This window comes from Siphateles boraxobius, unplaced genomic scaffold (genome assembly GCF_051911475.1).
Source record: "Siphateles boraxobius isolate OS27281-9 unplaced genomic scaffold, OSU_SipBor_1 77, whole genome shotgun sequence".
Lineage (NCBI taxonomy): Eukaryota > Metazoa > Chordata > Actinopteri > Cypriniformes > Leuciscidae > Siphateles > Siphateles boraxobius.
This window is the reverse complement of record NW_027509205.1, coordinates 17,699,821-17,988,178: the sequence shown is the minus strand read 5'-3', so window position 1 is coordinate 17,988,178 and position 288,358 is coordinate 17,699,821. Positions and strand designations below refer to the sequence as shown.

Below are 288,358 nucleotides of genomic sequence, written 5' to 3'. Positions count from 1 at the left end.
GATTGACAGCATCTATCTTTTAGCTGCATGCCACTTTCTTTTCTTTGCAGTCTTGTCTTTCCCGTGATGGCTCGGACCGAGAGTGAATTTCATGACCCCACACTTAAAATGTGAAATGGCATTGAAAGTAAAAGAAAGAAAAAAAATAGAAAAGAACAACAAATAGTTATGTGTCATATACAAGTGAGGTTCACTGTCTTATTTATCTCGCAATTTCTTGTCCCAGTCCCAGAAGACTTTCACTGTGAAAATTACATTTCTATTTCTTTCTTGCTGTTTTCTCATTCTTTTTTCTCTTGGATTTCAGTGATGGTTGATCTGTGTGCTTTAGCATGAAAGGTCGGGATAAATGGACCTTCCATTTCCTTTTCATATGATGGTATATATAGGTCAGCTGTTATATTGCAGTAGCTAAAAAGTCAATTTAATTTGAAAGGTTTTAAGGGCCTTTCTCTGGGCAAAAGGCAGTTTCTGATATCGTACAATTACCAATTGACCAGAAACAAAGGCAAGGCCCAAAAATGCTGAAAATGGACAAAATCCCGCTCTGCTGATCGACAGCTCATTTTATCTCTGAGTGCGGGCTAGTTGCTTTGATGTCAGCTAACTTGAATATGCTTTATGCTCAATTAACGTCCCGCGGGGAGATTTTTACAATGCAATTGTAACGTGGCAGTGCAAAATGAATAAGTCAAGCACTCTCATATCAGTTCACTTATTCTGAAAGTGCTTGAAACTATTTTATGACACTAGGTTTCTACACATGCCAAAGTAGACGCCATGATGAATGTTTTAAAACATTTAAAAAATTGGTTCCCAATTTTCTATGTAATTCTTGTCCCTAAATATGGCTCAGGTTGCTTTAGTATGCAATAGTATTACTGATGCTATGCCTTAGTATTCTAATAACTATGAATTAAGTTTTTGCTGTCTTTAAAAACTCGCAGAGATGCTTTCTCAATCTCAGTCAACACAGATTGAAGCCTTGCATATATGAGAAATCAGCTTAGTTTATTTCATAACAAAAGAAATACTGAATGAAAGCGCACATACTGTGTTCCACCAATCTTCCACTCTCTAAATTTTCTTATTCTTTATTCTGCTGACCCGCCAAACCCATTTGATCATCAGAAAATCATGCATGTGCTTTTTAAGCAAAACTTAAACAAAAGACTTGCATAGTCCTCATCATTTTAAAAGGAAGCTTTGAATGAATCACAGTTAAAGTGCTATTTAATAAGGCCAGGTAGACTTTTCTGGAAAGAACTGCGTATTGCGTCGATGTACAGCAGGCCAGAAACAAATAGACATCATAAAGACATCTCTGGTCAAACGAATGCACAAACAAATCTCTTTGGTGGTGAAACTGAACAACAAGAGTATATATTTTATGTAACTATATTATACCTAAAAATACAACTATTCTATACAAACTACTTTTTAAAGTTTAGGGCCTTTAGACCTTATGTAGCTCTGCCCCCTTTCAGCGCTGCGCTCGTGGAGTTCTGTCTTCCGGTTTTTTAATTTCCACAGCATGAAGGTAAGATCTTACGGGTTTATGAACGAACCGCTCGTTTTAAAATCTTCCGGGTCTACTGACATTTTTTATGACATCCACTTTAAACATTACAATGCTCATGAAAATTCTACAATTCAACTCTACAATGACTAAATCCATTCACCAGTTAATTACTCCTCTACAGCGATGCCATAGAAATATACCGAGCTACCGCAAAGATGGAATTTTAAAGACAAATTCTAAAGATGGCTGCGCGCTTGGTTCTCTGTGCAAAAGAGTATAAATTCCGCAAATGCGGATACAATTACAGAATTGAGTCATAAAAAATGGAATATTAGGTCTAGCTCAGAATGTCCCGGAATTTGGCACATTTTGGATTAATTAATCAAAAGTAGGGCTATACAATTGATTGACTGGTGTGTGTGAATATTAAAGTGCAAAACCACTGCTATATGCTTCACATATTCAAGCACATGTGACGCTCGTGGTGTTTTCAGCATCTGCCATCTCACTAAATGTATTTGTTAAACGTTTAATAAATTGTTGCTAAATTGGGTAAGTTTCATGATTTCAATGAATTAGACATGCTTTTTAATGACAAAACTTTATTTTAACCATAAAATGAAATCTAGAAGAATTCATATGGGGGAAAAAATGGATTCCAGAATTTTTTTCAAAAATAAATAAATAAAATGAATTTCATAGGGCCCTAGAGGTGGCTGCCAAGTTGTAGCTATAGGCAGTTGCTGGGGTGGTCCTAGTGGTTGCTAGGTGGTTACTAAGTTGTTCTCTGTGATAGCTTACATACTGAAAGGGAATTACAGGGGAATTGTTTAAGTCTCTATAGGGGCTATAGGACCGGGGTTATATGAACTAGCCACCAGGGCAGTACCCCGAGAACTAAATGTTTCCCTAGAAAAAAAAATCTCATTTCATTCAGTTTCAGCCAGTTGGAACTTTGAAGTGACGTAAACCGTCAGTTACGCCCAGCCGCTCTGGTTGTTGTGAGGGACTTTAATTTTGACAGCATGGCAGACTTTTATTTTGACGGTGCTGAGAACTTAGCCTGAGCACACAGCGCTACCATTCTCCTTCTTCATTAGTTTAACAGTCCTGTTATATGTTATTAACTGTTGAATAAAGAAAGTAAACGGTATATGAAAAAAGTATTATAGCGTTTGCCCTGTGGTTGATGCCCAATGTCGCTACATACATAAACATGTTTCACTTGGTCCCTTCAAAGGCACATTGGATTCCCTCCTTAGTGCAAAGGTTGAGAAGTGCCTAGACTTGCCGTACTGGTCCATCTATCGACTGGTCCATCTATCGCCGTTTTCCATGTTCGTGAAGGAAATATAGGCTATAAACTGTGTGTTTACACGGCTTTTTAAAAATGCTGGGTGCCAGAGTTTCGCATGTGTTCGGCCAATTAACATACACTTACGTCACTGGTAGTTCCTATATCCTATTCTGAAATAGGAGCTAATGGCGCTTTTCCATTACCAGTATCGGCTCAACTCGACTCGACTCGCCTCGGCTCGGCTCGCTTTTCACTCCGTTTTCCATTACAGATAGTACCTCCACAATAGTACCTGGTCGTCACACACCCGCTACCGACACACACAGAGGACAATGGAGGAAATCGAGTGTATGCTGTTTTTGATCCTCGAGATGTGGTAATTTGTCACAGTTAGAAGACAAACGTTGTTTCAGGAGAGGCTGAGGGCAGCAAAACGAAACACTGCTGAAAAAAATAGCTCCGTCTGGCGCGTGCAATAATGACGCGGTGAATAGTGACGATTCTCTCTGACCAATCAGCAGTCTGCAGGGTTTTCAAGTCACATTTTAGTATCGCCTCAGCTCGCCTCAGCCCGCTTAAAACCTCGCCGGAGGTGATACGATAAAAAGTACCCGAAAGCAGGTACAGGTACAACTTTTACACAGTGGAAAACCAAACAAAGGTGAGTCGAGTCGAGTCGAGCTGGTACGGTGTAGTGGAAAAGCGCCATAATTTAGTTCCCCCAAAAAGTGTTCCAAGAACTCATTTTTTTTGTTTACATGCACAACTTTTGTTTCAATCGGACTGAATTCACATGACCGCTAAACATGTGATCGAGTTAATGTGCGCGTTTACAGGTCCTTCTCAAAAAATTAGCATATTGTGATAAAGTTCATTATTTTCCATAATGTAATAATAAAAATTAAACTTTCATATATTTTAGATTCATCGCACACCAACTGAAATATTTCAGGTCTTTTATTGTTTTAATACTGATGATTTTGGCATACAGCTCATGAAAACCCAAAATCTCAAAAAATTAGCATATCATGTAAAGGGTCTCTAAACGAGCTATTAACCTAATCATCTGAATCAACTAATTAACTCTAAACACCTGCAAAAGATTCCTGAGGCTTTTAAAAACTCCCAGCCTGTTTCATTACTCAAAACCGCAATCATGGGTAAGACTGCCGACCTGACTGCTGTATAGAAGGCCATCACTGACACCCTCAACCAAGAGGGTAAAACACAGAAAGACATTTCTGAACAAATAGGCTGTTCCCAGAGTGCTGTATCAAGGCACCTCAGTGGGAAGTCTGTGGGAAGGAAAAAGCGTGGCAAAAAACGCTGCACAACGAGAAGAGGTGACCGGACCCTGAGGAAGATTGTGGAGAAAGACCGATTCCAGACCTTGGGGGACATGCGGAAGCTGTGGGCTGAGTCTGGAGTAGAAACATCCAGAGCCACCGTGCACAGGCGTGTGCAGGAAATGGGCTACAGGTGCCGCATTCCCCAGGTCAAGCCACTTTTGAACCAGAAACAGCGGCAGAAGCGCCTGACCTGGGCTACAGAGAAGCAGCACTGGACTGTTGCTCAGTGGTCCAAAGCACCTTTTTCGGATGAAAGTAAATTTTGCATGTCATTCGGAAATCAAGGTGCCAGAGTCTGGAGGAAGACTGGGGAGAAGGAAATGCCAAAATGCCTGAAGTCCAGTGTCAAGTACCCACAGTCAGTGATGGTCTGGGGTGCCATGTCAGCTGCTGGTGTTGGTCCACTGTGTTTTATCAAGGGCACTTCATGCTTCCATCTGCTGAAAAGCTTTATGGAGATGATTTCTTTTTTCAGCACGACCTGGCACCTGCTCACAGTGCCAAAACCACTGGTAAATGGTTTACTGACCATGGTATTACTCTGCTCAATTGGCCTGCCGTGCCAAGTCTCCTGACCTGAACCCCATAGAGAATCTGTGGGATATTGTGAAGAGAAAGTTGAGAGACGCAAGACCCAACGGTCTGGATGATCTTAAGGCCGTTATCGAAGCATCCTGGGCCTCCATAACACCTCAGCAGTGCCACAGGCTGATTGCCTCCATGTCACGCCGCATTGAAGCAGTCATTTCTGCAAAAGGATTCCCGACCAAGTATTGAGTGCATAACTGAACATAATTATTTGAAGGTTGACTTTTTTTTGTATTAAAAACACTTCTTTTATTGGTCGGATGAAATATGCTAATTTTTTTAGATAGGAATTTTGGGTTTTCATGAGCTGTATGCCAACATCATCAGTATTAAAACAATAAAAGACCTGAAATATTTCATTGCATGGTGTGCAATGAATCTAAAATATATGAAAGTTTAATTTTTATCATTACATTATGGAAAGTAATGAACTTTGTCACAATATGCTAATTTTTTTGAAGGACCTATGTCACAAGCTTCAAATCGGAATAGATTTTTTGACATGCGCACACTGCACGAATATACATTTTCCTGCTGTTTGTGCATAATAACCATTCTCCTACATTGGTTCTTTATTTGTTTTAAACAGCAGACTTAATATTTATCCATTTCTGGTCATAATTTGGAGACAATGACCATATGAACCGTTGTGCTGTGCTGCTTATATTTATCAACCAGAAAATGCCCATCCCAGATGAGAATCCGAAACAAGGACTGGTGGGACGTTGTCCAGCTCCACTTCACAGATGCTGGGTGAAAGGAGATAGCTCTATTTCAACGTCATTGCACATGCGCAGTCCTTTCAGTTTCGGTTTTCAATCTGATCAAGTGTTTACGTTCTCTCGATTGGATTAGAAAAGCAATAAACCACCCCTTTCAATCCGATCGAAATTTCATTCGGATTGATTAAGATGTTTACATGAAGGCTTTTCAGTCCGATAGAGCCATCAATCCGATTACTAATGGATTATTTGGTTACATGTAAACATTGCCAAAATTGATGACATTTTTCGTATGTTTTTTTGAATCCGCCAAAAGTCCAAGTGCTTAGAAATATAACAACAACAATAGGCCGCATAATTTGAGCTCTCATTCAAACAGACGATTCATGTGGGGTTTCATACTTGGGCTTAGGGGTTCTTTCAAATCACTAACCCTGAGTATGAGCAACAGTAATAGTGAACTAATTAATCAGATGAGGACGTTGAATAGATGTTCAGATCATTTACAGGACGTTCCGTGGATCTACAACTGATATGCAAATTGTTAGAGCCATTCCGTGAGGTTAAAACGGGTTGCACTGCAGAGCACCTAAAAATTAGGAACAGAGACGAGATGGGTGGGAGTGTGTATCAACCCCTAAGTTACAGTAAATGTTGACCCTGGACTCAACGCCATTATGGCAGGCAGTCTTCCTCGGGTGCCAGCGGGCCGCTATAGTTGCTAGGCGGAGAGACATTATGGCTTTGCTGCGCAATAATTTATCCGGCGAGTGCGGCCGGCCGTCATGTTGGGCCCTGACAGAGAGCTGGAGTACTTTATCAGACGCTCGGTAAATCAGACGCACGGGGGGGGGGGGGGGCTGTACGGCAACATTGTTTGATCTCTTTCAGACACTCTAATAATCTGCGCTGCTCTGATTGATACCTTTACACAACAAAGCGCATTACGCCACCAGAAAACCCATCCGAGCCATCCACTGTGTGTGTGTGTGTGTGTGTGTAAGTATCGGCCATCAGAGTTGTCGGGGGCCAGGGGAGGGAGACAGAAGGAGAGAAGGAATGAGTCTCATGGAGACACACAGGGTCATTTGGAGTCTTTAAACGAATCGTCGTCTAACAGTTTCACAAAACGATCAGGGTTTCAGAGGGAGGGGTGAGAGATAACCGGTGTCAAAGTGACCTCACTCAGTGCATGACGAGAAAAGAAAACACGGAAAAAGAACAAACAGCCACACATAGATATGTTAGGTATCTTTTTTTTCCGTTTTCCATTGCTTTACAGATAAGATACTGCATTCAATAGAAAGGAACCTTATGTTAGAAGACCATAACAATAAAGGTTTTGCATTCATTATCAAGAATCATTTGAGTTCAACTATATGATTCTTAGGAGACTTAAAGGGATAGTTCACCCAAAAATGAAAATTCTGTCAGTAATTACTCACCCTCATGTTGTTCCAACCCCGTAAGACCTTCGTTCATATTCGGAACACAAATTAAGATATTTTTGATTAAATCTGAGATCTGGATCACTCCTCCATAGGCTTCTAAGGAATTGACACGTGTTCCCCGAAAAGTTATTAAAGACATAATTAAAATAGTCCAAGTGACTACAGTGGCTCAATCTTAAGTTTATTAAGCGACAAGAAAACAAAAATAACGACTTTATTTCAACTACTCATTTCCTTCTCTGTGGGCCTCGAGTCAGTTCACTAGTTTAACAGCGTAAGCTTCTGTTGTTGTACGTCACACGCATCACACACATGACCGGCGTCGGCCAATAGTGAGCCCACGTGTGACGTAGCTCTACGCAATCGCACTACGTTAACTGACTCAAGGCCCACAGAGAAGGTAATGAATAGTTGAAATAAAGTCGTTATTTTTGCGCACAAAAAGTATTCTCGTCGCTTGATAAACTTAAGATTGAGCCAGAATCTCAAATGAGCATAATGGTTTCTGGGTTTAAATGCTTTCTCCTATCTTATTTGAATATGCAAAGTCTATAAATTATATCTTATACTTATCAAAACACCATTGAGAGATTTTTCCGGCTTTCTGTGTTTTGTTGTACGGTAGGGGATTGGATTTTTCTGAAGGAGTACAGAATCTCCTGATACAAAAGATATGTAAAGAAGAAGCAGACACAAGCAATAGCATATGCAAACAGATGCATTTAAAATAACGCGATCATCAAAATTAAACGGCATATAAATCAAAACTACCTAATCTTACCGAATGAAATGTCGACCCAGGACGAGGTATTTGCTGTTTATTGTTTGATGATCGCATTACTTTACACATGCATAAGCAAAGCCTTTATCGCTTGTTTCTGCTTCTTCTTCGCCTATGTTTTGATCAGGAGATTCTGTATCCATTAGAACAGTGGTTCTCAAACTTTCTCAAACAATCTCAAAAAAGATTGTTATGCAATTCTTGGTTTATGTTAAATGTTTGATTATTCATGTTAAATGTAAAAATGTTAAAAAAAACTGAACAATAAATGAATAAATAGTAGGCCTATATTAAAATAAATAGACATATGAGACTGTTTATTCACATGTTTAAAACATAGTTTAACAAAGACAACATTTAAAAACATTTTGGGCCAGCGCCCCCTATCCATTATCTAGGTCCCTTACCTTTGTCTTATCCTGAATCACAATGGTACACCTATAAGTGTTTATATTGGGACTATTTTAAGGGCCGCGCCACTTTCTGCTTGTTTCCACAAGCGCTTGTGCTCCTGTAGCGCCTGTCGTTGCTAGCAACCATGAACTGCACTCTCCATGACATGATTTTTCTTGGTCGGCGGTGCTATTTTGCTCAATTGTTTTTATGATAGTGTACTTGCCTACGCAAAAGTGGACCAATAGTAGGCCTATATTAAAATAAATAGACATATGAGACTGTTTATTCACATGTTTAAAACATAGTTTAATAAAGACAACATTTAAAAACATTTTGGCAGTTTTTTTTTTATCCATTTGAAAATCTTGTTAAAATATGCTATTTTAAACTCATAGGGGCAACAAATGAACTTCCGACTCCCTCCCATGCCGCTCAAAGTAGATATAAGACGGGCTGTCATTGGACAATAAAAACTACCGTAGGCTATACGGTCATTAAGTGATAATGTTTGCACTTAGGTTTTATTACGGATTTAGAAGAGTATTGCAAGAAGCTGCACACTTTAACCTTACTTTCCAAAAAAAAAAAAAAAATACAATCATGATTCTCCATGAAAAATTATGTTAGAATTGTAGGCCTAAAATACCTTGGTATCAGCTTGTTTTCATTAATGGTATAATTAATGCAATTACAATTAATTTGGTTTGTCATGATTAATTTGTGTTCATAATCAGTAAAAAAAAAAAAAAATCTTCTAACAAGAATAAACACATATGAACAATTAAATTATTATTGTATTATTAATTATTTTTAACTATCTTGAAACTATCCAAGCAGCGCTTCACGTTCAGATGTCACGGCGGAATTCATATATTACCAAAATGTGATTACAGAGTATATTTAAATTATCCATGAAATTGTCATTTTCTCCTCAGAGTCCTGCGAGTTAACAATAATGTCTGACCAGTAAATTACTTGGTAACAAAGAAAACATTTTAGCATTAGATATTGGCATTCGTTAATGCCTAAAAATGTCTTGCCTGGATCTTTGGTGTAAACTCGTGAACGCCCCCCATGAACACCTGTTGTTTTCTAAACACCCCCATTGAGAACCGCTACTTTAGAAGATGTGTCATAGCGCCCCCTACCGTATAACAATGAAAACGTGGATTGCCGGAAAATAACGTCAATGGCAGGGAAGCGTTGTCCCAAATGACAGCCAATTCCATCAATGGCGGGGTAAGAGTTAAGCATTATGTGCTTCACGAATCAGTTCGTTATCAAAGATTCAATGACTCGTTCATATATAAACTGGAAAAAATACCATAGAATTATAGTAAGCAATTCATGTTTGGGACTGTAATCAATCAATTAGCAATATGCTAAAAACCAATCAAAGCAACCGCACACCCTATAGTTTTGCATGGGTAAGTACCTCTTGCATTTTCTCAGGAGAAAGTGAAAATCTAGTCTTAATAATCAACTTTCCAACCGTAATGCTTTTTATAAGACAGAAAGTGGTTAAATCCACCACGGCACTTCTCCACATTAGCCTAAGGATGTCAGTGATTGGAGTGTGACGGCAAAATGGAATCTGGCCATTTTCGCTGGCTCCAAGACATAACTACACGCTTTCCAATTATCTAGTTGGAAAAATAATAGATTCTTTCTACTTTCTCACTCCCATTAATTTTAGTGGTGCTCATCTAGCAGCTAAAATCAACACTGAGAGCTGGTGAAACAATCAAAACTCTGTTAACAATAAACATAGATGCATTCCCTTTTATCTTACTAAAGTGTGTCTTGTCTTACCAACTTCTTTTTAAAATATGAGAATAATCTCTGACCTTTGACCTCTCACCCTCTATTCCAGGTTTATCAGGCGTTTTGGAGTCGGATTCTGCCTGGTTTTGTCACGGTAATACATTTTGAATCGTCATACCCCTGAAATCCTTTGGCCACCCGAATCCATCTGGTGATGTTTGCCAGGGCTTTGTCTCTCCTACTCAGAGAGCAGAACGTATTTGACAATAAAATGTTACTCAGCTTTAAATGAACTGACAAAAACTAATTGAACTGTTTCATCAGCAGTATTGGAATGAGATCATAAAGTAGAGACTGACAATAAGACACAATTATTGGCGCGTGTGTGTGCATGTGTGTGTGAGTTCAATCAACATCAGTATTCTATCCAGACGCCATAATGGATGTAATGTAGCATATGGCCACTGAGCCATGTGTTTTCTCCACTCAATGTGTCTGATAAACAGAGCGCTGGAGATGAGGCTCGTCTAAGAGCTTTTCCTACTCATCAGTCAAGGCAAGGCATTAAAACACAGCTAGGTAACAATCTCAAATGGCTGACCTGGAATGTGTTTCGACAATCTCCATTTCAGCAGTGATCAGTTAAATAAGTAATTTGGAATTAAAATATGGCAGCTGTGTTTTGGAACATGATGCTTGACCAACTAATGACCAGATAGATTATATCAAATGGATTTCAAGGAAATGAGAATGGAGCACAATTCTTAATGCGCACACACGCACATTTCTTAAGTTATAGAAATTATATATAGAACATTAATCAGAATTTTAACTTTCTTATATAAAATATAAAAATTATGAATACAATAAATAATATGCTTATATATATATATATATATATATATATACTGTATATATATATATCAAATACAATTTTCTATAATATATGAAGGAAAATGGATATATATATACACACAGACAATTTCTTAATTTATTGCAATTACTTCAAAATATCTAAATAATGAATACAATAAATAATATGCTTATATATATACACTGTATATAAATATTATATATGTTAATATTTTATATATAATTTGAACTACTTTCTACTATTTTTCAAATACAATTTTCTATAATATATACATATATATATATATATATATATATATATATATATATACACACACATATACATACATATGGATATATATATATATATATATATATATATATATATACACATACACAGACAATTTCTTAATTTACTACAATTAGTCCAAAATATATATAAAATATTAACATATAATATTAACACATAATATTTATATACAGTATATATATATATATATATATATATATATATATATATATATATATATTTATATATATATATATGAAATTAGATAATTAACATATAAAATAATATATACATAATTATATACACACAAATAAACATAACTTAAAACATTTGAAAAAGTACTATTTAAAAAACTTTTTAATGAGGAAACAAATATTGAATTGTCTGCGGGTACCTATAAATATGCATCTCACCAACAGTATCCATCACCATATGTAGAAAGTACAAGTAAAAACAATTCTTGCATTAGGTAGACAAAGAAACAAGGAACATCCAGTGGGGGCAGCGTCCTCTTTGAATGCATCAATACTTGCCTAGTGGGGATGGAGCAAGAAGAAACTGTGTAATGCATTTCTGCCTTATTAAAGTTATAAATGAGCGCCACTGCCTGTATGTCAGTTCAGACTTATTCGCTGGGTGAGCATACATCAATTACACTATTTGGAGCATTTAAACAGGTGTGCCGCTAGCCTCTTTAGGAGACTTTGCATGCACCTGTTTTAGCGTCTCGCATCCGTCTGTTGATTCACAACATGCTGTATTGTTTGCAACTTTTATAACCACATAATGTTAGCAGAAAACAAGCAGGCTGTCGAGAAAGGAATGAATAAAGCCGCTACGCCTGCTTCAGTCATACAAATATGGCATATTCGATTATAAGGAGAGGTTATTATGGCTCCAAGTCTAAAACACAGAAGGCTTTTTCGCTAAAAAGGAGTACAACAAAGACATCATAGTGGCTTTTCTCACTCCCGAGCTGATCTTGAGACTTGACCTATCTGGCAAAGTAACGCAAGACATCAAAGGGCTGTAGGCTACAGTAAATATCACCTTTCTTGTTATCTCTACAAGACCTGTTTTTCCGGTAAATAGGGGGAACGTGTAATTCAATACACTTCCCAGGCAATTTGCTTTTTTCGAAAACAGGTGACATGTTATATTGGAGTTGTGGCCCAAGAATAAATGGTCAAATTAATAAGTAATGCTGATGTGCAGATAATATTTTACCCCTGACTCCTCGGTGGAGAAGAAGCTTATTGTGGGCTAGACGGTAACGTTATACCGCAGAAGGCTCTGTGGTACTTATTTAACGTTATACTGAAGTGCTCTGTGGCGAATGGCATTTTGAGAACGTCAACATGCTTTCTGATTCAACTGATTAACAGTAACAGTGAGAAAAGGCCAAAGACGAGTCCTGAAGTCGAGTTTTTGTCCTCCTCTCAGCCGTGTAACGTCATTCCGCGGGCGGGATTTGGATCCGCAAGCATCTGTCAAGGGCAAAACAGTAAAACACCGGGCATACTTTGTGAGTGAATCTGTCAGACACTTTATGTCTCTGTGAGATCAGAAAGCAGGTTGATGTGAGAGTTGGCAGAGTAACATGAAGCTTGATCTGAAAGACAAAGATCATAGCTGTCCTTCAAAACCGCAACATCCGCAGCGCTCACGGGGGGGGGCTCTCTCATCTGCGCCACAGCTCCCACAGATGATGAGGGGGCATTGTAAACATAATTATTGCTGCTAATGATAACGGCAGACAGATGATGAGTTTTTTCTCAGCTCATTTACCATTGGCAGCCATGCCAGGTGCACGGAGGGATTTTCATTCTGTTCTAAATAGTGCCTAGTCTTGTTTTTCTTGCAAAATGTGCAACAAAATGTGCAGAGTCGAACACTAAATAAACCGCTGCACTTTTTGCAGTTGGAGAGGTGCATAAAAAGTGGGGTTCTTGTTGAACAAACAGGAAATGTGTGGAATTACGTGTAAACACATTTAATAACTATGATTACAGACAGAAAGAGACCTTTTAAGACAAATTTGCACTTGCAACATCAGGCTTATCTTCTACTGCTTTCACTGACCACATGAAATCAAAACAGTGAAAGTGCGCATTGTTCCAAATAAAAAAGAGAGAATGTTTTGTCTCGATAATCTTTTTGCTAAACTGACTCAGTCTTTAATAGAAGGTGTTGGCCCACTTTTTCTTGTATCCTGAACTGTTCTTCCCATTTATGTTCTGCATTTGGATTTCAGAAAAATAACGAATGGGACAGTATAACATTACAGATATATTATAAATACGGGCAGGACTTGACATTCACTTTTTTGCTCACCAGCCACTCTGGCTAGCAACTCGAAACTGCATTTTCACTGGCTACAATTTTCATATCAATACCATGAGGAAAAACTGCCATATATATATATATATATATATATATATATATATATATATATATATATATATATATATATATATATAATTTTTTATATTATCTCATATTCTGGCATTTTTTATCACATATTTTGGTATATTAGACTGCTGTCACCTGAAGACTGACCCACGGATCCATTATACTGTTACACATTAGTTTTCTTTCTCAACTGTTTACGTTCACTTAAAACATAACTGACTGTGTTTCCGTGAATACTTAACAAGACTGGCATTTTGACATAATTTTGTGTATTTGACTGTTTAAGGAGCGAAAAAAAACCCCTCAGTTTAGTACTGAGAGGCGGCTTTATGTTTCCCATACTTTGGGTGTGAAACGTTGTCAAATTTTGCGCAATATGAGCAATCCCACACCCAAATTCAAGCCCTGTAATAGCAACAACATTCATCTGGAGCAAATGAAATGAGTGAGTGCGGAAAGGCGGGTTTGTGTGTAACTCGCTGTCGGAAAGATGAGAAAGTCAAACAGCCACAACACTCCTCCCCTCATTTATCTGATTGGGCGTTTGCAACTTCGCAATGATTCCTGGGTAGGATTCTCTTCGCCAAAGTCGGCATTGAGGGCACAAAGCACACTTCTGAGCACTGAAATGCAGAATTGGACACCCTACGGACTAGTACACTTGGCAAGCACGCGTAATTTAAAGCAACGAGACCGCAAGTCCACATAGAAGTGTGCCATTTGGCATCTAGCTCCTGGGGACCCAGGGGGAGTTTCAATCAGCTTCCTAGTTCAGTAGTCAGGGCACTGATCAGGGAGTCGGACATTTTAAGAGCTGACTCGATCGCAAAATCCTTCCAGTGCACTGAAACATTAGCTCCCTAAAAAGTCCCACGATGAACCGTGAACCAGGGAGCATCAATGCTAACAATGTTACCTTAACGGAAGTTCTGAAGCACTATTTTATTATGTTTCAGCATAAACATACATCGCCAAGGCAGGAAATAAACAATCTAGCTAATATTTATAATTTATTTACGGCTGAAACATTGCACGTACAGTACTGTGCAAAAGTCGTGGGCACGATAGTATTTTCGAATCAATATTTGGTGTGAGCACCCTTTGCGTTTATAACAGCTTTTGTCTAGGTACACTCGCACATAGTTTTTCAGGGAGATTTGCAAGAAGGTTTCTTTAAGCGTCTTGGAGACGTATTAAATTATGTAATTATTATTACATTTTAACAAATACATTTTTCTATGGAGAAAATGAATGGGATTTTCACTTACGGATCGTGACTTTGAAAACACCCACTTTTCACGATCAATTTGCAGTGGATAAAATCCAGTCCCACCTTATATTTTCTTCCCACTGAATATCCAATTTCACTCTAAAACAGATCACATTACAGTAGTCAAATAGGTAGCAAATGGCATTTCATGATGACTTTAAAGTTTCCAAACTGCTGTTGAAACAGAATCTCTGATATAAGCAGCACAATCTTTCTGACTGTAATATCATATACCCAAGGCGCGGTATTATTTGTTGCGAGGGCTGTGCTCTCTTGCACACTTTAATATTGCGTTATTATTTCATCTCAGCCTTGAGATAAAAAAAAAAAAATCTTTATTTTATTTTATGGGATTAACTGCACGCTTTCAGGGCATCTGGAGGTGTCTGTTATGTTTCGTTTTATTAGTGAATTATTTAGACAACACTCAACGGTAACGCCAAGGACAGCGACGCTGCAACGAGAGCCCTGCTGGCTTTTCCATTCGCGTTTTTCATTCACTTACTTAATTTGGTTTGGTACTCTGAAACCACAGAAAGAAATTCACTCTCATTCTCATTGTGATGGCAGCAGAAAGGGGTGTGGTAACTGATTTCCCAGAGGGCAAAGCATGCCGAATCGGTACATAATGATAAAGAAATATCAAAACATTAGAGTGTGGAGATCTGAAAATGGATTTGGGATGAGAGTGAAAGAGACGGAGAAAAGAGCTTGCGTCTCGATGTCTGCTTGCACCGAGCAGCAACTCAACAGCCCTGAGGTCAGATTTCCACAATATTAAACACATGATTCATGTATTGATGTCATATTTACAAGATCTAATTTTCTGTTAAAGATTCTCTTTTTATATTGCCATGTGGTACAATCATCATTCCTCTGAGCATTTAGCTACTGTTATGGTAAAAATTCCCATCAACAATGAAATCAAAATATCCATAATTTCTTAAAAAGGGTACCCGTTATTTCGAAGAAGAAAATATTAGGGTGAACACAGACTAAGATAAAAAAACCTGAATAATTCAGAAGATTCTGAGAACCAAATAAATAAACTGAAAATATTGAAAATAATTGATTCATTCACATTACCACATTTCAGAACCCAATCAATTTGCCAGCACATTCTTAAAGTCCCCCTGTGGTGAAAGATGAGCTTTTAATGTTGTTTATGTCTATGTGTTGTTTTTAATATGCTTTAAGACAAACCATGTGCAAATTCATAAGTCAACACCATTGCTGGTGTTTCAGACATCACAAACTACCTTGTAACCAATTAGGTCAACGTGTGATCGTCAACGAGTGGATCTCTGAGCTGGTGTGAGTGAGTGGAGGCGGGGCTAATTTGCATATTCATAGCACCGCGTATAATAAATGAAGCGAGGGTGTAGAGTAACAATCAAGCAATTTTAAGGCATGAAGAATTTTTTTCAAGGAAAAAAACTTTTAAATATGTCATTTTGGTGATCAAACATGAGTTTTAAAGGATCAAATTATTAACTACAGGGGGACTTTAAAAATAAAGATTCTTAAAGATAGGGTAGGTAATTTCAGAGCGGCAATTTCATAAGATCCCATCGTCCTACATTAACGCACAGCCAGAACAGATTCTGCAAAGCGTCACAAGAGTGGGGATTAAATTACCTTATGTCTCAAAGCACATAACGTTATAATAATAATGAACTTAAACAACTTACAGAGCTCTAGTTGTACCACCCGACTGCTGCAGATCCTAGTAGAATCTAAAAGTAGACTGTCACGGGTTGCCATCTTGTAATTACGGTTATTACGACATGATGTGAACGCAGCATAAGCTCGTTGTTTTGGTTCAGAAAGAACTGCAAAAGTTCTACTGTTTATTTGCGGCGCTCCGAGACTGTGTAGTTAAGTACATTTTTTATTTTTGGAATTTTCAGTGTGAACACACTACTCTATTTATACTACAAAACGTCATAGAATAGTGCATTAGTACGTGAATTGGGACGCACCTTCTGTCTATAACTCTGCATAGCCTCATGGAACACACTGATCATGTGTGATGGGTCGCGGGCATATGCAAATACATACGCTGACAGGCTGGTAGGAACGAATGCAATATTTGGATGAACATTTTTGGTCCTGAGATTTTCACAGAAGATACAGTATATATATTATATACATAAATATACATATATTTTAACATTTAAACCACTTCTATTATTGATTGCAATCAGAATATGAAGAGAGTTTCAGAAACCTGTATTTTTAAGAGTGTAGATGAAACCCAGTCCATCCCTACCATGTTTTCACTTTCAATATCTTGTTTCGTGTCGTTTGTGAATGTTGTTCCTGTCTGATACCTTTGAATCACTACGTCAACATTAAGACAGTAAGCCAATGTCTGTCTATGGCCGATGGATTCTGCCCTTGCTACTTTCAGATATATTAAAATGCAAAAGGCCTAAAAAATAAAAAGTGCCCTAATTCCTGTTCAAAAGGTCGCTGTGATGAGTTATTGGGGAGTAAGCAGCTACAAGCTATTCCCTTGTTAGATTTGACAGAGAGGCTGTCATTTCTCCCTTTAAAAATAGTGGGAAGTAATAAATGGTCATTTGTGAATGTGTTAGCTACCGGCAGAAAGAGTTTCGCAGCTCTGACTGCCTCCTGTGAGAGTTTAAAATGGTGAAATATTGTCCCCATCGTCAGATGAACGGTAGACGTTTTTGTCGAGATCAGCGGAAAAACAGCAGTTTCCCCCATGACTTATTATTAGCTGTTAGAAGTTTTGTTAATTAATTAATCAAAATAAAATGCCATTCACAAACCATGTAACATTTCAGAGTGAAAAAAGTAGGGCAGGGCTTGATTTTATTTACTGAAAACTGATTGGCTCATGAAAAGTGGACTCAAGAACAAATTGTGTTAAATAAATAGGCCTATATTAATCACATCAACATACAATTACGCACAATGAAATCTGCAATACATATTAAAATAAATAAATGAACTGATAAAATGTATACCTTGTAACTGCCCTTTGGATAAAAAAAATGCTAAATGCAACAATGTAAATGTCCATTTTGATATAACCTTGATTGTAAAAAAAAAAGAAAAAAGCTAGCTTATGCATTCTCATTAAATGTTTATTTTGAAAAGGCTATAAGGATTATGTAAAGTTTATGCATACGTACCGAGCATTCAAATGTAGATCTGGTAAAGTATCATGTCAATTAGATTTTTGGCAGTTCGAGGTTGAGTCCCGGCCGGATCGTGGCCCTTTCCTGTGATCCTGTCTCTGCTTAAACTGTCCTGTCAAAATAAAAAGAAAAAGGCAGTAAAATACATATACTGTGTACATACACAGGGTTTGACATTAACACCAGCAGTGGTGTGTAGCGCAGTCACTCCTACTAGCCACTTTGGCAGCTTGAATTTTATATAGAATACATACATTTTTCAGTTGTAGTCTTTTAAAAAGGCACCTGAAATAATAAGCTGAGCATTGTAGAGTTGTTGAAAATAAAGATTTTTCGATGCATATTGATACTGAAATATCTGAAACGTTTCCAATACTCCTTTTCCGCAGAATAGACACACGACACCAGCTGAGCTTTTTCACCCTCTCATCTTTCCGACAGCGAGTTACACACAAACCCACCTCTCCTCACCCACTCGTTTCATTTGCTCTATATGAATTTGAATTTCATTTGCTCTTGGTGTTACAAGGCTTGGATTTCCGTGTGGAATTGCGTGCATTGCACATTTTACTCATACCCGCAGATTTTGAGTGGCAAGTAAATTTGGAAAACCATTACCCACAGTGGCTGGTGAGAAAAAAAGTTTATGTCAAACACAACTATTAAAAAATTTGAGGTCATTTAAATTTCTTATTTATTTATTAAGGATGCATTAATTTGATCAAAAGTTACAAGACATTTGTAATGTTACAAAACCTTTCTATTTCACATAAATGCTGCTTTTTAAAACTTTCTATTCATCAAAGAATCCTGACAAAAAATTATCTCCGTTTCTATAGAAATATGAAGCAGCACAACTGTTTAACATTGACGATAATCAGAAATGTTTCTTGAGCAGCAAATCAGCATATTATAATGATACAAACAGTGTAAGTCAGATCTCTTCTCCTAAAAATCTCGTATCATTTATGTCCATAGCACAAACGTTTAGGGACAAGTTACATGCCAAATTAATCCTCTTTTTGTTGTTTTGTTCTTTTGTTTTCAGGAAGCATAACTAATATACAATTCTTTTGCCAAGATATATATAGAACTTCAACTTCAACCCAATCAGCTTTTAGAACCTGAACTATCCATTTGAGAACAGACATTTGGACACATTTATATCACATACTAACGCATTCTCATCCTTTGGCGTCATATGTGACGCCATATGACAAAACGGCGGAATACTACGCACATGGCACCCTTTATCGTCAATATAACACGCACTGTGATGGGTAGGTTTAGGTGTGGGGTAGGGTCTGCGTCTCATATTCATGCTAAAGGATGCCAGTCAACTTTATGACGCTTTGGGTTCGCGTGTTATATTCACGCTAAAGGGTGCCATGTGCGTAGTATTTCGCCGTTTTGTCATATGGCGTCACATATGCCGCCAAAGGATGAGAACGGGCTCCACATACATATTCAAATCCAACCTCCTCCCGTTATTTAATTGGCATTGTGGGTCTTACCCAGCTGGCTTAGCTGTGGATATTCGGATGCTCCAGACTCCAGCATCAATGTGACAGTTTCAGGTGGAGAACACTATTATTAGTTTACCTCTCAGCCATGGCATTTTATCACTGTTGCATCTGATGGTCTCGCTGCTTAAAAAAAAGAGAGGAAGTTGTGCATCTCAATCCGCCTGTTCATATTTCATAGGCCATGGTGTCATAAATACAGGGAGCGCGGCTGACCTGAGCTATTAGTTACACACCTCCAATGGGCGTGCAACATTTAGTCTCTGGCAGGGACACGTTTTCCATGAAGTCACGCGGAACAAGATCCTAGATACGCTGAGAAATATTGTACGCGTGCAAGCAAACACCAACGCAGAACTTTGTACGAATAAATAAACACACAAAACATGGCCCGAGGTGGGAAAGAGAAGTCGAAGAGGGACAAAAGATGAAAGCAATACAACATAAACCTACAGCCAGGAGTAAAAAAATACAATGTAATATCTGGCGAGACTTGTGCTCCAGTCAGCTGTCTGAGAGGGTTGCGGGAGGGCAGCGTGTGGACTCCAAGCAGCAGGTCAGATTGTAGGTCAATAGTGTGTTGCACTACAGAGACTCTCGCTTTTCCCTCAGCGTGTCTCATAAGTTCTGGTCACACAACTTGCCTTTCACTTTCTGTCACTCTTATGCCATGGAGAGCAAATCTGTGGTAGTCTGTTACACATTCACTCAACAAAGATATATAGTCTTTATGTCATACAGGGCTGTAGTCTCGCAAAGCCACGCTTTTCTGCAGGTAGTCTGGTCCATTTGCAGATTTATCTGGCCGTATGAGGTTCAATTTATGAAAATAAGAAGAAATAAAGCAAAGTTCTTCCACATGAATTTGTTCTAAGCTTAGTGGCCTAATTAGAAACAACTGGGGCAATTACTTAGGGTACTGTACTTAAAGGGATACTCCACCAGTTTTTCTTATTAAACTATGTTATTCCCTTAACTAAGACGAGTTGATACATACCTCTCTCGTCTCAGTGCGTGCACTATATCGCTCTGTATTGCCGCAAAACTATGTTAGCACTTAGCTTAGCCCATGCATTAAATATGGGCCAAGCAGAGAAGCGACCAAACACTTCCACGTTTTCCCTATGTAAACACAGTTACTCGAGTAGTGTAACTTGACCTGGGCTGGTGACACAAAATAAACCGTTGCGCTTTTCTAAGCGTTTAAAATTGATGACTATATTGTATGGCGGAATACCATAACAAGTGCTTTTGAGCACTTCGACTTGGCGCAATAATATCTTCACTCGTGAAAAGTCCTCTTACCGGCTCCCGCTTCCTCTCGTTGTATTGACGGAAATGTCAGAGGGAGAGGAAGCGGGAGCCGTATCAACTCGTCTTAGTTAAGGGAATAACATAGTTTAATAAGAAAAACTGGTGGAGTATCCCTTTAACAGCGATGTAATAAAAATGGAAAAATATTTCCTTTTCATTTTTGAAAAGTTTTGCATACAGACGACAACGATCCCCGTTCCCACGAATCCTTGAAAATGACTAAAACATTATTATGGTATTATTCATGCCAGGCCAGTAGTTGGCGATGTCAGTTTGTAAAGAAACACTACGCACCTATAGACTGAACACGTAATACGCATGTGCATGAAGTCACTGTTTACACAAATGTGCGTTTTTGTAGTTTACACAGAAACTTGGACTATGAAACCTGTTTTCAAAAGTTTGCGTTTTCAGGCTCCCAAAACGCCATTAACGTGTAAATAAACAGCAAAAACGCATACAAAGTTTTCTGTTTTTTGACGAAATTAATGTTGTGCAAACACCCCCTTAGTGTCAATGATATACCATCATAGTTTTTGTTAATATTTTGAATTCAATTTTATGTTTATATTTTAAATTTTCACTTCAATTTTAGTTAAAGTTTTAGTAACTTGGGTGTTTTTGTAATTTGTATTAGTTTTTTAATATGGCCATTGTTTTTTTTATTAATTTTTATATATATTAGCTTTAGTTATTTTTGTGCTTCAAGTTAAAATAAAAGAAAATGAGAAATGTTGTTTTGGCAGCTAGCTGCAATAAAATAAGTTGAGTTGTATTTATGGATGGTTTATGGTTTATGCATGGAGTTTTATAATTTTTTTTGATAAATCTATCTTTCTGAGCATCACTCAGGTCCATCTATTTATCTATCTAAATACAGAATATTGCCTCTGAATACCAATAATATAAATCGTCTAAGGTGCATTTGATTTGATTGATTAATATCTTAATTTAAAATATCGATTGTCAATACTGAGCCAATTTCATCAGTAGATTTTAAACAAGTCTTTTGAAAGAAGTCTCTTCTGCTCACCAGGGCTGCATTCATTTGATCAAAAATACAGTAAAAACAGGAATATTATGAAATATAAATACAATTTAAAATAAGTTTTCTTTTTTTTTTTTTACTATATTTTAAAATGTTATTTATTCCTGTGATCAAAGCTGAATTTTCAGTATCATTACTCCAGTCATACTTCAATAATGCATCCTTGTTGAATTATTATTATGTTGAAGTATTAACTTCTTAATTTATGAGTTGTTGCTTACACTGTGCATTTGCTAATTCTGCACAGTAATGTAATGTAATGAACCCCCCACCCCCCACAACCAACTAGAAGTAGTAAATCATTCATATCTGTATTTTAACTATTTTAAAATGGAACGAGCCCTCCAATATAACTTCCTCTTTCAACAGGAAATCAACGTCGGGACAGAAAACTGCACTCAGACCATTTCTCAAAGTATTTAAAGCTAACGTCTAGTTGTTTACAAGTAGCTGAAGTGACTTTTTCCTTCAAGAATCTGTCAACAAGTTACTTTCCGTTCAAAGCAGGCAAGCAGAACTGTCGGCTCATCACCCTTCAATTAAACCCGTGACCACCTGAAAATCCTCGATTGACATTTCCTCCCGTGATTGTGTCTCATCCATTTTTTAATTGTGCTCATTCTCACTTGGCCATTCCCATGAGGTGGGTGGACCGCAGTGGTGGCCACTGTCATTCGTCAGGGATGACAGGAGCGAGAGAGAGAGAGAGAGAGAGAGAGAGAGAGAGAGAGAGAGAGAGAGAGAGAGAGAGATAGAGAGAGAGAGAGAGAGAGTGGCACTATGCCACTTCCAAAGCGAGTGCTGATGTGTCAGTCTTATCACACAGCCGAGCGCTCTGGAGGCGACATCCTCCACTGAATCAGTGACATTTCACGGACGGTGCAAATCTATCCGTCTTTGTCAAGCGTTCCTTCATCCTCGCACAAGCACACATCGTTTTCGCATTCCAGGAGTTAGCATATTGATCACGGCAGAGTCGCTGAAGTGTGGAAGCCATTTTTTCCTCTCTTTTTTGGGCTAAAATGGACACCTTTAGTCTACTGGTCACTGTCAGTTTCCGGTGAGGTGCGTTTTAATCCCGCTGTGTGGGAGGTCTGGGTCACGGGTGTCACAGCGTGTTGGTATGCTGAATGGAGGAAGGGTTTTTATTCAAAAGCCCTTTTCTCTTTATTCAAACCCTGTGCTAAATGCAATGTTTTCCTGATTTCATGTGGAACGCTGAGCTGTGTGAATGGAAAACTTTTTGGACTTGGTAATTATTGTACATGCCCAACATAGAAGAAGAGGACTGTGAGGTCAGGAATGAACTATTCACTGCAAAAAAAGTTTTAACTTTTGTTTTCTAAACATCCCCAAAACATGACAACTTTAATGGGAAAGAAACACTTCATAAGATATTACAGGGATATTCTGTCATTTACTCAACCTCATGTCATTCCAAACCTGACATTTTCTTTCTGCAAAACATAAAAGAACATTGATATGATATATATATATATATATATAGAGATGATCAGAGGTGACTGATTTGATAGAAGATATAAGAATTAGTATTTTTAACTTGTTTTATAACTAATATTAAATTACTTTAACTTTGATTTAGTATAGTACATACTGTAATACTGAAGACAGACAGACAGATGATGAATAGAACAAGATATAGACAGACAGATAGACAGGTAGATGATATAGATATAGAACGAGACAAACAGACAGATACATAGACATAAACTGAATTATATGAAGTTATCCAACTGTATGTCCAAGCTGTAAAACCCCTTTTTTGTATCCTTTATGCATTTTTAAGAGTGAAGGTAGATCTGGTTTGAATGCATACTTGAAGGCCCAAATGATGGTTTGCGAACAGTGGATCTCAGATTTACAGCTCATTTGCCATGTGTGTGAAACCAAGCCAGTGATGTCAGACTGCTTTGCCTTAATGATATCTAGCCACATGTATCCAACACAATCAAGACACCATATTTAACCATCCGCTCTCATGCTGAAAAACATGTTAGTGCTTGTCACATTCAGCAAACTATTATTCTTACACTCAAATTACAATTTAACCTTCAATTACATTATGATTATTTCTAAATTATTCATAACTTAAGAACAAGATAATGGGGGTTTAGTTGGTTTCTTTAACTACATATTTTGCTAAATAATTGCAGGCTTATTAAAGGATCGCGAGTTCCCTGCTGTGCATTTTAAATTATTTAGCTTCAAAATTAAACTATTAGAATGCAAGTTCCACACTGTAATGGTGTCTGCTATTTTATTATTTCACCAGCAGAGCAGATATCCCATACACAGCCCACAAATTACAGCTATAAATGGAAATGCACCGTATTGATAGGTTATTCCATTAATTAGATTATGTCTCAGGAGAGGGAATCTGTCCTAAAATTAGAGAGCTTCATGCTCAGCTGCCGTTCCGGGCTCATATTCATTCTGATAAAGCAGCACAGGGGATTGCAACATCTGTACTCTGTAATGTTGAGGTTAACTTGTGCTGTGATTGCATATGCAAAATCCACCGGCAGGTGCGACACTGACACAGATGCTGACACGCACGCCGCGATATACCCTGAGCAAGACAAAACCTGGGAATACAAGAGATGCAAAGCGGCGTGCTCGAGAGCCTTGCGGTGGTGGGCAGGCTATGTGTGAGTCCTATGCGAGAAGCGTGAATGAGAGGCCTGCAAATCGATAGGGACAGGGGATGTGGTGTCTGGCAAATCCAGTGGCGGCTGACATGTTCTCGGTGTAATCTCCTTCATTGTGCTGCGAGAGGGAAGATTATCCTCTGCTGACTGGCTGCTAAAAGCTTCCCTGCTCTCAGAACGCTTCCAGAAGGGGCGAGAGAACGGCGTGCAAAACCTCGCGTTCTTCCCCTCCTTCCCTGTCAAAGTCCGGATTATGTGGAGAAATTCTCCCCTCTGCCTCTCAATAAAACCTATTCTTATACGCCCTCGCCTTTCATGGAATATCATTGGATTTGTGACACAGGATCTCCGTTCGGATTCGCCGCTAATGTCGGCAGGTTGTAAAGCAAGAGTTGGATAGTGTCACGGTGTGGGTTCATGTCTTGTTCCTGTCTGTCCTGTGTTTCCCTTGTCTTGTGTGACCTTTAGTTATTTCCTGTGCTGTGTCATGTTTTGTAGTCCTTTGTAGTTTTTTCTAGTTTATAAGTATCCCCAGGTGTTCTGATTAACCACACCCTCTTGTTATCTTGTTTAGCTCGTTTACCCCTGTATTTAAGCCCTGTGTTTCAGCCCTGTCTTTGTGAGTTGTTAATGTTGTAATGGTTGCTGTTTCTGTGTTCCTGTTCTGAGTTTCTTTTGTTTGTTTTACTAATAAATGTGCTAGCAATTTGATTCACTGCTCGCTTCATTCTCCCGAATCGTTACAGAACAACTCACCGAATATGAATCCAGCAGCACAGATCTCGCCTGATCTACACAGGCTAGACCGGGAGTTCGCTGGACAGATCGCTGCCTTGGCCCTGGAAAGCCTTGATCTGTTCCAGTATACGTGGGGGTTTGTTCCTCTTGCTGCCTCCTGCTCCCTGGATGACGAGGCAATTAAAGTCTGTTACCGGCTGGGGGCTAAGGAGGTCAACCCGAGGGAACTCCCCGATCTCTCCGGTCTGGGCTGGAGAGAGGCGCTCTCCAGATGTTTGGAGAGCTTCATCCCGTGTCACGCCAGGCCTTCACCGCTGGTCCCTGTTCCGGTGGTCCCTGTTTGGGTGGTCCCGAGTCCGGTGGTCCGGAGACGGAGGAGAAGAATGGCCTCCTCAACGACGTGTCCGGTGGCTCCTAAGCAAGAGACCGTCCAGCCAGAGATCGTCCAGCCAGAGCTTCACGTCAGCCCCGTCCAGCCAGAGCTTCACGTCAGCCACGTCCAGCCAGAGCTTCACGTCAGCCACGTCCAGCCAGAGCTTCACGTCCAGCCAGAGCTTCACGTCAGCCACGTCCAGCCAGAGCTTCACGTCAGCCACGTCCAGCCAGAGCTTCACGTCGGCCACGTCCAGCCAGAGCTTCACGTCGGCCACGTCCAGCCAGAGCTTCACGTCGGCCACGTCCAGCCAGAGCTTCACGTAGGCCACGTGCAGCCAGAGCTTCACGTCGGCCACGTCCAGCCAGAGCTTCACGGCGGCCACGTCCAGCCAGAGCTTCACGGCGGCCACGTCCAGCCAGAGCTTCACGTCGGCCACGTCCAGCCAGAGCTTCACGTCGGCCACGTCCAGCCAGAGCTTCACGTCGGCCACGTCCAGCCAGAGCTTCACCTCGGCCACGTCGGGCCAGAGCTTCACGTCGGCCACGTCCAGCCAGAGCTTCACGTCAACCACGTCCAGCCAGAGCTTCACGTCAGCCACGTCCAGCCAGAGCTTCACGTCAGCTACGTCCAGCCAGAGCCAGTCTTCGAGCAAGAGCAAGTCTTCGAGCAAGAGCCAGAGCCAGTCTTCGAGCAAGAGCCCGAACCAGGGTGTGTGTTGTCTGTTCCCGAGCCAGTGTGTGTGTTGTCTGTTCCCGAGCCAGTGTGTGTGTTGTCTGTTCCCGAACCAGTGTGTGTGTTGTCTGTTCCCGAGCCAGTGTGTGTGTTGTCTGTTCCCGAACCAGTGTGTGTGTTGTCTGTTCCCGAGCCAGTGTGTGTGTTGTCTGTTCCCGAACCAGTGTGTGTGTTGTCTGTTCCCGAGCCAGTGTGTGTGTTGTCTGTTCCCGAGCCAGTGTGTGTGTTCCCGAGCCAGTGTGTGTGTTGTCTGTTCCCGAGCCAGTGTGTGTGTTGTCTGTTCCCGAGCCAGTGTGTGTGTTGTCTGTTCCCGAGCCAGTGTGTGTGTTGGCTGTTCCCAAGCCAGTGTGTGTGTTGGCTGTTCCCGAGCCGGTGTCTGCTGTTCCCGAGCCGGTGTCTGCTGTTCCCGAGCCGGTGTCTGCTGTTCCCGAGCCGGTGTCTGCTGTTCCCGAGCCGGTGTCTGCTGTTCCCGAGCCGGTGTCTGCTGTTCCCGAGCCGGTGTCTGCTGTTCCCGAGCCGGTGTCTGCTGTTCCCGAGCCGGTGTCTGCTGTTCCCGAGCCGGTGTCTGCTGTTCCCGAGCCGGTGTCTGCTGTTCCTGAGACGGTGTCTGCTGTTCCTGAGCCGTGGCCGCCCGAGGGGTCTTCACCGCCCTGGCCGCCCGAGGGGTCGTCTGCTTCGCCCTGGCCGCCCGAGGGGTCGTCTGCTTCGCCCTGGCCGCCCGAGGGGTCGTCTGCTCCGCCCTGACCCATGCTCGCCATTGCAAGGCCCTGGTCCTGTTCCCTGCGCGGACCTGGCCCTCCATCCCTCCCCAAGACCGCTTCACCGCATATTCCACTTCACCACCCACCTGAACTTTTGTATATATTTTGTTTTGTTTTACGGGCGTCAGGAGCCGCCCATAGGGGGAGGGCTATGTCACGGTGTGGGTTCATGTCTTGTTCCTGTCTGTCCTGTGTTTCCCTTGTCTTGTGTGAACTTTAGTTATTTCCTGTGCTGTGTCATGTTTTGTAGTCCTTTGTAGTTTTTTCTAGTTTATAAGTATCCCCTGGTGCTCTGATTAACCACACCCTCTTGTTATCTTGTTTAGCTTGTTTACCCCTGTATTTAAGCCCTGTGTTTCAGCCCTGTCTTTGTGAGTTGTTAATGTTGTAGTGGTTGCTGTTTCTGTGTTCCTGGTCTGAGTTTCTTTTGTTTGTTTTACTAATAAATCTGCTTGCAATTGGATTCACTGCTCCCTACATTCTCCCGAATCGTTACAGATTGAGCTTAGAGCTACGGAAGAGAGCGTTTTAAACTATATATACACTTTAAACACAATTTAAAATGAATGACAGAGAGAGAGAGAGAGAGAGAGAGAGAGAGAGAGAGAGAGAGAGAGAGAGAGAGAGAGAGAGAGAGAGAGAGAGAGAGAGAGAGATGCGTTTATGATACCGAAATTGATTCCTCTTTTTCGTTTCCTTGAGCTTGAACGGACACATGCACACAAATTGTGTCAAAATAACCGTCTCGGCAAGTATTCTCTCGGGTATGTCTAAAGTGAATGTACACAGTTGAGAAAGAAACCGGATGTGTGTCAGTATATTCGGTCTTAAAGTGACAGCATCCTAATATTCCTGCTGCTGTCTGTGTCATTAATGTTAATAAAACAACAAAATAAAGCTTTAACAAAGAATTAAACTACATTTAATTTCTACAGTGAACACAATTGTGTTATTCTACATTTAGGCCTAATAATTTGTGTACCTGAATACTACCGTTGGACTTTGTAGCTTTGTTATATAGTATTCATCTATGCTTGTAATTTGTGTATTTGTTCTTATTTTTTACCGACTGTTCACTTCTTGTCTTTAAAAATGTGGGAGCCACTGCTCTAGACCAATTATACATAGGCTGTCCGTCCGTCCGTCCTTCCTTCTCTTATTTTAAGTATTAGTACAGTGATATGGTATAAAGAATGCTTTTTTAAAATTGTGTTACTAAATATCTTAATGGTTTGATTTTGTGAACTTCAACGTGCAGCACAGCATTTACTTATTTCATAGATGTGCTCATTAGCAATCTGGAAACCAGCAAAAAATAACCAACTTTGTTTTAAACCTAAACTCCATGGCAGCCGATCATTAGCCGCGTTTCCAGTGTCAGGCCAGGGCCGGGCCAGGGCTAACAGCGAGCAGAGCCAGTGGCATCTGGCCTTAAGCACCGGGCTTGCGTATCCACTGCCGGGCCAGTAGCCCCGCAAAGCTGCCCTAAACCCCGCTCCTAACACGCCTTTCTGGATCAAACGTCATATAACCCAACCCATTTTAGTGGGTATTATGAATTTGTTTATTTTCTAAGTTAGGAAGATAGCATGTATATTAACTCACCAGCCGTGGCTGCAATAGTGTCCTGACTTGTCTCGCGAGTCGCCACTAACAGAGGGACGGTGACCCAGCACACCATCCATCAAGTCGAATAATGGAAAGTTTCTTCTCTGAGCTCCGCTTTGTCCATTGTGCGTTTTAATCGCCTTGTACAATACTGCGCCCGCAACTTTTTTATTTTTTCCCGAACTTGAAGCGTTGCTCGCCGAATGCTTATAGAAAATTCAGCAACGATGTATTTTATAACGTCCTCGTTTCTTCACACGCCGTCAAATTGACGTTGTACCCTTTCTTCTGCCCAAATGCTCAGAAGAGCTTTGGTATCTTCGACAGACCAGTACAGGCGATTCTCGATTTCGAGCAGCGATTATTTTGCGCGATATAAAAAAGTGAAATGTGCATCTTGCCGGCTTTGCCGCAGACCATAACTTTCCCTACCACCGATAAACTCCGCCTTTTACCTTGCCCACGCCTCTAGCCCGGAACAGCCCCGGAAGTGACAGTGGAAACACGACTAGCCCTGGCACGCACTAGCACGGCTCGGCCCTGGCCCGGCAGTGAAAACGAGGCTATTGAGAAAAGAGCATAGATAGCACATGTAATATATGCATCTGCTGTTCGGTGAACAGACTCTCTGTGGTGTCATTTGGTTCTTTGGTAAGTGTTTTTTGGCGATATGACACATCAGAGCATGCGATGAGAAGGCTTAAACATTTGGCAGAATTACTGTTGAGAAAAATTAAAAATTAAAATGTATCACAGCTTAATTTAAAAGTAAATGAAAAAAAAAATATTTGTGAAAAACTGAATGAAATAAGGAATCATTTACTATTACCAACCAGGTTCCAAAATGTCACTTGCCAAGTGCTAAAAGCGAGTATATAAAACTTAGTATAAAAGTTCATATAAAAGTATATGAAATTACTTCAAATCAAAACAAATTCAGCTTTCACTTTTTGATGGTCCCCATGCTGTTGACTATAAGCAATATTGTACCTACACTGCCAGGGCTCGACAATAAGGACCGCCCGATGTGAACGACGCTCGGGACAGTTGACGGATCTGTCACTTGCCCGATCGGGCCAGTGCTGTAGGGGTGTGCGATATATATCGTCTATGATATCGTTATTGTTGATTTAACAATCTGACATTGAGTATGTTCCTCACTTTACAAAAAACAAACAAAAACTCACCTTTTGAGTGCACGCATACACGACGTGATGTAGTCTAGTAGATTAGACTAGCGCCTGCATATTTAGAGTGTATGCTTTTACTGCGTGATTTAGTCTATTATAATGCATCTAGAATGCCCCCATATTCAAGATAGGGGCAAAAAAAAAGTAAAACACAGGACGGTGTATTACTGATTGAATCAGCTTTTTGAACGAATCAGCTGAATCAATTATTCAATGACTCACTCATATAAGATAGTAAAATGCTTCCTTCCTGAATGAATCAGCCATTTGAATGAATCGGTTGAATCTCAATGACTCACTCATTAACAGTGACTTGCTGCCAGCTACTGGAGGGTTTCATTAACAGTGACTTGCTGCCAGCTACTGGAGGGTTTCATTTCACATTTGAAGTATCTTTTCATTAAAAAAAAATTTTCAACAGTATTTAACATTTTATATTTTCAACATTTCAAATCATTATTTATGAATCTTTAACTGCTCTACACTGATTAATTTGAATAAAGGTTGATCTATAGTTATATAGTTTTTAGTTCTACATTAGATTACAATTTCAGTACCTGAAAATCTCCTGTTTAAAAACCTGAAAAGCACCGTTTATTTCCTTTATATGTTTGTTCTGTTGTATTTATTTGTGCTATTGCTCATAATTTGATTATTTGCTCCTATTTATTACTTACTGTTTAAATGAGTTAATCTAGTAGCTTTTGTTGTCAGGACCTTATTTTTTTATGGTTATATGTATCAAAAATAACAAAAACAATACTAGGCTTATTTTACAAGCCCATAAGCCTACGCTGCCATTCATAACTTTGGAATCTGTAAGATTTTGAATGTTTCCTATTTTGATATATTATAAAATAATTTATTCCTGTGATGCAAAGCTGGATTTTCAGCATCATTACTCCAGTCTTCAGTGTCACATGATCCTTCAGAAATCATTCTAATATGATTATTTGATGCTCAAGAAACGTTTATTATTATTATCAATGTTGAAAACAGTTAAGTAAAAATTTACAGGATTCTTTGATGTATAGAAAGTGAAGAAAAACAGCATTGATCTGAAACCGAAAGCTTTTGTAACATTACACTCTACCGTCCAAAAGTTTGGAGTCAGTAAGAACTGAAAATTCAGCTTTGCATCACAGGAATAAATTATATTTTAAAATATATTCAAATAGAACATTTCATAATATCTTTTAAAAACATTAAAAAAACGTATTGAACGGCGGTGTACATGTCAACTTACTCTAATAGAGTATAAGTAGATTGTCTGCTTAATATCTGCTAACACTTTATTTTGATGGTCCCTCAACAGACTTTCTACTGACTATAAGTAAATTTACAATTTATTCTACTAACTCTACCCCTAACAGTCAACCAATACTCAAGTAATATTCTAATGAAAGTTAGTTGACATGTAGGTGCAATGTTACTTATAGTCAACAGAATGTCTAAAGGAGATCATGAAAATAAAGTGAAACCCAAATTCATGTAAACTGTCTGCTAAAGAATGCAAGAGACACAATGACCTTCAATGTTTGACACTAACATGCAAGCAAAACAGTTACATATTTTAAATAAAAGTAATGCAAAATCGTGTCATGGTGGCTAAATGTTCTTAATTTATCCTGCATATCTGTAAAGGTTAAATGTTTTATATTTAGATTTTAGGTGAAACTGTGTTTTAGGATCATTGGTCTAGGTGTTTTGATCTATGTGTAATGATGTGTGTCTGTGTGCTCCTCCAGACGGTCACCTTCAAGTCTCTCCTTCCTGGACAGAGTGTCACTCTAAACCAAAGACGAATGAGACACTGATGGACTGTATGTTGTCATGCATCATTTTGATTACACTGTTCTGTCAGTGGTGTGTACGTGTGTCTAACTATTGATAATACTGAGGGACATATCATGAAAATACACTGTATATGGTGACCGAGAGACATTATAAGTATCAAAAAGATAAAAAAGGCACCATATTAGGAGATACAGTACCATTCGAAAGTATTTTTTTAAAAGAAGTCTGAGACTTCAAGTCTCTTACGATCACCAGGGCTCCATTTATTTGATCAAAAATACTATAAAAACAGTAATATTGTGAAATATTATTACAATTTAAAAGAACATTTTTCTATTTTAATATATTTAAAAATGTAATTTATTCCTGTGATCAAAGCTGAATTTTCAGCATCATTCCTTCAGTCTTCAGAGTCACATGATCCTTCAGAAATCATTCTGATATGATGATTTGACGCTCAAGAAAAATTCTTATTATTATCAATGTTGAAAAAAGTTTTGCTGCTGCATATGTTTGTGCAAATCGTAATACAGATTTTTTTCAGGATTATTTGATAAATAGAAAGTTCAAAATAACAGCATTTATTTAAAACAGAAACCTTTTGTAACATCACAAAGGTCTTTACTGTCACTTGATCAATTTAATGCACCCTTGCTGAATAAAATTATTAATTTTCTGGCAACACTCTAGTTTAGGGTCCAATTCTCACTATCAACTAGTTGCTTATTAGAACGCATATTACTAGGATATTGAATGTTTATTAGCATTTATAAAGCACATATTAATGACTTATTCTGCATGACACTATTCTAAGTCCTTTAATCCTATGGTTATGGTTTAAAAAGAACAGTTTATGAAAATTCTGTCATTTAATCACCCCATTATATTCAAAATCTTAATTATTTTCTGTTTCCTGGAAAAGAAATAACAACAACAGTACACATGGGAGTGAATAAATAATATTTACTCACTTCGAACTTTATATTCCTGGCTGAACGGTTACGGATACTTCTTTGTTTTTGGGGTCTGATGGGTAGTTTATGGTGTCGGGCTCTAACCCTGAAGTCTGACCGTAGAGCCAAGCTTCATGTATTAATAAACCCGGGCCCAGTTCCCGCGCCTGCCCTAGGAGATCGCTTACATCAAAGAACCAATCAAAAACTGGTGCAGATATAATTTGTCATCAGGGATTTCCTGCCGGAGAATTATAGAGAAGATACAGGGCCGATCAATACTATGGATTTTCACTGCAGTGGCTGATTGTCCAATTGCTGTGAAACATGTGGAAGGATAAAAGGCCACGCCTGCCAGTCTCCAACAGACTGCCGACTCAGCATAAGGCCTGTCAGATTCCTCTGCTACAAAATTATCATGCTGAGGTGTCCAAGCCCTATTTAACGCACTCACTCACTTCATCCGATCCTCTTCACTGGCTCACTTTGAGGAAGCGTCACTCAGTTCTGTATCAGTGTCTTGGGCTCCTAGATACAGAAAGAGAGAGAAACGGATGCTTTGGAGCACAATCTCTCCTTTTAGTGAGACGTCTGACTGCATTAGAGAAGATGCATCTTGAACGTACAAAATCCCAGAAAAGACTGACCCTTGCGTTTAACTCCGTCTTCATAAATCCCTAATCTTGCACTCCAGACAGCCCAACGCTGGAGGAACACGACATTTTATAGATTTGTTTGGATGTGGTTGACATAAGAAGTAAAAACATTTCACTTCCCATGGATATACAGCCGAGGAATCCTGTGGTACTTCCGAGGTCCGTGCTAATGCTGATGGGCTGACATCTTGCATTCAAAGGGACTGAAGGGTAGTACGAAATGACAGCCGTGCTGCAGGGCCTTATTTCTGTGCCTAAGAATCTTCTAGAGATCCAAGCCTAAATGAGAATTTATTTCAAATTCCTGGGCTGACGTTCAAGTGAACCATGTTGTCGTATTCCTGCGGGTTGCTACAGTACAACCCTACGAACATGTCGCTTTAGGAGATAGCATCAAGCGATAACAATGCATTTGTAAACAGGCTATCCCATCCTATGGGCGATAAATTAGAGATCGCCTAAGGCAGCAAGAGATGGTCCATAAAAAAATACTAAGTTACTAGCGCACGATTGGCACCCAATAAACACCCTCAGACTATAAACTTATTTTTTTTTAAATGACTTTCTCCTAATATATATATATATATATTTAAAAGTTTGGGTTTGGAAATACTTTTTAAGAAATGAATACTTTTATTCAGCAATGTCGCATTAAATCGATTAATTATGTTACCAAAAAGTGCTGTTTTAAATAAATACTGTTCTTTTTTTTATGTTTCACAGTGTTTCACAAATGTTTAGTTTCCACAAAAATATTAAGCAGTTTCCTCATTGATAATAAATATTTTCATCATTGATAATGCAACACTGTCAGACTGTAAACTACAATTTTATTTAAATGTATTTTTCTTTTTAAGCTGTTGTTTATGCATTTAATTTATACAGTATTTTGTTTCAGATTTATTATAGATTACATAATTTCCAGTGCGTACTTTTAGTCTTTTTCTACATTAAAAGGCCCGTTCACAGCAAGAACTATAACTATAACGATAACTACAGCGTCCAGGCCAGTGGACGATATTGTTCTATTTATTATAAGTGCGCTACAGTTTTGTCGTCTGCCGGATTAAATGCCTCATCTTTTTAAAATCTGGTGATCTCTGATTGGCTGTCAATGTTTGAATCATTCATCAGCTGGAAAAAAATAATTCTGAAAGTGATTCCAACGATACCGTTTCTCTGTGTCTATCGTTAAAGTTGTGGACTGTGCTATTCTTTTATATTTACAATGATTTTTAGAACTATATATTTATCGTTATAGTTATCGTCCTTGGTGTGAACAGGCCTTAATTGTGATTTGTTTAGATTTAATCTCTTGCACTAAATAAACATTTTTACAGTATGCTTCTTTCAACACTGACTCTTATATAGAAATAAAACACTAATCACGTTGGAGTGGATTATTATGCCCATTTTTTTACACCGAGAATATAATAATCTCGCCTTAGCCCCAACAAACCTGTTTGTGTGTGTAAGTGTAAGAAAGACTGGACATTCCCAGACCTCTCAGGCTCGTCTTATCCGATGCCCCATGACAGGCCAATATTAAAGAGCTCCATGTGAAGGCAGAGCGCCAAGCGCTGAAGATGACGAGCCCAGACTCAGTCTGACTGCCCCTGCAGGCACACACAGAGGAAATGAACTGACCACTGTATACAGGACGAGCAGTGAAAAGCCCTAAACAGGCTTCAACAGAACAGATTCACCCTGACAGGCTTCCCACTTCAATTTAAATGTAGTCTCTGACCATTTTTAGTCATGGATAGCAGCGCAAACTTTGACTTGTTGGTACAAATAAACATGGCATCTCATGAAACCTGTCAGTGGTCATGTCGGAGATATTTTTGACTGAAAATCTAAAAGAAAACAAAAGAAATTATATTTTGCATGAAGACAAGGAAGCCTGTTTTTAGGACCACTACAAATTTATTTTGCATTGTGATTATTTGAATTACAATTAAGCACATTTCTCCTAAAAAATCATCATTGGAATACAAACAAATCGTATTAATGCAACAACAACAAAAATTATAATTCATTTTTATTAATTGTTGTTTTTTAAATATACAATAATATATTATATAGTATATATATATATATATATATATATATATATAGTTTTTTATTTTATTTCAGTTTTAGTTACTTTTAGTAATTCAAGTTAAACTTAATGAAAACAAGTTAAACTACAATTTATTTTATTTTAAGTAATGACTCATTTTTATGGTTTAAGTTAAGAATTATAATAATGTTAAGTTCAATATTTAAATACCATTTTAATTAATTGTAATTAAAATTTTTGAAGTGAATTTTTTTGCAATGCAGTGTAAATTACTATAAAATTACTATATAAACATTCAGACACACTACAATAATTGTAATTCAATATTTTTCCATTATTGTTATTATTATTATTAATAAAAATAAAGTAATGGGCTAAATTGTCATGATAATTGTAATAATAATGTCACAGTGCCAACAAATCTTTGTGGTCCTCAAAAATAAGCTTTATTTTCTTCTTTCTATGCAAAGATAATTTCCTAATTGTTTCTTTTAATAATGAGTGTGATTTCCAGGACTGGAAGAGTCATGAAAATGAATAATTTTAAAAGGTCATGCAAAAAAAAAAAAAAAAAAAACAGATAAAGCAAATGTCTGCATTCTATATACATTTTTCTGTTACACTTTATTTTAAGGTGTCATTGTTACAGTGTAATTAAATTTTTAAGTACAGTGTAATATTAATTAACTCCATGTACTTACTATATGGTTAGGGTAGGATTAGGGTTTGGTTGAGGGTTAATTGCATTTAATTAGGCATAAATTACTGTTATTATATGTAACATATGTAACAAGGACACTGTAAAATAAAGTGTTACCAATTTTTCTTTGTTCCACTTAGTTCAAAAATATTTCTTAGGCTAGAAATTACACTCTAATATGTGATTTTTATGACATCTTAAACAGCCGTAAAAACAACTGGAAAAGTCATGAAAAAAAATGTTGGAAATTCATAGGTCAGAAAAAGTGGGAACCCTGTTAACAGGTTTAGTGAGAATGAAGAATTACACTAAAAACAACAACACACAATCATATCTTACACATCCCTACAGCTTCTTACAGCAAAGATGACAGATTTTCTTTCTACAAGACATCTCTGTCAGAACATTACAGTAATAGTTATTATGAAATTCCATGTAAATGACGTGACCGCCGCACATTATCCACTCAGAATAACACGAAAACCAAAGCGACAGCGGCCTGTGGCGTTACGGCCCGCGGTGTCGACGTGCGTCACATGGCATCTGGAAGTGCCGATGATTCTCCAGCCTTTAGAAAAGGATGGAGCCATTAGATTCATCATCATTTGTGAGAGGTTGAGTGTTCTGGTGTGATGTTATCTTTCTCGGCGCTGGAGGAGGACATATGGGGGAGCGGTGACCCGAGTATATACGCCTGATAAAAATAGCTCCGGCTGCTGTGAATATGCTCCATGAGAGCAGTTCTGGGATTAGGAGCCGGTGATGGAGGGGCCGTCACTGAGCTCAAGTCTGCGGTGCTGAGCGGCACCTGTTTAGATCCACTTCGCTTTTTTTTTATTCAATCCCCAGTGCACATTGTGCAATTTATGACATGGTTTTTGCAGTATGGGACAAATTTGGGTTTCGTTAAAGTTTTCTTGTGTCATATGGAAAAATCGGCACGTAGTCACTGATTAATTGCGTTTGGGATTAATCTTAAGTCTCCAATAGCATTTGATGATGATGTGATGTTGTTAAAAATGCTGATAGTAGCTTGTTTATATGATAGACAACATAAGTCATTATGTACCATTCCTTGTATGTTTTGATCAAGATTACTTTAGCTCAGGAGAATCAGCAGTCCGTGACCTCTTTTGCCCAGCGACATCAAACCCCTGACCCTTCAATTAGTTTTTCTTCCTTTTCCTGGTAAAACATAACCAACATTAGTGATTTAAGGTTTATGCAGTATCATTTCAATGTGTCAAACTCCTAGTCAACGCTATCCATTGTGAGCACAGTCTTAGATGTAAATCGTATTGACTTGCATAATTGACATATTAGGCTATGTAAAATATGACAAGCTACATACGTACAGTAATCTTAAAGTAACCAGGGGTGACATTTTCAAATATATTAAAATATAAAACAGTTTGTAATATTTCACAATATTAATTTTTTTACCGTGTTTTTGATCAAATGCACACTTAATGAGAATTTCCAAAAAACAACAAAAATCCCACTAATTAATATACTGTTAATACCAAATAATAATAAAGTGCTGGTGCAATATACACAAACATATATATATATATATATATATATATATATACAAGACAAACTAAAAGAATTATCAATATTCTTTAAGCAGTTTTATTGGTCGCCTACAGTACTTCTGTAATGTCACAAGCAAGAAATGATATTCAACAAAAAAATCAACGTAGGGAAGAGGATTTCAGAGGCAGAGAAATGTTTTACATTTTGATTAAAGATTACGAAGAGATTATCTTCCTTCTGAAAAACATGCACCAATCGTTCATTAAAAATTAGGCCAGAAATGTCTATTAAGAAAGTAAATAAGGCCAATTTTGATTTCATGTCGACTTCAGGTCAAATGAAGTTCAAGTGTAATCCGTAGGTCACAAAGTAATAGCCATCATTCATTTACATGAAGCAAATGAGTACAACAGTGTGTGTGAAGTTGTACAAAGATGCACGGGACTGATAGAGAGACAGTGTGTGTGTGTAGCCATGTCTGTTTGATTATGCAGCTCTAGCTGTGAAACCGCATATGACCGTCTCATACTCCACAAAACAGCGTGCTATATTGCAACAGCCACGCTGTAATGATAGAGATATTGAGGGCTGTAATTGTTATTATTGCCAAACCCAAATTGAAACTCATAACCTGCCTGACTCCAGCTATCAGTTGTCATTAAGTAAGAAAACAGACGTCTCAGCGGCATGGCCTCAGTGCCGCGAGCTGTCTGTTGACACACAAAGTAATTGAAGAGGGAGTCGAGCTGTTTGAGCGCACTCAAAAGAAGAAGAAATGAGCACTTGATCAGAGCGTTTTTATGTCTATAGAGATGATTTGATTTCACGTAACGTCTGTTTTATAGCCCACCAAGCCATTAATTTGCATGGAGGCAAGTCAAAATGTGACATTTTTATTTAGGCGCTTTCACCGTGTTTGGAGAACAATTGACTAGTGGTTTTTTGTGCTGTCAGTTTCGGTGGCATGTCGTCTCATTATATCAGGCCTTACAGAGATGCTTAGGAGGTGCTCAAACACACACACACACACACACACACACAGTTGCGGAAGGTCAATGCTCAGTGTAGTGTATTAGTACCAGCAGGTGAGTGGGCTGCTTATTTTACACGAGGCATGATGGGATTTTATAGGATGAAACGAGTTGTAGCATATCTACACCTATGCTATAAGTCTACATTAATCTGGAGACATATGAAAATGTCATTTTTGTTTCAAAATGCTCTCCACACAAGCGTTTTCCAAACGTTTCTCACCCACACTGAAACGTTGTAAAACTATGGAAGCTCGTTTCCGCCACAGAATAAAACACTTTAAAAGGTAACAACTTTTTAACTCACAATTGCAAGTTTACATCTTGCAATTCTGACTTTATTTCTCAGAATTGCATGTTATAAACTCACAGTTGCGTGTTATGAAGTCAGAATTGCGATCTCTCACAGATCATGCAATTTTGCACAGTTTATATCATGCAATTTTGAGATAAAAAGTCAGAATTGCGAGATGTAAACTTACAATTGTGAGGGAAAAAGTCAGAATTGCGAGATGTAAACTTACAATTGTGAGGGAAAAAGTCAGAATTGCGAGATGTAAACTTACAATTGTTAGGAAAAAAAGTCAGAATTGCGAGATGTAAACTTTATTGTGAGAAAAAAAAGTCACCTTTTTTATTTTTCATTCTGCAGCGGAAACAAGCTTCTATAGAAAACACTTAAATCATATTGCTCATGCGTAAAACATAATAAAAGCTCACTGAGAAGTTTTAGGCATGATGGAAGGATAGCAAGTGTTTTCCAAAAAATTCTCTTACACACTGAAACGCCGGGAAACGCTTAAATAATCGTTATATATATATATATATATATATATATATATATATATATATATATATATATATATATAGTGTTTATTGACTTTTAATTATAATACAAATATAACAAGGCACCAGAAAAAAAAAGGAACCAACATAGTTCAGACCTGTGCAAGTCAGCATTATTGGAGTCTGGTCTAGTTTTGTGTCCAGTTACCTATGTGGAGAGCAATGCCACTCACTGGAGTCTGAAAGAGCTAATAATAGCTTAGCATGATTTTAGCCCCACAACGGTCTCTGGAAATAGTGTTAAGACCCTGTTTCTGTGTGAAATCACCTGCTGTAAGTGTTCTTGGCATTTATTATGTTTTATCACACAAGTCTTTCTCTGATATCAATTTACAAGCTTCAGGCGCAGCCTAAAAGGGAGCGATAAGCCATCAAAATGGGCTGCTAAAAATGAGCTAGCTTTGAAAAACAGTTAATATGTAAAGTTATGGAAGTTATAAAAAGGTTATTTGAGCTTTCAATATTTTGCTCCACTTTCGTCTTTTATATCAGAGATTCATCATTTTCAAATTAAGAGACACCTTGTGTGTGAAAAGCACACTGTTAGCGTCTGCGGTTTGACAGTAGTTGAGATGTACATGCTTGAAACTGATTTAGCGAGTGCTCAGGTGTGGTGATATTTCTCAAATATATAGTTAATATGACTGGATTTTAACACCACAAAAATGAAAAAGTACTCTGCTTTCACACTTTTTGGAGCAGATTAAATTGTTTATATCCAAAGAAAATAAGCACTGTAGTTCTATTGCAGTAGAATAATTGTCTCGCGATTTCCACTAAAAAATGAACCAGCACAAGTTTTTTCAACATTGATAATAATAAATGTTTCTTGAGCATATCAGAATGATTTCTGAAGGATCATTTGACACTGAAGACGAGTCAGAATGCTGAAAATCCAGGTTTGCATCACAGGAATAAGTTACATTTTAAAAAAGCATTTTTAAATATAAAAGCAATAAGATACGTCTTTTAAAAATATTTTAAAAAATCTTACCGACCCCAAACTTTTGAACGGTAGTGTACATTTTTTTTTGATGCAGGAAACCTATCATAAGTGGACTTCAGTGAAAACTAGTGTATGGCCCTGTCCCAAATGGCACACTCCAGACTTGAGGACTTCCTCGGAGTCCACACTTTGGTGACGTCATGTAGTGGAGACCTATAGGGCCCTATTTTTGGGACAGACTCGATCGTCACACCGGAAATAGGAAGACGGTCTGGTTGTTGATATGGACAGGTTCGGGGAAATATGCTGCCTATTGTTGTTGTTGTTACATATGACTCAGTAAAGCCCTGACATTCGGTTCAATTTATTTAATGAATCACAATGCGATCGTATTATTCAGCGTGCTATTATTAGCCTGTGTTTGAGACATCAACCACTGGTCGATGACCATAAAGTTTGTATAAACTTGTATCGTAATGATACTTACACTTAAATATTTCCTTTCTTAGCCATGTTAACAGTTGTCCGTGAGCAAAATCTCCTCCCATCCGTTGTCTGATTGGCCTTTCGCAAGGATTCCTAGGTAGTTAAAGTGTGTGGAGTCTGCATCCATGTGGGCTTCGAGGAAGATCGCTTCAAGGGTACAAAGGGGGCGCTGCTGTGCACACTTCAAAGCGTTAAAATGATGAATGAGAAGGCCTACGGCCTCGTAGACTCTGCGAACACGCCCAATTTAAGTCCACTAGACCGAAAGTCCACATCAAGTGAGTCATTTGGGACAGGGCCTATGTCTAGTTTTCCCAGTTTAATACTTAGGTTTAGGGATTTGTACGTTGGCCGAGAGAGCTCAACGCACTGTAACTGAAGAAAACACATGCAAATAGAAAAACACCCACAAATTAAGAAAACTTCTTCATCAGTTTGACAACACATGTGTGCTCCAAATACTCACAACACAACCAAATACAGAAACGCGCTGCAAATACCACAGACCACAACGAAAATGTTTCCAGGGGACCCCAATAAGTGACGAACCCGGCTGGGATGTGCTTACAGCTCAAAGTCTTCTTTATTAGGGCCCACGCCCTGAAAGGCCACCGGCTTGGGCCCGTCATCGCTGCTAGCAGCTATATTTTTATTTTATTATTATTATTCTTTTTGCAAAACATACAGAGATGACATGTTTATGACATACAACTTTGTATACAATATACAAAATTTTAATAATGTTCAATGTCATCAGAATAATGTTAATCTATACACCAGTTACAATGTGCAAATGTTGTCATGTTATGTTTAAATAAGTTTCATAAAAAATGTTAGGCAATGCATGGTCCAAAGATGAGATGGAAAGTTTTAAAGTTGAGACACTTACACACAGATAGCCCATATAACGCATATTTGAAAAAAAAATTGTTAACAGCAATAATAAGATATTTCTGGTAATAACAGCTATTCAGCGGATGGACACCATGCTGCGTTGTCATGGGAACATCCCAGGTGAAAATAATGAGGAAATTACGTTGTCTTTCGTTGCTCCCTTAAGCAAGTGCGTTCCTAACGGCTACATAATGGCACACTCCCTGCTCACTCCCTGTTCACTCCAAAGGCCCCACTTCAAGGGCTCTGCCATCTACCCTTAGAAGGGAGTAGGGCATAGGGATGCTCAGGAGCAATAAGCACGTCCCAGCCGGGTTAATCACTTATTGGGGTCCCCTGGAAACATTTCCGTTAAGGTCTGTGGTATTTGCAGCGCGTTTCTGTATTTGATTGTGTTATGAGTATTTGGAGCACACATGTGTTGTGAAACTGATGAAGACGTTTCCTTAATTTGCGGGTGTTTTCCATTTGCATGCGTTTTCATCAGTTGCAGCGTGTTGAGCTCTCTCGGCCACCGCAGATTTATTCAAATCACTGACCCCAAATATAAGCAACAATAGTGATGCTTGGCAAAACAAAAAGCTTTGCTCTTCCTGTAGCAGACGTGATGGGTCAGGGACGGGCAGATTAGGGGGGCCTTCCCCCTAAAGCCCGTGAACCCGAGCCAAGTGCTGGTGCTCAAGGTGAGGGGCTGAGGTGCCGGAGAAGTCATTTAATCACAGACTCTACCCAATTCCCCGGGCGGGTGAGTTTAAGAAAGGTCACGCTGGGAAACCGGCCTGAGCCACCTCTTCCCAATTATGAGCTGCGCAGCAGAACACAGAGGAGCTGTGCGTGGGGTGACAGTCATTTAGCAGCACCTTATCTGAGAGGAAGAAGTCGCAGATGGTTGATAAGGGTGTAAAAAATGATTTGCAAGGACCTGTCCTCTATCTATCTATCTATCTATCTATCTATCTATCTATCTATCTATCTATCTATCTATCTATCTATCTATCTATCTATCTATCTATCTATCTATCTATCTAACTACCCATCCAATAAATTTTGGATCGACTTATGAAATTTTAGACCCATCTATCCATCAACTGAAGTTTACAGTATATGCGTTCATTATCACCGACCCACTCTTCTTTCACCTTCCTGTTTAACCAGTTCACTCTTTCTCCATCTGTCCAACTCGCTATACTTTCTTTTCCCCTCTCTCCTGCTCAGTCCATCACTCTTCCATCCCTCGTTCATTCCACTCTCCATTCTCTCGTTTCCTCCCTCCTTCCTGCCCCGGGGCCACGTGACGGCCCTGCATGATTATTGGCGCAATCACTCATGTAACAGCCTGCCCAGCTTTCGGTGGGGCCTCCTGTATTTGTCACTGTCACTTCCCCAAGTGCTCCGCCATTGTCTTGGAAATTGTATGTGTAAGGCAAGAGATGCCTGTGACCCACTTCGACAAGGGAGCCGGCGACGTGAGGGTGCTCATCGCCGCGGAGGGGAAGAAAAAGCGAAAAAAAACTGAAAGGGAGGGAAAAAAAACAGCAGTTTGATGTGTCCTATTATGTGTCCCAGCTAGAGCCATAAATAATTGTGACAAGTTTTTTGTTGCGCGTGAAAGTCCTTGACTCTGCCTCCTGTTCCAGCGCCTCCTCTCTGGCGCTGAGATGCTGCCAAACTCCCCCCACCCGCTCCCAGATGATAGATGGCACGGCGAAGCAAATGACAACGGGATAGATTTTTAGTTTGTGCTTTGGAAGGGATCAGTAATGGTGCTTTGCTGTACAAAGCAATAAATGGGAAGGACGAGTGAGGGAGAGGCAGAACGAGAGGAAGAAGAGATGGAGGGGGGTAAAGATTCATGGCTGCAGTCTGAGGGGGTTGGAAATGATAATCACTGACATGTGAATTACTAAATATGGACTTTTGGGCATTTTAGCAAGGTTTTTGTACTGGACTGGACAGCGAAGGATGAATTGGCAATTTTTCTTTGGCAGGAAAAATCCAAGGAAGTGGAGCTGTTGCCTGCCATGCCAGTTTTCCTGTGCAGTTTATTAGAATGCGTGTGCACTGATACGTTGAGCCATGGACGATACTTGTTTGAATCTGGTTTGCGACATTTCTTTGCCTCTTTCTGAAATGTGTGTGCATATATATATATTTTTATAAATAAACATTTAATAAAAAATATTTATTTCACAATAGAAAAAAATACATTTTAATACTAAAATAAACATATTTTAACATAAAAGACTGAAAATTTCTCTCAGAAATATGGCCTAGCCATGGCACTCACAGGTTAACAAAGTTTGAATTAAGGAGGTCAACAAGACCACAAGATATCTGGCATCTGTTTCCATTCATCTCAATGGCAGTAAACTCCTCCTTTTCGAGAGCTACTCTGCTCTGATTGGTCAGATGGCCAAGTCTGTTGTTATTGATTGACCGCTTACAGCAGGTCTAAACGCCCATGTATGAATTTTAGCTCCAGATCCTCCTCAGCACTTGATACTAAGGGTGCTCCGATTGATCGGTCGTCGATCATAATCGTCCGATAATTGCTTTGGGATGTGTGATCGGCGGTCTCTATAAAGGCCGATCAAGAAAAGCCGATCAGATGACGCAAAACTCGCGAGACAATTTTTTATGCCCTGGTAAAAATGGCTTCACCAGTCTGGAAATTCTACAAGGTGTGTGAAAAAGACAATTCATTAGCAATCAATCTTTAATGTGTGTAGTGTACCATGCCGCTGCCCGCTTGTCAAAATGTGCAGCCTCTCCGTTCAACCCGTAAATAAATCCATCGATCCGCAAACTACGTTTGACTTCTTAAATGGTCAAGCAGTAGATCATTTGCAAAGCGAGTCAGAGAGGTTGCGGGTTCTCCGCACTCGAATCGTTTTTTTTTCTCTCATCAAAACTGAATATGTTCATCAGTGGTTACAGTATATCAAGCAGGGACACGTTTGTTTGCTTTTTATTTTGTGATTTCGCCGGAATGAATGAGTCTCCACAACGGCGATAGATTGAAGCGCGTGTCCGAGTGAAGACTGCGCGCGAGCCACAGAGAACGCTGTATCCATGACACTGATCGCAGCGGCAATGAGTAAAAAACAACAAACAGCTAGTTGCACGAATTCCAGCCTGTCAGGACATCTTGTCCATCATCTTCCTTCTAGGAAAAACAAGGCTTTTCGGTCTTGGGTGCGTTTTGTGCAGGTGAAGAGAGCAGACTTCACCGCCGCGTCTGTTACCACACACTCGGTCGTTTGTGGCGCACATTTCACTCCGGAGAATTATCGACCTGGAGATTTGATGGGGTCTCGGATGGGACTTCGGAGTAAGAACCACGTGTGGCTGATTACTGATGCTGTTCCTTCGGTGCACTCGACGGAATCAAGTCCACCGTCAAAGTTTACACCGCCGACGCCATAGATTCACAATGTCCGCACAAGCACCTAGCCAACAAAAAGCCATCAGGGAGACCATTGCCTCCCTTCCTAATCTGCCCCTCTCCTGCAGGCAAAACTGCGTACTGGAGTTTTATACAGATATGACTGTTATGGCGCTTTTCCCCTGCATGGTACGGTACGGCTCGCTTTAAATGGTATCACTCACTGCAGTTAGTGCAGTTAACTAAAAGCAAACCGAGCTAAAGCTGAGTCGTACCACGCAGTGGAAAAGCGAAGCGAGCAGAACTGTACTGAGCCGTACCATGCAGTGGAAAAAGCGCCATTAGACTGTTGCTATTGTAGCTTAGGTATTGTCATTATTAATTTGTTGTTATGGCATGGTATTTAGTCAGTGTAGATAGTGCTAACCAGCTTGGATGGACTGCATAATCACTGTCAGTGTAGAATATGAGAAGACAAAACGTTGCTGGCTTAAATTAAGACAATCTAAATAGATGTTTATTCAAGAACAAGGTCGAACGTATGTTTGCTAAAGCAGATTTATTGCAAAACACCAAGGTACTAGCCATACAGTAGATGAACCAGCGTTAGCCACGGTGCTAACTTACATGAACTCACCAAGTCACTTGCTCTACTCACCACTGGTTTTCTTGACACAACAACTGTACTTCTATCCTCTGCCCATTGTTCCTCCCCCTGATCTCCCCCTGACTACTATCTTGCCTAGGAGGCTCATAATTATAGGCCTGTGAGCCATCATAAGCATGTTCGTCCACATCGGAGAACTCGGTTTCTTCATTCACACCCCTTGTAATCTGAGCTTGAACTTGACCAGACTCCCTCGCCGATCGTCACTTCCGGTTACTGCTTTACAGACACGGAAGTTATTTTATCACAATTTATCTCAAAATATCGTTAATGGCTAAATATATATTACTCCAGTTAAGAAAATCTAGTTGTTCTATCATCAACATACACTATGCTATATAGGGGTGTCCAACCTGCATGTTGCTCTTTAATCTGTTTAAAATACTTTTGCAAGGGTTCTTGCAAAAAAAATAAAAAAATATTGATGCTTAAGAAATATTTTTATTTGTATTTTCTTTTTTTGCAGTGCACTTAACTAACTGTGGTCCTTTTAAGTGTATTAGAAAAAACTGATGGCTGACTGACTCAAAACATTATTTTGGCTATAGCCTTTTGTTGCAGTTTTTAGTTTAAAGTAGTCTAAAGCTAAATTTAAAGACTCATATGTTCTGTCTTTTATCTTTCTTTATTTTATATTCTACAGGAAAGTTGTATTTGTCAAGCCCTAAGCTGTTCCCAATAACCAAGCACAGGCTGTTAAGTTAATACGCTGGACATGTTGCTTGCAAATAAATACACAGGTGTCAATTCATGATACGTTGTCTTCTCTTAATTGTAATACTTAATATACATTGATGTTAAATATAGTTTGATAAATAATGCTACATGATAAATAGAAGGCATCTAATAGACCTTAAAAAAAGCACTTAAAAAAAAGACTGGAAATCATCTACTATTATATAATGAAATATTTATATGCTGAATTGCATTCAATGGGGAAAAGTTTCTTTGCCTCCAGATAGTTTAGTTATGGTTACTAACACCAGGGACTAACTAGGCCATGCTAACCAGCCACTTCTTGACTCATTGGCTTATGACATTTCTCAATCGTAAATTGTTTCCTTTTCTCCTTCTCTACAGTAAGCAATAAATAAAAGTCCAAAAAAAGAACACGATCAAGTGAAACTTGGGAGAAAGCATTTGCTCGCACATGTATCATTTCGAAACATGCTTACCTCACCACAGTTCTTTGTTCCACGGCACTTGCTCGTCTTTGCTGCCTGTGACATTATGTGGAAAAATCAAAGTGAAGTAAGCTTGCATATTCATCACGATAATTACAATACACATACATATGCGTTGAACTTTACATAATGAAAATGGACAGGAGAGAAAGCGGCCCCCGCACTCATTACAAATGGATGTGACTTTTACCTGGTTAGCACTCTGGTAATGAAGTGCCATCATCTTGTCCACAGCTGTGTGATGGATACGTGGGCCTGGTTAAAATACCCTCTGCAGATCCTCATCGCCAATTAGATGGCTGATAGATGGCATTATCAGTCACGTTAATGAGCACGGACTGACACGCGTGCCTGCTGTGGTCACCTGGCCTACGTGCCCCCGGTACCACGCTGCACCACATTTACCAGTCTCCATCCAGCTGGGCACGTTAAACATTGATAGCCCCCCAATTTGATTCTGCCTCTATATAAGGTCTATATAGAACGTTCAGATCAACCCAAACTCAGATTTAAAGAGAATTTCTTTCAAAAGAATGCATCACTCGCCTTCAAAGGGTTAGTTCACCCAAAAATGAAAATTCTGTCAGAATTTACTCACCCTCATGTTGTTCCAACCCCGTAAGACCTTCGTTCATCTTGGGAACACGAATTAAGATATTTTTGATTAAATCTGAGAGCTGGATCACTCCTCCATAGGCTTCTTAAGGGATTGAAACTTGTTCCCCAAAAGTTATTAAAGACATCGTTAAAATAGTCCAAGTGACTACAGTGGCTCAATCTGAAATTTATCAAATGGCGAGAATACTTTTTGTTGCCAAAACCCCCCAAAAATAACGACTTTATTTTAACTACTCATTTCCTTCTCTGTGGGCCTCGAGTCAATTCACTAGTGTAATAGCGTAAGCTTCTGTGTTTTACATCACACACATGACCAGCGTCGGCCAATAGTAAGCCTACGTGTGACATATTATCGTTATTTTTGCGCACAAAAATGATTCTCGTTGCTTGATAAACTTAAAGTTGAGCCACTGTAGTCACTTGGACTATTTCACTGATGTCTTTAATAAGTTTTCGGAGCTGGCAGGATTCAATCCCTTAAGAAGCCTATGGAGGAATGATCCAGCTCTCAGATTTAATCAAAAATATCTTAATTCGTGTTCTGAAGATGAACGAAGGTCTTACGGGGTTTGGAACAACATGAGGGTGAGTAATTACTGACAGAATTTTCATTTTTGGGTGACAACATTTTTAATTTTGTCATTACTTATCCTCATGTTGTTCCAAACTTGTATGAGTTTCTTTCTTCTGGAAAACACAAAAGAAGATATTTTGAAGAATGTGGGTAACCAGACAGTTGACGGTAGCCATCGACTTCCATAGTATTTTTTTTCCTACTATGGATGTCAATGGCTGCCGTCAACTGTGTGATTACCAATTTTTAAACTACGACTCCTGTGATTCTATAAAAAATGAATGCTAAATAAACCAAAAAACAAATTTTTTAAAAATATATTTGTATATTTACATACAAACATTATAAAGGAACATATATAATAAATGCGTGGTGTGTGTAAAAATTATAGGGACATGTCCTAAAGGTTGATTTGAACCCATTTAACTGTCAACAAAAACAGTTTGGCACTGTTTTCTTACTTCTTAATTTTCTTAATTAAAATTAACTTTTATTCGTACTTATTCAATGCCCCATACATTAGCGTTATAAGCTAATCTGTGGTTAAACTAAAAATAACATTAAAACGGGGTACATTCGATTATCATGAAAACGCATCCCATAGAACGGTCGACTCGGTACCCATGTGTTATTTAGCCCTAGGTTCATTTTTGTCCGGAATTGTCGTTTAACTTGTTATAGGAGAACATTTAAAAATTTAAATGGCATGTGGCTGTCACCTGGAGGATATTTTTGATACAGCACCTAAACAAAAATAGTTTTTTAGGATATCAACTTCAAATTTGGAACACAACTTGGTTAAACATTTGATTTTATTGCAATTTTAGAGTAAAATTATTTTGTAAAATATTGATTATATATATATATATATATATATATATATATATATATATATATATATATATATATTTTTTATATATACATTTGTTTTATAACTTTTTTTAAGTGCTTGAAAAAAATACTATTGAATTCAATTGGATCCATCAACTGTTTGGTTAATAACATTTTTCAAAATATCTTTTGTGTTCAGCAGAAGAAAGAAACTCATACAGGTTTAAAACATCATGAGGGTGAATCAATTCTGACAGAATTTTTACTTTTAGATGAACTTTTCCTTTTATTTTTAGGTGAAATTTCCCTTTAAGGGGTTAATTAACAGATTTTTTTAATCAAAATTTTGTACACTTTTGAAGTTTACATTAAAACTGTCTTGAACACTTTTCTGATGCATCCAGTATTTACTTTACCACCTAAAACAAATATGTTTGCTTAATGGTTACCAAGGAGTCAGCGAAGAGCTTGAGGTGAAGTATGAGACGTGATGCGTCAAGAAAACAAAACAATCAAGGTAAATACCACTTTTAATTTTTTTACTGTGCATTATTTCCAAGTAAGCTCTAATTATAATATATATGTAAAAAACGTGAAAACATGATTTAACTGTGTGCATCTACGACGTAAAATGCTAGCTAGGAAATTAGCCTTTTTATTAAAATGACACTGACTGTGGTGAAAAAGTTAGGCTAACGTTATGACTTTCAGGATGGGAAAAATTACAGAATTAGCCTGTGCTGCATAACGTTACACTGTAACGTTACATTGATAGTAGACTAATTAATTAAACTAGTTCCAGTGTAAAAAAGGGTTTTTTTTATTCACAGTACCAAAAGTGCCCACAGTTGAAGCCCTACGGAATTTATGTAGGTATCAAGGTATTACAAATATGCCATTGTACATGTAATGTCAAGCAAAGGTAATATCAGGTTCATGTTTTCGTGTACAGTTAGTGTTTTGATGTGTGTGTGTGTGTGTGTGTGTGTGTGTGTGTTTTGAATGTTTTACCTGCAGTACAGGCCCAGGGTGTTCACACGCAGCACGTGCAGAATGAACCCAAAGAAGATCTTCTTCGCTGGAAACCGATAAGGTGCAGGTTCGACTCTATGGATTATAGGTAAATATTAGCTTTTTAAGGACTTTTGTTGTTATCTGTGTTTCTTAAGTATCATATTAAAGCTTTTACTTAGAGAGAAAACTGATAAAGAACGATTCATGCGTAATTCACACTGAATCTCGAACCGATTCAGAACGGTTTGCTATTGCTAACTGCTTGACCGTCTCGTTGTAAAGAATCGGCTCAAAAGATTGATTCTTTCACGAATCACACACTGTTCTGATTCTAAACAGCTGACAGAAAATACTGGGCATGCCTATCTAGATTTTAGTCAATTGTGTGTTAAAACATGTTTTACCAGGAAACTCGTGTTCTTTGACTTGAACTGTCACGTAATATGTTTCAAAGAATGTTTTTATTTCCGTTTCTGCTGGATATTTGTTTTTCTTTTAACTTTTGTAGTCATATTTATGAGTTATGGTTTATGTGAAAGCAGCTGTTTGGTCCTGATTGTGAGGCGGTTGTAACTTGTTACATCCCCTTTACAAAGTATAATAGTACACTTATGCTGTAAATTGTCAATTTTATTTATTAGATTTTTATCACCTGTAAAGATTTTTTTTTTCATGACTGAATCAGAATCACACGAGGGAATCGAGACGTAGAGTGAAATATTGAATTTAAATTCAGTAGGCCTACTTGGCTTGCACTTGAGAGGCCATTGGCATTTGCTGCTTGAAATGCGCCTTTAGTCCCATAAACAACACAGGCCGTGACCGCTTCCTGATTGGAAACATTTTTACTTGAAAATAGCATCTGTTGGCTTATTAACATGAGTGGGTCGCATTATAAGAACGCATTATATTTGGTTCTCCAAGGGGTAGCAGGGTTACAGAGAATAATTTAAACCATCAAAGACAAAAAAAAGGAAAGAAAAGGTTCTAGAGATGCACACAAACAAGGCCGCACACACACTCTTCTTAGTATCATTGCATACTAGTTTTTCATTTTTTTTATCCGCAGGATAGCAGCGATAATCCTCAGAGCACAATGAAATGTGAAATCTCTGTTGTGTTTGTATAACTGGCATTCCTTATGCAAACCAAGCAACACCCTGAATCTCTCAGTGGACATCCTAATTAAACAAACTCACACAAGCATTACAGCCAAGGTTGTGATTTATGATATCGCCTCAGATAGTTAAAGCCGGCTTCCGTAAAAATCCATCACGTACATCACCGGACATTACCGCCCTAATTAAACACCCAAATGCCTGCAGATATCATAAAATTAGAAGAAGAAAAAAAACACACTCTCTCGCCCTTAATAAAGCACTGCATCTGTGATATTACAGGATGGTACTGGAGATATATATAAAAAAAAATCCCTCCACAAATGTGAGCGTAATTTGTCTATTTTAGGCCAAATGTTTCTCGCGATGTGAAACTGATTAATTATTTGAAATATACTGATTGCAACGAGCTGAAAATGTGGCATTAAAATAATGACTCCTGAGCCTCTTCTGAGTTTGTACATTTAGCATCGCACAACCATTAGGAATAATCTGTCCAATTAAAGGTTGTGTAATTAATTAAGTGCACATTCTGTGAAAAGGCAAGAAGGGAGAATTTATCAAACTGCTGAAATATGACCTATCTTGTCCAAAAGACTAATATGTTTAAACAAAAGATGAAAATTGATGACAACATTATTTGTAACAAAATGCTCACTGTGCAACTATGATGCATTTGTCCTCAGATTGCGCTTCTTAGCATTGTCCTTACAGAATTCGTGATGTATTACCCCAGGCAGCGTGGCAATAACTTTAGATGAAAGGCCTGCCTGTCTGGGGACTGTGTTTTCGTAATGCATATCCTGCTTGATATCTCGACCGTAACGGCGTGCGCGAGGCTCGCAACCCTTGGTGGCAGCTGCGAAAGTGTGACATATGGCTGTTTTTAAACATAAACATGATCTTTGTAGGTTTATCCAGTGCACGACGCCACAATAATCTCCCACGTCAAGCACTTTGGACAGATTCGCCCGAGTTCTAACGCCATCAAAGGATTTCTGAAGCTTGGCAGGCGCGTTTCCTCTCTGAACGAGGCTGGAAGGGCCCCTGGTGCAAACCTTCTTTCTCTATTTGCCACAAAACCAAAGCCAAATAACCATGTGTGGGCTTGGCCGTGGTTATCCGGGTACATGGGTGTGCGGAGGTGTGTGATGATGGAGTTGCGGGCACAGGGTGAGCGTGTGTGGGCGTGTTGGCATACATGTGCAACATGGTGTTGTGGAGTACGCTGTGTGCAATTATACCCATGCATCGTATTCCTTCAGTTTGGTGGATTTTACGTCCCTGTGAAAGAATACTGCATATTTTTACTGCATATACAATGTTAATGAACTCTCATGCAACATAGTTTTCCATGCATAGACAATGCATGACAAAAATGTATTATTCGTAATCGTACCTAAGAATAATGATAATAAAAAAACAAACTTTTTGAAGCACTTGACAGACAAATTCCCATGTAATCAATCATGATTTCTCAACTTGATTTTTCTGGAATCTTTTTGAAATCTGAAAAATTATTATCAATGTTAAAAATAATTGTGCTGCTTAATATGTTTGTGGAAACCGTGATGCACTACTATTCAAAGGTTTGATTTCAAGTTTTAAAACGTTTTTGAAAGAAGTATTTACTGCTCACCAAGGCTGCATTTATTTGATCAAAAACACAGTAAAAACAGTAATATTGTGAAATAGTATTACAATCTAAAATAACTGTTTTCTATTTTAACATATTTTAAAATGTAATTTATTCCTGTTATCAAAGCTGAATTTTTAGCTCCAGTCTTCATGTGTCTCCAGTGTCACATGATCCCGATTGTTATGAATTATTATTGGTGCTCACCTATTAATAATGGTTCTTATTATCATCATCATCAATGTTGAAATAGAGAATTCAAAAGAACAGCATTTGTTTGAAACAGTAATCTTTTATAAATATAAATCTTAAATATCTTCGCTGTTACTTTTGAACAATTTAGTGTGTGCTTACTGAATAAAAGTATACATTTCTTTTTTTATTGTTTTCATTTTAAATTGTAATGCTTTTTCACAAAATTACAGTTTATACTGTATTTTTAATCATCAATTTATGTCTCTCAAACTTCAGTCATCCTTGTTCCAGTGGTGCTTCTTGCTCTTTAAAATCTTAATCTTAAAATCTCAATATTTTATGTCCAAAATAACACGGCTTGCTAGAAGTGACTTTACTTCCTTGGAGGAAAAGACACTCCAACAAAGCAAGTATTAGTCATAAACATTGAAGACTTTTTTTAATAGCATAAAACACAACATGTGTACCCTGTTGTGTCAATTTATACTCGCATGAATTTATTATTATTTTTTTTTAAATAGATTTTATATATCTATTGGAAATCTTCCTAAATGTTAATCTTCTGCTAGCATTTTGTTCTTATCAAGTAATGGGCTTTATTAACTTAAAATGTCCACCCTGTTACACATTGCATTGTGGACAAATATGAAATATTTGGTCAGAATTATTAGGTTACACTGAGCATTACCAGCATTTTCTCCCCCTCCTATAAGACTAAATCATAAATCTTTCCTTTTTTTCTTATTTTTTTTTCTCAACAATCCTGCTCAGTCCAAAATCCACCAAACTATGTCCCATTAGTCTTACGCCACGTAAATAGATACAGTTGCACAAGCACATTTGATGCATTGGACTTCTTAATGCAGAAGCATTCACCCGCAGTCGTGTGATGCAGGCCTGTTTTGCCGCACCGTCTTTCTGTGCCAGTATCCCATATGGCGGTGATAAGCACCATGGAGATTCTGGCCAGAGACGAATGCCACACCATTCCAACACAGGAACACATGTCGGTCACTGCTCCCAACAGGATGCAGCTCTGTGGACATATTGCGCTAAGCCTTACTGTAAAAAAATAAGGCACAGGAACCTCATAAATCAAGAGAACAATCCTGACGCGCCACCCACACATCTCACATTAAACAGACATTCCATTGTTCCAGTGCACATTTTTGACTGTTGACATATCCTCGCTCCGTACCGCATTCAACAATAAACTCGCATTATTAGTCTGAGCCGTGGTGCGAACGCAGGGAAAGAGCTGGCTTCCTTAGCAGGATATTTTTGAAAAAGCATAATATTTACACCAAGGCATCATGTTAAAATGAAGAGGAAAGCAGACAGAATGAACGGCTCATATATCAAGAGAAACTTTGAGGGTCAGTCGTCATGGGACATTACGTAATTGTCTTGGATGTTGATAGGAATGTAAAAGTGGCTCATTTTTTTGGCTGAAGGGTTTGTGTTGTTTTGCAAGACACAAGTGGAGTGTGATTTTACCTGATGAACAGTTTAAAACATGATGCATTTACATGTCAGGAATGGATGAATAATAAACAGTAATCAACATTTTAAAGGAATAATTCACCCACAAATGAAAATGATGTCTTTATTTATATATAACTCATTCCCTGAATCCAAACACATGTTTTTAAGATATGCATTTTCTCAATTAAGCAGTATGTTTGCTCAGTATACGACAGACGTATCAAAAAATAACAACAAACATTAACCTCGCATCAGTTTCATCACCAGGCTTGAGTGAATACACTAACGCTGGTTAACAAGCTGAGAATCAGATGTGTGGGCCGACCATAATCTGTCAAAACGTGTCATGTCTTGTCACAGCTCGACATGAGCTGAATGATAGGCCACATCAAGGGAAGAGTTATAGTGTTTAGCAAAGCTCCAGTCTGCCCTGAAATAACCACACCTGTAGACTTGCCGCTGCAACCCACCTATATTCAGCTGCCAAACTCTGAGGTATAACTGCAGTTTCATATTCAGGAAAAAGTTTCCATGCAGACCGTTGTTTCTGTTTGAGTAGCCCTTCAGGCCTTTTGAGTCCTTGAGAAATAAAAATGGTAATAAAATGGTAATTGTAAGGAACTTAAATCCTTCACTTATCAACTCAATTTCTTTAATGATTCTTGTAGTACTTAAAGTAGTAGTTTTATTTTATTATATAGTACCTTTGAAGAAAAACCCATGTGTGTGTGTCAATGTTCCCTCTAAGCTGCGCGCGTGCGTTCTGATGCTGAGGCCGCGCACTTCTGATGCTGAGGCCGCGCACTTCTGATGCTGAGGCCGCGCACTTCTGATGCTGAGGCCGCGCACTTCTGATGCTGAGGCCGCGCACTTCTGATGCTGAGGCCGCGCACTTCTGATGCTGAGGCCGCGCACTTCTGATGCTGAGGCCGCGCACTTCTGATGCTGAGGCCGCGCACTTCTGATGCTGAGGCCGCGCACTTCTGATGCTGAGGCCCGCACTTCTGATGCTGAGGCCGCGCACTTCTGATGCTGAGGCCGCGCACTTCTGATGCTGAGGCCGCGCACTTCTGATGCTGAGGCCGCGCACTTCTGATGCTGAGGCCGCGCACTTCTGATGCTGAGGCCGCGCACTTCTGATGCTGAGGCCGCGCACTTCTGATGCTGAGGCCGCGCACTTCTGATGCTGAGGCCGCGCACTTCTGATGCTGAGGCCGCGCACTTCTGATGCTGAGGCCGCGCACTTCTGATGCTGAGGCCGCGCACTTCTGATGCTGAGGCCGCGCACTTCTGATGCTGAGGCCGCGCCCTTCTGATGCTGAGGCCGCGCACTTCTGATGCTGAGGCCGCGCCCTTCTGATGCTGAGGCCGCGCACTTCTGATGCTGAGGCCGCGCACTTCTGATGCTGAGGCCGCGCACTTCTGATGCTGAGGCCGCGCACTTCTGATGCTGAGGCCGCGCACTTCTGAAGCCGCGGCCGCGCAGAAAAGATTAAAATGCCACGCAGAGGACTGACGCGAAATGTGTGGGGAAATCCATTTGATTGTAGTTTAAGTGACAAATAATTTAGAGTATAATAATTCAACCGCTATAGAGTGAAAACTGGTGAATGCAGTTTACAGGTTTCATAGAAAGAGAATGATGTGAGCACGTGTGATTGGCAGTGATTCTTGCGTGTGGACCAAATAGCTCAATACGAGAGGCAACGAGAAACGCAGACATGTGAAATAAAATCACATCATAATGTTTTAAAGGAGAGTGGTTTGATTAAAGTGGTAGAAATAACTGTTGATGGACACAGAACGGTAACAATTGCACACCCACCCGCGTGCAAATTCAAAATTAGTTTAGGGGGGGGGGGGTTCAGGCATGGTTAGATTACTATAAAAGAGTTCACATATTCACTTTTCTTGAAAATATTTAGCTATTCGATCTATTTAAATGCTTCAGTTTGTTATATATTATAATAATATAATATGTAAACAAATTGAAGCATTTAAACTGATATATTATATCACTTCAAATACTTTAATTCGTTTTTATTATATTATATTAGGCCTATATTTTATTATATTATAAGCCTAAATAAAGAATATCACGGGCTCATTGCCATTAAAAACTTTGAAACCCCCTGCTAACGAAAATATTGGAAATTCATAAGAAATAAACAATCATTTAACTTTGATGGTTTAATGCTTCCTGTACACAATTAATTGACTGTACACAAACACTTTATGTTTTTCCCAAACCATCTCAGTGTAACAGCTTACTTTTCTTTCATACTATATTCTATTATTGTAAAGAATTGAACTGTCCTGCAGAAGATTTTGTAAATTATTTTTCATAGGATTTCTTGGTAAAGACTGTACAGTTAACAGCACTGTAAAAAAAAATATCAGGTAACCAAAAATGTGCTTCATTTAGTGACTTCTTAATTAACTGCTTGTTTTTCAAAAATATGATTTAATACCAATAAGTTACATCAAGGGTCAAATAAAATAGAAATGCCACTTTCAAGTTAAAAGTTACAACTGAATGTTGAAACCATTGTGTTTCTACGTATGCTGTACAGGTCAGGTATAATGAATATTTTTGCTCAGGTGGCGAAATATGTCCGCTCAATAGAAAACAGTTTTGCTCAGCAAGAAACTTTTTTTAGAGAGAGAGATTTGAAAAAAGTTATTCTTAATCTTTCATGAATCAGACTGGTTACGTTGTATATTTGTCCTTTTCAAGAATAATTGCAATTGAATGTCATGAAAATAATTTGGTTCCAATGTTTTGCACATTGGTTACCAAAATGATTTGTAAAATGATAACTATTTTCAGACAGGTTTCCAGTACACACCCCTCCCTCATCTGCATTGGTTCGTTAAACAGATTGTCCCTCCCCCAATATCACGCTATTGGTTGAGTGTGTTGCTGTGTTGGGATGCTCAAACAGCAGAGCAATGTTTTGATTGTGCCTCTGTGTTTTAGGGGAATCAACTTACACATGTCTTGCTTATAGTTGACTCTACACATTAAACTGGGACAGGAGAACGTATTTAACATTAAAAAAAATATATACATATACTTCACCTTTAAAATTATGATGGATCAAAACTGGCTTTTGATTTTCAGCTCTAGCCCCCAAAAGAGCCATCAGGAAGACAAGCAAGATGTCTTCCTGTCCAGAGAGAGAGAGAGAGAGAGAGAGAGAGAGAGAGAGAGAGAGAGAGAGAGAGAGTTAGAAAAAGAAAGAAAGAAAGAAAGAAAGAAAGAAAGAAAGAGCGGCTGTGGCTGACGAGCAAAATGCAGAGAGAGGGAGGCATAAATCCTGTGTCCTATATAAAAAGAAATACTATCCATGTCAAGGAAAGGTGGGATGCCCTAAAATGAATGATAACAGACTCATTAAAAATAACGGCCGCCTAAATGATAAATGACCTGCCTCCCGAGAAGAGCAGCGCAAGGCGGCCTCTACAAATTAAGACCGCAGTGCTGTTAAAGGTGTTATTTTCCCAGTACTTCCAGCACCAAAATATCAAGCAGCCACACTATTATTTGCTCTTTATTACTGCCCAGCGACGGGACCTTTGGAGATTTAAGGCGAGCCTGTACATTATCAGCCTCTGTTATTTTGTTAATTATCTTGATTTGTGATTTATGACACGGTACGGCTTAATTAAAAAGTGAAATTGCATCAAATTGTAGGGGTTTTATAGACGATGGGGCCGGAACAAGCATTTGCAAGTGATGCCTTTATGTAAAGGAGTATTCAGTGCATTGTAGGGAATCGTCAGGGATTATAGTTGCCTACACTCTTAGAAAATACATAGGCCTACATACATAGATACATACATACATGCATGTGTGTGTATATATATATATATATATATATATATATATAACATATACACACAATGTATGTATACTAAATTTTAAAGAAGCCTTTATGCAAAATAAGGTTCTATATATGGAGAAATGTCTTAAATGATTGCATAATACTTTCATGCCTAACAGGTTATTTCTATTTTCTTCACAACAGAAGATTGAGGATCCAAAAAACATCATAGTAGTGCATATTACTTAGATTCCAAGTCATAACAAGCTTTGTGTGAGGAAACGGCCAACATATGCTTGGTACGTCAAACTTGGAATGATGTGCAAATGGGATTTTGGCTGAGGGGAAGGTTTTTTAATCTCAACTATCGTAGGTACATTTTTTTACTAAACAAAATTAAATGTCTGCTTCTAAAACTTCTGGTACCCCTGGCACCAGCTTCCATTGTAAGTGCCTTACTGTGAACTTGTTTTCTATCAGTGTTTATAAACTAAGAGACGAGTCCAAATGATTTGCTTTTGTAATCGACAGAAAACCACAGATACTGTGATAATGTAGAGCTTAAGTTGTATTTATCATAAAATTATCTTTTATAAATCTGCTGGTTTTTCAAGATTCCTGTCTGTCCGTTTCTGGAACACTACAGCCTTAAACATGTCCCAAAAATCTCATAATTCATTAGTGATGATTTGATCACTCATGCAAGTAATTAAGTTAATACTTGATGATGACTGCGACACACCCACAATCAGAAGAGCATCTCGAATCCACCCGTTCATGTCAAATTGGTCTATCATAAAAGAATGCCTGTTGCTCACAACAACTTTTACATTTACAAAATTACAAATTCATTTACCTTTGATGTCACGTCAGTCTAAAGTTCTGAATCATTGAAAATAATTGCGTTAATCCTTATTCTTTTCTTGTTTTCCAGTAAATAATATGCTTAAAAAAGATTATTTAAAAGAAAAATGTTTAATGAAAAATGATATTCCATGTGGAAAAAGTTTTCATATCTTTTCTTTTGTAAAATATGATGATTTTTCTTTTTTTTAAAAGTTAACTTTTACAATAAGTTCTCATTTGTTAAAATTAATGTATTAACTAACAATGAGCAATACATTTGTTAAAGTATTTGTTAATGTTTGTTCATGTTAGTTCACAGTGCATTAATTAATGTTATCAAATACAATGTTTGATTTTAATAATGTATCAGTAAAAGTTGAAATTAACTAAGATTAATAAATGCTATGGTATTGTTCTTTCTTAGTTCTTGTTAACTAAAGTAGTTAACTAACTAAACCTTATTGTAAAGACCAAAGATTACCAAAGATTATTACATTATATAAAACAATATATTACATTTTTTACCCAATCAGTAAAACATTAATCTAAACTTAATTCCAGATATATTTTCAGAACACAATTCTTCATATTATACAGAATTTTGCTTCTCAAGAATTTATTTGTTTGATTTTAGGATGTTTAAATTACTTTAAGATAATTTTTAATGGAAACTAAGACAAAAAAATATTAATAATGATTTCTTGCAGTGAATCATTTTGTGCCTTTCTAAGTTGGTACACAGATGGTGCTATTATTCTGTGATTCACTGTGTACCTGCCGAATGTCTCGCCTTTTTGTGCAGTGAAACAGACAGGATTGATAGATGTCAAGCCCATAGGAGGAGACATGAGAGATACTGTATGTCAGAAAGAGCAGTGCCTCTTTCTTTATTCTGTAGTCGCTGGCATTCCTTTGCCGTGAGAACATCGTCTGGCACAGACAGTCCAGCGTTGTCAAAGCATTCAAAGACCTGTGAAGACAAGAGTTATGAAGCGGGAGACTGTGCAATGCGTTTAGTTCTCAGATTCAGACGCTTTATTGTTCTCCCATAAGCTGTTAGACAAACCATAACAATGAGACACATCATAGCGGTTTTGAAAATAATAAAGCATAAGGTTTTACTTATTCCCATTAAATTGAAACAGGTGTTACAAGGCCATTTTAGTCTTGAGATTCACGTTAAGTTGATTTTGTGATATAGACTGAAGTGGTGATTTAGCAGTTGCGGTTAAATACTTTAATGGTGCTTTTCTGTGAAGGAATAATGTCTGATGATCTCATAAGAAGTGCTTCAACGAGGAAAGAAAATAATACAGGGTTGAAACGAAATGCGGGCGACATTTCGTTTTAGTTTGAATTTTAGTTTAGTCGACATTTAGTTTATATAATTTTAGGGTCAACTATTCCTTTAACTGTCAGAAACTGCTGACATCATTGGAAAAGTTTGTCAGTCGCATACCACTGATAATCTGTTAGTCTGCATAAATAACAGTTGCTTAAGATGGAAAAGTCCTGTTCTGTCTATGCTTAGTCATACATAGTCAATGCCTTCAGTGATTCTTCAGAGGATTCTTGAGGACGAAACGGCCCACAATCTTACTTGCCAGTAGACTTCTCTTTAAATTACAATTAAAATTACATTATTCATTGAAAATGTGTGTGTGTGTGTGTGTGTGTGTGTGTGTGTGTGTGTGTGTGTGTGTGTGTGTGTGTGTGTGCGCATATATATATATATATATATATATATATATATATATATATATATATATATATATATATGCACATGTACGTGTGTGCATATATTTATTTATATGTATATAAATATATATTTGTGCATGTATATGTACACACACACACACACATACACACACACACATTATATTTTCTAAATTAAGAAATACATATAATAATTTATAATTATAATTTATAAGATTGTTATTAAATATATATATTTTTTTTAAATATATTGTGAAATACAGTTGAAAGTACTGAATTTAATTTGTTGCTAATATTTTTCTTTATTATATACTGTAGTCTATACATCTTCACTACTATATACATACTATATATATATATATATATATATATATATACATACGTGTATATATATTTAACAAATTGTGAAGCGCAGTTAAAAGTACATAACATTCTTTATGCAAAACACACACATATATTGTATATGGAAAGAAAACCAAGAATATATCGACTTCTAACATCTATCCAATGATTTACTCATCTAACCCAGTAGTATAATGTCATTGAGTTATCTCCATTTTGGGTCTTTTCTCAACAAATATCGATATAATGGCAATAAATTTGATTAACTAATCACCATACAATTAAATTAATGTTTCTTTCCTTTAGTTAAAACCCTAAAACTTTTTATGTTTTCAGGTTTGCATGCAGATTCGTCCCAGGGCTCAAGAATCACTGCTTTATTATTAGGTCTACTTTTAAAGTCTTCCAAGTTAACAAATCCCCAAGAAGCAGACATTGAGCTGAAGCATGAGAGAGCAGGTAGGTCTGGTGTGTCCTTCAAACCTTACTTTGCTGTCCCTGCCTGCAGAAACGAGTGGAATCGCCCAAAGTAGGTCAGTCTTCACTCTCCTGGGTCAAACACGCCTTCCTATCTGCGCAATACTCGACATGATAACGTCAGTTGTGACAGCGTTCTGCTGGTGGAGACGGGAGGAGTTGTGGTCTAGAGCTTTGAGGTCCGGTGGGTTAGGGTTCGAGATCAGAACGCCTCTGCTGTTGTTCATCAGAGGCCGGTTTTGCAACCTGTCATTGCCACGGGCAAGTGAAAATACCTGAAAGTCTTTGCTTGGGATTCTGGGATTGAGATCTTTCGCATTTGCAAATTATTCTCAAAGATGTTGAGCATACAGTGCGGCCCCTGCAAATTTCCCACAATAAAACTGTCATTGAATCCTTGTCAACGCTGTCACATGACCAGAGTCTGCAGATGCTTAGTCAGTTAATTGGCTGGTAAATTAATTTTCTATGCATGCCATATGTTTAAAGTTGTCATTTAAAGGAAACAAATCATGGAAAACAAGTGTTAATACTGATTTCACATGGAAACAGTAAGCAAATCATAACTGAGGTCTTAAAGTCTTAAAGGTACAGTAGTAAAAAACTGCCTGTTTGACACACTCAACTGTTGCTCAGTCATGCGAAAATTTCACTGGAAAGAAAATATTTACTTGCATTTGCATTCACTTGTGAATAGTATGTATTGGGACCAGGTTTCAGAGAACGGGTGGAAATTTGCACCATTATTAACCAGCCCAAAAAAAAAAGCACGTCTTAAACCAAATGCTAATTTGCGCTGCTCTTGGTAGATTGCGTTGGTCATTATGGAAATGATCCGGCAGCGTCTGTGTTATTTGTCGTCAGTAGATCACGCAAAGAACTTTCCACTACGCTTTTGTGGAATTGCACTAATTGCGCTAATTTCCCCTGTTTAGTAAATATGGCACATCATTTTTGAAAAATTATAATTTCAAACAAATTGTACAGTGGTAGGTTCTATTGTACTGTATTTAATGTGATTTTATTAATTGCCTTTGTTTTCTCTGTTTCTTAAGTTTTTTTGTTTTCTTTTATACATCGCAGAATAAAATGTAGAAAATTATTATTTTTTTAAATACATTATTTAAAAAACAATTTGTGAAGTAGATTACTTTTTTAACTGCTAATATAAACCAAAATGGGAAATTAAATGTCAATATTTTCAAACAATGCTGATAGCTAGCTAGCAAAAAGACAATCAAGCATTTTATATTTAGTTCAAGTTTTTAAAATATTACAACATTTTCCATGTTTTATAGCGGTTATACCGAATGACCTGATATTTCGGGACATGCGTATAAACAAGTGAAAAACATGAATTTTTCACATAGTTAAGAGTGAGTTACTTACTTTGCTTCATGACCGTGTGGTCCTTTGCAGGTGTCTGAATGATGTCACATCCTGATGTCAATATCACATGATATTGAGCACATGACTTTATCCAAAATGTTGCCTTTATATTGGTTACTCCGTATGACATCAATGAAATACATTTTTCCGGACATTCTTTCTCATAACAAAGCAATGACTTCTACACATAATTTTAATACCATTTTGCACTATGTTGATATATAATGTTATAAAATCATGCCAGACTAAAAAATATATTAATTTGTTACATTTTAAGATATTTTAATCACAAATGAAATGGGTGTATTGCCCTTTGGATGGTTAAATCGAATGACCTATTGACACTTCAAAATCTTTAAAATACCTTTATATGTAGTAACATATAATTAAAACCTTTTGGATTCGATAAAAGAGATCAAGTTGTACTACCTTACATACTTTGGATGTCATATCTTTGTTTTTTATTATTATTAAGGCCTTTGGACAGTAAAACGACCCGTCATGTCAATGACCCATATACCTACACAATCATTGTCATGAAAAGGTCAGTGTCACTCACAAACTTCTTTTTTGACACCCTAAAATAGTTTGTAAAGTGCCTGTGGCCAGGAAGTGTCCGCTTAAGATGAAACAGTAGCCCAGACTTGCATAACAAACCTGGTTCCCTCTCGCTCATCACCGTCAGAACACAATGAGCTCCTCTGACATGAGAAGTGGAGCTTTTTTCAGGTTAGACCTAGTTCCCATCAGCAGCGCTCTCCAGTCAGGAATGTTTCCGCAAAGACAGCCTCATGGGAAGTGTGAGGTGGTAAATTTTGCATTAGTCTGACACACACACACATACATGTGTTTGAAATAAGAGACCGTCTGTCATCGAGTTTTCCAGGTGGACGTGCACTCTTTCTGTCCATCCTAAACGTACCTGATAAGTCACCTTGCATCTCATATAGCAGCCGTTCTTTGTAATCCGACCGCGTCAATGTTAACGCTCACTGCGGCCCGCTTTGGGACCTCATGTGGTATCTTCACTGCATCTGGGCTGCTGAAACACATTCCTGACAGAATTAATTGAGGATCACTGATCCCTCAGTGGCTTCTCTTTGCAAATCATTGGGTAGAGATGCCTCCCAAGTTTGTGTGCCATCAGTTTATGGGTTTCTTAAGAGATGCAGGTAGCATATGTGAGCAGTCAGACAAGCTCCTATAGAGCCACTGGGCACCAATAAAAGCAGCCTATCAGAGACTATCAGCCTTTGTGTCATTCTGATTTACGAGTATGCTTTGTGGCAAAAGGGGCTTCTTGTTTTGCTGACGGGTGGATTTCATATGGTGGTCTTGTTTTTTGTAGCAGTATTGTTAGTCTTGCTGAAATGCTTTGGCCATTTCATGTGATCAGTAAGACTTCAAAATCTACCAAAACTTTAAGATTGCATAAAAAATAAAAATTTTCATCAATGCAGATTATTAAAGTTACACTATGTAACTTTTGGCCCTCTATGGCGGCACAAAAAACAAACAAAAAAAAAAACGTGCATGCATATTGCAGAAGAACAATGGGTCTCATTCACTAATAATTGTGTGGATTATTCGTATTTATACGCACTGGAGAACTTATCACGAAAATATTATTTTAAATTGAATTTCACCATAATGAAATGGCACTATAATGCTTTACAATGACCTCGGTTAGAGAGCTGCAATTTATCTGTTCAATAATATACCTTACTCACTTGTTGAGTAATAAAAACGCAATAATTTCAAATCCCTCAATTCTCTCCATCTCTAAAAAAAAACCAAGCCAATGTTGATTCTGGTTTTATTACGAGCTCTGTCACATTCTCTTTTTCCCCAGCAGAGTCTCTTCTGTTCAGCGATTGTTTAAAACGGTGATTCTCCGGAGGATGGCGATTTAGCTGCTTAATTTCAACCTTTTTCTTTTTTTGTGATAACTAACCCCTGCCACTCTCACACCATACACACGCTAAAAGAGCCGAAGCAACTTTACTGTATTTTCGGATATGACGAGACACACACAGGCGAGTGACGTATGAACACAATTTCTTGTGAAAACCATCCCGACGGGTCTAAAATATAAACACTAATAACAGGCTTACCATAGTGACTCAGAGTAAGACAAAAACACATTTTGGAAGAAGGATTGATGATGTATTGACTAATTATTTAAGTTTTGTTAATTTTGAATGGGGAAGTTAGTGTATATTTTTTATTTTTATAAAATAATACTGTATTTTTTAGTACAGTATTCTTTCATCAAAATCTAATGGCTTTCTCTGGCGCTCTTAAACCCCTTTCACACAGAGATTCCGGAAAATACACGGATAAGGTGACCCGGGATTTGACCCGGGTTCGTTTGATTTTGGTTCATTCACACTGCCAGTGATTTTCTGGAATCAGAGAGTGTGTTCACTCACGCTGGCAAACGATCCCGGCTTCAGCGCCATGATTACGACGCGGCATTGATTACGACTTTTGTTCACACAGCGCGCGTTCCGGGACTGAACACGGCAATGTTACTAGGTCCCCAACCCGGCATCAATCCCGGGTCGTGTTTGCGTTCACACAGGTGTTCTGTGTGAAAGGGTCTATACTGTGTTTAAGTCATGTCTTAGGATCATATTTGCAACGCAATTTTGCACATGAACACCATCACAATGTCATAATTTTAATTGGGAAACTGTCATATTTTCCAATGTATTTATAACTGACATTAAAAAACACAGGATACTAGTGGTGAAGAAATTATGCTTTTCACCTCTTAAGTCAAGTTTTAATTGTGGATGTTGACTACAAATCTTGTCTGCATTTTGTGTATATTAATAATGATGAGAACTATTGCCAAAAAAACAGTACCCACATTCTCACTGGTAGCATATGTTTATGCATATTTTCATCAGTTGAAATGAATCCAATCGGATTTCCGATTCTAAAAGTACTGTTTATATAAACCCTAAACGTTTTGCACAATTGCACATATTCATTTACATGTGCATTACTCTGAACAAAACTTGCTCACTCGCTGCACTTTTGCCTTGATGACATATAGTATCTAAAAAGAAAGCTCCTCCACTGACCAATTCATAAGACATGACATGTACTAAATAAACATACGCTCATTTGTAAGACATAAAATGTAAGTAAATATATTCCTCACGTGTGCAAGGTATATTTAAATCCAAATGAGAAAGCTTTTATATGCTTATTTTTTTCCTATTCAGTCAGATCGATGAGGTGTTTACATGAAGGCTTTTCAGTCCGACTGAGCCATCTATCTGATCACTAATGGATTACATCTGCATGTAAACGTAGCTATCGATACCGCACCAAATGCACTTACTTTGCCAATTCTTCCTTTTTTTTATGTGAAAAGAGGGAAAGAAATACCAAATTGTCAAATTCATCCATTGACTTACATGCACATTGCTTTATATTTACAATTTCCTAAAAACTTGAAGCATTAAAATAATATCAGTGGCTACTTTTTACAATCCAATCAAATCTCAAAAGGTCCTGTATTATATTATGGCATATTACAAAATGCCATTTCACATTCTTTGACATTCTCATTTGACAAGGCTAGGCTTGTGTATTTACCTCGTTTATTTATACCGCACACCTTGATATGACATAAATATGGTAAATTGCCCATTTTTAAATGCATTAACATGAATGTGCATTTTCAGCATCTCAGTTAGATGAAATATCATCAAGCTTCACGTCCTCCCTAAATTGGCATTCTAGCACAACAGTTAGATTTTCAGTGAAATGGAGGTATACAAAATGAATGCAAAGGAATATATAATTGAGGTTTTATAGGCTTAATTTCAGGACGTGTACTGCTTGATTATATGTATCCCAGCTCTGATACGACTTCATTGAAATTTACAACAAGTAATCTTCTACCATATGGACTCACCAAATGGAGATCACAGACTGGCAAAAGCAATCAGCTTTTTAATTAACAGAATTAACAGTGCGATGTTAAACTATAACGACAGCAATAAAAACACTTGATGGAACAATGGCAGTCGACAGAAGCTCGTTCATAACTGTTATTTTCATTTCAGGGGGAGAGTGACAATGGATCTGAGCAGACGCTTTGCCCGCAACACTCACCCGTGAGCCGCGAGCTCATATTGACATTGTACACGAGAGCTGTAAAACTAGTATCAAGGAACACTGGGTTGTTCAAGATGGTGCTGTTTGGCTTGGGCTCTTCTTTGCTGTAATTCTTCTGAATGTACAAACATGCTCTTCTCCGCTGGCGCTGTGACTGATTACTGCTCACAGATTATTAGAAATGTTCAATTTCGTTTCTTAAAGATCTTAAGAATACAGAGAATTAATATTTGGGACCAAAGGCATAATTACTCAGGCCACTTGGAATAAGTTATTAATGAGGGAATGATTGAGTTTATTTTAATGGTAATTTAATAATCAAATTTATTTTAAATCACATCAGTTATTTGCTTAGAGCTTTTCGCAGAACATATTGTTTCTATTAAATTTACAGATAAAAATCCCTTAAAACCCACAGAGATCTAGATCTTTTTGTTATCATTTGTATTATTTTTTGAGAAATATTTGTTTTTATTTGTTTCTTGTAAGGGAAAACTCCATCCATCCATCCATCCATCCAATTTTCTATTGAACAGGAAAAACTCTATCTTTTGCTTCTGGTCATAGGGATTGGGGAATCTCCCTATTACAAGGCTTCAATGTTGGTTTTATTTTGTGCTCCACAGGTTTGAAAAGAATAAGCACAGCTAATAGATCAAGGTCACATGATTCTTCTTAACAGGGTTAGTGTCATTGATCAAATAAGACGACACATTCTGATTGGTCGTGAGTAGTCATTGGGAGCTGACAGCGGTACATTGACCCTACAGCACATTACAGTCTTTTTCTCACTTACTTTCACACACACATACACACACACCGACACACGCACACACCCTTGTACCCACACAAAGGGTGATCAACCTCGGTTGCTGACCGCCACAGTGCACAAAAAAGTCAAATTATGAGAAATAATGAAAAGGCATCAATATGAATTCAGCGGAGACTCGTTTCATTCTGTTTTAGACAGCGGTTTTCAGCCTGTAATTTTCTGTAAATGTTAACATGGTCAGACCTACCTATTGATTCTATTATTTTTGACCTTGCATTAGTGTCGGCTAATCTCGCATGCCATAAAATTTCATTTTGTTGTGAAAAATACTCGCAGGCCCTCAGGGTGAGTTAGACACCGGCTGCGGCACCCTTGGGATTCATAAGTGCACACGCGGGTAAACAAACCATACAGCTAATGCTTCTTAGACGACTGAGCAGCACTGCAGGTTACATTTCTTCCTAAACCCTTTTTTTTCATCTTTTTCAAAGTGACTTGATGTGTGGTGTGGTTGCAAAGTCTCGTTCAAAGATAAATGCAAGCTTCCTCCAAATAGATATTGTTCTCCCTCCCTTTCTTCAGTGCAAAAGGTGACGGGAGCAGTTATTAAAGAGAATCCGATGCAATGCACATCTGTAGCGTTTGGTTTAGCAATCCTCTCGCTCTCTGAGGTCACGCGCACAAGGTCGCCACATTTCGCCTATTGCTTTCAAAGGGTAAATCAAGTTTTTTTGTGTGCGTGTTGGAAACAGCTTACATTGCAACTCTGAATCGCGCTGAAAAGCCATGTGTACGTTCAGAATATAATAAAAGCAGGGGCTTATACCTTTTATGTGGCCTTCATTTATCTTTATGAGACGTTTTGGCAAATAAAGTTTTGTAGAGTTTACAGTAAACACATGGTACACCAGTAAAGGTTTTGTTAGGGCTACAATTTAAGACTTTTTTCCAGTATTTGATTCTAATTCTAACAATGGCAGCTGTTATTAGTCTGTTTTCTCTAAAGCTTAAACATTGGCAATTTTAAAAGTTGACATTAACATGTGCAACCAGTTATTTCTATAAAAATACTTATACTTAATATTTATTTAGCTAGTTTTGCATGCATTTCGTTAATTTCAAATGTATAAGTACCATTATGTAAAATCTTTTCAACATAATATTGAATAAAGTTAGTTAGTGAAGTTATTCTACAAACTGAAAGGTTTTAAGTAAAACTTTCACATTTTCTCTAAAAATGTTAGTTTTTTCAATTAAAGTTTTTCTTTTTTTTTATTAAAAGTATTAAAGTACTATTTTATTGCAATAGCATGTAAAAAATAAGAGTGTCATAGCCTACTACGTGGTCTCAACTTTTATACAGAAAAGGATAATTGTAACCAATGGCTTATTTTTGGGCAAAAACTAATTATTTTGAGTTGAAAATGAATTGTATGTGTTGCAAAACAAGTTACCAAACTTGACAACAACATCAATAAAAGTAACAATGCAAACTGTGACGTCATTTTGGTCATGCTCCACTGCATGCTGGGAATACCTGCAATGCAAAAAAATAAAAATAAAATAAACTTAATTTTATACTGGTAAAGACTACTCAAACTTGTGGATAAATTGTAAAAGGTTTTCTATTTTGGAATTAGTACACAAACTCACTATCACCACAATTTTAATTTCTTTCTTAATATATATTTATTGTCACAATTTTCAAAGATGGAAATTATATTAGTTTTCTCATCTCAAAATTAAGTGAACATAATTTAAAATAATTTTTCTACTTTGGTTTCAGATGTTATTTTTGTCATGTGCCCAGGGGCTATGCACTTCTGACAAAGAAAACCTAAGAAATATTCCAGGTATTTTTTTATTTACATGATATACAGTATATTGTAATACATTTGCCTGTCAACATCGCTTCCCCATCCTGTTAATGCTGTGTAGTATCACTTTAAATTCAAATCCATTTCTTTAGTGACATCCTCCTACAGGAAGTGACATCATTTTGGAGGAACTCAGCAACACAAACACCTGTAAGTATCAGCAATGTCTTCGTGATATTTTGTTGTGTTAGTTGGTTTGTCTCACTCACCTAAAATATCCATTGAGTTTTACATGGTTTTATTGAGCTTGAAAATAAATAAATATAAGTTTAAAATGTCAGAACAGCAGCATTTGAACAAGAGCATATTATGAAAGATATGAAAAAGACATACCATTTTATAGAAATACTGCCTTAAACACAAACATATTTGTTTTTAAAACCAAACAGTTCAAAAGATACAATATTTCACCAGAATCTGGGAAAATACTAATTTTGATCACACCGAAATTGGATGTCTGGAATTCCTCCAAAGCTAGTAGATGACATCATATTATATAATCATATCATGTTACACCATTGTAGGCCATCCACAACAAGATCTTCTTGCATATTTAGCATAAGGCCATATTTACTGGTTTCAAAGAGCTGTGTTGAAGTTTTTAGGACCTTAGGAAGCATAGCTTTCAATCTTTGAGACTCAAAAACATCAAATACCAAGCATGCAATACCCATGGCACACATCATTTTTACACGAGTGCTACAAAATCATTATTTATACTGTAGTGTTCTTCTGATCACAAAAAAATTACAGACATATTTCATCTAAAAATTCCTTTAAAAAAAAGACAGAATATGGGATTAGATGCATGCAGAATTTTTTTAATATGTTTCTTAAACGGTAAATATGTACATTTCATTTTCTCCTTAACCAGATTGACGTGTTGAACCAGCAGTGGAATGAAACGGTCTGTGTAACGGCTGGATCTGAGGTAAGCCACATCAGCTTCTTTGCAGGTCGACCCGGAAGTGGAGCAGAATGTCCAGGAAGGAAATGGTATGTCCACAGGTTGCTTTTGTTTTACAGGTTGTCCATTGTGCTTTGTTTAACCTGTGTCCTATTTCCAACTTGATTGTTTAACGTGTCGTAATAATGAATTCGCAACTCGGAAATAGGAGTTTCTCAGTTCCACTTGAAGGCAGGTCAATAATTTTTTCAGGTGCAATAATAAATATTTAGTTTTGTATAGCCAGAGCTTTGACTAGTCACGAGTTATTTTGGTCCATACTGCAGTAGATTAGTCAAAAAACACCAACAGGACAAGCAGTTTAACTCAGTTTAAAGTGATCAGTCACATTTCATATTGCTTCTGTGTGGCATTTAGGTTGGGTTGTGTGAGATATAATATACTACACTGCGTGGACATTAATTTCATAATGACATGATGGTTTGGCAAATCTAGTGATTGATAAAACCCTCAAACCCTCGTTGTATCAACTTGGTAATTTGTAAATGCATATTTATTGTTGGACATTCTGTTACGACTACATTTGTTTGTGTTCAATCTACTTACATGTATGCAATTGAAGTTTATTAAGTCCATTTGTTTTGGGACCACATTAATCATTTTAGTTGCATTAACTGAAATGGGCTGGGGATTTCTAATTCCCAGCATGCTTTGGGTACTGGATCGAGTTTTTTTTAGAAAGATGAAATAGCCTGTTAGTGTTTAATGTTAATGTGGTATAATTTTTTTTGCTTAATTAAATTGAACTAAAGTAACAATTCTTAAACATTTAGTCACAACTTAATTTTATTACATTCTGTGGCCGGTTGCATAAACTATTAAGACTAGTGTTACAAGTTGACTAACTAATCTATTTGAATCCAAAAAAATGTAACCCTGATTAGCCCTAACTTATTGCTAGTTGTTCAGACACTTTTTAAGACGCAGTCATAAACTAGTGGCTGTTTATGCAAATGGCCCCAGTTCACATACATTTTAATATGGGACTTAACTTTTGTTGACATCTAAATCTGGACAGTGAATTTCTAGTTTGACAGCATGCTTTGCATGGGACTGTTTGGTAGAGTAAATGTTGAAATTAAGTTTTTTGTGTGTTTTTGAGTAAAGAGAAAGATTTGTTGGTGATATAACTGATCGATATAAAAAATATATTATTTCAACGAAGGTATTTAAGAACTCAAACCTACAGTTAGTACACTACCGTTCAAAAGTTTGAGGTCGGTAAGATTTTAAAATATTTTTGAAAGAAGTCTCTTTTGCTCATCAAGGCTGCATTTATTTGATCAAAAATACAGTAATACAGTAATATTTCAAAATATTATTACAATTTAAAATAACTGTTCTATTTGAATATATTTTAAAATGTAATTTATTCCTGTGATCAAAGCTGAATTTTCAGCATCATTACTCCAGTCTTCAATGTCACATGATCCTTCAGAAATCATTCGAATATGATGATTTGCTGCTCAAGAAACGTATATTATTATTATCAATGTTGAAAACAGTTGTGCTGCTGCATATTTTTGTGGATATATTTTCAAGATTCTTTGATGAATAGAACATTAAAATGAAATCTATTAGAGCATTATAGGCTAAATGTCTTTACTGTCACTTATGATCTATTTAATGCATCCTTGCTAAATAAAAGTATTAGTTAAAAGTATTGAAAGTATTAAAGAAAAAGCTTACTAACCCCAAAACTTTTAAACTGTAGTGTACATTAATTCTTATTTTTTATACGTTCATCCTGCGGTCACTTAGCACGTCCACATTGGTTGTCATAGTAACGACACTAAGGTTCAGCGCACAGTTTTTTTTTAGTAATAAAATGTTTCACAGATTTCAAGTACACTATTCAAATCTCAACACAACTGATTTGTTTTGTTTTACACACCATAGAGATTCCTGTTGACATTCCAACCACTCGCTTCACGGTCACTAATAATCTGTTCACTTCATGTCAATCATATGCGCTCAATTATCACATCACTGTAAAATTATTTTAGTGTGTTTTTAAATAATGCTAATTACTAGGAAGGAGATGTGTTAAATGAAAAGTAAACATTACTTGTAAGTAATCAACAGAAAAAATCAAAGTGGTTTCCTGAAATACATTAGCAGTCTTTATTAAATTGTTCTTTGTGTTCTTTTGGAACCTTGTCTGGATTGTTAAAAAAGTAATGATAATAAATTAAACAAGTAATAAACAAGAACAAAAATGGTTTAGCCCAATATCAATACATTTAGTTACACAACTTTGAATTTGGCAGATCCTATCCTATAATTATCTGAATAAATGAAAGGTTTTAATGGCATTCCCAGTGTGTTTTGAACTTTTAGAGTTAAATTTAATATCATACATGACAAAATACTGATGAGATTGTGATACATATGATTAGAATAATTATATGATTATTCAAGAGAAGACAGAGCTCTAAAAGTCTGTTCATATCCTGAATAATAACTATATTAGCATCCACACCAGCAGACTCTGCAGTTTTGTCGCCTGTCGCTTTAAATGCTCAAGATCTTAAAAGCAGGATGGATTCTGATTGGCTGTCAATGTTTTTATCGTTCGACAGCTGGAAAAAAGTAGTATGATTCCAACGATATCGTTTCCTTTGCCGTTAAAGTTGTCCTGTGAGCTCTGCTATTCTTTTATATTTAGAATGATTTTTAGAACTATGTATTTATCTTTATCGTTATAGTTATCGTCCTTGGTGTGAACGGGCATTAGCATTGACCTTTTGATTTCCTCATTCAAACAAAACACTTCATCGTGTTTTATGGACAAAGCTTTGGCCATGGCAATAATCACCCTACACTTGTATTATTTTGCCTATGCTGCCATTTATTTAAAAATTATTGCAATATACTCTAAAATATTTGTATTTCTGATTACGGTCTTTCTGATAATATTTGAAATGTTGCTTGTGGTGAGTGATTTATGCATGTTGCTTTAATGAGCAATTACACATAGAACAGAAGCATTTAGCATATTCATGTGCGCGATTGCTAGTTTGTAGTTAAGCGGAGACTCGTTTGCGTTACTTTGACACAAGTTATTTTATTGGGACTTAATTCAGTTGAGTGCAGATTAGATTTTACTAGTGAAAACGTGTTTTCCAGTCCTGTGTACAATATAAATCTAACGGACTGTGGCCGTTCCGTCTGAAGCTGAGACTAATGACTACCTATCTAAAGCCCTGTTTACTCCTGGTATTAAGATGCGTTTTGGTCGATGAAGTAGACGAGGGAGACACATTCCAGTTTACACCTGGTGTTTTAATCCGTCTCTTTTGTCTACTTTCAACCACTTCTGTCCTGATTTCTTCGAGGGAAGGTCTATGGGCAGGTAAATGTATGTTTTTTTCAGATCTTTCAATCTAATGGACAAAATAAGCTCACACAATTTACATATGAACATGATCGTACATGAGAGAAAACATATGGAGAGCATCAGCTTTCGTTTCTGCTCTGACAGCCGCGAGACCAGCCATACGCTGTGAGTGTGTGTTAGAAATCAGGAATGGTGAGAGAACATTGTGCTTGGTACGTTTTTAGTCTTCAAACCAAACTTGAGTCTCCAGCCGACTAAGTTTAAATCCCGTCCCGTCCGTTTGCACATTAGGCCATTAGGTGGAGAGTATTTTGTGGCTATTCGAATACATTCGACCACATGAGCATTTACACTACAAAAGCAATCCGTTCAAATGCGTTTTCGACTACGTCTTGAAGTGGTTGAAAGTGGAAAAGCTCAAATCGTTTTAGACCCCATTTACACCTGTATTTTGCATCTTCCACTTGTGATCCGATCGACCGAAACGCATCTTAATAACAGGTGTAAACAGGGCCTGAGCAGTAGCTTACCAGGTGCCAAACAGTTTTACTACTTTACTACTGAAAAAGAGTATGGCTGGATCTCAGTGAGGCAGGACTGTGTATGCTTCAACTGTTTCAAACTGCAACTTTCATATTTTCTTTGGATTTAGTTAATGTTACTTGATTAACTCGGATGCGATGTTACAGCAGCATTGATGCTGAAACGCTCATGGCTGACTGGGTGCCAAAGATCTGCTGCATGTGAAACTCTTCAACCGTTCCATCACTGGATTCACGTTTTCTGCATGTCACTTTGCTTAATAATCTCCTAACAATCCTTCAACTTGGCTGCACATTCCGGAATCCTCAAAGCATGAAAACAGCTGGCTTCCAACAGCCCGACTGTCAGGGTCTCCTTCGCTGTCCGTGATGGAAATATCAAACCAGTGAGCTGGAAGTGGACATCTCAATCTAAGTCCTTCTCAACATCCACCACCACACACGTCCTCCACATAATTCATGCGCTGTGAGCTTTCACTGGATGCTTTTCAACCTTTTATATGTTTTCTCTTTTTGTTTCCCTTTTTGCTATGTTTGTGTAAAGCTGGGTTCACACACTATATGAAATTTTCAGTAATTTTCACAAATTTCTGTAATTGTAAACTTTATTTCTCCGTGTTAATATCAGTAAATTTCAATGTTTGATTATTTTAGGAATCTTTTGTTTACTTAATGTAGACACATTTATTTGTACAACGCTTTCCATGATACCTTGTTTCAAAGCAGCTTTACTGAAAATCACACTGATTTATATATAGATATACATTATATATAAATCAGTGATCTGCTCCAGCTCATTAAAGCAGGATGGCTTCTGATTGGCTGTCAATGTTTGTCAATCAGCTGGAAAAAAAACTGTTGTGAAAGTGATTCCAATGATATTATTTCTTTGTTCCGTTATCGTTAGTTATTTATCTTAGTTATGATGTGGACTCTGCAATTCATTTATATTCAGAACAATATTTTATAATATAGGCCTATCATTATCGTTATCGTCCTTGGTGTGAACCAAGTGCTTTATCAGAGCACGTTTCAGAGCTGGGTGGTGATGATAATATAACAATGATACAAGTCATCCTCCAGTTTTAGATTTAGCTGTATTGTATATGTCAGTGCCACAGTTTTGTTATTTTTCAGTATTGACTGACTGTACATTTTGCCATATGTACTTCCTGTATCAATATAGCAGTTTGTAAGTGAAAGTAAACAATTCTCTGAAAGCATCAATGAAGATATTATTCGGTTGTCTTAAAGGGTTAGTTCCCCCAAAAATATAAATTCTGTCATTAATTACTCGCCCTCATGTTCATCTTCAGAATACAAATGAAGATCTTTTTGATGAAATATGAGCTATTTATGTCCCTCTATTGACAGTTACGCAACTACCACTTTGACACTTCAAAAAGTTCATAAAAAGCTTGTAAGACTAATCCTTATGAATTGAGCGGTTTAGTCCAAATTTTCTGAAGAGACATGAGGGTGATTAATTAATGACAGAATTTTCATTTTTGGGTGAACTAACCCTTTAATTGAAAAATATCCAGTTGCCAAAGAGTCTAGTGTGAGTTTAACATTTGCAAATTTGTTTAGCAGTCATTTAAGTGACCGTGTTAAGAAATATAGGGTATAGCTTTAATTTCAGTTAGTATGAAGATTTTAGGCAGAGTTACTGTAATGTGATGACATTCATTACAGTGGTTGAAAATTACTTTAGTGTGAAACACTTGTAGTCTCATTGTCAAAAATCTGCGCACTGAAGCAAAACCAAATTGAAAACTATTGTCAGAAAGACATTTGAAGAAAGGTGACTTGAGACAATGAGGTTCTCTCTATATTTTACTCATCATAAACCATATTATTAAATAGATAGCAATAGAAAGATGCAGTTTCATCCCAGGTGGCCCAACAAATGCACTGGAAGTGTCTTCACACGGTGCTTTGATGCTCTACATGAGCGACATTAAGTATGCTGGCTAAATATTTCAATGTTGTAATGGAAGCATTAAAAAATATGACATTTAATTCTCAAAGTGGTCTATTGGAGCATACAAACGCACTGGATAGATTTGCCCCATTGCTTCTAGAACGATTCACCCCATTTTCAGAACAGACCAATCAGTTTAATATGAAACCCCTTGTGCTTATATAAATTGCGTATATCCGAGGGTTGCATGTACATGCACCATATTTTCTCATATTGCCAACTGCAGATGAATGAAGAGGAGAAACACAATCGCGGGGTTTGGTAAAAAGCGTTCTGTGCGCCGTGCCGAATGGAATGACTGACATCCATTTAGTTGATTTGCCTCTGGCAATGAAAAAACACTTTTGAAATGAATAGCATCTTTCCAATCCCTTTCAAAATGTCCATATCTCTCGTGTGCAAGATTTCATCTTTCTTTAGCTTTTCACATAGCACCAGCACTCGCATTCAGCTTGCAAGCAGTAGGCATGGTTTTGAATTAGCTGAGGCCTTATTGTCATATATATTCACATTAGAACATATGGGGTTTAATATGAAAGTCGTGTAGTATACATTTTCTAAAATGGCAAATAAAAATGTTCAATACGTCGGACAATTTACAACCATTCAGTCATTGGCACAATACAAGTAAATCAACTATTTTATTCTTGTATAATAGAACAAAACCAACTGATCATTATTTATTTTTTTTCAAAGAGTGGGATAATTTGTAACCATTCAGTCATTGGCACTATAATAGTTAATAAACTTTTTTATTCTTGCATAATAGAATAATACCAACTAATCAGTATTTTATTTATTTTTTTCAGATTTTTTTATAGCATAGTGGTATAACCATTCAGTCAATAGCACAAATTAAACCTATTTATTTCAGCCCTGTTTATTTCAACTTTGGGTTTATTTTTCAGTAATGTCTGACTGTCTGTACATTTTGCCATATGTATTTCCTGCATTAATTTTCAATACAGAACCACTTAAATTGATTTTCTAATAAGAACACTCTCAGAATTATAGGGTTACTATCTGTAATAGTGTGGACTTTTTATCCAAATACTAAACCTCTTTGTCTCAAGCGCTCCACTTCTCTGGTGAAATTATAGTCTTAGCTTTTTGTTTTAAGCAGACATGACTCTTTTGCAGGAATCTTTAGTTTTATTTTCTCCGGGTGCCATGACTTTTTCCTCTTCATGTCTTATGCCTCCAGATCCAAATCAAGCGGTAATGGACAGATAGCTCTCATGTTTCTGTGAGGGACTACAAGGTGTCTCCATGGGAGGATGAGTGTGATAAATAAATGAGCAGATGAGTTGGTCTCTGACAAGTGAGGGACACGGCGTATCGGGCACGTTTTTGATAGTGATCTAATTCAACTGGCAGCCACGGATGTTGATTAAATCAGAATGTCAGACACTTGACAAGTCGAGACAAAAACTGACGAAAAGCCTGTTGGAACAGCGGGATGTGCCGCAAGATCGTCATTCCCAAAACGTGTCTGGAAAGGAAGACTCACTTGGGATTGTACCGATGTGCTCGATGTTGCCATCATCAACCCCGTTAAACCCAGCCATAGCCCTCTGACCGTCGTTCACCTACAGCTTCGGAGTGTGTGTGCTTTACTAGCAAAAAAAAATGCAAGTACAGTTGAGAAGTACCCCTGTAATTATAGAGCGAACAAAAGCTTTCTTTGGAAAGGCAACAAAGGAGTATCAATGGCACATCATTCGGAAGGCTGGGCGGGAACGCTGCAGATGGAGGCCTCATTGAATAGCTCTTTGAAAAGGGTGGATGTCGGAGCAAAATGGCTATCACGCTCCAGTAAGGATGTTTTGCGATGACTTTGTCAGTGTCACTTACACATTAAACCCGTGTTGTCTTTTCTCACATCTTGTGTTCGGTGAGAAAACCTTGTGTTTCTCATTTTCAGGAGTCTGTTTCGTAATGCGATGCAATCACAGATCATCATTTAAATCAACTAGACCAGCATTTAAATTATTCAGTACATTCAGTCAGTAACACTTTACAATAAGTTTTTGTTTGTTAATAAAATGTAGGTAATTTAGCTAATTCAATTAGTTAAAGGGATAGTTCACCCAAGAATGAAAATGCTTTCATTAATTACTTGCTCACTCTCATGTGGTTCTAAACCTGAAAGACTTTCATTCATCTTCAGAACACAAATAAAGATTTTTTTTGATGAAAGATGAGCTATTTATGTCCCTCCATTGACAGTTGCGCAACTACCACTTTGACGCTTCAAAACGTTCATAAAGAGATTGTAAAACTAATCCATATGAATTGAGCGGTTGATCCAAATTTTCTGAAGAGACTCGATCGCTTTATATGATGAACCGATTTAATTTAAAGTTTTATTCACATATAAACATTGATCAGCGATCATAAAAAGAAGCTCAACCGAATCAGCCTGACATGCGAGAACAAATCTCTTGCTGAAGCTCAAACGTGCTGCGTAACACAAGAATAAACCTCGTTGGTTCTTGTGGAAGCTGAAAGCGCTCAATTGGATTAGTTTTATGAACTTTTTGAGGCGGCAAAGGGGTTGTTGTGTAGCTGTCAATGGAGGGACAGAAAGGTCTCAGATTTCATCAAAAAATCTTACAGGTTTGGGACAACGTGAATAATTAACAATAGCATTTTCATTTGGCAGCGACTATTTGCACTAAGTGAAAATCGCATATTTTCTTGGTAATAGATGCTATTTACACCAAGTAAGAATAGCCATAGATTTTATTTAGCAGCATTTTCTTTTCAAAAAGTGTAAATAGTAGCCTACTGTAGTTACTATTTGCACCCCTTATTGGGACAATATAGCCCTCCCTACACCTAACCCTAACTCTCGATAAACACTTTATTATTAAAAAGCGTTAGGCAATTTAATTCCACTTTTTACATATTTTCTTCATATTTATAAAAAAAATTAAAGATCATGTCAAAAGTGTCTGCAACGTGCCTTACCCCTGCACCACTGCACTTGCACAGATCACAGGTGTTTTGTACTTTTCTCTGGACCAACCAGACGTCAGTGGGCGGAGTTAGTGTGAATAGCCTCTGCCAACAAGGCGGCTATTTGCTCTTAGTGTAAATAGAAACTACGTTTTCATTTTTGGGTAAACTATCCCTTTAACATGAGCTAATAATGAAAAATACTGTAGTTCTGCCGCATTTATTAAATCTTAGGAAGTATTAATATTACCAGGGTGGGAACACTTTACAATAAAGTTCCATTAGTTAACTACATTAGTTAACATGAACTAACAATGAAAAATACTTCTAAACCATTAATTAATCATAGTTAACAATAATTTCAACATAACTAATACATTGTTAAAATCAAAAGTTGTATCTGTTAATATTATTTATTGGACCGTTGCTAACATAAACTAACAATGAACAGTTATGTTTTTATCAACTAATGTTAACAAAGATGAATAAATACTCTAACAAATGCATTGGTCATAGTTTGTTAATGTTAGTTAAAGCATTAAACGTTAAGTAATGAAACCTTATTGCAAAGTGTTACCATTCAGTCTTTCAGTCTTTGAATATTTACAAAAGAAGACCATGTGCGGATAAAACTTTCAAAATCAAACGTCATGAGAAGTAAATCATGAACACAAATACGTACAGATGTAGCGATGGAGCCGCCCGTTCGCTGTTCACCTCGTTCTCCGCACGCCCACACAGAGGTCAGGGTAGCATGTAGCCAGGCCTTGTGCTAATCTTCTTTGTCACTCATAAAATTTACACTACATCTCCCTGTTGGAGGCCTGTCATTTTCCTCCTGCCTTCAGCTGTCACCACACACGAGTAATTACTCGGAGGGTTTGAATGGGCCCTTGATTATTTATAGGGTCGGATGTCTGAAAAAACCTTATACGCTGCTTTGAATTATTTCACATTAGTGATAATGCATGAAAACGAGGACTTTTTCTCCTTCCAGAGCTCAGGATAATCATGACCACATAGGAAGTGTCTCGCACCGGCAGGACTAATGATCGTAAAAGATCTTCTTCAAATGGTTCGGAGGAATGAGACTAAACATAATTTCAAGGCTGAGTGAGAATGTCAGGAAAAAGTACTGTGATCTTTTCAATGTTGTGCAGAACCTGCAGACTGATCTCAAGGAGACTGGCTATGTCGAAGATTGAATGTGATTTAGAAAGCTTTGTTTGCAAAGTTAGATCCTACTGTGTCTGTAAGGTTGAGTAAATACGTGGACAATGTGGTGGTATTGAAACGCGTTTGTCCCAACAATGGCTGATGTGTGTTTCAAACAGTATTTTTAGTGCAAGAATTTACCGTTTTTAATTACAGTTTTGACTTGATTTCCAGTAAATCTTAAAACCATATAAACAAGATGTTGAGACTTTTCATACATTGCATCTTGAGTAATTTGTCATTATGCACTATCAGATTTTTTCACTTAACTTGTCTGTTCTTTCTTTTGATGTTCAGATATTCATACAGCTAAATATTCTAGCGGTCATACATTTTTTTTTGTCAAATGGTCAAAAACACTGGCAGTGGCTGGCAACTTTATAAAAAATGCAGGCGAGGAAAGAGTTAAGAATAGCCCTTTTGGCTTGCTCAAGTAAGGAACCGCCTAGCAACGCCCTAGCAGTTTTGGCATAGGCAAGGGCAGTTTTTGACTTGTATTCCAGTAAAAACATCTTAAAATCAATAAAACAGGATAAATAAGATATCTTTAATATAAGGCAGATTTGTTTGCTTTTTAAAGTTAAGCTATAACAGAGGCAAGCTTGTAAGAGCTGTTTTGATGTTTTTTGGAGTGCAAACTCTTTAAGCTCTGCCCTCTTCTTGAAAGGGGGCCTGGAGCACCTTATTTACATTTAAAGCGACACACACACACACACACACACACACACACACACACACACACACACACACACACACACACACACACACACACACACACACACACACACACACACACACACACACACACACACAGACAAGGGTGCAATTTTAGCTAAAAGTTCACATACACACTCTGAGGACATCAGAGACTTATTTTACATCTTGTAAAAAGGGACATAATAGGTACCCTTTTAGACAACGTTTGTGAGTTGAGTATTAAACTCCTCTGAAGACGCATGCTGAAATAGTGTGGTAACTTTTTCTTTGTGATTTCACTTCCTGTCATCCTGAGATTATGACTCATCCCGTGGCTCTTTATGTCGATTGCTGCCTTTTACAATCCTGCTAATGGTCCAATTCTGGATTGTTTTGTTCACCTGTTTAATAGTTTTTATGCACACGGATATCATAAACCTCTCTGCCTTCTTTTCAAAAGAAAGGTCAAAGCAGATAATTGTATTGCTCAACTGTTGTCTTTCACTTGCAACTGATCTTCAGTTGCATGGGGTTTCGCTCCATGGATGAACATTTCTGCCTAGTATTTACATCCAAGTATCTGTAGCTCAGGTAATTTGATTTAGGAAGATTTTGATGAGAAATGTTCATATGGAAATCTCTGATGTTGCAGTTTCCGACTTTACAGAGTAGGTCTGTTCCTGAACAAGGGGAATGCTGAGAATAGATCTGAATTTTCAAAGCTGAGATACAGTTATGACAAATTGCTAGACATGCAAGAGCTTTGAAACTTGTTTGCCATTATTTGATATCCTCTTGTATAGTGCATTGAAGTGTTTCCGCTGTGTTTTTCAGTCAAAACAGGCTTTCGCTGTTTTTTTTTTTATTGCATAGCTTTCTGGATATTTATTTTTGGATTTTTCTTTCTGTAAATAGAAGATAGCAGACAGACAATTATTGGGCAAATGTGATAAGCAAGTAATGCAAGTAAGATTTCAACTTAAACGTACATTTTACATTTATCAGATGCTTTTATCCAATGCGACTTACATTGCATACAAGATACAAATTTAAATTTTATCAGTTCTTGCTTTCGCTGGGAATCGATCCCATGACCTTGTCACTCACATGAGCTTCAAGGCCAACACTTAGCCATAGCTCCAATGCTTTTCATATCGCTGCTGACAACTTCCCATGCTTCCTCTTCTTTAAACTAACACTCAGAGCTTACTGTGCACATGTGAGAGTAGATTGTCTTTCAGTGATGGACAATGCAACCTTCACCATTATCAGAATTGTCACGGCCTACCTGCACAACACTTATCTTTATCTGGAGCAGCAGATGGCCTTTCACACGTGTCGTTGTTGTGACTGAAGCCGTCTCCTCTTGATGTGACCTGGAACAAATGAGCCATGAGAGCAGATATACCATCAGCGTTACACACCGGAGCCATTTGACTCTCTTGGACAACATTGTGCTCTCTCTCTGTGCTCTCTCTCTCTCTCTCTCTCTCTCTCTCTCTCTCTCTCTCTCTCTCTGGCTGGCGTGATGTTCAGTTTCTGTTTCACCATAATGCCTTTTGGCTTACAGCAAATTGGCACAAAGATGAACAATAGAGAGTTAAAAGACTAGAGCTATGTGATCTAGGTAGAAGTTAAAGCTGAAGCTGCAATATGTCACAGTGATGTTCTTTGGTACTGTATATTGTGCTCAAGGACATTTATTAAAGGGATAGTTCACCCTAAAATGAAAATCAAGTCATCGTTTACTCACTGTTGTTGTTCTAATGCCGTATGTCCTTCTTTCTTTTTTCGGATCACAAAAGGAGAATTGTAAAAAAACAAAAAAACGTTATGCTCATGCAAATAATAGCAGCCAATAGCGAACAGCGTCAAGCTTTTAAAAAATAATGCAAAAGTATTACGTCAATAACCGCAGGGTGAGTAAATGATGACTTAATTTTCATTTTAGGTTGTACTATCCCTTTAAGATTTCATGTTGACTGAGAAGACAGTAAAAGCAGTATTAAGTAGTGACCAGGTGAGGTTTTGAGGTTCGCCTCAGTTTATATAGACACTTAAAAATTTACAATTAGACTCATCTCTACAACTTCTTAAGGTTTGTGACAGTGTCACAGGCTCCACTAAAGGGCAAGTATTTGAAACAGTGAATTTCTTGCGACAGCCCTTGATACTCGAAGAGCTATATTTAGGGTGGATAACTAGTACTGCACAGTATAATCTGACATTTGGACCACAAGGGAGTCTTACTGCATCGCTCGCAAATGACAGTGTCACTGTTGGTTTGCGTCCCCGGTGGAATAGGTTAAAGAGAACAAAACATGTTTTTGCTGTGGAGCGCTGGCCCGGCAAGACAGATCTAATAAAACTGGATTTGATTGCAGGGTATGATCTGACGGAGGCTGTCATTGTTGAGTGAGCCTCTTGAGTCCAGTGAGTGCAGGGATGGGGGGAGGAGGAGGAGGAGGAGGAGGAGTGGAGCTGCTTGAGGAAGGACAGAGAGAGTGATGCTCAGGGTCAGGGGTGAAAGACGGGACCGGAAGGACACAAGACGATCCTACAGTACGTCTGTCTGTCTGTCTGTCTGTCTGTCTGTCGCGCATTGTCTCTCGCCTGTTGTGTTGTTCATTTTGTCTATCACTTGTTTCGTTCGTTCTATCTATATATCGCTTGTGTCGTTCTTTCTGCCTCTCGCTTGTTCTATCGTTCATTCTGTCTCTCGCCTGATGTACAGTTCACTCTCTTTCGCTTGTGTCATTTGTTCTCTCTCGCTCGTGTCGTTTGTTCTATCTATATATCGCTTGTTGTAATTTGTTCTCTATCGCTTGTTGTGTCGCTGTTTCTATCTATATATTATATATATTGTATTGTTCGTTCTCTCTATCGCTTGTATCGTTCATTCTGTCTATCGCTTGTTGTATGGTTCTTTCTCTTTTGCTTGTCATTTGTTCTCTCTCGCTTGTATCGGGCGTTGTCTCTCGCCTGTTGTGTTGTTCATTTTGTCTATCACTTGTTTCGTTCGTTCTATCTATATATCGCTTGTGTCGTTCTTTCTGCCTCTCGCTTGTTGTATCGTTCATTCTGTCTCTCGCCTGATGTACAGTTCACTCTCTTTCGCTTGTGTCATTTGTTCTCTCTCGCTCGTGTCGTTTGTTCTATCTATATATCGCTTGTTGTAATTTGTTCTCTATCGCTTGTTGTGTCGCTGTTTCTATCTATATATTATATATATATTGTATCGTTCGTTCTCTCTATCGCTTGTATCGTTCATTCTGTCTATCGCTTGTTGTATGGTTCTTTCTCTTTTGCTTGTCATTTGTTCTCTCTCGCTTGTTGTGTCGTTTGTTCTATCTATATATCGCTTGTATCGTTCATTCTGTCTATCGCTTGTATCGTTCGTTCTCCTTCGCTTGTCATTTGTTCTCTCTCACTTGTGTCGTTTGTTCTATCTATATATCGCTTGTTGTATCGTTCATTCTGTCTATCGCTTGTATCGTTCGTTTTGTCTATCGCTTTTATAGTTCGTTCGTTCATTCTGTCTATCGCTTGTATCGTTCGTTCTCCTTCGCTTGTCATTTGTTCTCTCTCACTTGTGTCGTTTGTTCTATCTATATATCGCTTGTTGTATCGTTCATTCTGTCTATCGCTTGTATCGTTCGTTTTGTCTATCGCTTTTATAGTTCGTTCGTTCATTCTGTCTATCGCTTGTATCGTTCGTTCTCCTTCGCTTGTCATTTGTTCTCTCTCACTTGTGTCGTTTGTTCTATCTATATATCGCTTGTTGTATCGTTCATTCTGTCTATCGCTTGTATCGTTCGTTTTGTCTATTGCTTTTATAGTTTGTTCGTTCATTCTGTCTATCGTTTGCATCGTTCGTTCTCCTTCGCTTGTCATTTGTTCTCTCTCACTTGTGTCGTTTGTTCTATCTATATATCGCTTGTTGTATCGTTCATTCTGTCTATCGCTTGTATCGTTCGTTTTGTCTATCGCTTTTATAGTTCGTTCGTTCATTCTGTCTATCGCTTGTATCGTTCATTCTCCTTCCCTTGTCATTTGTTCTCTTTCACTTGTGTCGTTTGTTCTATCTAAATATTGCTTGTTGTATCGTTCGTCCTGTCTATCGCTTGTATCGTTCGTTCGCTTGTTGTCTATTGCTTGTTGTATCGTACGTTCTCTTTCGCTTGCCATTGTTCTCTCTCGCTTGTGTCGTTTGTTCTCTTTTGTTTGTATCATTTGTTCTGTATCGCTTGCATCTTTCGTCTATCATTCTATCTATCATTCTATTGATCTATCGTTTGTTCTATATATCATTCTATTGTTTGTTCTTTCTGTTGTTCTGTCTACTGCTTATTATATCTATTGTTCATTATATCTATCTATCTATATATATATATATTGTTTGTTTTTTATATCGTTCTCTCTACCGCTTGTTCTATCTATCTATTGCTTATTATATCCATTGTTCTTCTGTCTGTCTGAAGTGTGTACTTCTCAACCTTGCTTAGAATCCACTCATATTAGTATAGTATGATTGGATGTTTTTTTTTAATCTCTATTATTATGTTAATAAATGTGTTGACATTGCGGTATGATGACACATTTTTCAATTTGCTCTTACATAGACAGACTGTAATTTATCAATACAACTTAAATCACATGTGCAGTAAAGTATATTAGGCTTGTCCACAAAATAACCTCTCCGAATGCATAACCCTGGGAGACAGTTCATTAGCTTGTCAAACACGCGTCTCTTCTGGTCACAGTGGTCTCGTTGCGGCCTCGAGAGCATGCCAGGTCTCGCTTGCATCCAAGGTGATCAAACCTGCGTCAGCCTGCACCTGCCGGCACCCTGGGGAGAACACTGGGAGCACCAACAACAAAATCTACTGAGCACACACTCGGGGAGATCCGGCGTGCGGTGCTTTCAATCATGTTATCTCTTTGCCTGAGGAAAGTATCAAAAAACCTGGTGAGCCCAGGGTGCGCTCGACAGCCTTTGAGCTTGACTCCAACACACAAATTGATCAAAGAACAGACAAATGTTACTCAATACTACTTCCCTCCACGAGGATATCAGTTCTCTAATACTCAGGTTTGACAGTAAATCACCTCTAACAAACAACTCTACAATTTCATTCGCCCTTTTCAACGGTGTATCTGTCCGTGAGGTTTGGTTTCTAGGGACGATCTATGACCTTTTACCACAGTTAACAAATGACGCTGTGAGGATTTTGATGCAATGATTCCTACTTTTCTCATATTGTAGTTTTCTGTGAACTTGGGATATTGTAATTAACTAAAAGTACATTTTTTTTTGTTTAACTGATTTACTCAAATTAAACTGAAACAAAAATAAATTAAAACTATATATATATATATATATACATATAAAATACACACAAAATAAACTAAACTGCAGCTTGATAAAAAACTGTAGAAACATATCTACTTTTGATGGAACGAGATATTCAATGCAATCAAATGATATTCATAAATCAAATATTTGAAATTTGATTGCACTTCCTGTATGCGATTTGGTACTGTTGATCCATTTGTTTTGCATCAATCTCGCAAGACTGAAATGCAATTGTTGTTTTGATGCTAGCGATTCCTGGTTCAAGACCAGCTTGTTTTGGCCAGCTTTTCTGTCACCGAAACGTGCGGAGCGGTTCAGACCGAGCACCGGTGTCCCGTCGATAGAGAAACGAGCCGTTAGAGCACACGGTAATCCATTAGGTGAGGCCCGGTAGAAGTTTGGGGATGTGTAACTGGCAGATTTTGCACTTTATTCAGTGTTTGAATTATTTCTCAAGGGAGAGCATAATGGTCATATAAATCTCTCTGTGTGTGCAATTACTAAGACTGGCAAGGTCTATTCTCTCCCGAGTGATCGTCTGTGAACAATGACATATTACCGGCCGGCCGGCTACGGTCATTAAGATCTGATATGGGATTTATGGGCAGTCTTTAAACACGAGACGGTATAAAAGAGATTTGAATACAGGCAAAATAGCAGAGGATTTTGTCCCTGTGCGGTGTAATGAAGTGTGATGGAAAGGAGAGGGGATGAAGGGTTATTTTTAGGCCAGATCAATTTAACAATGAGCGGAATGAGTCAATTGCTCTCCGAACTGTCACTCCACTGTCCGGGTGTCATCATGGCCTGCTTATAATGGTGCAAGGCAACTGTAAGCAGCCAGGGACAAGATGGCGGGTCTCGTCACATTGTTTTGACACATGAGATGTCCAATGCAGCACTGTAATTGACGTACCTTTCAAATGGCCTCATGGTTTGACATATTTAAAATAATGTAACAATGAAATAGCCCATTATACGGGAGCTCTGCCTTAACTACCTGTGCTCTAAATAGATGTTGTTAGGGGAAGGAATCATTTCAGCCACTCTTAGGAAATATGAATTTCACTCAGCGCTCCAGCCGATGTCAATCTTCATATTGTACACAGGGGCTCATTAGCGACTACAGTAATCATGATGGAATCATTGCATAAGAGACGAACACAATGTGACTTCTTACCGTCGCCGGTGCTGTTTAATGACCACGGTTTAAATGGGATTTATCAGTGCAAGCCACAATTCGCTCCAACCCAAGGAAACTATTTCAGAAAAGAGGTCATAGTACATGTTTACACTGGCATATCAATGTCTATTCAGTATGTGGAGGTAATTTGCGTATAGATGTCTTAAAGCTAAAGTATTCAATATAGTTTGGTAAAATGGTTGGTTCATCCAAAAATTCATATTCCAAACTTTCTTTTTTGTATTCATTTGGAAGTAAAAGTCGGATTTTTAAGCTGTTTTTCCTCCAATAAAACAAAAGCAGACTGCTAACTCCAAAAAGGACCATAAAAGTGACCATATGACTTGAGCACTATATTCCTGATGTCATACAATAGCTTTGGTTGCCAAACAGACTGAAAATGAAGTCATTATATTGCATTTGCATCAAGCCAGTGGTTTATTTTATGGTGCTTTTCTTCAAGCTTGGCGGTAAAAATCACCATCTTCTTTCATGGAAAGCAGCAGCTCTGACATTTTGCACAATATCTCCTATTATGCTTTACTTTACTTTTAAGGGTCAGAGAGGGTGGAAAAGGGTTCAGTATGTTGCTCCCTTAAAAGAAACATTTCTAATTCTCCCCGCTGATGTGCACATCGCAATAAGCTCATTGTAATTTCCGATGGCAATTAAGAGGCCTGCGCTCCCAAACGCACCAATGAGAGAGCTTAGGTGGAAGATGTGTTCATTGAGAAGTGAGAAATAGATCCTTTGCCTCATCACATTAGTGCCGGCCCCTTAAAGTGACTGTTTATCATGAGGTGGTGCTCCAGGTTTTAATGAGCTCACTCTCTGTACTAGTATAATTCCAATTAGTCGGCTCTTTTCATACGAGGACGTGATTACTGTGAGAGGCCTCCATTGTTTTGTATTCAGTGGCGAGAGCAGCGCTTTGGTTGTTTCAATCTTGTTCCTCCATGCCGGCCGGCTGACAGGAACATTACACCTTGTTCTGCGTACTGGGGGATACTAGCTCATTAATACACAGGGGATGGTTTAATTCACTGACTTCACACATAATATGATAGATGTGACGGAGCACTCAAATTCAATCCCTAGCTCTGCCATTGAGCTGCAGACGTTACGCTACAATAGAAAAATGCTGGGATTTTTCTGTAAATACCATCTGATGTTTTTATTAAGTTTAACTGAAACGGATGTAGATTGTTGAATGAAAACCTGTCAATATCATGTTCAGGACAAAAAAATCAAAGGAAAGATTGCGATGTGTAATAAATGGATTTTGGCATTAGTATTTTCATGACAAATCAGCAGATATATTTTAAAATGGCATAATATTTTTTTTTTATTATCATTGAGATATGTGTGTTTTTTCTGATTGTGTGTGTGTGTGTGTGTGTGTGTGTGTGTGTGTGTGTGTGTGTGTGTGTGTGTGTGTGTGTGTGTATTAAAATATGTTTTATATATATAGATCTTTCTTCATAAGGACACACACACACACACACAATGATGATAAGAATAGAATAATAGGAAATAGACGAACGAATAATAGGGAATAGATGAACACTCAAAGGTAAAGCTCTGTACCAATTATTGTAATGTGAATTTGTGGTGAACATGTAGTTTTAGTGTTCATCTGTGTGGTTGCTAGGGTGATCTGGTTGCTAGTCATGTCTCAAATTGTGTCCAAGTTTAATACTTTGGGTTAGTGGTTTGTTCAGATCTCAAACCTTAAGTGTGAGCAATAGTACTAGTGATGCTGCCTTAGCAAGCACCACTAACTAGAACCAATGGTCTCATTGTCGCATAAATACCTTCCATGTCTCAAAAAGCATAGTCTGGAAATCATCAAAAGTTTGTTGCTACACTGCCATAACATCTATGAGTTCTTGTTCTTGAGTAGCTCTCGACGTCTCTGCAGCCATTACAACAATTCTGGCCGGTGCCACTTGACGAGCCCAAGTTATTTTTGATCAAAACGCATGCTAGAGAAAAATCAGTCATTAGCAGAAGCCATTTCAGCTGTCATCTTGTTTGGACAGCTTGCAGCTCCCACGTCACGACAGGGCAACTCTCAAGAAAACGGGTCTGCTAGTCTGTGATGTTTTTATTCTCACTGTTTACAGAGACACTCAGAATCTCGCCTGTCGTTTGGAGTTTAAACGCTTTAACTTTATTTTAATCATGCCGTCTGTTGTTCAAAGACATCTTCAAGAGTAATGATTGAGGTAGGCCTATACATGAAAAGAAAAAAGGAGAAAGAATAGCACAAAGTCATTTCTTTTAATGAAGATAGATGCAGTAGAACTGCACATGCACAGTTGACATTTGGGATGGGTGGATCGATCTTAAAATATTGATATATTATCCTCCTATAACAATATATAATTAGATTTGATTCGATTTTTTTTAATTGCCTTCAAATAATGTGTATTATATGCATTGTAGCTAATGAAAGAATCGATTTGTCTTTCCAATTTCATCTTATACCATATGAGAAAAATAAACAGCATTTATATATTTTACTTCACTAAATGATGATTTGTAATATTGTAATTTCTGTGTTGGTTGATATGAGCTTGATATGTCGATATGGTTGTTTAATGTAAAGGTATATAAAGGTAAAAACAAAAACATTGATATTTTGTTTAATTTTAATTTAATGTAATTTTAATGATGGGATATATATATATATATATATATATATATATATATTTATAATTAAACAATGTGACAAACTATGTTTTTAAATTATATATACATATTATATAATCTTGCATAGTATATAATCTATATATATATATATAAATTTAATTAAATATATTTAATTATAAATATAAAAAAATTTATATAAAAAATTATAACATTTAAGTGCAAAACCATATACTTTCCATATCGTTTAAATTTTAACATAATTTTCTTTGTTTGATCTGGGTTTTTGTTGTTGTTTTTTTTACTTTGTGTGTGTTATTCGTCATCTACACACAAGCACAATCCGTAGTAAGGATACATTACTTGATTTTATTGTAGTGTGTTTTTTTAGACAGATCAAAATAAGATGTAGGAGATGTGCCAAAATAAGACTTTGGCAGCTGAGGGTTCGGAAAGATGACCCTTCGCCCAAATTCCAAGGAAAACAAAGGAAGCGAATAGCAGCCAGAGACAGACATTTATATAGGCGCAAAGAAAAACATCAGAAAATCTACACAGGATTTAGATTCATCCTACAAATCGCTGACAGAGGAGAGAGAGAGGATAAAAAGGATAATCTGTGAGAAAAACCCTTAAAAGAATCAATTTGGCAAGGTGTCTGGGAATTTGACTTTCTCCAGCACTGTGATTCCGGCTGTCTCACGGCAGAGTCGGATGACTGTCTTTCTGTCTCCCTGACAGGCGGACCAGGGCCAAATTGACAGTTCTTTTAAAGCGCCTGACAGAAAGCGGCATTAATTAAGTCATTGCCGGACTTTAATTGTGTTAAGAAATAGGAAGGGAAAAAAATCTAATATGAGAAAAGGTTACCAAGTCCTCTCTGGTGTCAGATTTTCTTCTTTCCATGAATATTAATGCGTCTAATGAAGACAATCTCAACCTCATCTCCCCATTGTTCCATATTCAGGTGCCAGGCTTCAGGAGCCTGTGATTTGTTGTTAAAGAACAAATATGTCAGAAAGAGACGACTGCCATGCTTTTATCAGCAATTTATAAAAATGCCTTCTTCTCGTGATGGAAAATCAGAGCTTTTCAGGTACGTTTTATTTTTAAACGAGATAGAAGTCTGACTTGGATGGCATATATGATGTACAGGGTTTGCCACGCAAAATGATCTTCCTATTCATTTGAAAATGGCAAGCAGGCAATCAGTGCGGGCTGCTAATTTTATCATATCCATTGGAGAACAATTAGACAGGAGGCCACGCAAATGGCATCTATTATGGGTCATTGAATTCTCTTGTTGCGGTCCCCTGGAAGAAAAAAAAAATCTTTCAAATGAAACAAAACAAGTCTATTAGAATCCTGACGGAGAGCTGATCTCCGTCAGCAGTAAAAATCATATCCCAAATTGAACATGGGTCGGTATAAGGTGAATTTTGGTTTATAGGTCAACAGAATTCATAATAATAATAAAAAAAAAAAAAAAAAAAAACAGCTTGTAATTGTAACATGTAGTGTTGTCTAGGAAACAGTTTGCTCATAAAGTAGTTTATTTACAGCCAAGTTATTTTGAAAATGTAGAAAATGTATCTACACTATACAAGCTAAATATTGGTTAAAAACATTGCATGTATCTATGTATATATTGTACACTACTGTGCGAAAGCTTGGGGTTGGTAAGATTTTCTTTCATGCTCAAAAAGGCTGCATTTATTTGATCAAAAATACAGTAAAACAGTAATATTGTGAAATATTACAATTTGAAATAACTGTTTTCTATTTGAATACATTTTAACATGTCATTTATTCCTGTGATGAAAAGCTGAATTTTCAGCATCATTCCTCCAGTCTTCAGTGTCACATGATCCTTCAGAAATCATTCTAATATGATGATTTGCTGCTCAGAAAATTTTTATTATTATCAATGCTTAAACAAATGAGGTTCAGCTTTACGTTATTGGCTGTCGGAGGTTTTGTCAGAACCAACCGTTACTCTGGCCCTGTTTACACCTGTATTTAGATGCGTTTTTGATGATCACAAGTGGACGACAATAAATACAGGTGTAAACGGTGTCTAAAAGGTCACTTTTGACCTCTTCCAACCACTTCCAGAGGTAATTAGAAATGCATTCGACTCTCCACCTACTGATCTTACGCTAAACAATATGGGAAGCATTTTTTTGTCCACCTGGTTTCTATTTCTGGAGTGTCACACTGTGTAGCCTCACCCACCGTGAAATATAGGTCCAAAGTCTTGCTCTACATAATTGTACATTTAACATCTAATATCTTCTGCTTGTTATTGTGAATTAAATGTGGATAGACAAATTGTGTCACAAGAAACGTGTTGTGTTGTGTGTGGTTAGAACACCTTACATATTTCCACCAAATACAAACAACTAAAAAGATCCCGTTTTATATAAGCTGAGCTGCAGCATTTAACTAAATAATGACTTAATTTTGCCTTTAAGGCCTTTATTTGAATTGCTATAATCACTGAAATCATGTCACAAAGCGACTTCTATGAAGTTACTCAGGTGGATCTTCTATTCTAGCCTTCTATTTAATTAAATTGTTCGAATGATCCGATTCAGCATGAGATGGAGGACATCGAGGAGAATATGTTTGATTATTTCCTCAGTTTGCCTGGCTGTAAATATGACAGAAAATGACCATGTGGTATTTTATTTTGTTCTGCAGTTTATTCTGGGTAAGAGCTGCTCACTTGGACTAAAAGAGAGCGTCTGACTGGCATGTAAAGCAACCAACCACAGCTTGTTTTGTTGCTGCATGCTTTTACAGGTTGATCTAAAATAGATGGTATCACAGTTAGTCAAGTCAATTCATGTTTATTTGAATAGCACTTATCACAATAGATATTGTTTCAAAGCAGAGATGCATGTTTTACTGTTTAGCCTTTACAGGAAATGTGCTTTAATGTCCTCAGTGAGCAAAGAATATTTTAAATAACTTGCCAGATAGAGAAAGTGCTTTCCAGTTTTTGTGCATCATTATGCATCATATGGTCAATGAACAGATGTTAAGCTGAGACTAGTTGTGTTGCTACTTTCACTTAGTCAGTCTCCAACGCTGGTAACACGAAACTGCCTAGTAGAGTTAAACCAGATGTAATGTAGATAATTGAACGTAAGGATCTCACTCAAAATGTCAGATTTCTTTAAATGTTTTTTTATGTATTACAAGACAAAGAATGTTGACAGATCTGTTAAATAGATTTGGGAAATAAATATGCAAGTGATCAGTAATTGGAAATTTGAAAATGCTGAGATAATGCATTAAAATCGCTCTAAAACTGGGATTTCATTATGCAGGATTTGAGGTCATGGTTAATTTGCTCAGATTTATCGTCCCCAGGTTGTCCAGGACAGGCATGCACAAGAAGCCGCAATGATTTGTGGGTAACATTAAGGCGAGGATGCTGCCAAGAGCCTAGACCCTCTCACAATCCCCCCTGCAATCTGTTAAGGTGGTCACCGACAGCAACTGCTAAATCAGCGCTGTCTCTTTTCAGCAGAAGAAGGGACGGCCATTTGCCACTGCTTCTTGTTTATTAACAACACCAGCGCTGTACATTTACAATCATTAGCGGCTGATCATAACATGCGTTTATAAGAAAGCTTCTGTGAAAGTTGCACCAAAGTTCATAATCTCTCTTTGTCTGAGACGGCGGGAAATGCTAAAGTGCAAATGTCGGCCATTCCTGACAGGCCGACTTGCGTGATAAGATGTTGGGTGACACGTTTCGTGTTCCGTATGCATGCCGGGGGCCCCGGAGGGGTACAACACTCGACATTCACAAAACTTCAATATTAACTCCACGTCATAATCGCTCAGCTCATCAAAGGGACAGAAATTCAAATGAGCAACACCCCCTCCACCCCCTCCGAATCCTGATAAGACAACCTGAGTCCTTGTGAAAGATGAGCTATGGCTATTTCTGGAGACTGGAGTGCTCTCTTGCCACAGGGCGAACCCTGAATAGCCATGGCTGGAATTACTTGAAAAGAGGGGGACTGGCTCATGCACTTGGGGCTTGTCATTGTCGAAGAGCTTTTGTTCCCTCGTCTCATAGATCACGCTTTGAAAGCACTTCTCATGGTTAAGATGGATATGAAACTGTAGCACAGAGCATATGTTAAGAAAATCCTGGGAGAAATGCTTGACCCATTTTAGCGACTGTGGTCTATGCATGCTTTGATTGATCATAGAGGTTTGTGGATGTTTGACGGACTTTTGTGCTGGTAAAATGAAGGTTACGAATTAGGCAGAACTGGCTGTTGAAATTTAGCGCACTATATCAACTATAATTTTGATTAATAGGATAATTTAGATGATAGATTTTGAGATGATATGGATTTATAAGACTGATAGTCCTGACTTTACAGGAATATATATAAAAAAAAATATATACACACACACACACACACACATATATATATTTATGTATATATATATGTATGTATACGTATATACACTATATATACACCTTAATAATTATTACAGTTTTCATAAAGGCCTTAAATCAAACAGCTACTGTGAAAGTTGCTGTTGCAATAGCAACAAATTCAGGGTCACTCACCTCTGAATGATCCTCATTCTTGAAACTGATAAGATCTTTTTTTGAATTTTGAAGCCTCCTCTGAAAATGATTCGCTTATGATGTCCAAGTCTGAAAACTTTATAACAGTGAAATGATAACATCAAGACCAGAATTTTTGGCAGGCTGCAGTGAATCTTGTATTCTGCTGAAAGGTTTTAATTGTGGGAGGACACCGTGAGTACAGTAAAACCATTATGAAGCACTTCTGTTTATCACGTCAGATTTGAATGTTTGTGTTACGCTGTGAACTCTGAGGTACATGCGGTCCTTGCAGTCTCTTGAGCTTTAGCTAACATGCTGTATGATACAGAGATGTGAGATAAGCTTTTATTTTTCATCGTAAAATATTATTCATGCTAAAGTTGTGTGTATTCCGTTATTCAGGATATTATATACTGTACACATTTACAAGAAAATGACATGCTTTAAATAATCAAAATTTGCAAAAACAAATTTAACCCTCTGGTACTGTTTGTGTGTCGGTAAAAAAATACTCTTTTTTTTTTTTCAATGAAATGAATGTACTATATTTTAATTCGATAATATTTTTAACTTAATATTGTGTATTCTTATGGGATTTTATGGTACTAAATTATATTTATGCAGTAGTTATAATCCATTTATTCACTTTTTGAGCATGGACCTGAAAAAGAAATTTCCAACTTAAACCTTCTTACTTAAAACCTTCCAACTTAAAACTTTCGGATTTATCCTGAAAATGTTTTATCTGTACAGAGATAAAGGGAAGGAGAAGGGAGCCTTCACAGTGGCTGGAGAGACTAGTTGACACGTCAAGACTGCATTGTCGTCGTGTCCAGGCGCAGGTCCTTCATCAGATGCGGATACGGCCTGAATCTGGCGGACTGCGGTAAACCTCGGGTAATGTGTTAGGTGTATGCTAGGTCAAAGAGATGTTTTTTTAGTCTAGATTTGAACTGACAGAGTGTGTTGGCTTCCCATACAATGTTAGCAAGACTGTTCCAAAGTTTTTGTGCTAAATAGGAGAAGGATCTACCGCCAGCAGTCGATTTTGATATTCTAAGTATTATCAACTGACCGGAATTTTGAGATTGCAATAGACGTGACGGACTATAACGTGTTAAGAGCTCGCTCAGGTACTGGGGAACTAAACCATTTAGTGCTTTGTAAGTATTCAGTAATATTTTAAAATTTATACAATGTTTAATAGGGAGCCAATGCATTGTTGACTGAATCGGGCTAATATGGTCATACTTCCTGGTTCTGGAACTCTAGCGGCTGCATTTTGGACCAGCTGTAGTTTGTTTATTAAGAGTGCAGGGCAAACACCCATAATAGCATTACATAAATCTAGCCTTGATGTCATGATATGCATGAACTAACTGTTATGCATTTGTAATTGAGAGCATTTGAAGTAATTTAGATATATTTTTTAAGATGAAAAAATGCGGTTTTACAGATACTAGACACGTGACTTGACAGAGCAGCCACAAGTGTTAGACAGTATTCTAGGTTAGTATGTGAGGAAGTTTTTTGTCCAATAATTAGAATCTCTTTTTTTACTGGTCCTCCAGTTTTTTCTATCAGCTATGCCAGGGATGGGCAACTTCGGTCCTGGAGGGCCACTGTCCTGCAGAGTTTAGCTCCAACCCTGACAAAAACTTTTTTCCAGTAATCCTGAAAACATTGATTAGCTTGTTCAGGTGTGTTTAATTAGGGTTGGGGCTAGACTCTGCAGGACAGTGGCCCTCCAGGACCGAAGTTGCCCATCCCTGAGCTATGCATTCCGTTAATTTGGTGAATTGGTAGGTTTGTCAGGGCATGAAGAAATATAGAGCTGAGTATCATCAGCATAAGAGTGAAAACTAATGCCATGCTACCTATTGATATTTCCTAAGGGTAGCATGTACAGAGTGAACAGCAATGGTCCTAGTACTGTGCCTTGTGGTACGCCATATTTTTGATCGATAAGACATCTCTTCATTTACTGCTACAGACTGATAACGTCAGATAATTATGATTTAAACCATGCTAATGCAATTCTACTATTGCCAACATAATTTTCAAGTCCATTTAAAAGAATGTTGTGGTCAATGGTATTAAATGCAGCACTAAGATCGAGTAACACTAATAGAGAGATACAACCACAATCGGATGATAAGAGTAAATCATTTGTGACTCAATGAGAGTTGTCTCAGTACTATGATACGGTCTAAATCCTGACTGAAAATCCTCGCAGATACCATTTCTTTCTAGAAAGGAACATAGTTGTGATGATACTGCCTTTTCTAGTATCTTTGACAGAAAAGGTAGATTTGAGATCGGCCTGTAATTGACTAATTCTGTAGGATCAAGTTGCGTTTTTTTTTAACAAGCAGTTTAATCATAGCTAGCTTAATCCTAATGACAAAGATGAATTAACAATATTAAGAAGAGGATCTATGACCTCTGGAAGCATCTCTTTCAATAGCTTAGCCGGTATAGGGTCTAACATACATGTTGTCAATTTAGATGATTTAACGAGTTTATAAAAGTCTTCCTCTCCTATAGCAATGAATGAATCAATTTTTCCTCAGGGAGACTACAATGCACTGCCTGATGCGATACTGTAGAAGACTGTTGCATAGTTATAATTTTCTCCCTGATATTATCAATCTTGTAAGTAAAGAAGTTCATAAAGTCATTACTGCTGTGCTGCTTGGAAACGTCTGGGGATGAAGCTTTATTTTTCGTTAATTTAGCCACTGTTTCAAATAAATACCGAGGGTTTTGTTTATTTTCTTCTACTAGGGTTTGAAAAATATGCAGATCTAGCAGTTTTTAAGGCCTCTCTGTACGCAATTGTGCTCTTTCCATGAAATGCGGGAAAAAAAACTCTAGTTTTGTTTTCTTCCAGTTTTGCTCCTTTTTTTCTGGCTGCTCTCTTAAGGGCCTGAGTGTGCTCGTTGTACCACGGAATTGGACTATTTTCTTTAATCTTCTTTAAGCGCAGAGGAGCAACTGTGTCTAAAGTGTTGGAAAGGAGAGGGTCAAACGTTTCTGTTGCAATATCGAGTTCTTCTAAGCTATCTGGGATGCTGAGGAGATGAAACTGATCAGGAATAGTAATAAAGCGATCTTGATTGGCAGAAGTGATAGGTCTAACATATTTGCAGACCTGCTAACCTGTACGCATTTTGCGTAGTGGGTACGCATTTTGACCTCAAAGTACGGTGGTACGATTTGTCACTCTAAACTACGCAAAAACCTCCGCAGTCCTCAAATCAAGCAACAGCAAAAGAAGCGGAGTTCGACCAATCATAGCGCTGGGTTCATTCCCCAAATAGCAAGCGGGGATGTTTGACAGATGCGTAAGGCCTATCACTAAAAAGAGTGAAAATCGGCAGCAAGACCGATCCTCTTCCACTCCCGCGGCCCAACGTCTGACTGAGTTCATAAGCGAGGACAGTAGGCTACAGTAGTCACAGCACTTCTGACTCCTGAAGGTAAACGGGCTGGGGTGGATGTGGAAAGTTGAAATATTGTTTTTAGTTAACTTAATCTGGATTCGATGATCATACGGGAGTGATCGCATGGATTAAAATACTCCTTCATTCATGGTCACTCAGATAAGAGGAAAACATCATTCAGCCATGCAAATTATAAAATGCTTAAGTATGCATTTTAAATCTAAATGAACAATAAATCTAAATAAAATTAAAATCGCTATGGCTTAGTGATTATGAAAGTTTTGTAATTTGTGGATTACTGATAAGCACGAGTCTGGAGAAACAGGCATTTATTCATTCATTCTCAGTGTTGAGAAACGTAGTCTGCATGTGTTATGTTATTGTTAATAACTAAAGTACCTAACATAATTATTTTGTATGAATACTAGCGTATTAGTTAGGCTACTTATGGATTAAAAAGTACCGTTCTATCAGTACTGCGCGCTCTCTCTCTCTCTCACACAAACACAGACTGTCAGAATGTCAAAGCATTTTGTATTATCCATCCGTGTTTTAAAAATTCGTTAAAAGACAGACGTTTTACTGTTAACACAGCCCCATATTTCGGATTCATCTACTTGATATTCTTTTTAGAATCAGTGATTCGTTTTGCTATTATTGGACTCCTGTCTATTCATTGTCAACTATTTTCTATATGTTTGTATTGGCTAAAATATGTATAAAATATACATCTAAAATATGTTTGTATTGGCTAACGTTTATTCAGCTAATGCGTGTCCTGTTTAAAATGTGCAATGTTCAAATGCAAAGACAGCACGTCACAAATAAAAGTCCTTTTTCCTGTGTGATTTAGTATCATATTTGGATATCGGAATAATAAATTAAGTAGTCTATCTTAAATGTACACATCTATTTGTTGTTGTTTTTTTACTGTTTTCTAGGGGTTTCTTAATTTTAGACTAGTTATTAATCATGAATAAAAAATGGCCAAAAATATGACATTGATATGACGAGAGTATGATTACAACGAGTAGGTCTTGACACGTGTTGTTTAACTACAATAGCGTTCAGAATGTCTTTAAATGCCAATCCCAATGCATATTTTTCATGATCTATATATTAAAATCACCAACAATTAGGACTTTATCTGCAGCCAGTACTAACTCTGATAAAAAAATAAAAAAAATTCAGCAAATTCTTTGATAAAGTCTGTATGGTACCTGTATACAGTAGCCAGCACAAATCTCAAACGTGATTTATCATTTACACTAGATAGTGTTACATTAAGCACCAACACTTCAAAAGGATTATATTTAAGGCTAGACTTCTCAGTAATTCTGAAGACATTACTATATATTACAGGAACACCTCCTCCTTTGCCTTTCAGATGAGGCTCATGTTTATAACAGTAATATTGCAGTGGACTCATTTAAAGTAATGTAATCGTCTGGTTTTAGCCAGGTTTCTTTCAAACACAGCACATCTAGGTTATAATCTGTAGTCATATCATTTAAGAATAAGTGTTTTTGAAGTAAGGGATCGAGCTTTATCATTTGTTCATCCGTATTATATCTGCTTTTTATTTGTTGAACATCAATAAAATTTTTACACTTAAATGAGTTTAGGAGTTTTTTGTATATCCTAATTTGGGGAACAGACACATTCTCTATAAGATGAATCTAGGTGAAAGAGTCTCTATATGATGGGATTTATCTGACCTCGGTGACGTGAGACAGCTAGCAGACGGTAAGTTTAGCCAGTTTGTCTGCTTCCTGACCTGAGCTTTAGAGCACAGACTGAAGTTTGGTCTATTTTTAAACACGACACTTGGCAAATTATTGCTGATGTGTAAAAAAGTTTTAAAAAGTGGACTTAAAGTTATAAAATTTAACATTTATTTTTATGAAAAATTTTAAATGAAATATATATTCTCCAAAACATAGTTTACTCTAAAAAACTGTGAGAAAATCAAAGCTATAAATCTAAACAAGCTATGTTCTAAAAATGAGGTTGATATCTTTTAGAAAAATATCTTTTAGTAAGTTTGTGTGCATTTTATTTGTGCGCAGTTACCAACCGTTTCCAATAGATGAAATCCATCTCCCATCGATTTCCAATGCGATTGTATTTGACCACGAATAAAAAACCACTAACAAAGTGTCACTTTTTTTTCATGTCCATATAACCTTTTCAAATTGTGTGTGTGTGTGTGTGTTGTATGTTGTGTGTGTGTGTAAGTTTCATACCATTCCGATGAAGTAAAAAAAATAAAAAACAACGTAAAACTTTTCAGTCAAAAATGGTCGAATAGCACTAGAGGTGCTATATAATGCACTTATATAGCACTCCGCTTATAATGCACTCCGCTTCATGCCTAACAACACCCCTTAGCTGTTCTAAATTCACTGTAAAACACGGCTTCGCAAGGCTTTAATGTAATTCACACTTTCTGCAAATGGCAATTTTCTGGAGGCTTTGAAAAAACTGTAATTTGAGCAAGTTTTTAATGACTTTTAAATGTAATGTAACCTATACAATTTGTAAAACATATTTGGTGTTTGTGATTTTATCAGATAATTTAATGTAAGATATCTTATTAATAGTAAAAGAAGGAAATTAACAATATCCAGTCTTAATATAATAATTCAAATTATATTAAAATGTATCGATGTACAAACCCAGACTTCTAGGGTTAACACATTTAACTATTACTTGACATGCATCAGTATTTTAAGCAAACTGTTGGTGAAGAGTCTCAAACTTTTTGGTAATAGGTGTCTTAGTTAATATTGCTTAAAACTCCATGTGTAAATTACTAAAAAGTGGCTTGGAAAAATGATGCATAATTTTTTTTTAAGTGAATCAAGCAATCCAATGTTCACAGTGTAGTTAATTTATATAGTAATTTAACCATTTGTAAATTAATTTCGTTGCCATCTTGAATGCATTTTTCCTGCTGAGTTTGCAATGAATTGTGGGATTGCGGTCATGTCTACAAACATATCTTTTAGCTAAATAGCAGTGCCTATCACACCTTAGAATGCAGACTACATAGGTGGCTCACTAGTTTTTGAAGCACAGCTATAGTTCATATAAATTTCACAATGCACAAGCAATCGTGAAATCTGAGAATTCTGATAAACATCTTGACAAAAACATGATGATCAAGACAGACACGGCTAATCATAACTAACCCGTGTCTTCCTGTTAAAAGCCTACGCAGGTTTTTAGCTGTCTTACCTTCAGTTGGGATTTATGACTTCCTGGTTGGCAGTTTGTTAGTTTCCTGGTTTCGGCAGCAACGCGGGAGGCCCAGGAGACGGAGGAAGGCTGAGGCGAGGTAATGATGGCTCTCTACTGCGGGCTTTGTCTTCCTTCCTGAAGCCTCCTGGATCTGGGATAGCTATTAACGATCCCCTTGAATAATTCACACTGATGGATAAAACACCTCCACAATTAACGGCATGCCACGCTGAACCACCCACTCCACTGAGGACCACTGGAAGTGACGGCTCATTGTAAAATATTCACACGCTCTCTCGTTTATATACCGAGGTAAAGATCTGGGGGTTATATGTCTTTGAGAAATACATTCATTCACTGAGGAACAAGGTTTTGAATATAACTAATTTTAATTTTGCCTAAAGACCCCCTGTGATGAAGATCTAGTTTTTAATGTTGTTTATATGTCTAGGTGGTGTTTTTAATATGCTTTAAGACAAACCATGTCCAAATTCATAAGTCAACACCATTGCTGACTATTTTCACTTTAAAACTGCACTGAACCAAAAACAGTCACAAAATTGTGGTTTGAAATCTACGGTGTTTCTTTATACCTTGTAGCCTAACTAATCATGTCAACATACGGACAGGCTTTACCATATCATTAACTATGACCGCTCTGAAACAGGGAGTCTCAAGAGAATCCGGGTTATCCTGGTATATTTTTTCTGTTGAAATGAAACATGGGGTACATTTAGCATTATAGTGGGTAAATTATGTATATGATGTATATTACGATTTTATGATGCCTTGCTCCATTGACGTTCTGAGTTGTTCAATGCGTTCCTAAGGATACTGATTGTTAGAAGCCCCTATTATGCTATTCTAAAGTTTCCTAATGTTGTTTTGGAGTCTCCTACAACAGGTTTACATGCATCAAAGGTCATTTCCTGATAATATACATTTGCACATCAACACCATTTCTAATGATTCTCAAACGACTCGTCAGATGAATCAATAAATCCCTCCTTTCCACAAGCTACTCTGCTCTGATTGGCCAGACACTTCAGTCTGTTGTGATTGGTTTACCGCGTACATCGCGCGTGTCGAAAATAAAAACCGCCCATTGCCATAACAAAGTCAGCTCCGCGTGTTCTAAACTAAAGACAGTAACGAACAATGACATTGATTTTTCCATATTAATGCAAACATGAGTCTGATGATGAAACATTGGCAGAACTAGTGATTTAACCCGAACTTCCATCGCAGGACAACTCGAGCAGGACGTTTCTCAGTGATACATTATGAGATGTTGCAACTGTAATTCCTCACCGTCAGCATTAACAACTGCATGTCCATCAACAAACCGATTATTTTACTTGTAATAATTTATTTACCGAGTATTTTTCTAATACATTGCGGTGAACACGTGGAAACTGTATCAATAACAGTATGCAATGTACACATTAGCCGAGCTCTAGCGTGAATGATTGATGTAACATAAACGTTGGTAAAACAAATCTTGCTCCATGTTTAATCTTTCCTCAAAGTAGTGAGAATGACAATCTGTATTAATAGACACAGTTATAGGTAATAGTGGCCCACAACTGATTAGCAGAAGTATTAATTATGTGAGTTAACCAGTTAGGAGAGACCTAACGTTACACAATATAAAACTCAAAACTAAGTATTTTGAACACCATATTTCAAGAGCAAGCAGTTTGCGAATCCTGCATTGAACTCTGAGATTTGAGAAGCAGTCGTCTGTAAAATAAAGGTAACCGCAAAAGTTTAGGATTATACTGCTGTGGTAAAAATGAATTTTAACCATTGATTCTTCACATGCACTTCATTGGGCAGTGAAAAAAACTGGCTTTACCTTCACATTTTAGAGCACAGTGTATTCTCTCGACATGATGATATCCAGTATCCACAGGAATCAGCTGCAGTGTTTGAGGTTCAAGTTTTCCCTGGTGTCTGCGCGCGCAATAAATGGGTGGGCAATATGCTAATGTTTCATCCTGACATCACAACGAAACGGCTTTTGACTCGTTTGAAAAACGATTCATTTCATTGACTCAGAGTCGACTCTTACTTTTGAAAGACAATCATTTTATATATGGTGCACTTTCAGATTTGAAACTTTGCAGGATGTTTTCACACTACATGAAAGGTAATTTCAAAAATTCATAATAGAGGCCCTTTAAGACATCCGACCAGACCTAACTGTTTTATATACAAATATGGGTTATTTTTACGTGTTTGCGCACATTATATCAGCAAGCAACGTAATACGCACATGTTGACAGGGTGGAGACGGCGATATACTGAGATTTTACTGAGATATATTATCCCATGCGAATTGGCCATTATTATTACAGACGTCCTGTGGTAAAATTACATTACCCCACCTCTCCATGTTAAACTAGTCCCGACCGAATAGGGCTTAAGTGACAATTGTGAGTCCATTTACTTTGTGAAAAGTATGAAACCATCTCTCCTCAACAATTCACTTGATTTGAGGTACGCAGGATGAGTTAGAGCCGAGGTTTGGTAGGGTTAAGGAGTTTGTTCAAATCCCTGTGATAATAGTCACTAGTCAGTTTTGTATTTAAAACCATATCAAACTTACTATGAAAAAGCCGTTGTGATATACAGTAATTAATATTTTTATGTACAAAAAGTTGTTTTTTTAAGAACTTCATAGGTTTCAGATTAACAAATTTGAAAGTACAGCGGATTTCTTTATGAAAAAAATATAAGACAAAGGAAAAGAAAATGTAAGAAAATCGTAAGAAGTCTGCTTTCTTGAGGGCCCTGTTTGCTTTAGCTTTGTCCTGTCATTGCAATAAGTATTCAGGGGTGAGGAGCCCCGGAAGACATAAAACTTTTCGCAGCTTGTGTATTCTGTTTCATGAGCAGAACTTCATAGAGCAAATGAGCTGCACATGTCTGACACGCTCATGTAAATTAGATAGGAACTTCAACCTTGCCCCAGCTCTATGCAAACTTTATTTGGTTTTATATATTAATCATTAACATTCAATATATGCAGTATTAATTGCCCTACATATTACACAGCTGTCATTTAAGACTTAGAGATCACATGAATATTTGGTCTTAAATCAAACCCGGCAGGAGCCCTTGTTCGCTCATTGTTATGGCTAAAACTTCATCTGGCCTAGACAGAGCAGCTAAAAACGATAGAGATGTGCATTAAACAACGTTTAATACATTTTGTCCAAACTTTTATCCTTTTATATTGTATAATATGCGTCTTGATTGGTTTTGTTTTGTTAACTCTAACTCTTAACTTGGTTTTGTTAACTCTATTCCCGCCATTACGTTCGCTTGCAAAACCTTCGCATTCCCCCGAGAAACCTTACGTTCATTCGAAAAACCTTTGCGTTGCCTCGAGAAACTTTAAGTTCCGTTAAAAAACCTTTGCGATCCCCCGAGAAAATTTGCATTCGCTCGCAAAACCTTTGCATTCCCTAGAGAAACTTTACGTTCACTCGCAAAACCTTTGCGTTCCCCTGAGAAACTTTACGTTCACTTGCAAAACCTTTGCGTTCCCCCTAGAAACTTTACGTTCATTCGCAAATCCTTTGCGTTCCCTCGAGAAACTTATGTTCACTCGCAAAACCTTTGCGTTCCCTCGAGAAACTTTGCGTTCACTCCCAAAACCTTTGCGTTCAACTGAGAGACTTTACGTTCACTCCCATAACCTTTGCGTTCCCTCGAGAAACTTTAAGTTCCGTTAAAAGACCTTTGCGATCCCCCGAGAAAATTTGCGTTTGCTCGCAAAACCTTTGCATTCCCCTGAGAAACTTTACGTTCACTCGCAAAACCTTTGTGTTCCCCCGAGAAACTTTGCGTTCACTCGCAAAACCTTTGCGTTCCCTCGAGAAACTTTGCGTTCACTCCCAAAACCTTTGCGTTCAACTGAGAAACTTTACGTTCACTCGCATAACCTTTGCGTTCCCTCGAGAAACTTTAAGTTCCGTTAAAAAACCTTTGCGATCCCCCAAGAAAATTTTGCTTTCGCTCGCAAAATCTTTGCGTTCTCCCTGAGAAACATTGTGTTTGTTTGCAAAACCTTTTGCGTTCCCATGAGAAACTTTGCTTTCGCTCGTAAAACCTTTTGAGCTCTTTGCGAGGGAACACCGAGTTTGTTGGTGGAACGTGAAAGTTTTGTGAGGGAACGCAAAGGTTTTTTGAGTAAACGCAAAAAGCATTGACAAAAATTTTTTCCTCCATTTCATATTTTTTTCTTTCACCATGTCCCTTTAGAGGCATAGTGTATGTATTTTGTAATATACTGAAGTTTACTACTTTTGGTTAGGGATGTTTTATATATAAATATAGGCAATAGTAATATAGATGCTTGCCTTTGCAAACACTGCTGATATTAGGATGTCGTCCTCACCTCTACATTCTAAACTTTTTCCTCATTATTTTAAATGTATTACAACCCAGTTAAGTACCTTAAGGCTGAAAATCATACCATGTAATGGTGTAAAAGTGCATTTTCCTGAAATTACGAGATCTTTTATTGAGTGAATAAAGGCCAAATTCATACATCTCCAATATTAAATCTGAACTTGACCTTCCCGTGCCCTCAATTAAAAAGCCCCGCCTCTTTTTTTCATATTCAACTGATGAAATTACATGCACAGGACCGGATATAATTGTATTTTGTATCTGTTGACTAAATACAGGTTCCGCCGAGAAGAAAAAAGCCAGCTCCAACTATTTATTGCAGCTCTGCTTTGTTCCACTCAACCCCAAACAGCTTCAAATCATCGGGGAGATTGTTAAGCTTCTCTGGAAATTACGGAAATGCGGGGGGAAATGGACGAGTTGCACTTCATAACAATTAATCAGGGCCTGCTGATTAATAAAGTTCATTTTTTATTCTCGATGATTCAGGGTATTATCAAAAGGACACTGTCCTTGTCATTTTGATTAACACACCCATCTTCCTCCTGCGGTGGGATGCGGCGAAGGGAGACGCTCTCTTGTGCCCATAAAATAAATATTGAATGAGAATATTAACTCGTTAACCTTGACAACTATTTGTAATTTTCATAAGGTCTAAACTCGCAAATTCAGCACAAAAAATAAATAAATTAAATAAAATCTGCTGTGGGGGTTGAAGAAAGGGCCTCGGCGAAGGGGGGGGCGGAGGGGGCAATAACAACACACAACAAATTAGAGCGAATGAAGAATGCTACTGCATGAATCCTGTCATTTTTATGGGCTGCAATGATTAATTTGTTTGTTCAAATTCTCAATTAAGCCGGGAGGAGGAGAATTAGAAAGCCAGAGAGATGCAATGCACCGTTGTCTCGCCTTTGCCTGCAGCATCAGGGGAGAATCAGGGCTCGTATACCTGGGGTGGCTCCGCGCTACGGCCCCTGAAGTCAAACGCCACGGTTTTATTTCCAACACTAAGCAAATCAATATCAATTCCCGGATTGTTTCAATAATGTTTAGTCACAGTATTCCTCAAGTTCTTTGTCACATAATTATGTAGACACCAGAACTGTGTTTCACAGCATTACAGGCTGATGTGATTGAACGGCCCACATCATGTGTGTCTCTTAGCTTAGCAGTCACACAGAGGATGATGTATGGGGCTCTCTGCTTGTCCTCTCAGGGGCCCCATGCTTTTATTGTGTGCCGGAGTGACAGATGTTTCTCAAATGACCATGTCCCTCATGCGCTTTGCACCTTACAAAACCCTGTCTTATGTGACATGAATGGAAACGCTCCCTTACTGCACACCACTATTATAGACTCCTAAAATCCTGAAAGGCATTTGTCAGAGACTCAGAGAAGCATGCCTGCGGATGACCGATAGTGCCAGTTTGGGACAAAATACTGTTTTTTAAGAAAGTGTACGGCAGTCCGGAGAGAAATACAGACAGCTTGTTTTTGCATTAATAAAAATAAAAAAAATAAAAAGTGAGTCCAATCACCCTAAATTTACATCTTTTTACAATTTTTGACATCTGTGTATTCCTATAAAGAAAATAATCTGAATTTAACATTTTATTAAGAAAATGTGAGTGTTGCTTGTTTGTGTGAAACTCACTGTTATGCTAGGGTGTTCTGGGTGGTTGTCAGAGTGTTGCTTGGGTATTCTGGATGTTCTAGTGTTACTGTGTTGTTGCTAGGGCATTCTGGGTGGTTGTCAGGGTGCTGCTACTGTATGTGGTTGCCAGGGCATTCTGGGCGGTTGCTAGAGTGTTTTGAATTGTTCCCAGTGTTGCTATGTGATCTCTAGGGTGTTGCTACTGTATGTGGTTGCCAGGGCATTCTGGGTGGTTGCTAGAGTGTTTTGAGTTGTTCCCAGTGTTGCTATGTGATCTCTAGGGTGTTCTGGGTGGTTGCTACTGTTTATGAGATTGCTATGACATTGTGGGTGGTTTCTTGTGTTGCTGTGTGGCTGCCAGGGTGTGGCTATGTCGTTGCTGTGTGGTTGTTAGGATGTTCCGGGTGGTTTCTAGTGTTGCTGTGTGGTTGCCATGGTGTTGCTAGGTTGTTCTAAGTGGTTAACAACAGTATTGCTATGTGGTTGCTAGGGCCCTCTTGCTGGTTGCTCAGGTGGTTTGAGTGATTCCTACTAGTGTTGCTATATGATCGCTAGGGTGCTCTTAGTGGTTTTTAGGGTGTCCTTGGTGGTCTAGTGTTGTTGTGTGGTTGCCAGGGTGTTACTATGTGGTTGCTAGGGTGTTCTAAATTGGTTGCTACTGTTGCTATGAAGTTGCTTGGCCATTTTGGGTGGTTTCTAGTTTTTCTGTGTGGCTGCCAGGGTGTTACTATTTTTGTGGTTGCGAGGGCATTTTGGGTGGTTGTCGGGGTGTTGCTATGTGGTTGGTAGGGTGTTTTGAGTGGTTCATACTGTTACTGTGTTGTCGTTAGGGTGTTCTGAGTGGTTGCTAGTACTTTTGCTATAAGATTGATATGGCGTTTTAGGTGGTTCTTGTGTTTCTGTGTGGTTGCCAAGGTGTTGCTATGTAGTTGCTAGTGTTGCTGTGGGGTGATTAGCGTGTTCCGGGTGGTTTCTTGAGTTGCTGTGTGGTTGCCATGGTGTTCGTCCGATCACTTAGAAAAGTAATGGCACACTGCTCCTCAACATGCTGCAAAACTTGACATATGATTCAAGTATTTAGCACAAATGGTGCCCTGAAGTTTGATACTTTAGGGATTTGAACAAAGTATGAGTAACATTGATAGTGGTTTTGCCTTAACATGATCTATTATATATAATGTAACTGGTAAGGAATGGAAATTAATCTCAATGGTGCATATACAATATATATAAATATATTGCCTTTTAAAGAGTTGGATGATTTCTCCAGTTAATCTCTAGTGCATTTAACAGACGAGTCACTTTATTTAATGGTTTCCACTGGCTCCCCATGAACAAGGTGTCCTTTACAAGCTCTGGACAACATTGACTGGAGCCTGTGCTTGTGCAGTAAAAATGCTTATTAGTCAAACAATCCCCATCGGAATAATGCCTCCGTCAGCCTGTGGTGAAGGATAACCACGTCGTTGACAGTCCGGCGGCCAGGTCCTGCTGGAGATCAGGTACGAGGAAGAATGCACTTGAATCATTCAAGCTTGTGTTGACGTCCAAGTAGAAAGAAAGTATGCTCATATTTAGGGTTATTTACTTACTTAGACTTAAATGTTTTGCCTTTTGAGCAATAAAACAGGCACAAAAATTAAACAAGATTATTTTAGGAGGGGCTAAATCCATGTGTGGAGACTAGAATATCATAGTGACTTGAGATTGGACTTGGTAAACAATAAGCACCCACTCAGAACATCCTAGCAGAGCATTTTAGCAACCATCAAAAACACCTTAGCAACACCCTGGTAACCACACACAACATCCTAATATTTCCACAGGCAAGCACCACTCATATTTCCTTCTGAAAATGTAAAAATCTACTTCAGAAATTTAAAATGGACAGTGGTAATTTGTGATCATGGATGTCTCTGTATGAAATCTACTGTAGGACCAATCATTTTTGTTAAATAACAGGCAGCAGGAATGTCCTGAAATAAGAGACATTTAAATGCAGGAAGTGGTCCTCTTGTACCCACTTGCCTGAGCAGAATTCCAGCTGATTTTCCTAGGCACATTCTGTTGTCTGGACGTGACTGATGGATGGTTAATGATAAAAACATTTCCATACCTGGCCTTCATGGCCTTATTGTTCACACGAAACTGGAACATCCTGCCCTGTCTGCTGCAATCACACAGTCCGCAGCTGAGAAGCTCACTGTATCTGGCAGCTGCGCGGTGTGACATGTGGAAATATGGGCCACAAACTGTCAGTGAACCTTGCAGTGGATCTTATGGTTAACTGTGCCATATGCTCTATTATGCATGTATAAGTAATATTTTAGTTGTTTAAGCCGTTTAAGTTTTGATTTTTAATCTTGATACATTTCTGTTAATTCATGTCTGTTCATACTTCTGTTCATTTGGACAGCATTGACTAATAAGAATGCTTTTGCATACAACTTTAAATGTACTATTTTTTGCAAATACTCAGTAAAGTACTTAGAAACAATAAACTATCTCATTTATCTCTGATTAATCGTTAAATGATGGAGAAAATGTGTCAGAAAATATAAGATTCTTAAGGCAAACTTTTTTATAAATGAAATCCAGATGATGAGATTAATAAAATGCAGGGCCGTAACCACCATAGACATTGAGGTTGACCAATATTTGAAATTCTTCGTCAGTGTCAAAATGATTGAGATCAAATCAAAAAAGGTGAGGCTTACTGTTCTCAGAAGCAGAGTGTGAATTCCAGCACGATATATTATAATATATAAATAGCGAAATATTTAAAACAGGTCAACTGTTTTGCAATAGAAATGTTAATTGACTGACAGTTACATCCAGGGATGCAAACTACTCGACTTTTTTTCTCAAAAATGCTGTTTTGAATTGAAAATATGCATTTATGTGATTCATGTAATACCTAACTGAGTGTGGCGAGACAAAGGTTTTATTTTTTCAACATATTAGGAATACAAATAAAAGTACATGTGTGCAAATGTTAATGCAAATATTATTTTCAAATGGCTCAAAATGATTATTACCCAACTAGAATTAGACCTAGATTTCCTTCACTGTTCTTTTTATTTATGCTTAAAAAAATAGTCCTCCCCAATGTTCAAGACACGGCCTTGATCAAATGTAAAGTCAGTTGGCAGCATTTAATTATCTTCAAAGTTCAATGAGTATAAAATATTAATGAAACCCATTGTTAAAGTTACAATGTTTTTTTTAATTTTTTTATTTCTCAAAACATTTTTATTTTCTGTGAAAGACATTTTTGAAGAATTTTTGAGCAGCTCTTAAATTATATTATTCATAATGACCAAGAGCTGTCAAGCACCAAGAAATACATAAAGAAAGTCGTCCAAACGATTTGTATGCTACAGTCACAAGTCTTCTGAAGCAGGGTTATTATACTTTTGAATTCTATTTTAGTATCCTTTTTGGTCCCACTTTATATTAAGTAGCTTTAAGTACTTTGTACTTACATCGAAAAAAAGTACAATGTACTTATTGTGTTCATGTTGTATTATAAAACACTTTTGCTGCTTTTGAGGTGTGATACTGGTAAGGTTAGGGGCTGGTGTGGTGGTATGGGTTGGTTTAAGGGAAGGGTCAACGGTGTAATTACAAATGTAATTACATTAATTAATTACAAATGTAATTACATTAATTAATTACAGCTGTAATTGACCCTTCGCTAAGCCACGCCCGAAATCCGCCACTGGCCAATCGTGTCTTAGTAACTGTAACTAGGCGCGGGAGGTCTGGCAAGCTTTTGAGCGAGGGAAACATAATAATGACGGTTCTTTGTCATAATGCATATATTTTAACGTAAAATAAGACGATTAAAGACCAGACGGAGGCTCACTGACATACTTTAAAATATATTTCAGCATTCTGTTAATCGTCTGCCTACTACCCCTGACTGAGTAACCCGATCGCGGCTCTCCCGGTGTTAGTGTTATTCCACAAAATTTATGGATAAACTGTTTGATTTATAATTATTTGATTATTTTCACATTTCACTTACCCTGCTGTGCACGAACATTGCCGTTCCTCAATTTGTGTGTTTCCCATTTGACCGGTCAACGTATGAGGCGCTTCTGCTTGCGCTGGAATTATAGGCTTTAGCTTAAATTTTTATGAAAGTATTCGCTAATCGGTTGCATATTATGACGTGGATATATCCCTCGAATGCCTACTGCAGTCCCTTTTGTCTTGCTCTCTCAGATATTTCACATGTTCGCCAAAAATTACTAATTATCTCATTTGGAATGTCTGACACTGGTGCATACATACTGTAATAGACGTGCCAGGCGCGAAAGCTTGACAGGAGTAGCAACGGGGCTTAGCGAAGGGTCAATTACATGCGGGTATTTTCAAAATATAAGTAGGCTACAATGTAAAAACATGTATGTACACAATAAGTCCGTTGTATCAAATTATTAATTTCAGTGTAAGTACATGTTACTTAAAGCCACTTAATTTAAAGTGAGACCATCTTTTTTTTTTTACTTAATAAAAAAAATGTTTATTAGTTTTAGTTGAGGTTTTAATAGATTTCTAGTTTCATTTCGTTTTTATTTAAGTTTTTTTGTTTTATGGCTACCAAAGTTAATGCGCTACCTGGTAACATTTATAATTATGGTGGTATAGTTATAGTGGTATTTTCATGTTATGCAGACAGGTTGTTTTTTGAAGTTTTATAAAATTTCATAAAATGACAGTAATATGTGGGCATTTTTTGGCTTTGTTTCAGTTTTCCCATGTGTTAGATTTTTATTTAAGTTAATTAATATTTTCAAGTCATATGATGGCTTTGTTTAAATTGTTCTGTACTGACAATTTTCTCCCAATGATATGAACCAAAGATATGAACGCGGGTTGGTTTGAGCTTTGGGCGAGGGCTAAAATATCAATGAATGATAAATTAAAATTTTATATCAGTAGTTCAAATACACTAACCCTGTTATATTTCAAACAATCTCATTCATTATTTTTTTTTACCAAATATATTTTTAATTCAATATTTTATGAATGATTTATAAAAATATTTACGTCTCTAAGGTTGTTATATGTTACCAGTGTATTGATTGACACTTGTATTTATTGGTGTGTATCAAAAAAGCAAAAAAGTATGCTCAGTTGCATACGATTGCCTGTAGATACTAATGAGATCATGTTAATTCATCTGCTAATCAATTAGCATTTCTTGAGTTGCTTCAAAATGTTGATAACTTTCTTTGTTATCAAAGTATTCAAAAATAGATTCAATGCAAAATGTGACAGTCAGGCTGTGAACAGATGACGACAATCTTACCGCTGCTCTTTTAGCCGGCGCCTGAATGCCTTGCGGTTTCATATCCTGACAACACGAGCAGGGAAAGAGTTAACCACCCGGGCGCTTAATTGCACGTGACATGTGTTGGAGTGTGACAGATGTGACAGATGATGGAGATGGGGACGAAGAGGGCGTAATCTGGCCTTCGGAGCCGAGTCTTCTCCTTCTGTTAGACCTCCAGAAGCGCCTCCCTAGTGAAGACCTGAAGGTAGTAAATAACAGCTCGCCTCTCCGGCCATTATTTAAGCATCTGGTGATGGAAGGAGAGCCCTGTGCCTCACAGGGATCCTGTCAAAATCAGCCAGCCTCAAAACTCTTCAGCAGACCCCAAACTGCATTTCGTCGCTCAGAAACACCGCTTCATTACTGTAGATTGGGCTGATGGATTTAACATGACAGGAAATGAAACTTTATATTTGGTAGAATAACACACACAAAAAAAACACTGTGATGCATTATCTATCACAAAGGTTCTCAAATGTTTTTTTCTTCAGAACGACCCAACACTGTACCAAAACTGTGTAACGCACTCTAAAAAATGCTGGGTTGTTTCAACCCATGTTTGAGTCAAATATGGACAAACCAAACTGTTGGTTTCAATATTTAAACGAAATCTTTAAACCCAACGGTTGGGTTTGTCCATATTTGACCCAAACATTGGTTGAAATAACCAATTTTTTTTTTTTTTTTTAAGTGTATGAAATTTAATTTCTATGGTTTCATGATCCTAGCCTTCAATAATTCACCGCACACAAACCATCTTAAGCTCCATTATTGGACCTGTTTTTAAAGTAGCCTGGTTTCTTTTAGCTCTTACTTTTTTGTTTATAACTTTTACTGACAGCATGTCACGTGTCCTTGATTGTATCCGAATGCATTTGCGCCAAAATACTTTGCGAGTTTGGTCGCACTAGAGATTAGGGTCCAATCCTCAATATTAACTAACTATTAACTACAACTTTTGCCCTGATAAACTCCTAATTACTGCTTATTAATAGTTAGTAAGGTAGTTGTTAAATTAGGGTTAAGGGATGTAGAATATGGTCATGCAGAATAAGGCATTAATATGTCCTTTATAAGAACTAATAAACAGCCAATATCCTAGTAATATGCATGCTAATAAGCAACTAGTTAATAGTGAGAATTGGTCCCTAAACTAAAGTGCTACCATGAGTTTTATTGAATATGGATATGGAAAATATTTTGTTCTCCTTTTTAAAAGCCTTTTTGCTATCCAATTATGTTTAGTTGAATTTTATTATTTGAATTAAAATCGTTTTTTTTTCTCCCATCTCTTCAGTTTTTGGTTCACGATCCACCAGTTGAGAACCACTAGTCTATCATAATAGAGTCGATTAAGAGTCGATTTCCTTTCCCATGGTAACCGAGCCCTTATGTTTGTTTTGATGGGAGGGTACCTACTAAAGGTGAAAGATTAACATTAAGTAAATAATTACCTCATTATTTTAGACTGGAAAAAAATGTGGCGGGTGTGTGTGAAATCAATTTAAAACAATGGTAATACACTCAGCGAGGTCTAGGTTGGGAGCACAAAGGTATATTTGTCTCATGGAACTGATTTACAGCCCTGTGGATAAAATCAAACTTCCTGGAATCTTTTCAGATGTTTTGAGAAGCTTATGAGACAGCTGTCAAACAGTTCCGAAAATGGCTGATTCAGCATTATCCGCCTTCACGAAAAACACGGCTGGGACAATATTAGTTTAGAAATAGCAACAATGTGTGTCTTTGAACGCAGTGTGTACGCCGTCTATCCATTGTCAAAGAAATGAGTTATGAAACTCAGCTGCTTGAGGAAACAGCCAGGTGGGAAAAACAAAACTCTGATTGAAATTCTCTTGGGGGGCGTTAGCGTGATACATATTTGCTCTTGCGTTCCTTTTGTTCCTTGGAAAACCGCTGTTCAAATGCAATGACCGGTTGCATCAGTTCTAGTGAATGACTCGTTACACTTCCTCTTTTTTATATCCGTGCAATAAAAACATCTGTTCGTATCACAGAAGATTTGGGTAACACGTTCCAGATTTCAGACAGTGAAATTTTCCATGCTAAAGTGACTAGTTGGAATGAAATCTGAGGCCTGTTTGTCTTCAGGCCACAGTATTGTATTTAGACCTCTTAAAGAGCGGGTTTGTGGTTATTCAGAATTGATTTGAGTGTTATTTATAGAGCCTATGAAATAGCAATTGGAGTGATGTGGCTTTAAATACACGTCTGTTGACTTTGAGGTCATCTATATACTGTATATATGACCAGCAAGTAGAAAATCATGGTTCTTGACCATTAATCCTGTCCAAATTTCCTTTTTCAATGGGACATGTTGGAAACTATTCTTGTCAAGTGGTTCTTTAATTTCCTAAATGTGAATTTGATAGTAAACAGAATACAGGATAAAGACTTCTAATTAAAATTTTAATTTAAGGATGTGGAGTTTAAATGGAATGAATTTCGTAGAAGTGTAATTTTTAGTAATACATTTAATTTTTCAGTATGATTTAACCATAAAAATTTTCTCACACATTTTAGTTTTTACCAGTAATATAAAATAATATTAATAACATTTGAAATGCTACCTACAGAAATTTGTATTTATTTTATACTTTACATTTAAAAAAATTTTTTTTTACTTTTATATCATATTTAATTATTAATTATGTAATTTGTCACATACATTTCAATGATATCAATATTAGTTTTTATAGCATTAAACATTATTTTTGGAAAGTGTTGGGCCTTTTGTGGTGCTGTATGACGAAATTTAAATCACAGTAAATGTAATTTAGCACAAATCCACTGTTATTGTCGAATTTCTTTTCGTTTCAGTTCAGTAAAGTCCACTTCCTGTCATTCCAGTTCAACTTCCTGTGAGGACTACTTAATTCAAATTCAAACTCATGATTTAAAGGTACAGTAAGCAATTTCATGCAGTAACACTGTTGATATTTGTAATCAACCCAAACAAACACACGCCTCCCTTTATTGCTTCGGTCCCAAAACGCACAAACACACAATGCAAGAGTGAATGTCTCTTTATCATAGCTGAAGCAAAGAAAAATTATGCTTCGCAAAAGTAAAGCGAGTATGGCGAAGAACGACAAGGAAGGACAAAAAAATGAACATACAGTACACAAGAGTATATTCTAGCAAGAGTTGGTTGAGTAGGTCTCTCCAGTGCTGGAAAGCTTTGCTAAAATTAACACGGTTCCTAAATCTCTCTCCTGATTGTAAACCTTCTTTTTCAAGTGATATTCCTTTGACCTCTTTTGATTTTTAATGTCTCTCAGCCATCTCTTTTTCTACAATCTCTCTTCAAATCTCCCTCTTGCTCAAATAATGAGTGGACACGCCCCCTACTGCTAATTGGCCCACAATCTCTCCTCCCCCATCATGAGTGACACGCCCCCTACTGCTTATTGGCCAACTCTCTATCTTCCCCCATCATGAGTGACACACCCCTTACTGCTGATTGGCCAACACTCTCTCCTCCACCATCATGAGTGGACACGCCCCCTACTGTTGATTGCCAACTCTCTCCTTCCCCATCATGAGTGGACACGCCCCCTACTGTTGATTGGCCAACTCTCTCCTTACCCAACATGAGTGGACACGCCCCCCTACTACTGATTGGCTACAAGTGTGTTGTGCTGCTCGGTCTAATTTACTTTCAACAGCGTTTCTCAGAAATCACTTACTGCACCTTTAAAAGGGAGCCATTTTTTAAAAACTGAATTGTTCCCAGCTGAGTTAAAAAGGCATCGATTTTGAAGTATGAGCCAAGAAACAAATTCAAAATGATAACTTGATATTTTCTTGTGATCTGGGAGGATTTATTTGTGTACAGATACACCCTCATGGATCAACATCGGGACAGATCTATAGGAAACTGAACTGATGGGCCGATCTAATAATGCTTTTAATGTAAAACGGATCCAAAACTGTGTTTGGTACTCAAAATCACCCTGCTTTTAGTTAAATACCCTCTGTTTTTTTCCGGCCAAGTTAATAAAAGGAGCTATGTCCCATCACTGCATATTTATGGGGAACATTTGCAGGGTACAGAGAGGGAGAATCAATTTCCCGCTCTCCCATGATAATTTATGGCTTTTCTGAGGGTGCTCTAGCCGGGAAAATGACACGTCAGGTCTATCATATTTGGAGCAGCAGTAAACCTGCCAAAGTGTAATCTCTTCAAGGCTTCTGACCCTTACAGCACCCCCTCCAACCAACGATCATTAATGAATGAGCCCTGGAATCGCTCCAGAATGTCAATATTATTATGACAGATTTTAATATTATTATGTCTGTCTTTAATAACACTTAATCTTATAGTACATTGAGACATCCTGGCGGTTCAGGTGGAACTGGCTTTAGAAATGTATTTGACAAAAAATGGCTTTAGACAGAATTATAGCAAAACAAAAGATATATCAACACTGATATATCACATGCTGGAGGTATTTACGTAATCAGATTAAATTTTTCCAGAAATGAGTAGAGTAACATGTTACTTGTTAAATTTCATCTAAATTGGCTACTTTTTCAAGAAACGAATGTGTGTTGCTTTTTCTTTTATTCCATGTTTATTGTTTTCAAGCATTGTAGGAGTTGTATTACTGTACATGTGAGCATGATGTGTATCGTAGTTCAAGTATTTCTTGAGCTTTTAACTGACCGTGACAGTTTTCTTTCAGTCCGCTGTGAGATTTTTCATGAAAATAAGCAGTGGTGATTTAACAATCAATCAAGTCAATTTTATTTGTATTTATATATATTTTAAAGCAGTTATTTTTAATATCTTAACACCTTATAGTTGCATTTAGAACGTTCAAAGAAGACAAAATCAAGAAGTTGAGATTTGCTGTGCATTATATATCACTTTTTATGTTAGTGTACTGTATGTATGCTGGTAAATTTGGATATACTTACATATACAGCTTTACATATATAGAGCTGTGCGATAATATAGTTTAATATAGTAAATATATATTTTTAAATTATGTGACTGTATAAACAATCAAGCAGTTAAGATTTGCTAAATATATCGCTTTACATGAGTGTACTGTATTTATGTGGGATATGCTTTTATATAGTTGTAGTTTTGAGTTATTAGTAGTTGTAGTAGTAGTAGTAATGTAACAAAATATGGTACTTTTTTTAAAAAAGTCACTTTTTTCCCCGCAAAGAGAAATTATTAAATAAACACAATTAGTAAAAACTTACTAGCACTATATTGTAATGTGGTACTTTAAAAAAGGATGTTCCCAGCACTGATAGCGACAGTAATCTTCATGTTCTGACTCTTTCAGAATCTGATACTTTATGCCTTAAAATCTGACCTTGGGATGTATTTTTATCATGCCAAAAACGGTCTCCCCCAGCAACATGAAATGTGTCCGTCCAGATGGTTTTGTGCAGCATCATCTTGCTAATTGCCTGTGATGCCATCAAAAAGATGTAGTCGACCTGACAGGCAGATGAAACGAGAAGAGAGAGACATGATGGACCTAGAGAGCAGAGCGTGCAATAAGAGCCACAACAACGGTGTTTTTATCTTCTTAATCATAAGCTCAGATGACATCAAGATCATGTTGCTGTCAATCCTCTTTTGTTTTTGATTTTTTGATGTTTATATTTGTTTTAATGTTTTTATTTTTGTGACCAGGCCAAACTTATCACAATGTTGCAAAGCAACAACTGGGGATCATTTATTTTTAATGTATTAGGTCTGTTTCACTCCACACATGAAAGCATTGTAAGTTGATTCATCCTTTTTTCTTACAAAAATGGTACATTTAACAGCATTTTATTTATCTTACACTGAATGTAAGGTTAGATCTATTACCGTTTTTCTCTGTATATAGTACAGGGACTTACTGTTAACCAATTTTACAAGTTTTTACTATTACAAATCATCTTCTACAGTGCAGTATGGCCAACTGAAAAGTGACCAAGTGACCATATATACAGTGCTTAGAATAAGTGAACACACCCATGCTACAGTTGACTAAAAAGAGGAATAAAAAAATCACCTTTTTATCTCAATGCCTTTATTTTATTTATTTTGGAAAATATAACCTTATAGACATAATTTTTCTTTGTGAATGAATAATGTATCGTAAATATATAAATGCTCTTCCTTAAAATACAGGTTGCGTAAGTCAGGACACCCCTATGTTAAATTCCCATAGAGGCAGGCCGATTTTTATTTTTAAAGGCCAGTTATTTCATGGATCCAGGATACTATGCATCCTGATAAAGTTCCCTTGGCCTTTGGAATTAAAATATCCCCACATCATCACATTCCCGTCACCATACCTAGAGACCTAGAGATTGGCATGGTTTTATTTAAAAGAAAATTGGTGTCCTTAAAGGTTGGATTTTTCCTCATTTTTTTAAAATTAAGGCATTAAGATCAATTTCAAAAAGAAGATTTTTTTTATTCCTCTTTTTAGTCAACTTTAGCATGGGTGTGTTCACTTATGCTAAGCAGTGTATATAATATTATCTCAGTTAATTTTAGTTAATGATAATAACCCTGACAAACACTGATATTTGCTATTCAAATCTAGCTAACATTAGCCTGCCATCGCAGGCCATCATCATTATCTCTATCACCATCTTGACCAAAACGTTGTTTTGATACAAAAATAGCAAACTCGCTCCGAGGAACTTGAAATCTAGCCATGGGTTTGTAGATAGCAGTCATTTAAGGTTAAGAGACAGAAAATGGCACTCTCAGAATTGAGCTTCCCGGAAGGTTTGACGCGTGAAGAGACTCCTCGTGTTGTCTCTGCGGCTGAATTCAGAGGAAGATCCAACATATGACACGAACGGCGGCAGCGGGCCACGAGTGGCATGTGCTAAAGCGCATTATGGTTATTGCGGGAATAAAGGTCACATTGTTGCGTGTTATAAACGAGAGGGGACAGCTCCGGCAGTCATGCAGTGTCAAGTGTGAGTCGCAGTGAAGGAAAATCCCAGCAGATCTTTCAGGACTTGCAGGACTTCTCTCGTTCCTGCTGATTAGTACAAACTTAATCATCAGACGTGCATCTCTCTTCATCATGAAATGTGACACTGATGAACATGAATGCATGTTTGAAACCTTAAAGCCGACATAACATCCAAAACAGACCCTATTTGCTTTCAAAATGAATTCAAAATGTCATGTTTGACTTGAAAATATTTTTTACTATGTTTTATGAAGAATTCCGTTCATGTTGTTATAATATATCAATTTTTTCAAAACCACATGCAGGAGCCATGTCTGATAGCTCGCCTGGTTTGAATTACAAGGAAAGAAGAGCTTGTATGTAAGCTACTGAGTTCAGTGTGTCATTAATGTGATTTTTACAATATTTGACCATAACCCATTTACAGTGCATCTACAAAATCAAACATTGTGAGATTAAATGCGGGCATTGTGAAATGTTATGTGTTAGTCAGTTATAGTCATTATGCATAATCGCCATAAGGATGTAGATTGTAATTTCCTTTAGATGACATTTTGTAATGTGTCAATGTAGCAAACAAATCAATTTCATGGTCACATAATGAATGGAATATTAAGTTTGATTTATACAAATATGTTTACCTTTTCTTGAAGTAACACACACACACACACACACACACACACACACACACACACACACACACACACACACACACACACACACACACACACACACATACATAAAAAATAATTAAATATATATATATATATATATATATATATATATATATATATACACACACACACATACACGTGTGTGAGTGTGTGTAACTCTTTTTTTACTTGTTTTTTTCTTGTAACCAATATTTGTATATATGTGTATATATATATATATATATATATATATATATACATACAAATATTAGTATAAGTTTTGAGTATATATATATATATATATATATATATATATATATATATATATATATATATATATATATATATACTCATATACAGTAAATAATAATAAGAACTATATATGTTATAGTACTATTATAGTGTTTCAATAGTAAACATTTTAAGGAACTATTAAAATATTATTTTGTAATTAATGCCCTATAAAGGCTGGACTAAAGCACTTAATTAAAAAAAAATGTTTGGCATTCCATGACCTAATCTGAAGTAAGAACTATTTATGGTTAATAAATTGATAACAAAGTGTTATATAACTCTTTACATATGAGCTAATTAAACAATAACTCTGTTGACTGTAGTGACAATGAATGAAACTCACTGTTTGTATATAGTCTATTAATGTATTTATAAAATGTTAATTAATTATAAACTAATAGTTTGCGAATGATTTGTGTGTTGTTACTGTATACTTATAAAGTGTTACCTAAACATTTATTGTAAATAATCGATACAGTGTTTCAATACATGATCTTTTTGGACTGCGGAGGAAGTTTTGAGTTCTAAAAGGTTTTTTTTTTCCCCATACTACAGTAAACTTTTTATCTCAATAGATTTGATTCCTTTATTTGACGCATTCAGAAATCCAGTGAAACCCTTACAGTAAGCAGTGAAATGTGATTACGAATCGCAGGACTTTAACAAAAAGCAACGGCAGCTGCAATATGTTGCTTTGCCAGTCTTTCTGTTGGAGTTTCTCTATTAAGTAGTTTAAGTAATTTAGTAATCATCTTAGTTTGTATATACATTGTAATTTCTTTGTAGATTAAGCTCTTCTCCACCTCATGACTAAGACCTGCTGTTGTGCATAAATCAATGCAGCACGTGTATATGATATATGATGGTCAAAAATAATTCATGTGTAGTAAATCTTCACCATTTCAAAAAACAAATTAAAAAAATTTAATTTTGGTTATTTATTGTTAGTGATTTGGTGGTTGTTTTTTCCTTCACTAATGGCAGGAAGTATTAAAGTTAAACTGTGTGGTCTAAAAGCATTTCTGTCATCAGACCCACACTGATTACATAAACCAGGGCAGTTCATCTAAACGTGATAGACATATGTGTGTGTTGTTTGTGGAGAGGTGCATGTTGTGAAGGAAAAATTGTGTTTAAAAAAACTGTAACACCTGTATTGCTTATACTGGTTGTTAAGCATTGGAATAAGATTTTGTGCAATATGCATAACCAAATGCTGGAATAATGAGCCATCTGCATGTGTGGTCCCCTCCTCTGAGATGCCAAGAACAGCACCATCTGTGATACAGCTACCAGCTGTTTTCTTTCTTATTACATGTTTATTAAAAGCCAGAGTTGTCCTCCTAAAAAAGGAGGGAAAAGAGACTCTAAATATGGGTGGCAATCTACTCCATCACCTTTAAAAGGAAATGGCTTTCAGACTTTTCTCAGCTGCTGTCGAGTGAACATACGTGTGTCATCTGAACATAAACAATGAACTTTGCAATGAATATGCTGGGAAAAATTGGGATTTTTATGCTATTAGAAGATTAAATGCCTGTAAAACATAGATAAAAATCAGATTGAGCAACACTGTTGTGACGCATAACCGCAAATATGGCTTTAACTTTTCAGATGAAAAACCTCTTTGGAAAAGTTATGAAAGGGGATTTTGACTCTTAAGGCCCGGTCACAGCAAAGACGATAACTAATGATAAAGACAGTTCTAAAAATTGTTCTAAATGTAAAAGAGTTGCAGAGTCCACAACTATAATGATAAACGTTACAGGGAAATGTAGTTGGAATCACATGCAGAACGATTTTTCTCCTAACTGATGAACGATAAAAACACTGACAGCCAATCAGAATCCATCCTGCTTTAAAGAGCTCGAGCATTTAAAGCGACAGATGACAAAACTGCAGAACGAAATTGTCCGCTGGTGTGGGCTCTAATATAGTTAATACTAATACTTTAATACTTTATTGTCAGACAAGTCTGAAATTTTTCTTGCATAACAGTGTGTATGTTTACAACAACAACCAACATACATTAAACATCACAATACACTTAAACCTCCCACATTATACATTCAATACTACACTTATACAACTACAACACCTGCACAATACTCTTGATTTCTGATTAAGTGTTTTGTTCAACTTTTAGAGAGCCTCACTTTGTTGAATCTTGGAACTCTGATAACCTTTATTTGAAAAACAACTTAATTCAAAACAGATGTACAACACTTATTTTTCGTTTAAAACAGATTTTTTAAATCAACAACTCATTTCAAATGCTTAAAGGAATAATTCACCTAAAAATGAAAATTAGCCCATGATTTACTCACCCTGAAGCCATCCTAGGAGTATACGGCATTCTTCTTTCAGACGAATACAATCGGAGTTATATTAAAAAAATGTCCTGGCTCTTCCAAGCTTGATGATGGGAGTTAATGGCTGTATGACTTTGGAAGTCCATTAAAGCGCATCTATTCATGATTAAAGTGCTCGAAACGGCTATATAGGGCTTCAGAAGTGAAGCGATGCGTTTGTGTAAGAAAACTATCCATATTTAAAACTTTATCGACTAAAACACATTGACTTACGCCAAAAGAGTAACTCTTGAACTTGACGCACAACGTAATGACGGCTGTTGACGCTTCTCGCAGTTCAAACAAACAGGGCTGGGCAACCGCGTTCGTCATTATGTTGTGCGTCAAGTTCAAGGGTTACTCTTTTGGCATAAATCGATGTGTATGGCCGTCTGCCGGGAGCTAGTTATTTTAGTCAATAAAGTTTTAAATATGGATAGTTTTCTTACACAAACGCATGGCTTCACTTCTGAAGGCCTTTATTAACCGCTGCAGAGCCGTGTCGAGCACTTTAATCATGAATAGATGCGCTTTAATGGACTTCCAAAGTCGTACAGCCATTCACTCCCATTATCAAGCTTGGGAGAGCCGAGACATTTTTTATTATAACTCCGATTGTATTCGTCTGAAAGAAGAATGTCATATACTCCTAGGATGGTTTCAGGGTGAGTAAATCATGGTCTAATTTTCATTTTTGGGTGAACTATCCCTTTAAGCATTTGAAATGAGTTGTTGATTTAAAAAAGCAGTTTCAAACGAAAAATAAGTGTTTTACAGAAAAACTGAAAAAATCCTATTTTTTTAATTAAGTTGTTTTTCATATAAAGGTTTCCGAGTCAGTGATATAAGATTGTGTATGTATTTGCATTGTATTTACCCTGTAACTACATGGAACAAGAGGATAGCAAGCACCATTACATGAGACAAGAGTATCTTTCCCCAATATTTAAGCAAAAGTTGCTATGTTTTAGTTTTCAGTGCACCTTTGTTAAAAAGATTACTGTATAAATGCATATGTACCCTGTCATTTTTAAAAATCTTATGCAGTATGTCTTGATACACCATTATTACAAAAAAGTACCCAGTGTATATTATTGTTAATTTGCTCCCAATTGTAAGATTGTTGAATCATAATAGTAGAATGAGTACCCCTTAGTTCTATAATACTTAATATATATATATATATATATATATATATATTTATATATATATATAATTTTTTTTTCTTTTTTTCTTTTTTTTCTTTTCTTGTTGTTACCCCTTTATTCCCCAAACTTTACATATTGTTCCCTTACATGTACATGTAAGTACTTTATAAGTACACTATAATTGCAGAAAGTTGCACTGTAAAATCTCTTTAATTACTCAGTACTTTCTGGGCTGTAATCTAAACGTTACCACATATTCTTCTCTAATACTAAGGATCATTACTGTGGACATTAGGTTATTTGGTCACACTTTAGTTTCGGGTCCAAATCTCAATTTTTGCGTTAATAAACTCCTAATTACTGCTTATTAATAGTTAGTAAGGTAGTTGTTAAGTTTAGGTATAGGGTAGGATTATGGGATATAGAATATGGTCATGCAGAATAAGGCATTTATATGTGCTTTATAAGTACTAATAAACAGCCAATATCCTAGTTATATGCATGCTAATAAGATAAGAGTTAATAGTGAGAATTGGACCCTAAACTAAAGTGTTACCGGTTATTTTAAGCAATAAATTACAGCTTCTTACAGTCAACATGGAATGATGTTTTGCTTCACTATTGTGACATATTTCTGAGGATATTCTATGAGAAAAAAATTTATTGGCTCATGAAAAGTGTCTCTATATGACAGGCGGTTGAAGAATAACAGAGATTCAATTTGTCAGTGGAAAAGGAAAGTCATTTCAGAGGCCATTCAAGTTACATTTCGATAAACACAAAGACAAACATTTGTTTTCTTTAGAATAACTTGAACGAATGAATCGTTCAAAACAACTAGACAAAAGGATTAATAAAGTAAAATAATAACTTTATTAATAGTGTGATGTTCTTGGACAGACAATCCATTTGATAGAGATATTATATATTTATTTATTTATTTTATTACATTTTTCCGCTTTATTTTAAAGGAGCAGTATGTAGGATTGTGGCCAAAAGTCCTACAAAGTTTTTTTTTCTGTTAATTATGTTTATGCTTCAAATGAGAGATGTTTTGCAAAGTAATTATATATCGCAAAATTTTACTAATGGCGATTAGCAAAATATATAATAGTAAAGATGTACGCTCGTATGTGACAGTACATTGTTAGAACAGTAGCTGTTAGTATACTAACGGTAGGTATCTGTCATTAACGTAAGTACAAGCACAAGCCTCGGTCACTGTGTGTAATCGATATCAAAGATAGCCTACAGCTATTCATTTAGCTGACACTATAAGTGAAAGCGACCAGCTGTATTTTTTAAAATATGTGGTGTGAAATGATTACATGTCATTCTATTATTTTTGGCTGTAGAACTTGCATGATAAACAAGTAGGCTACAAAACGTTCCAAGTGGGACACATTATTCACAACATAGGCTACAATGTGCTTTTCATTGGTGTTATGGACGTTAGAAAAAGTTATTTTACCGTGGAATTGCGCCTATAGTGCTTCCAATTCGATGACCCACCTCCTCCATATGAGCTAACGTAACGTTACTTTGCACGAACATGCATAACTTTGTTCGACTGTCATGAATATTTGAAATGTCCATTTCATCAAGTACAAATTAGCCAAACATAGATGAATCTTACATGTCCAGAAATTCTTCTCCGTTTTCAGCCGTCTCCATCATTCAGAGGCATCTCCTATACAGATCCTTGTTTTATTTCGGACTTTGTAACGAAGTATTTCGGATTCATAACGAGTTTATCAGTTTATCTGATTCAGTTAGACTTTTTTTTTATCCGATTCCGACACGTTTGTAGCTGCAGCTGTGGTAACTAGAGCAGAGCTGGCAAACCGGATGCCGCAACACTACTGACTTCGTGATTGGTAGATAGGTGGAGGGTGGCGCATCAGACCAAAACACAACATGACAACATCAACATCAGTTGAGGGCTGCAAGTTCACTTTTTAAATGACAATATCCTGGCCGGACTACTGTTGTCAGTGATATAAGTATTTGAAATGAACATGATTTCTTAATGTCTAGTGACATATCAGGGCCATTTTATGATTAATTTAAATAAATTTCTTAGATTTCCATACAGCTCCTTTAAGGTTACTACGTATACTTACTATAGTAATAACAGTAAATGATGCATAATTACAAGTAACCAACCCTAAACCAAACCCTAACTGTAACTATAGCAAGTACAAGTAGATAATTTATATTACTCAGTACTTACTTAAGGAAGCACAATGTAACTACGCACCTTAATATACTTCCTTTTGGAGGGGGTTATATTGTTTCACTTAATGCATGTAAATGGGTTGCAAATTCTGTTTTATGCTTTTTTGTTTCATTATTTCAGAAGTTAAGGTGGAACATACAGTGGCCCTCAAAGGACACGGTGATGGAAAAAAATATGAAATGAAAGCAAAAATTGCATTTTTTTTGTGTGTTTCCTCACCAATGTATCTGAGTTCCCTCAAGAAACTTTCAACATTTTCTCAATGCATCCTCAAGACATCCTAGCAAAGTGCTCCTGCTTCACTTGTACATATTGTATGCATGTATAGGTTTTTTTTTTGGTTTTTTTGCAATGTAAATGAAGGCATGTTTTTCCAATAAGCCTGTGTTAGGTTGTTCTCATCAGTTTTCACGTTTCCCCCCAACAAGAGAATCTATAAAACGTTTTCCTTCCAGACAAAGCGTAAAACTGTAATCGGCATGCAGTGGACTGAACACAAACCGTCCCTCTTTGCGCAGCAAGTGTTCTGAATGCTCCCCGTCAGATCAGAACCCGTCTGATCCGGTTTGGCAGAACTGCAGACCACCCTCTGCAGCTGTCAACAGATTTCAAAAGCTCTGAGCTCGGACTCTGAAGTGGCAGTGACACATTCCAGCTTTTGATGGACACAGAGGAGCAGTTCTGGAAACATCCATCAGCATTCACATCCGCACACGTAAGCTGACAGGTCAGGTCTGGACAGACAGTGACAAACCTGGGTTGGACGCGCTGTCGCCGTGGACCATGACTGTACCGAGGAGGAAGTGACAGGTCGGGCTCGGGCCTTACATTTCTGCATGGGTCCAAACTCAGATGTGTGTGTGTGTCCTCGTTCGAATAAATACGCAAACAAGCATCTGTCAGTCAGATGTGGCGTGGAGATCTCGGTGGCCCGTCGTGACTCTGGTCTGAATGTCGTCTGTTCTCAATCACACGCTCATGGTTTGACACTCCACACTTGGTCTTGCTCGGCACAGATCATATTTGATTTGTCAAAACGTTGAAAGATTATGTCTTCATGAGAAGTCAGTTCTGTCGTGTTGCTAGTTTGGGTACTAGAACATTTCAAATGATACCTTCTGTTTGGTAACACTTTATTTTTTCGATGGTCTCCTTTAGATATTATGTTGACTATAAATATTGTTGCACCTACATGTTAACTAGCTCTCGTCTCGTAGAGTATTAGTAGATTGTCTGCTTAATGCTAACACTTCATTGTGATGGTCCCTCAACTGACATTTTACTGACTATACATAACTTTTCATGTACATGTCAACTTATTCTACTAACCCTAACAGTCTATTAATACTGAACTACTCTAAAGAGAGTTAGTTTACATGTGGGTGCAACTTTACTTCTAAAGGGGGGACTATTGAAATAAAGTGTAAACTTCGGTTTTTAAAGGGATGGTTCATCCAAAAAATGATTATTATTTATTTACTCTTGTTTTGTTTTTTTAACCTGCATGAGTTAATTTTTCCGAAAAAGATGATGTAAGGGAAAATATTTATTTTTTTATTTTTTTAATGACATTCAATGACACATTGTGGCAGGTTTGATATTAATAATGCCAAAAAGCATTGGTTCTTATTTAAAAAGAAATATCTGAAAGTGCGAATGAAATTTTAGAGTTTTGATTTGTTTTTAATGATTTGTTCAATTAAACCATCAACATACTGTATGTGGAAAATCTATATATTTTTTAATTAAAATATGAAGGACAAATGAAACCCTAAACTTGGTAAGGTATTTAACTTATTTAAGATATTTAAAATTATTTGGCAAACTGCAGTTACAGGTTTTATTTTACTATGCAAAAGAAAACAGTCATTTACTAATATTTTGCTGGTCCTCACTTGTTTTTGCGTGTTCTTCAAAAATTATGTCTGCACATTTTTTATTGTGTTATCACAAATACAACAATTGACTCCAAGCACAACTACGCAATATGATTACAAAATAATTAACAGGTTTTTGATAAGGCCGGACATCACTTTTGGCCACTACCATATATGAATTTTGTTAGGCATCAGAATGTGAAGCAACCGAAAACGAAGATCTTGGACACTTAATGTTTGTCAAACTTTGTGGAATTTGTTTATAGATTAAATACACCGGTGGTTATTTTGTGAACTTAAAGGGATAGTTCACCCAAAAATGAAAACTCAAGTTGTTCCAAACCTGTATGAGTTTCTTTCTTCTGCTGAACACAAAAGAAGATATTTTGAAGAATGTTGGTAAGCAAACAGTTGATGGACCCCATTGACGTCAATAGGGCACATAAACAGTTGGGTGACCTAATTCTTCATGTTCAGCAGAAGAAATAAACTCATACATGAGGGAGAGTAAATGATGATAGAATTTTCATTTTTGGGTGAACTGTCCCTTTAAGTGAAACTAACATGAGACATCCACAAAAAATGACCAAATACCACATCATTCAAAAGTGTCTCAGAAAAGTGAAGAGAAGCTCAACCATTATTCCTTTTGTATCTAATGCATTGACATTCAGCTTGATTTAAGTGTCCGAATACTTTTTGAGGCCACTGTCTTTTGTGCAATATGACTTAGGGAAATAAGGAGGATAATATGGAAAATATTATTCCTTCAAACAGATTACTCAAAGATCACTCAGTCTTCCTCAAATGTGCTTCAGATGTGTGTCACTTCACACTATATCACATTTTCCAGTTCTGTTTGAATAATGCCTAGTGCATGTGAGCTGAATAGGCCGAGACCGTGAGTGTGTGTGTGTAAGAATGTGTGACATGGGCATTTATCTTCCAAGCAGGGCTAATACCTTAATGCCGAGTACAGACTGAACACAGCGGAGGTTGTGTTGGTGAACAGGCCCGTCCGCACGGCGCTCAGTATGTGTGCTTGTACGAACACCGTCGCGTGTGTCAGTCCTCCTGTGGAGCCACGTTGCTTAAGCACCATACTTTGAAATCAAGCATGAATAATTAAGTCATTTCACAAGGCTGCTTTAACGATACATTACATTAGAAGAAATAGGTCAAGTGCTAGTGGTGGAAACACCGCAAGCATGGATCCTTATTGAGGTAAAAAAAAAAAAAATCATGTTGGGTCACAGTTATTACTTTGAAACACTACCCCCCACCAGCAGGAAGTTAAAGGATTATTATTTATCATAAGATAAACAATAAAAAAATGATGCTGTCCTCCAGCAATTTTTGTTGCAAATCTTGTCTAGCTACAGTGTTAAGAACAATTTTTTGTCCCTTATTATAGTGACTGCGTTTCAATGCACAATCATACTCCGATTATGTGGTAATTTCAGATCATTACTATGATTTCATTCTGCATATAAACAATAGGAGGACCTAGTGGCATATATACATTAAAACAAGGGTAAAAACCCTCCAATCGTACTAAATTCTTTCTTTAAAATAAGCATTTTGTTCATAATCCATAATCAAAAATACTGATAACGATCTAAAAGCAGATAATTGTAAAATTTCAAGGGTTACAAAATGTTTTTAAAAAATCATTAAGCTGACAGTACAACGTTGACATGAGATTTAGAAATCATCAGGTATTTCTCTGGTCCTGGCGTTCAAACGCTTACAAAATCAAACATTTAATAATTTGTGCATTCATGTATTCTTTATGCGTTCTATAATGATGACTGCAAAATCCAAATGTTGGTGTATCTGTGGAAATTTGTTTAAAGGAATTTGTATTGCACCCGTATGAATGTGTGAAATACAGAATGACTTTCTATCTATTTGAGACGTTTGCAGTTTATTTAAAACAGGAATATTGTGAAATATTATTGCAAATTTAACGGTTTTAATGTGAATATATTTTAAAATCTAATTTATTCCAGTGATCAAAGCTGAATTTTCAGCATCATTACTCCAGTCTTCAGTGTCACATGATCCTTCAGAAATCATTTCTTATTATTATCAATGTTGAAAACATTGTGGAAATCATTGTGTGTGTGTGTGTGTGTGTGTGTGTGTGTGTGTGTGTGTGTGTGTGTGTGTGTGTGTGTGTGTGTGTGTGTGTGTGTGTGTGTGTGTGTGTGTGTGTGTGTGTGTGTGTGTGTGTGTGTGTGTGTGTGTGAGTGTGTGTGTGTGTTTGCGTGTTTGTAATTTCATGATTTTTAAAAAAAATATATAAAGTTCAAAAGAACATATTTTATTTAATTTATTGCAATTTAATGCAAAACAAACCCTGAACAGTAGGGGATGTATGGGACAGTTTTTTTACATTATTAGCCACGAGGTGTACGGTTGTGCATGTAAGCGTACTTCTTGTGTTCAGCCACAGTTTGTTTTGCTGAACTGAACACGTGATTTGGTCAAAGTAAAGTAGATTCCAGCTTTACCCCCCACGATTCTCTTCATCTCAAGGCAGGAAAGTCTTTGCTTGTAGCCTGTGGTACTGGAAACGCACGATTGTTCACCCTCAGCTAATTTAACATCCCGTGAAAACACACATCTTTACATACACACACACAAACAATATGTTTGCATATGCTCGGGAAAAGGTCACTGTTCTCTGTTATGCAGCCTTGACAAGTGGAGCCTATTAGTTTATCAGGGGAGCGGTTATGGGTTTTGGTCTCCGTTTGTGGTATTTTACCTGTCCTGCATTCCATGAAATATTTCCTCCATTGTCCTTCCTCGATGAGGGACTTCATGAAAACCAGGTCCATTTAAGGGAACTGAAATATGGAACGTGGCGCAACGCGTTTCCATCCTGCATGTGGCAGCTGCACAGGTGTTAATTACTGTGCAGAAATATTGATTGCTTAGTTGAGATTCTTGATGGAAATATCAGGCAAAATATTCTGGTCTTGAAAGACTTGTCTTGAAAGGTTTAAACCAGCACGGCAGCCTATTTAATTTCACTTGTGGTTCTTTTCCTCGTCTTCTAATTGGGTTATATGCATTAGATTTCCAAATTAAGCATCTGCTGTTAACAGTATGCATATGTTGTTGTTCTACTTTGAAAATTACAGCTCTCAAGACTTCAATCACCGCCTGTCCGTATCACATGAAATTTGAGCTTTGAATCAGAAGCAGGTTTGGAATCCCCAGGCCTTGACTCTTTCATCATGGGGAGTGCATTTTAATTAGCTCTTCTCGGCTCAGCGCAGAACTGACGATTTGCACCAGAGCTGCGGAACAAAACATTGAAAACCCCTACCATGCGAATTAACACTGTGTCGCATTTATTGGCAACAGTTGCATATATTTTGCTATGTCAGACAGCTTCAAACCAAAACTTACAGGGGCTTTTTTTTTGACTTCATAATTAAGTTTACGGCACGTTATGAAAGCTTGTATACAGAACAGATACAACCGTAACTATCAGCAGTGTCAACGCTTTGGCAATATCTCGTATTTGTTTGTTTGCATTAGTATTACGAGCTTTTGCTCTTACAATCGGTCCTCTGTTTTACTTCTTTATTTATAGTTGCAGTTACAGAACTTCAAAAAGGATGGTGTTATGGGTGGTTGCCATGTTGTTGTTGTTGCTATGCTGTTGCTTGATGTTTTCTTTTTGTTGTTGTAGGTGTTATTTTTGTACGGCCCAGTCAAAAGAGTCAAAATTTTTGCCTGTTTTTTTGGGGGGATGTGGGGCATCTGCAAGGAAATAATTGTATATCCATCCGTCCGTCCGTTTTGTCTGACTGTCGTTCTATCTATCTATCTTTCATTTTATTTAGCGTTCTATCATTCCATCTATTGTTCTATCATTCTATAGCTATCATTTTATATACAGTATCTGTCTACTGTTCTATCATTCTATTTCTCGTTCCATCATTTTGTCTCTCATTCTATCTATCTATTGTTCTATTTCTCGTTGTAATATACTATCTCTGATTCTATCTCTTATTCTATCTGTCCAAGAAACCTTAAAACTTCAAGGCCTTTTAAACTTGACAAATGTTTTCTAGTAAAAAATAAAATAAAAAGTTCAGCTTTATTTTGTCTCTCGTTCTATCGTTCTACTCTGTAAAATCTAATTAGTTAGACTAAAGTAGTTATGTTATAAATCATTCATTCATATGCATACATACATACATACATACATATATGTGTGTATATATATATATATACAGTATATATATATATATATGTATTACTTCTCTTCCTTTGAAACCAAATAACTGATTTCTTGTTGATTCGCTGCATCAATGGGAAGAGAATTACAATAATATAAATGAAGTTCCAAGTGCCCAACCAAACATTTTAGGAAAATCAACATCAATTTATGAAGTCAGCGTATGTTGTTCATTCAAATTATCAGTTGTATTGACAATTCAACATTCAAGATGACTTTTGGAAATGAGTGCATGCAAACAGAGAAAAATAACTGCAGAAGTGGAGGAAATGAGTGAAAAGTCCTTTAAGAATTTCCCCGCCTCAAAAACCACACTCAAACCAATCAATTAATCTTAGCTTTTCCGAGTAAACAAAGTGAATAGTACAGATTACTAGAGTTTTACATTTACATTTTTACATTGGGCAGACGTTTTTATCCAAAGCGACTTACATTGCATTTCAGGGTACACATTTAAATTTTTTATCAGTTCTTGCTTTCCCTGGGAATCGAACCCATGACCTTGGCGTTGCAAGCGTCAACGCTCTACTGTTTGAGCTACTGGAAAGTTCATTCTATCATTTTGTCTCTCGTTCTATCATTCTGTCTATCGTTCTCTCATTCTGTCTATCGTTCTATCATTCATCTATCTATCTATTGTTCTATCGTTCTATCATTCTGTCTATCGTTCTATCATTCTGTCCCTCGTTCTATCATTCCATCTATTGTTCGATTGTTCTATCGTTCTTTCATTCTATCTCTCGTTCTATCCATCTATCTATCTATCATTCGATTGTGCTATCGTTCTATCATTCTATTTCTCGTTCTGTCATTTGATCTCTTATTCTATCTGTCCAAGAAACCTTAAAACTTCAAGGCTTTTTTCAAATGTTTTCTAGATAAAATAAAATAAAAATACAGCTTACATTCAAATTCAAGTTCACACAACCAGACTAAACACACCTGTGGACCGTTACCTCAACGTAATACTGGCCAGTTGACATTGTACATGACAAAATACCCCTATATTACTGCTTCTAAACTGTGCACACAATCACTTAGTGAAAGTCACACAAAGCTGGTCAAGATGAGATGGCAAGGTGCCAGCAGTACACTACATACAGGTACAGATATAATATGTGTGTGTGTTAACGTTTATACACAGAGGGTGTTAAAAGCTGTCAGACAGGTATGGTCAAAGTGGAAGCTCAACACTGATTGATCGGTGGAGTTCATGTCAAGTTCACGGGAGGTCTCTGCCATCATCGCCCGGTGACTGGCATCCGCACATCAGCGCGAGGAGACGGGAGAAAACAGGAGGATCGAGTAACGTCACCACATAACAGATTAACAAAGGCAGCATCATCTCTCTGTATGACAGCGGAATCATTTATCACACAGCAATGGTGTGTGCTGAGGTCATCTGTAGTCTGTGAGTAATGGCCACTCATTTGTTTATCCGTGACCTCAATAATCAGAGATGGTGAGAGGTCGGGACACAAATGGTGAGACACTGCGCTTCAGAAAGGGGAACTATTCTGCTTCACCTTGTAGGACTACAGTTACGCTGTAATAAATGTAATAAAGCTGTGCCGAACAATGTACGGTGCCGCTCATTGTGTGCCGCTCATTGTTGCTGTTACTATGACATCATAAAGGATTTCTCAGCTGAAAGATTTTAATGTTTCTATGGTTTCGGTTTAAATCAAATCGCTTGTGTCCTTGTACTGGGTGAATTTGGGTAAATCTGGCCACTTTTTGACATTGAGATGACTGATGGGATGAGATCACTTTACTATTGTGTTCTGATGAAATATGACTTCATAGGCCTTTTCAAAACCAAACACATTTTTGAAAACATGGTCACATGATACTGTGTGCATAAGCATGTGCTGAGTAATATGATGCATAACATGTTTTTAATATATAATTGCTTATACTCTTTATAAGCATAATAATTAGCAGTGTAACATGGACAATGCTACTGAAAACTAAACTTTTATTAGCTTTTTTTGTCTTTGCACTTCCTTTCAGTACAACCTATTGTTTATTTTGTTGATTTTTTTTTATATTGTATCAATTTATTTATTTTTTTACTATTTCTTTTTAAAAAGAATCTCTGGAAATCATATCCAAAAACTATACATTGCACACTATACTATCCATTGCAGTGTTTAGGTTATCCATATAACATGCTACTGTAATTTATTTAATCAAGATAGCAATGACAATAACTATGCCTTATTTCGACACAGTAAAAAATGATTTTTCATGATTTATCATCACAATGTTTTATCTTTTGTAAAATAAACTTGGATAATTAATTTGGATCACATAACTTATATTTTCTCATAAAAAAAATCTCCTTTGTTGTATTAACTCAATTGTTTTATTTCAGTGAACTCAAAATTTTAAGGCAACCAGGTAACTAAGTTAAACCAAAATTATTTTTGATTTGTTATCACAACTTTTTATCTTCTCAAATCAACTTAATGTGGTTCAGATAACATAATATTTTGAGTTTCTATATTTATTAAACCAATCTCCTTTGTTGTAGTAACTAAAATTTTAATATCAATGAACTCAAAATTAAGGCAATCATGTAACTTACTTTTTTTAAAGTTAAACCAACAATATTTTTTTTACAGTGAGCAGCTACTGAACATTATTATATATTGCATATTATCATTCATTATCAGAACGTATACACTAAACATAACATAAACATTTCTTTGTTTTTTACACAACAACTGTGTATTTAACGCTGGATTCTTCTCAATGCCTTTATAAACATCTTAGCCAACTGTATACTGTACACAACAGATTGCTATAGTATACTAACTGATAACAACAACAATAATGTTTAATTTCTAGCAGCTACTAAAATAATATTCATAAGTATTTTGCACTGCAACATGGATGCTAATGTGTTATTCTCACATTTCCAGGTATAACATTTAACATTTTTGTCTCTCTGCCTTTTATAGGCATACAGAGACCCCTTACAGCTTTCACATATACATGTTAATGTAAGTAATTACCACAGCAATGGCAATTATATCTCATGTCTGGCAGCTACTAAAAATAATTACATATTGCATGCATGTTATTCATTATTACTCTGCAGTGTGTCATTACACTGAAGCATTCATTGCTTCACGCGCTCAGTTCTCAGCATCTCTGTAAACTCAAGCCTAAAGCGGCAGAGAGACAGTATGAGGCTGGTCTTGTGGGCTGTCTCATGTTTTCTCCGGCCCCTGTCTCTTTAATAAACTCGTGGTTATCTAGTGTAACAAATGTCTCGCTGCCATCATCAAGTCCAGAGGAGGAGGAGGAGGAGGAGGAGTTTTTAATGTTCAGTTTGTTCTATGGATCGATGTTTGCTGCTGGCATCGGCGTGTGTGTGTGATATACACTATTTTTTCTGCCCTTTTCCTACTACGTTTCATACGAGACCGGGAGCCTAAGCGATTGACAGCGTTTGTCCTTTTGGCTTGGGAAACACAAAAAGAAAAGAAGAAGAAGAGACGGAAAGAAAAGCAAAGCAAAACAATCCGCCATAGATCTGTCTATCTAGGAAGGAGAGGTATATTAAAATAGAGACACCTGATTTCTGGACAGCGTTTCTGAGAAACTGGATTGTACGGAACTGAAGTGCATTAGAGAGTCGCTATTGCGTGTATATGGACTATATCAGAGCGCTTTTACAGAATTTCACCTGGGCTCAGTTTCACTGTACGTGAACTAAAGAGAGTTGAACATGCCAAGGAGGAAACAGCAAGCACCCAAAAGGGCTGCGGGTAAGATTCAAATTGACACCTATCATTTCACATTCATCCCGACATGAATATTGCTATTCATCCGCGTTTTAAGTCGCACGAGCGTACGAATTTGTATCTGAACGGACCTATTTTTATCTTGTGAAACAGTTTGATGAAAGTGATAGCGCTGTCTTAGAAAGAGGATGGTTAATATCAGAGAATGATGCTTTGATACACTGCAAAAGCTTACGCTTCGGTTCTCGGCAAAATCCGAAGAAAGTTTTTAAACTTTCAAGTCCAACGAACTATTTCACGTTTAAATAAACGTAAACACGCGTGTTTAGAATGTAAACAGCGTTCGTTTGGCATCATCAAGAGAACGGTATGCTTGAAACTCGTAACGTTTTTTAGCATTATAAACGGACCGAGTAGTGAACCTTGTGTAACCCCTGTAACGTCTGTTAGACGTTGTGGGGGAAATGGTCTTAATCAATATTTTCGTCTCGTTTGTGAATAAAAATAAGTAAATATTCTTTAAAGCAAACAATATAAGTTAACTTTATATTTTCAGATTTTCTCTTAAAACAAGTAGCCTATTTATATCCACATGCTGTATATGCAATGTGTTTGCATATAATCGAAGTGAATCAGAGTTTAGGCAAGGCTCACTTCCTGGCCTATTTCTAATGTCATGCTGTTCACATAGGCTAATTAAGTAAAATGAACCCTTTTGTACACGTTATATAGTTGTTTTGGACGTCAAAGTTTAAAAGTTCAAACTTTAGCCAGATTTTGTTGGGAACCGAAGCGTGACGCGTTTCTTTAAATACACTGAGAGGAAATGCAGAGTGATTTTGGATAGATGTGCTGCTTTGGATCCGAATATTGGTTGAACTTCCTATGAACCCATAATATCTCATAGACAAACGGACTCACACACACTCACTCAAACGGAGTGCCGGCACGCACACACACGCGGACGCGCGCTCCAGAGCGCGAAACACACAAGAATAAAGCCGTTTAGATTACATCTTTTATTTATGTTTCAGTAACATGATGAGATTAGCCTTGCTATTTTGTTTTTAACTTTTTAATTGTGTACCAATGTTGCCAGTACATATTGTTCCATAGACTGTCTTGTGAACTAACTAGACAGCATTTTTGAGGGCATCATTTTGAATAATGTTCATAATGATGCCAGTGATGCTGTCTAGGCAAAAAATAATCAAGTAGCATCTTTAGTTTAGCCGAAACTATGAATCTTCTTTCATTTTGATTCCTTAGCAGTGTTGACAATACAGTCTTTCTTAGGCAGTGTGTCAAATCCTTATGAGCCCCCTACCTAGGTAGCATGTGCGTGCATCATTTTGAATCTTTTTCATTTTCTTTTTCATCTTCTCATCATTTTATCTAAAGTGCCTATGGTGTCCAAAAACATGCGGTCAAGCCACCTTTATTTATATAGTGCTTTATACAATACAGATTATTTCAAAGCAGCTTCACAGCAATAAACAGGAAAATAATGATCAATGATACAAAGGTAGTAGGCAACTCACTACGTTTTGAAACACAGTCAGAATCTTCTCATGCACAGCAACGCAACTGGCTGTATACCAGAAGTATTTTCACTGAAACATTTTCTTTTTTTTTCTTTTCCCCTTTGGCTTTTACTTGTCATATGATTGATCTCATGTCATGTTGGATTTATTGATAGATTAATTTCTAATAGATCCATTTATCAACGGTTCTTTGTTAGCCTTCCCACGACCTCAGGTGGTGGCTGTTCGGATTATTAAACAAAATAGTTTCCATAATTAAATGTTAGGCTTTTTAACAATTTAACTACTAATGTGCATTTCAGTAGTTTATTAATAAAAATGCATTTTTCTTTTAAATGTGTATTTAAAAAGAATAACATTTATCAAATTTGTATTTTTTGATCAAAATATTTAATTTGTATTACAGCCATACGCCACAGGTTAAAGCATGAATCTGTCATTTGATTGTCTTTCTAGACAAAGTCCATTAGTTGCAGCATTTTCAATGGTTTAAAAGAAGTATAGCCACAATGGCAAGATTGTAAGGAGCCAAACTTTGCTTTAGAAAGTGCATACCGCAGGTTATTGTTTTTGCGTACATCGACGCCAGATGCTCTGGGCTCTTTGCGAGGTGAAAGGATGATCACTCTTTATAATAACAGTGGACAAACCCCACAGATGGTCATCACACTCTGCCAGCAATGGCGGATCTTAAAACCTCCTGAAGACGCTAAGTCCCTTCTTACTAGTTTCTACTTTGTCAGTCACTTTCCCTCGCGCACACACATTCGTCGCTCTCTCTAAAAGCCCCCTTCCCTGTAACAAAAGCTTCGCAATTATTGGGTGAACTTTTGCGAAGATTCCTAAGCGATCCCTTTACACGCTCTGGGCCTGCTCGCCTGTAATCTGGTAAATGTGTCAGCCCTATGGAGAAATAAGCCTTCCAGAAGAGTTTCTTCATTGTTGAGGTAATTGTCTCCTCTTTGACAGGCACATTCATCAGTGGCTTAATGGTCAATCAAAAGTTGGCAGGCAGAGTGTTTTCATTCTTTCCTATCCACTACATTAGGAATACTTAATCAAAATGTCTCCCGGTAATGGCTATGAAGAGTTCATGACTGACTGATCTGTTGTCTGCGCAGATAGAAAATTAACAGCTCGGCGGCAGGAGAGATGTGGGCCCGCAGATAAACAAATTGTGCATTAATATTTCATCTTCGAGACCTGGGATGTGCTATCAGCGGCAGAATATTCCAGGCCCGTGTTGTCATTTCTCTCCCCCCTCCTGACCCCCCACCCCCCACCCCTCAAACCCCCACCTATATTCTTGAAGGCTTTTTGCAGCTGTAACTCATTTCCCTTGATGACTTTACTGGGGTTACAGAGAGTGACGACAAATTGATTACCTGGCAGAGCAAGAATGGAGCGGCGAGAGAGACGCAAGCTGACAGTCATGTTATAATAATATGTTTAATGATGTGTGGAGGGGTGAACAAGGAGAGGGAGAGGTATTAAAATAAGACCAGAGAAGATGCAAGGAATGAATTTTTTTTTTTTTTTTTTACTCCGCCCCCCTTTTCCATTTTTCGTACAGTCTTTTTAAGATCTACTGGGTTCTGGGAATAAATTGGCGTTCACTTCGTTATGTGACGGGCGGCAGGCACGGTTATCCTTTTTTTGCTGTGAAATGTGGTCATTTAGAGAAAAGACCAATCCCTGCAGGGTTGCACAATTAATATTTGTTGTGTGACTTTAGTCAGCGGTCACAGGAAGGTCAGATGGATTTACAGTGTTTGAAATCGGAATGTTAAAGATTATTTTGCCATTATAACAAACTGACAACTAACAAACTGTGTGTATATATATACACTGTATAGACAGACATAGATAGATAGAATATTATAATATTCAATATAATCACCATGAATTATCTATCTATCTATCTATCTATCTATCTATCTATCTATCTATCTATCTATCTATCTATCTATCTATCTATCTATCTATCTAAGTATTATTGAATGTTAATGTATCGTGATTATTTTGCTGGACATCTAAAATTTAGCAGCATAATGAATATTATGATGATTTAATGTTCTTTTATTTGGTCATTAAGCTTCTTAAAGATTGTGTGGTTTGATTAGTTTTGTGATTATGCGAGCATTGTTTTAATGATGGTTTTAGTAGCGTCTAATTTAAATATCAGTAGCATTTGAGTTGGTTAGTTTGATTCATTTTTCTGAATCGGTTCAAAGAATTGATCCTTTGATTCAATCTGACTCAGGTTCATCATTTTGTTTGCATCACTCAAAAATCAGTCATAAGCATTTTTAAAGAATGGGTTGACAAATATTAGTCTTTAATATGCACATATATTGGTGCATAAAAAAGGAAACATGCAGTAATGCTAGTGCAGTACACATGCCTTGATTATTGATGACTACATTTTTGCTGAATCAATCAAGCATTTTGAATCTGCTTGTTGGCAACAATGTTTGTTTTGTCAAAACGATGGTTCCTATGATTGACGAAAATCAGTCTTTTACACCCTTTCAGAACAAATACTAGTCACAATATCACCCAGCCCAGTCTGCACAAAAATATGAACATACAGGGGTTATTAGCAAACAGTGCATGAGTTTTCCAATGATATTTCTCGCTGGATTATGTTTCTAATCAGTTTTTGAATAGCCCGTGCTTCAAACAAGCTAACAAGCCCAATTTGTTGTTAACAAGATAAATTGGAGTACAGACAAAGGCATTAAGTGTTGCAGTGCCAATAAGTGAGTGACAGGGGCATCTGGGAATTGGCTAGCCTAAAGTCTTCAAAAGTGGTTTGTTCTGGAAACATTGGTGGATCGAGGCAATTGTTCATAGTTTTGTCCAGGTAGAGACATTCCAGCACTGAATCAAATGAAAAAAAATGAAAGTGAATAAAACATATTCGGTATTCAGCTTCTGCTTGGATTTGATACAAAATGCACAAACATGAACTTTTGATCAGGATAATCACATTTTTGTATTTTATTCAAGCTTGTCATAGCCTGTAAAATATGTTAGTTTAATAATAATGAGTGTGAGAGGCCACACCGTTATCATGCAGCCATCTGTTTTCAGAGATTTTATTTCTGGTAAATTTTAAATAAATATTAAATGAACTACAATCACTGTTGTTTTACAATTCTTCTCGTATACCAGTGTATATATAAAATATATATCATAATAATAATTAATTACATTTATATTGCGCTTTTCTCGACACTCAAAGCGCTTTATATGGAAGAGGGAATCTCCTAAACCACCACCAATGTTTTATAAACATCAAATTCAAGTTAAATGTTAAATAATATCATTAAATGGTTAGGAGTGTTCGAGGCCACGCCGTTAACATGTAGCTGTCTTTCCAGTATTTGCTATTTCTTTGTGTCCCGTATCATACTAATACCCCAGTGTTTGTTTATATGACTGTAACAGTAAAACCACAGCAACGTTTACCCTGTCTCCGCGGCGGTGATGTCATGATATGCCCTGGCTGTGGCAGGTGGAGTGTGTGAGGCTTTGCTCCTGGAGTCAGACAGGGCGGTGCTGTGTGTAGGTGAGAGAGGAGAAGCCTCCTGTGCCCCGGAGCTGTACTCCACTCCCCTGCGCTGCTTAGAAGAGGGGTGGGGGGGGGGAAGCCCGCATCCTGATTGGACCCGAGCACCACGTCGCCTCGTACCCCCGCTGCTGCATTCACCTTGCCTTCCCTCCGAGACCTGCACCAGTTTCCAGGCAAATGACACAATTTGATACGCCAGCGGGACAATCGAGGAGGATAATGTTTTTACGTGATCATCTCCGCAAAAAGCTATTTCTATTGCTTTTTTCTTCATTAAACACAACAATGATGAGGTTATGGAGAGACTTTATTGCTCTCGGGCTAAAACTCATTACTCCTGCCAGACATCCGAGTATAAAAGAAATGACAAAATGGCATTTTGTACCCGGTCTGCGCCGATAGGATGTCTGGGAGATTGAGGTCGAGGAGGTAAAGGAAGAGAGGGAGAGTTGATCTGTGTCAATTTCTCGAGTGAAAGTCAGACAGGGGGAAAAGGCCTAACGACAACACAAAACGCCTTTTGTGTGCGCGGTGTTTGATTACCGGCAGGAATTTTGACGGTGTCGCAGTGTACCACGGCAGTTAAAATGATGCCAAGCACACCTGACTCTTTCGGAAAGCAGTTCTTACCGTATCTTTGCGGCCACGAAGACTGTAAATGGACTTATTTGTGTAATTGTCGGCTCATCGCGGCAGGCCATATGCTTCCAAAGTTGTTGAAAACAATCAGTGTGGGCTCATATTACCATGTCCAGATGGATTTCAGACGTCCAGGCGAGAACTGGGGCTCGGGATTGGGTTTCACATCTCGCTGTCATATTTACCCCTCTCGTCCGCGATAGGATCCTGTTGATATGAACACAAAGCTTTATTCTGTTTTTGAAGATGTTGTGATCATAAGGGCACCAGACAGACATGGTGTACACACTACACAAGAAAGATGTTTTCTCTTTGTTTTTTGCCAGCAGAGCCACATAAACATCACTGATATTCTGGACAGATATTATTTGGCCGCCTTGAGAATATTGACCATACTCTCGTGACTGATAAACACAAAAGTTTTAGTTCTCTTTGTATTAGCTCATATACATGTTTTTTATACATAATATTATGAATATATATATATATATATATATATATGTATGTGCGTGTGTGTGTGTGTGTGTATGTATGTATGTATGTATATGTGTGTATGTATATATATATATATATATATATATATATATATATATATATTAACAAACTGATATGTATTATTTATTATTATATTTATTTTGTATCCAGTTTTCAGTAGCCAATATATTCCCTAATATATGAAAATAATTATATATTTAAAATACATTTAAAATATAAATTTATTTAAAATAAATATTACATATATTTATTTTAGTATTGTATATGTATATATATATATATATATATATTTTTTTTTAATAATATATATATAAATATTTAAAAAATAAATAACTGCGGATAATATAACACACAAACACGCTCGGTTCACGTGTAGTCAGTGTTTGATGTGTGTAGCAAGCCTGTCGAACCATGTTTGATTACGTTATGTTTCGTCTCGTGAGATGTGTCTGTAACACGACCTCATGTTGCTCGTGTTCCTGTGAGAATCTTGCTTTCTCTCCGGCCTCCTTACAGTTCATGAGAAGATGGCAGAAAACAGTGTACCTCAAACAAGACGGAAACTTCATTAATCTAAAGATTGTCCACAGTGTACCTGATTTGCTTCCAATCAAGTGCTTAATGAGTCTCAATTAAGATTTATTATGCAAATTAACCCTGGCCTGCTACAGTCTATGGGGCAGGAGCTATGACAATATTTTGCTAATGGCACAATCTATACCAATTAGAAAGGCAAACTTTCACAAGATCCGGTTTAGGTTCGGGCCAGAGGGTATGTGGAAAATATGAAGTGCTTAACATATCCTAAAAATATATATCCGTAGATTTTTACTAGATATAATTTTATAACCACAACTATATGTCTTGCTGAATTACATCTAATTGCATGTATTTTTCACATTTACCAACTATGTGTCATCTTATTTTTACAGGCACTACATCAAATTTTAATTCCGCATTATTATTATACCTTAGCCTGGTCTAAGAGGCTTTTTAAGGGAATATTTAATTAAAGCATCTGTGGAAATCACATTGATTAATGCATGCAATAAATGGATCGCCACAACACTTGCACAGATAAGAGTGCAAACGTTTAAAATCTTAAAGATGTCCGTATCCTCATTCCTTCACTGGCTGGTGTCCAAACATCAAGTCATAAACCCCAGGCCTTTTCTTGTGTCTTCATTTAACATGGCCGTTGATGGCTTCCCGACAGCTTTATAGCTGACAAGTTTCATGGCACGTCATGCCGTGCAATTACACGGGAACTAATTTGATGAATCAACTCGATATTCCCGAGTCCTGGCTGGCCTTTCAGTCCATTTTCTACCTAGAGGTCACCAGGAGCTCACTCTGTAGAGTTTCAGCAGCGTGCCACTGTAATGACTGTGCGTACGAGTCAGGAAGTTCTTGTAGATAAAGATCAGGAGAGCGTGAGCGTGATACGATATGCAAACACAATTGTTATTCATACTTATGTTGGAGGACCATTTTAGAGTAGATCGTTTGCATATTTTTGCATGTTTTAGAGTACATTTTAGAGTGAATCATTTACATATTTGTGCTCTTTAGTGAACATAACAAATAACAACAGTTAAGCGAATTTCTCCAAGCACTACGGCTTTTTCTTACTCTTTAATCACAGAAGGACAGAACTTTGTGTGCCGTCAGGTTAATTGTTGCCAGCCACTCAAAACGCCAAAGGCTCGTAACCTAGACAGCGCACCTTTTTCACCAAACAGTTCCTGCAGATGTTTAAAGACTGTTAAACACCAATAGGCTGCAGCTTTGATGCCTCACATGTGTAGATCCCAATGCCACTTACTGTGTACGACTATTTTGCAAAGGAGCGTCTAACAAATTACAATTAATTTAACATTTCACGCAGTCAACATATTTTAGCACTCTGATTGGAATCACAAAGACACCGAGTGGTTTTGATGGAGCAAGTCTGCCATGATAAAATGTCTTGTTTGTGTCCTTGCAGAGCTCCGAGTAGACGCCCGCACGGGCCGCGCTGCGCCGTTCTTCTGAAACTAACAACTTAATTGAAACTCATTAAACAGCACTGACAGCTTAGGTGTCCTTGCAGGATATAGAATAATTCAGTTGCACTTACAACTTGATTAAGAGAACTGGATGAACATATTAATGATTAGAGGCATTGTGCGGGTACAGGAGTTAACAATGCAGCAACGGGTGGATTTTTTTTATGGCTGATGCTGTGGGCTTAAACACAGTGTGAAATATCGAACCGCTTCAGATGATTTGGTAATTATATTACCATTCAAAATTTGGGGGTCGGTACAATTTTAATGTTTTTGAAATACGTTTTTATGCTCACAAAGGCTGCATTTATTTGATTAAAAATGCAATAAAAACAGTAGTATTGTGAAATGTCGCAATTTTTCAATTATAAATATTTCAAAAAATATTGTGAAATATTTCAATTTAAAAGAACTGTTTTCGATATGAAAATATTTCTAAATGTAATTTATTCCTGTGATCAAAGCTGAATTTTCAGCATCATTACTCCAGTCTTCAGTGTCACATGATCCTTCAGAACTAATTCTAATATGCTGATTTGATGCTAAAGAATCATATCTGATTAGTATATATGTTGAAAGCTTTTGTGCTGCCTCAAATTTTTGTGGAAAACGTGACGCATTTTTATCCAGGATTATTTGATGAATATAAAGTTCAAAAGAACAGCATTTGTTTGACAGATACTGTATATAAATGAAATGAATACATCAGATGTATTGATATTTTTGCTATTGAGATGCAAATATCTGCTCATCCAGCCCTATCTGTACATATTTTAATAGTTAATTGTATTGCTATTTACTATTGCAATTTATTATGGAACAAAATTGGTACAGCTGCTGAATGATAAATCACTGCAGATTCAACAATTGCATTACAATTATATTAAAGAAATGACATCTATATTTCTTCGGAGCAAATTAACAGGTATATGTGCATATTCCCAGGCCTTGTCAGTTAGATTAATGACAAACGATTCAGTGACACAATGACAAAAGATTTAGTCCTCGACACAAGCCTGAAAAAATACACATCCCGCACCGTCTCTGCTGGAAATGAACGGCAATAGGAATTTGCCAAGAACTGATGGCCCCTATAATGAGTGTATGACTAATATTGCAATTTAGAAAAAGAAAATAAATGTGAGCAAACCAGTGAAATTATGCAGCATTACACTCCGCTGTGAAGAAGAACTCTCTCCGCTAAAGATCCTAGCAAATGTAATTTCTCCTATTAATTGCCGTACCCTCTTGAAACATTTCCCAACTTTGTGAACGCCTCGATCATTTTAGAGGGCGAGAGGAACGAGTGTGATGGAGCTCCTTTTATCTTATTTGACAAGACTTCGAGTCAAATAGAAAGTTGAACTTCATGTGATTAGAAACTTGCTGAGGCTCACAGTTCTTTCACTCTCCCCTGACATGTTAATCGACATTATTAACATGAACTTCTCTGCTGGAATTCACACATTTTTACATTTAAAGGAATAGTTCACTCTAAAAATTGTAATAATGTCTATGCAGCAAAAGGTGTTTTCAACATTGATAATAATCAGAAATGTTTCTTGAGCATCAAATCATCATATTACATCATATTCTGAAGGATCATGTGACACTGAAGACTGGAGTAATGATGCTGAAAATTCAGCTTTGATCACAGGAATAAATGTTGTTGTTTTTTAAATTAAAATAGAAAACAATTATTTTAAATTGTGATGATATTTCACAATTTTACTGTATCTTTATCAAATAAATGCAGCCTTTGTGAGCAGAAGAGAACATTAAAAAATGTATGTTTCCAAACTTTTGACAGGTACTATAAACCTTTATTTAATTTTTCAATAAATCACAAAAGGAGAATTTATGGGGAATTTACACTTCCATAAGATGACAGTTCATTGCGACCATGTCTGTCAAGCTCTAAAAACTTTACAATAAGGTCCCATTAATGTTATTTTATGCATTAACTAGCAATGAGCAATGTGTTTGTTACAGTATTTATTAATCTTTGTTAACCTTTACTGTTCTTTTGATTTTAATTATGTATCAGTAAATGTTGAAATAATTTCATCAGTCCAGTCATATCAAAGACTTTGGATATACAAAGATGGTGCATTCCTGTTACTATGAATGGGAGAAACTGCAACTCTTAATATTACGGAATAAGTCCCGCCTTCTGAATATAAGAGCCAATCGGCAATTAGTAAAAGTCCTTGCATCACTGCAAACTGCACATGCGCATTGGCTGGACCAACCTGAAATATATGCTTTTTTAACGATATTTGAGCATAAGAAACAACGGTTATGAGACCGTTCACGTCAGATTTTATTGCTGATTTGAGTAGTAGCCCAGTAGTTTTCGGTATTTCCGTTCAAATAGATAGTTGTTCTTGTATGAGCAAAATAGCTGCCCGGAGGCGTTGCAAATATGGCTGCCGACTTTTGGGACTCACATGACTTAGGTCATGTGAACTAAGTTTATGGTGCTTTTTTTTTTAAATAACAACAATAATTTATTGTATTGAAAAAGAGACGCGTGAAGATTTTTCAGAATTTCATTGGTGGAAAAAGCTCAAATGGGTAAACAATGATGAAAGTGTTGTTTTTGTGGTGAACTGTCCCTTTAAACCATGACTGTATTTTCAAGCTTAAAAATTCCACTCATGTCCTAAATGAATTCTAACACGCCACGCCAAATCCACTGTATTATTGACATTACAAGTACATTTCCCCTTTGGCATGACTGAATTATACACAAACAACTAATATTAACATTCACTTTCTCCCATAAAACCTTACGTGGCACCCGTCGACCAAACACCGAATCAAATCCCCGCGCATCTGCTGGTATCTGTCAATACGTGCATTCCTGCAACTTTTCGGCAGGCACGTCGCACCCCTCACCATTTTGTAAATCTGAAAGGGGGGATTTCCTCAAAGAAGGGATTTATAGCTTCATGCCGGCTTCACATGATTGATAGCACACAGTGGAGCCTTTGTACAGGAAGACGCATGCCTCACTGTGGGCCAACTGCATCTGTCTGAAACAAAACATGATGCCAGGCCTTCCTGAACACTCTGTCTTGAGTCATCGCGAGAAGGTTCCAGTAACCTCCTTGTGGGTGTAGCGTTAATGTGAAAACGCGTGAGAGTTGCTGCTGTCGGGATGTGAATGGAGAAATGCAGATTAGCTGCTGCCAACTGAGACCTTTGACTGTTAGCTCTCGGGGAGGGGGATTTGAACTTCGTTTTGTTTGATTTCGCTGATTCATTTTTTGACTCACGAGTGGTTTTGATGGTTTATACATCCTGTGAATTGCTTGTTTTTATAGCTGTGTGGAAATGTTGGTGTTTCCAGTTACCAGATTATAGAGGTGTAAAACCGCTTGGGAACTACTTAAAGGGATAGTTCACCCAAAAATGAATATTCTGTCTTCATTTGCTCGCCCTCAAGTTGTTCCAAACCTGTATGAGTTTCTTTCTTCTGTTGAACGTAAAAGAAGATATTTTAAAGAATGTTTGTAATTACACAGTTAATGGCACTCAGACAGCAACAGATCCAGGCCACATCTGGTACATGTGGATTCCACGAGCACCAGATGTGGGCCGGATCTGGGCGACACTATGTTGCTGTCTGGGCAGCCATTGTCTTCCATAGTAGGGAAAAAAATACTATGGAAGTCATTTGCTACCATAAAATATGTCGTTACCAAAAATCTTTAAAATATTCTTTTGTGTTCAGCAGAAGAAAAAGAAACTCATACAGGTTTGGAACAACATGAGTGTGAGTAAATGATGACAACATTTTATGTCCCTTTAAATAGTTAGCATAGATTAGACTCAATATAATAACTTTATATTTATCCTTTTTTTTAAACACTATAATACTTAAATTTGTAATGTTTAAATGAAAGGGGTTTGGGGTGTTATTATTAGTTATTATTCTTTTATTTATTTATTTTAGGGGGAATAATGTGGACAAATGAATCATGCACAAAAACGCAATAAAAAAAAGATGACTTCTGACTATTATTATTCACGTGTGTAACATTATTTTAAAAAATATTTTTTGTGCCAGTTTAAACAGCTGATATTACAGGGAGTTGTGTGAAGATTGGTTAAATGATAATATTATTTTAATTTATGTTTATTTATATTTTTTTGGAATAATATATGGATGGATAATGCACAATATGTTTCTTTTTTGAAACAAGAAATCAACATTTCTTAATAACAACAACCAACAGTAACATCATAGTCTCATAGTCCTTGTCTTACATTATTTTCAATAAATATGAATAGTTAAATGTGTTTCGAGTGGCATTTCGTGTCGTCTTTAAATAACATCTGTATTGTTTGGTACCATCATGGTATTCATTTTCTCTCCCATGCTTTCGATGTTATTACTAGTAGCAGTAAATTTGAGTCTTTCATGGGGTCAAAAAGGAACATGCTTCAACTCCTAGATGATCAAATCAGCATATAAATTGCAAACGGATGCAGATCCATCTATCTAGTTTCTCCTCCCTGAATCCCAGAATCTTTCCTTCAACGTGCTCATCTCCGTCCCCAGTCATTTTTCACCTCCCTGTTTAGAGAGGTCTCTCACAGGGGGCATACATCTGTCTCCCTGCCCCTCCAAGGCTCCCTGTTTAAAGATGTGCAGCTGGCTCAGCGAGAGCCGGGATGGCCACCGTGGAGGCCTGTAGTTAGTCCGTCAGTGGCTGGGTTTGCTTGAGTGGAGCCATGTGCGGGATAAGCCTGGGAGGCCGAGGTCCTTGCTGGGATAAGCGCTTTAATACCTGCCATTACGCTGCCAGAGGGAGTCATTAGGAGCCAGCGGATCCTGTTGCAGATCACAGTCAAATGAACGCCGGCCCTCATTTTGGCCCGGACGACTCCCACCAGAGCTGAATGAGACCCGATGACCCTCGAGAGCGCTTCGAGCTCACGACCCGCCTCTTTTCGGAAAGCGCACTCTTTTTTTTGCCCCTGTTCTCTGTTACTGTAGGCGTGTGATTTGTTAGTCATGATTTATGATTTGGGAATTTTTTTTTGTCGTGCATTTTGGAAATTTATTGGAGTGTCTGAATAGGAAGCTCAATAGTCTTTTGGTTTAAATTGCTCCTATCCGTCATGATAGTGACACTTTAAATTTGTTTTAATTTCTTCTTCAATGTCAGTTTTTGCTTTACAGTTGCCAGGGTGTTCTGGATTATCTATCTATCCATCTATCCATTTATTGTTCTATCATTCTATTCATACATCCATCCATCGTTCTATCATTCTATCTCTCGTTCTATCTATATATCAATCTATTGTTCTATCTATCGTTCTATCTGTGTATCATTCTATTTCTCAGTCTATCATTCTATTTCTTGTTCTGTCTATCTATATAGCAATCTATCGTTCTATCTATCGCTCTATCTATGTATCGTTCTATTTCTCAGTCTATTATTCTGTTTCTCGTTCTATTCTATTTCTCGTTCTATCTATCTATTGTTATATCCATCCATCTATTTTATCTATCTATTGTTCTATCCATCCATCTGTCTGTTTTTCCATCCATCCATTCTATCATTCTATTCGTCTATCTATCTATCTATCTATCTATCTATCTATCTATCTATCTATCTATCTATCTATCTATCTATCTATCTATCTATCTATCTATCTATCTATCTATCTATCTATCTATCTATCTATCTATCTATCTATCTGTCTGTCTGTCTATATATCTGTATGTCTGTCTGTCTGTCTATCTATCTATCTGTATTTCAGTTCTTTTAAATTCTGGGATTTAAAAAGAATGGCTTACTTTGGAACATTTACTTCTAATCTCCTGAACTGTTTTATTCTAATCTGTGCCATGAGTAATACTAACAGAGATGATGAAGATCTGTGTAACAGCAAAAAGTCCAAAGCATGAATCTCGACACCTTCTTGACTTTGATATGGTGTCCGCAGGCCTTGTTGACTAAGATCCTCCCATCTCATTGGTCAACAACACGCAGCAGAGCAGGATGGTGTAGAGGTCAGATGTGTAGCTGGACGCCTCCAGACCCGTAACACCCGGCCCATCCGAACGCATTACCGTCCAGTACGGCATCAGTACCACACACGTTATAGCCGAGAGCAGTTCTGTGATTGTGTTTGATCGTCATGTCAGTGCAAATGTACTGCATTGTGTTTTTGCGCGCATGAGCGATATGCACCCATGAGCTGGAACACACCACAGAAATGCAGAAATGTGTTCTATTTTTGAAGGGACTTCCTGGTGATTGTACAGATACACAGAACCGCGTGCCAACCTGCTAGCAGATGGCATGAGAGTGACGTCGTCTTCGTGGTCTACTTATACTACATACATTCTCTGTCTGAGGCTTGAAGCTGATGTATCCAGACCCGGGATCTGATTAATTGAGTTTTCAAAGGACTTTTATATCATTGCAGATGTTCACATGCACATAACACATGTGAACCACAAATAAATATTTTGTCAAGTTACTTTTTTTTTTAATAGTCTAGTCTGTTAATCTTTGCATTTTTTTTCTATTAAAGAAAGTATATTTATGAATAATTATGAACATTAAATACATTTAAATAAACAAATATGTAACCAAAAAAAGCAAAGAACAAACATAAAAAAGCCACAAAAAAATATTTACTGAAATCTACTTTAACATCCATCATGTGATCGATTCAGGATTTAGCAGATATAGCTTCTTTCTTTATAGCAAATCTTTTAGTATTTTTACTTGCAATTTACTGCAAAACGAATCCCCAGTTAGTTGATTACTGAATCACATCCCTATTATAAAGGTGATGCGGGACATTACTATATATACTATACTATTAGTGTCTATTAATATTAATTGAATTAGCTTTTATTTATATATTTTCAGTCTTAATTTTAACAGTTTATTTTTTCTTTTATTTATTTATGTTATGTGTCTTTGTCATTTGTTTTGGCTTTTTAGTTTTTATTAGATTTCTGTATAGCTTTAATTCATTTTATTTTAGTTTTAGTATTTTTGTACTTATCTATTTCAGTTAGTTGTCAAGGCAACATTTCAATTTTTTTCGTTGTCTACGTTTTTAAGCATATTTGTTTTTCATCTAATATTTTTGTATCTTTTCAAATGTAGTTACTGAAAAAGATTCTTAACAGTTTTAGTTAATATTATTAAAATAATATTATTAAATATTTGTATATAAGTATTTTTAATATATATATATATATATATATATATATATATATAATTAAAAATTATATTATAAGTATATAAATATTATATATATATTTAAAAGGAACATTTACTATGTATGTATGTGTGTGTACACATACATGTTGGATGATTAGTTGACCATTGTGACCCATCACTTATAAATATCTGATTTTATACAGCAATTAGCAGGTAGCAATTAGCCAGCTAGATTTAGATTAACCACTAAATCATGCCGTAGAGCTCTGTATGGGTTTGATTCACTGCAGATTGTTCGCAGAGCGCTCATGTAACGTTTGACCTGCCGGCGGCCCCGGTGGCCCTGTTTTGCAGAGGCCCATGGGAGCTTCCTGAAGCCCTGATTCAGGTCTCATTGCTTCCTGTCTATTTTGCTTGAGCTGATCAATCACAGAGACGAATGTGTCTGTCAGCGAACACGTGGCCACCTCCGCACCTGCTCGATACCCCCGCGCTGAAGCACTGCCATCTTAGCGGCTCTTGACAGATGTTCCCCACTTCGCAACATGTGCGTGTGTGCGTCTATCGCTCCTGTTTGTTTGGGCGAGGGGGCATTTAGCCATACGTGAGGATGTGTTTGCGTTTCAAATTGAATTAACTACATGATATTAATCAAATTAATGGCATATATGAAGATCTTCGTGCATCTGTCACTCCGTAGGCCCCATATTTTGCGCTTTTGCACGGTTTCTTTGTGCGTGGGCTCATGTGTACGCGTGTTCTCTCCTCACTGGCAGTATGTGTCTGGGACACAGGCATGAGGTAGCACACGGTGTCCAGATCCCTCCATCAGGGACCTCATCAGACTCTGAATTTCCTTCCCCTCTCGCCTCAGGCCATCCATATTCATTTCCTGTACTGATTTAGGCCCAATGAAGAAAGAAAGCTGGCTTCTCTTGCCCCCCCCCCCCCCCCCCCCCCCACCGGTCCTCCTGCCTGCCGCCTTGCGTGACAACACACTGTAATTGCATTGGATTAGTATGATAGTGTACACAGCATGGGTCAAATACCTATATGAGAGATCACCTCACTAGCATTCATACAATTCTTCGTTTACTTGCTGTGCCTTCATTCATATAACTGACATGCATTTTTGATGCAGTTTTGAGTTGTAATACAATCATAAATTATGGTCGGTCTGTTTTATTCATTGAAACAAAGGAAAAATATGTATTGCATTATAAAAGCCACAACAATAAAAGTGAATTGAATTGTTTGTTTGTTTACAGTATGTGGTACTTATCTAAATTAATATTGCCGTGAAATGACATAAATACAGATTGGGCTGGTTAATTGTGTCATATCACAAAAAGCACAAGTAAAACATTGTACGTGCAAATACGAAGATAAGTGCAAATACACACACAAAAAAAGTAGTTTGTACTTCTGTCATTATTGATGTTGTAATATGGAAAGTATTACCATATTACAACATCAATAATGACAAAAGTACAAACTTCTTTTTTTGTGTGTGTATTTGCACATGTAGTCTTGCGAAATCTTCCATGTTAAACCATGGTCCTGAAGAAACTTCATCTCGTTCCAATTTATACATGTTATATAGAGGAATGACTATAAAAATGCACTTGACTTAATTTGAACTAAAGCGAAAATGTTAACTTAATTAGTTGCCTAGTTAACTAGTCGGTTAGTTAACGTTACCAAAAACTGAACACGCATACAAATTCTTGCTTACGAAAAATGAAATAAATGCATATATAAATGCATATAGGTCTAATTATAACACAACAAAAAAATATGTATACATATTTAAAATAAGATTTAAATTGTGAAAAGCTAAAGTACAAATGAAAGCTAAATGTTGACTTAGCTAGTTCACATTATTTAAATGGAACATGCTCATAAGTTAAACGTGTTTATGTTAACACATTTTTATTGTAGAATAAAAGCATTATTTTATTAAACAGATGTTGCTGCAAAATGCGAATAAATGCATAAATAAAGGTAGATTTTGTGTGTTGACACACAAACCTATAGTTAATGTCACCAAAACTGAACACACATACAAATTCTTGTTTAGTCCTTAAATAAATGTTACTACGAAATGAAATAAGTGCATATATAAAGGTAGATTTTGTTTGTTGACACAAGAAAAAAACATTAAATTGTATCATATTACATACTAGCAAAAGGACAAATGACAGCTAAATATTGAGTTAACGTTGCCACACTCAAAAACTGGATGTTTATGCCATATTACGTTGTTGATCGTAAGATAAAAATGTATTTTTATAAATAAATATTGTTGTGAAATGGAAATAAATGCATAAATAAAGGTAGATTTTGTGTTGATGCAAGAAAAAGTAAAGCTCAGTGTTTTTTATCATATTACGGAAAGCAAAATCGAAATGTTTTTAAACGATTGTTGTTGAACGGAATTTAATACATGCATAAAGGTTTGTCCTAAAAGCTAAAATAGTTTCAAATCATGTAAAGCACAAGTACAAAATGGCGAGTTATTGAAAGTTAACTACATTTAAACGCTCGCAAATGTGTTGTTCACAAAGTATCACACTCTCGATTGGAGAATTAAAAAAATTTCTACATTTCTTTTAAAGTATCTATGTTGCTATTAGTATGTAGATTTTTTTGTGTGTGTGATGGATTTCTCTTTGATGTGTGCTTTTCTGGTGTCTGTCATCTTAAACAAAGAGGTGATGTGGTGCGCCAAACAAAGAGGTGATGTGGTGCGCCATTGTTGGATGTGATGATATCGTTACATTATCCGCACACGCGAGAATCAAACCCCATGATTACACTGGTGGGTGTAGCTTTTTGTTCTTCCAGGGGGGAGGAAATTGACGGTAATAAAAAAGAAGTCAGATGACTTAACTCTGTAATTACTGGCCTGTTTTCATGATCCTGTATTCTATTTAAGATCTAAGTCTCAAACGGCTGCTACTTACCAGTTAAGATTAATCCTGCCATTAAACCTTTGGCGTTTAGAGAATGCAAACTCTCTTGAAAAGGTCTGCCGGTGAGATGTTATAAGTGTAGATGTACATTAGTCTCTGGCTCTGTAAATCTTTCGCCCTGTGTTGGACATCAAACGGACACACACACACACACTGGAATGAAGTCACCTAAGGCTCAGATCATGAGTGGTAGGAATGTTCTACCGCCCACAGGCATATTGAACAGACAGATACTGCGGTTTGCAAACAGCCCACATTGATCATTATTCATGAAAGACAGTCATATGAAAGTTCTGCCTTATATAGAGACTGAGAGAGCCTGCATAAAAGATGCAGTCAGACGCGCACACATGACCCTAAATGTCGCAGAACGGGCGTGTGTTTATGTGGGCGGATGAGTTTCATGCATGTGCGACTGTTTGTTTGTTTGCTTGCTTGTCTGCAATTATAGGCTGACTCTTTTCTTTGAAAACAAATGTGAATGTGTGCTAAGTGCATATTTATTTTTATGGGCATTTGAGCCCGTATGTTTACATGCTGTAATGATTAAGTCTGTAATGAGGTGTCCGTGCACGTGTTCCTCCGCGGGCCGCCATGAGCCACTGGCACGCTGCGAAATCTCGGGCCCGTGAGTAATTGACCCGTTTTGATAAACGCCTCTGAATGACACCGGCATAATTCAACCTAAAAGTTTGCACTGTCACCGGGATGAGCTAACTGTCTCACGCAAATATATGGGTGCAATTTTCGAAATAGGTTTATAGCAATCCTTGGGAGAGGAGGGCGAGATAGTGATATTACTGACTTTATTACTCTAGCCGAACATCATTCGGCACCTTGCCCTTTTTGTACCTCCGTTTCTCTTTCTTTCCCCGCTGTCACGTACGGCTAGGGCTTTGTAGTATCGGATAACCTGTTTTCTGCTCATGGACCTTGATGAATTGCATTAAACGCAGGGCTCAGCAATAAGGGTCCGGCCAGCAGTTCACATTTTTACATGCCCTGGTGATATTTTCACTCGCCCTGAGGCTAAAATTACACGTTTAGATATTTTTTTTAGCAGCATACTATTAAATTAAGTGTCAGAAGCAATATATGTTTTTATGAACCGTTAAGATTTCATATAAGAGGATTTTCCAACAAGCACTTTACAAGAAAGTTCCACTTGTTAACATTAGATAAATAACAATGAAAAACACTTTTAGTTAATTCTAATTTACTAAGATATTACTAGAATCAAAAGTTGATTCATATGTTATTTAAGAGACCTCAGCTAAAAAGACCTAACAATGAACAGTTGTATTTTTATTTACTAACTTTAATAAAGATTAATAAATGCTGTAACAAACGTATTTCTCGCTCGTTGTTAGTTCATATTATTTAATGCATTACACTGTAAAAAAGTTGCTGCCTTAAATTTAAGTGCAATCAACAAGTCAGTTCAACTTAAATTACATTAAACTGACTTAAAAAATGAGTTGAATCTTGTATAACTTAAAAGTTATTTTGATGAGTTAAAGCAGATTTTTTTTATGGGTTTATAATTTGCTTTTTAAAAATGTTAAATGTTTTATCAAATATTTAGATTTCTTTAAAAGACCAAGTTACAACAAATAAATATTTTTTTAAAGTTAAATGTTATTAAAAGGGTAAATAATTAGCAATAATTAAATCAAATGAATAGAAAAATCAATAAATATAATATAATTTAAACGGACTGTTTTAATGTGGAATAAATATTTACATTTCTTGAATCACAAGAAAAAATGATCTTGCATTTGCTATATTTTCGATTTTTGACAAAACGTTGCCGTTTTGTGTTTTATTTTAGTGCTGATAATGGAGAAAAAATGGAAATCCATCAGATTGTCATCTTTGGTTATTTGCATGATGTCTCACTGTTCTTTCAGTGCCTCACTTCATTAGCAACTTTTAGCGGCTGACCTGAACCTCGGTTGAGGCCTGTAAATGTTATTAGTCACTTTAGGTGTGGCAAAATATTGCTGTTATATTATTTATTTTTAGTGTTGTTTTGAGATATTGCTATGTCTCTCTAGTGTTTCAAACAGAAAGCTTGATGTACTGCATATTTTCATAAATTGTCATGGCAGTCTAGGCTTTTGTTACATTAGGATAATTAGACATTTTCTGTAAACTATTATTATCAGTAATTAAGTGCAATTACGTTTTTTTGGATTTGAACTGTGTGCTGTATTTATTTTTTTGGTTGTGCGTCAGACCTCTCCTGGATCGGGTTCGTAACCCTTACACAAAAAACATAGGGGGCAGCCTATACAGTCGCGATATACAGGGTCCCTATAATGCATCCATTTAAATAAATGCGGACAAAAGAATCACTGTTTCAATGCCATCCAGCTCTGATCCCACAAAACCTTGGACCACTCCCTTCTTGGCTCCCAGTGAATACTTCCCTTAGTGCCGTGATCGGCGTTGACTGAAAAAGTTCCTTATTCTGCACGGCTGAAGGCTTGTGGGCTGGGAAATGGGCTCTGTTGACTGGCAGCAATCAATCATAAAGCAGGAACGGGCTAATGAAGAAGACCATAGTTTATTAAAGGGCTTGTGGGGAAGATATTACTGCAGGTCCCGGATTTAGCTGAGGATATACACACAGGCTCTAACTGTAAAGCTACAGAGGTGTTTACCCAACACTGCTGTCCATTATGTGACCTGCTTGTGAATATGACCCATTTATAAAATAACATTTACCGTGTGCCACAGAAAAAGAACATTAGTGGATATATAGGGTCTGAGGTGACATTCACGCAGTAGTGAAATGCATTAACCAACAGGTTTCAGGCTGCAAGATTAGCAATGTTTGGCTGAATTACAGCAGGTTGTTTAATTGATTTCCATTCACTAAACTGATGATGAACATTGTCTAGAACATAAACAGAACAGCTTTTTTGGGTGTCCAGGCACATGAAACAATGCTAAATTAAATAAATTATTTATAATTTTGTGTGCATATACCATTCAAACATTTGGGGGTCAGTGTATGTATGTGTATTATTGTATTATATATCACTAATTATATATAACTGATTCATATATATATATATATATTTTTTTTAATATATATTTATATATTTTTTTAAAAAAAAATTTAACACATTTATTCAGCAAGGATGCATTAAATTGATCATACGTGATAGTGGAGACTTTCACAAAGTGTGTCAAAAAATATGCAGCAGCACAACTGTTTTCAACATGGATAATAATAAATACTTCTTGAGCTGCAAACCATCATATTAGAATGATTTCTGAAGTAATTATGCTGAAAATTCAGCTTTGCGTCAAAGGAATAATGAATTTAAAAATATATAAAAAATATAATAGAAAACAGTTATTTTAAATTATAATAATATTTCACAATTTTACAGATTTTACTGTATTTTGATCAAATAAATGTAGCCCTGATAAGCAAAAAAAGTAAAACATTCTTTACTGACCCCAAACTTTTGAATGATAGATTGTGTCTACTGTATCTATATATTTTACCTTCATTTTACTTCTTAAATGAAACATTTCATAACAACAATGGCAATTTCAGAGCAAGATACATAATGTACTGACATCCGTCTTAAAGGGATAGTTCACCTAGAAATGTAAATTCTGTCAGTAATTACTCGCCCTCATGTTGTTCCAAACCTGTAAGACCTTCGTTAATCTTTGGAACACAAATTAAGATATTTTTGATGAAATCTGAGAGCTGGCTCACTCCTTCATAGTCTGCTAGGTAATTGATATCTTGCCAGCCCAGAAAAGTAGTAAAGACCTCGTTAAATAGTCCAAGTGACTACAGTGGCTCAACCATAAGTTTGTCAAGTGACAAGAATACTTTTTGTGTGCAAAAAAAACTAAAATAACGACTGATCCATTACCTAGCAGCCTATGAAGGAGTGATCCAGCTCTCAGATTTCATCAAAAATATCTTAATTTGTGTTCAGAAGATGAACAAAAGTCTTACAGGGTTGGAACAACATGAGGGTGAGTAATTACAGACAGAATTTAAATTTTTGGGTGAACTGTCCCTTTAAAAAGTCTGAAAAATATAACTTAAAAAAGTGTATTGGCCAGCCCTAGCTTTACTAAAAGATAAACAAAAGTGGTCAAGAAATGACCCTACGAGACGCGAAATAATATTTCAGGTTGAGTTAAAAACAGTTGGCTCATTAAATCACTGGGCTGGGTTAGATGATTCAGATCCATAATTCAGCGTTGGAGGAGGATGTTGACGTTTAACATTGAGCGCTTCTTGAGGAAGAAAGGTGAGATTCCTCAGACGAAGGGGCACACTGAGAGTTTAGAAGACAAATGAGCAGCGAGGGAGTGAAAAATGCAAAGCAGATGTTTTTTAGCCATTTTTTTAATGGCAGTGAAACATTACTGATGCCATTACTGAGCTCTTTTATGGCTTCTTTTAATCCTTCCTCCCGCCCGAGGAAAGGAACCCCTTGTGGTGCAAAGCAGCCTCTTTGCTTTAGAGCGACAATTTGAAGCCATTTCCAATTCATTTCCTAATCTGCCATGAGGCTTTGCAGGGCTTCTTTTGCAATTATTATTTTTCTGAGAGACAGAAAAAAGGCAGAATAGTGGAAAGTCGCACTTCTTTCAGGTACATTTTTTGTAATCCTTCGGATGCGTATTTCTCAAAGTCATCGCTCGCAGTGACGCAAATATGGCTCACGCACTCATTTCCTTTTTTATTTACAAAATTATAAACAAAGACGCCAAAGGCTCCCACACTCCCTCAGAGTTAGCAACAGGGGCTTTTTCTCTGCAGTTATGTAGCATCCATCTTTCAGCATTTTTGAGGCCAATATCTCGGAAGGGTCAGTGAATCAGTGTAAGTATATGGAACACCCACGCCACTCGAATCCGAGCATCTGTCCAGATAAAATCCCGGTTGCTCAAAGGAAACGATGGATGCATTTGAATAACGAGGGCCCGTCCCGCTATTAAAAGCTGATTGTAAAATGTGTGGCCAGGTGCTAGCAGATCAGCATGATGGGTAGCCAGCGGTGAGTTGTGTCTGCTGCCTGCATTAGACTCGTCCTATAAAGCTCACAGGAGCACTTCCAAGGGTCTGGGCCTGGGCCGAAAATGAGAAGGAGATGAACTGGAAGGCTCCATCTCTGCGTCCAGCGGGCTGTATATCACAATGATGGCAGCCGCATGGGCGTGTGTGTAAATGCGCCGCTCATAAATATCTCTCTCCCCCCCCCCCCCCCACTCTGATGGCGAAGGCGAAGGGATGTCGCTGTCGGAGTGATTGAATGCTCTTCGTCCTGGCTCTCGCTGGCCCACCGCTGAACACTGGCCTGGGGGGCTCTGCTAGCACACATGCACCGCTGAACTGTTTGTTTTTTGAAAAACTCTTGTCAAGTTTCATCTCGAATTAACTATGCATCCCTAAAACCTTTTTACTGGAGTTTTGTTGCAAAGTATTAGGGACGGGCAAAAAGATTGAGAATTTATTATATTTTCCCGTAGTAAATTCACTTTTTATTTGTGAAGATAAGAATCTTAATCTAAAGGCTGAAGTTCACCAGCACTATCAGGCATTATATAGTACTAGCTTTGATGTTTGGTACACCAAACAGGAAGTTTTCTTAAATGCATATTTAGGAAAGTATGTACTTACGGAAATGGAGTCAAATCATGTCATTATGTTTTAGACAGGGCACCTCTCTCTTTTTCTCTCACTCTCTCTTTCTGCCACATACACACAGTCTCTAACAGACATTTTAGATAACAATACCAGCAATTAGCTTCAGTTGCTTTGTTATAATTGGGGGCAAGGGGGGTTATTCATTCATTGAGATTTTTCCCCCCGTAATTGCATACTTACACATCACTCAAGCCTTCATGCGCATTTCCTTTTTTTTCCTTTTTTTTTTTGAGTCACTAGAAGGTCCAACATCTGCTCGCAGGTCGACGGCTCTCTTGAAAACTGCTGTCTTTTTTCCTTTTTGGGTCCACGGCTGTCTCTTCCCTCATATGACCGAGCTTTGACACTGTCCAGGTCCGCCCTAGTTGGCAAAGGAACGAGCGATAGAGAAAGGGAGAGTTTATTTCCTGTTCTTGTGAATCATATATCAGTACAATTCCCCTCTGTGCTGTTTGGCAACGGCGGAATGACGGGTGTCATTTATCATACGGACTGAAAGAGGCTGTGGGAAAAGGGATTTGAATTCTTTTGGAGGTGTGTAGATTCTCCTTAGTGGAGGATCATTAAAAGGAGGGGGTTTTTCAGCAGGGGGATATGAGTGACTCCTGGTGCTTTTTTTCCCCGTGTGCTGAAGAACTGGCTGCGTCAATCCCTCACTGTCTTAAATTGAGGATTTAAAGCACTCCGGTGGTTTTGTGAGGTGCAGAAATGTGCGTTGTGATGGGTAGAAATGCTTTTCGTGTGATTAGTATCTCAGAGCTATGTGCGAGTTTAGTAACAAGTCTACAAATCATCTCTAATCTGTCGTCCGTGAATACGAATCGTTGGCACTTTTTGGATGCACTTTTATTTGTGTTGCTTTGCTAGGGAAAGCATCGCAATTGCATACTTGGGGTTAGGGATTTGAACAAACCCCACGCCATATGTATAAAACCTGGGTACATAAATCGTCCCGCACCGTTTGTTTTAGGGATACTCCAAATTGTAAGCTTTTTTGAGCAGAGGATTTCTATTCTATTTCCATTTTTATCTGGCAAACGATAAGATGCATAAAAACAAGAGTAATATCAAGAGACCAGAATACCATACAGACTTGGAGTACGGGCTCCTTTCACTTACGGTGCTTAGAAACCACCTAACAACCACACTAGCAACCCATAGAAATATGCAAACAACCAAACAAATGCAAACATCGAAATGGAAATTAACACATTGAATTAAAAAAAAAAAGTAAGAATGAAAAAGTATTTTCTTGTAAAAGGCACTCCAATAGAGTACAATAGTCGGGTTCTGGAAGTAAAAACTCCATTAATTTTCTCCATAGGGAAATGTATTTTTAACGATAACTTATAAACTTTTAAAGACAGTCTTACTGTAAGCTACGAGGTGTTTAATCGATAGCATTTGCTTCTGTTGAAGCCGTCATCCTGCATTATTTCAGCGTAGTTTTATAATAATTGTGTTTAATTTGTGGTGAAAAAATGCATTACCCATGATGCTGTACAGAAAACCACCATTTCAATCACCACATGACATTCCAAAAACATCACTTTTGCCCCGCAGGTGGTCCGTGGAAAGGCAAAATAAAATATAAAATAATATTTTTTACCTTCATTTTACCAGGAATCCCCATAAAAAAAATAAAAAGTAAAAAGAATATGTAGGCCTATATTGATATAAAATTTAAATTAAATTGTCAGGTTATTGTGTGATTACTAAAATAGGCTAGTGGTGCTCGGCCGTGACGTTCAAGTTCAGTGCCGTTAGAACCACAACATGGATCGGTGGATAGCAACAGGTTCTCTGAAGAGGAAAGCGGCAGAGGCAAATATTTTGCCATTATATAAAATATTTGTCTGATTATAATTTCACCAACAGTAATTCTGGATTGCCTCCACGAAACAATTAAATAGGAAATAAGCAAATCAGAACACTGCAAGCCAAAACAGCAGTATGCGCGCAAGCGTGAAACGCTAGTGTTTCTTCTTGGTGCGTATCTTTTACTGGGGTCTACAACACGTCGCACGATTGGAGGTAGCTCGTCAAGGGGCCGTTCACATATCGTGTCTTTTGCGCTATCAAGTTCATTATTTCATGTAGGCGCGCGGCAAGTGCGCTCATAATTGATGTGACGCACTCATTTTTTTAGGGGCAGCGAGATGAAAACACCTCAACTATTCATAATGGCGCAAACGCACCGCAGTTCATGTGACAAAAACAAACAAATCAGCTTCATCCTTTCCGTAAACATTGAAAGCTCAGTCAATGAAGAATGTAAGAATGCACGTGCACCCAAACACTACGTGTGTTTTTCTCTTCTCCGTAAATAAATCTTGTAGCAGAGCTACAGCAAGCGTTTTTCGGTGGTGGAAATCTATTAGCTTCTAAGCACAACTAAGTTGTGGAGAGCGTGCATAGCAACGACAGATGGCACGGGAAAATCGGACCGAATTTTACTATTAGCTAATAATAAAAGATAAGCTAATGTGCATCGATGTAAATGTCAAGTAATTTATCTTTTTTTGACTCATTCTTTTTATAAAAATGATTTAAAGGCTGAAATATGTGAGGTTTATCTTTTTATAAAACCTTTTTTGTTAACTTTATTTGGATTTCATTTTACTATATGTGCCTATAGGGGTGGCAGGGGTTGGCGGCAATGTAAGTATCTGGATATTTGCCGCGGGGCGAGGACTTCGATTACCTCTCTCTTTTTTGACCATACATGTTTGCATCCCTGAAATGAACCTGATTATGCCCTCGGGCGCTTGAGTAAATAAATTAATTAAATATGTGGCAGCCGTTGTGTGCAGTAAACTTTCTTTTAAGAAGCTGTTGTACTGATGTGATGACCAGTTATAGTTTTAATGTTAGTAAGCCTATTTAGAGGTGCGGATTAATTCAGGAAGGACTGTGTGTAGATATATTTTATTATGTGTATTATGAGGTGGTCCGTGAAAATTCTTGATTACAAATAGTGGTCCACACACACAAAAAGTTTGAAAACCCCTGCCCTATGGGAGAAATGAATGGAAAAAAAATGAAAAAGCGCCGCTGAAAAAGTGGGCAGACACTGTTGCACTGTGTAATCTTTGTTTTATATTCATTGTGGTGGGAAATTTTGTGTGGCCTATTTTCTTCAAAAACTAAAAATCTAGTATAAGACATTGTATTTGTATAAAAGATTGTATTGAAACAAATAACGTCATTTTGATACTGTCATGTTTTCTGCAAACACACATTTTTCCTATCTTCTAACTAAGCTTTGCCATCAATGGAAAAGCTGCATTCGCACTTAATTAGATTCAGCATTGCCAATCAAGCTCAGCACCTGTCATGAAGACTGCCGATTTTGACGTTTCATAAGCATTGATCACATAAAGTGATTGTTCAAAGACAAGGTTGTGATAGCTCACAGTGTTGTGCTTTATTTTTTACCCACATGAGACAAAACACCATCTCAACCTCCCATTGTGGTGTACAAGTGTAAACCTAAGAGTCTCGTGATCGCACAAACAAATCACACCCAGCAGGGGTCTGGTTACCCTTGTCAGGCTTTCTTTCTCACCACCTTATTCATGTTTTGGGGGAGGGCAGACGGCTTACCCAGAGTGTTTTTTATTTGCTGGAATGATCAGGATTTGTTGTAGGGATCGAGTCAGGAAACCCTGATCTCTCTCTCTCTCTACATGCTGCTCCTAACTGTGGATGGTATACTGTCAGGTTTATGGTGGCATACTCTGAATCAGAGGTGCCTCTGGGGTAAATGGAAAAATTAGACAGTCTCCGCAGCTTAGGTGGTCTCAGCTGGGCGTTACTGGAAGAAAGAGACATCAAATGAGAATCTACCACTGGCAAGTGAAGCATGTTCACAAGGAATGGGTTGAGAATAATATCCCTCTCAAATCCATTATAATCACTTCAGAGTGAGATGAGAGCTTATCAAACATCAGGATATCACAGATAGATAAATGAGAAATCATTTGTCATTGCATCCTATAAATAAAATACAAACTAATCAGTGTTGAGGAAACTACTTTGAAAGTGAAGCTTGACAAGCCGATTTACTTTCTTAATGCACATTTTTAGACTAATTGTGAGCAATTCATGACAGCATCACATCATTCCAATTTTTTAAAAGTTTGTTTAATGTGTTATAATATATATAATGACATTCTAGTAGAGCTTTCACTGTTCCCTCAGATTGTAAGTGTTTGTGCACAAAGCAGTATCCCTTTAAAAAATACCAATGTAGTTTTTTTATTGTTACACACTGCTATAAAATAGCTGTTTGTTCGAAAATAGATGTTAGTGGATAGGCCACACTATTGAAGTATTGAAAAATGTGGTTAAGTGAGTGGTGTTGTTCATTTTAGTTAGTTACTCCCCAACACTGAAACTAATGAATGTAATATTGTCTAAACAGCTCATTAGATCTGTCCTTTGATTACCGCTGTTAACATATGCATCTGTAAGAATCTCCCCATCAAAGAGCCCACACACCAGAAAGCGTAACTAACCCACTTGAAGCCCTCGCTCTGTATCTCTTCAGATTGTGTGTGTACGTTGACATTGTTTTACCAACTCATCCAAATGTGTAATTGCAATTATAGTCCCCTGATGACTCCCCAAGGGGTGCATGATTGCAATTAGAAAGAGAAAATGTTAATTAATTAAGCTACTCAAAGAGAAGAGCAGGATTGGTTTAACTGTGGACGTCTGACCGGAAGACACCTTGGAGAATTACCTCGACTGTTTAGATGTAGATATCTACTGTGTCCCCCTCACATCTGTTTAAGTTGGGACTATATACAGTGTATGCATATATTTGTAACGGAATGCAAGATTTTGGTGCTGTTGCTGGGTAAAACAAACCAATTAATGTGGTTTCATTTGAATACAATGACAAAACGTAGGCGACAGCTATTTCATTGTTATATCCTTTAGCATACTGAAAAGCCAAGGGCCTAAAACTTGTTTCTTCTGGACACAGCAGTTCATTGGGTTATTAGGCTGGGTCTCAGCAGAAACAGTCATCTAGATTGTGACCATTGTCTGTGATTGATGACCCAACCTTTAGTTGCTGAGCTGGTATGTTTGTTCCTGTGTAATTGTCTTCCAGATGGCTAGGCTAAGTGTTCGTTAACACGTTTATGGTGGCATTGTTAAAATTGATGGCTTGGATGCTTGGTTTTCAAAAGATGTAGTACACCAGATCGTCGTCCAAAGAGTTGAGACTGTAACAAAATAACACAGAGGACTGTCTTTTGTCTGAGCTGTGGCATTTTTTGTTTTTCCTCTCTTGATAGTGTCACATGAATCCTGGGGCTCCGTTTATAAAACGCACTTCATCCTGAATTCCACATTTCCGGTCTTGTGTTAAAAGTGAGGGAGGGAAAAGTCCGTATTTATAAATGCAGAAGCTGACTTGAAGATGATTTTATACATGTGCTGATTGAAAAACATGCATATGCCGATATTAGCGATTTAAAAAATGTTTTTCATATTTAATCGCATGCTCATTTCCACCATTTTTACATTACATCACATTTGCCATTATCTAACACTCACTTAAAGTTAATCTTTAAAAACGTTAATATTTTTCATACTGTACATTATAATGTTGGGATATCTAAATTAACTTGTAGCATTTAAAACAATTGAATTAATTTTTTAGGGTTTTTTAATTGATTTAGAATAAAAAACAATAGTATTGAATTTTAAAAAGTGTGATTGGCTGAATTAATTGACATTTTTAGCGATATTTTTTTATTTGGACTTTTGTGGCAATTCTGTAACATGCACTTGATTTTACGATTTGCCAGTTATGTTTAGGATAATTTTTGCATACAGACATTATATAAAGCTTTCGTAGGAAATTACCATACATGTTTAAGAGCATTCTATGCAAATCTTTATAAATTAAGCTCCAGGTTTGCTTTCTTCCAAAAAGTCCTAAAATGAACGTTTCCAACTAGTCATATCTTGTGAAAGTCACGTTCATGTAAAGTTCATTCGCATCAAGAGCCCTTAAAGGTGGTTTGAAAAATGTTAAGAAATGTGTTTTGTGTACCTCTCACTGAACCCTCAGCCTGAGAGAATCTGAGAGATCGGAGGGGAAAATGGATATAGGTGGCAGTGCTAGTCATCAATCATGGTCCCTCAAGAGAAGGTGCAGCTAAAACTGGACTGAAGTGCTATCTGTCAGCTGCTGCGATACAGACGGTGCTGTGCAGCCCGGGCCCGTATCGCTCCACCATCAGCTCACGGCAGCATAAACTGCCATGTAAACACAGGCAGGTGCTAGCCTTGCGCGCAACCTACATAGCCTTACAGAAGGTCAGAATTGTACTGCTAGCTTTCATGAGGAGAATTTCTCTTTAATGCTTGTCATAGGTTTGTCATAGGTTTGCCATAACTTTAGCAGCAGTATACAATAGAAAAGTAGCTATAACCTTTGAAAATGTACCTTTTGTAGCAAAGAAGCTAGTACTCAGAGAGGCATACTGTTGTGTGCTAGCTGTGATAAACACAAGTTTTGTCCTAACTTTAGTCCAGTTTATTATAGAAAAGCAACTAGATTAAAAAAAAAGCTATAAAATCAATTTGGACAATGTTTGCGGAAAGAAATGCTCCTAAAACTTTTAGTAGTGGCAAATAAGCTAAGCTATTAGCCAGAGAGCCTTAAGGAGAATACTTCGGTGGTGCTAGCTGTGATAAAGTGCAGTTTATTATAGAAAAGCAGAGAGATCAAAAATAAAAGCTAAAAAATTGAACTGGACATAATGTTTGCTGAAAGAAATACCAATTGTAAAAATCTTGAAAATATACCTATCATAGCAAAGAAGCTAGTAGCCAGAGAGCTGCTGTTGTGCTAGCAGTGTGTGTCATAACTTTAGCACTGTATACTATAGAAAAGAGCCAAGATAAAAATTAAAAGCTATAAAATCGAACCGCGGAGGACAGGATGGTCGGTTTACAAACTTTAGGGAAAATATATGCTGCCATTAGCTTTGTCTCACTGTTGAATAAAGCCACCAGGCGCTTCTCCCCTGATGTCAGGCAGCAGCTGTCGATAGCTCTCAAGATGGATAGCCGTTCTGCATGCCTATTGATTCGGCACAGGCCACAGATATAAGTATCATTTGTCATTTCTGGAATGATATGGAGTCCTAGTTAAAACCCAGAGAGGGGATATGGCCGTGCCTGGTGGGGGGAGGTGGAGGAGCAGGTTGTCGGGCTCTTTTGATGAATGGCTCTACAGCTTTTTGGTTTTGTCTGGGAACGAAGGGGGCCATTTAAGCAGCTATTTGCTTTCACTGCATTCCAAGAACAACAAGACAGCAAGTCCAGAGGCCTGAGCCGCCACCGCTGCGAACAGGGTGGTCTGACCCGACGTGCAGGGGAGAGGGTGGGATCGGCGCTGGAGCAAGTGCGTGGGTAGGTGCGGACTGAACAAGACTTTGGTCTCATTGTGGTTTCCGCTGCTGATGTGAGATTGATAAACCTCAGGGTTATATTCAGGTTGAGTATACATCAATTTGACATGCACATCATTCTGACGTCGCAGCACTTACCTTCCAGAATCATATTTACATTCCATATACATCAATTAATATGCTGCCATCGTTAGTGCACTATGCCGAGAGGTCTGTGACAAACAAATAAAACGCTAGTCAAACACAGAGCAGCTCCATAGAATCCCCCGGTGACTTCGCTTTGATTATGTTGTGCATTTGGGAGGCCAGCCAACAGGAGAGCGGACTTCATTATTGTATGGATCATCTTTTAAGACCATTTAAGATCACAGGGCCCCGAGTCGAGTAAATACCCCAAGACAAAGAGACTCTCTCAAGTTTATTGAGTTTCTTGGTGCTTTCGCATAACAGAATGTAATTCTTCATACATTCATCTTTGTTGAGAATCAAGTACCGTTCTTTTTTTTTGTTGATAGAATCAAATTCGAGTTATGTCATTGCAGGTTGCCGACAGCAGACGGATAGAAAAGATGTGGCACTAAACCTGGAAACCTTCAAACAGAGGAATGACATGTAATTACTTCAGGTGTCCATCAAACTATGTTTGAAAATGTCAGCATGGGATCCGACATGATAGATTTACAACTTCTGAATCTGGCGAAAAATAATTACTAGATTGAATACCCAGACCCAGGGTTTATGGTTGATGTAACACTTCTTTCGATTTTCTCTACCTCTTGCTAGGCCCCAATAGTGTGTGTTCCACAGTATTACACCACAGGAGCACTATTGTTGCTGCAATTTCTTTTTAGGAACCGCCAAAATGTCATCGTCCTGCTGGAGGGAGATTTCTGTGTCTCTTAGTACGCTCACACTCACACACATTCCCACAGAGCCATGGTGTAAGGTTACAGTCTCAGGCATGACTTGCACTAAGTGGCCAAGTCAGGAGGAGGTCTGGCCTCTGACGTAAGACCCACGTCCATGTCTTTTGAAGCACTGACAGCTGAGGACAGTGACATAAGTAACAATAAAAGAAGCATCTGAGTTCTCAATGCCTCATTGTTCACGTCACAGTTTCACTGAACGTCAAAGCCTGGCTGGACATTTATACTCACATCCAGTGATGATGAGTCAAAGCCATGCATTACTGTCAAGTTACCCGTATTAAAATCCTTAACAATGCAGTCTTCAAACGGAGGGATGTGTAAGTTACACTTTTATGCACAGCAACTTACATTTTATGATTTCAATAAGGATGATGCAATGCAATCATGTAGAAAAAAACATTTAAAGCCGAATTCGGTTTGATACCACAATTAAAATTCTGTTCAAATTCAGTAATTTAAAAGGCCTTCTCAAATCAATTCTGAATGGTGTACAAATCAAAACAAACTGTTACATATTCACATCCGTCAACTTCTCTGCCTTGCTATGAGACAAAATGTTGATGGATCAAGGTTCATTCCTTGTGGGGCTTGAACCAGCAACCTTCTTTTTACTGGCCCTGAGCTTTAGCTGCTACACCACACTCCCCACAGGGAGGTCATGTAGTGCGTTCGCTCAATGCTACGACCGAACAGCATTTAGTTGGGTCCCAGGGTCTTGCACTTCACCTCGTTCCCGTCTTTGCAACCATCTCCATCTTGTTCCAGGCTATGTATAACAGCACAGCACAGTTCGCGCTTGGATCCCCTCGGAGAAGTAGTGCATGAATTGATCCCATCCTCCCTCTATAATGCCTCTTTCCTCCAACGGAACAAACAGGCGGCGCGTGCATGCCGCCCAGGACAGATGTTCGGGATTACTTTCACCTCGCTGCTTCATTGTATGCACTTTGGAGGATCCCAGCTGATGTGGAGTGCTGCCTCCTCAGTTTGCCTGCCACTGCCTCTACAGGGCACATCTCTTCTCCAGCTTTATCTTTCTATCCCACTCTCCTGTCTCGCTGTCTTTCTCTTTCCCTTTGTACTCCTGACATCCGTCACTTCATAGCAGAAAAGAGTCGCTTTGCTTTTGCAAGCGGCCGCTCTCCAAAATTTCTTCGCAACCGCCAAGTAGCTTAAAAACTGTCCAGCGTCTTTGTCTGGACAAACTGAGATGTAAACAGCATTTTTCTGCTTTTACAAAGGTGCCGCTACACGCTCTGCTAGGATATTTGGAGACGCAGTCCCAGTCAGACACCTGTACAGACGGCGTAGGGATGTAGAAAACACTCGTAGCAGCTAGTCGGGAGGGAAAGCAGGTGTGTATTTGTGCGTGTTTCGTGAAGTGGAAAGCCATTGAGCAATGAGGCCCCTCGCTGAGAGGAAAGGAGGGGGAGTGACGTTATCTCCTCGCCAAGCGTCTATCTAATCTGGCCACTGTGAGCCACGGGCGGAAGTGGGAGCAAGACCGGGGACGGGGCCTCGCCGCATCTTTAATTACCGCTGATATCACCGCGGAGAAGAGGGGGAACGAGAGAGAGAGGAGCCTGCGTTCACTTTTTAATTAAGGCTCGGTAGTGTAACTCGTCAATGTACATTATTGGAAGAATGAACGTCAATGCCATTGCTTTTTCGCCCCCTCCTTTATCTCTGTCAATGATTCAAAGACATGATTTATGGTCGCTCGCCGTCTTTCAGGATCATCCATCAAAGCACTGGGCTCCGCCGCCGCCCGCCCGTTGTAAATCATTCTGAAAGCCTGTCACTCATTTCCATTAACCGTTCCTCTGTCGCTCTGGTCCCCGCCTCCCTCACCTCCTCTCTCTCTCTCTCTCTCTCTCTCTCTCTCTCTCAGTGTCTCCCTCTCTCTTTCTCCTCATCTTCCTCCCCCTGTTGGTGCACAACCTCCAGTCACGTGGGGGTACGTGTTCCATCTCGCCGCCTCCCCTTCTCTGCTCTTTTTCCATAAATTAACCACTTTCAGACGTGCTTTGGAGGAAGGGGCCATGCCATTCCGTTATAGCGAGACCCCCCCCCCCCCCACTTCATTATTGGTTAATACCCCTCAGCAGCCCGGAATCTCAAAAGGGCCGATGGGTGGATGTGATCATTATGTACACTGATAAGTAATTCACTTAGCAACTTAACACCAATAGCGCTGAAAGCAGGTCACTCTGAATTAGGTATTAAAAAAAGAAACTTTTTGGAATAGGGATAATTTACAAAACTAATTATATCAATGTATTTGTTAATATAAATAGATATGCTTACATCTTAACCCATTTTAGGATATAACTGACACATAACTCTGTACTAGTATTGGCATTATAGTATGATTTAATGACAATCTTTTTTTCATAAATTGGTGGTTAGATCATCTACTTTTTGTTTGGAATAATTTACTTGGCATCATTACAGCCATGAAGATTTAATTCTGTGGAACAAATCATTTGTTACTCTGCCACTGATACAAGATCGAAGCGTATTAGTCATTCAAAGCGGGAACTCGTTTACCCATCAAGTCAGTATGAAACTTAAGGAAGTGACTCATGCTGCTTCATGGGCTATTCAAAGTTAATGCTGTAGGAACAGGGTTAGAATCTGTACTTTCTGTTGTGGTTTCTCCATTCCTTTTCCAACTAAATTGTCTATGCGGTTTGAAATCCCGCTGCCCTTAAACGGCATCTTTACTCCTTTGACAGCACATGCAGCAATGCTCTTTTATGAAGTGGGGAAAAAAAGTTGACTCAAAAGAGGACTGTCAATCTCTCTCAGTAGCTGACACTGCTCTACGGGGAGCTTTTGGCCTTTCAATTGAGTGGATTTCTTTTTCATTCTAATCAACAACTCGATATCAACGCAACAAAATATCCACCAACAGCAGAAAAGTAGCGTTGAGGGGGGAAACTTTTCAGGGAATGCCTTTGCCAACACTTCTCACAATTCAAGCAGCCATTGTCTGCAGCGCAGGCTGTCGCCGAGTGACAACGCTCTCCCGGCGCATCCTGAAGTCAGTGCTTTTCAAGCAAACGGCGGTCCCTAATCATCGCGCGGAGGACGTCTGACAACAACTCCCGACAAATTCGCCATTAAAATGAATAGTAACCATGAACAGAGGGTCTGTTTTGGAAGCGTTTCCCTTTCTCTCTCTCTCCCTTTGGTGTACGCTTCCCGCTGTGTTGCAGCTTTTGGCGTGAGAGTTGTCTTCCCTCACTTTATTTGTGCCACCAAACAGCCTTTGGTCCCACAAGAAGCTGACAGCCCCACGCTTCTGTTGCAAATACACTGGGATGTCTCATTGTATTTAATGAAGGGAAAAACTGGCTATCTACTATTAATGAACTTGGAATATAAAAAATGCATCCTTTGCTGAAAACAGCACAAAACTGCTTGTATTAGGCAAATTGGCAACTGGAGGGGGGCCAGAATCTAATGAAAGATCCATAGAATATTTGCTAGGGGAGGGAGGGTACATGAAAATGTAAATAGTTTTAAAGGGGTAGTTGACCCAAAAATTACATTTCTGTCATCGTTTACTCACTCTCATGTAGTTTCAAACCGCTACGACTTACTTGAAAAGTATCCTGGTCTTTCTTCTCCATAATGAAAGTGAATGGGGACTGGGAAACTCCAAACTGACAAAACAAAAACACACCATAAATATTGTTTGTTTGACTCATCCATTTAGAAAGACTTTGCATATAATGCATTATTCAACCAAAATTCGAAATTCTTTCATCCTCTCAATCCTAACCAATTTTTTCCAGGGGACACAAATGTTGAGATTTTAAAGAATATCCTGTTCTAACTTTGCCATATAATAAAAGTGAACAGGGACTGGTAAACTATTAAAACATTTAAAAATAAAAATAGCACCATGAAAATTAAGCCCATAAGATCAATTAATATAGCCTTTTTTAAATTAGGGACATTAGGGCACATTAATGTGATTGATTACAAAGAAAATGTAAAATGAAAAATGAAAGACATATATGTTGAAAAAAAAAGTCCCCAAATGAAGATTGTAGGGAAATTCCCTTATTACTAAATTTACATGTATTTGATTAATGCCGTTAATTTGATTAGAATTGAATTCACAGTGTCAATGATGACAGAAGTTTTGTTTTGGATGAACTATTCTTTCAAATGAGAGCAATTAAAATCATTTTTCAATGAAAATCTTGTCCTCCAGTGTAGTTCTTGCATCAGGTTTGATGTCACTGTGACATCAAATGTGTAGACCATCTAATGACACCTTATTTGATTTATTCTGTTCATAAAATATCATATGTCATCATTAGATTTTAAATAAGTTGTATGGATATTGTATGATACTTTTATGGTGCTTTTTGACACATTCACTTGCATTATATGGATATATTGTAATTGATATCGACAGTGGTGGACAGAAACAAAGTATTTTTACTTTGTTACTGCAATTAAAGGTATAGTTCACCCAAAAATTAAATTCTGTCAACATTTAATCACCCTCATGTTGTTACAAACCTGTATGAATTTCTTTCTTCTGTTGAACACAAAAGAAGATATTTTGAAGAATGTTGGTTGATGGGCCCCACTGACTTCCATAGTATTTATTTTTCTATGGAAGTCAATCACCCATATTCTTCAAAATATCGTCTTTTGTTTTCAATAGAAGAAAGAAACTCATACAGGTTAGGAACAACAAGAGGGTGAGTAAATAATGACAAAATTTAAATTTTTGGGGGAACTATCCCTTTAAGTACATTAAAAATAAAGTACTTCTACTTTGAAAAGCAGTACTTAATACTTTTACTGGAGTAATATTTTATTAGGGTATCCGTACTTTGACAGAAGTACTTGATATGTTTTCTTCGTCTACCAATGCATGTTGATATTGAAAAGACACCTTTTGTGTTCCACAGGAGAAAGGAAGTCATAAACATTTGGAAATAACATGAGGGTTAGCAAAAGAAAACATTCCCTTTTTCTTTTTTATCTAAAGTTTGAAATCTGTTAAACTTGCCCCTTGATAAGAAGTGTCAGCAGCTTAAATCTCTTGGCATTACACGAAGTCTTCAATAGTTTTTGAAGGCATATTAAGATCTTCCAGATATTAATTTTAGTGGTTGACTAAAAGCAGTCTATAGATATGCAACGTCTCGCACAGTGTCAAAAGAAGAGTGCTTGGTTTGTCTTAACAGGTCGTGATCATCACTTCTTTAAAGGGTAAGTTCTGCGTTTTACAAGTAAAGCCCTGTTTTAAGATCGTTTCTGATGAAATCAAACGGTTAAGATTAAAATTTGGACAAATGCTGCTGTCCCGAGAATTTTAGGTTTTTGTTTTAACACCCCCCCCCCCCCTGGGGTGTTCACTGATATGTTCACGCAGAAATCGCTGCAAAAGAGGCTTTCCAACAGGTGTTTTACCATTCGTTGTAAAACTGTGGACCTAATTTTCCAACGCCTCACAACCGGACATTCTTCCAAAAACTACGATAAAACCTATTGGAAAGCATCTTTTGCAGCGATTTCTGCGTGAGCATATCAGTGTACACCCCAGACCACTCGGTGAGTTTCACGTCTTTGTAAACTAAAGTTTAATGCGTTTATATGAATGATTGTTCCAAGTCACCTATGAAACCATTGTATAGGTGTGGGGGGGGGGGGGGTGCTAACACAAAAACCTAAGGTTCTCGGGACAGCAGCATGTGTCCAAATTTTAATCTTAACCGTTTGATTTCATCAAAAACGATCTTAAAACAGGGCTTTACTTGTAAAACGCCGAGCTTACCCTTTAAGTATTTGCATGTTCTCAAACTCGAAAAAATCAATTAGAACCTCTAAATCCCATTGCAATGTGAAATCCCGAAATAGATAAAAAGAGGAGTTATGTGTTCTCTGATCCAATACCCCACTTTCTTTGTCTTTGCATTCATCGGTACGTTCAGGCCTTTTTATATATGTCAGACAAGGTGACTGTGACAAAGGCCACACGAGGGCTTTGTTCATATGAAGCACAGAGGACGGGAGAACGTTTCCCAGCGGATCTGTTTCCACCAGTACGTCCCCTCTACTTTCATTTAGGACAGTGGCAAGCGCTTCAGTACCTCAGCAGCTGTTTCAGAGGAAGGGAGGTGTTCCACGCATTGTGTCCTGTGACTTTTGTTAATGTCACGACTTTGTTCTGTGTTTCAAGATATTTTGAATGTCTAATTAGCATTATGCATGCATTACGATTTAATGCGAGTCTTTTTTGTATGTCTTTTAGTGCGCAATATAACAAGAAGCCACATAAAATGATTTAGACTTATTCATGCATATGTTAATGCATGTGCTCATGTGGGCGCATGAGTTTGAATCTAGTTTGTGATACTTGGTAAGCCATGGTGCACTGCATATTCAGACATGCGTTTGGATTCGGTTCGTGACATCGCCGGATCCTGTTTATTTCCTGATATGACATACTGTAGTTTCCTGTCCTAACTCATATTCCCTATAAATAAAAGGAGCTGAAATAAGTCGAAGTTTAGTGGTTTAGCACAAGCTCATGTGGGTGATGCAGATTTGAATCTGTCTTTTGCTGATCCTGTTTTTTAGGGATACACCGAAATTCCGGCTACTTATTATACTTTTTTTTTTTTTTTTTTTTTTTTTTTTCTGAAAATACTGAAAATTTTCAGGCGAAACAGCTATTTTCGGTATACAATGTAATATCGACAATATACGAAATACAATGTCACTTAACATTACATTTACCTCAAGAAAGCTATTCAATGTCCAGAAACTCATTAGTTAGCTAGAAAAAAAGAGCATATATGCACTATATAATATTAATTATATTTTTACTTAACCTGTTAGTGATGTCTTCATGAATAAATCTGTCATTAAAAACAAGTTATTACAGTTTATTGTCATTTAAATGTTTATATTTCTCCAACAAACTGGAGTAGAAACAATTATGTTATTAAGAAGTGTATATAAAAGCTGCATTATGTGCATTTTAAATGTTTGTACAACTCAGTTTTAGCTATTTGTGTGCTGATGATTATTTATTAAGTTTGAATAATTCATTGATTATTTTCAATAATTTGAAAATTAATTCGAGAATTTTCATTTTGGTGCATCCCTACTATTTATTTCTTGATCTTCTCCGCTTAATTTCATGTATTCTCTCAGAATCTTTCACTTTCTCTGTAAAGTATGGAAAGAAAGAAAGAACAAAATTAGCTGAATTTGTTTGAATTGAGTTCATATTTCCTTGTCTTCTCCAAGTAATTTTCTGTCCCATCTTTCTCTTTTCTTAGATATAAAATAAGTGGCAAACACTTAACAAGTTTTATTGCAGTCTGCATTCTGAGTGTCATCTGAACTCTCCTGTTTCTTCTTTAGCAGACTTATTATTGACTGAACAAAAGAGCTTGATGACAGGTGACAGTGCTCCTTTAAAAGTGCAGCCCTCTCTCTCTTTCTCTCTCTTCCCTCCACGTAAACATTCGCGACTGACATTCAATCAGGAAATTTAAAGCACAGCCTGATGATCTTTCATTAGCCGGAGCCTGCTTGCTTGACTGCTCGGGTTCAGATGAGTGTGAGGGGCCGGCGGGGGCCGGTGGGGGCCAGTGCTCCTCCATCAGGCCTCATCACACTCTTACTGGAGGAGCCGCTGACAGTCCAGGTAGAGACACTGTGTAGTGGCGTGACCCGTTTCATAATGTTCCAAATGCTTCCATTTTTTGGGAATGACAATATATTTATATATATTTATATATTACATAAAAAAATTACATAAAAATTAAATGTACTTATTCATTTTATTAAAATATATATATACATAATTTTTGACAATTATTAAAAAAAAATCTCCAATAAATAAATTAATCACATTAATAAATATTTGCTGTAAAAAAGCCTTTAAATAAAGATTGTAGAAAATGTCCTTATTTTATATATATATATATATATATATATATATATATATATATATATATATATATATATATATATAATATAAATTTAATATATACATTTAATTTATATATATTAATTTAAGGGCTTTTCACTGCAAATAATTAATAATGTGATTAATGTATTAATTGGATTTTTCAAATAATTGTAAAAATTAGGTGTGTATATATATATAAATACGAATTTTAATATATAATTCCTTCATTTGAAATTATGTTTTGTAAAAATATAATAAATAATTAATCATGTGACTAGGGCTGTCATTAATTAATTACAATATATAAATATACAGTATATACACCAATTATTTTAAATATATATAAAAAAATCCAATTAATAAATATTTGCTGTGAAAAGCCCTTAAATGAAGATGGTAGGATATTTCCTTATTAGTAAATTTACATAAATATATGTTTGTTTTGATGAACCAATCTGCATATTATAGAATTAAATAGATTTGACCTTGATTTTGAATTAGTAGCCTCATTTATTGAACATTGTTGTGTTTGAACATTGTAGGTCATGTTTTGCTTAATACACTGATTAAGAATATTTTTTTCAGTGAAGGTCTTGGGTTGGAGCCCAATTTTGGGCTCTTTATAATTTACATTAGGCATGCATGTGAGAGTCAACTACACACGTCATGAATGAAACTAACTTGACCACATCAGATCCTGCAATATCCTAACAAATAGAATGCCCTTAAATAATGTATAGTGTCATCTCTGCACATTGTTCAATGGCTTCAATATGGTATTTGACTGTTTAATTCATATTAAGTATAGGTTATTTAAAATGAATTGCTTATACAGACTGTTTTTGACTCTTCTGAGGATTTAGTCAACTAGTAAATGGACAGAATTTCTGTTTAAACTTGTGGAAATCAGGCATGGCATTAGAATGTTTTACTAGTGGAGGGGGAGGAGTCAAGTCTTTAGCCCCTCCCACTGCTCACTCTCATTACCAGACCCAGGAAAGCCTGACTTCCATCATCGTCTGGATAATGGACGAGGGCCTAGAACAGCATGATCTGGTTCACGGTGACCAGAGAGGAAACAGGAGCTTGTGTACTGGTGCAGAAGGAGAGTCAGGAGCGTTGTCTGTTTGAGGTAGAGTGCCCTCAAAGGAGCACTTTGTTTACCAGTGAGAAGATCACCAACGTTTGGCCGTTTACGGACCGCAGATGTTTATGACAAACGGCGAAGGATCAGTTTATAACAGATGAGGCCATTTTGTAATTATTTTTTTAATATTCAACAATGTTTGTTATAAAAGGAATCTTTTATCATCTAAAAATGTCCTTTCAAAGAATGTCTTTCGATGTACAACAGCGGTCGGAGTCACTCCAAAAGCTTCGGATCAAATCAAACACAATTGCTGCAACTTTCCCTGTGTCCTGACTGAATTGTGAGACTCTTTTTGATTGTATTATACCATTAAATATTTAATGCGTGGCGTGGGTATATGAAAGCAAGGCATTTATCTGCATGAATTGCTCCTGTTTAGTCAAGGAAGTAATGTGCTTTAAGTAACATCTCTGTCATGCATAAAAAAATTAACGCTAATCTCTCCGCCGCCTGGTTTCCAGCCAGAGCCCTGGAAGAGGTTTGTGGAGAAGTCAATGAGTTGACATATAACAACACATAATACTTTACAGGAATACTGAAAAATTGTACAATGATATGTCACTAATATTATAGATTTAATATTATCCTGTAATATCTAGTTTTAAATTAATGAGAAGATTCAACTTTATTCAAATGTAAATGACACCAGTAAAATAGCAGAGAGAAATACAATCTTAATTAATGTTTTACAGTAAAAAAGAAGGCATGCATGCACATTGTTTATTCAAATTAAATAATTGTATATTTTTTTAGCATAATAAATAACTAGTGGATTTTCCCACACTTTGTATTGAAGTATATTATCAATCTTTCTATCTGTTGATGATGACCATGTTTTTGTGCTTGATACAGATCTGGTGTTTCTCTCTTCTGGTCAGTGTAAATGTTGACATGTGAGAAGGTTCACAGCTCTGTGTGTGTGTGTGTGTGTGTGTGTGTGTGTGTGTGTGTGTGTGTGTGTGTGTGTGTGTGCCTGGGGCGCAACACTTGGAAAATATTTAATTGGGCCTGTTAAGTATTAATTGACGTTGTGTCTGCAGAGTCGTGTATCGGCGCCTTGCAGTGCTTGATTTACTAAATAGCCAAACATCCGATGGCATGCTTATTATAATCTATAGTTGAGTTAAATACAGTACCAATCAAAAGTTTGGAAACTTTACTATTTTTTTATGTTTTTTGAAAGAATTCTCTTTTGCCCATCAAGCCTGAATTTATTTGATCAAAAATACAGGAAAAACAGTAATATTGTAAAATATTATTAACATTTAAAATAATGCTTTTCTATTTAAATATACTTTAAACTGTAATTTCTTTTTAATCATCATCATTACTCAAGTCTTCAGTGTCACCTGATCCTTCAGAAATCATTCTTATATGCGGATTTATTATCATTGTTGGAAACAGCTGTGCTGCTTAGTATTTTTTTACATCTTTTTTCAGGATCCTTTGGTAAATAAAAAGTTTTAAAAAAGAAAAGCATTTATTTAAAATAGAAATCTTGTCTAACAATATACACTACCGTTCAAAAGTTGGGTCTCAGTAATTATTTATTTGAAATAAATGAATACGTTTATTCAGCAAGGATTTGTTAAATTGGAAAGTTAAAGTAATGATTTATATTGTTAGAAAAAAATTCTAATTTCTATTTCTGTAACCTGAAAAAAGTATAATGTTATAAAAAAAAATCAACATAATAAATCACCATATTAGAAAGATTTCTAAAGGATCATGTGACACTGAAGACTGGAGTAATGATGCTGAAAATTCAGCTTTGATCACAGGAAAAAAATTAATTTTAAAGTATATTAAAATAGAAAACCTTTATTTAAAATTGAAATAATATTTCACAATTGTACAGTTTTTTTTCTGTATTTTTGATCAAATAAATGTAGCCTTGATGAGCACAACAGACTTCTTTCAAAAACATAAAAATATTAATGTTTCCAAACGGTTGACCAGTAGTGTATGTGTATATATGTACTAGAGTTAATATACTGTAGATAAGCCTTATATATGTATATATATATACATATATATATATATATATATATATATATATATATATACTTGAGTTAATATACTGTAGATAAGCACTTAAAATTACTGAAACAAACTAACATTAAAATGAAAACTGAAAAAAATAAGAATAAAAGCTAACTCAAAACAGTAATAAGTACTATAATTGTATAAAAAGTACTATAAAAAATTCTAGTAGTAAAAATGATGTCATCAGCCTTCGCCGTCCCCGCAGGCGTTGATTGTGCAGTCTGAACAGTTACAGCACGTTGCTTTTGCATCTTCCATATTTCCTGTGCTACACTGCAGACGTGTTGGGAGTGGCTGGCGCTGCTAAATGAGAATGTCTTGCTGTTACATGCGATTTATCAAAGTCTTCGTGCGCCGCAGCTCGGCACGCCGCAAGACTCTTGAACTCTATTTAGGGCACAGTTAGGTAAACCCACAGTGATCTTGGCTGTCATACCTTATGACAAAAATCAATAGCCAAACCAGTGTGTCCAACAAAGGCCTGCCTGTGCAGTACTGACTGCAGTGGAGATTACAGCACTCACATGACCTGCTTCGTTAGCGTGTGTGTGTGTGTGTGTGTGTGTGTGTGTGTGTGTGTGTGTGTGTGTGTGTGTGTGTGTGTGTGTGTGTGTGTGTGCAGCCTTTTTATGTGGGACACGAAAATCTTCCCTTTTCTCTCTCTCTCTCTTGCTCTCTGATTCTGCCTCTCTCTTTTTTTAAAGCGTGGCATAAATCCGGGAGATGAAAATGTCATGGAGCAGGTTCATTTTGCAAAGAGGTTTTGATTGCCATGCGCGTGTAATTGATTGTTCCAAGGACAGGGGGAAATCTAGAAATGTCATAACAGCCTCTGCTTAGGTCTCTCCTGCTGCTAGACAATCAATGAGAAGTAAAAAGAGCTATCGATCCATGCACGGCAAAAACTGTAGCCTGAGACGGCAAGGAGATCCGTGGCGAAAGTGGCACGGACCGCCAGACCTGTCAACAACGCCTCAGAATTAGAGGGTCTCCTGCGACGCTAGCGTTACCTTTCGCATATTCGCAGAGGGCCGGAGATGTTGCAGCTGGCTCCCTGCTCGCCCGCTGAACTGATCGATGATAGAAATGTTGCTGCTACGAGGGTAAATGTTTGATGATGTGCTGATAGTAATATTAGCATTAGGGCAGGCGGGGAAGCCGGCAAACAATTCGGGTGGCGTGGAAAACTAGAGACTGACAGGAAAACTTCTTGCACAAGGACTGCCTGAATGTTACGTTCGTTCCTTGAACTAATGCAAATCACACCCCTGACTGAATGCTGACTGACAGATTTACCCCCAACAGAACCTCACACGTCTCAAAGGGGATGATTAACCCACTGCAGTGGCACGCTAAAAGGACACGTCCACCAAGAAAACTCCAACGCCTCGTACGCCATGTTTTTAAGTGGCATTATTATTGTTCCCCCTGTATTAGTGGAGAGTCTGTGAGTCTGTTTGTGTGAGCTATGTCTAATTCTGTTACCGCAGTGGTTACCCCACATGATCTGGAACACTGCTATTCTGATCTGGTTTTAGTAGTGGTGACCTGACACAGTACAAGAAAGACTGTTTATTGTGTTCATGTCCCTGTTAGCATCGGCCTTATTTGACTAGAATCCACCATTTGTGGCATGAGTTTGATTGGACGCATGGCCTTAAAGGGATAGTTCACCCCAAAAAAGAAAATTACGTCACCATTTACTCTGCTGAACACAAAAGAAGATGATTAGGATATTTTGAAGAATGTCGGTAACCAAACAGTTGATGGGCCCCATTGACCTCCATAGTATGGAAAAAAAAAATACTATGGAAGTCAATGAGGTCCATCAATTTTTTGGTTACCGACATTCTTCAAGATATCTAAAATATTTTATTTTCTGTTCAACTGAAGAAACTCATACAGATAACATAAGATGACATCATTTTCATTTAATTTCAACAAAATATAAGCAAAAATATTATTTTACTATCCTAACTAAGTATGATTATATGATTAGTTGTATTTTATGATACAATTTTCTTTTAATTTAACTATTATATTTATAAACTCGATAACTATAATACAATGTAAATTACATCAGTAATTGGCAGAGACGAATACAAAATATTTTATATTAATAATTTGTAATAAAAATCAAATAAACTTTCACTTGTTTAGGTAAAGTTAAATAAATAAATTAATATATATTAATAATATAATATATTTGTAATATTTTAAAATATCTGATTATACATGGCTAGCATATTTTGGTTGCCTTGATGATCAGAGTTTGTCCTTTTATTTGTATATATAATTATATATGATACATTTGATCTCTTTATAATATGTTTTAGAGGCCGATAAAGATCTGTTATTTTTCACTTTTGCTAAGTGGTCATTTATTTATTTATTTAAATTAATTAATTAATAATTAGCATAATTTATACCCATTTTCAATGACCTATTTAGAACATATGTATGACCTGCTGGGGTCGTGACCCACAATTATAATGGGATAGTTCACTCTAAAATTAAAATTAAGTTGTCATTTACTCACCCTGGTATTGTACCGTATGCCTTTCTTTATTTTTCGGACACAAAAACAGAAGAAAAAAAATGTACCGCTCGCGCTCATGCAAATAATTCATCAAGCTTAAAAAAAATTCAGAAGTATCACAGAATGATCCCATGCATCACATGCTTTTTTGGGGGGTAATTCATTATATTAATTAGTTTTTAATTATTTTACAAAAGTCCTGACCTTGGCCGTTGGTCATTTGTGCTCGACTGCGCATTTATGACTTTCTGTTAGCGGCGCAGTTTACTCTCGCTCAGAGAAAAGCACACAAGTTTATGAAGATTAATAAAAACACAACATGAAATACAACGCCTGTAAATCCAAAAAAAGTATCCATGTACTTTTTTTACTGAGTTGAATATATCCGGCCTGGAACTCTGTTTGTCTGATGACAGTAAGAATGAAAGCTGACAAATGTGAATGCGTTCACTTATTGTTGCGATGAACACAACGGATATACTGTATTCACCTCAGAGAAGAAGGTACATGGATGTAATACTGCATGTTATGTTTCGTGTTGTTTTTAGTCTTGATTTCTCACAACTTGTGTGCTTTTTCTGGGCAAGTCGGAGTGAAACGCTGCACTAATAGATTCTCACGAACGTATGTCACGTAGCCATGCACAGAAGACCATAGAACAACACCAGGGTGAGTAAATGATAACTTAATGGGTGAACTACCCCTTTAAGAACCGCTGGTTTTGACAAGTTGGAGCTGTGGTGCTCAATAACTTCCTGATACTTTTTACTAGATCTTTCACAAAGCCAAAAAAGAAAAATAAATGAGCCTATTCCCAATGAAAAGTCTAAAATTTATATCTTCTTAATCATTTAAATTGTTTCTGTGTTAGTTTTAAAGGCTGGTTCAATCAAGAATTGAACAGAGATGTCTGATGGATCCTCATTTTGAAGCACTGTATTAAATTACACATGCATATTACATTTTTCAATGCTTTTTTTATGCAACGCTCAACTTTTTCACTTCTTTTTTAATATCACACTCTTTTAACTGTCTTTCATTTAACTCCTTAAAAAAAAGAAGACCCCCTATAACTTCATTTTGGTGCATGAAATTTCAAGCGAGCACATTTTTTTTCACTAGTACATTAAAATGAAGGTGCCAGAGGAAATGATACAGATTACACTCACTTTGATCCATCAAAGTGCAAAATCAGTAACTCATTACACTTCTTGTAGGTTTAGAATACGGTTCATCAAAACGTCTTGCCACCATTGTGCAAAAAAAAAAACTTTAAATCCATCACTGTCTCTTTTACAATTAAAAACGGTTTTGTTCCAGCCTTTGATCACACTTACAGTAATAAGAACTGACTCATAACTGACTAATAAGAAAAAAGCATAATAATACCGCTACTGTATATATGAATCAGATGTGAAAAGCGCATTTAATGCTTGCGTTTCTCTTCGCTCTTCTGTAGCTATTTGGCTGGGAATCCGGCAGCTCTTTGAAATCCAGCTGCCGCTGTGTTATGCCAGGAGTCTTTCCCAACGGATTAATGTTATAAACACTTAGTGGCTGATTTATGATGGACACCTTTGGTTTTTTGACCTTTGAATATCCCTGTCTGAAGATATAAATTTGTTGTGACACAGATTGGAGGGTTTACAGAAGTTTATGACATGCTAAATCTCTGCACAGGCGTGCCAGTGCCTCGTTTTGTAAGCCTAGTTGGACCGACGGCTGTTTTCATTGCTCTGATATAGCGCAGAGAGCCCAACAACCGCGCGCGGGCCTGTGGCGTACCAGCCTGCTAACTGCGCCTTGCTTCTCTGAGAGGTTAAATGAATGAGGTGCCATACTCGCACGATTCCAAAAAGCATTCATGTATGCGCTGCTTGGACCAAATCAAAATAATGCATATTGAATATTACTGAAATTAATACAAATGGCCCACTTCGGAGATCAAATTATGCTTTGCTTGTTCTATTGGCTCAAACATCAATAACAAAAGAGGGGGGTGGGATTCGACTTCTGCTGGCCTGCTCGTGTGGCTGCGTCCTAATGTTGACAGTAGTGGATTATGGGAAAGGCTGGTGTATCTCATGTCTGTGGGAGTGGTGTCCTTGTGTTTGATCTTGTACTCCGAGATCCTGCCACTTGGCAGGGATCACAAGCTGGCTAACACAAGCTCCCTGTTACAAATGGGTAAGGAAGGGAAATGTAACCATTCATGAAGGGATTTTGGAGAGATCTGGGCCTGGAAGGTTAACATGTGCCTGTGGTTGTATTAATGTTTATCCCAGATGCTCGGAGGATGGAGAAATTAGAGCTCGGGGAACAGTGACTGCAATAATGCCACCCACATTAATCTATGAAACGGGTGCCTTTTCCAGCTTGATGAGGTTTCTAAAGTAAATAATTTCAAGGTTTTATCAGACAGATAATAAGTATCGCAACAAGTATGCTGCATTGCATTGTTCAAGCTAAATTAATATATTTTAATAATTTTATTCAGCAAGGAGGACACATACATTTGTTTAAACGTGACAGTAAAGACATTTGTAATGCTTTCAAATAAATGCTGTTCTTTCTATTCATCAAAAGAATCCTGAAAAATTTAACAGTTTCCACAAAATGATGAAGCAGGACAAATGTTTTCAACATTGACAATAATCAGAAATGTTTCTTGTGCAGTAAATCAGCATATTAGAATGATTTCTGAAGGATCATGTGACGCTGAAGACTGGAGTAATGATGCTGAAAATTACGCATCACGGGAAAAAATTTAAATTTTAAATATATTCAAGCAGTTATTTTATCACCTCTAGAATAAAATACAGCTGAAATTAGTTGTGAAACAAAGTTAAGTTGTTTAAAACACAATGGTGATTGTATGCATAACAATTGGGTGTCACAATAAAATTAATATGTCAAAATACTGTAAAATTAGCTAGTATTTTGTTTAAATTGTTTTGAAGTTTAAGGACATGGTTTCCAGGCTGAGCTGATCCAAGTTATGAAACATGCATTAAACCATGCTAATTGCTCTGAATGAGACACTCCTCAGACCTGTCCTGTTCTTTTATTAGGTTGAAGAGTATTACATGTTCACTAAAATGTAGTGTGGTTGACTAATGCATTTTTTCATTTAGCCGTCTATCTTTCATCCGCAGTCCAAATAGCCGTCGATTGATTCCTCCAGGTGTATGGTGTCATGGTGACTTTGCTTGTTTAGATTGTAAATACTCTCATGGAGCAGCTATCGTATAAAAATCTCATAAACACAGAGATATGCAGAAACATGCCAGTCTCTGAAAAAGTGGGTTGCACCATGACTTAACTATTTCGTTGTAACAGAACGGGGATTGTGCAATTGTGTACAGGAAGACAGGGTTAATTTCAGTCTCAAAATTATACTAGTTTTTTATTTTTTTTGATCCCACACATCCTGTAAACAATCTAAAGCTACACTGCTGTCTGTCATGATGGCTGAGTGATTACAAACAGTTGAGACACCACAGAGAAGCCATCCACACGATCTCACTCCTTTTATGTCACAACTATATATACACATTGCAATACATAAAACATTATTCTCCTCTTGGAAAAAGCTAGTGCATGAGCACATTCTGGGATGCAATCATCCGTCGTAGTCAGTCATTTGAGAAATCTTCATTGCGGAAGATCAAGGTCGTGGCATGTTGGGAAACTTTTGTACCGGCACGTCGGGCCCCTTGTTTGAGGGACCCCATTCTTTGAGTTTGTTTGGAAAGGCTAAATCCCAGCTCCATCTTTATCCATTTGCTGACATCAGTTCACCTCCAGGCGTACTCCTGAGGCACCTTTGAAATATTGATAAAAAGTCTTATTTTCAGAATCCAAAGGCACAGGACATGGTGAGAGCTACACGGCGTAGCACTTTCAGTACTCATATTCAAGAGTTGCCCTCATTGAGCATCACCAGCTCAAAAAAAATATTAACCACTTGAAAAGCAAGTGCCTGGCCTGGGCTGTTAGGTCCTATGTATATTTAACTGAGCACATCTGTGCGTAACAGCACTTGAAATTCAAAGTTTTATACAAATATGTGGTCATTAAATATAGATGATCTTGATTTTTCTCAACCGCAGTGATTGATGTAATAGACTGACTTGGATACATTTTATATTAAGTGAATAATACAGTACGGTTTAAGTAGTGATGAAAGATTTAGGAAATGATTTTTTTGAATCTAGTCAATAGTGGTTCATTTGTAGCCAGCACATATTCAGGAGGGATCAGAAGGATGCCAGGTTGCATTTAACTATTTTTAACTTATGATGTTTTTGCCTCGTTTTGAATGAGAATGATTGACAGTAAATAGTAACTTTTTAGACATTGTGAACTCACTTTTTAACCATTTAATGCTTTAAAGTGAAATATATCTTCAGATCATCTTTATCGTACGCAGACTTTTTAATAGATTTAACTTTAGGTTTTGAGATGCGCAGGAATCAACTTAACTCCTATCAAATTATAGTTTAACAACTACTCAACTAATGCGATAACGCTCATCAGTTAGAGAAAATCACCTTTTGTTTCTCTGCACCCATACAGCTGTTGTAAACAGATTAAACCTTGAGGAAACTAAGTCAGTGACTTGTGACTTATGAATCACACATACTGCCAAATGGCCCACTATTATCAAGAGAAGATTACAGGCACAGAAGCTTCTGTGAGAAAGGATTACAATGCTACATATAGATGACAGTACTGCACACTGATTTCTAATAATAAATTACATCAACTTAATACAAACACAACAATCTCTGATGCTCACATATTGTATATACACTAAAAAGACATTCAAAGTTTGATTTTTACAGTTATATCTTTAATGCATTTCTATAACTGATTATAGAAAAATACAATAAAACAATATTCTTACAAACTGAAGGAAAGCAAACTTTTCTCAGGAAATATCGATATATGTGATTATTTGTTATTCATCTCATTAATCACTGTATTACAGTTCGGTTGACAGCACTAATAACACTTTTTCTCCATCTCTTCTGTTTTCAGCATATGAGCCAGATGATGATGTCGGTGTCCAAGAGTCGATCACAGGGGAGGAGGGCGAAAATGAAATGCAGACAGAGGAGGAGAATTCTGAGAGGCCCACTTCCAAGGACAAAGAAGACAAAGACATAGACAACAAAAGCAGCTACAGCTTCCAAAACTCTCCGGTCAGTGTCCTATCCAACCAGGAGCTTGAGCTGGAATCCCATCTGAGCGATGGCAGTGACAGACTGTCTGACTTTAAGACCTCACCACCAGGAAGTCAGAAGGACACAGAGAGCCAGAGCTCAAAAGTGAAGGATGACATGCACAGTAGCCTGGAGAAAATGAGGGCTGCCTATGCCAACTTCCTTTCAGACTCCTACTGGTCAAAGATTGGACTAGATTTGAAGGTTGATAACACTGGCAGCAAAGCAAACTGTGACAGCACCAACGGGAGCACCAAGAGCGAGTTTGACTGGCACCAGGATGCACTTTCAAAAACCCTGCAGCAAACGCTGTCCCCGAAACCTGTGTCAAAGCCTAATCTATTCAGCTCTGTCCACCTGTACAGGCAAAGTAGCAAAGCGTGCGGCACGGTCTTTACGGGAGCTAGCCGGTTCCGCTGCAAAGACTGCAGTGCAGCGTACGACACCCTGGTGGAGTTGACGGTACATATGAACAAGAGTGGCCACTACCAGGATGACAACCACAGCAGGCAGAGCATCGCCTCCACTTCATCATCCAAGAACCGGAAGAGGAACCTTCAAGACATGGAAGGCAAGGAAGATGCACAAAAGGTGCTGAAGTGCATGTTCTGTGGCCACTCTTTCGAGTCTCTACAAGACCTAAGCGTCCACATGATTAAAACAAAGCATTACCAGAAAGTGCCTTTGAAAGAACCTATTCCAGTAATCACTCCAAAATTACTCCCACCAGCAAAGAAACGTGCATTTGAAGCCACGAGGCCTTGTTCGCCTGACTCCACCACTGGTTACAGTGAGGCACAAAGATTGTCCGGCCTTGCCAATGCTCCCAACAACCGCTATGGCTATCAGAATGGTGCTAGTTACACATGGCAGTTTGAGACATGCAAATCTCAGATCCTTAAGTGCATGGAGTGCGGAAGCTCCCACGATACGCTCCAGCAGCTTACCACTCACATGATGGTCACCGGCCACTTCATTAAAGTGACAAATTCAGCCTCCAAGAAAGGCAAACAATTAGCCCTCGATCCTCTAGCAATAGAGAAAATGCAGACACTTGCTGAACCAACAGTGAACGAACTCGGAGAAAAGGTTTCTCCAAAAAGCACAGCATCTGGTGACTCTGAGAGGGCTACTCCAAGGGATATGTCACCAGACAAAGCTGAGAAAAATGGAGACAAGGACGACAAACAAGATGAGGAGGACCGGAAGTCCACTGACGCCTGTTTTAAGTATCCGTACTTGCGAGAAGAAGACCTTGAGCAGGGGTCCAGTGGAGGCGGTGACATTCTCAAGTCTTTAGCAAATACGGTGGCTTCGGCTATAAATAAAGCTCAAACAGGGACCCCCAGCTGGAGCGCTTACCCAAGCATTCATGCTGCGTACCAGCTATCAGGGGTTATCAAGACTGCCTCCTTTTCCTCTTCTCCTCACATCCAGCTCAAGCAGAATCTCAGCCACAAGCACAGAGCCATCGCCCCCAAGGGAAAGTTCTATCAGGGTCTTAGGGGACTTGAAAGTTTCCAGGGACATCACAATTCAGACATCAAAAAGGAGAGGAGTGGCGCATCTGACGGCAAAGAGAGCCAGAGCAGTAGGTTTGATCTGGTGGAGAATGATGACAGTGATTGTCAAGATGATGATTCCTCCTCTTCAAAGCTAGATGCAGACTGTGTAAGTGAAGAGAATGACACAATCAAAGGGAAGTTGAGCCCAGCTTTCTCTGACAGAGGGAACCCATCACCTAGCCCCCCTGTCAGCAATGGGCACAGCAGTTCTTCAGAGCTTGTCAATGACTCCCAGGAAGTCCTTAATATAAACCCTCTAAGCGCACTACAGTCTGTCTTGAACAATCATTTGGGTAAAGCAAACAAGCCCCGGCCCGAAAGCTTCCTCTCTCATCGCACACAATCCATTTTTTCAGAACTGAGTAGAGGTTTAGAGAAACCAGTTTCAGCCCTCTCAGCATCTGCTGCCATCAGGACCAGCAATAGCTTCATGTTCACAAATGACGACCAGCCAATAGACTTGACAAAATACAAACAAAACAAACAAAACTGTTCCCTCTTACTGCAGTCCTCCACTCCAGTGCACCATAAACATGCACTCTCTGACATTGCTGACATGGTGAAGGTTCTTCCAAAAGCCACAACCCCAAAGCCCTCAATACCAGCGAGAGTGCCTGCTATGAAGCTGGAGACAGACGTGCGACGATTCGAAGACGTCTCCAGTGAGATGTACTCGGTTCACAAGCGTAAAGGTCGACAGTCCAACTGGAACCCCCAGCATCTGCTCATCCTTCAAGCCCAGTTCGCCTCCAGCCTTTTTCTAACTTCGGAGGGCAAGTATCTCCTCTCAGACCTCGGCCCTCAGGAGAGGATGCACATCTCCAAGTTCACCGGTCTTTCCATGACCACCATCAGCCACTGGCTCGCCAACGTGAAGTACCAGCTTAGAAAAACGGGAGGGACCAAGTTTTTGAAGAACATGGACACTGGCCATCCGATCTTCTACTGCAATGACTGTGCATCGCAATTCAGAACGCCCTCTGGGTTTATATCCCATCTTGAGAACCACCTGGGTTTCCAAATCAAGGACATGAACAAACTACCCATAGAACACCCAACTAAAATAAAAGAGCCCGAACTTTCAAAGGCGTTCAACGCCCGGCCGACAGATTCGCAGATCACAGAAGAGGAATCTGACTCAAAGTTCAAATGCAAGCTTTGCAGTCGGACATTTGCCAGCAATCACGCGGTCAAACTTCACTTAAGTAAAACTCACAGTAAATCCCCTGAGAATCATTCACAGTTTGTGGAAATGGACAAAGAGTAGCTTTGTTGATTTTTACTACTTGTAGTTATCTTGTTGGTAAATAACTGTAATTGCTCTGCTTTTATAAAACACGGGTCAAATTGTCTACTTTTTTTTCTTCCTCCTTTTTCTTTCCATAATGTTTCAAGTAGCATTACGTAGAATGCTTATACTTCAACTTCAGAATCAACATTTCATCATATTAAGGACTAAATGGACACACTGGCTGGGTTAGAATGAAGTGTACTGTTAGAAAATAAATAATCATAAAAAGATTAAGAATACATTGACGCAAGTCTTTGCACCCTGTTCAAATGCACCACCAGTAATGAAATGTATTACTGCTTGAGACATAAATGCTGATGTTTGCATGCAATAGCTCTGGCTATGACTACTATTTATTTGTATGATATGGCAAGTTTTAACTGTATTACGTTTAACAACAAATTGATCAATGCATTAACTGTAATTTGCAGATCTGATCATGCACTTGTGTGAACACGCAGGTGGTCAGACAGGTAGCCAGACACATTAAAAACATTTACTGAAATGTACAGTATATTTGCTCTGTAAAATGTTTGTGTCGCAACGATAGAACAGAAAAGCACTTTAAATAAAAGTTTAATCACGTTTAGGCGCAGATTCAGTGTGTGGGCTTGCAGATTTGGACAGGTTTGACACGAGGAAGTCTCACATTAATGTATATTTAGCATTGCCGAAAAAAAGTGTCTCATTGGGAAATGCTTAGTGAGACAAAAGAACACTGCACCTTTTATACCAATACAAATAAAGCATTAACATTTTCTAACTGTCTACAAGTCTTCACTTCAAATCCATTATGATTTTCTTTATTATTGATTGGAACATAACACAATTGTAATTCACACTATTGTTTTGAAGTATTTCTTCAGTGTGTTCAATTTTTCTAGGACTTTTTTTGATTACATTTACCATGTACAGGAGACTGGGCTTGGTTGTCACAAGGTCTCAGAAACTATAAGATTTCATTAAAGTAAAAAGTTAAATTAAAATTCTGTCCTGCAACGTAAATGATCTTTTGATTAAAAAAAGTGAACACAATGAAACCTACTAAAGATATAACTGTGTTTTAAAATGTAATTCAATTCAATTCACATTTATTTGTAAAGTGCTTTTCACAATACATATCATTTCAAAGCAGCTTTAGAGAAAATGCATGAGTTCGCATTACAATTTAGAGTAATCTGTTATCAGAGGTAACTGTTTAAGTTATGTATTTCAGAAATGTACATGTACAAATCACAGTTAGCTAAAATGTACTAATTTAAACAATGTAATAATTTAAGGCTGAAACAATGAGCTCATTAAAGTAATTAATACTTGTTTGTTAACAAATTATTATGACATATAGAAAATTGTAGCATTGGTGAAATAAATGTACACAATTATTAATTTTAAGTACAGTATGTGTTGGTCAAAAACCTTTAAACCTTTTTTTTGCGCTTTTGTTAATTGTTTTGTAGTTTTCATGTTAAGTAAGCTTTTCAAAGAATATTTCATTCCAGATTGCACTGACACAACTTACCCCATACAACTAAATGTGTTTTGAATTAACTGTAATTTAATTCATTTTTTTTTTTTTTTTTTTTTGGAATTGTTCAATTTTTCATTTAATTTTTCTAGCCAAGACTAAATAATTTGAGAAATACTCACTGGAGTAAAAAATATGACAACTAGCTCCAATCTCACTTATAACATTTGACCCCGATGATGTCACTTTGATATAGAGAAAGGCATATGATACCAAAACGATGAAAAATGATAATTGCGCTCTAAACTCACAACATTTTATGCCTTTCCCTTCTTTTTTCAGCAATCAAGCCACCAATTACCACTCCCCATCGTATCTGTTTTATAACAGGAAAGTGACATTTGGTAGTAAATGGGAGAAAGAACCTGGTGATTTGCGCATCCTGACACCGTCGTGCCCTCCATTGTTGGAAATGAGCAGGCAATCACGATAGCTCATCAGATGACTCCTAATGCAGTTAAAGTATTCCGCAATAATTCCTCCTTGCATTTATAATTACAGCCATAGAGCTCACACCTCAGTGCACAGATTAAAGCCATAAATTATTTAGCGCCTTGCCTCACCGATGGATTCCTGATTCCCTCCGTTGAGCCATTATGCTTCAGAATACCAACTTCCTTTAAATGGAAGCCTGAGGATGATTTAAGATAGGCTGAACAATATGACAAAACGAACGCAATATTCCGGTCATTTTTGTTTCTTAATTAAAATTGAGAGTGTGCCTCTGAAGTGTCTGAAAGCGTGCCACGGCCGCGGTAACTCACAATTGAGTCATTTAGCCTTTGCAGCTAATGGTGAAATTTGAAATGACCCTGCCACTGGATGGGCACGTGTGACGGGGGGACATTTGAAATGGTTTTCGAAGTAGCCGCTCAATGTCAGAGATTCACATTAGGGCCCTGGATCCTTTTCTTCACTGCAATCAGGGGGAGGAAATTAGCTGTTTCTAATATTAATTCAGAACAATAATTCAAAGTCATTTGAGATTTATTGCCACATTAAAGGCGAGCTCCAATCGGATACACAATCAGGGGTTTAAACAACCCCGCAATTAATTAACTGTGTCTCTTATGTTTATACGGGATGGCAGTGAAAAAATAAAAGCGTGCTAAAAGAACAATAGGATGAGCGTTTATGAAGATTATTACATTATTGTCTTGATAAATATTGCCGGGCAATTACCAAAGGCCTTTAAGATTTAAGATCTGGGATGTCTCTCATTTCACTCCCTATGAGGTAAATATTCTGAACACAAATTTGATCATTATTGACGACTTGAGAAGCATTTCTGCTTCTGCACTGGACCGATTTAAATAGGACTGTGTGTACTTGCTACTAAACTAGTGAGCGTATTGAGACACAGCCCTGGTTATCATCTTCCGCATCACTGAATGCTTTTGGACCCCTGCATTCTGTCATTTTAAAGTCTTAGTCATTTAGAAGGAAGATTTCGGTGGGGGAAAAAAACATCTACATAGAGCTTCCCCCTGAATGCCTAATCTAGCAAATGTGCTTGTACCGTTTTCTCCAGGCCCATGTGGATCATCTTGTCAGACAGCCACTTGAGAAGTGTCAGTCCTCTGCCTAATTAAGTCACAGCGGTGAAAAAGGGCCGTGTGCATCCCCATCCAGACACTGATTTTAAACCACACAGAAATACAGCATTTTAAGTGCACTAACTGGACTGAAAATAAACTCAAATTTGTGGGCAAAAATGTCAGGGAGTCGTTAAGTGTCACATGTCAAATGAACAGCAAAATAATGGGGGACTCTGGAGTGAAATGTTCAGAAAATGACTTGTGTTGGAACACTTCCACAGTTTTTTTACTCTTAAGAGACGTGTTAAAAAGTGGGCACGTCGTTTAACCTGGGACGTCAATTATTTATGAATTAGATCGTGAATTTATATCAAAAAAGTTTTGTTTGCGGAGTATGGCAGAGAATATATGGCTCTGGAAAATATTATAGCCAAGTTGCCTTTATGTATATAGTGCTTTATAAAATACAGATTGTTTAAAAGCAGCTTTACAGTGATATAAACAGGAAAATAATGATTCAATGATGCAAACCGTATTCAACTCTGCTGTAAACAGCTCTAAAAGTCATTATTCAGTTGAAATCAATTCAGTTTGGTTCAGTATCTGTAAAGTTCATCAATTATGGAACGAGTTCAATTTAATCTATAACCGCCTACTCTTCACCTACTGACTCAATGTGTAAACATTATGGGAAGCGCGTTAGCCAGACGGGATTTAAACTTTGTCGGCTGGAGACCCAAGTTTGGTTTGAAGATGAAAAACGTACCAAGTACAATGTTCTCTCACCATTCCTGATTTCTAACACACACACACACACACAGCGTTCAGTGTGATCTTAGGCTGTCAGAGCAGAAATGAAAGCTGATGCTCTCCATGTGTTTTTCCAACGTCTCCAAGCGCGTTCATATGTAAATTGTGTGAGCTTATTTTGTCCATTAGATCGAAAGATCTGAAAAAGAGACGGATTAAAACACAAGGTGTAAACAGGATTTTGTCTCCCTCGTCTACTCGTGATCCGATCGACCAAAACGCATCTTAATACCAGGTGTAAACAGGGCCTTATGGCTTTACAGGGCTTTAAAGAACTTGTTCTAAGCATGCAGTGTGTATAGGGAGGGAGGGTTTGTTTTGGGCATATGGGCTGTGTTTTGAGCTTTGGGTCAGTGAACCCTGGCTATGTTTACAGGATGAGGGGGAAGGCTGAATCCTGATGGAGTCGCAGCTAATTCATATCTCCATGAGTGACAGATAACCTGGGGGCTACCGGCCCGACAGCAGGACCCATTACATCCTCCTGGCTTGCGTGCTCACAGATGGCCTGCACGTGACCACTCGGAGTTGGCACACACACTCGCTCGTGCACGTAGTAGCTCAAATATACACATGCCAATAGACAAGACTGTCAAAATAGATTGAGATGTAGCAACAACAGTAACCCGAGGCCTTTTGGGCTCCATTTAATGGAAGCACATAACTGATGTTCCATTTTTCCACTGTCAGCAATAGGAAAGCCAATTCATAACCAATAGATGCACGCTCACATTTGTACAGCACTGACATGCTTTATTCATGTACACATCACAATCTTCATCACTCTTATATCACATAAAGCTGCTGATGTACTGTTAGAGAGTGTTCTGAGAAAATATAAAGAGGAGAAAGATGTACTTGAAATGGGAGAAAGAGGAATGGATGTTTTTTGGCACAGTCATCAGTCCAATCTCAACAATGTGCATTAATGTTAGCTGGGCCACCCTGATTTTCTTTTTACCCTGTTAGTTGAATTTAAAAAAACATAATAAATAAAGCTATGTATAATACCGTCAAAAAAATTACGTTTCTGAACAAACACAGACATAACACAAATTTTTTTTTATATAATGAAAATATTTGAAAATATTTCAAATTTTTTATTTTTGCATTTAATACAAAAATTAAGAATTTATATTTTAAGATATTTTTTTCACCAATTTAAAGATTAAATTAAATTCTGTGCTTTACAACAATTTACACACACACACACACAAACAGTTATATGTTTTTTTATATTTTGTTTTGAAAATTTAATTGTTTTTACATTTATTTACATTTTTTTTCAATTCTGTTTTCCAAACATATATATATATATGTGTGTGTGTGTGTGTGTGTGTTTTTTTTATTCTTCATTTAGATGGGTTATGTATACTGAAAAATAACAATTTAATATATTTTGAGTTTCATTGCATTTGATCTCAAATTCAAATTATAACTGCATCCTGTTGGCCTCTTTCCTAAATTCATAATAGCAAGCAGCCGACCACCAGAAAAACATGCTACACACTAGGGATGGCCCGATACCGATACTGGCATCGGGGATCGGGTCATACTGTCCTCATATACTCGTACTCGTACTCATAAAAATTCGCCGATACCACGTACATTTTGCGAAACGAAACTGGCCGCCGCGAGTGCTTTGTCGAGGTGAACTGAGGCATAGGGACGTGCACTCCCAACGCAAAAGAGTGCGGCGCGGCACTAGATCTGATGGCCGAGCGCGAGCGCGGGCGCGGGCGGTAATGCACTCACTCTGTGTGTGCGGTTCCGGGAGAATAAAACGATTCGCGGGACTCCCGCAAACTAGAAATATCTATGAATACAACATATTAAAACTAATAGATTTTCATTCATCTGTTGCAGAAAAGCAAGAAGAACAACTAAAACAAAATAGAAACGATTTACAGGCCAGAGTTTCTATTCATAACATGTTTGCAGCGTTGAGCGATGTAGCCAATCACAGACATGTGTGTTGATTTCTTGAACGCAATGGCTAATCAGAAGCATTTAAGATAGACTCCCCTCACTGCTCAAAACTTTTTTGTTCAGTGCTGAATTCTGTATGCTGGCAAATCCTCTAATTATAACAAACAAAGTGTGGATATTATGAAAGATTCATTGTGCAGTCAGCTTCATTGATAATAACAGATGTGTGAGATTGCGATGAACTGTCAGCTTTTTAGGAATTAGACTATTAAGGGAGCGCACTTTGGGCGCATTCAGTCATGTCAGACCATGCACGCAGTAACTGCTTGCTTTTATGTTAAATTAACAGTGGTTTGTGTGTTAATACATTTATTATTTTACTCATTATTATTTATTTTTAGACTTGTTAAAACAAGCAGAGAAGAAAATAAAAACAGTCTTCTAACCTGTGTTCTAAAATAGTCTTCTGTCTTCTTTTCTGGGAGCCTATAGTTACTTTTGCGGTAGAAATATCGGTATCGGTACTCGATATCGGCAAGTACACAAATGCAAATACTCGTACTCGAATCGGTTTGAAAAAAAATGGTATCGGGCCATCCCTACTACACACCACTCAGAACACTTCAGCAACCACATAGCAACGCCCTGGCAACCACCCACAACATCATGGCATCATGGTGAGGAATTTTGCATACACAAACCCTGCATGTTTCCTTCAAAAAATGTTAAACCTGACATTGCGAAGTAAGCTTGCCAACCTCTTTTGGAGATTTTGGTCCCCCCAGGCAGACAGAAGCTGCACTTGACTGAAAATAGCTGTCCGAGGGCGTTGTCAAGATTGCTGCTGACTGTTCTGAATTGCTTTGGGATGGAATCTGCTCCTAACACAATTCCCGTACAATCGTCCTACAGTGCCCAATCTGCCGGGTATGGTTGTGTTGGGAGCGCACATGGGGGTGGGACTGCTGTCGGTGGCAATAGGCCACGTTCGGCACATTCTGCTTTGCTAGCCAGGAACAGCTGGAGCGAGCAGTCGGACCGTCATCAGGAATCAGCATGGCAGCCGGGATTGTGCTGACGCCGGCAGAGGGCCTGGCCAGGAGATCAGTGCCCAATGAAAATGTGTGATTTGTTGCTTTTAGATTTCGGTGATGTCAGCTCCAATTTGAAGCAGCTCTCCGGCCCTCCAGGCTAGTCGCTGTGACACAACCACGAGACATACTGATGAAGCGCTGGCAATCGGGACACACTTCTTTCATCCAGGCCATAATGGAGGACTAAAGCAGAGCAAACTCTCTCATTCGGATGTGCTATTGGCATTCACCCGCCTTTGAAGAGAAAAATTAAAGGGTGCCATTGACCCCATGCATCTCTATGCAGTGTAGAAATGGTCCGTGATAAGCACAGCTTGATTATAGTTTTTAACTCACATACAAACACACAGTCTCTATTGAAGTAAAAGTAGCAAATTGATCAAAAACAGAATAAATCACATGACTTCACATTCAGAATTGGAATAGATTGGTTAGATACACTCTAATTGATTGCGATTGAATAACAAGAAAGTCATGTTTTATATTGACACCAAAGCAATCATCAGCTTAAGTCAGTTGAGAATTTTTTGTTTAAATATCAAAAATGCATCCATCAAAATGATTAAAACTTTAAATGCAGAGCAATTGGAATGGAACACTATGTGATAACTACTAAACAAGATTCCTCACATCTCTTTTCTTTAGGATATGCTTCTCTTGCATCCGGATCTTTTTTAATGTGCTCCCTGTGTCGAGTTTCCGGTCCCACTTTATATTACGTGTCTTTAACTGCTATGTACTAACATTTAAATTACTCATGTGGTACAATGTCCTTATTGTGTACATGCATGCTTTACATTGTACTTATATTTAAACCCATTCTCATCCTTTGGCGTCCTATAGGTGACGCCATATGACATTTCGTCGAAATCTTACGCACATGGCATCCTTTAGCGTCAATATAACACGCACTGTTATGGGTAGGTTTAGGTCTGGGGTAGGGTACGGTTATGACGCCTTGGGATCTGCGTCTCATATTCACACAAAACGATGCCATGTGCGTTGGATTTAGACGAGCGTCACCTGTATGACGCCTTGGGTTCTGCGTCTCACATTGATGCTAAAGGATGCCATGTGCGTAAGATTTCAACGAAATGTACAAAGCGTCACATGTATGACGCCAAAGGATGAGAACGGGCTGTATATTTCAATATAAATACCTGCATATTACATCAATTTCTGTAATTGCATCTATACGGTTGAACCTTCCCTTACCCCTTAAAGGGATTGTTCACCCAAAAATGATCCCATCATTTACTCACCCTCAAGCCATCCTAGTCAATTATGTGATCATTTTCATAACTAACCCTTTAAATTCTCAATAGCGAGCCAAATAGCGATGCTAATAAAACAAGGTTTGCTACTGTACATCAGCCAGTCAATCATTCAAAATGTTAAGGAACCTGGTTTGATCAAGCGTATTTAAATTCACTACAGCAGCGATGCAATTAAAATTTCATGTTACACATTGTTTCATATGGGGCTTATTGATATAGAGCTACTGTGTAATCTCCATTGATGGGTAACACTTGAGTTGCTCAGAGTCTACAATCACTCTTTTTGGAAGAGCGACACTCCATCTATCCTTGAAAGCACGGCTGTCTCTCCTCCGCACTTCTCTCTATCGCTGACTGTGCAACACTCTATTTCAGCCGGCCTTTTGAAAAGGTGACTGGAAGTGAGTGACGCTTTGCTAAAACCTTTCAAACGTTCTCGTGCAGGTAAAAAGGAAACGTAGACGCTGCTCAATCATTGAGCATGTCTTTCTGGGCCGACCCAGCGTCAAACATAGAAATGAAAGAGAATGAATATTTAAAGACAACCATTACAAGTTGAGCTTGCCACGAAGAAGACAGAGAAATGGAAAGGAAAAAAGGAAAATAGCGACTGCCCTGAAAATTATGACGCTGTCTGTTGGTCTGAGGTACACGGTGTGATGGAGGGCTGATCCTCATATTGCTCTACGCCAAAGAGCTATTTAAAGTGCGAGAGTTCCTTTACCTGAAACTTTTATAAAGCGAGGTTTCAGATTGTCATCTCTGTCAGTTTTGTTTTTCAAACACATCGTCTATAGTTAAAGTGTTTTGAGGGGCTTTTAGAAGTGCATCTGAAATCCAAATTGGAGTTTTGCGGCTTTTAGTTCACGTCTGGTAGATTCGAGGGCATCCATAAGCTGTGTGCACAGCTAAACGTTAACAAAATTAACAGATATACACAATTAAATGTCTACATTCTTTCTCTTTCAGAAAGATATACACTGCCGGTCAAAAGTTTGGAATAAGATTTGAGATTGTAATTTATTCCTGTGATGCAAAGCTGAATTTTCATCATCGTAACTTCAGTCTTTAGTGTCACACGGTCCTTCAGAAATCATTCTGATTTGCTGTTTTAATGCTCAAGAAAAATTAATTATTCAGCTTTGCCATCACATGAATAAATTATATTTTAAAATATGTTATAATAGAAAACAGTTGAGGTATAATATTTAGGAAGGTATAATAGCCCCGATGAGCAGAAGAGGCTTCTTTAAAAATATCTTAATTATGCCAATTTTTTTTTTCACTTAACACGTTTTCATGAGTGTGACAGAATCACTAACCTAATTTGTGTAAAGTTTGATCCAATCTTTCCTCTTCATCATCCATGAAACCAGTTAACTTTGCATAAGGTGATTAAGAAAATAAGATTGTTTACATGGAGTCACAGGAATTACGCCGGCAACACACAACCAGAAGTTCATCTGCCTAGAAAAATAGTCAAAAAATACAGTTAAACAACTTGAATATTGTATGTTTTTACTGCATAATTAATTCAAGTGCTTCACCAAAACACTTTTCTGCTTTTAAATCCTTTGTGAAACTGGCCCAGATTGCCTCAATATTAAATGTTACTGTAAAACATGTTTTTTTTTTCATTGATCATCATTTTCTGGCATCTGCCACGAATACTGTCGATGTTTACATGATAAAATGGGTTTATTTCAACTTTGACCTCACACTTCAGCTCCTGTAGGATGAAGAAAGAACGATAGCTGATTGACATAGCTGTTTGTGATTATGAAGATCTCTTAGTTCACAGAAAAGAGCTGAGCTTTCATCTGTCACCCGAGTCAACATCTGCCGAGGTGTTAACATCACGTCGATGTAAAAACAGCTTCTCCCACACATGTGGTCATATTAACTGACAATGATTCATTTAATCTCGGTTCATTCACACCCAGACACTCCAAACAAGACAGAAAGTAGAAGAGGAACGGCAAAGATTTCTGCAAACCTAAAACCGAGATTTTTCAGCCCACAGATAAAATCTCCAAATGGAAATGCAGTAGAAACCGAATCAAATCTATAGGTACTTTTTACACATTGTATAATGAGGATTTTTTTTTACCTAAAATGTTTTTGTATCTTTATATTAACATACTATTTATTAAAACCAAGCCACACCAGTCTCATCGAGTTACATTTTTGAGTTTTTTTTAATTGCTTAAATTTTACTAATTAACTGAATTACTAAAGCATTTCAATAAAATTCATATTTTGTGTCAACATGACCTTGTTAGACTGAAACATACAGTATTGACGTATTAGCAGCATCCACATTATAAGCATTTTACATATGAACATCTTTAGAGACATACCAATGTCTTCCAATGCTTTTATCTTTCACTGTAAAACACTAACTGTTAAAAAAAATTGTAAACACAATGTGACGCGTTGAGATTTTTAAGTTCTCTCAACTATTGTTTTAAAAAAAACAGTCCTAAAATGCCTTGTTTTTAACAAATTTTTAATTAGTAACCCAGACAGCAACATAGTGTCGGCCCAGATCCGGCCCACATCTGGTAAACGTGGATTCCACAAGACCCAGATGTGGCCCGGGTCTGAACCGACACTGCTGTCTGGGACATAGACCTTGTACGTAGATATCAGCAACGGACAGACAAACCTCAAGATCTGCGACAATCAACAAATGTAAAAAGATGACCTTTTAACATCACAATATAACACATAACTAACAATGACAAAACAACAACAAACATTTAAATAAAGTCAGCAAACAGTAAAAAAATATCTGTAATAATGTAACCGGTAACCACATAATTTATTCATGCTGCAATGAATGCTGGGAACTCATAAATCCTTCAATTCGCATAATTAATTCACATTTAGTATTTGTGACTCAAAACGTCTAGTAAACTGGAAAATATGAAGGCCTAGTTGTTATGTGATTGTATTGCATTTAATGGAATATATTAATGAATTTTTCTACTTTTTTTTTAAATGATGGACTCTATTATGGAATATCTACAATCATATAGCTCATTTAGCCTATTGGTGTGTTCAAATTATGTCAGAAAGATCGCATTTACATGTTGAACGCACATGAACGCCACAAAAAATCATTAATACAACTGGTAAGCTCAGGATTTTCCTGAGTTTACGAGATGGGGCCGTGGCAGAATACCACCATACTTAGGCTATAGAAAGCAATATTTAGTGACATTGACAGGCTTTTTTATTCACAACAAAATAAGCTAACTGCCTGCACAATATATAAACGTATTGTAATATAGGCTTATATGTGCAGCAATGATGTCGCTGTAATGAAGAAGTTTTTGTCCTTCATTTTCTAGAAGTAGAGTTTAAAAACCTTGCTGTATTTTTGTGTAGTCACTTAATGCCCGGTACACACTGTATGATTTTGGGCTGTCCACGACGAAAGATTGTGGCGATTTCTGTGCTTGCAGCTCCTAAACGGTGTCATACAGTGAGAGAGGTTCACGACTGTCGTTGTCATGCTCTTGCGACCAAATAAAGTCTACGATAATTTTCTAACAGTGTCAGAAATTTAGCATGATCATCTCACTCTGTGTTTGTTGCTTTGACCTATATGTCTACTGACTAGCCAATGAAAATCCAACATGAAATGGCGTATTGATCAACGCGACATGGCGCTAAAACTTAAACTACATACCTCAAGCTCCATTTACAAAATTGACATTCCCAAGCTAACAAATGGCTTAATGGGAGCTGTCGATACAGAGGCTGTCGAGGAGATTAAACGTCATCACACAGGAAAGGAAAACTCAGTCCGCTTTAATGCCGTTATGTTTATAATTGTGCTCATATAAACTATTTTAACTCAAACTTTCAGGGGAAATGTTTTTTGATACAAACTGAAAGAGTTGTCGGAAGCTTAGTGATGGTGACGTTGGAGTTGTGTGACTGTGGTGTAGTTCGTTTATAGCATACTTTTAGCTTTTTACTTAAGCATTTAGGGTGTCAAAATTCATAAAAGTTGTGTTAATCTGTGATAATTATCTTGATGGACAAAATGTGTAAGTATAAAACTTTTGTAGATCACACCTCTTGTTTTTTTTTTTTGTTTTTTTTCGATAATCCAAAAGCCTATGGGAAAATCCTATTGGGATGCTAACTGCCGGTTGGCCAACAAAGTGATGTCATACCTGCACCACTCTATTTTGTAAATATGAACTTTCCATGAGGACTTGAGGTCGCTGGCACCACAACACAGGACCTCAATGAAACAAAAGAAACACTATCTACGCTTGTGTCACTGACTGTATAGTTTAAAAAGTTAAATGAATATGTTTTGTCTCTGTATTTTCGATTATTTTCTCATCAACTCCTCTGAGAAAGTGAAGAAGTAGCCTACTTTTTGGGCCTTGACCCCTCCTGAATACCGAAACCTCCTAATCGAATAGCAACCACATTACCATTGCGAGCTCGTTGACCCTTTTATGTTCCCTTCGAGTCAGTGTTGATCCAGAGAACACACAGTCATCAGGAAAATACAAAGTGAGGCAGAGAGAGAATGTTTTGTGTTTATTCAAGCAGGCAAATTCCAATGCACATTTGGACCATTACAGCGCATCAACATCAGAGAGCAGCACGCTAAAGCGAGCGAGAACCGTACACTTATCATTATTTTATAACATGTCTAATGACAGATTGACAGGATTTGCAAATGTGAGCTGACGTCGATTTTGCCAAGTTCAGTTTCTCCCGCTGACTGTGTGATGCAAGCATACTTACGTATATAATTTGATTTTGCAGTGGATTTATTAGTACATTCTTATAAAAAGAACCTCCACGCCCCGTCGGTGTGGTGAATCTAAGATGTTCTGATGTTTTGAAGCCATCAGACTATGAATAATAGGAATTATGACATTTAGAAGGCTTAAAGTGGTGTAAATGCTTCAAAACAATTTCATAAGGAGTCAGAATGTGACGTGATGGTACGGGCAAGCTGTTAGCTTTGATCATCTGCAAAATCATCACGCAAAAATAAACCTGACCGCAGCGCTAGTTCTTGGCCCAAATGTCTTCATATCCTCGTGAAAACGCTCTTAACGTGCTGATCGTATAGCAGCAGGGTTGACGTATCCACACACGCTTTAAGATACTCTGTGAATTTAAACTCTCTCCCTTTTCACCCACTTTCTGTCACGTAGTTTTGATTCAGTATGTAGCGGTAGCGCCCGCCTCGCGTGCACCCTACAGAGTGAATGTGCAAATGAGGTGCAGGATTCCTTTAATCATTGCTCTTTGCTCAGACTCTAGCAGATCAGGGTTCACAAAAAGAAAGCTTGTAATTAAGGTAGACATGTTAGATATTAGATTAACTGTATTAATATGGAAACACTTGAACTGAATAAACATGAAGCTCGAGATAAATTGCTTGCCAAATCTTCACACTCGCATGACAGGAAGGTAAGACTCGCGCTTGCGTGTGTTGAAGAAAATGATTTTTAGAACGGAAGCCATAATCATCTTCATGATCATTGTAACATAAAAAAATGCACGCATGATATGGTATCACCATGTTTTTTGTTGTTGTTGACAAATACCATGGTATGATTTGATGAACTTGGTGTATACTATGCAAATACTATGATATGGTAATCATTTAGAGGCATGATAAGTACCGTATTGTTACCAAGTTTTTAGAGGACTTCATTGAAGCTCCTCAACGTAGCCTACTATACAAATACCATGGTAAGCCATTTGCATGGTATATTATATGGGATCATTTAGAGCCATGAAATATATCAAAGTACCATGGTATTACCAGATTTTTAGAAGTGGGCTATGCTTTGAAGTACCATACAAATATTCAATGGTAGCCTATATAAATATGGTAGGTAATCATTTAGATCCATGAATACATAGTACCATGGTATTACCATGGTTTTAGAAGTAGGCCTACATTTTAAAGTACCTGAAGGTAGGCAACTATGCAAATACCATTGTATACAAATATGATAATAATTTAAGACTAAAATACATATTTATATTAAAGTAGCATAGTATTACCATGCTGTTTGCACAATTACAATGATTGTCATTGTAATTGTCCAAACAGCATGGTAATACTATGCTACTTTGATATAAATATGTATTTTAGTCCTAAATTATTACCATGGTCATGGATCATGGTATTCTTTGATGTACTTTAGAGTAGTATAGCATATCATGGTATATTAAAATGGTAATAATCTAAAAACATGAAAAATAACAAATTATCATAGTATTACCAACTTTAGTATTATTATGTTTTTGGAAAAGTGCCATGGGAATATCATGGTATAAAATCATGGTAATCATTTTGAGCCATTATATATCCATTATATATACATCAAAGTACCACAATATTTCCATGTTTTGGACATATACTACCATAATACTACAGTATGATTTGAAGTACATAGTGCCATTTAAATACTATGGTACCACTTACAAAAAAAGTACTAAAAAGACACAGCAGAGACCATTCTTTGAATATACAAGACACAGGAAGCTAAGTTAGTGTTTAAAACAGCAGTCGGCCCGAGCTGACAGTAAAAAAAAACAGTGGAATCAATAGAACACTCTGTTATCTATCTCTATATCAGCGTTTAAAGAGAAAGATTATATGTCAGGACTGGGTCTGACCAGACGGAGGCAGAGATACATCATTGTGAAGAGTCAGTGGCCTTTTGTCTGTAAATCATACGTCACATGGCCTCCGAGTTCATCCTCAGGCCATGGAATACATTTACAACAGATGCAAACCTCCATATTTTTCCTCTGATTGGCTGTTTCCTGTAGATGTATGTAGATTATTGTACAGCATAGCATTTGCTTGATATTTATGGTGGTCAGATGTGCCATGTCTTTAACAGTGATTCTTTGTGTTGTTATATGTGCTGTAGATCTCAAGTACTGGCTTCATTTATGGAGGGAAAACAAAACATTAATCGTCATGATGAACCGTCAGTCTGACATCATGAGGGTCAATTCTTACATTAAAGGCAATCTATTTTATAAACACTTTTTGTTATACTGGTTGAAACTCTCTTTACATCCTAATAGCAATCAATAATAGAAGTTGTCCGATTATTAAAACACGTATAGCCTATATCTTCTGTGGAAGTCTCCGGACCAAAAACATGTTCGTCCAATCATTGCATTCGGTCCGCATGCAATGATACAATGTCCTACCCACCTTTCAGCATATGTATTTCCATACCTCCGCACACACTGTTCGCGCAGACATCATCACACATCATTTATGTGTTTCTATGTCAACACTATCAAAGCTGAAATAAATCTGCAGCAGTCAGGTGGTACAACTAGAGCTCTGTATGTTTTCCTGTAGCTCAAACAGTAGAGCATTGACGCTCAATGCCAAGGTCATGGGTTCGATTCCCAGGGAAAGCAAGAACTGAGGAATGCAAATGTGTACTTTGAAATGCAATGTAAGTCGGTTTGGATAAATGTGTCTGCAAAATGCATAAATGTAAATGTAAGTTGATTTCGTTCATTATTATTGTAATGTTATGTGCTTTGAGACATGAGGTAATTTCACGTCGTTGCTCGTGACGCTTTGCAGAATCTTCTGTGTGTGTTCATTTGTTTTGAAGGAGATGCTCTGAAGGGAGGGTGGGATCTCATGCTTTCAAATCCTAGCTTGCTATAGCCTCTCTGAACTTGCCTACCCTAGCTTTAATGGCAAAGGGACAAAAGTAGCCTAATCCACCAGCCTTAGGTTAACGGAAACACTACTATTGTTGCACTCCAAAAGTGTGCCATTATAGAAACCTAATACACATTTCAGATTTTGTTTTCTCTTCCAGGTCAAATACAAACAGGTTATAGCAACAATCTGAAGAGAAAATCCATGAAAACCATGAAATCAAAATTTTTTTTATGGAATATTGCAGTCTTTAAAATACATTATTTATCTGTGCACATCTTTTTTTTATTCATGTGCTCTAGTAATCTGTAATCAAAATAACGGTTTGCAGCTACATCTCTTCTCTGATGACGTTTACTGGCGAGAGGGCGGGACTAGATGTCACTCACATGAGATCAACCATGCAATCAAATCCAGGCCAATATTATTTTCTTGTCTTAGAAGCCGTTTCACGTGGATGTACATCTCAATAGGAAAGAAAATACTTCTGTTTCATGCCAACTTCAAGTATGCATTATGTTTCTGACCTTATTTTAACCATCTGATTCTCTCTTGTGCCTTTCAGCAATTTTCCAGCTAGATTGTCTTCAAACTGTTGCTCTGCCATGACAGTAGTTATCCTGAAAGAGAAAACTGACTGCATGAAAAAGGTTAACACAAACTTCTGTTATAGCGCCCTTTGTGGCAATGCTGAGAATGCAATGCTTACTTATTCAGAAATGAAGAACACATGAAATCAAGATTGTGTAACTAGAAGCATTTGTGTTTTATATAGAGTATGTTTCAGGTTGTACAGTCAATACAACAGAGTTTTTACCTATCTTGATGCTAAGCTATTGTCAATACTATGAGCACAAAAACACAGAACAGACACATATTGGATGGATAGTTGCAGCTATTTTGCATGTTATATTGCATGAGTAAAATATGAGTAACCAGCACATGACCAAATAATATGTATACGCTATAATTCAAAAGTTTGAGGTCAGTACGATTTTTATTTTTGTTTTCATTTTTGGAATACATTTAATGCATTTATTCAGCAAGGATTCATTAAAATTATCAAAAGAGACTGTAAAGACTTTTACATTGTTACAAAACAAATCTATTTCAAATAAACACTGTTCTTTTGAGCACTTCTCATCAAAGAATCCGGAAAAAATATATTAAGGTTTCCACAAAAATGAAGCAGCTGTTAAACTGGTTTCAACATTAATAATGAGAAACGTTTCTTGAGCAGCAAATCATCATATTAGAACGATTTCTGAAGGATCATGTGACACTGAAGACTGGAGAAATGATGCTGAAAATTCAGCTTTTTTCATCAAAAGAATAAATTAAATTTTAAAATATATTAAAAATAGAAAAGTTATTTTAAATTGTAATAATAGCTAGTTTCAGCAACTAGGGTTAGGAACACATATACTGGATTTTACATTGCGTAAGACTCATAATATAACATAGTAGGCTACCTTTTGCAAAATGAAGTTGTCTCTAGAATCATTTATCATTTATCACATGCTTTAGAAAAGACAACACATTGCCGCTTGGCACTAACAGACGGAAATGTGATATTAAGATACACGAACAAAGCAGATAAGAGACATCCAACACACTTAAACCAATGCAAAACAAGGAATTATATATTTTTAAATAAAGCGCTCCTTCTCAGAGATGCCGTGGAGTGATATTACCAGCTTTCTCTCTAACTGGATCTTTACAGGAATAAGATTAACAGCCGGTGATCGTGCAGCGTTATGAACATCAGCTTAAATGTGGTGGGTGAGGAACAAACAAACACGCTCTCTTATTTGCTTCAGTGTGAACTCAGACAGTCATCTAAACCCTGAAAAAAGGCTGTGAAAGCCGTAATTGGCAGGCTGCTCCCATTCCCAAGCATCTTCTATTCAATTTTAGAGTGCCAGTGAGCACTTTCATTTTGCTTTAATTAAGTTTTTAAAAGTTTGACTGATCCTCAGTGTAAGTCTTCCAGAATTCCAGACCATTTGTGCTCGCTTTTCACTTTTTTTTTCATTATCGCTCTCTGTTATGACTCTCTTTCTCTGCATCTCTGCCATTTTATTATGAAGGATAGAGCCCCCCTTTCTTCATGGCCAGGGCCTTCATCATTTTGTTGGCTTGTTTATAGAAGAACTATGTACACCTAAAACGCCTGTTTAAAAAGATCAACGGACGTAGATCAGCCTTTCTGGAAAAATAAAAGGTTGAATTCATTGATAATAATTAGTTCTGTCATGACAACTCTCGGGAGTGATTGGCATGGTAATGGGCATGACAATGTTGTATGTTTGGTCTTGGCAGAATAGATTTGCCACGCTGCTGCTGCTTTTATTGCTGCTGCTCCAGAGCAAGTACAGGACTTTCTATTCGCAATACATACACGACACCAAGTGTGAGCAAGTAAGACATGCTGCTGCTGTACAATATAGCATACATGAATTACCCGTAGCAGATCTATACAAGTGGAGCTGGGGAAGGTGGAGGGTTTCTGAAAGCGCGCTGCACTGCTAAGGCAAATGCTACCCAACTACTTGAAGGTTGAGCAGTGAGCTCATTGGCTACTGATACGACAGGAACCAATCAGCTGTGCCCTATAGATTACGATGTGTTTATGAACAGGTGAGTCAAATGACCTATTAGCCTGCACCATCTACAGCGAGCGCATTTATCCCAGCACACAGTATTGTTTTGGATGTTCAACAAATTTCATTGCAAAATATGTCATAAAAGACGTTTTTTGTATCTTTAGATTCGGTATTAAAAATGACAGCGAACGCTAAATTATCCAGGACTTTTCTTTCTTTTCTTTTTTTTTTGGTCCGTACCAAAAGAACCAAAAGAGCTGAATTACAAGTATGAACACTCGCTTAGTTACGTTTTATGTAAAGTAATGCGTTACATTCTCTTACAGGGGCTTGGCCTGCTTGTTTGCGTTTTAATAGAAATTAAAAAACATTATATTTTTGGCAAATTTAGAAGCCATTTCACACAAAAAATTAAATTAAAAAGCCTCAGGCTGAAGGAAATGCAAATTCCCAGCTGTACAGTAGAGGGCGCAGCTCAAACAAACCTTTAAGCTGCTGCTGTTCTGGACCACAGAAGAATATGATGCAGGAGAAGAAAGTTCAACACTTTTATTTCAGCAATGAAAATGAAACCCAAATGGGATGTTTAAGTATTTTTTTCTTATTAGTATGGTTGAATTAGATATTCGAACGTCAGTAGCAAAGGCACTGGATATTAAAGTGAGTTTAAATACAGAAAGTATATTTGTACTTAGAATATTACGTGAATCTGCGATATTCAATTTTGAGTTTGCATTTCACCTTTAAGGAATACCGAATCTGTTTTTGTGCAAGTGAGATGCAGTAAATGCATGTTCACATTTAATGTAGAACTACAATAACCATCATGTTCACACAACACCTCGGCACTTACAGTACTCACGATTTCTCTCAACGTGGGGACAAGAGACCTGTCAATCAAAAAATGGGAAAACAAACACTTGAAAAAGTAACTTGATATTTATTTCGGACATTTTAAAGTAATGCACTACTTTACTCGCTACTTGAAAAAGTAATTTGATTACCTAACTCACGTTACTTATAATGCGTTATCCCCAACACTTATAGTAATGCTCTAGCAACTATAGCAACAGTATAGCAGAATGATACAAGCCACTCAGAACACCTTAGCAACCGCATGGCAACACCCGGGAAAACATTTAGTGTAGCAATGCCTCAATAACCACCAAAAGCAACTCAGCGTCAAGTTTTGCATGGGTAAGCATCACTCACATTTTCTTAATAAAAACATGAAAATCTAGTTCTTAATCAAATGCGAACATGTAATGCTGAACATAGAATAGCTCTACTAGACATTCTGCAATGAATCTTCATAGATATACAGCCTCGTAAAATTTTTGTACGCTAGACACATGAAGTTATTGCTGCAACATTAATGCCAATGCCAAATAGATGAAACAAATACAAACAAACAGATAAAGAGTAGTGTTTGAGAAGTGTGTGAGACCTGCCTAAAGGGAAAACATGTGCAGCTCTTTACAATGAGAAATCTCATTGTTATCATGAACTAACAATGTACAATACTTGTATAGCATTTATTATGCTATTTTATGCTTAATTATGCTAATTTAGGTTAATGGTGATTTCTAATACATTGCATGTTGTATAAATTAACATTAATGTAATATTGTCAGTATTATAACATATATTTTTATAATATTAATGGTTACTTTTGTTATTAATGTTATTATTATTCATATTAATGCAATGTTATGAACAAACATGAATTAACAACAGACAACCGTATATTTATAAATATACATAAGCCTGGATTAATAAAAGAAGTAAACATTTTTGCTCATTGTTAGTCCATGCATAATCCTAATGCATTAACAAATGTTAATTGTAATTAATGTGAAGTGTTAATGCAGTGTCAAAGTGACTGGAAGTCATTCACTATCAATGAGAGTTGGCAGGTAATATAAGCATCAGAGACCATTGGTGATGCAACCAAATTGGGCATTCAACCTTATGCAAATACACATGTAGCGAACTACCAATGAATTGAAGCTCAGCTGGATATAGCAGTCTAGTAGAAACACATAGCCTAAATGCAGGTTGGTCCATATAAAAACACCTTTAATTCCATCTGCAATACTTGAAATATTGACAGCATGTGTAAAAAAAAAAAAAAAAGTTAAGCTATTACAAATAAAGGAACAGAATCCATTAATGTGCAAAAATAACAAGTTGGTGTTATGTTTGGTAAATTCACCCAAATGTCCACAGACAATGTCCTTTTTGCAGTCAGGGTGGAAAAAACCCCGAAGCATTTGAAGGCCTTAGGCTTCCACTAATACAAAAAGTCTAATCAGAGCAGCAATCCCTGATGTTAATGAAGGTGTCACACATTGCACAAAGAAAGTTGTGCCTGGCAATCTTCCATTTTTCGGCTGCCTACACCAGTGACATTTCATCTCACATTCAAAGAGCGCCTGGGCCCTTAATGAAATGCATAATTAACATATTCTAATTGTGCTGAGCTCGGTGATGGTTTTGACAGAGCTCACTTTCCATGTCTAATTCAATGCTAATTTAATCTGTTCTTTTCCCGGCGACATGACCTTTCTTGATTGAGTTTCACCGCAAAGAATTTTTTGATGGATTGATTTATCAACCTCTTGGAATGCAACAAAAGCATCACTTTGAGATATGGGGGGGGGGGGGTCTTCAATGTGGGGAGAAAATGAGAAAGACGACAAAATCAAGAAACAAAAGGGAAAAAATGCTAAATTAAAAAGAAATAAAGTCAAGCAACCTGAAAAATGTTTCTGATGATTTACTGTGTGCTATTAACCCCTGGTGCACAGATTCACTCATCGTCATCCGGAGCTGTAATGGCAAATTTTCCCAGCCATTTAATCTCACTTGCTGAGTGTCAGTAAACCAGTGAGGTTGCATTACCTTTTTTCATGCAGAGTATTGGGCACAGTGGAGATGCTGGAGGGTCTTTTTGTACCCCGTCTGCATGAGAATGACCTGGTGAAATACTTGTATGCATATTCCATAAATATATTGTATGCATATTCCCTATAACTTAATTGATACAACTCTGTAAACCTATAAAGACTCATTTCAGAGTCCTGTGGTGGGTAAAGTGTCTCAAGTTGGTAGTGCAGTGAAGTCCTTGCAAAAATGAATCCTTCACACGTCTTCCTTCTTGCAAAACTTAGGCTTGATGTTGCATGAAAGTGAAGAAAACAGAAGAAAAATGTATTAGTATGACAAAATATTCTAATATTTAACATAATAATGCAAATTATGCTATATTGCAATTTCAAAGAACAATACAAACAACAATGCCAATAGACAGTTGACCATATCACTATACTAAAGTTATAATACTATTAAAATGTTTATATAAATATTATTTTAAATATCTTTTTAGATTTTTTTTTTTTCAATTTGTTTTAGAGAGAATTAAAATGAAACCTAATATAAACAATAATATAATACAAACAAATTTTATTGTTTCAGAATGCACAAATCATCTTCTTAAGTTGTTGAATTTACACTAATACAAGTGAACAAACAGGACAATTAAATCATTTATCACAATTATTTGTATGACAATTAATAACCAGCAAAAATGTTGTGAGTTTGACAGTCTTATTAATAGCTGAAAACAGTCAAATTAGCGAAATAATTAATAAACACACAAAAACAAGAGATATATACGGCTAAATTCTGCAGAACTTCCTGTGCAAGTAGATTCGGTGCGGATCTGTCCATGACCACTGCAGCGAAAACAATGTCTTTACCCTGTAATTTGACTAGATAATAGAAGCCCTTCTGTAGAACTAATCCTGATGTTTTAACATCACAATACAAATGGCCTTAAAAAGCATTTGGAGACTTTTGTAACTCTTAAAATATCTATGTCATTGTATGAGATAAGAAATATCTAATCAAGCGTTTTTGTTCATTTTTGTTCAAATGCTAGAGCTTTTTTTCAGAGCTTATTTTTCTAGACTATTTTTTTTGCAATGTCTTTTAACCAACTGGTTCCAATGTGATATTTAGTGAATGTATGAACCCAATTTTCTTCAAGTTCATACAGTTGTCTTAGTGAATAGCAACCACTGGTGTAGATCAATACAGTAACTATGAACATGTCCAACTAACATTTCACAATGTGTCCAAACAGATGGTTCTATTATTGAAACCCAACATCTATTCTGTGAAATGCTTTGTTTGAGAAGTATAATGCAAAATAAATCCCAATTTGTTTAATAATTTGTTGCATAGAATGAAATATGCAAATAAAAATGCAATATGCAAAAATATTAATACGGTAATATTTAATATTTATCGGGGTCACTATAGTTTGGCCCTTAAGATTAGGGTCCAATTCTCACTATTAACTAACTTTTAACTACAACTTTTGCCACAATAAACTCCTAATTACTGCTTATTAATAGTTAGTAAGTTAGTTGTTAAGTTTAGGTATTGGGTAGGATTATGTATGTTGAATATGGTCTTGCAGAATAAGGCATTGATATGTGCTTTATAAGTACTAATAAACAGCCAACATCCTAGTAAAATGCATGCTAATAATATACTAGTTAATAGTGAGAATTGGACCCTAAACTAAAGAGTTACCATAGTTTGAATGTATTTTGTCAAGATTTAAGAATAAATCTTATGGATTTACATGTACGTTAACTCTTGAACTCAAGGCCCTGTTCACTATCACCAATCCACTATTTAAGAGAAGAAGAAAAAAAACACAATGCCAAAGGCATCACAACTTCCCCAGCCTTCCATCTCTAAACAAGTCGGGTCTTTCTGTGTCACCCCTTTATTTTGAAGAACTCCAAGTTCACTAAACTGCTCTCTGTTTGCCATTCGCACAGCGAACATTGCGATACCACCTCAGGATGGAGCTTTCAGCCCACTCAGAGACCTGAGAGAAGCAAAGACAGCTCATAATCCAGCAGCGCTACTGTAATTCCCTTCACCTGCCATTTTGCTTACCCCACATTTAGAGTAGAGTTAGCGCATAGAGATGCTGGGGAACTGCTTTCAGACTGCAGCTGTCTATCTTCGGGAGAGACGAGGGATTATACATGCGCTCGTGTGCACACACACAACCGTAATTGCAACACTGCCGGGCCCGCCCTCATTTGCATCTTTCCCTTCCGCAGACTTTGATTGGCAGCTGTACATGAAATGCCACATCAGTTGAAAGTATGTTGTGAGCTGGCACTAATGATCCCCGTGGCTCCGGGGAGACCTGCCATATTGTAATTTGGTTATCAGGCATGAAGGAAATAATTCTAAGTGCCAGGATATGTGAGACTGAATAAATGCTTCGGTGCCACACGTTGCCCAGGGTGACAGTTTTTATTTAATGTACAGGAGGCTCCTGTTGCCGGCAGCATTTGGGTACGGGATCAGCAGAAGCAGAATCTTTCCGTGGATTGGAAAAGAGAGTGGAAGGCGGAGCAGGGGTGGGTATGTCGACCGCGGAAGAGCGTAATTTTTTAAGGCAGGTGTCCATCTCCGGAAATTCTGTACGCTGCAAAATCTGTAATTACCTCCTCAGTGGTTCCATAGGATGACAGAAGCGGGGGGCTCCCGTAGAGATGATGCTGAATTGCAGGACATACTGGCAGAGAGCCGTGGGAGACTGGGGAAGATTGCCTTGTGCGCTCTGGCGGTTGAGGGGCGGTACTGATCCCGGCTTTCTTGCAGGCCTTATTTGTTTTGATGCACTGTTTTTGCATGAGGAGCCAGACCCCTTGAGATGGAGCTGTCACATTGCAAAGAGAGGCCCTTGACGCTGGCAGCAGCCCCCGGGCAAAATGAAAACAAGTAAGTGGCATAGATGGAGGATGCCAACTTGCCTTTTTCCAGAGCAATCCAATGAAAGTGAAGAAGTCTAAACTCACAATGCAGTAGTACCAGAAGTAATCAATGCTTGCTGATAAATGGGAACAAAAGTTTAGGCAAAGTAATTGGGTGTATGGGCTATGAAAGAAAAGAAGAGAAAGTTACATCATTCCACAGGTAAAAACATATACAAGTGCATGCACTGATCAAAGGGTCTTCAGAAAAACGAGAAAAGCAATCAAGAATTCACACAGCGTCTTGGGTACGGCCAACCCCTGCCTCACACAATTAAGCTAATTATTAATGAATTCAAGGGTTAAGAGAGCAGCCCCTGCCAAGATCCTTCAAGTGAGCTGAGTGAAAGGCGCAGTGCCTGACATTACCCGGCCAAGCACGGTTCGTTTGTCCGTAGGGATAGAAGCCGCTCAGTTCCAAATGCCATGTGTGGGGGACACACACAATGGGCTCTGCTCGCCGCTTTTATCCCTGGTGTCAGCAGCCTGTGCCCTCCTGCGTGAGGAGGTCTCCTTGTCAGCAACCATGCCACTCTGCAACACATCATTTGGTAGTCTGTCAATTTCCCCAACGTTATCGGACCGGGTGTAAAAATAGCAGACAGACCTGTCATCCAGAACCTCTCCGCACCCTTACTCTTCATCCGCTGGAACCCAATCCGAGGGAATCCAGACGGGTGCCGTTTAAGGAACACATGAATGTCATGTGCTTGTGATCGACAAATGCAGGCCCATAAAAAACCTGTAGAGGAAAAACATGTTCAAATTAACCAAAACATGGAGAAACAAACATGCAAAGGGCTGCAGGATGTATAGAACTTGCTAAAAGAAAGACATCCTGTGCAGGTCTACAGGGGCCTATAATGTATTAGACTCTAGGTTGGGTACACAACATGGCTGAAAGTTAGTGTACACCTAGTCTCAGCCATGGACCGTTGGCTGAACGTCTGATGCATATGGCACACTTTTCTGGAAACACTCCAGAAGTTTTGAAGTCGTCATCTGATTAGTTGAATTCTACATGATGTCCAGGAGAGGTGTCCACCTAAAAACAAATGCTGTGGAAGAAGAACGTGGTTGTGTTTACAACTGTGACAATGGGCGCTTATCTGGATTAACTAAATGCTAGATTTGTAAAAGTATGTGAAGTTCACAGCACCATTGTTGCAGTAAACTTGCACAACGTTCTTGAATGAATTATTTATAGATGGACGCCGGTCTGTTATTGCAGTGACATCAACATTATAGTGTCACGCCCCTAAACATGACGCGGAACAAAACAAACTGTGATTGGTTGCGTTACATGTCAGTCAAACGTCCTCTTGGGCGGTCCTTGGCCAAGAAAAGCTGCGATAGAGTCCAGACATTCTGCCGTCAGTCTGAAGGTATGACTACGTGAGCCTAGTGTACACCCTCCTTCTAAGTAACATGGCCATTGCTAACAGATGCAGAATATCAAGTATACACCCATGTGATCTCCAATGACCCAGTGCAATGTGCAGAGGTCTTCTGTGGAAGAACCTGACTGACCTGAACGATGCAAAGATCTGAACCCTAATGAACACCTTTGGTATGAGTTGGATAAGGAACTGTGTGACTTCTCTGATGCTGAATGGAAGTCTAATCCCTGCAACCCCTATGCAAATTACATGTTCCTACATTCACTGAAAAGCCTTGCCAGAAGAGTTGAAGCTATTATAGCAGCAAAAAGACAGGTGTTGTGTCTTTTTGCCATTTCTGTACGACCAGATGGGCAACAATCTCGACCTAGTTGTATGCATCAACCACCTCCACAATTTTATTCCACAAACCAAACCCATTCCTAATTAGAAATAAAAATCTTCCATTGCTTCAGGAGAAAGTGCATCCAAGGGCAAGGCATTGGCCCTTGATGGCCTTCGGTCTCAGAGACTGACTGGTTGACAGAGCTGATTGATCTGATGACAGATCCTTCTGAACCTCAGCCTCCATTCTGCTCTCTGCGGCGATATCTGTGGAGATCATTGACTTGCAGGGTTGATACCTGATCAAACAGGCCTCTGAACTGCCAAGCACGGGGCATCATTAGCAGCGGCTGCCCGTCGCTGGGGAGATGTCGGCTGGACGATGGCCATGTGGTGTTGATGCCTGGGGAGACGTCTGGTGATGTGGGTGGTCGGTGGGATGAATCTTCACCTCAGGGTGTGTGAGAGAAAGGTCTGCCGTTAACTATCATCCAGCAAATCAGCAGTCAGCTCTCGTATGAAGAGCTGGAGGACTGAAAGAGTGCACGTACAACTAAATCCACCTTGCACAATCAAACAATTTTAAGACTTATTTCCAATTCATTGTATTTAACAGTGTCTATTTAAATTTTAAAAGTGATATTTAAGGCTCCCCAAAAGATATTAACAACATTAACAACGCTCGAAATTTAGAGCGATAAAAATAGCAAAATGTGAGAGTTTTTGTTTACAGTCTAATCTCTTTTCTACTCACAAGCTCTGTTAGACAATCCAGCACAATTAAAATGGTGTGTTTGAGCAACAAAAACAAAGTCAAACACAGTCCAGGGGCGCACTATAAATCTGCAGAAATCATTTTCAAAATAATGAAATATCAAAATGTTTGGATATTTTATAGCGGCCTCTTGCAGTGCATGACAGTATCTTTTATGAGCTCTTGGAGCAAGTCTTTGTTTTCACCCTTGGCACTGAAAGACAAACTCATATGCATTTCTGGGGAAACATTGCAGGCATTTGCAGATACACCCGAGAGAATTAGATGGTAAACCATCAGTATGAGGGGAGAAATAGACTTTGCCAGTGGTAGTTTTTGAGATGTGAGAGCTTGTTTACGTTGCCGCTTTAAGTTTAACTCTCGCTGACAAAAGAAGCCAGATGGAATCACTTATAATTATGTTACAATAATGTTTTTCCTTTGAATAAAAAGACTCCCTTTACCATAAATTATTGATTATTTGAAAACCAGATACACTAGAAGGAGCAGCATCCTCTTCAAAAGTTAAAATGTAAACTTAGACGTACAACAAAATTAGTTGCATACTGTTTTTTATGTTTTTGAAGGGAATTGTGCTGCTTCTGTGTTCATCACTTCCTAGTTTCAGAAATCCAGTGCGACTGCCGCCCGTCTGGATTGTATTTCCTGTTACCTTCAAGAAACTAGAATTAGTGCACTGTCAAATGTTCTTACAACCTTAAAGAACCCCCCCCCCCCCCCCCCCCTTAATGAATGTCAAGAATGTCTTTTTAATACATGGATAGTTTTTGAAAACCCCATCAGTCAAGTTTGACGAATAGGCAAAAAACGAAACAAAAAAACAAACACAATAAAAGTGGCCTTAGCAAATTATGTGCTATATTCCAATTTATTTGAAGCCATTTGCTAACATTTTCGAATGACAATGTCATTATCGTCAACTGACATTGGGTCAGTTTGAAAATCCCCAATAAAAATAGATTTTTTAACGACCTCAATTTCAGTCTATTTCACACACAAAGCCATCATATGACTTCAGAAGTCTTGAAATATTGCACCAAATGTAGCTTTTGACTATGAGAATATTGCTCAGATATTCTCCTTTTTGTGTTCCACGCAAAAGAAAAATAGCCTGCTGTTTTAGAACGACATGAGGGTGATTAGGTATAGACAGAATTTTCATTTTTGAGTGAAATAACCTTTTAACAAATGCAATAAAGTAGTTTGTGTGAATCCAACCCTCATTTAAAAAACATTGAGAATGGAAAACACATGGTGCAAGTACTAAAAGTATTTTAAGAAAGAACACAAAGTACAAAAGCAAGTACAGTCTCCAGAAGACAATGACTGCCTTGGATTTCAGTCTTATCGTCTGTGATTTTTGTGGACTTCAAACAATCACGCCACGCTCTTGATGCAGGCGTGGTGGAGCGGATCTTCACATTTAGCTTTGACATCTTAGACAATTGGGAAGAGAAAGGCAACCTTCACAACTTTGAAGCGCACATGAAACTTAGATCAACTGTATTTTTAAAGGTGCGGCGGGGGGACTCGCCATCCTCAAACCAGGCCTAAATCAACATTTCAAAGTCTCCACTGAGCTCTTCACTTCTGAGTCGGATCACAGAGCTGTGGATTGGCAAGGCCTCATTTACATGGTTCTGAAACAGACGGCTACTTCATCTCGCTGAGAGGAGGGAGATTCTATCAAGTACACTTTATAAAGCCTAAAAATATAGCTATTTCTTCCACAGAAGGAAGAAACGCTGAAAAATAACTACACTTCAAGATCAAAGGTGGACATAATTGACATGTTACATCTGCGCAAATAGAGCAGAAGTGGGCGGAGTGCTGAACGATAACCAATAGTCACATGGGACGGTAGGGTGGGCGGTATCACTTATGAGTCATTTTATATCACACTAACAGTATCTTTTTCTGGAAGTTTAACAAAACAATTTCTATCAAACAATCATGTGGTAATGCCTATGGATAACTCAGTGAATTTATCTTATTTGCTACTTGCTACTATTTGTAATAATGTCACATTCAATCTACAAATTAATGTAGAAACAACAAAGACAGTAGCTTATACTTCAAATATTTGTTTAATGGCATCTTTTTTTGAAAAAAGGCCAGTATCACCGATACCAATAGTACTACTGATGTCTCTTTGCAATTGATTTTTTTCTCAATTTTACATAAACATTCAGCATTACAGTATAATCAAAAGCTATCAATTTTAACATTTATTAGGCTTTAAACAACAATTTAACAACTTTTAATTTATGTGAACTTAAAACAATCCTCACATAAACCCATTATAATAAATGTCACATTTACCTGCCCTTCAATATATCAGGGGTAATTTTTTTTCTTTTGGCCCAGTCAGACCAGTTCAGATTTTTACTTGCCCGATCAAAATGCACAAAAAGTTATTGATTTCGATGTTTTTGATCCTTGTAACCTTGTATACTGTGCTTTGAGATTTGCAGGTAGGTCTAACAGGTAGGATACATCCAGAAATTGAATAAAGATATTAAACACTTCACAGTCTTCACTGCATAAATTATACATTAAATATAGATTAATCTTTATTAAAGCTACAAAAGTTATTCAGTCAAGAGCAGTGAGTGATTTTCTCGTTTTCTTTTGTTCTTTGATTATCCTTAATGACAGACAGCAGCCGGTTTATTAGGCGGGTGTCACTTTAGGACCTGCCGTGGATCAGACACGCATCCCATTTCTCCACAACTCTTTACGTTTATTTAAGACTTCATTTAACTAATTTAAGACTTTGCTTGCGAGGATACTCGACAAAAAATACTCTGCATTTTGGCATAATTTCGTGTGTTTTCGCCCGTTCAAGCACTGTCTGAAATGGCTTTCTGTGCGCACAAGTTGTGTGTATGATACAAACAATAGTGGTTATAGGTCCAAAGTTGGCTCTGTTCATACGGGTGTTCCTCAAGGATCAGTCTTGGGTCCTTTACTCTTTAGTATGTACATCTATCCACTTGGTCAATTACTACATTCTCTCAACCTTAACTATCACTGTTATGCTGACGATACACAGATTTATATACATTCTAGACCGGGTCAGCAAGTGAACGTTGGGCATCTTTCTAACTGTATTGCTGAGATCAAGACTTGGATGTCCAATAATTTTCTGTCACTAAACGGCTCAAAAACAGAAGTCATGCTCATTGGATCTCCTCATCAACTGCGAAAGGTTGGGTCCCCTACTCTATCTGTTGATGGCGTTGCATTGGAGTTTAAGACCAAATTAAAAAATCTGGGTGTCATATTTGACGCCACACTGTCATTTGAGCCTTTCATCCAAAATACAGTTAAAACATAATTTTATCACCTCAGAAATATAGCCCGGCTACGTCCCATGCTGTCCTTCTCGGTAGCTGAGAAGTTGATAAACTCTTTTGTCTTCTCGCGCATTGACTACTGCAATGGTCTTCTAGCTGGGGTATCTAAATCATCATTGGATAAATTGCAATATCTTCAAAATTCAGCTGCTAGAGTACTGTCTGGGGTCAGGGCCAGGGACCATATAACCCCGGTCTTGGAGTGCCTGCACTGGCTACCTGTTAGGTACCGTATTGATTTTAAAATCCTTATGCTGGCCTATAAATCTCTGCACAATCTGGCACCTCAGTATTTGACTAATTTATTAATCCCTTACTTACCACGTCGCAATCTGCGCTCCTCGCAGAGTGGTCTTTTGGTTGTTCCGAAGGCACGGCTTCATACGTGGGGTGACCGAGCATTTTCTGTCTATGCTCCTAAGCTCTGGAATTCTCTTCCGGCCGACATCAGGGAAGCAAAAACTTTAGTGACTTTTAAATCTCTTCTTAAAACATTTTATTTTAGGATTGCTTTTACATGATCATAATGTTATGTGTTACGCTATACAAAATAAATATATTATTATTATTATTATTAATAGATTCCCAGACACGTTCACAGACTGCGTTCTCTTTTGTGTCTTATTGTGTTTGAAGGGTTTAAAGGCATTTGAATGAATAATAGTGTGACCGTATAATGTACCGCTAGCCAAAGGATAACGTAAAAAAAAGGGATGCGGTGTAAAATATTTTTAACGTGTTAAACTGAACAGATTATCACATGCACGAACACATTAATTTTGACAGCCCTATTATAAATACCAATAATCTATGCGATTATTGGTGATGGAGAAGGAGCCCAACACAGCAACACTGGCTCCGCCAATCACGCGGTGGGTGGGACTATCTGACCAATTGCAGACTAGGATGTGATTGACAGTCATTATTAAGCATTTCTGTTTAGTGGCGCAGAAATTACACACTTTACCTGTAATTCAGTAACGTTAATCAGTTGCTCCTTAACGGTGATACCATCATACCGCCCCGCTCTACGGGAAGCCGGCTAAAGATCTTTTTGGATTACCTTTCAAGCAGACATGCAGATTTATAGCATGTAATGGGGAAAGTGAAAAAGGGGGAAAGAAAGCATAAAAGACAGGAGAAAGTAAGTTTGAGTGACTCCTTGAACGAGCAGGATCTGTAGTCCTGTCAGCTGATTAGCGCTCTTGATTAGCATTTATAAGAGGCCCTGGTGCTCTATTATTTGCATTCCTATTTAGCCATGATTTTGTGGAGGGCGCTCCGTGATTAAACTTGTCACCGGTCCTGATTGACAGGGTCAAATCTTCACATTCCACTCGTCTGAAATGTAAGTGTGTGAGAGAGAGAAAGAGAAAAGGAGAAAAAAAAAAAAAGCTATTGTCAGCTATTCTTCGCACTCCTGACGAGCTTTGTGAGGGATCTCTTTCAACTTCTCTCATGCTTATCCCCCCCCCCTCTTTTCTAACTCTATCACTTCTTCTCTCTGCGTCTCCTGTCATCTTAGATAGGTCAGGAATGTTTTAATTTTAGGGATAGATTCGGCCTGTCACCGAGGCGAGATGACGTGGTGCTCACGAGATGAGACGTGAAGGGTGTAAAACAATAAGAAAAAATAAAGCGCGAACAAAAAAAAAAAAGTTCTCACTTTATTAGACAGATTTAATTACTCTGAATAGGGATTAAAACAGGCCATTCAGTGAAGTGTGAAATTAACCCTTGATTACTGATGAATCTCTGAATGAAGGCTAAAACAACCGTTTGGAGGAAAAAAAGCGATACTCTTTAACAGTAATTGTTTTTGGAAAGGTGATTGCATTTCCCCACTACATTACCATGCCTCTGGTGTGGCGGGCTGATGTCAGGTGACTACATTATTAACAGTGAAAATGCTAACAAAGACATGACATTATGTGAAATCCAGCACTGCGCTTGCATCAGGGACCACTAACCTTTCGGAGAGACTGGACTGCCTCCCCAAGGATGAGCTCTGGGTAAAAAACAACAATTAAAAATGCACAAATGAGCCGAGTTGATGCAGTCTGTCCAATCTGAAGAATACGGCAGAATGAATATTAGACGCGCTGTCTAACTGGGGCCAAACTGTTGCTGGTCGCCATTTCTAAGAAAATACCAAGAGCAAGAAAATCAGTAAATTATTGCAAGGTATTTACATTCATTTTGTGATAGCATAAAAACTACACATTTTGTACACAAAAACAAATGTTTTTGATTTCGGATGTATAATATAATATAAAGACACAATATTTAATAATGAAGTAATAATAAAAGTATAGTGTGTTTGCAAAATCTGTCATAAGTTTTTGCTAGCTGTAATGCGTGTACAGTTTTGCACCAAGATTTTGAGCATGTACTGTAACAGCATTAATAACCCCAATATAATATAATATTATATTATACTATAATAAAGTAATAAAAGCATTTAGTGCATCTGCAAAATCTGTCATAAGTATACACAAGAGCTAATAGGTGTGCATTTTTGCAACAAGACTTTTATAATTAATTTTTTTAATTTAAAAAGGAAGAGAGCAATATTTGTCTCCTTTTCAAACATGACATTAGCCTTTTAAAGATCTTTTACATATTTTGTGCATGCACCACCTCATAATATACACATATAACTTCACAGTTTGTCATTCATACCTGCAGCTGTCATAGTGTAATCAGGGAGAACGTTCAGATATGACAGAGAAGATACTAAGACAATTAAGACACAGCACTGACATTCTGATTGTGATATACACCATTCAAGTACAAAATCCTGTAATAGGTGCCTCAACGAGAGCGTGCGCGTGCTCATATAATTAGTAGTAATTAATGATGAAAAAGTGAGGACCCGTTTGTATTTCAAATTATCCCATTAGCTCTTGTCATACTCGTGTACACAAAACAGCTTGAGTTCAATTAGTTTTTTGTCACACAAAAGTGATTATAAGCAGCCAGTGCAACCTGATTCATGGGATACCTCCTGTCTAATCTCAGCAACTGATTTAGTTTAGTGCCCCGGTACTCATCCTGAGGTACGCGAGCTTCATGTGACGTTTCAAAGTCTCAGCTTTCACCCAAAATGGTTTTTAATGGTGTTTGTTTAAACCTGATATCTGTGAGATCTAATAAATTAAGTTGTGTCACATGACTAAAGCTGCGTCCCAGTTCACGTACTTATGCACTATTCTATAATGTTTTTAGGTAGCCTATAAATATTGTGAGTAGTGTGTTCACACTGAAAACTCCAAAAAGAAAATCTACACTTTAAATACCCGGATGATGCATTAAATTAACGGGAGAAAACGAAGAGTGAAATGTTGGACACTTGATGCACTTGACGGTTGCAACTTTAATTACGGTGTGAAGGGGGAGGGGCATCAGACTCCGATTTTGAATGACAAAATATCCTTTTAAAATTCACACACTACACAGATGAGTAGATAGAGTGCATAGTGTATAGTGCATCATTTGGGACGCCACTTATGTCACCGTTTTTGATGTGACTCTATGTATTTCTATGGTATCGTTGTCGAGAAATAATTAGCTGGTGAAGTGGATTTACTTATTGTAGAGTTAACGAAAGTCATTATGAGCTTTGAAATGTTTAAAGTGGATGTCATAACAAAAGTCAGTAGACCGGGAAGATTTTAAAACGAGCGGTTCATTCATAAACCCGTAAGATCTTACCTTCATTCTGTGGAAAAACAAACACGAAGACAGAACTCAATGAGCGTAGTGCTAAAAGGGGGCGGGGCTACATCAGGTCTATATAGCACAAACCACACCCCTTGTGCAAAAACCACACACCTCATCAATGACTCGCATCCAGCATGCCCCATGCCTGGTTCCCTTGAGATTTTCCAATAGGGTTTCATAGGTTTTTTATGAGTATTTTGAGATAATTTATGAGTAAAATAAGCTCTTGGGTAAACATAACTTGATGATACTTGAACTTTTTGTTCTACAACGTAAACTCACACCCCACACACGCCCCAAACTTTCTTATCTAGTTACTTATTAGAAACATACGTTTTTTAAATATAAATAACAGCATAAAAATTCATCTTTTAAATATGGGTGTCTGTAATTTAGTTTGTAGAGCAAAACGTCTTGTAGAGTCCAAAACATGGAGACCATTTTCCAAAACGCCGTTGTTGTGTAAATGAACTGCCAAAACCCTTTTGTTTTCTTCAGTTTTCAGTTAAGGATGTAAAACTTTTTATGCGTTTTGGCTGTTCATTTACATAACAACAGAGTTTTGAGTGCCTGAAAACGCAAACTTTGGAAAACGGGTTTCAAAGTGCAAGTTTTGGAAAACGGTCTCCGTGTAAACAACAAAAATGCGAATCTCTGAAGACGATGATGTTATGCACATGCGTTTTGCATTTTCAGTCTATAATGTTTCATCGACATCTAATGGCCTGGCAGCAGAATACAGTGTTTTTAGTAGTTTTTGCGGATCCGTGTGAATGGGGATTGTTTTGATAATGGTGACGTCTGTAAGTGGAAAACTCATAGGAAAAACTTCCGTATAAAAACACCATAAAAAACGCTGTAGTGTAACATTCCCTTAGTCTTCTGGGTTTCGACATCATGCCTGCACCATATTGTGGCTATTAAATAACCAGCAGAACTAACAGAAGGTCAATTGAAGGTGTTGCCCAGCGCTCAGTAACTAGGACATTTACTTAGCTAGCAAAGGTTCTATATTTATACAGTAAAGTGATAAAGAAAGTTTTACATATCAGGACATAATAAAATTCATCTGGTCTTTAGCAAGTCATAACATTAGGTAAATACAACCTCAGATTAACAACAACACATGACATATTACACCGTGTCATTATTTATTTAACAAAAATAAAGTCAAAATGGAGAAGCCATGTGAGACAAACTAAGTATGTTTTAATTGCTTATTAACCAATTTTAGCAGCAATAAATTGAAGTAATCATTTTCTATCTGTCTCTCACATCATTCTGAAGGAATTTTGGCCCACTCTTCACAATGTTTCTTTAATTCATTGAGGTTTGTGGGCATTTGTTTATGCACAAGTCTCTTAAGGTCCCGCCGCAGCATTTCAGTCCGGTTGAGGTCTGGACATTGACTGGAACAGTGCAACATCTTGATTCTTTTCTTTTTCAGCCATTCTGTTGTAGATTTGTTGGTGTGCTTGGGATCATTGTCCTGTTGCATGACCCAGTTTCGGCCAAGCTTTAGCTGTCAGACAGATGGCCGTATCTACTTCAGATTACTTTTTTTCTTGTTTTAAACTATCTCCCAATTACATGTTTGTTTGTTTTTTACCTCTGAGGTATAAAATATTCTTTCATATACATCTGTCAATGAAATACACCATAAAATGAGTCCATATGATGTGTATTTATGTGTATTGTAATTAACAGGATGCCACAGATGCAGCATATTGACATTATGTTGAGAATAACCCAGGATATTCCATCAAAACAAGCATCTCAGCCAATTATAAACCAATTTACCATTTGAAAACACTTTAACCAAATAATGAACAGTTACATTTTGAAGTATGGTCAGCAGTGTTCACCACCATGTTTAGGTTGATCCCAAATGAAAAAAATATATAAAGTACCTGGAATAAATCAACAGACATCCTGCCAGTTTTGCCGGTACTTATGGGCTCTTTGCTCCGACCTTACTTAACCTCTTTATTGATCCTTCCATCTGTCTAATTCAGAAAACAGACATAACCAAAAGATTTCGAAATTGATTTCTTTGCATAAGATGTTGTAATGCACCCAAGATCACTTGGCAATGAGCATAAAGGACAAGAAACTAAAACGAGATCAAATCAATCGGTTGAATGTGTCGATAGAATCCTCGTATTCTAACAAGCCTGTCCGCTGTGGTCACGTGTTCCGGTTTAAACGTTTAAACGTTTCACGGATCCTCTGCACATTTTGTATTTCTCGCTGTGAGCTTGCATAGGGGCTGCTATTTCTAGGCTGAGTGAAACTTAACAGATGTTGCTGTTAATTACTACAGGAGGGGGGAAATGCGATTTAAACACTTTTATTAATTAGTTCCAATGGAAGTGCGATGCCGGGGAGATGGAAAGGCTTGAGGGACAGTCGAGTACTGACGTGTCAACAGTGCCAATGTCTGAGATCAAAATAACATGCTTCAAATGGAGCGGAGTCTCAAGCTTTGAAAGAAACCAGAATTGCCAGAAAACAAAAAATTTTGTGAGAAAAGTAATATTTTAACATATATTTTTATATATCACTTTGGATATTTTATGATTAAACAGATTTTATGACATGACATTGCTAATTTTGGAGTTGTTGTTGTTTTTTCATTGTGAGAAATATTCATTGTAGGCCTAGTTGAAGTTACACAATGAAAAGTTTTTTTGTATATCTAACTATATTAAATATGTTTATATTAAATATAATTATAAATATAATATTTAAAATTATATTATTAATGTATTGTTTATATTATATTATATAATTATATTATATATGCTAATATTTTATGTTTTTTATATTTTTTATGTATATAGCCTAGTAATAAACAAGATGATGAAAATGAGATTATGTTCGACTAGTTATTAAAATCGAAATACTGAATGAATACATTAAATGTAATGTGTTTAAATTATTTTAAACATTTAAACACCATACATGTATATTTTTTATATATTATTTGTAAATTTGTTTAGACGGATAATGGATTTTTCAGATGATGATTACTAAAATGCAAAAAGAGCAGATTTTTTATAAATCGATGTACTGCATGAATAAATGTAATGTATTTTTATTAAATTAAACGTTTAAATACCATATATTTCATAAAATAATATTACACATATTTATATGAAAATTAATGTAAGACATAAGACATAAATGCTATTTATTTTTTTATATCATTTAAATAGTTTACACTTAACGTTTTCATGCAGTTCATCGTTTTTTAATAACTTATCGTAAATCAGCCCTCTTTCCATTTTAGCTATCATTATCTAAAAGAAATCCATTAGCAGTTTCTACAAACTTCCATTTAAAATTATTTAAAATGAGGCAAAACAAGCATTAAAATAGGTTAAAACAACTAAAAATCTAGATATTTCTTAGTATTTTAATAGAGACTTTATGCCAAGTTCTAAAATACTGGGTTGGAATTGTGTGTGTGTGTGTGTGTGTGTGTGTGTCTGTGTTTGTGTGTGTGTGTGTGTGTTTGTGTGTGTGTGTGTGTGTGTGTGTGTGTGTGTGTGTGTGTGTGTGTGTGTGTGTCTGTGTTTGTGTGTGTGTGTGTGTGTGTGTGTGTGTGTGTGTGTGTGTGTGTGTGTGTTTGTGTGTGTCTGTGTGTGTGTGTGTGTGTGTGTGTGTGTGTGTGTGTGTGTGTGTGTGTGTGTGTTTGTGTGTGTTTGTGTGTCTGTGTTTGTGTGTTGGGGGGTGTCAAAAGGGTTGAGATCCACTGCTATAGCAGCTTTAAAAGACTAGCCCTGCTTCTAGAATTCGCTCTCTTGCTCGCTCCCTATAACCAGCTTTAACCCAGAAATTACAGGCAGCCTGATGTGACTTTGACGATGTTCCTCCGCACCGGGACACACTTGCCATTTTGAGTTCTTTGTCTGGCCAGCATGTACAACAAAACAGACACCGACAGAGAGCTGAGCATCTCAGCTGGTCTGCAGAGCAGAACCGCGTACATATCGTGAAATATGTACGCTGTCAGTGCTTTAATACACCCTCACACGTCTCACTCCCAAGACTGGATGGACAGGAGGGGAAAAGGCCCAGTGGAAAAATAAAGTGCCATAATGAATCTAAAAAGCATGATTCACTCCCATCAGACGTACTCAGGGAAGTGTCACGTTCTCCCAAGCTCCCTGACCGCTGACAGGCCTGTTGGGGAGAGAGAGGGGAGAGCAGGGGCAATGGAGATGGTACGCAAGAGTATAAATCCTAATTACACCCGGTATCACCCGTCGCAAATGGCCGTCTTTTTCAAGGCAACCGATTTAGAGGTTGTTGTTTTTTTTACCTGTAAATTGTAAAATGTATTAAATCCCCAGAGGAGAAACAGGGCAATAGGCTTTGTACATGAACAAAACACTCAAAAAAACAAAAGGACACAGGAAATAAATGTGAGTAGAGCGGGGGAAAAAAGAAGCAGCAACCTCTGCATTGGGCTTTGAAAGGAAAGGTAACGTAATCAATTAATCCTGGCAGTAATTGGGTGTTGGGAAAAAGGCAAAATGCAGTAATGAAAGTCATCCGTTGTGCTCATCTTTCTCTCCCGGCCTGACGAACCCTCCCCCCCATCATCTGCGGGATCTCAGGTGCTTAGCCATGCAAATCTGTCTGACAGCTCAGTACATCTCTGTCTGCCTAATTGGACAGTATAGAGTTGTTTATGGATATTGAAGACATTTAAGGCTCAGTCGGGGGCTGCTCAAAAATCATTAGCCGTGGGCCTCTGATACTGGACTAAGTCTTCTCCCTCCGCCGATGTCAAACTCAGCCATAAAAAATGTTTATCTTTGTCACCTGCACGGAAAGGGGCTCTGGAAAACCTCGCAATGTACGAGAGGAACATCTTAACGTGAGTGAATATGCGAGGCTTCAGTCGTGACAGCTCAGACAATGGCCTTCCAATTAGAGACGTACTGTGGAGTTAGCGATGCAGCGTAACGCAACTCATCAAAATAATTTGCTCAAAATTCTTTTATTCCGTCTCTTTAATTTATTTATTTAAAGTACTAGAGAACAGTTAGAGATCGTATCACGAGGTAAAGTCATATTACTGTGTAGAGAGCATCTGGTTGTCCACTGTTTCAAGCCTCAGACAGCATGTCCATGGACCGTTTACTGAACTTAAAACACACAAAAAAGACAAGAGCCGGCTGAAATCACCAGTTCCAGGCTGATTTTAGTTTTTTAGTTTTTTTTATGTTTCTTAGGCTGTTACAATGAGCACTTTAGAGCAAGAACTATAGCTGCATTTTTACTGATATCTTTAAAATCAATCAAAACAAATGTAGCATTGATTTAGCTTCTTAACTCAAATAATGCTAAAAATCTGTATTTTCAACATTTAAATCAGCAAAAAAAATTTGCCAACAAAAGTACTATTCATTTAGCTTCTTAGCTCAAATAATGCTAAAAATCTGTATTTTTAATATATTTCAAATCAGCAATAAATCCTGGTAAGAATAGTAGAATTCATAGCTTCTTAACTCAAACAATGCTAAAATACTATTTAAAATTTGTAAAATTTCAAATCAGCAAAACAATCTGACAAAAAAAAGTAGCATTCATTTAGCTAAAATACCGTTTTAACCTTTTTCAAATCATCAGGAAAATTTGGCATCAACAGTAAAATAGCTTCTTATCTCAAATAACAATTAAATACTGTTTTGTAACAAATCAGCAAGAAAATCTGTCTAGAAAAGTTGCGTTAATTTAGCTACTGAACTCAAACCATGCCAAAATACTGTATTTAACATTAGCAATACAATCTGACAACAAAAATAAAATTCATTTCTTAGCTCAAATGATAAATTACTGTAATCCATTTGCTAAGTTAATGCACATGAATTAACCGGGAGTAAACAAACTAGCTCCAAAGACTGAAAGCCAGGACAGCCACCATACTGAATGACTCTGGACAATTTACGATTTACCTGCCTTAAACATTGCATAAAGGCAATGCTTGATGTGGATAAGACTTCATCAACACTGGTGAAAAAACAGTCTATGGAAGACCGGCAACAATACAGCTCTCACTCGCCTACAGTCAATACACAGATTCTGCAAATAGAGCAATATGTGCAAATAAACAATGATCTATATTAAGTAAAGGGTTTATTGTGTAAATCGATGCCTTCATAATGAAAGTTTGCTTGCAGACGACCCAATAAGTCCACCATAATGTCCCACATACTCGGTAGTCTTAGAGATATTGGTGAAGTCAAGAAAGACGGATTCCCTTTCCTTTCCCCTGCCTCTCTCTCTTTCCAGCTATAAAGCAAAGGCCCAATCAAAGGCAGACTCAGTTTCTATTATCTGTTCTCACCAACACCCTCCCAGCCCTCCTTCACCAGTGCCCCCATTACAGAAATGTTTCTTCCCATCAAAGCCTTTACTTATCACTTCACCGGTGACATTGAACTTCCCATGCCCCGGCCACCGAGACACATCTCTGAACCCTCACAATCACTCTTCATCCCCAGTAACAATTTAGTAATGAAGTATTGATTTCCAGATTCCCTTCTTATGGATGATATTAGATTTGGTTTGATAAACTGTGTCGGGGGCCCCTAATCTGCTCCGTCCCTTTCCCCGCTGTCTGTAAAACAAAGTGCCACTAGAGGGATAATGACCAGGGAACATCGATGAACTCATTTCATCAATTTGTAACACTTGACAATGAAAAAGGGCCACCGTTTTTCACACACCAATGTCAAAGTTTATTGCTCAGGGTAGGGTCTTATTGGAAGCCCGACATCTTGGCTCTAATTTATGGGCCCCTGTGTGCTGGTTACTTTGAAAGGAAATGTTTGGATACGGCTGGGATATTAGTGTTGCACCTGGTCTGGCTGGTTTTTACAGGGCCACCGGGGATCTATGCATCACGTCAGCAAATACAACAACAACTTGCAGCCGCCGAAGCTATCTGGCCATTAGGAGGGGAAAGTAAGGGGGTCTATGACATGCATAAGTCATGAGATGATGCTACGTCTTGGTAAGACGGACTCCTCAAGGGATGAAAATAATTCACCTACTAGAGCGGGCAACAAAGGCCCCAGTTCTTTTCACAACCTGGAGAATGTGGACGTAACTATAGAGTCCTGTGTTTACATTGGTAGTATAATTCAAGGTACTGGCGTCTCATAATGAGTTAATGCAATCTAAGGCTCAGCGGTCCAGTCGAGGCCTCCGATCGCATTTTGCTAAATCTTTTTTGCTTTGCAATTTAATGTGAACCTTTTTACATTTAACATTGCAAAGTTGGATCTCTACAAATGACTTGGATACATGCATCTATGCTTTTTCTACAACTACGACTGTTTACACCTGGTATTAAGATGTGTTTTGGTCGATCGGATCACAAGTAGACGAGGGAGACACATTCCCGTTTACACATGGTGTTTTAATCCGTCTCTTTTGTCCCCTTTCAACCACTTCTGTCCTGATTTCTTCGAGCGAAGGGTATATGAGCGGGTAAATGTATGTTTTTTTTCAGATCCTTCGATCTAATGGACAAAAAAAGCTTGCGCAATTTACGTATGAACGCGCACGGAGACAATGAAAAAAGAGTATCAGCTTTAGTTTCTGCTCTGACATCCGCAAGATCACGTCAAACGGATCATGAGTATGTGTTAGAAATCAGGAATGGTGAGAGAACATTTTTTGTCTTCAAACCAAACTTGGGTCTCCAGCTAACAAAGTTTAAATCCCAGCTGGCTAGCGTACTTATCATAAGGTTTACGCGTTAGGTCAGTGGGCGGTCTTTTGCGGCTGTTCGAATACACGAGGGTTTACGCTACAAAAGCAATCCGGTCGAATACATTTTCAACTACCTTTGGAAGTGTTCGAAATTGGACAAGATCAAAGCGTTTTAGACCCTGTTTACACCTGATTTAGCATCATCCACTTGTGATGCGATCTACCAAAATGGATCTTAAAAGCAGGTGTAAACAGTTAGTTTAGTTTAATTCTTAAATTTGTCTTAGTAAAAAGGCCTTAGTAAAGAGTCAAAAGAAAATGCACCAGTCCCTCGGACATCAGCTCTAACTTCCAGCCAGTCTGCCGTGAGATAATGTTGTATCCTGCCCTGGCTGATGGACAGCTGAATCTCTTTATCCTTTGTTCTTTATTTACAACAGTCAGACTGCTCTGCACGCTGGCCCGATTTCACAGGTGAATGCACGCTATTCTCTGGGAAAAAAACAATTGAGATACGGCAAGAGGATATAAACGAAGAAAAATACCAAGTATCTCTGAGGCGGAAATAGATGATTTCTTTCTCAACCACCACAGATTACCTCTCAAATCCCCTTTCTCGCGTAAGTCAGTAAAACAAGCTCATTTATTCTCCTTTTCCATCGTCTCATGCAAACTGTTACTAACACTACAAGGCATTACATGGCGGAGAAGTGAGAATGATTGTTTTCTTTGTCTTCTGCAAATGTGTTTGTTAGAGGCCCATCCCTCGGAGCACCAGAGGCCCTTTTACTGCAACTCAGGCATCATGGGCTCTGCTCTCAGTAATCACATTGCCTCTCCCCCGCGAGATCTACGTGCATAGTGCTTATCAACTAGATTACCGCCAGGTGAAGATGAATAACCCAATTTGCGGCTCCTCATTTCGGTGGGTGTAGTATTCAGTGTCAGCAGGCATTAGCAGATAAAGTGTATTGCTTTGCTGGATGGGTGTGGCTGAATCGCCTTTAAGATTGAGACATACGTGCACTTGGGCAGATGAGATGTCTCCAGAAGCACAGCTTGGATCACGAGAAGTCTTCACCTTTATCTTAATGCTGACCACATAACATTTGCAAAGAACTAAACTTTGCTAAACATACTATCATGGATTTTAGTCGGGGTAGACGCCATATTTAACGCCACTCTGGGAAAGATGTGCTATATTGTCAATAATTTGTCCTGCTGTATACCTTGTATTTAATTGTTCAGCATGTCTTAAAAACGTCAGAAAACATGGAGTTTGAAGATTAGATGTGATCTTGGACAGTACAACCTATTGAGCAAACTATACGTCTATACAGTACGCCTAGTTTTCTATGTATCATATTAAATTTGCCATCTATTCTAAGTATGGTGTCAAAGGCTTCTTAACTAACTTAGCCAGCAAAACTCCCTTGATCAGTTTGGCATCCTCAGAAAGGCCATACTAGTCAACTCTGTTGGATGCTACACAAGTTTTGCTGGTGAACAACATCTTGCTGGTGAACACCAGGCCCAAACATGCACAAACCAGATCCGACCTGCATGGAAATCAGTGAGTCATCTGAAGGGAAAATGATGCTATGTAACTGTCCGTCATTTATTTATTTGCCAAACGACTGCAATTTTCTTCGAATCTGCCGGTTTCCGGTAAGCGGATCCACAACAGTTTTGGTGCCTACATGCTCTGTTGTTATATATCGTCATCATTGTCCTGCGTTCTCATTGGTTTGCTGGCATATGGGGAATTTCATGTGCAGGGTAAGCTGTCCGCGTATCTCTCACCCAAAAGTAAAAATGTGCTGTTACTACCAGATCTAAAACACCGAAAATCACATTGTATTTGATACAAAACTAACTAGACTAAATCAAATGAAAAAAAGTCATAACTGAAACTATTTTCATAGTATTTCATTTACTGCAAAGGGAACTTTATTTATTTACGAATACTTGTAAACTGTTAAAGACAGACCTACTGTAAAGGTTTATTTATACTTATGCGTTGTACGCCGTAGCTACATCCTAGGCTGTGTGAAGCACGTGTAGCTTATAGTGTAGACTGACGTGCACCTGTCCGAAAATCACCCGTCAATTCTACGCAGACAGCATATGATTGGTCTGCTAGAACCCCTCCTTCAGGTCCAAAAAATAAATCTGCGATAGAGTCGCATTTTCTCAAACACATTTCTGCTTGAGGATTATAAATGATCTGTTTGATATTTAACAACTAAAGCTGCAACACAAATCGCTGTCTATTTGCCGCCATCACTGCTGCTGCTTCTCAGACAACATACACAACAAGCTGCTTCTTCTTTGGCTTTTGTCTTGATACTTTGGGTTACACCATCAACATGCCCGTGGACACTGCCTACTAGCGGTCTGCATGTGTAATTACACGTCGATGTGGACAACTCCGCAGAATATCTTAACTATCCAAAGTTGTTGATCGATAGTCTATGCATTTGTTAAAGTCAATTGCATTATTTCAACTTGTTTTTTAAAGAATATTTATATTTATTTTAATTACTTTTTCTTTTCTTTATAACAGGGTACTAGTTATTTATTATATTATACTTACTTTCAATTCTTAATTAAAAAAATACTCTCAGAATACATTTAAATTGACACCTTTTCCTCTGTCGTCTCTGATTTAGATCTGAGTCTTTAGTGTGTCCTAAGCCGATGCAGTGTAGTATGTAGTTTCAGCGACACTTGTGACACCTTGCGGAATTACAAAAATACATCAAATTTTGCACACAGGGATTAAAGTGAAAAAAATTCTTCTGACTGAAATTTTTTTTCAGGCCAAGTCATATTCCTTTAACTTTATTTAAATAGTCGAGACCAATATCGTTTTAAGGGGAGATGTTTTAAACCGCTTTAATATTGCCAGTTTGCATATTTTAAAAGCTATTTTAATCTATGAAAAAAAATTACTTAGCTTGACAAATAATCAACCATCTACATAACTTTTCAGTGCATGTTTTTATTTATCTTATAAGACCAAACAATGCTAAATTATATTAATATATAGTTTGTTTAATGGCAAATCGTTTTGGCTGAGGGCAAAGTGAAGTTTCATAACTTTTTTATATTTAGGCTATTTAACTTTAACTGTGTAGCCTATTAGAGAGCTGACTAATGTTTGACTGAATTGTTTGCTTTATTTCTCATTGTATAGCTTCTTATAGCCTACATATTAGGCTACTTATACTTTTATGGATATTATTGATAATTAAAACTGACATTTAACAAAAAGCAACAGGGTTGTGTAATGTTATATATTCTAAAATATATAAAATATTCTTTATATATTTTACTATGCATTCTCTTGTATGTGTACATGCATAATAAAATAAAATGATACAACCCTGTCTCTGTTTGTTAAGTTTGTCAGTTTTAATGATCAATAATGTTTCATATTTTTAAAATGAAAACAAAAAGAAGCAGGGTTGTGTTTTATATTGCGTGTTGTTATAAATATATGGAGTGAAGATAATCAATGTGCGTTGTCTGAACCACATTTGTGTGGCCATATAGGCCTAATATGTTTATGATAATATGTTCATTTATAAATGAAAAGAGGTGTTTTGTATATATTTCGTTTTATTGTTGATGAAAAGAGGCAGAGTTGTATTTTATATAGGGATGCAACGATACCGCTTTTTCAAAACCGATCCGATCCGATCCCAAAATTCTGAGTATCGGCCGATACCGATACCAATCCGATACCAGCGCAGTTTTTTTTTTTAAATCAAGTAGAATTTCAATAACTGTGTGTTGAACTGATAATCATTCTTTTGTGAGTTAAACACCATCTACTTAATACAGACAACTTCATTATAAAGAAAAACAACAAATCCAAAAAATATATGATCATAACCTATGACAAAAATGCTATTATAAACTAGATTAGTGGATAGTTCAGCAGTAAAATCTAGTCTAGAAATATCACGAGTGCACAATAATTGTATAAAATCTGAACATTTAGTGAAAAAAAAAACATTTAGTGGGGAACAAGTAAGAGACAATAAGTGTAACACTAAATCTTGTAAAACGTTACACATTGCTCTTTATATTGTTGTAAAATACATTCATGAAAAACAAGATAACAAAAATCAAACAGATCATTTTTTATAGTAGCCTAGGCTATGTAATTTGAGACATGTTTTAAATGTATAGCACAGCTGTTTAATGAGGCAGCAACATATGATAGATAGGACAGAACAAGAAAGGCTATTAATAATCCTTCATTGCGCAAAAGGCTCCAGTACAGTGCGGCACGAAGCGCTTATGCGCATCCCGAGCGCAGAATGATGCGCTTGAAGCAACACGGAGTCACAGCGCGCACTCGCGCAGCACGTCGAGTCCGCATTGAAAAGTTCAAAGCACAAAGGAAAGACATATTGATGCGTAGTGTATTATACAGTATCTATCTCTATGCAATAGTTTATTGAGCCTTTTCTTTTAACAGTTTTAAATATCAGTTACTGTGCGCGTGAAGAACAATGATAGTGCTCTGACTCCAGTGTTGTGATCTAACAGACACACGGTAGAAAGTAACATGATTTAGTTACAGCAATAAAGTCCAGCAATATAAAGTTGTTTTATGCGAAACCATAGACCTTTATCTACAGATCAAGTATAATAATATTAACATTGAATCATCTTGGAGAGAGTTTCATCATGTTGACTGTCGTACCCGAACGTGACGCGCTGTTTGATGCTGAATGGAGAATGACTGACAGCCGCAGCAGAGGGAAAAAGTTTACGTGATCTTGAATTTAATGACTTAAATATTAATTTATATCTCACATTATACTACATAATGGCTTCAGAACACTTATAAGATAGTGCACGAAAACTTTATGGTGCTTTATAATGTTTTTGTGCCTTTTGTGGGGCAAATATTTGTGCCTTTTGTGGGTTAACTATAACACAGAATAGTAGACGCACAATATCGGATTTGGATCGGCCTCGTCTGACCGATACCCGATCCGGCAAAAATGGCAGTATCGGAGCCGATACCGATGCTGAGTATCGGATCGGTGCATCCCTAATTTTATACCATATTACATTTTATTGTTGCCTAAAATATACATAAAGAGATAACCGGAGTAGCCAGAGCGAGCTGAGTGACGAAACCAAGATCGGCGCGGATCCGTTTGCAGAATAACCGGACTCGCGTCCTCGGGAGTTCGTTCTCCCGAGTCGAACTTGCCAAGTCCGAACTATCAAGGACGCAAGTCCGAGGTTTGCGTAGCCTATTGGTATTGAGAAACGGCCAATATTGACCCGCGTTCTGTTTTCTATCATGCGCCGTGCACGTTTGCAATGACGTAATATGCACGCAAACGCACCAGGGTTCGATAGAATTAAGTTGAACGTGAAACCAGACCAACGCTGCGGGGGGCGCAGGGAACAAACTCGTTCGGATTCGGACCGCAGCAAACCAGCTGTAGCCTGACATGCACTTCTCCAAAACTAAGATTAATTGAGTGAACACGGAGCAGTTTTTCCGTGAGCGGGAATTGAAAACCCGGACTGGACCATAAGCGAAGTGATTACAGAATGTTAGAGTGGAGAGAGGAACGTGCTTTCGCTCCGATCCAGGCTTTATCACATCCCCCTCAGCAGGGTGAATACACCTCGTCTTTCCTTAATTTAAGACCTATTCAAACTAAAATTAAGACATTTATCACACTATTTGAGAAATGAAAGCCTATTTACGGCCTTAACATTATGAAAAGTGAATTTAAGACATTAAGGACAGACGGGAACCCTGCAATTGACGGAAATCCGTCATAGACTCGCTGCAATTAACGGAAATCCGTCGTAGCGACGGAGAACTTTAATCCCTGTGCACAAAGGTTCTTTCGCACGTCACGTCACGCCTCACTCAACTCTAACATCACAATCACAGCTCTTACGCGCGCTTTTGAAGGCATGTCTCAACAGATAAATGTAGGCTACTTTCAATAGAAGGTCCAACATATTACGAAAACTTTTAGCTGTATTGCAATGTGTCATGAGAGTAGCTAACACTGTCTAGAGCGAACGCGAGCGTTAAACCCATCACTGGGTGCATTTTTTTGACATGATGTGCACCACAGAATACCCAGTTAAAGAAGTCACTGCTCGCCACTGATTTGAACATCCTAATCAAGGATTATTTGAAAAAAGACAGTAATGTTGGATAAGAGTTGGAGCTAAATTCTGAAAGACACTGGCCCTCGAGAACTGGAGTGGCATAGCACTGGTCTTCTCAGCAGGGTAGGCATACACAGTTCATATCTACATAGCTTACTGTCTTCCATTTTTCACCGTTTCTGCGGGTTAATGAATACCAGTGACACAAAGAACTAGAACGAGTTTTGATGGGTCCCAAGAGGTGTTTTTCCCCAGGCCTTGCACTTGAACGCTAGTGCCTGAAAGGGGCGACTACATTACATATTACCGCCGGTAATGCATCGCAGCGTTATGGATAGCCCCACTGTCCACCGCCTCTCAGTGCAAGGGAGGTCAGCATCTCGCAAACGAGTGCAACACTGCCCTCTGAGGTGATTACTGATAAAGAATGACATGCTGAAGGGAGACGCAAGGGAAATATACGCCAGTCTCTTGCCTCGCTACTTTTCTTTCATTGGGAAGGGCTGTGCGCAATGTATAAATACAGGGGGAACGAAAACTCACCTCTCCTTATGAGGCACTTCATCTCCGAAAGAGGACAGAAGGTCGAGTCATCAAAAATGCAGGAGGGTTTTGGTAGAGTATCCACATGCTCTCTCTGATATAGTGATGAGGTCTAGAATATTTTCATACATACTGCATTTTCTCTGTAAGACACTCTCTGTCACAGTGAAAAGGCCTGTGACACGAAGACTGTAAAAGACAGAGAGGAAAAGGTTCATGTCGGAGACATATGAGGAGTGGCTATCACACAACAAACATGCAAGAAACAACATATTTAATGCCAGAATATTGCAAAATTGTACCTTTAAGGGAACAACAGCTTTTAACTGGGGCATTTTACCATATCTACCCCTAAATGGTGCATATTAGTACCTTAGAGTAGTAATACAGTATTTCCCCTTAAGGTACTCTATTATGAAACTTTTAGGGGTCAATAAGGTAAAAAAATGTTTATTTGAGAGTACTGATAAGCTGTTGTACATCTAAAGGTACAATTTTTGGAGTTTTGTCTTAAACTCCCTACGGGACATTTTGCCAGATGCTTGGCTTGTATTGTATATCCTAATTGGTCCATGATCCTGCTTCACAAAGATCTACAGGTATATGCTAATATAAAATGTTCTGACTGGTTATGATTGTATTGCATCACACAGTATTTTTGCTTTCAGTTTGACAAATACATTACTTAACTGGTTAGGACACATGGTTTTTAAATTGTGCATGTTGTCAATTACCACAGACCACGGTTTCTAAGGACAGAAAACATGTTAACATTTATATATCCACAATGAAGTCCTACCAGGCAGTCGTAAAGCATTGCTTTTAACTATCACACTATTTTAAAAATAAAATACTTGAACCTTTTTTTAAACATGTTAGCATGACACTAGTGCATTAGAATATAACAGTCTTTTGACTTGTAGCATAGTTAGCTAGAATAGTAAACCTAAAGTTTTAATAAACACACAGGCTTTGCATTTCTGCTTTTAAAACCTCCAATATGACTAAGTGTATTAGCGTTTCTCATTCATTTATACACAGTATAATTGAAATGTCTGTCACAAATACTATCCTTAGATAGTTATTTAATGTCATTTAGAGAAGATAATTCTGATCTTAGATCAGGAACCGAACCGCTTAATAACAAATTATTTTAAGTGTTTTCATACCCACACACAAAGAAATAGATTGTCAGAGTAGGAGAGAGTCCATACTGTTTGAGCCTCTATGTGCATACACATGCACTTGAAATATTAGGTTGTTAGCAAGCACCATTACGAAGTGAGAAAGGGAGGCGAACAGAGAGCCATTCTTTCACGAGGAGGTGCCATGTCCCAACCATCACACTCCCGGCACATGAGGGCTCCAATGGCACCTGAGGGGGAATCTCATGGCTGTCATCCCAGAAAGCCTCCTGCACTGATGCAGGCCTGCCATCTGCTCTCCATATGAGATAGAAATGAGGAATTGTCTTTGAAAAGCCATCTTTCTCTCTTCTTCAACTCACCAACTGAAAAATCGTTGTTATTGCTACAGTTTTATGGAAGCAAAAACAGGAAGCCACACCGTTATTTGGTTGACTAACATAGTGGGTAATTACCTTAAATGCTAACAGAGTTGCTGGGCCATTCCTGTTATGCAATACCTTTTGAACTCTGGAACTTTTTTAATTTTAATTCTATAATGCTGTATATAAGAATGTGTATGTTCTGATCAGTTTTATTCACACATTTGCAGGAAAAGGATGGAACCTAACAGGATATAAATGAACTGCTAAAGTTAAGCTTCTCTTATTGATAGAATGAGAATTTACATGGACATGTCAACTTTACGTTTTTTAATCATCTTTTAAAATGTTGATATTATTATAGAATTTTTTTGCTTAAAACAAGCAAAATTATCTAACAATAGAGTGCCGAAGTTATGACGTCACTTTGTAGGACAACTCGGAAGTTAGCGGTGCGTGGGTTCCCTCGATCGAAAAGCTATGCATTTTCCCCATAGACTTTTGGAAAATCGCAAAAAATAAGATCTGTATTCAACAAAGAGTTGTGACCCTAACACGTTTTGTCTTATCAAGATAATCTTTACAAGTTAATCCAAAATGTATACATTTTGAAGCCTATATTAAGTTTAAAAAACCACAAGCAGACACAATAAAGTTTAAAAAACCACAAGCAGGTTATAACTGGTGTGTTTTATGTCATAGATCAAAACGTGAAAATATTTAGAGGCTTTGTTAACCACAGACCTTATTTCAAGCGATTTAGCAAAAACCCATTGAAGAAACACATAGACTTTAGGGCGAGGGAACCGGAGGGAACTCACTTCCGTGTTTTGGCCTACAAGGTGACGTCGTAACTTCGGCAGTCTATTATCTTACAAGAAAAAAAATCTTAATTCAAACAGAAACAATATTATTTTTCTCACCCCATTGGCAGCTAATTATTCACGTTTAAAGAAAAAACTCGCTTAATCTTTTTTTTTTTTTTTTTATCTTGTCATTTTACTTGTCTAGTAAATCTTTATTTAAGAATCTTTAAGATATTTGGACGGGAAACAAGACAAACATACTAAATAAGAAAAATATTTTTTTGCAGTGTGTGAATTCGGACATACTTATTTTGTCTCACTGTTCTTCGCCCACTATATAGTAGGGAAGTATTAGATTCTGGGTGCTGCTTTACTGATGTTTGTGCTGTTGTTTCAAAATTATGTCACTTCCTGGAAGATAATGTAATTAAAGGTGCTCTAAGCGATGTTGGGTGACGTTTGATGTATTGTCAAACAAAACGGAGGCTAGCTAGACCGTCCCTCCTCCTCATCCACGCACTAAAGCCCAATTTATACTTCTGCGTCGAACTTACGCCATAGCTACGCCGTAGGCTGTGCGTAGCGCGCGTACCCTCCGGCGTACCCTGACGTGCACCTCTCCAAAAATGTAACAACGCGTCTATTCTACGCGGACGCAAGCGCTGTGATTGGTCTGCTCAAACCGCTTCCTCGGGTTTCACATGCTCCCTCTGCGTGCGTCAACGCGGACAACGACGCAGAAGTATAAATTAAAACCAAAGCGTAGAATACGGCGTAGAGGCTCCGGCGTAGGTCCGACGCAGAAGTATAAATCAGCCTTAACCCCCCAAACCCCACCCCCAAATCCTTCTTGTCGGTTATTGGCTGGAACAGTTTGTTATGTTTCGTGGTGCGGGTTAGCCCAGTTTGTTTTTGTTTCCGTTTGTGGAGCCTGGGGTGTCTGCAGAGACCGCGTTTTTTTACAGTGTGTTCAGGGGACAGGCAGCTAGCGGATAGTGAGGAGATGTTTGCTGTATGTGACAAAAAATGTTTTGGCCTAAAAAACGTGTGACATCGCTTAGAGCACCTTTAATGAACTGGCTTTTGTTATTTAAAGGGATTTTACACTAAACAGAATGGGATAAAAAGTGATACTGTGAACATGTGAAAAACAATTTGATTACCAATTACAACAATATTTGAAACATTTTGATTAGAGAAAGCAAGTGGAATATTGTAATATTTCTTCATTGAAAAAACATTTAAATGAAAATGACAAATATGGCAACAAACACAACAATAGCAGTAAAATAATTAAATTAACCCTTATGTTTACTTAGAACAAAAACATGAAACTGAAAACAAAAAGACCCTGCACAGCAGGAATAAAAATACTATACTGTATTTAAGCAGATTTAAATTTAAGCATACATACGGTTTGATACAGACTCCTGTAAGTAACCTCTCAATGGCTTTTGTTTTGTCACTCTGCGCAAATTATCTCCAGCCCCCACAGAGCCTACAAGAAATAGCATTATTTTATGACACTAGGAGGAGAAAGAGAAGAAAAACAATGCAAAAAAAAAAAGGAGAGTGAAAAATGGAGATGGGCAAAAAAGGTCCTTCGGGGAACATGGTGTAAATGAACTTCCAGGAATGACACAGGCGAGCAATGAGGCGTGGATAGAAAATATACGCCGCACATCATCGGATAGAGATGCCAGTGGAAATGGCTTCATTGAAGTGTCAGCCCTCATCCATCAATCAATCATCCGCAAGAAACAATAACGGCCGCGGCGATGGTGGGGCTTTTATAGGGCTTACTCATGGGTATCGGCAACAGCACTTAAGGGTGGCTCTGACACAGGAGGAAAAAGCGAGGTTAGGGGTATGCAGACGCATTTCACATGCAGGTAGAGCGCAGGAGGCAGAAAAAGAGAGTGAGTGGGGCGCGGGGGGGGGGCATGGAATCACACTTAGTGGACGTGCTTTTGCAAAAAGAAAAAGAAAAGAAAATACGGAAAAACTCCCCTGGCAAAAAGAAAAATAGCCCATCGCCCCATGCTCCTGATCCAGGGTGTAGAAAGGTGGAAAACAAAGCTGTCTTCCATCTATCATTCACCCTCCATCTATCACTTCTGCTCTGTGTTTTGAGAGCGTGTGAGATTGTGATGTTTAGACCGTTGTAATATTTATGGCTCGATGATAGAAGGGAAGACGGCTCAGACAGGCGGACGTTAGATGTATATTTTCACGGGGTCGTGACCTCGTCCCATATCTCCCTCGGTGGTTTCGAATACGCTAACGCAACATCTGGGGAAGAGCCGTTTTATGTTAGCCATTTTATATAAGAGCTTTATGTTTACGTCATGAAATTAACGTTTCCAGAGCAGTGGTCGCTTTGTCGGACAATCAGAATGCATCGTTGACTATTTAAAGATGTTATTTAAAGAAAAGGTTGGTCCAAAAATGAAAATTATATAATTTAATCGCCCTTGTGTTGTTTAAAACCCACACAGACATTAGTTAGGGTCAAAAATGAAATAGTCATATTTAATTTTTTGACAGAAATGAAAACAAGGCTGTGAGGGAAAGAATACATTTAATGTTTGTGATTGTCCTGTTGTTTAACAACAATCCGATTTTCAGAAAGAAAAGAAAACGTTCAGTAGACAAAATACTAAATAAAACTGTTTTAAAAGTTGTGATGTGAAAATTACATGATCTAGGTCCTTTGTGTGTGCCATTGTAACGACTGTATGTCTATCCCTATGAGCCTTGTTTTCATCAGTGTTAAATTCAATATGGCGTCTGACCTGACCTGACACCGGGGCTGAATTCCAAATTCCCCTCAATCACAATTCCCTACGTTAGTCCACTAATACACTTCACTTGAAGGAGTGAATGAAAACAAGTGAGTGAATTCGGAGAGACGTTAAGTGTACATCAGCTATACACTTGTTATTGCGGTGCAATCGGGGATAGAATGAGTGCAATCAATAACGTCCACTATGGTTTCGGACACCAAAACTGTCCCTTCAAATAGTGCCCTGTTTGAGGGTATAGGGGGCGATTTCGGATTCAGCCCGAGTCTACACCAGACACAAGCGGTGCGGCGGGATGAAAGCAGATAGAACCCATTTTAATCAGTGATGCTGTCTACACTGGATGTGGCGCAGTGCAATGTGACATGACAAATTCCTGACAGAAACCTGATACCCGTTATATTTCTGATAAACGTCAAGCGCTTGTACTACTTCACTAAAACGAACAAATGGATGTGCAACAATCGCTTTGACTCGTCAAGCTGTTGCGACAACTGTCAGGTCTGGTGTAGACAGTGTAAGGTCTGGCATTGGCAACCGCAATGCGTGCTCCACAGATGAGGCATACAGCTTTATCTTTAACATTAGTGAAGAGGAATTCTGTCTCCCACTCCTCGTTAAAATAATAAGTCTTCTTTTTTTCATGACTTGCATCGTCAGCCATAATTAATCTTTTTTTTTATTTTTTATAGTTCAATTTATCTTATGTATAAATTTATCGGTCTGCCCGCGACCGCCTCAACTCACTGAAGTTACGTTACGTTTTTTTTTTAACGTGCTCGACGTGCAGATTCTAAATATTTTTAATTATTTAATTATTTTATTATGTTTTAATGGTATATGTAATGTTACCATTAGTTATTTTCTCATTTTATGCCATCATCATATATAATAATTTTAAAAAAACTAAATGAATTCAGGCTATTTTTAGAACGTGCTCGGCGGGCGACTCAGAGACTACCAGGTGCCCGCGGACACCATGTTGGAGACCACTGGTCTATACTGTTGTTTTACTGTGGAACACAAAAGGAGGAAATGCATTAAAACAAGGTTTTAAAGGGGTGGTTGATTATGATTTCACAATTTTAACTTTAGTTAGTGTGTAACGTTGCTGTTTGAGCGTAAACAACATCTGCAAAGTTACAACGCTCAAAGTTCAAAGCAAAGGGAGCTGTTTTCTTATACAGTAATCGCTTTTTAAGGACTAAGTTACAACAAACAGCTCGTAGGGACTACAATGAGCTTCTTCACAGGTTAGTGACATCACTAAACCTAAAATTTACATAAACCCCAGCCCAGGGGAACACGATTTATAGATTATCATGACAGAATATGCTAATCAATGACAAGAAGATAGTTAACGTTAACTCCACATCAGCTACATAAATTCATCAACTAACCATTCAGAAATGTCCTAGCAGTCTACATGTTGTCACTTCTTCTTGAGTCTCTACATTATTGTCCGACTCCGGTTTGAACATAAAAGGCTTAACAGTTTCTGAAATTTTCAGTGCATGTCTGTGTGAGGTAATCGAAGATGCTAACACACATGAGCTCTTGTAGCTCTGTACTGTACTCTGTGCAGGGAGCAGCAGCTCATTTGCATTTAAAGGAACACACACAAAACGTCACGTTTTTGCTCACCCTCAAAAAGTGACAATTTAACATGCAATAAAAAATATCTGTGGGGTATTTTGAGCTAAAACTTTACATCCACACTGTTGGGACATCAGAGACTTATTTTACATCTTGTGAAAAGGGCATTATACCACCTCTTTAACTGACACAAAAATGGCAGGTGGAAGATTTCCTGTAAATAGCAAATTTGTTTTCTCCACAAATCTGTTTTTCACACACTGCAAGACTTCCAAAGACTTAGAATATTGTCTTATGGACTTCTTTTATGTTATTTTTATTAGTTTATTTATTTGGAGTTCTACAGCCGTGGTAACTTCGGAACCTTGTTGTATTAGTAAAGGAATTGATATACGCTGATTTCACGCAGCCGTTATTTTGAAATCGAAAGCGAGGCTACGGTGGGAAGAAAACCGGAAGTGTCGTCTTTAATCATAAGAGAGTCGCGAATGCGATGGCGTATTGTTGTTTTTAATGTAGATTTTAGTTATTCTAAAAATTTACATACATTTCTTTCATACTTTAGACTATATACAGTGAAATTCATTTATAAATAATTTTTTTTTCAGAAAGAAAAAAAAGGAAGCAGGAATGAACTAAATACATATCCTATATTGGATATTAACATACAATAGTGTAAATCGCGGCAGCAGGTTCAGGTCGGTAGTCCAAGGCATTGATGTTTATCTTTACTTCCGGTTTTCTTCCCACCAGAGCCTCGCTTTCGATTTCAAAATGGCGGCTGTGTGAAATCAGCGTATACTGATGTGACGTCATTTTGTACAAAATCAGGCCAATACGACTTTGTTCACTCCGACTGCTTAACACCTTCGTACTACCATTGGTCCGTGGTGATTACGTAATAGGTATGTGTGCGCGGAGGCTCCGCTTTCTTTCACGTGTAAATCTCTTCTGGTTCATTTCTCTTCAGGAGTCAGTTGAAATAAGACGTGACCCATGATTGAAAACATGAACACACTGGAGGAGCTGCTTTATATTAGAAAATGAAGTTGTACTTCTGATGAAACGAGACACTGAAACTGTTTTTCATGTTTAATATGGTAAAGCCGTATTCAATTTTAAAATTGATTTTATATCTGCTTGATTTTAAGCAGTCTAAAGTGCTATATAAATAAACGTGACGTGACTTTACTAGAGTGCTGAATTGCAGAGCATGTGCAAACATATCCATGTTGCTATGATCAGATAGTCTGGCATACCAGACCCACATCAAGATGTTAGGTCTGGGAACTCTCCATTGGCATGCCTCAATCCGAGGGGCGGGATAAACGGTTGTCTTTCAAATTCCCTCTGCACACAATAGGATAGCGCTACAACCAACCAGAGCAATGAAGAAGGCGACGTAGTCAGAGCGACGGAGTCAGAGCAAAGCCGTTCTTTGTTCTTGTTTCAAAGAAATGTTTAACTTCAAATCCTCCAGAGTTGCGGCCAAAGCCGAATCGAAAGTCCGCTGTTCGCCAGCAGCAGCAGCCATTCTTTGTTTTCAAGTAGCAGTGAACCGTTGCAACTCTGTCGTCATTATGTTAAGCCCGCCCACCGACTCTATACACGATCTGATTGGCCTGACCAGTTTTTGGTTTTTCCAGCTCGAAAGTCAACGAAGAGTTGCTAGACCACACTGGCTGCAAAATAATTTTTGTTGCCGCTAGGGTGCGTCTAGATTTCTAGGCTAATGATCAGACGCTTTCCTTTTGCTTTATTAAAAAATGCTTGCATGCTTTCTCAATTTTGTTATTATAGAGGAAGGCGCGCAGCACATATTTACATATCTATCCATCACTCTCATTAGTGTGGGCGGCATCAGATGTTCGATAACAGTATATCGCTGCTCACATATTTTGAACTTTGTTTTACCCCAAAACGAAGAACGAAAAAACTTCGCAGTGAGTATATCAGGACCTTCAATCGGCCTAAACACTGAATTTTAAGTTAGGGGTCAACTATTCCTTTAAAGGGATAGTTCACCCCAAAATGAAAATTCTGTCATCATTTACTCACCCTCATGTTGTCCCAAACCTGTATGAATTTCTTTCTTCAGCTGAACACAAAAGAAGATATTTTGAAGAACGTTGGGGTCCAAGCACCAAACAATTGATGGGGTCCATTGACTTCCATAGTATTATTTTTACAGACCAAGTCAGTGGGTCCCATAAACTATTTGGTTACCCATATTCTTTAAAATATCATCTTTTTTGTTTAGCAGAAGAAAGAAATTCACATGGTTTGGAACAACTTGAGGGTGAGTAACTAATGACAGAATTTTTATTTTGTGTCGAACTATCCCTTTAAGACTTAAGGAAATGCACTATTCAACAGCTAGGCATGCTTTTTTGTCCAAAAAAGTGTCAAATAGGTTTTTTGCCCCATTTTCAAGGAACAATGACAACAATTTTATTTCTTAATATCCTCATCCCATTAATGGCTTCAGCCAACAGAGAGCAACGTGGGTTGATGGAACCGGCAAAATCTTTAAACGCCGCAACAGTCGCTTTTACTGTACGTACGTCTTTTGATTTCCCTCTACCAGGTCTCTTGATGGCTTCTTAGCAACATGAAACATGACACATCATCCATTATTCTGAACGTGTGCCTTGCTATCTTAGCCTGCTCCATATGGTCCTGCTTGTCTCCAGACACCCAAATCCCTTTCCCAAGGCCAGCGGCTGTTTTTTCCGCAAGAACCATTATATCTCCCTTCTTTCTCAGAGGGATCCACCGACGATGATGAGCAATCACAGTGAACACCGACTTTGCATTTCTCACGAAAAAAGCACAGATCGGATTCCTTCAGTCTCACTGTCGCTGGCCCAGTTGCTAATTCATGCAAGTTGACAATCTAGAGGAGGCAATTATCAATGACGACAACACCCATGAAGAGGCCACATGACTGAGATGAAATGCGTTTCTTTTTGTCTGCAGTAAGGAGAAACAGATGCCTGGAAAAAACAAAACAGATCCAATGTTAGGAAATAAATCCGGCAGAACCGTTTAATTGAATTATGATTATCAAATTAGGCACAATTAATTGTGTAGCCTAATCGCTGTTTGCTAATACGTTTTGCTCGACTTTTTGTTAACAAAATAGTTTTCTGTTAATATATTTTAAAATGTAATTTATTCCTGTGATGTAAAGCTGAATTTTCAGCATCATTACTCCAGTGTCACATGATCCTTCAGAAATCATGATTCTAATATGCTGATTTGCTGCTTAAGAAACATCTTATTATGATCAATGCTGAAAACAGTTGTGCTGCATATTTTCCTTTAATAGTCAAAAAAAAAATAGGCTACAAATGAAAATAAACATCTTACTGGCTCCAAACTTTTAAACACACACACACAAACACGTGAATGCAACATTTGCATGAAAGAACATTTCGGATCCGAATTGTGCACTAAGCCATGCAAAACGAAAATAAGCATCACTGCACACAGCTATGAAAATACAAAAACAACAGTTTAGACCAAAGTGGGAGGAAGTGTGTGAGCTCGCATGACACAGGTTCGCAATCACAAACATATTAAAATACTGATTAAAATGCACACTACTAAAGTCACTAATCAAAATATTGATCTTAAATTATCATACTGAAGCAGACAGTCAAACATTTTTATGGTGAAGAAATAATTTGTCTGACAGTGGGGAAATGGCACTGATAAAATATGTAGGCTAAACAGTCGCCTTAGTAGTACTCGTCCACAGGGAATATCGCCAGGTTTGCTTTTGCCACAAATGCTCTCACAAATACCATGACAAGCAATAGGGTAACTGTACGCGCCCCCCTGTTGCACATAACTCTAATTAACATCTTAGTATTGTTCTTCTGCACATTACCTGCTGCACGCAGCATTGTGTGGGGCCCGCGCGCTGCGTGCCAGATCCCTATGTCAGCAAAAGCAACACCTCCTGTGGTGAATAAAGCAGAGCCCTGTGGAAATAAACGTCTCTTCTGCAGGGTGTGACCCCAGGCACAAAGGGGCCCACACCTTCACAGAAAACAAGGCAGGATGAAAACAGGAATTAACTATTGTGCTGGAACAGCAGGGGATGACGGCGCTCGCTGTAATAGTTGCTCTGCATTGCATGTGTGCGTTATAAAATGCTAGTTAAGAGAACAACAAGCTAAAGGCACACCAAGCCTTTTCACTGTAGTTTTACACTGAAGTTGTTATTGTGACAAATATGACTGTAATGTTGGATACTGCCATGTAGTTGAATTGCTCGCTTTACCTCAGTATCCCACTTTTATTGGACACTTTTGGTTAATTAATCAATCATGGGTGACAAAATCGACGGTAGTTAGAATAGCACTGCGACTGCAAAAACTCAACTAAACTCTACCTGCAAAACTTAAAATCGGAAGGAAGTTTCATTTGTTTAATATTAAAGGAGCTTCAATTGTATATCATTTAACTTTTATCTGGTAGAATCAAATATTAAAAATAAATAATATTTTCAATAATTTTTTGAAATGTAGCCTATAGTTTTTGGACCATTGAAATTTCATATCTATCTATCTATCTATCTATCTATCATGCAGTTTATCGTTCAGTCTGTCTATCTTGCAATTTATCGTTCATTCTATCTATCTTGCAATTTATTATTCAGTCCATCCATCTACAGATTTAAAACGTAAAGCATAACTGAAAACATTTGATCTTTTTAATCACAGTTTTTTTTATTACAAATTTATTACGCTACAGAAGGCCCCTTTCTAAAGTGAATTGTGGGGGAAATGTGCTGATTTTAACTATACAAAACAATGATCCAAAAAAAAAGTTTACGTGTTCTTTTTCATCATGCAAAATATAACTACTTTTTCGTTTCGATTTTGGGGTGAAAAAGAACATTTTGGGGACTGGTGCAAGTGGCTACTCGCATATCTGTGGTTGTATGGGAGTGGGAGTACAACCCTCGGCACCGCTAAGGCAACACTAAACTCCCTCATCACAGTCACTGATTTACAGGAAGCCTGTGTGCTTTCCAACTTTCAACCAGTAATGAGGCTTGATCCAGACGTTTACTGATCACCGCAGACCAGCACTAAGAAAAAAAAAATCAAATAAACACAGGGAAAGAAAACAGCAAGCAGCTCTATTCAGTACAGTCCTGACATTAAACCCTTGAGCAGGACTCGAGGCGGAAAACTGCACATCATATTGGACTTGAGGGATTAGGCAAAACAGGAAGCGTGTCATGAGCTGAGGTTGTGCTTCCTTCCCCCTGCCATCCAGATGCTAGTGTTGGCCTCTGTTTGAGGGGCATATGAGGGTGATACTAAGTGAAATGCTCATTTTGCGTTTGTGATTATTGAAACCCATGGGCGATATGCACTAATGTGAGCTAATGCAATAGATTACACAGCACTGACCCTGGGGAGCAGACAGCAAGCAGATGTGCTATAGTCAAAAAGAAAAGGAGGGGGTGAAAGACTCTTGTTTAATGTGCTGGATACTGTTCTATGCAATTTTCTGTTGACAGACACTGGGATGCACTCGGCCAGGTTCAACACGCCGTCACCCCTGATCCAATATGCATGGCCAGGAATGAAGATGAACAAAGCAAATTAAGGATTAGCCTACTAGTCCACAGCTGCATTTGGGCCTCAAATGGAAGATGCTAGAGATAATTATTCACTGCAATATAGTCATCTTCAATCAAAAATGGCGAATTATGGCGAATGGTTATTTTATCTACACAAGAGCTCATAACTCTTTGTGTGAAGAGTTCATTGTGTCTAGGTATCAAATAAAGCAAGCAGCACATGGTTTCACCGGCAGCAGTTCACATGTTTGTACATACTGCCCTCTAGAGTTCTGCCAGTGAAGTCACATTTTCTAATAAACTCGGTCCTGTAGGGCCACTGTCCTGCAGAGTTTAACTCCAAGTCGGCTCAACACACCTGTCTGTAATTTAGTTAGGAGCTGTACTCTGCAGGACAGTGGCCCTCCAGGAGCAGGCCTGGACACCCCTGTACTAGTCACGTCCAAGACCCATTTCTTTTTCAACTCAAAATCTTATAGAATTTTTTTTATTTTATATATATATATATATATATATATATATATATATATATATATATATATATATATAAGGAACCTAATTTCTAGCAACATTAAGTAGTCCAAATGTGACATATTCATGACAATGTATATATATATATATATATATATATATATATATATATATATAAGTAACTACCACACATTTACTAGCAGTTTGTCTAAAAAAAGTACAGTACATCAAATCAGGACTCCAAATTAAGCAGATAATATAGTATACGTTTTATATCTAATAAACATCTACAATGAAGATTTTAAAACATTTCACTCACCTTAGTATTCTCAGATGAAAATGAAACGGAAAATTTGACATTTCTTACAGTTTACACAACTGCTTTATTCTGCCTCTAGAAAGGGCCTCAGCCCTGGAATACACCTGGCTTAATAACAAGGTGGGTTACAAGATTGGGAATCCAAATTACACATTCTGTTAGAGACCAAGAATAACAGCATCATTCATGAAACAATGGACAAGATGGAAAAAAAAGCATCATTCAGCTTCATTATTTTTACACGCCTGTGACAACCTTACCACAAGAAAGGAACTCTAAAGAGAAAATTAGTGAAAGTGCAAAAGAAAGAAGAAATTAAAAATGGGAACAAATACACTCCGAATTTTTTTTCAACAACTATAAATTTACACATGGCTGTCACTACATCCTAAACCAAACTACCTACACAAACCCAATTCAGTGTGTTTGAAAGAGTCGAAATACTGAGCACAAAAACCAGAGAGACACATCAAACCTGCATAATAGGCAGCGTTGGTTTTTGACTAATTGAAATCCATTATCAAAACACAGTGACAGCCATCACTCAGCCTAACTGATCTACAACTCACAAAAAGAACTAAATAAGGGACAATTTCTCATTGTAGGATGAAGCAAAAAAAAAAAAAAAAAAAAACGCTTCAAGTTTTTTATCAAGGAAATACAATGCATTTGCTTCAGCTCATGAAAGCCCCAGAAACATTACAAAATAAGTTAACTCTCCGGTGGCCAAACATCTTCAGGGAGTAAGAGTTAGTATACTGAACACAGACAGTAACAGAAACCATGACGTGCTTTAGCCACCTTTCAAAAAACACGCAATGACAACCTAATAAACCAACACACTTGCCTGAAAATAAATACAATTGATTATTAGGTAAAAAAAAAAAAAAACAGCAAAAGACACAAAATGCTCACCACACATTTGGCAGAACTGCTCAGCAGCGGCGGCACATTATCACAGTTATGTTTCTCTTCAATCCTGAGGATCTCATTGAATGTCTTTGTCACAGTGAAAGAGGTTCCATGCAGTCCCTGCATTTCTTTTAAATGTACCTACACAACAGTACACAGTACGTCACCATTGCTTCAAAAAGTCTCGGATCCGAGACAGTAACACAGCAGCTCGATTTGTACAAATGAAAAGATTTATAACTTTGGAAATGATAGATTTCCCATTCTCTGCATAGCATAAAGTTGACCTGTAAAGTGTAAAAGAGATGTTAAACATTAACAATATAGACAATCTTACACAATTAGAGAAAAGCAAAAACACAGCGCCCCTCCTCGTTTATTTGGTCAGTGCCGTCCACTCGTAGATAAAGCATGTAGGCTTTTAATAAAAAGTAATGGAGGCACTTGCTGGGCTTGCGGTTTGATTAGTATTTAGGCCATCATAAACCACCGACCCACAACAGATTCGCAAGTCAACTGTCATGCACGTCTGTGCGTCTGACGTTCAGCTTTGTGTTAAGTGCACCGCAGATGAATCTATTGCCATAATGGAATGCAAATTGAATCAAAACAACACTGTTCAAGGCTGCAGTCCAAGTTCATTCTGCCATCCAGCCAAGGCTATTGCAGCGCTTGCGGCCCGAATCCTTCCAGCACATCAAACCCTTCAGCGGTAGTGTCTGAAGAACATTTTGAGCAACATCAAATCCTTTAAACTTTCCTCCCAGCTGTGGACCCCACTGTTGGCGACCGCATCCCCGTTTTCTCTGCATATTTCAAAGCTGTGAGGAGAGACAATGCAATTAGCTACATGGACCACAGCGCAATACCTGTGAAATGAGAGCAAGGTCTGCCAAAGACATTTACCCTGGATAGTTCTAAGAGCTCTTATCTGAAGGTCCACAGCGTTCATTACTCAGAGGGCTGGTTTGGATTCTCCTCTGAGTCATACTAGAGGAGTAATGAGGGAAGATCAAGGACCTACTCCCTAAAGAGAGGAGCATATGGGGTAGTGTTCAGTCATAATCCCAGACCACATCCTGACTAAACAACTGCCAAGACCATTTAAGAGGCCATGGTGAAGTCTAAAATATTTAAATAGCTCTTGAAAGGTACTGCCTGAATTTTTTCAGAGGCTTGAAATATAACTATACCATTGAAACATGAGGATATTTGTTTATCGTGACATTATTTAGGACATTATTTAGGACAATTAAGCTGACATTTCACATACACATGATGTGGAGGAAAAATGTAAACACAAATATGTTATACAGACAAACTTTTAACTTTGATTTGATTAATTGGATTGACAGCACATTATATATATATATATATACACACACACATTTTTACTTGAAATATATGTCGAAACTTTTTTTTTTTGTTAGATTCGCCTATTTATGCCATCTAAACTTAAAGCCTGGAAAAGCTGTGGTTGAATTCTTATATTTGCTCTCATTTCTTGAATATAAACAGATCTCTTCCATTACCTAATGAGCATTTCCTATAAATCGTGTAGTAAATACTTACCAGGGCCAGGTGAGGCCATGGCAGCGTGGCTGGAACCTGCAGCGGCGGGGTGATAGAGCGACGCCAGGTTGTTGGGTGTGTAGGTGCGGAGCAGGTTGAGGACATTCCAGTCAGGCTGCATGTTATTGGGAGACGGCACAGGAGTCACCTTAACAGAAGCCAAGGGTGAGTTCGCCTGCAACGAGGTTTTCGCATTTCTGCCAGAGGGCACAAGCCTGTTGAAATCCTCTCCAAGCCGCCCCGATGCGGCATGTAGAGGCTCAAAGGACTTCTGTCTCTTGCTAGAGGGTTCGCCGACATCCATTTGCGTCAAGTTTCGGAAACGGTCTGAAAGGCAAAGTCTAGTTGGATCTGTGGGCCATACCATTCCGTTTTTGCCCCTACTTGCCCTCTGACTCATCTCATGATCCAGGCCAGGCCTCTTCTTGGACAACTCTCGATCATTTACAATTGGCACATTTAATTTTCTGCTAGATTCTTGCTCTGAGATTCTAGATAGTGAGCTGGTTGCATCCGAGTCCCTGCCCCGCTGACCCTCCTGGTGCTGTTCTCTCCCGTGCTCTTTTCCAGGAGAAATCTTAGACAGTTGTGGATGTTTCGGAACCCTCTCGCCAGGTTTTTCCGGCTGCCGGAGTGGGGATTTGGTCCGACGAGGATGCTTCTTGTTGATGCTGGGCAAAGGCGTGACGTCTTTGCCCTCAAGAGCCGGGGGGCAACCAGTGTACCGTTTCTGTTTCTGAGGTCCCCTGTATCCGTTCTTCTTGACGTCCAACTTCTCCTTGTGGATGAGCTTTCTATGCATCAGAAGAACCTCAGGGTAAAGGGTTTCATAGGAGCAAGAGGTACATGTGTTGGTCAGTAACAGGTTTCTGGGTACTGAGGTAGCAGATACAGAAAGAGACACTTTGAGGGAAAGATTCAACGGTGCCTCAGAAGCCTCTTTCTCCTCCATTTTCAGGTTTACAGGTACTGGGTATTTTTTGTTGACCTCACTCGCAGGGGTGTAAGGGGCTGCGACAGGAGAACTTGCATGCTCTTGCTTTACTTGAATGAAAGGACTTGTGCTGGTAATAATGGCCTGGCTCATGTCTGGTTCACGTTTAACACTAATAGGGAGAGGCTTAGGAGCAAGCCATTGTTTGGCTGGTTTTAAGGCTCGTTTCTCATCATTCTTGGGAGGTTCGATGGCCTTGATGATATTTCTAGTAGACGATGTTGCAGGAATGTTCGGGATTTCCGTGAAAGGTTTGTCTTTGTGACGTCTGTCTAAATGGTACCTCAGAGACGTTTTCTGTGCAGCAGCATAGTCACAATATTCACATTTATAAGGTTTTTCACCTGTGAAATGAAAGGAGAGACGCCAATATTTAAATAAACCGTAGCAAATAAACAATCTGTATTAAAAGAAACACTATTTTCATCCTGAAATACAAGAAAACAGAAAGCCTAATGAGAAAAAGTTGTAAAAAAAAAGAAAGAAAAGAAGAAGCAGCAATACAACCAAGTACTAACCAGTATGTGTCCTGAGATGAATATTGAGGTAATAATTTGAGCGGAAAGTCTTGCCACAGTAACTGCATTTTCTTGGAGCAAGAATTTTGAGCTTCATTTTACCTGATCCATCCTCACTTTTATCTGTAGGACAAAGAGAGACATGTTTAACATATGCAAAACATAATTGCTTGAAAGGTACACCATGGTGACCTACAACAGAAATTAAAAACTGCAAGATGAACATGAGTCATACTACAGAATGCCCTTAAGTAAAGAATGAAAGATTCAAGTTCTCTCTTGACCAGCAGAGGGAGCTCCAAGTTCTTCACTAGTACAAAAATAGGTTTGTATGAAAAGGCAATTGAACCATTGAGAAGTAACTTCTTCTGTAATAAAGAGTGCACATTTCTTTGGTAATTATGGTGTGCATAATGTGCATAATTTAACAAGGTGATGCCAACAATCAGCTCTCTGTGGACCAACGTCTGACAGATGATGGTTTGTTGTTTATACCAAGCAATTAAAAACTAATTAAAATGTGAACGCAGTACCAACCACTTTGGTAATAATACCTGGATTAAAGGCGTCAACTGATACTCCCTCTTCCGAGCCATCCTCAGAGTACTCCTCTGCTCGGTCGAGAGACGAACTGCTACACGAGCCTACACTTTGGGCCCTCCCGTCTACAGGTGTGGTTGGGCTCTCTGCTCCCCCTCTGCTCTTGTGGATTCTAGAATGAAGGACCAACTGATGGTACGTCCTGAAGATCTTGCCACACTCTTCACAGTTTGTTGGCTTGTCTTTACGAATCAGACCTTTTTGCTCAGGTGATGGGGAAGGAGTCTCAGTAGGCTTGAGTTCACTTCTTAGGCCTCGCCTGACTGGTTTATCTCCACCGCCAGAAGCCCAGATGGCCCCCAGTTCCTCTTTTTCAGAACCAGAGTCCTCGTTGTCAGAGTTGGAGTCCGCGTTGAGCTCCTTGGCTAAGTTTGGACCTGCCGCGATCTTGCCCCTGGTGGCCAACTGCCAGGCCTGGTAGGTGTTGAAAGGATCAAGTTGTGATATCCAGCGTCCAGATGGGTGATTATTTTCAGCTTCTCTCACTCCACACGGATGCAACTGTAAGGTCTGCAAAAACGACTTCTGAGATACAGGAACCTCCTCAGCAGGCTGGCTGACAAGGGAGACGTTCTCATCTACTTCTGGTTCCCGATTGTGGACTTTGCTGTGCTCAGCCAAAACTTCCTTGTTGAGGAAAAAGAAGCCACATACCATGCACATTTTGTACGATGTGACCACAGGTGATGGGAGTTGGTCTTGGATGATGTCATTAACGGTAGTTGGGATCTCCAGGTCCTGGTTTTTGTTTTTAGACCCAGCCTTTCCACCATGGGTTCTCATGTGGTTCTTTAGGAACCACGGCTCTTTGAAACGACGTCCACAGAGACCACAGCAGTATGTGAAAGAGTCCTTGTGTTTCCTCATGTGCGTTTCCAACTCTGTCGCATCTGCGACAGCCTGGCCGCATACAGCGCAACAGAGCTCCTCATTCTTTTCCACAGCTGGGAAGGTCTTAGAACGGGCCCTGTCGCTTGGAGTTAAGAATTCCGCTTCCACGCGCAACACTGCAGGAGCATGGAATGTTGTGGGATGCTGGGATAGAAGGTGTGGTCCCAGGTCTTCCTGATGCAGGAAAGTCTCTTCGCAAAACATGCAGTCTAGAGGTAGGCTACTTTCTGCCAGCGTGTCGGATTTTTCCACCAAGCTGGCGTGGGGCGTCATGCTAGACCCAGTTCCAGGCATACTTGCACTGCTGTGGCTGAGAATGTCATGACCTAGTCCATCAGGACTTTCCACATATGGGATCAATGGGTGGGTAGGCATGTCAGCAGGAATTTACTTGGTTTTTTTTTAGTTTTTAGTTTCAGTTGAAAGCTTGTACGAAACAGTATGTTGAATGTTACAAGACATGTGAAATTAGAGTCATTCTTTTGAAATACTCATGAAGGAGGATATGCATGAGATAACAAAATACCAAATACTCTTAACACTTCCATGGTACTTTTCATATCTGAATTTCAGAACAGCACGTTTGCTAAGAGTTTCTGTAAACCCCTTTGATCCATCCTATACAGGAGAAGCAGTCGGGGCTTGCCAGTCACTGCCAGGTAATGGAGCATAAACTCGATCAGTTGATTTCTTGTGATTCACACAGAGGAATTGTCCTGACAGGCAAAACCTGAAATGGAAGAAAAAGACAAAGTCAGGTGTGGCCACTTCCATGGAATGCAATCAACTCAGGACTACTCTTACAAATACAAATGATTCAATTAATGGGGGAGGGGGTGGACATGCACTCATTTGTTTTGTACTGTTACTCGAGATAAAACATGATGTCACATGGATAGTTAAAAAGATTAGCAAACACATAGGGCTCTAGGATTGATGTTTAGCTTAAGTTTCTTAAGTAAACTAGAGAACAAAATAAAGTTTAAGCACACTGCAATTTGTCAAAGTGGAACAAATACAGAGCAAGTGATAATCTACACTCATTGGTCAAAACAAATTTAACATTTTTGTAGCATAAATCAGAGGATTGTTTTAATTTAGGATATATTTAAATATTGTTTCATTATTTAAGGAAACATATACTGAGTGAAATGCAATAGTAAGCTAATGGGTAAAGATCTGGGCAAACAGCCAAAGGTTGAGGCTTTGACACCAAAGTATCTGAATCGGGAATGAACTAGCAGCTAGGTGGTTGTTGGAGGTGTACAGTGTTAGTCTATAATAATTGTGCCCTTGAGAAAAGTCCTTAGCACTAAGTTACTCCAGTGGGACGGTCGCTGCACCATGCCCAATGTAAATGAAAACCAATAGACATGTTTTATCACGATTTTAGGTTAAAATATGTTTGTATTAGGGATGCTATAACTTTTGATTTAGGCTATATGCTAAAACTGGTCTCCATTTCTATTGTTTTTCAACCTTTTTATATCAACTTCAGTGGTCCAGCAGTGTGACAAATACATTTTTTTATTTACAAATATCCCATGTAGTAATCTCAATTGATAAGAGGTCATAAAAACTGCATGCACAATTGTAATGCATTATAAAAATATATTATAAAAATGCTGCTTAAATCATAAATCATGTCACAACACCACAGGACAGCTCTAAATAAGCAGCCATTATATAACTTTAATGTACATTTAAATTTAAATAACTAGCATTTGACCTCAATTCCTTTGATGTAATTAGTCTTTTTTACATAAAGTAAATGAAATCAACTAAATAAGTACATTATAATGCAGTACTGTCAAATGAAGGTGTGCCTGTAGAAATTCCCAGTCTATAAATCAGGCTTTGTACTGTAGACATATTATTCGAAGACACTTTGGGGACAACTTTAAATTAACTGCCATTTTTTTTTCTATGACTAAGAAAAATCAATGATCTTATGATTCATAGATAAGTGTCATCTTTTAAGACAATAGACCCCTATGATATAGCTTTAAATGCTTTTTTAAATTGGTTTCAGCAAAATAATTATTTATTTAACGAATTTATGTGACTATTTATCTCTATATATGTATACATGTTTAAAAGTTTGGAAAGTTTTTGGAAAGAATATACTGGTTTCAGCAAAATAATTATTAATTGAATTAATTTACGTAACTATTTCTCTCCATATATGTTCTATCTATGTATACATGTTTAAAAGTTTGGAAAGTTTTTGGAAAGAAAATACTACTAAATAAACTTAAATGAAGATCACAAAAGTTGATAATTGATCATAAAACAAACATTGTTCATTATTATGGAATTCTATATCAACGTTGTTCATAAAGGAACAGTGAGAATGTTGCATCTAGTACCCAAATGCCTACTGAAAGTATAATTTCAGTAAATACGTATACGTAACAAACAAAGAAAAGCATTGTGTGAGACCTAATAAATTGCAAACTCACATAGTGCTCTGTATCGGTGCATTTACACAACTTGAAGGAAAAACACGATTTCAAATCTTTAGAAAGTTTTTCAGGGACAAAACTGACGAAATTCTTTAGATGAATTACTGTGAGGCAACAGGAAGCCAGAGTCTTATGCCTATCTAAGGCGGTGTTCTTCACAATATCTGCAAAACCTCACTCATGAGGCCTTAGGTGGAGTCACAGCATTGTTCTGCAACCTTTTAGCCTACCTTCCATGCTGAAACAAGCCATTAAATATGGGCAACCACATTCATCTTTCTCTTAGGTTATTAAATAACACAAGATTAATATACAACACTCTTATCAAGCCTATTACAAAGTTTCAGGCAACTTGCCAATCATTTGTAAACAGAGTACTTATTTTACACAAAGGACTTATTTTACAATACCTAAAATACAAAGCATAAAAAAAATCAATCACCAAATGACAATAATCTCTACACCCCTACATCCACACTACTAGTCCAAATCGCTTTTAGGGAAACCCTGCGCAAAACAAAAATAGGCTTCGCTAATGTTAGGCACTGAAAAAGAGAAACAGAGGCTGAAGATGAAAAAAAGAGAAGGCTGAAAAGGAAGCTTCAACACTTCAGTTATCTACCGAATAACCACTGTTAAAAAAAAAGCAAATGAAAGAAAAAGAGAATACAATCTGTGAATTCTTGTAGATTCTGCAGACATACTATAATGACAGGCCTTGCCATGCTGATTTCAACAAGCAACACGTTTGCGTCTCAAAATCCTTCAGATAGTAATCGCACAGTAATCCTGATTTATTTACTTCTAATTGCACAAAAGTTATCTAAAAAAACGAAATAGTACAAAGTTATTCAAATGTTAATGGCTCCACCTATACTTGCGTCATTATAATAGACTAAAACACGGTTAGTTGACATGCTGAAGAAACATCTAGGGACCAGCTGGTGTTTGTCTTACTCTTTTGTTTGGGCTTTGCCATGCAACCTGTTCACAAGAATAGTGCGTTTGTTGGCCCCAAAACCATCCAAATGTATCAATAAGAGTTCTTAAAAAGACACAGTGTCAGTTACACTTATTGTAATTGTCTTATAGAACAATAAATGGTGCGGTTGGCTCATGCAAATAAGTGAAAAACAGGTTATTATACCTTAAGAAAAACAGTATGAGTGTCCTTTAGGGGAAAAAAAACAGCGTTGCTCAGTAATTATCTCAGAAAAAGCTCTCAACTGTAATTCTGACATCAACCAAAAACATTTATGAATAAAGTAAAACGTGTATATAAATAAACACACTTTGCAGATGATATAAAACACACACTTATATGTGTGTAAAAAAAAAAAAATATATATATATATAAATTTTTAACACGCACACACACACACATATATATATATACACATACATGCATACATACATAATATATATATTTTTTTTAACACACACGCATATATATATACATACATACATACATAATATATACATGCATATATATATATACACATACATATATATATACATACACACCTATATATATATATATATATATATATATATATATATATATATATATATATATACATACACACCTATATATATATATATATATATATATATATATATATATATATATGCGTGTATGTGTGTATATATATATATGCCTGTATATATTATGTATGTATGTATATATATGCGTGTGTGTTAAAAAAATATATATATTATGTATGTATGCATGTATATATATATATATATATATATATATATATATTTGTGTGTGTGTTAAAAAATGATATATATATATATATATACACACGTTTATATATACACATACAAACATATATATATATATATGTGTGTGTGTATCTATGCATGTATGTATACATATATACACACACACACGAGGTATTCAAACGCAGCACTTCTGAGCACACTTGACGTCGAGCACAAATGTGCGAGACTGGGGAGAATGCGGCGATGGCTGCTGATTAAAAGAACGGTTACTGACGTCATAATGCAAAGTTTAAAAGTATCGATTTTCCAAAAACACAATAGAAGCTGTTCTAAACGAAATCATGACTTATATAAATAATAATGCCTCGTGTGTGGAAGCATGTCTTTAATGTGGCTATTATTTCCTGACACGTGATCATTCTAACTTGATCAGCAACCCTAGAGACTGCTAGTAGTTATTTTTCTACATACCTCGCCAATATACCTGCATGCCCTGTTTTTCTTTTCTTTTCTTTTTTGTTAGTATCTTGGCATGCGATACAAAACTCCTCCCAAACTACAGTTAATATGTTTTTACTATAGAACAATGAGATCACTATATGGTCAAGTATATATAAATAACTTATAACCATCAATAGTCTGATGGAATAAACTATAAAAACAAGACAGAATAGATATTTAAACAAGATGAATAACATAAAATAATTAATATGACAAACATCGGTTTGACTAAAAAGAAGTTCCTTCTTCTTTGTATCTATTAGAATGAATTATTTTTCGATGGCTGCATCAAAAGCTATTATTTGTATAACATAACAGTTCGGATAGCAAGATACAACTTTACAACTTTGTTTTTGGGGATAGCTAAAACTTTTGTCAAGTTGTTGTCTATTCTTTCCCCCTTTCAAGTTAAGGAAGAACATCAAAAGACCTTAATGCAGTTCCTGCATTACCAAAAAAAGACACCAACTTTATCATCCTCTTCTATTTCATTTCATCTAATAGAGTGTTTGTTTGCAACTAAAGCCTTTGTTTCAGTTCGTTAACTTTGGTGAGTAAGATGAACCTGCGCTCGTGCTGATAATAGAAATTTGGCTAACGACACGCTAGCGATGAGTGATATAACGTTAGAAAATAAGGAACTCACCCTCCATACCTACCATTATGTTCAGACTTCGTCAGGTATTCTTATTGTGTGCGAACAATCGCTATTGTAACTAATAACGTATATGGAATGTTAGTTTGGTAGCTGGTTTTCTTTCTTTCTTTCTGGAAATCTGATTAGCTGAGTTAGCCAATTGTTAGCCGGACGAAATGCCTTGCTTTCAATGTTTGCAAATCACTCACTATGCAGCTGTTGCGTTCAGAGAGAGAGGGCGCGCTCCCGTGGGTAGCTGTGGATGTTCGATTCTTTAACGCACTGTTCTTTTGAGTCGAATGTATATAAAATGAATCACTTGAGCTGGTTCACAAAACCGGTGAATCAAAAACGTACAGCCCGAGCAGTAGCTCGATTCTCGAAAGAATGACTGTCCGTTTAAATAAGGACCTCAAATACATAAAGCTCAAACAGGGTAGTTTGATTCCCTTAAAAAAGTGGGCTCGTTCGATTCTGTTCTTTTTTAGTGAATCTCATTCTCAACGGTTTTCTGAATTCATCTGATTCACAAAACAGCAAAGTATCACTTTTGTTAAAGGGATAGTTCACCCAAAAAAACAAAAATCTGCCATTTACTCACCCTCATGTTGTTGTCAACATGTTTGCGTTTCTTTATTCTGTTGTACACAAAAATAATACATATATGAAGAATATGGGTAACCTAACAGTTGCATTTGCAGTTGCAGTCAGTTCCCATTGACTTTCATTGTATGACAAAAAAAAAAAAATATATATATATATATATATATATATATATATATATATATATATATATATATATACATATATATGTATATATATATATGTATATATATATATATAAATGGAAGTCAACGGAGACCAGAAAACAATTGTTTACCATCCTTGTTGATATGTTATTTTGTGTTTAACAGAACAAAGAAACTCATACAGGTTTAAAACAACATGAGGGTGAGAAAATTATGACTTTTTATTTAAACAGGAAAAAAAACGGGAAAAAACAGTAGGCTACACAAATATCAGAAGTTTAAAATAAAATTCCCTAGAAATATGTTTACAATTTTATCAACACTCATATATATATATATATATATATATATATATATATATATATATATATATATATATGAAACGGAGTTGATTTTATTAATACATGCAAAAAGTTATCCTAGTGTTGTTAAATTTAGTTTTAGTTTTGAATTTAGTAAATTTAATTTAGGCTCTCTAAATCATGGCTGCAACAAACTGTTCTGGCACAAATTAAACAACATTTTAAAAAACGTATTAAACAACAATAACATGGCTTTATTGAAACGTAGTTTGCCACGCAGGGGTATTAAGGACCACGTGGTGACGTAATTACGTACCAACGTAAAAGAATCACTGAATTGCTTAATGAACTGTTCAAAGGAACCGTTCACGAAACTGAGACTGGGAGGCGCGTTCATGCAACCCACCGCGTTCTGTGGAACGTCGCGACTCGCGCACCTCTGATCACATGACCGTCTCAACTATTCTTCATTTAGATTGTTACAGTGGACCTGTTTTACGGTTATTGGTTAATAATGAACTGAGGTAGGCTATAAGAATTATGCACAGCCTCTAATTATGTGGGGATGGCTTCCGTTAGTAATGAGAAGGAAGTTAACAGTAAGTATTAGGAGGATTCATTTTAACCAGCATTGTAAACATTGTGTCCTTTCAAAAACCGGAGGTGCAGCTGGTACCCGTATGTTATTAGACCATAAGAAGAATAAAAACGTAAATATGTTTTCTAAAAGTAACAAAACATACCTTTTATATTCTCTTAACAACGATAATTCTGCTAATAATCCATCTTGTCCACATAATTTTTGTTCACATTTGTAGGCTAAATGGCTGTTTTCACCTTCATCTGTTGGTAATTTTGTTTCTGCTAGTTAAAGCTAGTAGGCCTAGCCTAAATGTTCATAGGCTATATGCATCACAGGAGTATTTTTTTGTCCTTAAAGGTCAGCATTTCCAACACATCTCAAAACATGTATTATGTTTTTACAGTATTCTGTGGTGGAAATGACATTTGGAATATTCTTGGAATAAAATTGTCGACTCCTTTGTCTTGTTAAAGTAAATTTCACTGCTAACATTTTATTTATCCCAGAACTCAAAATTAAATATGCTTAAAAAGGCATAATTTGGAACTTAAGCACAATAATATTGTTTTATCCTGCAGCCTTATGTACCTAAAGGAGGGCTAAAAGGTATTTATTCCAGTTCATGTAGCCACACCTCATGGTGGCATCATCCTAAAAACTTGCATTTAAAGCCCTGATGTCCTTTTTTCCCCATGCTTTTGACTAATGTCCATAATAGAGGTGGATAAAGTTGCTTTCTCTCCTTCCACAAGGATTCCATTCTTTATTTCTTTCGCAAAACACAGATAAGCACTGAAACATCACTATTCTGCAACTGAAAATGTGGCTGTTATTTGAGAGAGAAGATACTTATCACGTCCCCTGCATTATTTCCCTCAACTAACACACACACACACACACACACACACACACACACACACACACACACACACACACACACACACACACACCCTACTCATGTAGGGTGGGGGAGGGGTAGAGGGCTCACACAAGAAAACACATGAATGTAAAGGCATCAGGGTTTGTTACTGTTACTTTATTGGTTAAAAGTCAGAATTATATAGCATATTTAGAAGTGAAGATCGCTTATGAAGATCGCCAGAAAAGTACCATTTGTCATAATCGGTAATAATAATAATAATAATAATTCGTTACATTTATACATTCAAATAAGCATTCAAATAAGCAAGTCTATTTTGTGCTTTGCAGGACCTTTGACATATAAAGTTTTTTGCAGAATACTAAAAGATTCAAGCAAATTATATTTATTGTATTTATTTAATACTTGTTATACAGAATAATGGTCATTAAGTCACTCGTAATGCTCACATGCATATGTTGTGACAGAATGTTGATTGTAAGTGGAATAAGAGCGTCCTCGAAATGTAATAGTTCATCAGAAGTGAGAAGTACTTTAAACACCCTCAGGCGAAGGACACAGAGCTGTTGTGCAATCATTCAGTTCAGAAAACGTTGGTATTGACATTACTCAAATACAAAGACCAGGTTAATCCGTTTGTTTAAGCTTTTTTCTTCTGTTTCCATCCAAAATCTGACCATCAAAACATGAAAAGTGCTTTTATAGATATTCTGTACATTTAATATGGAAGGCTGCTTGTCCTTCTGCACCAGTCAAACTATTCTTTTCTTTAAGTTTGATATTATGCATGTGAATGAAGCAGTAACTTCCCCATCCCCCACATTTCCACACCCAACCCTCATGGAAAGGAAGATGCCGCTCTTGGGAATCTCCCCAAGGCCCTTTGCTTTTGCATTGTTCTTGTGTGAGGAATTAAATGCTTTTTATTTATGTATTTATTTATTTGCCCAGACCCTCATTGGTTTCATCTAAGGAAACATATTGTCATACATTATTTGATACAGTAAGAAATGGCGTAAAATAAAATAAAGCATTAATATATATATATATGTTCACTTATGCTAGGCACTGTAGCCTATATATATATATATATATATATATATATATATACAGTGCCTAGCATAAGTGAACACACCCATGCTAAAGTTGACTAAAAAGAGGAATAAAAAATCATCTTATGGAAATTGATCTTAATGCCTTAATTTAAAAAATGAGGAAAAATCCAACCTTTAAGGACACCAATTTTCTTTGTGAATGAATAATGTATAATAAATAAACAAATGTTTTTCCTTAAAATACAGGTTGCGTAAGTCAGGACACCCCTATGTTAAATTCCCATAGAGGCAGGCCGATTTTTTTTTTTAAAGGCCAGTTATTTCATGGATCCAGGATACTATGCATCCTGATAAAGTTCCCTTGGCCTTTGGAATTAAAATATCCCCACATCATCACATTCCCGTCACCATACCTAGAGATTGGCATAGGGTACTTTCCATACGATCATCTCTCAATTCAAATCATACCAGCTATTAGCCTACATGAAATTACACCATGCCAATCTCTAGGTATGGTGAAGGGAATGTGATGATGTCGGGTTATATTAATTCCAAAGGCCAAGGGAACTGTTCTATTCATCAAACAAAACTGAAAAAAAATTATAAATATTTCCACCAAAAAATATTAAGCAGCACAACTGTCTTCAACATTGATAATAATAAAGAAATGCTTCTTAAGCAGACCAGAAAATAATTGAATAAAACATTTTCTCCACTAAGAATATGTGGTGTGTGTGTGTGTGTGTGTGTGTGTGTGTATCCCATGTGTGTGTGTACCTCCCATTCTTTTGTAGCTACAGTAATTCCATTGAAGAGTGTCCGTCCTGGCAGTGTGATGTTGTATGGTTCCCATTCATCTCTGCTCTGAATGCTGGCTCACAGACCAATGCTGTATTGCAATCATTTCTCTGAGAGAAGGCACTCAGTTGCAGCCCACAGCTGTCAGCAGGGCCACACAGTCAACACATCCACATCAGTCTCTGTTCGGGACCATAGTTGTCCAAACATCTCCAGAAGCTCTTTTTGATTAAATCTTTAGTACACTAAAAGATGTCCTTAAGTCTCCCGGTTGCTGGTTTCCATCAATGGAAAGTATTGCGCAGCATGAAGGGGAAAAGTTTACAAAAATAGACCTTTAAAGATAGATTTTTTTCAGTAGGTCTCTGTTAATGACTGGTCTAAAGATTTAGTTAATGATAATCCTGACAATAATCGGCCAAGTCACAGCAGCAAATGCTAACTATACAGCTCTCTTGTTTTGTGTATTATAGGCCTATTAGTGTTTTATATAAATCTGTAGAATTCATGTATCCCCGCCCCCTTTCAGCGCTGCACTTGTTGTGTTCCGTCTTCCGGTTTGTATTTCCACAGCATGAAGGAAAGATCTTACGGAATGAACCGCTCTATTAAAATCTTCCCAGAAGTTTAAAGTACAGTACATGTGATCAGTTCATGTACCGTATTTTGTCAGAGCTTGTTACTACAACTGTTAAACTAAAGCTACCGAGCAATTTCAGATGGCAGAGTATTGAATAACACTGCATAAAACAAAAAGGGAAATCGTCTTGGCCAACCTATTTGACAATGTTACTCACAGAGCTGCATTCTTCGTGGCACCTGAAGTTTGTGTCAAATGTGCCAGTCAAAATGTGACTGTCCTTAACTAAAATGTTGTACTAATATTAATGCTAGAAAGCCTATGCTCTTGGATTTTTTTTTAATAGTCTATTCTTTTTCATCATTAAATCTATTTTGCACATTCATCTTGACTGAGGGGGCGGGACGTTTTTTTTCAGGATTTTTTGATGAATAGAAAGTTCAAAAGAACAGCATTTATTTGAAAGAAAAATATTTTGATCAATTTAATGTGTTCTTTTTAAATATCAATTTCATTCAACAGAATTAATGACAAAAGTATTGTTTTCTAACTGACCATAAATGTTTGAATCTATCTATCTATCTATCTATCTATCTATCTATCTATCTATCTATCTATCTATCTATCTATCTATCTATCTATCTATCTATCTATCTATCTATCTATATATCAGTGCTGAGTAGATTACTTACAAATTTTAGTCAGTTACTGATTACAAATTACATTAACGTAACGTAATACATTATATTACACATTTTAGGTCATATAATGTGAAAAAAATATAGCAACGTAATCCATTACATTACACATTACATTTTAGGTAATATAATGTGGCTACTTTTTGATTACTTTGACCCAACTCGTTAGAATAATATTTATTGATATACAAATACAAAGAGTATTACAAACATATACTTTATCTACAACATGAACTGCATTAAACATTTAATTACATCAAGGTTTCCCATAGAGTTCCTGAAGGACCTGCAGGGGGTTTGCAAGTTTAAAAGCTAATAATTAAATAATCACAAAAAAATATTATAAAAATGTGTTTGAAAGACAAACGCCTTTCAAAGAGAAAGTAATACATGCTTAAATATCTTACTGAGTGATAATTCAAATAATTAATTTTTAAAACATGAAAAAGATTTATTAGGGAAAATAACTAAATTATGACACAACTGGCATTGTGTGAATAATGTAATCACTAATCAGTAAAAAAGTAACTGTAATCTGATTACAAGTATTTCAAAATGCAATATAATCTAATTACAGTTGAAATCTGATTGCATGTAATCAGTTACTACCAAGCACTGTACATACTGTACAGAACATTCTGGTAGAAATTTCTCACATAAAATAATTAAACATAAATCAGTATTTCATTTTTATATATATATTTTTAGCCATTTAATAAGTGGGATACAGTACACTCAGGTTGCCATTATCAAAAAATAAGCTCTTAGGAAGACCTAATCATCCTTGTCAGGGTTTATTTTCATGATAATGTCAGGATGACTGTACATATACGATGGCTCGCATTATCTCAGGGTCCTGTGATATTGTTACACAGCGTTAACTCGAGGGGGAGATATTAACAGAGCTCTGATGTCATCTCTTCTCCCATAAGATACTTTCAAAATTCACAGCAAATGAGTTTGTCAGGTGGAAATATTGACAAGACAAACAAGAACACATTTGAAACCATACGCCAGTGCTCCTCTGATCTAAAATGAGAACATTTTAACAACATTGATTTATCTACTGTAGGCCAGTTTATTCATTTACATTTATAAAGCTGTGCTGAATTGCATTTCACCTGGATTATTCTTGCTCCATCCTGAGTCTCTGTCCCACAAACCAGTCTCGGATGTTAATCAAAGGCACCACATGTGACACAGAGGCCTCCTGCTCTTTTCCCATTGTTCTGACATCACAATGGCTTCGGGGGCAGAATCGGGAATGGCATTATTATGTCTGGGATGATAAAACCCTGTAAAAGACTTTCCCTAGATCGGACTGAATGAAATAATTGTTTAAAAAGCTTTCAGTTCAGTGTTTTACACACAAACTTCTTACGCAATTCAACAAACTTGGATCCTGGTTGTGTCATGTTTCGAAACAGTTACAGTAAACGGTCATCAATAGTGAGGCATCTTTATTTACACATGCTCAGATTAACCTCTCTGAGAAGGAATGATTTTTTTGTTGACTAAGTTCATTAAAATACACTTCACAAATCCCACTGGTTTTTAAACAACATAATCTGGCCCATCCAGTCCAACTAGATAGTTTGTCATGTTTCTCGGATAGTTCCACTTCCTAATAAGCTTGATTTGCAGTCACAATAAATGGCCGTCCCTGTGCCGCCGCGTCCTCAGCGTTTGCTGAAAGGGGGTTGTATTCCCCTGGGGATAATATCAAGCCAAATGGCCAGTCAGCCAATAATGACGGCGAAAAGTAGGGCAGAAGGCATCATCACAACGTTTGGAGAAAGAAAAGCTAGTCACTGATTAGGTGACGCATGAATAACTTTTATAATGTTTTTATAAAACACAGACACACAAATCTAAAATAAAAAGAGGGAAGTGAACATACAATCACAATAAAATGCACAAGAATTATTGCCTTACCCGCTAAAAAATAAAGGTTCTTTATTGGTATTGATGGTTCCAGGAAGAACCATTAACATCCATGGGACATTTCTATTGGATAAAAGGTTCTTTATAGTGGAAAAAGGTTTGGTAAGACTTTATTTTAAGGTGATGTAGTTACAAGTTACTTACTATAGTTATAACAGTAAAATATGCATACAAGTTAGAAGATACTAACCCCTAAACCAAATGCTAACTCTATACATGTAATAAAATCATATGACTCAGTTCTTATTTGAGTAAGTACAATGTAACTATGTCACCTTAAAATAAGGTGTAAAGGTTATTTAGATTATTAAAATAAACTTTACGCTAAGAAAAAAAAAGTTTCTTCAATAATTGTTCCCTAAAAGTTTCTTTGGGGAACAGAATGGTTCCTCGGAGTGTAAAAACACTTTACTTACAGATACTTTATTTTTAAGAGTGTACAAATAATGATGCATATTTTGAGTTTTCATGAAGCATGTTTTGCAAGTCCTGCACTGAAATTACAGCGCCGCTAAGCTAACGGAATACATTGCTGAAAAGCGAGTTAATTAAACTGCGGTGTGATGTGTCTGTGCGAGTGTGTATTGAGCAGACGGCACACATGTGTGATGGCTGCGCTCTGAGGGGTTTGTGAAGTTTGCTGAAGTCTTGATGTGTCAGGAGCAGTCATTGTTTCACCTCGACTGCTAACTGTCGACAATGAACCGCATACAAATGTGGTCACCCCAGATATAAGAATTGGAACAGCCATATAACAAACTTTATTGCTTATAAGTAGCACTTCCTAAAACTATCTAGAACTATTTAGAACTTTCTAGAACTGTTTTTCTAGAACAGTCCAAATCTTGGTATACGTATAGGCCTATTTAAAAAAAAACAGTTTCTGGGAAGCAGAAGGAGCGAATAGTGGAAAATTCCATAGAAGTAAAAATAAATATATATATGGAAGAATAAATAGAATTTTGCAGTTCTATTTATTCTTCCATAATTTTGTGACTTCTATGAAAATGTTCACTATTTGATTTCTGCTCCAAAACTGGTACCATCCAATAATTAGCATTTGGAGTGGCATTCTGCACTTTTCTTCTAGTGAAGTTTCTTCTATAGGGCACACTTCCTCTTCTTCTGTGAATGCTGAAATCTCACATTATTGGTCCAGTGAGACATGTCCTTCTGTAAGGTATCTTGTGCGACATTATTGTTACTGAAACAATATCAAAAATTATCATGTTGAGTCGTTAGCTCATACATCTCTCTCTCTCTCTCTCCTATATATGTATACCAAGATTTGGTTTGTTCAAGAAAAAAAGTTCCAGAAAATTCCAGAAAGTTCTAAACAGTTCCAGAAAGTGTTAGGAAGTGCTGCTTATAAGCAGTAAAGTTGTTCCAATGTTTTATCTGAGGTGACCTTTTTTTAAACTTAGAATAATTGGGGCATTTTTCATTGTTTTTAAGCAAAATTTCATCAATTTATGATATGGAAATCTTTGATTTGAAAAATTGTCAAAACTTATAACCCTACTGTACACTTTAGTACAAATGAATGATATTTAAAAGTGATTTTTCACCCATAAAATGGACAAATACATCCCATTGACGAGAATATCCTGAAGTGGATTCTTTTGACTTGGTTATAGTAAAGACTGTCAGATCACATTCCCCATCAAGTCTAATCTCTTTACAAATCAAGCATTCCAGCGTTCGTTTTTTTTATAACGCCAAGTTTAATTGTCTTCTGCAAAAATAGGTTTGAAGGTGGTGGGCTTTGCTAATAAACAATCCAGATTGGGCCGAATGTTCCAAACTTCAGGCTGTGTTAGGGGTCTTTTGTCCTGCAAATCCACCATTGAGGGTGAAAGTCTTGGAGCTTTTGAAATGGAAACGTGCGGCTTGACGTGATGTGACACACACGGTGGGGGGAAACGCTCTGATCCAGAATGTTAAGCTTTCACCCTGACTGTGTACATGCTCACTAAAGGTTAACACCTCGTCTCGCTGACTACGTTGACTTTTTAAGAAGTTTTTAACGAGGGAGGAATTCTATCGAAATCAACTCCCCTACCTACAGTGCATTGGTGTTGGGAAAACACCTTTAAAAACTACTTCCTGTCTCTTGAAAGGGAGATTACATTACTCAAATGATGGACTTTGAGAAATGAGAACTATGTGTACAAACAGAAGTGATCTGCCTGTACAAGAAGGCAATTAAAACAGGATGTGCTGCTTAGTCTGCTGGCCAGTCTCATACATTGCAACTGATAATAATTAAATAATACAATATAATATCAATTTAAAAAAAAAATGCAAATAATTAACTTGAACATGAGCAGGTTGCAAACGGTTCTTGGAAAGTTTTATTTTGCTTTCAGTTCCTTTTTTTAATGACGTAATACAAAGCATTATAATATATAAAGTGGATGACTCTTATAGCAGTCTTATGAATCTTAGAGTTTTTCAGGCACATTATCATTTTTAAGAGACATTATTCATTTTAGTGACAACCCTGACTAATATCCAGTGTAATTTGAGTTAAAATGAAGATATTTCTGGTTTGGACATCTAACTCAACCAATTACATCCAGAAAGGAAGGAGCTATACGTCAAGCTCCACCCACCGGCTCTGCAGTGATCAGCCTCTCAAACTAGGAGAGAACTATTGGTCACCGTGATTTTGCCAAGTAAGGCATTTTCCTGGATCAACATATTTTATTGATCCTGTAACAGCATTCCTGTCTAAAAATAGGCCTACCTCTAAACCTAACCCTAACTTGTCCCTAAAATGAAAGAGGGAAATGAAAGGTAAATAACACAGATGTAGAAGCACCTAATCCTTATTGAAAGCCTAAACTTGGCATAAACTGTAAACCTGTCTCTCAAATCTGATTGGTTGATTAAAATGTTGTTCCAGGATCAGCAAAGATGTTGATCTAGGAAGTGAAATCTGAGAAGGTCTAGGATAGAGACACCTTGTGGTAGAGAAATGAACTGTATCAAAGACTGTTTTAATAATGTAACTGTTCATGAAATAAAATATGATAACGAGAAACATTAAATATACACTATAAAATGCTGCATTACAAACAACCCAAGTTGGGTTGAAAATGGACAAACCCAGCGGTTGGGTTAAACTTTGACCAACGTGCTGGACAGTTTTATTAAACCTATAAATAAATGTTAATTTATTAAACCTATTAATAAATGTTCATTTATAGAACCTATTAATAATGTTCATTTTCAACATACTTCGGTTTCATTTTAAGAAAGAAATACAGTACTTTTTTAAAAAAAGTTAAGTGAAATAAAACACAGCAGGTTGGGCAAATATTTAACCCAACTACTGAGTTAAAACAACCCATTCACGGGTTTGTCCATTTTCAACCCAACTTGGGTTTTTTTTAACCCAGCATTTTTTAGAGTGTATATATAACTGTATATATATATATATATATATATATATATATATATATATATATATATATATAAAATACATACTGTGATGCGTATATCACTCTCTCCATGTTCCTCCAAACATGCATGAGTATCTTTCAAACAAGTTTATAAAGATATTTTTGAGAGAGCTGTTTCTTTAAGGGTCACCAGGCCTCAAGCTCCTTTGTTTCAGGTTTGCGTGAGCGTCTCAGAGATATCACATCTCTCTAAGAGAAGCGTTCATGACAGTTATTATGAGAGCGGTCATGGGTCTGCAGGACAATGCCAGCACTGTTCACTCAAACCCTCTGTCAGCACACCACACCAGCTCTCTTTAATACACTAAAACACCTAATAAATCCTCCTCAAGCACTGAGACATCTAGATTGTTGTAACCCTATGGCTAATGTGGTTGCTTCTCCCCACAAAGATAATAAAACACATTTTTGGTCCCCATGAGGAAAATAAATTATATTTTTTTGAAAAGTGTTTAGGGTTAAGGTTAGGTGATAGAATATACAGTTTGTACAGCATAAAAATCATTAGTCCCAATAAAACATGAAAAGCCAGTGTGTGTGTGTGTGTGTGTGTGTGTGTGCGTGTGTGTGTTGTAACACTTTACAACAAGGTTTCACTTGTTACTACTTAACTAGCTAAAGTGAACAAATGTTCAATACTCCTGCACAATTTATTAAATTAACAATACAATCAAAAGGTGATCAAAGGTGACAGAAAAGACATTCAAATTTACAAAAGATTCGTATTTCGAGTAAATGCTGTTCTTTTGACCTTTCTATTCATCAAAGAATCCCTAAAAAAACATATCACATGGTTTTTTTTTTCATGGCAGCACAACTGTTTTCAACATTGATAATAATAAATATTTCTTGAGCATCAAATCATCATATTAGAATGATTTCTGAAGGATCATGTGACACTGAAGACTGGAGTAATGATGCTGAAAAATCAGCTTTGCATCACAGGAATAGACATTTTATAATATATTAAAACAGTTATTTTAAATTCTAATACTGTTTCACAATATTTAAATGTTTACTGTATTTTAAATCAAATCAATGCAGCCCTGGTGAACATAAGAGACTTTTCAAAAACATTTGAAAAGTGTATATAAATGCGTATAAATATACAGACTTCGTCTTTAAATAAAAAACAGAGAATTTTGAAAGAATAATTATATTGGGAGAATTAAGAGTGGCGTTATCTTTCTCCAATATCATGGCCTGGGAACATCTTGGCCCCCTGAGGGTCTAGGAATCTGATCCATACTCTTATCTCTCTGTATCGGCTGTGACACACATCAGTGCTGACAGGGGTCCTCCCAGCAGACCCCTCCCCCGGCCCAGGATCCCACACACAACTGGGACAGTGTGAGTCTGCATGGGAAAATGCACACTGCACTCACAGGAAGTGCTGGGAATGCCATTGTCACATGTTAATTGTTTTCCAAATTTTTGTTGCCCGGTAGGGAGAACTGATACAGACTGTCAAAGCTCTCTGGGGAAATATCCGATTTCATAAAGTAAACTAAATCATAATTTATCATGAATGGGTGGTGAGGTGACTAGGACCACCTAAACCAACTAAACAAGCACCCTAGGAACCACATATCATTTGCATAGCAAAACCCTGGCAACCAGCCACAATAAGTGCCTGCAAAAAATTGTTTTTTCCTCTGTATTTTTGTCGTGTTTTTCAGTACAAATATATAAACATTTTTAAATGAAGATACTTGAGAAGCAAAACGACTTTTCTTGTTTAAAAAAAAAAGAGTGTCTTTGCACTTGATACAAGAACGTCTTGCAATGACGTAAGAAAAACTGGTTTTCCCTTTAAAGTAAGTTTATTTTTCTTATTTAAATTGTAGTTATTTTTAGTCATTTAATTTTCATATTTTTTTCAGAAAGAAATTTAAATTTAAATTTATCTATAAAGCACAATTAAAAACAACTGCATTTGACCAATGTGCTGGACAAAATGAATAACCATTAAATCAAATACAGACAAAGACACAAGTAGACAACAAAGCATAAAAAAGAATGAATTATAACCCAGATCAAATAAAAATGAAGACTCGTTATCTTACATATTTTTACTTCTCAAGTAAACGTGTCTTAATTCTAGAATGTTTACATATTTGTATTGGAAAACGAGAAAAAAAATACTGAGTTTTTTTTTTGCAGTATCCCAAACATTTGTTCAGAAAATTAAAAAAGACATATATTTGTAATATATATTCCTTCTTTGTTTAAATACAGAATGAGTCAGTTTACAGAGGAGAGAAATGATTCTTTTATTTTTATAAATCGGTTAAATAGATATAAATGCAACAAAGGAAATACAGAATGTCTAAGATTCATGGATATAGTCTGAATTAGGCCCATTTGCTCTTTACAAATGTAGAGAAAATTAGGAAGAAAATCATAAAACACATGTGACTGCATCAGAGAGCTGGATGTACATTGTATATTGCATAATTGTATAACATAATTATATAATGTTCTAATAGCAAGTGATGTGAAATCACAAAATAAGAAAATATCAGAAAAAAACTAAAAAAACATGAAAGAACATGTAAATAGCTTAATTTTCTTTTAGTCTCTCCTGCTCAGAACTGGACGGCCAAGCAAGAAAAAAAAAAAAAAGATTACTTGAAATTTGGTTTAGTATGTTGTAATTATGAAACAATCTGTTAGGTATTTAAAGTTGAAATGACAAAAAAAAGTTTTTCTGTTTTTTTTTTTACAAAAACCGGGTGTAACAAAAATAACTAATATGTAATATAGTGTTCTAATGTTAATATTGATATACGGTTAAATAAATAATTTAGATTTTTATGGAACTATCAGGGCCCTGTCCCAAATTGCACCTTCCTCACAGTTGTGACGAATCGTCGGAGCTCGCTTCAATGTGGGCTCTGGAAAAATACTCATCGAGGGTACGTATCGACCGCAAAGCCACCGAGAATGACAAACTGGGATTTAAAAGACACGCGCACGTCTGCAAGTGTGTCCGACTGCATCCCGCAGGACTACAAACCACGCTCCTACAAATTAAGCCCCTACTACAGGTTACGCCCCCTAAAATGAAACGGCCAATTAGCACCTCCCTCTAGAAACACTGATGTCATCACTGGAACTGCTCTTCTTTTACTTCACTGTCCTAGTGTGGCGATAGTAACCGTTTTAAAGTATTTTAATTATGAAACTCTACAGTAAATTTTGATTTGATTGAAGGGGTAGGGTTAGGGTTGAGGGTACATTTTTAGCTATAATTACCATAGGTCTGCGTTTCATTATATCATTTCTTTTATGCTTTTCTAATAGCTGATATTACATACTTAAAGGGACAGTTCACCCAAAAATGAAAATTCTGTCATCATTGTCTCACCCTCGAGTTGTTCCAAACCTGTATGAATTTCTTTCTTTTGTTGAACACAAAAGAAGATATTTTGAAGAATGTCAGTAACCAAACAGTTGATGGACCCCATTGACTTCCATAGTATGAGAAAAAATAATAATATTGAAGTCAATGGGGTCCATCAAATGTTTGGTCACCGACATTCTTCAAAATATCTTCTTTTGTGTTCAAAAGAAGAAAGAAACTCGTACAGGTTTGGAACAACTTGAGGGTGAGAAAATTGATAGAATTTTACATTTTTGGGTGAACTATACCTTTAAATATGAAATATCAGCTATATTGAAAGCAATATAAGTTGGCCTTACAAACATTTCATACATAAATATAAAATAAATATACTTGAAAAGATTGTTTCAGTCCAAGACCTTCACGCTTGTTTCTTTGCAGGAGGCGTAACTTGTAGTGGTGTGGTTTTTGTAGTACTGTGTGATGCAGACAGACTCTACTGTTGTAAGTCCACTAGACCGTAAGTGCATATAAAGTGTGCCATTTGGGACAGGGCCTAAAGCGATTCAGAAGTTTTGCATCTGAATTCATTGTAGGTTTCAGTGAGAACGCTGATTGAATTAAGCAGGCGACGGGTCGTTGTTTTTACAATCAGATAGTGTATGATTACATAAATAAATACTTTTCATGTGCAAACTCGCATGTTTGCTTTGAAGTTTTAATGCGCAATGCAACGTAAGATGAGTAGAGTTAGTTACATTTTTTACATACCGTTACACGTTAACATGCACAGAAAATAAAGATAAGGGAGTTTGTATTAAATGTAGGAGTACATTTTCACTTTCACTTTTCCATCTTATGCCACATCACGCAACTCTGACACGTCTTTCAGTGGGAAAACAATAGAAGTTCATCCCTCCAGTCAAAAACACATGTAGCACTTTCTTAACAGGGAATATCACTTACTTCCGCTTTCACTAAATGAATGGGGATTCGGCCATGTTTCATGGCATGATTTCAGAGTTAGAGTAAACCTCATAACCAAATAAACGAAACTGGGGCCTATTAAATATGCATACATGGTGGCAAATGGTTTTGACAAAGATGAGCGGCTTTATTTGGACTTCTCGGGTGCCACAGGGTCCGTTTGCACTCCGGCATCAGACTGGCGTTTTTGGCCCTGTGAGACACACCAACGCATAACGCAACATTAGTGATCCTAACTTAGAAAGGAAGTGTTTGTTTTTTACTGCTCGTCCGTTATGGCGCCTGAAGTAAAACCCCTCACAACCTGTCTGACAACTGCTGTTTTATTTTGCTAAACTATTAACAGTGGATCTTGCTCCAACACGTCTCTTTTAGTTATAGTCAGTGGTGAAATGAAACGCTTTATTATCGCTGTGTATGCTGTGATTATTTAGTTGTCATCACACTTTTGTCTGAGATAATTGACAAGCAGGGATCATCCCATTTGAAACCGCCTATAACCGTGGATAATAATAATGAACACACATTCATTTTAATTAATGAAGAGGCTAAAAAAACAAATATTGCAACTAAGATTAGAATAACACATTCGGATTTTGAGATTTCATGCAATATTATTAGATTTCATGCAATTATAAAATATCATATGCAAATGTTTTGTTCCCAATTTAATCTAATGATATTTAAAAATCACTTAAAATATTTATTACATTTTTAATTAGCATGTATTAAAGCGCATTACAAATAAGAGTTTATATTTATGTGGAAAGTATTCATCTAAATGTAGGTAAATGAGGCCATCTAGTGGTCATACACTGTGAAAGTTGATTCTTGTTTATGTTTTAAGATTAACAGCCAGCAAACAATACCAAAATAATCAGGATGGTTAGACGTCCGACAGAATTACAAAACACTTCTCAGCATTTACCAAACTACATGCTGAACAGTTAAACTAGATAGACACATTTGTCCTCGGTCGACTCCCTAGCTCTCTGTAATCTCTGTTTCTACTTAACCAGGTTTTTGAAGAACAGCTGGAGGGAATTCCTCTTCTCCAGCTTTCGAGGCATGTTGGGCGAGGAGTTATCTGTGCTTCCGATGGATTTGTTGTCCGGGGCGGTTTGTGGTGCTGGGATGGCAGGTTTGGGCTCCTCTTTGGCCTTCACGACCGGAGCAGCTTCTGCCACAGGAGGTGGAGCTGGAGTCTCATTCTTGGCCTCTGGTGCCTTGGGTTAATATAAATGAATGGTGGTTAAAGAGATGCACATTATCCTTTATATTTTGTGCACTCCTAATACTGTTTAGGGTTAATATATATTTTTTTTTATTTTTATTTATTTTATTTTTTTAAGAAATTAATATTTTTGTTTATTGATAAAAAAAATATATACATATATATATATATTTTTTTAAAGAAATTAATATTTTTGTTAATTGATCAAAAGTGACAGCAAAGACATTTATAATGTTAATGATTTTTATGCTGCTCTTATACCTATATATTTATTTACTCTTATACCTATATATACTTGTGTTTTGGAATTGGGAGGTAGGGAGAGCGACGCCACTTTTTTGTTGGATATTTATGGCCTGTTTTGGATTCGGGAGTCGGGGAATTAATTGTATTTTATTTTATTTTGTGTATTAGGGCAGTAAGACGTTCATACAAATTAGTTATTTTTTTGTTTGTTATTTTGGGCTCATGAGGTAAAATCCCCCATTGTATTATAAACCTGTTAAAATTCAATAAATATTGTTTGATTCGCTTTTCCATTAAAAGAAATCATATTGTTTCCTTTTTTTATGTTGCATCCTTTACCCTAGAAGGAATCCCACTAACATGGAATTGGGCGCTTGTCCGGGATTAAATGCTGTTATTTTGAACATACAATTTTTGCAATGGTTTCCACAATTATATGAAGCAGCACAACTGTTTCCAACATTGATAATAATGAGAAATGGGGAACACTTTACAATAAGGTCTCATTAGTTAAAGCATTACCTAATATTAAATAACAATAAATTTGTTACAGTATTTATTAATCTTTATTAAATGTTATTAAATACAAATGAAACTGTTCAATGTTAGTTTATGCTAGTTCAGGTCTGTTAAATAATATTAACATATACAACTTTTGATTTTAATAATGTATTAGTAACTGTTGAAAATAGTATTAACTAATATTAATAAATGCTTTAGAAGTATTTTTCAGCGTTAGTTTATGTTAACTAATGTGGTTAATTAATAATAAATGAAACCTTATTCTAAAGTGTTACCAATAAATGTTTCTTGAGTATCAAATCAGCATATTAGAATGATTTAATTTATTTTAAATTGTGATAATATTTTACAATATTACTGTTTTTGCTGTATTTCTGATCAAATGAATACAGTTTTGATGAGAACGAGGCTTCTCCTTCTAAAAAAAATGTACCACCCCAAACATTATTAATACATTTATAAAAAATATAAAATATATCATTTTATATATATTATAAAACAAAATGTGTAATCATGTAATTATTTAGATATATTTAATACTTGAACATAAGTAATATACATATATAATATTAACTATACTAAAAAAAACATTATTAATATATTAAAGAAGTCTAAGGCTAATGCAAATAAGTGAAAATAAAAGTATTTGATGATCAAATAAATCCACCATTGCAATCCATATTTATACTTCAAATACACTATCAGATAGAAAGAAAAAAAGAAAGAGAGAAAGAAAGAAAGATCTTTATAATTCAATTTTAGTAGAAATGAATTACTCAGAAAACAGTCTATACAGGATATATTACATTGCTTCAATATTAACTTGATTAATACCTGTGCCACTAAAGGCCAGTTCACACCAAAGACGATAATTATAAAAATAACAACAAAGATATAATTATAAAAGTTCACACCACAAGCATAACGACAGAGAGAAACGATATTGTTTGAATCACTCTCAGATTTTTTTCCAGCTGACGAACGATAAAAACATTGACAGCCGATCAGAATCCATCCTGCTTTTAGAGCTCGAACATTTAAAGCGTCAGACAACATAAACTGCAGCGTCCGCTGGAGTAAACACTAATATAGGTATCGTTATAGTTAGTTATCGTTCTCGGTGTGAACGGCCTTTATATATGTGTTTTCCCCCCTGTAAAAATCAATTAAACTTGTACAGACACAGACAACACAAACACACATGTCAGAAGTAAGGTTGAGCAATGCAACAAATTGAATCAGTTTGGTTAATGCAAGAATGGCCACCGTATCGTGCCATTTACCGATCTAGCAGACATGAGGGAGATGCTGGCGGCAGCGCTGGACGCGGCTGCCTGGATCCTAGTGCTCACTTGGCCTAGCAGTACCTCAAATTCACACAAACCTGTTATTGCATGCAGTGCTCCAATGCAGAAACACAATCTGATACACTCACACGTGCACTTGGACTTTAATTCATCTGGAGTTTACCTTGGGTTTGAACATTTTTCCAAAAGTGGATTTTTTCTCTTGTTTCTTTTCTTCTGGTTTTGGTGCTGGAGGTTCTTCAGGTTTGGCAGAAGCCTCAAGGGTGCTGCTCTTAGATGCGTCTACCTGGTGTTTCAGAAGAAGAGTATTTTTATATCAGCAAATGAAAGAACAGTGTGAGGATTCAAGAAGGCGGTCAATTGATTGTGTGAATCATCAGTGAAGAGGTTAAAACAGACAACATCTAGCTTAACTGCTGACTGCTGCATTTATACGTCTGAGCCTCGTTTTCTTGCGGCACTTTCCAAAATGAGGGTATAAAACAGTCAAGAAATATTTCAATTCTTTATGTGTAAATGTATGCAGACATGACCTAAGTTTTGTTAACATGGTTGCAGACTTCATTTAAAATATTTGAGAATTAAATAATATATTATTATAATAATATAATATAATCTTGGAATTTTATTTATTTATTTATATATATATATATATATATATATATAAATTAGGGCTGTCAATCGATTAAAATTTTTAATCTAATTAATTTAATTAGATTAAATTAATCTAATTAATTAATCTAATTAATTAATTAATTAATTAATGTAAATACTCTGTAATTAATTAATCTAAATTAATCGCATACACAATCTTACAATGTTTGCATGGTACAATTTCTGGTAAGCGACGTTTTAATTATTATTGCTTGACACAAATTTCACGATTTCAATTTAATTTAATTATTGTGATTTGATGCAATATTGACTCATTTGGATAAATATTAGGTACACAAGATAGGCATTCAAATTTCTCAAGAAAAAAAATTCTCACCCAATGCTGTAAAAATACAGAGAGCCATATCAGCTGGTAGTATTTAAGGTTAAAAATAGCTCAAATTAAATATAATGCGTGTTTATTACAAATAACAACTTTGATATAAGTAAAAATATAATCCATACGTAATATAGTAGCCTAGTAGGCTACATACATTTTGAAAAATACTCTCTATAGCTCTTTTTTTATAGCCAACTATAACATGCTATATGGTCATGAAATGGCTTTCCTGAGGTAACGTAGGGCTAAATGTTATGTGACATAATTGTTCTCCAGCTGTTTTATTGACCTCTTTTCGCGGTTGAAAAAAACTGATTGATCGAGGAATATACATTTCGGTAAGTTTTAGGCTGCCCTACTGTATCTTTCAACATTGGTCATTCGTGTTTATTTACTATTAGCTAGAGATGATCGGTTCACGTGCCGCTATAGGGATCCGTCATTTCACATTTACAAACGCCAAAACGGTATTGCTTGATTTTCGTAATACAATTAACAGAATCTGAGAGCATCCTTCTTTTTACACGAACGCTAGAACGGCTCCGCAAAGGTCAAAACGGAATGGATTAATCTGCGTTATTTTTTTTAACGCGTTATTTCTTCTCAGATTAATTAATCGAAATTAACGCGTTATTTTGACAGCCCTAATATAAATCTAAATAAAATTCCATACATATTTTTATTTTTATATTATATATATAAGATATATTACATATTTGAGAGTATATATATATATATATATATATATATATATATATATATATATATATATATATATATATATATATATATATATATATATATATAACCTAAATAAAATCCCAAGATTTCAGACCAAATGTTGGTTTATAGATATTGATAAACTTATATTTCTTTTATAAGAAAATACACACACACACACACACACACACACACACACACACACACACACACACACACACACACACACACACACACACACACACACACACACACACACACACACACACACACACACAGACACACACACACCATTTATTTACAATGATTTGTCATTCTTACCATCTTGATGAATAAGATTAAAATTTAATTGAAAATTAATTTGTGAAAAAATGCTGATTATTTTAATAGTTTCTGTCAATTTTGAAAGTTGGAAACAGGTTAACATAATAATTCTAGGTTTAATAATACTAACATGTATTCTCTCTCAGAAGAACACGATAGTAGTAATGCGACACCGTTTTATACCCTGTTTACAGAAAGTTCCAAATGTAAATGTAAGTATGTCAATAGTAGATGACTGATTTTATTTAGGAAGACAGTCCCACCACCGTGCTGTATTTACCTGTACCTCAACCGGCTTTTTCTCTTCAACCACAACAGGCTGCAGGCAAGCAAATATTAGCATTAATTTTGCAGTCATCTACAATTCCCAAGGCACTTTACACTGCCCGTTTATTCTAGCAAGGACAAATACTGAGTCACTGGTTATAGAAAGCCTTTACATGAGCCTCAAGTCGCTGAATAAATCTGATGTAAGTATGAAGTGGAGGAATGGAGAGCAGTTGAACCCAAAGCACATGGTTTAGTTGGCTGACTGTTGTGACATGAGGTAATGGCTGCTGTCAACATGATGTCACCATAATGGACGTTCACTGACTCATTCATTATTTTCAATGAGTTTTCCGCTAATTGAATGGCATAATGTATTATGCCTATGTGTGAAAACATTTCAAAGATATTTTATACCTTTGAATATTACATATGGCTCTCTCACACAAAGGGCAAAATAATAGTAGCTCCTTGGATTAATTTGCATGTCTTGAGTTATGATAAACAAATGGGGTCAGTTCTGTTAATATCAGAATAGCCTATTCTAGTTATCATTTACCACTCTTGATGTCTTAGCACTGGCTCCACTGGTGGTCGCCGCCTGAACTTTTGACACCACCTTGCCTAGCAACACCTCAAATTCACATTACTCAGTTATGGTGTGCCACATAAGCTATATTTAAAGTATAATAAGAGTCTAAGTCTCACCCCAGAAGCAAAAGAGAATAACTTTATTATGTGTTTTATTGTCACCTACATGTACTCCTGACAGTTTGGGCTCACCTTTGGACGGAAGAGTTTGCTGAATGAACTGTCTTTAGTTTTGGTCTTGGCAGAGCCCTCTGCTTTTGTTGCTGCCGCTGCTTTTGTTGCAGATGTTTCCTCTTTCTTTACCACCGGCTCTGCTTTACTCTCCATCTTAGGTGGAGCTGGGGGAGGAGGAGGTGCCTTGGGTGTTTCCTGTACCTTACAAAAGAGTGCAATTGGTTTTATTTCAAGCACAAAACAGCAGATGGTATACGTTTCCATCCTTTCATTCATTCATCCTTCCATCTATCTATCCATCTATCTATCTTCCATGCTTCATTATCAAAACCAAATATTTTTTTAAAGCAGGTTTCGTGTTGTGTAACTGTATAGCTTATTATAGCTCATTAAAACATGATTATAATAATAGCACAAAATGGTGAAATATTATAAGGCTCACATTTACATTCATAATGTTATAATGCTGATAATATTATATGGCTCACATTTGTTGACGGTGCTGGTGGAGTCTCTTTCTGTGACTGAGGAATAAATATTAGGACAATAAATATCAAGCATCACCTGCATTTATGATAATAATCATACATCAGTTTTTTGCAAAGTAATCTAAGCTTGCTTATTTATATATTTATAAATGTATTCATGTATAAATAAATCAATATAAAATGACTGATTCATTTATGTATAAATATTTATTTATTTATTTATTTATTAACAAATACATTTATAAACAAAATGTAGGGTATCAATATAAAAATGTTCAACTCTACAATAATAACTGAAAACAATCTTATGCAGAAATAAAAACCTTAAACATAAAGTATACTGATACTGTAGATTGCCAGATTGGAACAACTACATAAATAAGTGAATACATACATCATTTTAATAATTAAAAAATATAATATAATATAATATAATAAGGACTTTCAAATGGATTAATCAAGATTAATTGCATATAACATAAACGTTTGTGTTTATATAATGTCTATCTCTCTCTGTGTGTGTGTGTGTGTGTGTGTGTGTGTGTGTGTGTGTGTGTGTGTGTGTGTGTGTGTGTGTGTGTGTGTGTGTGTGTGTGTATATACATATACTCACACATATATGTATATATTATATGGATACATATATAGATTGATAGATAGATATATATATATATATATATATATAGATATAGATAGATACATATATAGATAGATAGATATATTTACATGTATATATAGATAGATAGATAGATAGATAGATAGATAGATAGATAGATAGATAGATAGATAGATAGATAGATAGATAGATAGATAGATAGATAGATAGATAGATAGATAGATACATCCATACATACATCTATGTATCTATGTATGTATGGATGGATGGATGGATGGATACAGATAGATAGATAGATAGATAGATAGATAGATAGATAGATAGATAGATAGATAGATAGATAGATAGATAGATAGATAGATAGATAGATAGATAGATAGATAGATAGATAGATAGACGGATATATAGATGGATGGATATGTACAAACACGTAAAAATAAACACAAACCTTTATGTTAGATGCGATTTGACCTCACTAAATATGAAGTAATCTCATGAATATGAATGAGTAGTGTTGTGACAGTCAGGGTTTTATTACCTGTTCTTTTGAAGCATCAGGAGTGGCTTTGGCTTCTTTGCTTGTTTTGGTCGGAGTGACCTTCGCATGCAGAAAAGAGAATGGAGACAAGGAAATATTCGAGTGACTGTGAAAAAGTGTCAGAGTGTCATGTTTAAGCAGATATTGCTCCTTCAGGTACTCCATGTCAGAAGGACAGGCCTACTCATCTGCATGGAGATGAAGATTGAGATTTCAAAAATGTATCGTTTGCAAGGATAATGCCCGTCTGTCAAACTCAGACGCTGTGTAGACGGGCTCGCTTTGCCACGGGCACACAAAGAGCTCCCTGGCAGGGGCCGTTCTGAACATGCTTCTCATATTGAGTCAGCCTTTGTCCTCTGGAGATGGCGTAGGCCTACCCGTGCTTTATCACAACTCCAAACGCACAGGCCTCCCTTGTGAGCTCACATTATACAGCAAACAAAAGGCTGACACTGTCTGACATGTCCAAAGGCTTGATTTAGAAGAGTGCCAAGGATAGTTTAACAGATTAAAGATGCAGTGTAACACATACCACAATGATGGTGTAAAAATGCATCATTGTAGTCTAGTACAGCAAGTCTAGATTGTTGCATAGCAATCAGTTATACAGAAACACACACCTTCCTGTTCTTCTCTTTAAGTTATATATTATATAAACACTGCACACTCATATTTCTCAGTAATATTTCCTAAAAAATGATTTTCAAAGCTCAATTGAAAGAACAATGCACTTGAAACAACTGGGTCATGAGTTCAATTCCCTCCAAAAAAAAAAAAAAAAAAAAAAAAAATTCTCTTGAATGCACTGAAACCCCATTTGGATAAAAGCATCTGTTGAATGCATACATGTAAATGTCATTTGAAAGAGACTTCGAAACTTTAAATAATGAAAGCATGAGCAAAATAATTAAAGAAATTAAAATGTGTACTTACAAATGTTTTGAAAAAGTTCATAACTGACTTTTCTGCTGCTTTAATGTCCTCTGGCGGATTGTTTTCTTCTGTGACTTCCACAGGACTGGGTTCGAGAGTTTTACCCTCCGGCTCCGGCTCTGGCTCAGGCTCTGCGCTGGTCTTTATGTCCACTGGATCCTATAGACAAATCCTGAGAATTAGCCCTTGCAAATGTGTTACAACCCTTACAGCTGATGTGCAATAGATGCATTGAAATAGGGGCGCAATTCCATCCATGCCTCTGCCTACTCGAGTCAGCAGCAACAATCATCCTATTATTAACGCCCTGTTTCCCCCCCTCACTCATTTATATTCAGAAATGTGCTGGACTTAAAGTCTCCGTGCTTTATATTACAGTGAAATGTGTCATGTTTAAATTACAGTGTGTGTTTGGCTTGTTATATT

General features: G+C 37.3%; 3 protein-coding genes across 23 annotated transcripts in view; 1 reads left to right on the top strand and 2 right to left on the bottom strand.

Moving 5' to 3' along the window:
* Window positions 1-69,728: 69,728 nt before the first annotated feature.
* On the top strand, window positions 69,729-192,072 carry tshz2 (teashirt zinc finger homeobox 2). 4 transcript variants are annotated; one of them, XM_077218861.1, is made up of 4 exons: window positions 69,729-69,795; window positions 69,912-69,969; window positions 70,694-70,750; window positions 188,264-192,072. In XM_077218861.1, the coding sequence occupies exon 4, from the start codon at window positions 188,329-188,331 to the stop codon at window positions 191,278-191,280; it is 2,952 nt and encodes a 983-aa protein (XP_077074976.1). In that variant the 5' UTR covers window positions 69,729-69,795; window positions 69,912-69,969; window positions 70,694-70,750; window positions 188,264-188,328; the 3' UTR covers window positions 191,281-192,072. The 4 variants fall into 4 exon arrangements, with proteins under 4 accessions (XP_077074976.1, XP_077074979.1, XP_077074977.1 ...); XM_077218864.1 differs by lacking the exons at window positions 69,729-69,795; window positions 69,912-69,969; window positions 70,694-70,750 and adding an exon at window positions 102,026-102,107; XM_077218862.1 differs by lacking the exons at window positions 69,729-69,795; window positions 69,912-69,969; window positions 70,694-70,750 and adding an exon at window positions 136,194-136,235.
* Window positions 192,073-252,808: 60,736 nt separating this feature from the next.
* znf217 (zinc finger protein 217) lies at window positions 252,809-263,975 on the bottom strand. Of its 3 annotated transcripts, none has more exons than XM_077218851.1 (6): window positions 263,796-263,975; window positions 257,319-258,985; window positions 256,765-256,887; window positions 255,253-256,590; window positions 254,587-254,707; window positions 252,809-254,501 (listed from the first exon to the last, which is right to left on the bottom strand). In XM_077218851.1, exons 2-5 carry the CDS (start codon window positions 258,628-258,630, stop codon window positions 254,598-254,600), a joined length of 2,883 nt encoding a protein of 960 aa, XP_077074966.1. In that variant the 5' UTR covers window positions 258,631-258,985; window positions 263,796-263,975; the 3' UTR covers window positions 252,809-254,501; window positions 254,587-254,597. The 3 variants fall into 3 exon arrangements, with proteins under 3 accessions (XP_077074966.1, XP_077074964.1, XP_077074965.1); XM_077218849.1 differs by having other exon boundaries at window positions 263,609-263,870; XM_077218850.1 differs by having other exon boundaries at window positions 263,596-263,813.
* A 12,915-nt stretch (window positions 263,976-276,890) lies between these two features.
* LOC143725962 (uncharacterized) overlaps window positions 276,891-288,358 on the bottom strand; it is a 21,965-nt gene continuing 10,497 nt past the window's right edge. For 2 of the 16 annotated variants that reach the window (XM_077218887.1, XM_077218886.1), the window contains 10 exons: window positions 287,933-288,091; window positions 286,997-287,056; window positions 285,843-285,878; window positions 285,373-285,555; window positions 285,149-285,223; window positions 284,603-284,641; window positions 282,448-282,570; window positions 282,261-282,344; window positions 279,992-280,201; window positions 276,891-279,168 (listed from right to left, as the gene is read on the bottom strand). In XM_077218887.1, the coding sequence (XP_077075002.1) occupies window positions 279,103-279,168; window positions 279,992-280,201; window positions 282,261-282,344; window positions 282,448-282,570; window positions 284,603-284,641; window positions 285,149-285,223; window positions 285,373-285,555; window positions 285,843-285,878; window positions 286,997-287,056; window positions 287,933-288,091 (1,035 nt within the window). In that variant the 3' untranslated portion in view covers window positions 276,891-279,102. The remainder of the gene's footprint in view (window positions 279,169-279,991; window positions 280,202-282,260; window positions 282,345-282,447; window positions 282,571-284,602; window positions 284,642-285,148; window positions 285,224-285,372; window positions 285,556-285,842; window positions 285,879-286,996; window positions 287,057-287,932; window positions 288,092-288,358) is intronic. The other 14 variants (XM_077218889.1, XM_077218888.1, XM_077218896.1 and 11 more) reach the window with 14 other exon arrangements.

Bases quoted from the DNA above. Each gene is read 5' to 3' on its own strand.
- tshz2 (XM_077218860.1), top strand. From the start codon at position 136,967: ATGCCAAGGAGGAAACAGCAAGCACCCAAAAGGGCTGCGG. The intron at 137,007-188,263 runs GTAAGATTCAAA...TTCTGTTTTCAG, and splicing joins AGCACCCAAAAGGGCTGCGG to CATATGAGCCAGATGATGAT.
- znf217 (XM_077218851.1), bottom strand. From the start codon at position 258,630: ATGCCTACCCACCCATTGATCCCATATGTGGAAAGTCCTGATGGACTA. The intron at 256,591-256,764 runs GTTAGTACTTGG...TTCATTTCACAG, and splicing joins TCATCTCAGGACACATACTG to GTGAAAAACCTTATAAATGT. The intron at 254,708-255,252 runs GTAAGTATTTAC...TCCTCTCTTTAG, and splicing joins CATGGCCTCACCTGGCCCTG to GGAGTAGGTCCTTGATCTTC.